Genomic DNA, 272,569 nt, shown 5'->3' with positions numbered 1-272,569 from the left:
CTGCCCTGTTGGCTTCACACACAGGTCTCCCCGGAGATGCGTTCACTCCCCACTCCTGTCCTGCTTCTCTTACCCTTCTACTGTCTCGGATGCCATTTCTCTTCTCCAGGGCACTGAGAAGGAAGACAGGAGATCAGAACTCTAGTTCTAGAGCTGCCACTTACAGGATGATACAGGACAAACCGTTTCTCCTTTCAGGGCCCCAGTTTCCTCATCTGTAAAGTGGAGACAATACATCCCCCTCTTACAGGTGCTACGAGGATGTAATGAGAACTTTAATGTAAAAGCCCTAACATACAGTAAGCACGAAATAATGTTATTTCCCTTTCCATGCTATCAGGTGGGCCAAGTTCCTTTCTCTTCACACCACAGGTCTGGTGCCAGGTAACCCAGGCTGCTTCCAGTTCTGTGTAATCTTAGAGATGGAAGCTGAAAGCCAGAGTGTGTGCTTGAGGTAGGGAGAGAGGAGACCCACATGATGAATGACCCTGATAAGTAAGGAACAAAAGAGTGCAAGGGAAAAAAAAAGTGTTTCCTTAGATCTTAATGTAACATCAGTCAGTTGGTTTCTCTCCTCTTACAGATGAGGAAACTGAGGCTTGTGGAGGTTACACTGCAGGTGACAGGGCAGATTGCACTCCCAGGATCTTCCTACCCATGAGCCCTCAATTGCTCCTCTCCTCACCCCCTTTCTTCCCTTGAGGGCATCTGGGTCAGTGAGAAGAAATGTGGAAGAAGGAACAAAAAGAGAAACTTCAAGAAGCCAGGACCTTTCTGCTAGACTTCATAAAATTTTAACATGAAAACTTCCTCAGAGTAGAAGGAACATATCACATGCAAATCATATGCTAATTACATGCTAATCCAAAGTCTGGTCCTCAGAACTCTGAGGCACACCTGGCTGTAAGCCCTGGGGGAAATTCTTGGGAGACCCCTGGGTTCCATGAAAGGACAGGTGAAGATGGGTTCCATTTAGGGTGAGGTTATGGAGTTAGGATTCATTTTAGGATTGGAGAAGAGTCAAGTATATAATTTGGGGTTAGTGGCAGGGTTAGTGCAGAGTCAAGGATGGAAGTTAAAGCAGGATTCAGACGGAGCTGTGCTTTTAAATAGGGGAGCCTAGAGGACTCCTTAAAGTCATCTTCTCCCCTTCCTTCCCCCATCTTCTTTGTCCCCGCCTCCACTCCTCCTATGTCCTGCAGCACACTCTTCTCTGCCTACTTTCCATTCCCAACCATACCACCTCCCTGGGGCCTCCCAGTTTGGTTGCCTGAGAAGATCTGGGTAAATGGTCCCAGACCCCAGCCTGGGCCCCAGCATTTCCTCTCGAGCCTAGACACTTAGCTTCTGGCCCCAGGAGCAATGGCAGGCCTTGACCCTACCAGGTCCCTCCTTGGTCCAATGTGACAGCTGCAGGGGAAGCAGTAAGGACCTGGTGAGCTGGCAGCTTCATTCCAGAGCGTGGGGAAAGAGCAACAGAACATGAATAAATTCATGGAGCTGGCCCCTCAGCTCCCTGTGAGCCAAGCCTGCTCCCCCCACCACACACACCGGCTGCTGCCTGCAGCCTTGCTGGTCACCGCAGCTCAAAGCCTGGGCTGGGGCTAGGAGGAGAAAGGAAGCTCCAGAGAGAATAGGGCTGGGACCTGAAAGGGGCTGAGGTGAGGGGCTCAAAAAGAGGGAGCAGGAGAGCCGGGTGGGGAGCGAGGCTGAGCAAAGGAGGGCCTCTGGTGAACGGAAAGAAGGGGAGGAGTCAGGAGAGGGGTGGCAGGACCTGGGGTCGATGGGGCTTGAGGATTGGGCAGGGGAGGCTGATGTGAGCCCAAGCCTGCTCTCTCTTCTCTGATCCATCCATCATCCAGCCTGGGGGAGCAGATCCGGAATTAGACATGCACGGGGCCGACATGGCCCTCAGCCCCCCGAGGAAGACAAATGGCGACAAAGACCTTGAATAAAATTTGTATTTATGGTTGGAGGAGGAGGCCCCTCCCCCACTGACTGCCAATTCTTTCTCTCCCAACCCTTTCAAGCATGTAGGGGCCTCCCTCCACACAGGCCCAGCCTCAGCAACCTCTTTCTCCTGCATCATTATGGGCTGGGCGATGCAGGGAAGGGGTACGGGAAACAAGAAATGAGGAAATCACCTTCCACCCAATAATCATGCCCTGGTTTGTCTTGTGCCCTCCACTTAACACATCACATTCCTATACATTACAGTCCAGGGTCTCCGAACATCCCCACTTTGCCAGTCCTGGAGCCCCTTCTCCAGGCCCTGGGGTCCCTGTGAGCAAGAAATTTCCCCTAGAGAGGCAAGACTCTGAGGAGGAATGCAGCCACTAGCTTTTCCTCTGGACTCTGTCCCCTTACAGAGAGGGATCTATCAAAGCTTGTGTTCCGTCTTGGAATGGCAGACGCAGTCACCTCTCACAGGAGGGCGCCTAGCACTTAATCTGCATTTTGGTTATGGGCATTTGCATAACCAACTTCAAACCCCTCCTCAAAACATTTATTATGTGGGGTCCAACTTCTCTGGGTTTCCATCTAACTATAGACATTTGAGGAAGGGGGAAGGAAGGTGGCAGAGATCCTAGGGGATGTCTGGGACTAGGGAAGGGCTGGAGCTGGGCTGGGCTAGGCAGGGCAAGTGGGACAAATCTGCCTTCTGACTCTTTTCTCCAGTAGGTTATCTACTCTTCAGTCCTGGGATAGAAGAGATGGCATTCATTTATTCGAAGGGTCCCATATTTAGGGACTAAGAGGAAGACGAATACAAAATCTCCCTTAAAATAGCCCTCACAAATACACAAAGACAACACACAATCCACAATCACACTCACCCAGGTACACACAAGGCCAGGGGCCCATGGCCACATCCACACTTGCCAGCATACTGTCACAATGCACAGGCCCAGAGCTTACCACTCTGCTGAAGAACAGCCCCGCCCCCGCGTCTTCCCCACAGTTGATATGTCACATTGGAGTCCGAACACGGACCTGGGTGTCTCTCTGCAGCGCGCCATTTACATTTCTCTCTCGATCTGTCAACCTGTCTCAGCTCTGGTCTCTCTCTCTCCGTCTCTGTCTCTCCCTCACCCCCTCTGGGGCTGTCAGTCTCTTTTCCACACTTTGTCTCTGTCTCTGTGTCTCTATCTGGCTTTCCCTCAGATTTCTGTCGCTCTTTCTCTGCTTTCCGGCTCCCTCTCACAGGCTGGTCTGTTTTCTCACTCTCTCTTGCTCCCTCATTCTCTCCGCTGCTCTGCGCCCCCAACACTGGGGGGGGGGGTCAAGGGTAGGGGTGGCTGGAGATTTGCCTTTTCCAGTTCAGGCCAACGTATCTGCTGAACCCTTCACCATTTGTTATTTGGTCATGGGCACTGCGGCGTGTGGGGTAGCGAATTTCTCTTTTATCGCCCTTCTTGGTTTGTTTGTTGGATTTTTATTTTCCTTTTTCTTTCTTTTCTTTTTTTTTTGGGGGGGGTCTCTTTTTAGCTCAGGAATCCACCTGTCTTATCTATATATCTCGACCTCTTTTTATCCCATCGCTCTTTCTGGCTTTCTCTGGGCTCTGGGAATACCTAACTCCGGGTAGAGGGTGAAAGTATGGATAGGATGGGGGCAGTGAACCCCTGCACAATCGATTCAGAGAGCCGGGTAGCAACCGAGAGGCTGGGGGCCCCGCGGGTGGAAGCCGCTGCCTGCCCCGCCCCCGCGCTTCCTGCTCTGGTCGCCAGGGGTCGCTCCGCCCCCGGCCGCTTATAGCGGCTCCCCGCGCGCAGCTGCTCTCACCATCCGCACCGCCGCCCTGGGAGGGAGGGGAGGAAGGTTAGGGACGCAGAGAGGCAGCGCGCTAGCAGGAGAGAGACGCGGGGCCAGGGCTCTAGCAGGGGCTGGGGCTGCGGCTGGGGTATAAAGGAGGGTCAATGCTCGCCAAGAGTCAGAGCGCAAACCTACGAGGTCCAGTCCGGTGGGCACCACCCAAAGAGCAGAGCCCGGGACGTCCAGAGCTCGGAGAGTAGTCCCTTTTCCGGCCGGGAGCAATCCGTCTGGGTAGCTGGGGACCAAGGTGCCGCCATCCTTGAGAAAGCAGCTGTCCAGAGAGCAAGCATCCTAGATCTGTAAGAAACCAGCCGTCCGAGAAGCCGCAGATGTCAGGCGCCCGGGAACGTTAGGCTGAACAGGAGGGTAACAGAGGACCACGGGCTCTGAACCGTCGGGAGCTGCCCCTGGCCCAACTCACGCGGAGTCCTCCGCCTTGACGGAAGGTTTGGGGAACGGCACCGCTGAGGCGGGAGCCTGCAGGGGCGGGGGGGCCGGGCGCAGCCGTCGGGGGGGTCCCAACCCAGGCCCGAGCCCGGCCACCGCCTCAGGGGCCCGCGAAGAGCCCCGGGCCTCCACCGCCATTGCGCCCAAGAGTGAAGAGGATCTTCTGGCCCTGGCCGCGTCGCGTCTGAGCCGCCGCAAGCGGGTGGTGGGCGCGGCCGTCGGGGTGGCCATGGTGCTGCTGCTGCTGGTGGCTATTCCGCTGCTGGTGCACAGCTCCCGCGGACCCGCGCACTATGAGATGCTGGGTCGCTGTCGCATGGTGTGCGACCCGCATGGGCCGCGAGGCCCAGGACCCGACGGCGCGCCCGTCTCTGTGCCCCCCGTCCCGCCGGGCTCCAAAGGAGAGGTGGGCCGGCGCGGCAAGGCAGGTCTGCGAGGACCTCCGGGACCGCCAGGTCCCAGAGGGCCCCCAGGAGAGCCGGGCAGGCCAGGTCCCCCGGGTCCTCCCGGCCCCGGCCCCGGCGGGGTGGCGCCCCCTGCCGGCTACGTGCCTCGCATTGCCTTCTACGCGGGCCTGCGGCGGCCACACGAGGGTTATGAGGTGCTGCGCTTCGACGACGTGGTGACTAACGTGGGCAACGCTTATGAGGCGGCCAGCGGGAAGTTCACCTGCCCCATGCCGGGTGTCTATTTCTTCGCTTACCATGTGCTTATGCGCGGCGGCGACGGGACCAGCATGTGGGCCGATCTGATGAAAAATGGACAGGTGAGATGACCCTTCCCCACCCAGTCCCAGATCCGTGGGGTAGCTTTCTAAATCTCCCTGCACTCATTACACAACCCGATCCCCTTCCCCAAACAGCATCACTGAATCCATAAATGTCAGGCTGCCAAGAACTCAGAAATAGCTTCCTCTAGCCAAAGAGGAATTGGGGTCGAAGAAAGCAAACGACTTGCCCAGGGTCTCGCGGAGCGTTAGGAATGGTATCAGAATTAGAACTCAGGACTCAAAGCGTAATGACTCTGCAGCTACTACCTCACACCCCAACTAGAGGCAACGGTACACCAAACCTCTTTGGTGTCTTGCCCTGCCAATTAACCTCTTTTCTCATCCTGTCTTGGGCTACTCTCTCTTCTGGGGCAGCCCTCGTGGCTTTCGGGTTTCCCAGCCTCGCGATGGGCGAGTTACCTGGAGTCTGGCTCCTTGAAATTAGAATGGAATCTGTGTCCCAGGGAGTGGGTAGTCAGCAGCCGTTCTGTCTGGGGTCATTCAGCTTAGATTTTTGAGGAAAAGGTAAAAAAGAAGGAAAACACTCTCTCATTTGCCATCAGCTCTACTACTAGCCCCAGGGCCTAGGGCCAATTCTAGAGCGCGCCTTACCCTCAGCTAATACTGAGTCTGTAGGCAGAGGTGAAAAATGGTATGGCAGCTCAGCGATCAACCAGGCGGCATGAAAGAACGGGTTTGGGGGAGGAAAAAGGCAAAGGACAGATAAAGCAGAAGCCTTGGACCCCGGCCTTGTCCAGTAGGCCGCACATCCTCCTTGGCAGCCTCTGGCCTCCGGGTTCTGTTGCCCCTGTCCCTGTGCTCAGAATCTGAGTCACTGCCTCCTTGACTTGGGAGAATAGCCCCAAGGACTTAGCTCGAAGACCGGGACACACGTAGAGCGAGTGAGAGGCCTGCAGGAGTGGGGGTTGGGTTAGGTGCCTGCGCAGGGGGTAAGGTTGGGGCTTAGCGGTGATCTCTTAGTGTAATTGGGTAATGTTCACCCTGGCACATCAGGCCTGCTCACCCTGGCGGTCCGAAACCTTGGTCCTGCTACAGCTGCAGCACTGTCCGGCTCCAAGACCCGTAGGCATTGCATGGGGTTCTCCTCCCAGCAGGCCTCCAGGAACCCAGAGAAAGGGAGTGAGAGTGTGTGTCTGCATGGGAGTGAGAATGTGTGCAAGGGAGTGTGTGTGTGTGATGCGAGTGTGTCTGGGGGTGTCAGAGTGAAAGTGCGAGAATAGAGCATGTCTATCTGCATGTGGCACTGAGTAGGTGTGCGTGGTCTATGTGAGGTGTCTGTGAGCGGACAGAGGAGGCAGTGTGTATCTAGAGTGTGTCGGTTTCGGAGGGGGCGGGGGCCGCTCGGCTCCCACTCTGTATTCCGCGGCGTGGGCGCTGCGGGCCCTGAGGATGGTAAACAGTGATTAGAATAATGATGAATAATTAATGAGTTAATAACCAGTCCCCGAGGGACAGAAAAATGGGGTTGGGAGCGGGGCTGTCGGCCCGAGGCGACCAGCAGCAGAGAGGCCAGAAGGGAGGAGGGGGCTACTTGTTGGGGCAGAAGGCGACCCCCAGGTGGGGGAGCCAGAGGCCGCTAGGAGAGGAAATGGGCACCCCGGAGGCTAGAATTCATCATTACAACTTCCCATTTAAGGCCTGCCCCATTGCATACACGCAGACACACCTGTACCCTATATCCCTGGGGGAAGGGAAGGCAAGTTTAGGTGGCCAGATGGGGTTCAGAATTTTAGAAATTATCCTACAGCATAACTTTAATTTTTAAATGATAAGAAGAATTATAGCAAACTCCTATAGCGTTTTCTATGTGCAAAGTACTGTTCTAACGCGTTTGACATGTATTATAGTAACTCATTTAATCCTAACAACCTTAGAAGATAGGCTCTGTTATTACCTCCCTCCTTATGGTTCAAATTGAGGATTAGAGAAGGCGTGAAACTTGCCGGAGTCGCACAGCTAGTGATGGCGGTGCCTCCTGGCCTCTCCTTGTCCTCCCCCGACCCTGTAACCTGCTACCCTCGCGCCGCCTTCCTAGGCCCAGCTGCACCTCCTCGGCTGGACCTCTCTCGTCACCCCAGCTCCGCACAGGGCGTGAGGGGGTTGCTCTGTGCTCTCTCGGTAGGTCCGGGCCAGCGCCATTGCCCAGGACGCAGACCAGAACTACGACTACGCCAGCAACAGCGTCATCCTGCACCTGGACGTGGGCGATGAAGTCTTTATCAAGCTGGACGGCGGGAAGGTGCATGGAGGGAACACCAACAAGTATAGCACTTTCTCTGGCTTCATCATCTACCCGGACTGAGCCGGGCCCCATCCCCTACTCGTTTGACCCCCATCCCCCATCCTGCTCGCTCTATGCCTCCACTCCCCTCCTCACCCACCTGCAGCCGGCACCACCCAAGGCACCACCCCATTCTTTGAGAGCCTGGCGATGGGGCGGGCCCTCCCGCTCCTGGAGGTGGCCTTAATGGGCTGACTGTGGGAGCTCCCGAGTATAAGTGGCTGGGGAGCCGAGGAGGCCAGGCGGGAGGAGGAGCAGAACAGTTTGGGAAGGGACCACCCGCATCCGTGCGCGCAGGGCCTGTGAATGCCGGTCAGAGAGGGGCGGGGGTCGTGACCCTCTCTTCTGCCAGAAGCTGGGGAAATATCATTTTGGGAAGGAGAGAACAGAAACAGAAGGAGACCATCTAGGCGGGAGACATTAGGACGCGGTAGGCACTGGTCCTCTGTCATGAAAACTTTCTCTCACCATCCCTTCCTCCCCTCATCTCCATTTTCAGGCTCCAGGTTCAGGCCTTGGCAGCCTTCCTATGAACTGGAGGAACCAGTGAATTCTTTCCTAGTATTTAAAACTCATTCTGTACAGTCCCCATTTCACCCTCATCCGGGCTGGGACCTGGGGTACAGCTGCTGCTTCCAATAAAGTGAAGTTAGAGAACGTGTGTGCCTCTTAACTGGTGCACAGAGTGGGGACAAGCGGCTGACCCTTTCCCTCACTCCTCAAAGATTCCTACCCTACCAGAGGCAAAAGTTGAGTTCTTCCCAGGCAAGGCCTGACTCTGGAGGAAGAGGGGTTACCCAGGATCCTGTTGTGATGTGGGAAGGGACAAGTGGGGTGGTATCAGCTTCAGGAGAGCTTTGAGCCTTACATTGTAGGGAGACACCAACCAGAATGATACAAAGGAGAGTTCTGCTTTCTGCCTGATGCAATCTGAGGTGCTGACCAATCTAAGAGGAGCAGCTCTAGGGGATGAGGGAGTTACTGATGACTCCTGGAAGTGGCGCTGATCTCAAGGACCAGGAAGAAGGGCAGTTCCCCAAAGGCCCACATTTGTCCCTCAACACACTCAGAGCTTGCTGAGTGGGTGAGTAGGATGACTTCCCCCCTTCAGGACAGTTCCTAGGTGAGGGAGCCTGGGGGATCCTGAGAGCCCAGGGCTGGCCTGGCTCTACGCTGGAGGACACTGCCACCGTGTGGGCAACTGGAGAACAACAGCAGTAGCTGGTCTACATCAGACCAGAGGGAAACAGACATTCTGACACTTTAGAAACTTTATTGAAGGACAAAAGGGTGTCGGCTCCCAATCCCGTAGAACGACAATAAATAGGGCTAAAAGAAAGGAGTAAGGCAGGGCAGCAGTGGGTGAAGACAGATGCCTCATGATGGAGAGTCCTGAGGGGCAGCAGAACCAATTGGAATAAAACACTGGAGAGAGAGAAGACCTTGTCATAGCCCAGCCATCCTTGAACTGATCCAACCCTTCCCCACTGACTTCTGTAAAGGAGCCCAGGTTGGCCCCCTGTCCCACTCCCTACTTCCCACAGGTTTGCTGTACAGGTACAAGCGGCTGTGAATGGGAGGCTCACCAGGGCGTCCTGCCACTCCAGTAACGTAGCCACAGGGTTGGTGCAGACCCGGGAGGGGCCTGGGGGAAGGGCTCGGCTGGTGTAGAAGGCACACTCATCATCCAGGCGTGCTTCATGGAAGCAGTGGATGGCGGTCAGACATGCTTTGAGGCGCTGCCTCAGGACCAGGGTTCGAGGAGCCAGACTGCTGGGGCCTGAGGGCCAAGGGCCATAGAGTTCAGGGTGGGCTCTGGAGTCCTAAACTCCCACTATATACTGCCCTTTCTCACTCCCCCACTGAGGTCCAAGCCAATAGTAGCACAGGGCTGGAGGCCCAGCTCCTCCGTTCTTCCTGAAGGACAGTCAGACTGGGGCAGGGTAAAAGCCTGGTATCACCTGGGGCAGGGCAGGGGGCCCGCTCCCCGCGAGAGATTAGGACCTCCTTTGTTCACAACCCCTTCCAACCAACTCCTTACCTGCCTGGCCTGTTGGGGGCCTCAGAGACTGGAGTGAGCAGATAGGGGGGCTGGCACAAAGGGGGCGTTGGGAGGAGAAGATCACGCTGGTGGTCGCTGGAGCCCACTGACTGCAGCAGGGCTGTGGGTTGGACTCTGGACACCTAGGTGCCAGGGAGCAGGCTTCTGATGTCCCAGGCTCTACCTTAGGGGAGGGCTCTGGGAGTCCAGTCTGCCCCTGGAGGCAGACCTGAAGGGATCCAGGATCCACCAGAGGGCAGGCCTCTGATACCTCAGGCTGTTGCTGGGTCGTAGGCTCTGGTATCTCAGGCTCCCTCCTCTGGCAGGACTCTGGGGGCCCTGGCTCTGCTGGAGGGCGGAGTTGAGCTACCTCAGGCTCTGCTTCAGGGCAGAGCTGTGGTTGCCCACTCTCCTCTGGAAGGCAGGGCTTTGGCAGTCCAGAGTGTTCTAACTGTTCAGGAAGGTGGAAAGTCCCCGAATTATGCTCTGGGGCATTCAGAGTTCTAGGAATCTCAGCCAGCAGGGGCTGAAGTTCAGCCATATCCAGAGAGGAGCCTCCATTAACGGGGGTACACTTGCCCCCAGCCAGCCCCTCTACCTCTTGTTGCAAAAGCTGCTGCAGGATACTGATGCGCTGCGGGTGGGAGAGAGCACCCCAAGTGTGATGTCAAGATGTGAGTTCAAGTCTCTACCCACTACACTGTCCTCTCCCCACACCCCCTCTCCTCCTGCGTCTCCCTCCCCAGCTCTCTCACTGCCCAGCAGGCATCAAAGCTGTTGCCCACACAGGCCCACCTGCATCTTCAGCTCCTGGAGGTTGGGGGTTCTACTGGGGTGGGGTCCATAAGGAGTTGCCACAGGTGGTTTCCCAGTCCCCTCCTGTAACCTTATACAACTCTCCTGGTCAAATAGCCGGACTGCAATCTGCTCCTGCCACATGGGAAGAGAGGGCCCATGTGAGGAAGCCCCGCTGGGGAAGGAAAACTAGTCTGAGTCTCATCCTCATGAGGAAGGGATCAGGTCCCTAATTGAGAAGCCCTAGACTGAGATTAGGAGAGACAGTAGAGAAGCAGGGAGAGTGGGAGAGTTAGGTAGCTTTCCAGAGAGCCCACCTGCCTCAAACTGCGGGGCCTCGGGCTCACAGTGAGATCTCAGCATGGGAAGGCTTTCAGCACTTACCCAGGTTAGGGCAGGCTCTTCAGGGCAAGACTGAGGGGAAGGGCCACTCAAACATCGGGCCTGGGACAGAAGTGAGATGTCATAATTCTCCCTGTACCCATCCAGTCCCTTCCTCTGCCAGCTACCTCCTGTACCCTCTCTTACCTGCTGATCTCTGGGGGCAGATTGGATGGGCGTGAACTGGGTTTTGGGGCGAATGGCGAGACGCCGCAACACTGAATATGAGGCCTGGGAAAAGATGGGGATGGCTGAGCAGGGACAAAACCTAGATCTAGCAGGGAGCCCAGCCAGACTGTTCTGCCCTTGTCCAGTCCCCAGGAACTGTTTGTACAAACCAGAGCTGAGGGGCCAGGGGAGGGAACACGCTGAGCCAATCCAAAGGGGGATGGACGGGTGACGGATGGTAGCAGACGGCCAGGGGAGGGCATCAGGTGGCAGGCACGGCTATCCTGTGGAAGGGACAAGGTGGAAGAATGATCCTTGGCCCCTCGCCTTTCTAGATCTTGTTCTCACTACAGCAGCCAGTGTGATTCTCTTAAGACCTAATCAAATCATGTCACTCCCTTGTCCATCCCCCTCCCCATGGCTTTCATCTCATTCCAAGTAAAAGCCAAGGTCTTACAATGGTTTATAAATCCTTACCCAGGCTGATCCTCTAACCTCGCTTCCTGTACTTGCTTTAGTCTCACTGGTGTCGCCTTTTTGCTGATCCTTAAACACAGTAGGCACATTCCCTCCTCAGGGCCTTTGCACCTGCAGTTCTCCTGGAATGTTCTTCCCTCAGATATCTGTATGGCTCACTCCCTCAACTCCTTCTGGTCTTCACTTAAACATCACCTTCTCAATGCGATACCCCTGCCCAATCTATTTGAAATTGCAGTAGTAACCCTTACCCCTACTTCCACTTCCACTTTAGTGCCTTATTTTCTTTACAGAGAACTTAGCATTCGACATATTTATACTATATATTTTACAATGCATTTACTTTTTGCCTCCCCCTTCTAGAATGTGAACTTATTTACTACTGTATATCTAGAACCTAGAGCACTGCTTGACACACAGTGGCTGATCAACTAATACTTGTGGAGTGAATGAATGAATGCTTTGGTTAACAAATGTCAGATTTCTCAGTACTGATCTGATGGTGATACAAATATATACCAGACTGTGACTTCTTACCCCCTGGCCCTAGACAACTGGTAAACTGTGATTTCTTACCCCCAGGCCCCACTCTGGAGGCCAGTCCCACTCTGGAGAGGGCTTGGGCCCACTGAGAGCACACCCAAACCCAATTAACATCTGACACTCAGGACTGCCTGGCTCACCCCAATCCTCAGTGCTAGTTGCTGCTGGGGAATTCCTCCAAGCATCACTCCTCCCCACTGCCCCCATCCCAGGAGGGTCCAATCTCACCCTGGTGTGGATTAGCTCTCCAGTTCCTCTTGATGGAACCCACTGGGCCAGACCAAGGGGGCCCCCTCCTCCTTCATCTGGGTGAGTGACAATTTCATGTTCTCCTTCAGGGAGAGAGGAAGCTAGGAGAAGACAGGAAATGTGCTATAGTGTGTGGAACACCCACCAAAGTCGGGCACAGGCTTTGTAACCGCTAAAGAGGGTATGACAGTTTGACAATCCCCACTGCCCCATGCGGCGCCATTCAGCATCTCCTTGGAGCCCAGAACTATCTCAATAATATTATGACTTACCAATCTGAACACCCTGAGTGGGCTCAGTGTGGTGATGGCTCTTCGGGGCTGAGGATAGAAGAGTGAGTGGAAGGTAAATCTTGTACGAAGTGGCAGGGAGAGGGTAGACATGGGGACCACTTCCTTTGACGCAAGTGCAACTGGGCCAACATATGACCTATCAAGGTCTCTTCCTCTCCGGCTCCCTCAGATCTGGCCTTTCCCCCTTTCCCCTAGCCTGCTGAGCTTTCTCGTCTTGCTCCCCACTGCAGGCATCCCACCTGCCCCTGTTCTCTCCCATGGCCATATACACTCACCAGACTGGACTGGGGTCTCCAGGAGCAATCCAGACGCCTGGCTCACTGAAGTCCTGATGACAATAAGGGCAGCAGCTAGCAGTCACTGAGTACCAAGTGTGAGCTGGGTACTGCGCTAACTGCTTTACACACATGATCTTATTTAATTCTCACAACACACTCTAATGAGGACACAAACATTATTCTCATCTGACAGATTAAAGAAATTGAAGCTTGGAGGTTCAGGGAAGCTTACATAACTAGTAAGCGCTGAGAGTCAGGAATCAAACTCAGATTCCGTGTATTACACAGTCTGTGCTCCAGCCACGAAACAAAAAAGAGATAACACTTCTCGTTTTTGTGCCCTTCCTCCCACTACAACCTGAAGAAACTGATGTCCTACTGAGGCCTGGCTATAAGGGCCTGAATCCTATTCCAAAGGTTCACCCTGGGCAGTCACAGGTTTCCCTCGTCCCCTCTTGAGTCGGTAGGAAGTCTTAAAGCTACTGGAAGGCCCCCGTTTTGAGGGACCCCTGTATCAGACATTGGACCATTCTTTTCTAAATGACCCCCTCCTTCTCACCAGCTACTGCCACCTGTCTCTCTTCTTGGCTCCTGGAAGCTGGGGCGAGCTGAGGAGTAAACGGAAGGTTCTGAAGGTGGAATCTGACCCATAAAAGCAAAAGAAAAAAGCAGAGTCAGAGGTGGCTTCCAGACCTTCAGGCTTTACCACCAACCCCATATGCCTCCACAGAACCCCTCTGGCTCATCATGAGGTACCTTCTCTCCCAAGGCCAAGTTTTGTCCCTGGAAGGAGCTCCCAGAAGCCATGAGTATCATCAGCCCCCCAAGGGTACTCACCGGAGTCTCTAGCCTCTGGGCGTACAAGGTCCGGCTGCGAGGTCCTGGTCCCTCCAGCCTCGAAAAGCAGGAAACTCTGGCAGGGTCCAGTCTATGGGTGGGGGTCCTAGGGGCCAAATATGCAGAGGCCCGGGCACCCTGGGATCCCAAAAGAGGCTATCAGCTCAGCATTCCCTCTTCAGTCCACCCAAACTTGATCTCCTCATATCCTGTCTCATTACCTGGCCCCTCCGGATGGTGCCTCCCGGGTTCTCTCGAACCAGTACTCTCTGAGCCAAACTGGGCTGGCGCCCCAGTTGACAGTTCTTCACCCCCTCACCTGACAGGATAGTGGCCAGGGCCTCAGGGTCAGCCACAAACTCTATAACCCCTGGAACCTCTGCAAGAGAAGAGAAGGAAAGGTGAGGAGGAACAGGAAGGGGGAAAGCTGAGCGGTCAGGTACCAGAGCGTGATTCCCTGGAGGTGTAACAGGGAGCCAAAGAGATTCGTATAATTGGACTCGACTCACCAAATGTTCACAGAACTTTATGTAACATACTATCCTAGGTGCTGGGGCCCAAAGATGAATAAGACAAAGCTCCTATTCTCAAGAAGCTATCATCGATCAAATATATGGTGATGGAAGGAGAACTGACTCTGGGTGGTGAACACACAATGGGATTTATAGATGATGTAATACAGAATTGTACACCTGAAATCTATTAATTTTGCTAACAATTGTCACCCCAATAAATTTAAAAAATAAATTTAAAAAGAAAAAGAAGCTATCATCGAACTATAGAGAGGTAAGAGACTCAAGCCAAAGTATGGACAATTTATAAAAGAGTATTGCAAAGTATTAGAAGACAGAACAATTGATTGTGACTGGGGCTGGAAAAGCTTTAGAAGAGATGACATTTTGCTGAAGAAAGGAGAGAGCTTCTAAGAGCAAAGAGCTTTCCAGGAGCAGGGCCCAGGACTCATAGTCAGCAGGAGACTGGAGGAGTGCAGAGCACCCAAAGCCCGCTATGCCCATCCCATTCTCCCAAACAGCCAAGAACTGTGCTCTAGGCGTCCAACAGGTACCTGTCTGGGGAGGGGGCCCAGGCCCCACATTCTGTCTCCTAGGGCTAGGCCTGAGCTCCCCCAAGGCGTTCCGGAGCTGGGTGCTCCCCACCAATCTTTCTGATTTCTCTGTTTGATGTGTGGCTTTCGGCCTGGGGCCTGCTGAGTCAACCAGGGGACGTTGAATACTGAACTTCTGCTCCAATCTCTGGGGGAAGGGAGGACAAAAAGTTCAGCGTTGCAGTGCATAGCTGGTATGTGCTGCCTCGTAGTAGCTACTGTCTTCACCCAGCAGGCCCCTCTTACCCTTGGATCTTGATTCTCCTGGTCCAGGGCGCAGGGCTTGACCGTGGGGAGAGGCGGGCGTCTCTTTGAGCGTACCGGAATCTTGCTAGGGGTGGGTGTTACACCCCGGAGGAGAGGATCCTTCTTGCTTTGGAAGGTGGTCATGATGGCTACAACTGAGACAGAAAAGAAGGCAGGATCAGGGATCAAAGGTCAGGCAGTTCGGAGCACCGGACCGGTCCGGTCCTCACATCCCTAATACTTCCATCTTCGCCTAAATCCATGCGCCCAGAAGACTACGCGCCTGCAAGGCCGCTCTGCTGGGTGCCACCTCCAGGCACCCTGAGCCTATTTTTTCGCCCCAGAACCTCGAACTGCTTCTCCTCTTTATGATCCTCCACAGCCCTCATTCCCTCCAAGATCCCCGCGCCGCACCTTCCTCGAAACCCCTCAGGGTCGCCCCCACTGCTTCGCTTTTTCCCTGACTCGGCTTCTGCTCCAGCCACTTCCCCAGTTTGTAAAATACGCCGAGCTCCGGATTGGCTGGCCCGCGCTCCTGCAGAGGAGAGTGACAGCTGACTCAGCTGTCCAATCCGCAGGCTTCGGAGGCTGGGCCAGAAACAGGACTAGTTGTCGAGCCACTTTCTGGCCTGGAAAAAACTGACCGGGCCCGGTTAGCCAATCGGAGGACGGAGCGCGGGGTGGAAGGCGGGGTAAGAGGAAGGAGGAGGCGGTGCTGAGGCCCGGGAAAGCGTGGCACCCGGAGTCACGGCAACAACGGGCGCCGTCCTCTCGCGAGGTCTCGGGACTGGGGAGGGGAGGGCCACGCTCGCGGCCTTGTGGGAAGGGCGGGTGGTCCCGGTGACCGCTAGTTGTGTGGGCGGCGGGCGGGGACCGTGCATCCAGCTCTCACCTAAGCGCGGCGTCAAGCTTTGGGGACTCCATTCCAGACACAGAGAAAACATCTTCTGCACGTTGTGCCTGGGACGAGGCATCACTCTCCCCCTTATTCCCAGCTTTCTGACTCCACTGCCAGTTTCAATTCCTCAAATTTGTTACGCGCCTTCAAGTCTCTCGCTGCAATGCCTTTTTTGCTTCCATTCTGCCTGTTCGTGCCTCCAAATTGATATTCACTGTTCCTTCCTCAAAGCAGCCTTCCTTGAACCCCTCTACTCACAACCCAGCCTAATCTAAAAAGATTCCTTGGTGACGTGCTCTCAGAGAACAGTGTTTGCTTCCTCAGAGCATGTGTCTCAGTAATTGTATATTCATCAGTGTGAACATAATATGTTTATTAAACGCGATCTCTCTGGCTTGCCGTCATATTTTCACTGTCTCGCATTGCGCCCAGCTTGTAAAAGTACTCAGTATTTGTTGAGTCAATGGATAGATGAATAATTGATCAAATGAATGCATGGAGAGACAAGGAAGATGGCCAAGAAGAAGTGATAGTTGAACTTCCTCTTTAAAAAGAGGACACTATTTTAGTCACTAGGAACAGTACTTGCAAAGGCAAGCAGACATGAAAGAATATGGAGTGTTCAGAGAATACTGAGTCTATAAGAGTAGATGCAACATAGGAAATAAAACTAGAAAGATGGTCTGAATTGAGGGAAAGGGAAGGTCAGCTCATTCCACTGACAGGTACTGTGAATATACCGAATCCTAACCATTAGCTCAGCAGGGATGGCTACTAACAAGCACTATGTGCCTACTGTATGGAAGGCCCTTTGCTAGGCATTAGGGCTACAGAGAGGGAAAAGGGCTGAAGTTTGAAGGATGGGGAGGCACCAGATGAAGGTTGGCTGCACAGTGGCTTTACATGATTGTAAGGTAGTCAGCACAGCACAGGTTGGTCCTCATCTTCACGAACTTGGAAACTTGAATTTGTCAGATGAGCCATGGTAGATCTTCAGACTGATTCACACTAATCAATTCATAAGAGAAACTGAGTGATTTACCATGAATGATATATCTTTCAATACCCAGTAATCACCTTCACAGAATCAGGGAACAAGAGAGATTGTTTTTATATTAGAAAAGTCTTTAAAAGAGCCAGTGCTCAGAGTATCTATCACGCCTACCAAAGCATCCAACCTGTTTTCTACACAGTGGTCAGAATGACCTGCTTCTGTTTGTCTTTGCTGGCACCACTTAAATGTGCTTGATATATGTTCCTTACTATGCATATATGCTTGTAAAATATGTAGAGTTGTGTATTAGCTTCCTATTACCGCTATTAAAAATTGCAAAGGGAGGGGGGCTCTAGAATAGGGTAAATGGGGTCTAATATGTGATGGAAAGAGAATTGACTCTGGGTGGTGAACAATGTGAGATATAATGTATTACAGAATTGTACACCTGAAATCTATGTAACTTTACTAACAATTGTCACCCCAATAAACTTTCATTTAAAAAAAATTGCCACAAATTTAGTGGCTTAAAACAATACAAATGTATTCTCTTTCAGGCCTGGAGGTCAGAAGTATAGAATTAAGTGTTGCCAGGATTCCCTTTCTTCTGGAGGCTTCAGGGGAGAGCCTGTTTGCCTTTTCCAGCTTCTGGAGGCTGCCAGCATTCCTCAGCTTGTGGCCCCTTCTTCCATCTCTATAACTTCTGGCTTCTGTAATCACATTTACTACTCACTCACTTTTGCCTCCTTCTTATAAAGACCCTGCAATTACATCAGTTCTACCTGGGATAATCCAGGATATTCTCCCCATCTCAAGGTCTTGAACTTAACCATACCTGCAAAATCCCTTTTGCCATGTTCAGGGGATTCACAAATTCAGGGGATTAAGATGTGGGCATCTAGGCGGGGGCAGGGGGCAGTATTCAGCTTACTGCAGGTTGTTCAGTGTATGTGTTTTTCATTTGTATAAATGACATTGTTATTTGATTCTGTTTTTACTTTTTTTCAGTCAACTCCATGTCTAGGATCCATCCTTATTGCTATATATAATCTAGTTCATTGCTTACAACAGCCTCATAGGATTCCATAATAGGCATCTATCATACTATACTTACCCAGTCCCCGTTTCCAAAAACAGTGCTAGAGAGTTATCTTTTTACTTGGTCCCCTTTGAATCCATTCAAGAATTTCCCTGGGATATGTACTACCCAGGAGTGGAATTTGTGGGTGATGAGGCTTATGTACACTTAACTTCACTACCACCAGATTATTTTTCAGAAGATCTGTAGCTGTTTACGCACTTAACAATATTACTTGAGAGTTCTTATCACCTCTTATCCTCTCCAACACTTGATGTTACACAACTTTCTAATTTTTACATTTCTAATGGACTCTTGATTATTTTAAATTGCATTTCTTGATTACTAGTGAGTTTGAGTGTTACTTCATATTCTTGTTAGCTAAAAGAGCTTCACTGTCTTTGAAAAGCCTACTCATATCCTTTGCACATTTTTTCCTATTGACTTTCCTATTGACTTTTCTTTATTCTTGTTGATTTATAAGATTTCACTGTGTGTTCACATATTAATCCTATGTCCACTTTAGACATTGCAAATATTTCCTTTAGGCCTGTAGAAGAAGATAATTGATTTTCTATCTGGCAACCTTAATGAACTCTTTTCTTGTCTATTGATTCTGCTGGGTTTTCTATAGAGATAATTATGTCTTCTGCAAATAAAAACAGTTTTATATGTTCCCTTCTAGTCTTTACACCTTGTCGGGTTTTTTCTGTTGTTGTTATTGTTTTGTTTTATTTTGTTGGTTTTTTTCTTACATCATTGTACAGACCTTCTGATATTATATTAAATAGTAGCAGTGCCGGGGGCAACTTGGCTTGTGGGAAACCATCTAAAGTTTTTCCAAAGAATAACTTTGTTTTTCCACTGTTTTTTTGAAACTATCTTAAACGTACAGAAAATTTACATGAATGGTACAAAGAAATTTTTTACTCAACCGTGTAAGAATAAGTTGCCAATATATTGCCCCATCTCTCCCCTCACCCCATACTTCAGTGTATATTTCCTGCTAACAAGGACATTTTCCTATATACCATCCTATAAGCCAGGAAAAGAACACTGATACATTCCTACCATCTAAACTTCAGACCCCATTCAACTTTCACCAGTTTTCCAAGTGATGCCTTTTATAGCAAAAGGATCCAGTCCAGAATCGTGTTACATTTAGTTGTCATGTCTCTTTAGTCTCCTGGGAAATTCTTCATTTTTGACTTTCATGACCTTGACACTTTTGAGGATTACAGGCCAGTTTTTTTGTAAAATGTCCCTCAATTTGGGTTTGTCTGATGTTTCCTTACAATTCCACTCGGTATGCATCTTTTGGCAGGACTGTCTCAGAAATGATGCTGTTTTCTTCCTGCTGTATCCCATCAGGTGGTGCCTATTTCCATCTCTCCTGTTACTTTGATTACTTGATTAAAGTAGTATCTGCCAGGTTTCTCTGCTGTAAATTACTCTTTCCCCTTTGTAATCAATAAGCATTTTTTTGGGGGGGAGGGGAGAAGAACTTCGGTATTATATAAATATTCCATTCCTCATTACATTTTCACTTTTACTTAATTACATCAGTATGGACTCATATATCCCTATTATATTCAGTGGATAATAATCCACTGACCAATGTTGTTTATTTTCATACTCAAGTCGTCTCTGATTTGGTCAGTGGCAGCCCTTTCAAGTTGTCTTCTGTATCCTTCAGCATGACTGTATCCTTTTAGCATTCATCATTTTTCAGTTGTATTATCTTTCTGGCATAGCAACATGTTTCAGGCTCAATTTATACTTTCCCTGAATCAGGTCTGGAATCAGCCATTTCTCCAAAGAGCTTTGGTTCCTTTTAATGGAGAATGTTATTTAAAAACCAAGAACTGGACACAAGATGTGATCATTGCTATTAGGATATGGCTGCCTCAGGCCTTCTCGGTGGACAGAGTAAAGGAACATGCTCTACATTCATGAGTGTGCACACACACACGCCACATTTACATTTATATTTATTCTAATCTAAATATATTGAAAACCATGAGTTCAAGACTGGTCTTTCAAAAGCATCATTTACCTGCTTTAAAACACTTCAAAGGCTTTCTATTGTCCTTACAAATATCTTAAAAACATGCTAAAATAAGGTAGGCTCTCTTCTCTTTGCCAGACTCCAATTAATGAGTTGAAATAAAAAATTTTGCAATAAAAAGAGACCAAGATCAGCCAAAAAAGCATTTTTCTATAGTTGCTTTATTCTAAAATTAATATACCTAAATGTTAAGTAAGCATCAGACGTAACTTAGGGTGATTTCTTGGCACTCTGCTGGTGAGGTTTATCCTTTCATTTCAAATATTTGAGGTTCCTTTATCTTAAAAGGGGTAGCAAAGAGAGGTTTGTTTGTGTTTTTTTAATGATCAAGTTCTATGAACATGGCCTGGTAACTGTTTCCTAGAAGAAAGGTATGTCACTATTCCCCTTTTATAATCATTACTAGTGTATCGCTTCTTGGCCTTTGGCCAAGATCAAGTGTAGTATAATCGTTACTAGTGTAGAAATGAGTAACAATGATGCCAACCAATTGTAACTTTTCCTTTCTCATGTGCTGTATTAAGAAGCCAGCATTTTCCATTCTCAGAAATCTTTAAAAGTAGAAATCATACTAGTCTGGGCAAAGAGATATAAGAATTTTGTTGTATGTTGTAAAAATGTATAAATTAGCTCTTAGACTGGACAGACCTTAATTCAGTAACAATACCGTGTTTCCCCAAAAATAAGATCTAGCTGGACAATCAGCAATAATGTGTATTTTGGAGCAAAAATTAATATAAGACCCAGTATTATATTATATTATATTATATTATATTATATTATATTATACCCGGTCTTATAGTAAAATAAGACTAAGTCTTATATTAATTTTGGCTCCAAAAGATGCGTTAGAGCTGATTGTCCGGCTAGGTCTTACTTTCAGGGAAACAAGGTGGTGATAATTTATTAATTCCATTTCTTCTCCAGAAAAGGAAATATTGTAACATGGTTTATTCTAAAGTGTCCTTTACAGTTGCAACCAGAATCAACCAAAGTTTTTCCAGAGTCTTATGGCTTATAAGGCCCTGCCTCTTCTCCAATGTCATTTCTCTCCTCTTTCACTGTGTCCTTCGTGTATTTTTTTTGGGGGGGGGAAGGAGAACAGGACTTTATTGGGGAACAGTGTGTACTTCCAGGACTTTTTTCCAGTCAAGTTGTCCTTTCAATCTTAGTTGTGGGCCATTCAGCTTCAAGTTGTTGCCCTTTCAGTCTTAGTTGTGGAGGGCACAGCTCAGCTCCAGGTCCAGTTGCCGTTGCTAGTTGCAGGGGGCACAGCCCACCATCCCTTGCGGGAGGTGAACCGGCAACCTTGTGGTTGAGAGGACGCACTCCAACCAACTGAGCCATCCAGGAGCTCAGCGACAGCTCAGCTCAAGGTGCTGTGTTCAATATTAGTTGCAGGGGGTGCTGCCCACCATCCCTTGTGGGACTCGAGGAGTTGAACTGGCAACCTTGTGGTTGAGAGCCCACTGGCCCAAGTGGGAATCCAACCGGCAGCCTTCTGAGTTAGGTGCACGGAGCTCCAACCGCCTGAGCCACTGGGCTGGCCGCCTTCGTGTATATTTTTGATTTATCCAAATGAACACTTGAAGCGCCTTTCAAACTCAGGACATATACCCATCTTGTGTTTTGGAGAATTTTTATTGAAGTCTGGTTCACAGCTGGGCAACATCGTCCACCCAGACTCACTGAATAAGAATATGCATTTTAATAAGATCCTCACGTGACTTGTATGGCTAAAGTTTGGGAAGTGCTTGTTTTCTCTATTTTCTCCCACTAAAACTCCTGTTGGATAGATTTAGGATTTTCTGTCTCTATCCATACTTTGAACTTTTATACTTTCTGTCTCTTTATTCCTTTGTAAATTCTGGAAGAATGTAGCCCTAATTTAGTCTTAGTAGGATCATTCTGGGATTCTTCAGATGAACTGTGTAATATGTGACATATGTGTAATTGTTTTTCTTCTGTATATTATGATGTTTTGACATCTGAAAGAAAAAAAACCACATGCTTTCTGACTGGAGAGAGACTGCCTCTCCAGGGCAGTCTAAAGATAGCAAAGGAGCATTCCTTTGATAGGCAAATGAACCAATCCAGAGCCATACTTCCTCTATCTGGCCCACACACCACAGGAGGCAATATTTCTTTGCCTTAATCGTTCCAGGACCAGGTATCAGGCAACTAAGGACCACCTCTATAGTTTAGAGCCTGCCAAAATTGTTCAGACTTGTCAATCCCAAACTGCTCACCCTGCCCTACCTTGCCTTTCCCTCGGGAATCTCCAATAAGCGTGGTGACCTAAGCTCTCCTCTCCTTCCTGTCCTCTGCCACTGGACCAAGACCCACAGCTTCCCCTGTGACCTTGAGTGGCATGTGGTAACTCCCCTCTCTAGGACCTGTGAATATAATAAACATTGTCTTCTGTAATCTCCTCTTGTGCTACACCTGACTAACCTTCAAATGAAAGAACACAACAAGCTAAGTTTTACATTTAAACAATTATAATATTTATTTCCAAGATCTCTATATGTTATTTTTTATAACTACCTGATCTTTTTTATGGAGATTTTATTATTTCTTGTCTCTCTAACATTGTTAATTATATTCATTTGAAATACTGGTTCTACTTGGTCTTTTCTATAAGCTCTTTCTAGTTTTTTGTTTTGTTTTCTCAACTGAGGTAAAAGTCACGTAACATAAAATCAGCTACATTCAAGTGAACAGTCAGTGACATCAGTACATTCAGTGTTGTATGATCACCACCTCTATCGAGGTCCAAAACATTTTCATCATCTCTGAAGGAAAGCGCATGCCCATAAAGGAGTTACTCATTCTCCCCTCTCCCTCAACCCCTGGCAACCACCAATCTGCCTTTCATCTCCCTATTCCAAATATTTCATATAAATGGAATCATATATATATGTGTGTGTGTGTGTGTGTGTGTGTGTGTGTGTCCTCTTGTGTCTGGCTTCTTCCACCTAGCATAATATTTTCAGGGTTCACCCATGTTGTAGCGTGTACCAGTACTTCATTTCTTTTTATAGCTGAATATCATCCCATCATATGGCTAAAGCACACTGTGTTCATCCCTTGATGGACGTTTGTATTGTTTCCACCTTTTGGGAATGGTGCTGCTTTGACTATGAAGGTACACTTATTTGAGTTCCTGTTTTTAATTCTTTGGGGTAATATCCAGGAGTGCAACTGCTGAGGCCTAAGGTCATTCTATGCTTAACTTTTTGGGGAATTGCCAAACTGTTTTCCACAGCAACTGAATGATTTTGCATTCCCACCAGCAATGTGGAGCAGTACCAATTTCTCCACAATTTCACCAACATTTGTTTTTTTTTTCCTGTTTTTTTTTTTTTTTTTTTCCCAATAGCATTCTGGTAGGTGTGAAGTGCTGCTTCAAAGTTTTAATTTGCATTTATTTAATAGCTAGTGATGTTGAGTATCTTTTCATGTGTTTACTGGCCATTTGTCTATCTTCTTTGGAGAAATGTCTATTCAAGTCCTTTGCCTAATTTGTAATTGATATGATTAAGTTAAGGATTTTGAGAGGAAGGAGGTTATTTTGGATGATGTAGGTATACCTAATGGAATACCAAGGATTCTTATACGAGGGAATCAGGAGGATCAGAGTCAGAGAAGATATGATAACTGAAGCAGAAATCAGAGTGATGTGATTGCTGGCTTTGAAGATGGAAAGGGCCATAGGCCAAGGAATGTGGGCAGTCTTTAGAAACTGGAAAAGGACTCGAGTGTGTTTCTCGAGGAACACAATCTGTCATCCCATTTTAGACTTCTGACCCCCAGCATTCTAAGATAATACGTTTGTTGTGTTAGGCCACTAAGTTGGTGGTAATTTGTTACAACAGCAATAGGATATTAATGCAGTATGAAAAGAGTTCGCAGCACATACTCAAGCTTTCCCTTTGAAATAGAAACAAAATTTTGATGTTTAGCTATTGAAGAATAATTGGAATTGTGACCCTGAGTTCACAATTTATGACCAGTCCCGTTACTTTGCTGAAGGAAGCAGTTTAGGGGCCTATCACCCCATTCTCCTACCTACAGGATAGCCAAGTCCACTCAACTCTGCATGAATCATCTCATTTAATCTTTACAGCAATCCTACGAAGTAGCTACTATTGTTGTCTCCATTTTACAGATGAGGAAACTGAGGCAAAGAGAAGTGAAGAACCTTTGCCAAGGTCGTGCATCTAGTAAGAAGACCCAAGATTTAAATGCAGATTCTTAACCACTATGTGATCTGTTAAATAAAAATTGTACTTTTTATACTCTTCATTAGTTGCAAAATAGTCACTTGAATTATGGGATTATATAACAAGTATAAGTGTCAAAAACAGGTTTAGAAACAAATACAGCCAACATTTGTTATGCATTTAGCAACATTTGCTAACCAATGGGAGCAGAAGTACACAGGGACGAGAACAGCCTACCAGGCCCAAGAGTTTAGTGCTTTGGATATCTGTCAATATGTCTCATAGAAGGAATGGAGAGTGTCAATTAACCTGACAGGCTAGTAAGGTGGGCATCTTCCATGATAGGAAGTGAGAGCAGAACGAAAGAAAGCCCCAGAAGTCAGCATGCAATTGCTATTAGGCCATGGAAGCCATGGGACAATTGAAGCCTATGAAAAAACTATGAGTAAGCAAAAAGCAGGGTAGACGGTGAGTTCATTTGCTCATTGTGACAGGAGCGATAGAAACAGCAGGACCCTGGGTCAGGGAGCAATGTGCTCCTGCTGATGAAGGAGCTTCCGGTTGCCTTTCAGCCTCAGAGAGGCCAGATGGGGCTGCAGAACCCATTCTTCCTGTGAAGCCCGGGCACTCAGGTGTTTCTGGGTTCTTGTGAAGCAACTCCCACTCCACCCCAGGCAGCTATAATTTTCTTCCTCCTTATTTCCATGTGTAACCTCACAGTGAACTCTCCCTTGCCTGAGATAATTGCTTAGTCTCTGTTCTTTGCAACCCAGATAACTGAACTCCCTCTTCCACCCACTGCAGGTGGCCCCTGAGGAATTACCCCTGGTACAACGCTGGGCACCTCCCTGGGACCTGTAGGTGCCCAGCACAATCTGGTTCTCTCTAGGAATAGTATGAAATAAAGGTGGCAGCATCCTTGCTTTTGAGATGACCTTCTTATAAATGTTCTGCAAACTATCTCCCTTCTCCCAACACGCAGAGGACAATAAAATCAATGTGGTATAAGCTTTCTTAATTACAGTCAAATCCCAGCCCTGTCTTCTTGAGGTTAACATCAGATCCCCTTGATTAAAATTGGATTTTGAGTTTTCCTAAAACTCTTCCATCACAGCCAAGTCTGAGGTTGTGTCATTTCAATAGGTGGCTGGGCCTAGACAACTTGATTCTTTCTATTTCTGCCCAGTATTGAAACATATTCAAGTCCAATCATTTTCTTTTTTTTTAAACCACAATCCAATATAAAAAAATAACTTTATATCGCAACCTGGTACACATGTATACAAATATATTGAAAATAAAAGTTTCACCACGCTCTAAATGTTTCTATTCTTTTTCCTTTAAAAATGTTGATCTTGACACAATTTTATAACAATGTTTCATGATGCACAGTTTGAAAATTGTTAGTCTAGTTTATCTTTTCTTCAACGTTTCGCTTCTCAAACAGGTCTTTCTTTGTTCTCTCTGGTTCTCTTTAAGCAGTCACCTCTTGAGAGAGTAGTTTGCTCTCCCCTTTCTCATCTCTCATTCACTCTTCAATTGACCAGGTTTTGTCTCTAACCCTACCCTGCCCAGAAGCTGCCCTCACTAAGTTCTCTTCCTTGCCCACCAGCCCCAAGTTTTCCAACTATTATCTTACCTGGGCTTCCAGCATCCTTTGACATGCTAGCTGCTCCCTCCTGAGAGTGTTCTCTTGCTGTGGCTTCTTGAGGCTGCACTGTTCTAGTTTTCCTCCTATATCTCTGCTGGTTAATTCTCAAGATTATCTTTTGCTGCTACTCTAGGAGTCACCCAAGGCCCTTCTCTTTCCTCACTTTATACTCCATTCTTACGTAGTTTCATTTCTTCTCATGTAGGACACCTGAGAGCTCCCATACCCTTCTCTTCAGCTCAGTCGCCCCTCCTGGTATCTAATACAAATCACAGGCCACAGACTCTCATGTGAAAATTTCCATACTTGAAATTCTGTTTACTTGAAAACCTAAACATTTAAAACTCTAAAGTTTTTGTCTGCTTTTCTGTAGTGATTGTTCTCCTTCGGGGTAATAAGTGCCACTGAATGAAGGGGAGATAAGGCCATAAAATATGATAAAATACTGCCATTTTTAACAATATGGACGGATCTTGAGAGTATCATGCTAAGTAAAATAAGTCAGATGGAAAAGGGCAAGAACCATCTGATTTCACTCATATGTGGGATAGAAAATAAAAAGCAACAAACAAAACAAACAAAAAAACAAAACAAACAAAAACTCATAAACACAGACAACAGAATCGTGGTTACCAGAGGGGAACCGGGTGGGGGGCGGATAAAGAGGGCTAAGGGGTCAAGTATAAGGTGACAGAAGGAGGATCGACTTTGGGTGTTGAGCACATAATGGAATATATAGATGATATAAAGTTGTAGACCTGAAACTTATATGATGTTATTAACCAATGTTACCCTAACAAATGTAATTAAAAAAAAGAATGTGAGTATATGTGTACCATGTGTGGAGGGTGATGGTGGTGGGGAGCCTGAGCAATACTTGCAAGGGACATCGTGGTTGGTTCCTAACATCTATTCCCTACCAGACAGACAGCCCAAGCCACTCTGTGCCTTTCCCCTGGCAACTATTACTGCTCCAGGAGTGGACACACCAATGGCTGAAAGACAGGACTTATATCTCATCCCTGGGAGGAGGTTTTCCTCTTTCCTTCACTGGATGCTCCTGGCAGCCATCTTGGGATCATGAGGAGAGCCATCCCAAGGACAAAACTCCCCTCCAAGGAGGAAAGCCAAGAAGAACCACGGACAGAGCTTGGGTCCTTGATGACATCACTGAGCTGCTGAAATCAACCAACTTCAGAGCCTGCCTACCTACCTCTGGCTCCTTGTTACGTGACATATTTCTTTACTTTCTTTTTCTTTTTATAAATGGAGTCATATGCTACTTGTAGCAGAAACCATCCTGATAGAGTCAGTGTCTCAAGATATCCCATCACACCTGAACTCCAAACCTGTGGATCTAACTGCCTGCCAGCCCTTCCTCTTGGTTGTTCCATAGCATTTCACATTCAATAAGTTTAAAATTGACCTTGTTGTCTTGCCCTCCCACCCTCCGTTTCTGTGAAAGATCCCACCAATCTGCCCGGTTGTTCAAGCCAAAACCTTGGGTCACCTTTGCTATTTTCCTTTCTTTCACCTGCCAATCTCTCCCTAGGTCCTGCAGATGCTACCCCTTGAATATTTCTCAAACCCATCCACTTCTATGCCTACCACCATCTCTGGCCTGTTTCACTGCAACAGCTTCTGAATTGGTCCTCCATCTCCTTCCAGTAGTTTCTGCACATTCAGTCAGAGTAATCGTTCTAAAATGCATGTCTAAATACTTCATTCTCCTGATTAAATCCTTTTCTGTCCCCTTTCCTTATATGCCTTGATATGGCATATAAGGCGCTCATTTCATCTTTCCAACCTCAACACCATGCCTTCCTTTCTGTCTTTCATCCCAGTAGTACAGAACTACTTTCAATTCCCAAACTTGCTCTCTTACCTCCTGGCTGACTTGTCTACCTAGAAAATCCTCCTCCTCTCCCTGCTTCACTTGAATAACTCCTGCTTGTTCTTTGGTGCTCAGTGTGATGGCCCCACCTTTGGGAAGCCATCCTCACCCTAAGGCTGGGTTAAGCGCTCCTTTTCATGTTGCCACAACGCTGTCTCCTTATCTCAGTCATAGCACTCATCACGAGGTTGGAATTGTCTGTTTATCTGTCTATCTCCCCCACCCCAGACAGTAAGCTCCTTGAGAGGCGACTCTGGCTTATTCCCTACACCTAGCACTGTAATTAATTAAAGATCATTATAAATCCAGAAGTGGATTTTGACTTGAAGACAGGGTACAATGGAATGGAGTTGGAAGACAGCGTGGAAGGAGACATTTTCAAACAGGGGAAGGGATGGTGGCAGCAGAATCTGATTTGCTGGTTAGGTGTTGAGTAAGCCAGGCCAGGGGAAAGAGACTATGAGGCAGATACTGGAACCCAGACAAGAGATGATGGTGGCCTAGACTAGTGTGGTGGCCATGGGGATGGGGAGAATGAGTTAAGAAGTAAAATTAACAGAATTGCTGTTTGTGGTGAGGGGGGAGTGTGGAGAAAGGACAGGGGTGTAAGATGAGAGATGAGGTGGTTCTAATTTGAGCAACAGAGGTGCCCTCTTCTAGGTGGGGAATCCAGATCACAGATAGTGGAGAGGGAGATGAGGGGTTCTGTTTTGGACATGTTGAATTTGAGGGACCTATGGGACACCGAGAGGCATCTGGACATTCTGGGCTGCAAATGGGGAACAGAAGTTAAGAAGGAATGGACCGAGAGGTAGGAGAAAATCCAGAAAAGTAGATAGGAGTCATAGGTGCCAAGATAGCAGGATTCAGAAGAAAAATGACTAGAGACGAGGGGAAAATACTGCTGAGTCTTCTCCCCACAGGCATCCCCCACTTCCATAGACACAAATGCATTGGAGAGGTTTCTCTTGACAGCAGTTTTATTTGATTTGAAAGTGAAACTCAGACCCTGGCCCACCCCACTGATCATGGGATCATGGCAGGAATAGATTGGACCTGGGCACCATTGGCCTCTTACCAGGATGAGAAAAGGGGAAGATATGAGTCATATCTATATGTAAGGCAGGGAGAAGCCCAGCCACTGCAGGCTGGGTAGGGCTTGGCTACAGGCCAGGGAAGTGTACCATCCCCTAGACACATGCAAAGGGAGAGGAGACCCATTCAGGACTGGTGTTAGGGTGTGGGCTTAGAGTAGGCCTAGGGCAGGGTCAGGGAGCTCTGGACCAATGGGTTCAATAGCTGTGAGTAGACTTGTCCAGTTCACTGCGCTGCTCCTTCTGGGATTCTGTCACCACCTGCTGAGGTCAAGGCATGTGAAGAGCACAAACCATTCAGCACCATTCTCTTTCCAGCTCCTTTGGGGCACGGTGACCCCCTCTCTGACATAAGCAGCTGAGGCTCCAGTCTGTCCTCCACTTTCTCTATCTCCCCTGCTCCCTCCCACTGGAAGAACCACTAACCCACAATACGCTAAGATCAGCTGCTGCCAGGCTGGGGCTCAGAAATAATACTGGAAACGAAGGGCTCCTGGTCTCAAGTGACCCATCTCACCTCCCCGTCCCGGGTCTCAATGGTCTTGATCAAAACCATCTTCCGGCTGTGGCTGTCCTGGGGAAGCTCCATTTCAGGCACTGGAAAAAACAGGTGAGGGGTGGAAGGGAGGAGGCTTGGGGTTTCCTTTTAAGCCCCCATTCCTGTCAGTGAGGGGCGGGGCTTAAGGATGAGGGGCGAGAGTAGACCAGGACTCAGTAGTTCACCAATCCCAGAGCAAAGCCATAGCAAGAGTCTGGTCAGGGCAGAAGTGGACAAGAGGACAGACAGGTAGGAAGCCAGGTGAGGGAGACTCACCAGTAGTCTTTATATTTAAGGACGCAAAGGAATGCACTGGCACCGAGATCCTGCGAGGAAAGCAAGGGGGCTCAGCTACTCTGCCCAGGGTGCTCCTTTTCCCGGAACACCCAAGCCCACCACGCCCCACCCCTCTCCCCCAGCCCCACCCCTACCGGCTCTCCTCGCCCTCCAGCAACTTCCGGTAGGTGGCAATCTCGATGTCCAGGGCCATCTTGACATTGAGGAGCTCCTGATATTCGCGCAGGTGTCGCGCCATCTCCTCTTTCAGCTGTCGCAACTCCTCCTCAAGGCGCGCGGCGCCGGCCTGGTACCCTCCGGCCTCCAGAGCAAACTGCTCCTCCAGCTCCCGCAGCTGTCTGAGCAGGGCTTCGTTCTGGCGGGGGGGGGGGGGGGGGGGGGGGTCAGAGGTGGAACAGCTGTCACCGTCCACCCTCGGGTCGGGCGCGCAGCCTGGTACTCACTGTGCCGCGCAGTCCGTCCACCTCGCACGTCAGGCTCTGGATCTGGCGTCGGGACTCGTTCATTTCTTGCTTGGCCTGGCGCAGGGCTTCGTGGTTCCGGTTGGCGGCGTCGGACAGGTCCGCGTACTGTGTGATGGGGGCAATCTGTGTGTGAGCAGGAGGGACACGCCCTCACCCCAGCGCCCGACCCTCCCAGACCCTCCCAAGCTGTCCTGGGCTCTCGCACCTTGGACTTGTACCATTCCTCTGCCTCCTGCAGGTTCTTAGCCGCGATGCTCTCGTATTGTGCGCGTATGTCTCTCAGCGCCGCTGTCAGCTCGGGCTTCACGGTCGTCTCCACCTCGATCTGCTGCACCTGCTGGTTCTCCACGCTCACCTGAAGGTCTCGCAGCTCCTGCGGCCCAGGACAATACGACGTCGAGTTCGCCGCGCAGATCCCACGCGGGCCGCGCAGTTCGCGGACAGAAAAGAGCAAAAAAACACTTGAATGAACACAAGGGGGCGCCAGGGAGTGCAGCACACAAGACTGCGCCGCCTGAGCGCCTCGGGCTTTGAGCCTGCGGCCAGGTTCCAGGGTGCCGCTGCGCTGCTCGCCACCAGGTGGCGCAGGGGCGGGAGGCAAACCACCTGTAGACTAGGGTTGAGGGGCTGCATCTACCCAATCTCACTTCGTTTCCCCAGGGCTTTCTTCGCTCCACCCGCCAATTTCCCAGACCCAAGGAGACTACCCTCCGAAGCCTTCCCTGACACCCGAGTATACCCACCTCGTCGTGCAGCTTCTTGAGGAACTCAATCTCATCCATCAGAGATTCGATCTTGCGCTCTAGCTCCAGGCGGGCGAGGGTGGCGTCGTCCACGTCCTTCGTGGGATGGCAGTGGGGATTCAGGAGCAGGGAGGGGCTGCTCAGCCCGAGGAAGGGCCTGGCCCTCTCTGTCGGCCTCTGAAGGCTTACGGTCACCTCCCCGCACCCACAGATGCCACCCTGTACACGCAGGCCCGGCCTAAGGGTGGAGAGATGGAAATCGACTCGGGGCCCAGGCTCACCTTGCGGAAGAGCACAAGGTTGTGCTCAGCGTCCTCCCGCTTGCGTGTCTCGTCCTCCAGCCTGGCGTAAAGAGTGGACAGAGGCTGAGCTGCGGGGTTACCGTCCTCCCCGCCCCCCAGGACCCGGGGTAGAGGCTGCTACTGCCCAGGACTCTGAGGAGGGGTCTCAGGCTGCCTGATGGACGTGCTCTAACGGGCTGGGAGCTGAGCTGGGGCCCCGTTATACACAGGGGAGACATAGTCACTCCCCCTCTCCCTCACCTCCCCAGAGACTCAGCAAAGTGGTAGAGGGAAGGCGAGGATGCCCCGCCCGCACATGCCCGCAGGGGTTGACCAGGGCTGTTACTCCCTCGGGTGGCTGGCGGGGAGGGGAGCGAGGAGCAGCGCTTCTACGGCCACCAGCCGGCCCTGCCCCCTGACCTCTGCTTGAGCGCCGCCAGGTCCTCTGCCAGCCCGTCGCGCTCCACCTGCACCCGGTCGCGCTCGCGGCCCAGCAGCTCTAGCTCCCTGCGCAGCTCGCGCAGCTCCTGCTGGCACAACTGGTCGGCGCGCGCCGGCTCCTGGCCCCGGGCCTGGCTCAGCTCCCCGCGCAAGACCGCGTTCTGCTGCTCCAGGAAGCGCACCTTCTCGATGAAGTTGGCGAAGCGGTCGTTGAGCTCCTGCAGCTCCTGCTTCTCGTTGCTGCGCGTGGCCAGGAACTCCTGGTTTAGGGCTTCGGCCATAGAGAAGTCGAGGCGCTCCGAGGGCAGGCGCAGGAGAGCACCCGCGCTGGACCGGGGGACACGGAAGCTGCCCAGGCGAGCGGAGGAGCTGGAGGACGCCGAGCCCAGCAGGCGGCTGCCGGAGAAGCGGGAGCTGGACGAGTAGGAGAAGGCCCCGGGTGACAGTGAGGGCGGTGGCCCGAAGGTGCGGCGGTAGGAGGTGGCCCGGAGGCCCGACGGGTGGCTCATGGCGCCGAGGATGGGCAGTCACCGCTGGCAGAGTTGGTCCAGGAGCTGCAGACCGCTTGGAGGCGGCTTTATAGTCCTGCGGGCTCAGGGGGGGCACGGGCAGCTCCTCCCACTGGCCTGACTGTGCGGCTATGTGGGGAGGGGGACGCCCCACCCCTGCGGAGCAGCAGGAGCACCGCACCCGCTATCTCTCGTTGCTGGCTTCCTGCCTACTTGGTTCCCCCTGTTGCTGGCAGGGAAGCAAGCAGGGATGGCGACTACAGGCCAAAAGCAGGCAGGATTGGAGGTCAGCACCTTCCAACAAGTATCCAGAGCTGCAGCCTAGGACGGGAGGGCCTGATTTGAGCTGAGGTCCCTGCCTGAAAGAACTGGTAAAAATTGGGGGGATAGGAGGACTGGAGGTTGAAGAACAGGCTTCTGGTACATGCGTAGTGAGGATGTGGCCCAGGTGGATGGAGAGCTGGCCTGGCCAAGGCCCCACAGCCTGTACCTCCAGTTGTCCCCTAAAGGCTAAGCTCTGCTTTCACCTGGTGTCGGCTACTCCCTTTGTCACCATACCCAGGGAGATATGGGGGACAGGAGGGCAGAAGCAGCTGAGGAGGGTGGGGAAGGGCTGATCTCTCTGTAATCCCCAGGGCCCTGTGAACGGTTGCTGCCTGGCGCCAGCTCTGCAGCTAATGGACTGGCTACTTCCCCTCCCCCTCCCCTGGACATTTGGCCAGGGGGTGCCTGCTGATGTCTCAGCTTTAAAGACACAGCTCCCAAACCTGGACCGACCCTGGGCTGCAACAGGGTGGGGACACCAGAAGGGCCTGAGGGTGACTGGGCTGGGCTCTGGGTCCCTCTAGGCAGGGTCTGTGCCCTGCCAGAAGCTGAGCTGAGTGAACACTAGTGTATGCTGTCCGGCTTTCCTGGATTCTCCCTTCCCCCAACCAACTGCTGCTCAGTTACAGCCTTACGGGAACCAGGGCTATTTGTGAGATAGGAAGGGGAGGGGGCTGAAGGGTGGTACTAGCTGCTGCCAAGGCTCAGAGATGGACAGACTGGCAGGAACTGGTTCCCAGTATTGGGGAGTTCCAGGTACCCAGGGATGGAAGGGGCTGGATGGGGAAGAGATGGGGAAAGAGAAGGTGCCCATCCCTAATGGTTCAGGGACTGAGTGAGGAGAAAGAAGGCCCCAGAACAGATCTACAAGCCTGTGCACACAGATACATAGATATAGTAGCACTGTATACCTATGTGCACACACATGACACACACACACACACATCACATATCCCTTCCTATCCTCTCCCACCCTGGAGTTAGTGGAAAGGCTGATGTCTGGCCTTTGCATGTCAAATGGCTTCCACTACGCAGGCACAGACTGCCCAGGAGTGGACAGAAGCAGCTCAGATGGCCTGCAAGAGCCAGGGTGATGAGGCCTGCTGGGTTTGCCAGGAGCCATGGGGCTGTGGCCGCTGAGGACGCCAGGGCTCTCCAGTAGGGACGGGTCTGCCTCCGATTGGCCCTGAGGACAAGAGCTGGGTATCTGGGGAAGCAGATTTGGGACTCTGGGTTGGATCTCTAGCTGAGACAGCGAGGAGGGCGGCTCCCTGGCAGCCAGCTCCTTCAGCATTGCAGGGCAGAGGAGCCTCCCTTCTTTGTGTGTGTCCTCTGAGATGGGCCAACGCCTGCCTGCCGGCTCACATCCCTACCTCCTTCCTCTCCTCTCCAGGCCCCTCCTTCCTTCCGGGCCATTAGTCTCTCCCTGCTCAGCTGCCAGGGCCTTCTCCTTCATGGGTCTGGTTTGGTTGCCAGGGGAATGGGAAGAGGGAGGATGGGAGACAGGGGACCGATGGATAAATCAGGGCCTGTCCCTACTAAATCCTGGGAGCAGAGAGAGATAGGGTCCTGCCTGGGCTGGCAGTGGGGTTTTGGCAGGTGTGAGGAGGGAACTGAGGAAGGCGTGGTGCTTTCTGCTGCAGCCCTAGGCTCTGAGGCCCTACTGCTGTTGGCCTGGAGCCCCACTGACTCCAGCCTAGGCCCTGCCCTGCCCCTGTCTGCCATCCTCCAGGAGCAAACTGGGAGTCTGAGCTAGTACTGCGTGCGGACGGGCAAGCAAGGCCTGGGAGGACCAGCTTGGGCCCTATCTTTATAAGGAGCTGCTAGTAGACCTGGGCTTTTGCGAGTAGGGGCCCCTTGGGCTGGGCCTGAGTTCCAGTTGGGATTCCATCTCCTCCTGTGCTTAAGCTCCCACCTCCCCTCCCAGATGCCTCAGAATGGAGGGGACCAGGGCTTCCTCTCAGGGCTCTGGGAACTGTGGAGGGAATAAGGCTGGGGCCTGGGTGGGGGAACCAGGCCTGCTGGCAAGGCAGAGGAGACTTGTCCCCTTATTCAGAAAGAGCCAGGCCTGAGAGGTCTTGAGACTAGAAGAAAAGTAGGAAAGGGTGATGGTTGAGAGCCAGGGCTCTGGTATCCAGCTGCCAAGCTTCCCATCTGACACAACACTAGCATGTGAATTTAGGCTCATTACTATGGTCTTTCATGTTTTTTTAGTAAAATAGGGATAATGGTAGCTTCTACTGTATAGTGTTCGTGGAAGGATTAAATGAATAAATACATGTAAAATACCTAGAACACACAAAATAACAACTGAAAATGTAAGCTAGTTTTATTACTATCATTATTATTATTATTATTGACTTACCGAGTGATATTGTCAGCTCCCTAATACAGTGAGGATCTGAACTTCTTTTAGATTGTCCTCACTATTGGCTACAAGCAGGTCTGGACCCAGGGTGGAAGGAGCCAAGTACTTCCTGGCTGAGGGAGGGGAAGGTGGCCTCGTCTTCCTGTGTAGGCAAGTAGTACACTGATTAAGATGGAGACTCTGGGTTCGATTAAGGCTGCCTGGGTTCGATCAAGGCTCCTCAACTTAATTAGCTGTGTGCTTTGGGTTTGAGTGAGTGATTTAACCTCAGTTCACCCCACTGCCTTTATCCACAGGTGGGGATGATAATTATAGTACCTCCCTCATAGTGCTACAATACTTACATAGTGCTTGGCACACAGGACTTGCTGTGTAAGTATTAGCCAGTGTTATCAGCAGCCTCCTCCTTCTGCTGCCCTTGGCTGCTCTGGTGAAGTCTTGGAGAGAAATGCAATTGGATGCCCTCAGAGGTTTGCAAGGAAGGTGAGCAATGAAGTTTAGGTTCCTAGCAAGAGAGCTACAGAACCATGGGCCTTGGACTCAAAGCTGAGGAGGGGGGGGGCAAGAGAGGGTGGGAGATTGGCAGAGTAAAGAGGTCCATAGCTACCTACCAGGCAAGGCCAAGGAACAGTCATAGTACAAAGAAATTGAAAGAGGCACTGAGAGTGTAGGAAGTTGTTTCCAGGGAGCAGGATGCATGAATTTGTGATTCTGGAGCTGGGGTTGGGGTATTAATGGATAAGATTCTCAGGGCATTTCTAAGGGAGTGGGCAATTGAGGTAGATTGGAGGAAGAGGTCAGAGGAGAAAAGAGCAGGGCACCAGCCTAGACACTGACGAGCTGTGTGACCCTGGGCAAGTTACTTGTCCTCTCTGAGCTTCAGTTTCTTCGTCTGTAAAATTGGGAGGATGACACCTTTCTCCCAGCAGTGCTGTGAGATCTACATGAGTTATTGTACATAAAACAATTAGCAGGTTGTGAGGCTCATAGTAAGTGCTCAACACTGTTGATTGCCTTCTTCCCCTCCCATGTGACAAGAAACAGACACAGAGGAGCAAGGCTATAACCCTAATTACTTGTAACTAAGTGTCAGCTGGGGTGTCTCCGCCCCTTGAGGTCTAAGATTGGCTCAACCTCCATCCTACATCCCGGGGAACGTCCAATGTCCTCCCCCAGGATCTCTGCTTCCTCCTTACATCCCTAGCTGCTCCTGAATTGCCCAGCTTTACAGCTGACTCAGCAGTGTCCCAGATACAGAATCAGTACTGCCCCTGGGTTCCCACAGTCCCCCTCCCCAACACAGGTAGGACCTGAGGCTCACAGGTACAAAGCTGCCTGTCTGAGGCTGCACAGTGAGCTAGTGGTGGTGGCCTTTCCAGGAAGGCTCGTCCTGCTGCTGTTCCACGCTCTGGGCCTGCCGGAGCCAAGATGAGCCTCAGCCATAAGGAGTCCAGCTCCGGTCTGGCTGCAGAGTCCCCACTGACAGAGTGGCTCCACCAGAGTGGAATTCCTTCCCCATTATCTCCATTTTGGGACTCCACTCCTCCCAGTTAGGGAGCACTCTGGGTATCTTTTCCATCTCATCACTTTTCTCACCGTATGTATAGTCATAGCTAACATTTCCTACATGCTAAGCATTTTACACATTGCCACTTTTTTTAAATCTTCACAATAATCATATGACATAGGTGTTATTATTATTCCCATTTTACAGCTGAAGAAACTGAGGCACTGAGATATTAAGCAACTTGTCCAAGGTCACACAGCTAGTAAACTAGTAATCTGTTTTTATGTCCGACACTCCTTCTCCCTGAGGGCAGCGATCAGGTCTTATTCACCTTTGTGTCCACGGTGTCTAGCACAAGATTTTGGTCAAATAACTGTTGGTTAAACTGACGGGGAACCCTGAGGCACCTGAAAAACATCTTCCCCATGGATGTCAGTCTGGAAAATAAAGAGATGTGTTGCTGCCACCTTCTGGTCAGAAGCCAGAATGACATATCTGCAGTCTGAATGCATCCCTGCTTACTAAGTTTAAGACTCAAGGCTAAGGGAACGTTGGAATTTGGAGGATGCTTCAAAATTATTACGACCTCCTTTTTACAGATGAGGAGAATTAACCCCGGGCGTGTAAAATAGAATAGCAGCACTGGTACTTGGATTTCAGAGCCCTGATTTCATTATTCCCCTGGGCTCTAGGACTCTCCTCTGCTCCCACCCCCAACCCCACCCCCAGAAGCCAAAAGCCAAGGAAGGGGGACAAAATCTGCCCTCAGCTCCCCAGTGTCCTCTACTGTGTCCACAATCTCCAGTCCTGTATTAACCATAAAATCGCATCTCCACCTGCCTATCTGACCTTTCCCACCAGCTACCCCTCAACTGGAGAACAGAGAGCAGCCTATGGCCACAGAATGCTAAGTGGACCTTCTCATGGTGTGGCTTGGGGACCTCACTTAGAATCACCTGGGGGCCCATTAAAAGGCAAGATTCCAGTGCCCCACTCAGATCTTCTGAATCCCTGGAATCTGCATGTTAACAACCCTCCAAGGTGATTTCAGTGCACATGAAAATTTAAGTTTATCTGGATTATGATTTTTTCTTTAAATTGTTCACCTTTCCCCCCATCTTATTTTTATTTTGAAACCCAGAGAAAAGTTGAAAGAATGCTGCTATGAACATCAGTATACCCTTTTTCCAGATTTACCAATTATCAATATTTTGCCCCAATTCCTTTGAAAGTAAGTTTCAGACATCATGATATTTCACCCCTAAATACTTCATCCAGCAACTCCCAAGAAGAAGGGCATTTTCCTACATAACCATGGTACTGTATATTAACCCATTCTTTAACTCAATATACAGTCTATATTCAAGTTCCCCCAATTGTCCCAATAATGTCCTTAATATCTATTTTCCCCAATCCAGATTCAAAGATCAGGAATTATATTTGGTTGTCACCTGGGCAAAGGGAAGAGTCAGAGCATAGGGGTAAGGCTGGGATGAGCTTGGCATGTTTGAGGAATTGGAGAAAGGTTGGTGAGAGAGGTGGGAGAGGCGAGGAGGAAAGGTGAGGTTAGAGGAGCGGGAAGGGGTCAGAACACGTAGGGCTTTGTAAATCAGAGTAAAGAGTTTATAGCTTATTTTAAATGCAATGTTCAAACCTACTTGGGATCCTGGATTTAAAGAAAAATAAAGGCTCTTGGAGAAATTTGTGTGTTATGTGCTACGGAATGATTATTCCTGTTTTTAGGTGTGAAGATGGGAATGTGGTTGTGTAAGGGAGTGTCCTTGTCCTCAGGAGGTTCTTGCAGGAGTGTTTAAGCGTCATGAGGAGCCATGCCGTCTGCACCCTCTTTCGAGTGGGTCAGTCCACTGTCTTCAGCACCACTGCACTGCCAAGCAATGGCTCTGGTTACTGGGTGAGTGACACCAAACAGGAGCAGCTGCAGTTAGTCACACTGCTTGTCAGAATAGAAGCTGGGGTTCGCGTTCTGGTCTCCACTTAATTCTGCAGTTCTTTATCAGAGATTGTGCCTGATGAGAGTTTCTCCCTGTTCCCCGGCAGAGGACGTGCAAGAAACCTGGTCCCAGGCCTGGGCCAGTCACCGGGCCTTGCTCTCCTCATTAGGAAAATAGTAAAATAAAGGGCGTGGATGAAATTTCTGACGTTCTTTCCAGGCATATAGGTTGTTGAGTAGGGGACTAGGGAATCAAAGAAGCATTTAGTAAAGATTGTGGTGGCTCTCAGAGCACTGACGCCAGTGGCTTTCAGCTCTTCCTTTACAGGGTGATGGCCTCAGATCCTCCAGAGGGGAGAGCGGCAGTCCCCATACAGGGAGGGAGGGGAGGGGTGCAGGAAACGGGGCAGCCTGTCCTGGGATGATGTGAGCTGCAACATCTGTGTGATCTCATCCCCAGAGGAAGGGTTCATGTTCTAGACCACAGTCATGGAGGCCAAGGAGGGCAGGGATTTCTTCCCATACCCTCAACTCCATTTACTGGGATTGCTCGAAGGAACAGACTTTATGCTGCCCCCCCCTGGCAGACACACTCCCTCCCACTACACAACTTCCACGAGTCCCTCAGTCTGGAACCCCAGAAGGTTAGGGCAGGTGGGAAACTCTGGGATCATCTAGGGACCCCTCCCTCATTTTCCTAATGAAGACACTGAGATGGGAGGCAGTACTTACAATTCTGTGGCTGTGAAGAGATATGGCCCTGGCTCGTGGCCCCTGCTAGAGACCTCAGTCACCCCTCTACCCAGGCAGGGACTTGAACACGGAGATGAGATATGACAGGGACTCCTCCCCTTCAGGCCAGCCGCCAGGAGGCTCTTTTCTGCAATCATGACACTTTTGCCATCCATCTCACCCCATCTTCTGCAGGGAGAGGCTAGGTGACAGCTGAACAGACAAGTTCAAAGAGTCTGATGCCCTACAAACTGCCCGGCCTGCCCTCTGCCTGCACACCACAAAGGTCCTTGTCTGACACCTGGGATCTCCCAGCCAGTGAGGGCCAATTGTCAGCTTCGGTTAGATGCTCTCACTCCCTAGGGGATTTCTCTCTGCAACACACTTCTGTGCTGGTGCCTGGCTGGAGGGGAGGGAGGTAATGGAGGAAATGGAGATGGAGAAAGGGGGAGGGGAGGGAGAAGATGAGGGGTAGGGTAGAGAGGGGAGAAGGGAGGAAGAGTAGAGGAAACCAAATTGGTCAGAAAAGGAGAAAAAGCCTTTCTCCTTTCAAGGACCCAAGGGCCCCACACAGGGGAACAACTAGTAGAGTGAACCCTATTCACACCCTAGAGACCCCAGCACCTGGTCTGGTCCTTGTTCCAAGAGTCACCTGGCACCACCCCCTTGTCTGCAAGGGCAGCTCACAGCTCCTTAGGCCCTGGAAGATTTGGGATTGCATTGGGATCAGGCTCTTTTGGGCCAGGCTTCCTGGAAGGGCTGGTTCTTTCCAGTGGGTCTCCTGGCTCTTCGATACTCCGCAGACTGCTCCCTCCACAGTTGCATGTAAAAGGGAAGGGACATTTTTTTCGGGCCTGCAGATGTTCCCTGTCTGCTTTCAATTTATCGTTTAAGTTCAGCCAAGACTCGTAGAAACACGGACAGGAAGAAGCAGATCAATTTGGTTGACTAGGAACTTCAGGCAGAGGAAGGCCAAAAACCGAGGAAAGGGAGGGACGCATGAAATCTTTACTCTCCTGGGGCAATATTTGCACTGGAAAAGAGTTATACAAACTTAAAAGGGTTGGAATATCATTATTTTACTAAACTTTTCTATGCACTATTGTGCAAGGCTTTAATATTAGTTAAAATGCTTTTGGCAGGAAGCAATGGAAGACCCAAATCAAAATGTCCTAAACAATAAGGGGGTTTATAATCTCACATAATGGAAAACCCAGAAGCAGAGACGCTTCAAGGCTGGTTAATTCAGGGCTCAACATCCTACCAAGGACCCAGATTCTTTTCATCTTTCTGTTGTATCAAGCTCAGGGTATTAGCTTTTGTCCTGTTTCCCCCTCGTGGTCATAAGATGACGGCAGCAACTTCAAGCATCATGTACCCAAGGGTTGCAGACAGAGAATCCTTTCCCTGCATTCCTTTTAAAGAGCAAGGAACATTTTCTAAGAACATCTTCCCCCTGGCCCCCAACCAGCAGACGTTACCTCACCTCTCATTCCCATAATTGTACCACATGCTGCTTTCTTAACCAATCCCTGACAAGAGCTGGAATAACCTTGATCGGCTTAGACTAAGATTCACCCTGGTGGTGGGGAGGCCCAGCCCCCGCCAGTGCACATGGGTGCCCAACACCCGAACAGAACCGGGTTATGTTGGCAGGTAAAACAACCAGCTGGGATGGCTTTGGGGTAGATGTGCAATAGTGGCTGCCACAGGTGACCACTCTTCTGACTTGTGCCGTATACTGCCTTGAATTAGGGTTGTGCCTATGTGATCTGTCTTTAGTCCAAGGGGGACAAAAAAACTAAATGTATTCTCTGTAGTACTCAGCAAAGTGACTTGCACCAAATAGGTTCTCCCAAAATAATGAAACTTAAAAACTGAAATGATTATTATAAAGGCATGATTGAATATCATTACTTTTGCCAAGAGCATTTCAATATTAGTTTACTGTCAGGCTGGACATCTCCTAGAAGCCAAATGAGATACTTGATAAAAACAGAGTATGGGGAGGGGTGAAAGCAGTGAGATTGAACTGATATCCAGCTCCTTATGAATTAAACTAACTTGTGTAATTACGAAACTAGTAGACAAAACTGTGTAATTATGAAAGCTTTATATTTTGTTCTCATTTTTAAAAGAGAGGAAAAGTAGTCTTCTGGTGATGAGATAAGTGTTTAAAAGCATTTTTGGTTTTAGGACTAAAGAAGACACGTCTCTAGTTCTGGAAGGCTCACTGCTGCTGAATATTTCCCTCCTGCTGCAGACTGCGAGCAGCATGAGAAGAAAGAACTGTTTCCCCAGAACCTGCTCAGGGCTGACAAACTCAGGGACACCAGGCGCTTGGAATGAATGGGGCAGTGACAGGCTGAGATATCAGCAAAGGGGACTTTCTATCATGGGGCAGAGGATGGGAACCTTTCCCACCCGACACATTGGGTCTGTTTGCCCTTCGCCTGCTGCAGCCGTGTCTCCCAGACAGCTGCCTGGCACTGGGCTCCTGGGGCCATCTGCCTGGATCATCTCTGCCGTCACCCTGAGGCCTGGCTGACAGAAGCTAACCATTCTGGGCCCAGTGCGCAGGGGAGTGATGCCCTAGGTGTGAGCTGTCCTGTCTCCATGACGGCTGGTATCTTGCAGTAGGCGTCCAGAAAGATGGTAGCAGCTACCCTGCAAGGACACTGTATCTCCACGATCTGAGCATTGATTCACTCAGTTCAGAGGGAGGCCTGGACAAAAAAGCCCCCTCACTAGGAAAGCTACAGTTTGGCTACTGGGGACCAGCTGGCTTTGCTTCTCTGGAACAGTGTACTGTCACCTGGGTGCTGGAATAGGGCTCCTGGGAAGTGATCTAACAATCAACGGCATAACAAGATCTCCTTTCTGAGGCCGTGGATCCATCCAGTGTTCCACACAAGGGCTGGCCACTGTGGCCCTCGTGCCTGACACGGCCCAGGACCTGGCCCTTCTCACCCAGAACTGGAAAGGCGGCCAGGTGCGGTGACCACTTCCCCTGGCACTGCCTGGAGGCTGTTGGGCAGAGTGGAATCAGAGTTCTGGGGTCAAATTTCAGTTCAGCCATGTACTCTGTAGACTTACGCTAGATACTTAACCTCTCTGAGCTTTGAGTTCTCACTTCCTCCACTACGGAAATGGGTATAACAACATCTCCTCACAGGGCGGTTAAGGTCATGAAAAACTCCCACCCTGACAGAACCTCCCCTTCCTCCCACAGCCCACTCAGGGTTGCCACACATCTTCTGGAAGTCTGAGGCCTGAAGACAGGCACTCCCCGAGCTTGAACCTACCTGACCACCTCTGTGCAGACTGTGAGCTGCTCGACAGATTCCGTTGCAGCAGAAGCATTTGCCAACTGCTTCCCGCTTAGGGTGACAAGTGGATAGGCCAGCACGCGGCCCCTCACAGCCATTCTCTCCCCTTCACCCCATCTCAGAACAGCCATGCCTGGGGCCCATAAGGCCCTCAGTGGCCTGTGGCCTCCACGGGGTAGAAGCAGATGGCTCCTCAGGTCAGGCGAGGGCAGTCCGAGCCAGGATCTGGGGCTCCAGCCAATCTCAGAGCCTGCACCCACTCTCTTACGCTCTCTCCATTTATCCCCATCAAGCCTCAACCATCGGCAATGGCTACATCTGAGTCCAGACTTTCCATTTGTGCTCAAGGGCAGATCAGATGATTGTCAGATACAAAGCAGTGACCTAGACCTTGGGATATGTTTGTTCTTGCTGCAGGCTAACTTCTATTCACTCTCTCACCAAGCCAAAAGGGAAAATCATCATTGCAAGGACAAATCCCTCCCCAACCACGAGCACTTTGCTCTTCCAATGCCCCAGGCTCTGTTCTACTGGAATATTTTTTCTCAGCTACTGTTCTTTCTCCCCTCTCCCCCACTGTTCTGGCTGCTTCAAGGTTTCCCACCTTTTCCAATCTTGGCATGAAGAAATGACTTACCTGTAAGGCTTACTGAAGTAATTGGAAGGGCGGCTCCTGGACAAGGGTGACTGGCCCAGGAAACCCCTGAATCCCATCTCAGGGCGCTGTGCTCAGGAAACACTGGCTCAGAGAATGGACCTTTGCTATTGTGGGGTGTCACACTCGGATGAAGCTGGATGCTTCATCTCCTCCAGTGCTCACGCTGTAATTGACAGATTTCCTAGCTTGGGCAGGTCTTTGGGTGCCCCTCTAGTGGCTAGGCTGGCTGGCCGGCCTGTACATTTCTTTTCTTCCCAGACCCCCCCCCCATGCTCAGGCTGCAGAAATCTGGTCCATCTGAGAAGCAGCAATAGCTGGCTTTGTACTCAAGGATACGACAGGGCTACGCCTTGCCCCGCTGGGCGTAAGGCCAGGGGTGCTCTTGTGATGAATGAGCTGAGACCCTCCCCAGCACAAAGTTGAAGCATCTCAGGCTGGAAGCAGTGCCCTCAGTGCTCTGAGATAGAATGGGCCCATTTTTTTAGATGCTAAGAGTAAGGGGGTGGAGGTGAGCAAGGCTAAGGGGTAAAAACACCAGTCAGGATGATGATGACTGAGCAGGAAACGTGAACATGTCTGCAGCTATACACCTGCCTCCATCTCCTGCCACTTGTGTGGCATTTCCACTCAGACCACCACCGAAGCACCGAAACTGGTTCCTCCCATTTGCATGAGGCCTGGCCCTTTGGCTGTCCTTGTCCTGTTCTATTGCTCAGGGCAACCTTATAGGCCACACCAACGGTACCCACGCACTAACCTCCAAGCTGTCCAGCACCTCACTTGCCCTTTTTCCCCCACCCTCACCTTACACTTAAAAACCACTTCTAACAGGTGCTTAGAAGAGGGTTCAAATTGGGGCACTCTCCCCTCTCTAATCTTTCCTACATACACATTCTTCAATTTTCCTTATTATTCCCCTATCTCAAACATACACTGGATCAAGTACCAATATTGCAACCCGTGACTACTGGTATTGTAATTTTGTGTCTCAGCCAACTTTAATTTCTCCAAGCAGTTAACTTGTTAAAGTAAAAATCTTATCTGCCGTTGTAGATTTTGGCTATATATGGACTGTATTAGCACAATTCCAAGCTCTTTCCATGTGACTAATATTTTATTAAATACTGACAGCAATAGTGAAGGCACTCTTGCTAGTTACTTGAATTTTGCCTGCCCTTGCTATCACAGATGGTCAGACCAAGCACGTCAGACAGAAGCTTGTTAAAATACGTAGTATCTGAAGCGCCAGCTCAGACCCATAGATTTGGATCTGCATTTTAATATCTATAGGTGATTCACATCTGCATTGAAGTTTGAGAAGCACTGGCCCAATCTGTCTGAGCCTGTAGCCTTATGTAAGATGATTTCATCACCATTCATCAAGTCAGGTCTAGGGGCGGCTGGTTAGCTCAGCTGGTTAGAGCGCATTGCTCTTAAGGTTGCCGGTTCGATCCCTATATAGGCCACTGTGAGCTGCGCCCTCTACTAGATTAAAACAACTTGACTTGGAGCTGATGGGTCCTGGAAAAACTTAAAAGTTTTAAAAAAACCCATTAATTCCGGTCGATGTGAAACAGACAAAATACTTAGCACAGTACACAGCACACAGATGCCACCTGAAATGTTGATCGAATGACTGGGTGGATCCTCTGCCAGCCTCCATCCCCAACTGGCCTTGACCAAGTGGGGAAAGTCTTTACTGGGATACAGAAGTCAACATGACATTCAAAATAATAACACCACTTTTATTGACAAGTTAGGGACACAATGGACTTCACAGAACAGAAATAAGACAATCCCAACACACTGGAGTGTAACATTGCAGCAGACAGGTTAATACTCTTCACCCTCATCATCTCCCTCAACACTATCTGCTCCAACCTCCTCATAATCCTTCTCAAGGGCAGCCATGTCCTCACGGGCCTCAGAAAACTCTCCTTCCTCCATACCCTCACCCACGTACCAGTGAACAAAGGCACGCTTGGCATACATCAGGTCAAACTTGTGGTCCAGGCGGGCCCAGGCCTCAGCAACAGCTGTGGTGTTGCTCAGCATGCACACAGCTCGCTGTACTTTGGCCAGGTCCCCACCAGGTACCACAGTGGGAGGCTGGTAATTAATGCCAACTTTGAAGCCAGTGGGACACCAGTCCACAAACTGGATGCTGCGTTTGGTCTTGATGGTGGCAATGGCGGCATTGACATCTTTGGGAACCACGTCACCACGGTACAACAGGCAGCAAGCCATGTATTTACCGTGGCGAGGGTCACATTTCACCATCTGGTTGGCTGGCTCAAAGCACGCATTGGTGATCTCTGCTACAGTAAGCTGCTCGTGGTAGGCTTTCTCAGCAGAGATGACAGGGGCATATGTGGCCAGAGGGAAGTGGATGCGGGGATAGGGCACCAGGTTGGTCTGGAATTCAGTCAGGTCAACATTCAGGGCTCCATCAAATCTGAGGGAAGCAGTGATGGAGGACACAATCTGGCTAATAAGGCGGTTAAGGTTAGTGTAGGTTGGGCGCTCAATATCGAGGTTTCTACGACAGATGTCATAGATGGCCTCATTGTCAACCATGAAGGCACAATCAGAGTGCTCCAGGGTGGTGTGGGTGGTGAGGATGGAGTTGTAGGGCTCAACTACAGCTGTGGAAACCTGGGGGGCTGGGTAAATGGAGAACTCCAGCTTGGATTTCTTGCCATAATCGACAGAGAGACGTTCCATCAGAAGGGATGTGAACCCAGAACCAGTTCCCCCGCCAAAGCTGTGGAAAACCAGGAAGCCCTGAAGACCTGTGCACTGGTCAGCCTGTGAAAGAAAAGGGTTTTAATTTTAGCCTTGGTGAAAACTGCAACGACTTCTTTGAATCCATAATTGCGTTGATCAAGATTTTAAAAATCTTGAGTATTTGCTAAGAAAGCAGTCATAAAAAACCTCTAAAGTGCTAAGTGATTCAGAGAAACTTTTCACAATCAACTCCTGACTAGGGGTGGGGTGGGAATCTGCTAAAACGCTATTTAAAAATGAACTATTTTCACTTATGCAGGCAGAAGAACCACGAGGTCTGGAATGGATGCAGGGCCCAAGTTTTAGTGACTGGAAGGGCAACCTCTGGTGCCCCTGCAGTGACCACAGAACAAAGGCAACTTCTTATCAGTCGGAGAGCTACCAAGTACAGGCCTGGGACCACCAGCCCTGCACAATGGATGTTTATAGATCTGGCAGCTGCTTTCTGAGCATAAGACAGAACAGCCAGACTCCAGTGCCCTGGTACTGGAGTCAGGTTGGATCTGGATCCAGCTCTGCTGGTTCCTTGCTGTGTGACTTTGACCAAATTTAATTCTCAATCTCAGTTTTCTCATTTAGTGAACGAAGGAGAATAGTAATCTAGTAATCCACCTCAGGTTGTTGAGAATTTAACAAGTTCTTGGAACAATGCTTGGCACAGCAAGCACTAGTTACCAGAAAGCCTATTTGTTCTGGGAAAGGTGACTTACTGTCACAATTCCATGAGACTTTATGTCACTGGTGCTTTCTGCCACGTAACTGAGCTATTCTGGTTAGCAACCTGCAACGCTGCGAAAGAATGACTTTGACTTTTCAAATGAACTATTCTGTTGACAACCCTCACTTCTCAGAGGTGCTCAGAGACATGTGGACATTCTCCACCAACCCCTCAGTTCCCTTTTCCTGTGGGTCCACACACTGAATGAGATCAAGGTACAGGGAAGACCCTAATCTACCAATCGCATCCATTAAGCCTCATGAGGACACAGTAATAACACCAAGGAAAAATGCAACTGTTTTGATTTCACTCCAGAACGCTCAATGGCTTTTACTAGGCTTCTGATTTCCAAGCCAGTGCTTGTAGCTAAAGCTTGAGTTGTAAACAGGAAGCATCAGCCCAATTTTGCTGGGAAGACTATGATAAACATCTGGAAAGGTAGGAAGCCATGAATGATGCAAGATCATCCTTTTTAGAGTAGACCAGTTGTGGCTGGGCTTAGTATGTGATTTTCCTAAGCTCCTCTACCCCAGCCTTCATTCTTGGTGTTTATTTAATTACTTACAAGCTGCATAAATGTCTAAGGAGCGAAGAGTCAGCTTATTATCAGACTCTGAATTAAAAGGACCCAAACAGAACATTATCAACTTCACGGATGTGAATACAGCTGCCACAGGGCCAGTCCACACTGCCCTGAGCTGTAGGAGAAAAGCAAGTCTACTGCTTTTTGTATTTGTATCTCAATGCCTCCAAGTTTCAAGGACTGTAATAAAGGAATGCCCCTGACTCCTCTTTCAATGTTGTTGGAAGTTTCCAGTGTTGGCCATTTCTAGTCAGTCTTATACTGGCTTCTTGAACACTGAACTTTTTGTATTAACGTAAGGCACCAGTTCAGTTTTTTTTTTTTTAACTAATATGATCAATTAGTTACATGTCAGATCCAGCCACCTACTCACTCAGTGTGACTTAAGATAACCTGAAAAGGATGTCAGCCTGAAGAAGGGAAGCTGACTGATTAATATGAACGAGGATGTTTAGTGGTCTTAAATGTCAGTAAAACTGTTAAGGCCTCCCAGTTCTCCCCTTGACTCCAGGTAAATTGTCCTCACTGAATGAGCAATTGACCAAATCTGCTTTGTAAGATATAGAAATAAGCAAAAGAAAACCCACCCCTGCCCCCAAGTAGTTGTTCCATAACCCAGGACTGTCTGGTTTAGAAGTCCAATTACTTAGTGAGCAGTCTAAGGCCCATTTTAGTGTGCAGAGAATGATTCTTGTAGTTTGATCTCTCTTAAAACTGTAGAGAAACTCTCACCCCACTTTAAATAAAGTACTATGTTTACCAGCTTCCGAATTCGGTCCAAGACGAGGTCAATGATCTCCTTGCCAATGGTGTAGTGCCCCCGGGCATAGTTATTGGCAGCATCTTCCTTGCCTGTGATGAGCTGCTCGGGGTGGAAGAGCTGGCGGTAGGTGCCAGTGCGAACTTCATCTGGAAAAGGGAAACAAAGCGGCCACCCATCACTAACAACCCACACAACCTGCCCAACCCCAGGGCATCAACAGAGCCCCCAGGACACACATCCTGTCCCAGATCCCTGGGATCTCACTTGAGCTACTGAGGTCAACTCACCAATGACCGTGGGTTCCAGGTCTACAAACACTGCCCTGGGCACATGCTTGCCAGCGCCTGTCTCACTGAAGAAGGTGTTGAAGGAGTCATCTCCTCCTCCAATGGTCTTGTCACTTGGCATCTGGCCATCAGGCTGGATGCCATGTTCCAGGCAGTAGAGCTCCCAGCAGGCATTGCCGATCTGGACACCAGCCTGGCCAACGTGGATGGAGATGCACTCACGCTGTGGGAAGGAAGAAAGGAAAATGTCAGATCATGACACATCAAGTGGGATATTTAGGAATGATTCACACCCACATGACTAATTAAACTTCAGGACAGATATGTTAATGAACTACTAGGCCAGATCAGAGACCAGACCCTTCCTTTGTAGTCACATTAGATATTCAAGGTCAGGTTTCCAACATTTCAGAAAGACAAAGCTGCTCTATAGCAATAGACTTCCCTCAGTTCTGGGGAAACATGCCTCCCAATTCCTTAAAGGCAGGCAAAACTCCCCCTCGTAGCTCTGATTCATTTCTGTGTGATTGTGTAACTCTGAGCTCATTCTGGTCTCTCTTTAATCCTATTCTTTAAAAGACAAAAGTTTCTCCCTCTTACTTTAAAACCAGCTTAAACCAGCGAACTACAGCTGTATGACTCATGGAGAAAACACCAGAGAAGCAGCAGTTAGCTGTATGTTAAAAACTGTGGTCAGGGGCAGCTTTTTAACCCTGTGGAAGAATGTAATCTTAAGGGAAGAACATTTTTCCTTCGCTACCAACCTATATTGAGGGAGGGGAGACTGGGGGGTAGACACATGGTGATGATGAAAGCTCAAAGTGTCACCAAGACTTTCCTAACAGTTTAAAAAATTAGCTGTTTCCTACTAAAGTGTACATATACCTCTGGCACTGTGGAAAAAGTCTACAGTTTTAAGAATTTAAAGATACTATAGGGAAAATGTTCGTTTTACTTGTTGAACAAAATAATTTACAAGTTACCAAACTCATTCCTGCTCAGTAAAATAAGGCAATGAACATATGTACCCACAGACTTGAGGGAAACAAAAGAAGTGTTTATTGTATTTCATCATAAGTTAGATTAGCTACCTTGGAGACTGGCAGAGGGCTTTCAGAGTATTGACACTAAATATCTCCCATTACATTTTCCCCCAATAAGAGGGTTTCAAATTTTTAAAAGTCACTAATAAGAAACGAGTCAAAGAAAATTCAACACCAGCTAAGATCTCAGTCTAGTTTCATAACCCAATATAATAAAACCCCAATCACTCACAACTTTTGACTTATGGTCCCCTCCTTCCCACCTACACTCCCCATAAAACAATCATGGTCTCCTGACCACATACATCAGCAAGCTCAGGATTCACTATTATCTCCTCACCCCACTCTAGGGCTGTGGGTGAAAAGGGAGTTGTTTGTTCTAATGAACCCATGACTATTTACCATTGCATCATATTTACCTTTAACTGGACTTGGGAAGTTCCACAGCCAGAGAAAGCTGGAGAGAACCAGAGACCTGTCCATGACAGACCCAGGCCCAAGGAGATACAGTATCTGAGAAGATACTCTCAATCTAATGAAGTACTTCTGTTGAAGCCCTTTGAGCCACCCAATTTTCATTCATTGTGCAACTGTCTGGCTTTCTCCTTTAGACTGTGCTTTCCACTCTCCCCTGGCCATTAGGGAGATGGAGAGACACAGGTGATGGAGTCAATTAGTCTAGCTTTAACTGGATAAGTTGCCACTGTCTCTCGTTGAAAAACAAAACAAAACGGGCTGGTTGGCTCAGTTGGTTAGAGCGCAGTGCTCATAACACCAAGGTCACGGGTTCGAATCCCACATGGGCCAGTGAGCTGCGCCCTCCACAACTAGATTGAAAACAACAGCTTGACTTGGAGCTGGGGTGGGGCGGGGCGGGGTGGGGTGTGGGGGGCCACAACTAGATTGAAAAACAATGACTTGACATGGCGCTGATGGGTCCTGGAAAAATACTGTTCCCCAATCAAAACAAAACAAACAAACAAAACTAACCTGTGATTACTGAAATAGGTCTGCTGCTGCTCTCCTGCCCTTGAAACAGTCACACTACTTTCTGAATCACACTTTTACCAGTATCTTTTTGGTCTTGTTTGGTGACAAGCACTCAAGCAAGTTGTTACAGTCAAGACATACTTTTGGTTAACTGTGGTAGTCCCTCAAGAGTTTAACTGGACTATTCACTGTATTCCTTTTTTATTAAAAGGATACTATTTTGAAACATTTGATATACTGGTTTAAAAGCATGTCTTATTTTAGGTAGACCACCAACAGAGGTTCTCTAAGACAACTGTTTTCAATACCTCTGCAAACTATATAGAAAATGCTCAAGTTGTGTATAATTTCATGTTTCTTTAAAACTAAGAATACAGTCAGTACTAGTTTACCCTGTGGTTTTGTAAGGCAATATCCTTTTATGGACTTGTTTTTTAAAAAGCTTCAGCTATAAACAGCCCATTAAGTAAGCACCAGAAATGCGGAATTAGACGTGAGGAGGAGCCTGCCTACATCCTTTAGGTGGATTGGTGTGGTGCAACTGGAAGCTCTCCCCAGAGCCCCACCACAGGTGACTCAGCAGCGAGTCACAGGGCGCTGGAGAGGTGGCGCCAGAGTTTGCACCTTCCGTGCGGAAGCGCCCGAGTGCTCCAGGTGCTTCCACTGCGTAGGGGAAGGTGAGGTCATGTGGAGGGGTATGGGTCATTTTTAGTTTCCACAAACCCATGGGGGCCAATGTGAAGGCTATCTAGCCTCTCTTGCACAGTGGCGGGCTATGGGACGATGCCCTCACTAGGATCAAGAGGGCTTTTTATTTCCACCGAGGGCACTGCTCGGGCCGCGTGTTGGAGCCCGACGAGGTGTCTGCCGGGTGAACTCAGCTTTCCCAGTATGATCACCAGATGCCAATTTGCCTGGAGGGGTCCGGGACACGGTCCCACGTGCAACCCGGGTCCCGCCACCCCTTGGGACTGCTCACTCTTCCCTCCACACCACCACCCGGGCCCCCGCCCACCCCCCACAACTCACCATGACTGAGACTTGTAGGGCTCCGCGGGGCTGGAAGTGGCGAGGGGTACGGCGACAAGAACCTCCCACTGACAGACTACCAAGGAGTCCGGGGGAGAAATGACTGGGCGGCCCGCCCTCAGGACTTTATGTACCCGTTCCCCCGGCCACGTGTCGGCAGGGCGGGCACCGGACCCCGCCCTGGCCCCCGCGGCCCCACCTCCGAGCTACGCAGCTCCAGGCCGGACGCCCGGCCCTAAGCGGCCGGCGGAGAGAGGAGGGGCGCGCGGTGCCGATTGGTGGATTCAAAAGTTCAAACCAAACTCTTCGGAAGGAGCCCCAAGAACCGGGAAGGGGAGGAGACATCCTGTGGCCCGAGAGTGGGCAGGTTGGGTGGGGCAGAGCATGGTGTCGGCGACTGGAAGGAACTGGAAGGCGGAGCGTCTTCACCGTCTGCAGTGGGCTGCGGTGGCAGAGGGTGTCAGGTATACCAAGCCGAAGCGAGGAACAGCGCCAAGCGCACGGAGCAGCCGCCGGAGCCCCGGGAGTGCGCCTCCCCCGCTGTCCGCCCCGCCCCACCCCACCCCGGGTCCCGGACCCTCTAGGACGGGACGTGGCCTCCAGCCAGCCCTCTCCGCACAGCTCCCTACAAGGCCCGGCCTGTGAGCCGGCCGCTTCCGCGTTGCCGATTCCCCGGGGCCGGCCGCCCTCGCCGCTGACGGCTTCCGGAGGAGGCTTGTTCCGCGTTCCAGGTCTTAATCACCACGAGCCAGCCTGAAGCCCTTAGTCTCACCTTTTTGGTTGCTTTTCTTTACTCGTTTTCCTACCTCCTTTTTAAAATGACCCTTTTGCTTCCTAACAAAAATCTCTTTACAGTTGATGCAAAGCAGTTGTTTTTTTTTCATCAGAATACTAGCTTCCATTTTGATTGCTTACCCTGCAGAGTAGCTGGGGTTGTTTTTGTTTACACTGTATTAGTCACATTCCATGCACGCAACAAACCCAGTGAGTTATCCCTACCTTGCACTGCCTCATTACATACACCGCTTGCACTATCCCGGCTACGTTTATTTCTCAGAAGTGTGGGGGTCTGGAATGAGCCTTCCCCAGAATGTGCAACCCTGGCATGCAAGTTATCTCCAGCTGAAAAAAATTAAAGCCCAACAAACTCAAGAATTTTTACCTCCCCCTTACCTGCCTAAAGAGATTCATATAGAAAAACCTGCTTAGAGAAGGGAACCATAGTATATTCACCTTAGCACATAAACATCAAGTGGCAGACAGGATCCAAGCTCAAAGCTGTTCGCTAGATTCCCCTTTGTGTCCCATTGTTTCTAGGTGGCCCCAAATGTTTGCTCTTTCTCATCTACTTGTGAATTGCCTACTTTCCCGGCCTTTGTCCAAAGTGACATACATCTTATTTTGTCTCACTGGTTTTGGAATTTACATGCTTCTGTGAATTCTCTCATGCACTTGTATTAAAATTTGATTTTCTGTTGTTACTATGCTGTATGTCATTTGAATTATTCGACCAGCCAGAAGAACTGTTACCAAACTCAGGTTTGGTGCCACTTGCCAACCGAAGAGCCCCCCAAAAACTAGAGTGACAAGAGTTAGTGAGGTGAAAAGTGTCCTTTATCCTAGATGCCGGCAGCTAGGGAAGATGGTAGACTAATGTCTAAAACAAACAACAAAAAAACCCACCTTCCTGGAGCTAAAAGTATTAAGAGGTTTTATAGGTGGGTAAATGGGAAAAAAACAAAGGAAAGCAGGCTTCAGTGCTCATAGTTGAGAAGTCGTCTCCTGGGGTCTTGTGAGGCCTCAGGTCAGCCTCAATGTTATCTTTAATCTCAGTGTCTGTAGCCATCTGTGGAAAAACTGCTAGGGAGTTGTGAGAAACTGGTGGAGTTGTGATCATGGGTCTTGATGTCCGGGCATCTGAGGATTAAAGAAGCTGCTCTTTTTAGGTTAGGACGTTGTTAATTAACGAGGTATGGGTAGCCTTGAAAAAGGGAATGGAGTTCTTCAGTTAATCAGTGGGAGGAGAAACAATGAGGAAACCGCTGAATATCAAGATCAGGGGTGTCCAAACTTTTTCAATGTTTTTTTACCAAGGGCCATATACGGTAAAATACACAAACAGCCGGGCCACTCACTCGAGGTGAAGTACGGATGGCCTCACCTGGTTTACTTAAGTAAACTATATTTTTGGAATTTGCTGCGGGACAATTAACAATGGATTGCGGACCGCAGTTGGCCCGCGGGCCACAGTTTGGACACCCCTGACAAGATGGATCAAACTGCAAACTAAGTTTAATTACATTACTGATCTACCAAATTTCACCCTTACAGAACTAAAGGGATAAGGGAAAAGTTTCCCTGCTCCCTCAGAAGCATCCTTTATTTCAATTGTTTTTCTTTCTCTGCGACTTCATCATGTTATCTTAGCTCTTAAATTCCTTAACCAGCTCTGGGTGATAGAGTTTATGGAAATATTCAGAGAACAAAAGTGCCTGCTATACAGAATAGAAGTTAAAGTGCTTTTTCCTGAAGTAGAAAAAAGGCAAAATGAAAGCAAAAATGGGTTTTGAATACAGAACAGGCAGAACTCAAAGTATACTCCAACTGATACACACAAAATGAATAATGTGGAAATATGTACAGAAATTCCTTTTCAATATACAATACATAGTTCATTAAATGTTTACTAAATACCTATCGTATGGCAGGGTATTCTGAAATTTGGAATAACTAGCATTTTAGTCTGTTGCTAAATATTTTAGTCTTAATTAGAACTTTCCCACTTTTTTTTATTCATTTCACAAATATATTTAGCAGTTTCTAGGTGCTTAGGAATATGTATGGGAACCAAACTGACAGATCTCTGCCTTGTGGAGAATAGGGAAGAAAGACAATGAACACAATAAATAAACAGGTTATATAATTTGTTAGCAGGTGTAGAGTGCTGTAGAAAAATAGAGACCAAAGTAAAGTGAAATGGGAGTTTTTAAGTCGAGATGTTGACGTCTTTGTGGAGGTGGAGATGCCCAGTACACAGCTGGATATGAGAGTCTGGATCTCCAGGGAGAGACATCTGGGTAGAGACATACATCTAAATGCCACCCTAAAGTCATGACATTGGGTGAGATCACTGAGGGAGTGAGTATAGAAATAGAAGAGAAGAGGACCAAGGACTGAGCTCTGGGAGAACCATCAAAGGACAGTACGTGAGTTCGGAGGAAACCCAGGAGTGTGAGATCCTGGAAACCAAGAAAGGAGTGATCAGCAATGTCAAGTGCTGTCAAGTAAGATGGGAACTCAAAATATGACCCCCTGATTTAGCCACATAGATGTCACTAGTAACCTCGATGAGAACAGTTTGGTATGGCAATTTAAAAATAACAGGCATTTTATTTTTAGATTCTGTTTTCATATGATTCATTAAAAAATATTTTAATTTTTCTTCCTCTCACTGCCTACCACCTCACATTCAAGCAGATCACCCCTGTGGAATCACAATATGTTTAAGGGCTTTGTAGTTTTGATTACCTTGGTTTGGATTCTGGCTTTTTTTTGTTTTGTTTTCTATAATAGCTGTGGATCCTTGAGAATATTTCTTAATCTCTCTAAATCTCCTCCCTTACAAAATGGGGCGAGTATATAACTCATAGGTGGATACATTGTTATGAGGATTAAATGAGATAAATAATACATAGTACATACACATACTAAGACACTAAGTAACATCTGTAGTTACTCGGAGATGGTCATAGACAAAATTAGAAATGAAGATGCATCCTCTTCCATTTTAAAATCATTTCAAGTACGTATTGGAATCCATATTTAAGTTTGCTGCCCCCTGCTGGATTTTTTTTTTTGAGGAAGTGGGGAATCTTTCCTGGGTGGACGGTTAAAAATTTAACCTTTATCAAAGTAAACAGGTCTTTATGGGTCTAAAAATTACTGAATGAGGAGATGCAGAAACTGATCTTACTTTCCATCCGAAATTTTCCAGAAGTCACCACAAACATGTTGCGTTATTAACAGAGCCAGTGCTCTACCGTTTTTTGGTGACAGAACTGTGGATCGCACGTCTCCTTGGGTTCCAGGTTTCACGGTGCGATATGAAGGGATTGAACAGGATTATCTCTAAGGCCTCTCCCAGCCCTAGTATTTTTGTGATGTTGTGACTTAAGGCTTCTACTGTACATGTGAGCTGTTCAAAATAAGCAAAGTTGAAAAGATGCTTCATTCAGTCAGAGTCTTCTAAGAATCACAAGTATATTACCATATTTCCCCGAAAATAAGACCTAGCCAGACAACCAGCTCTAATGCGTCTTTTGGAGCAAAAAGTAATATAAGACCTGGTATTATATATTATGTTATGTTATATTATAAAGACCCGGTCTTATAGATATTAAGACCGGGTCTTATATTAATTTTTGCTCCAAAAGACGCATTAGAGCTGATGGTCTGGCTAGGTCTTATTTTCAGGGAAACACAGTAGATAAATACTTACAGGTGGGGTTTTTGCTGGAGTCTTACAATGCTTTAGGGAAAGAAGTGTTGCATACCTACTCTGGCTTGGGGGAGCTTGGACTTTAAATTGCTGTCATATAGCGTGTCCACAAAACATTAGTAAAGAGAAAAGAATTCAGAGAAAACTGAACCTTATGTGTTTTCAATCTAACTCCTGTTTTCTATGTTGGGATACCAGTAATACTGAAAAATCGGTCTTCAGTAACAGATTACATGTTACAAATAATAACAGTATAGGGATATTTTGTGCCCATATAGCAATTTATAACAAAATATGTTCTACTCCAATAGTGCCTGGAGGAGTTTTCAAAAATAAGTTTTTAATAAAGGTATTTATTATGGAACTGTGGGAAATAAGGTCCTGAGACTTAAAATAATTACCCTAAACCACAAGAGGTAGAACCCAAAATAAATGCTTAAAATGACAGTTGCCTCTTCCTTCTAGGTCCTCCTTAGAAGTTGCTCTAATTCACAGGGAAAGGAAGTTCTAGAAAAGTCACTTATTGAATTTGTTGTCTTAAGGCAAGGCTACTACTAATATAACAAAAAGGGAATTTGTTTGACTTTCAAGACCTCCAAAGGACAGCTAGGACTTGTTGCAGTTAAGTTCAACCACTTTCTATATGATAAGCATCTTTTAAATCTATGTATTGCAAGGAAGTTTGTTTTTTCTTCTTTTACCCGCCCTCCCCTCCCCAAACACAGAAGAGCAGAACATTATCTTCTAGGTAATAAGTTATTTTCTTTTTTGGGAAAAATAATCCTTAGATTCTTTAACTTTCACTTACTGCTCTTTTTATCCTGCAAATATTTGCAAACTTTATAACTTTCTTACACATTCTTTCCAAGTTCTCCTCCCCCGCGATGGGAGGAGCAGTGTTTTGGACTTCTTCCCTTTCCTCAGGATTCTTCATGTGAAATGCTAGCTCCATTCTGGGAGATTACCAGAGAAGATTGGCTTTCATCTCTGAAATTTCACATTTTATTTCCACTGAGACATCATTTGGCTTGTTCTAATCTGCTTTATATTCCCTAAAAATATAGTATTTCGAATTATTTCCTCACAGTGACTAACTAAAACAACTGAGTAGGTTGTGTTTCCCTTGTATTCCCACTGTATATACTACAGCTAGGCAGGCCTTCTTACTCCAAGCTCTTTCTAGCCTTTCTAATTAATAACCATTCCCTTGCTTCCCCTCCCCCATCCCTTTAGGATAGACAGGTAAAATTCTCTTGCAGAAAAGGATCTACTCTCATTCTTCAATTATCTACATTATTTATCTAGTAAGTGGACCTTATCCTGGAATCTGGAAATCTTTTCTATTTATGGTAATGTTTATTTAAAAATTTTATTTATTCATATACCTTAAAAGCACCCAGGCAGCCCAAAGTGGAAGGCCCCTGAGGGTCTTCTTTCCTGTGACTATAACTTCTTGCCAGCAGCCCAGACAGTGGGGGATTTACTCAGAGCTGTGACACTCAGGATAATCTTTCCCCTTTCACTTTTCCAGGTATCTCTCTACCTGTCCCCTCCTCCTCCTCCCAGGACACAGAGCCTGCCATTCTCAAGTACACTAAGTATTTATTTTTTCCTACCTAATTAGTACAATAATACCTAATACAAGGGAATATCAATGCATAAATTATACACAGTTAGGAAACTTAGACGTGAAACAGTCTCATGTTACTCAGGTAGTTCGTTTAATTTGGCTCAAAACATTCGGCCTCTTCCAGTGCCTGTTTCTACCCACTTAAGTCAGTGGGCACCTCCCTAACTAAATCCCTTATGATTCTTTTGTGGTGATTCCCCTACTCATTGGCCTGCTAGAGCCTGCTAGAACTAACTGTTAGATTTTCAGGAATTTTGTGGGCCAGTTGGACATCATGTTGGTAGCTTGATATCAGTAATGGTGGATGTATTTACACCATGGATATCGGTGACTACTACAAATGAGCCTCTCACCTCCAATCCCAGCTGCTTGTTAAACATTTACCAGCACACCACTGTCCCTCCTTCCACACTAGTCCAAGTCAGGCCATTTCTCTTAGTTCTTTCAGTTCTGGCATAAAAATGTCTTTTTTTGGTTTGTTTTTTGTATTAGAGCTTAGTTAATTCCCTGGCTTCAGGCTTAACCCTCTCCTCACGGCCAACCAAAGCCCAAAAGTCAACCTGGCTTCTCCCAATTTGAGCTTCCAGGGCTATGAAAAACTTACCTCCTAGCCCTTCCAATCCCACTTAACTCATTCATCGTTCTTTTCCACCTCTTCTATCTCTCAGGTCCTAAAAGCCCCCACTCCTCTACTGCCCCACACCCTCCACCCAATGTCTCCACCACTGGTACCAGTGTTACACACTCTGGGCTTTCATCCCCAGACTGAGACGTTTACGTGCTTTATTTATTCTTCACAATAACCCTGTGTACAGAAACTATTGTTACCTCCATTTTACAGCAGAGGACTTTGAGGCTTATGGGGTGAAGTGACTTTATCTAAAGACACATTGGCCCAGGCTGCTGGGATCCCCACGCTTTTCCTTGGGAGGTTGGCTTTAAAGCTCTCATTTTTGAACCACTTTTTCCCTCAAAAACATTAATATGAAGCCACTTTTATATCTACAACTCTAATTCAATGTTTATTTCCCCAAGTTATCCACACCTGGAATGATGCCCAAACCCTTCAGCTGTAAGACAGGGAAGGATGGGAGGCTGGCAGAGAGTTCTAACAGATGTGGGCCTGTACTCACAGGCCTCTATTTTTACAGCATTTGCTATTTTGATCCTCTAGTCCATGTACTTTTTTCCCTTACTGTCCAGCTTTTTCTGTTCCGACAGAGTCAGGAATGTAAACCTTTTAGAAACCCCCAGAGAGTTTTGCTTGTTTCTGCTAGGTCGGGAGTTCCTCATTTTAAATTACATACTTCTTTGTATTGATAGGTTGTGGTCCCTACTGACCTTGTAAATGGTTATGTGGAACAGCCTGTAACTACAAAAATCAACTTGCTTATCCTGTTCTGTTTATTTGTGCAGAACCCAAGGGACAGAGCCCAGTTCACATGCTCTGGTGGGGGTGGTGGTGGGGAAGGAATTCTTTGTGTTCCAAACAGAAACAAATTTTACATTCGGGCTGCTATTCGCCTTTACTCTGCCTGAAACGACCGATAGTAAACCAGAATTGTTGCAGAGGAAAGAAAAATTAACTCGGAATGTAGGTCACCGAACAAGCTATGAAACCTGTTTTCTTCATGTTGGTTTGCTTGATTGCATTGGGGGTTTCATGGCCTCTGGTTAGGGCCCAGGCAGCCTGCAATGGACTGAATGTTTGTGTTACCCCCAAATTTTTATGTTGAAGTCCTAACCTTCACTGTGATGGTAATAGCAGATGAGGCTTTTGCCAGGGGATCCCTCATGAATGGGATTAGTTCCCTTATAAAATGGACCCCAGAGAGCTCTCTTGCTATGTGAGATACAATGATAAAATGGCCGCCTGCAACGTGGACAAGAGTCCTCACTAGACCTTGGCCATGCTGGCATGCTCACTTCGGACTTCTAGCCTCCAGAACTGTGAGAAAGAAATATCTGTTGTGTGTAAGTCACCCAGTTTATGGTATTGTGTTATAGCAGCCTGAGCAAAGACACAGCCTAACCCCATGAAGTCCAGATATCAGGGAAAGCAGTGGTTACTTAGCAAGTAACAGAGTTATTCTCACCTCTAGAGAGAGGACAGAATAAAATGCAAAGACCCTGCGGGGCAGGGAAAGACCCTAGGGAGTAGGGAAAGTGAAGATTATAATAACAAAATATTAAAGTAAGGACTCTATTGACTCCTCAGGGACAAGAGTGTGAACTCTCGAAGTCATTATAACTGGTAGGAACTGGGAATTCTGGTTTCTGGTGTGATTAAGTAGCACCACCTTTGGCAAAGTACCTAGCTGTATTGCATCTGAGTTTCCCCACTTGCAGTATGAAGATAATAACTGCTCTAAAACAGCCTTGTAAATAGATCACTGGATTAAGATTTAAGCGATCTGGATTCTAGTTATAGTACAACTAACTAAACAGGTCATAGTTTCATAATTTGTAAAATAAGATATAGCCTCTAAGATTCCTTATATAAGTCAGTCATTTTATATAATGCCCTGAAAGATTTTCTAGAAATGTAAAATTACATTATTCTTTTTTTTATTTAATAACTATTTATTTGGCTCCTAGTGTATACTCGGCACTGTACTAGGAACTGAGGACAAGACAAGGCCCCTCAAGGAGTTTATGTCGCATTTAGGGAAGAGATAGGATGTAGGAAGGAAAATAAAGCCAAGTAAGAAGTCTAGAGAATAATGAGGAGTGCTATGTTACCTAATGTGGCAAAGAAGGCCTGTCTGATTTGAAGGAAGAACTGAGCTATGTGGGTGTCTGGGGGAAGCATATCCCAAGCAGGGGGAATGGCTGGAGCAGTGTGAGTGAGGAGAAAAAAGCAATAGGAGATCAGGAGGTATATATATATATATATATATATATATATATATATATATATTCCACTATATATACCACTATATATGTGTGTGTGTGTGTGTGTGTGTGTGTGTGTATATATATATATATATATATATATATATATATATAGAGAGAGAGAGAGAGAGAGAGAGAGAGGCGCCCAGACTGTGTAGGTTCCTAAAGTCCACCATAAGGAATTTGACTTTTTCTCTGAGTGAGACTGGAAGTCATTGGAAGGTTCTAAGCAAAGTGATGACAAGATCAGACTTTTGTTTTAACACGGTCACTCTGGCCTCTGTGCTTAGAATAGACTGTAGGGAGGCAAGAACGGAAGGAGGGAACCCAGGCAAGTGGCTACTGTAACCATCAGGGCGGGAGCCCAGGGTGGTAGCAGAAGAGATGGTGAGAAGTGGCCAGATCCTGGGGAGGAGTTTCTGGTGCACTGGATGTGGATTGTGAGAAAAAGAAGAATCAAGAATGACTCCTAGGGTTTGGGCCTGAACAACTGGAAAAATTGAGTTGATGCTAAGATGAGGAGCACTTTGGGAGAACAGATGTAAGGGTGGTAAGGAGCAAGGAGATTGGGGTTTGCTTTGGGCATGTTAAGTATGACATGTCTATTAGGCATCCAAGTGGAGAATTGAAGAAGGAAGTGAATATGCATGTGGATCCCAGGGTGGGAAGGGACCAGCACTTCCAACCCAGATTCTTGAGTTTCTATATTAGGGAGTCCGGTCTGGGTAGACTAGGAGTGCCTGACAATACCCCAGTGGCAAAAAAGGACACTGAGACCCAAAATAAAGTCACCTTGAGGAAAGGGGATGTCTGGGCTAGGGATGCACTTTAAGACAAGACTTCAAATATTGATGTGGGACCACAGTTTGTGCTACTGCACAAACAGCACCAGAGACTGGAAGCCCTTTAGGGCCTAGCCATCCAAGTGTGTGTGCAAATGTGACCTGGGAGAGCTAGTTCCCTGAATGCCCAGAGTTGGAACACCATCAATCTGCCTCACTCCCCCGTGCTCCAATTTGGAATGTGTACACATCCCAAGATTTTTGGACAGTTTGTGAGCCTTCCTAATAGGAGGAGGGACAGCTTTGAGAGGTGTTGTCATGCGGGACGTCAGGCGGGGTCTCTAGTCCCGCTCCCCACATAAGAATGCAGGACATGGTGAGGCCAAAAAGGAACACCCACGGAGCCATAGGTAGGGGAGTTATACCACTATATTCTCGCTGGCGGCTGGGTTGGAGAAATAGGAAACAGGAGCCACATGATCCGTAACCCTCACTCCGCCGCTTGCTAGCTTAGCCACCATCTTCTTGCTAGCCCCCATTTGCTGCTAGCGTAGCCACGCCAGTTATATTAGTGGCCAATGGGTCACTGGTTACAGCTGACGGCCAACTAGCCACAGCTGATGGCCATCCAATCACAGTTGATGGCCATTTACTACCTGAGCCAGCACCCTTCCATGTGAGGCCGAGAGCCTGGAAACTGCACTCCTGGCTCTGTCCCCACAGGTGTTCACAGTGTAGAAACTGGTGTTTAAAAAAAAAAAAAAAAGAAACTGGTGTTTAATTGGATCGGAGTGTGAGGGACATGAAAAGGCTCTGATCTCTGGAAACTGGGCTGGTAATCATGATAGGAAATACCTAGAGGGGGTGTGTGTTTGGGGGTTACTTCTATTTATTTTTTTATGTGAGGCTGAAGAGAGTGCTTTTGGCCTTCCCGTAGAGAGTTTGGATTCCTTCAGAACACACAAGTAGCAAGGTCTAGTAAGTATGGGAATCTGGACCGGAAACTCAAGAGGAATGCAAAGACACCACTGTTGTAGGGCTTTCATGACAAACACTCGTAAAATTTCTATGTGATCAATCTTGCAACCTATGTAAATTATATAAATTAGCCCATATAAATAGCTCATTGTGTTTTCCAAATTTACAGAGACACAGGAAGTTAAGATTCTCATCTTCCTCAAAGACTTCTCACTTTCTTCTCCACCCACAACTACTGTATGATTCTTTTACCGAAATCTTTCACTCATTTCCCAGCTGCTGGGAATAGCTGCTCCCAATCTCTCCTATATCCTTCAAGCTCCTAATTACATTTATCTGTTCACTTCTGGCAGCTAACCTAGATTCCTAACTTAGTGACAGGATTAAGGGATCTAACCTGAGCTCTAACATCGTCCATCCTATCCTCAACAAAATGTCTTTCTTGTTCTTGATATTATCATCCCTTTCATCTCATTAGGGTCCCCTCCAATTTTATTAATACACTTGTGCCCTAGTTTTTATTCCTGCTCACAGTCTCTGGGATCTTGCTTTATAAATTAACCTCTTTTCTTGACCCTTCACTCTCTTTATCTACACAAATTAGAACCAAACAACCATAGTGTCATTTCTGCGTGAGTTACTCTCCTGCGTCTCGTCCCTTTTATTCACACTTGTGGCTTTTCTTTCCATCCTCCCATTCACCTCTTAGCTCTAACAGTATCCTACCCCACTGCCCCCCCATCATGATTTTAATTTTAAGCATCCCACTATCCAACCATCATCTCCACCTTTCTAGCAAGAGAAAACCAATCCCAACAACCCTTCTACTTAAGGGGGACTGACAAGCCATTGATCCTCCCACCTTTTCACTGTCCTTTACCTCCTCATGTCCGCAGTCTCTCCTTCCATAGTTATTCTATAATTATGCTCTTGCTTACACCTGCAACTCCTCTTGCTCCATTTTCTTTGTTGGGCTTACTTAGCAGAACCTCAAACCTGATTAAATCTAACCCTGCCTACCCCCTGCCTGCAGGCATGGCTGTGGCATGTTGACAGACCATTTAAAATTCATGACTACTAACTCCAGTGGGCCTTACACTGCTCAGCAGACATACTGTATTTCCCTTCACTTTCCCCCTCTCCTAAGTCTTTTTATATCTTCAGGACTCTCACACCCCAATTCCCTCCCCATTCTCACTCTCAGTTAATAACTTTGTATCCTTATTTGCAGAGAAAATAGAAGCAATCAGAAGAGACTGTCCACAAGCCCCCACTACTACACTTTCCTTATTAAAATATAATTTTCAAAAAGTTAAAATTGTGACTCATATAGAATAAACACGTGTCCGAGATTTATTAACTAAAGAACCAGTAAAACGATAAAGCAAACAGCATATGAGGAACAGGAGTTGATATATTTCATCAGGAAAGTTGCTTTAAAAATATTAGAGGAAGATTGCTAGGTTAGATACAAAACTGGTTAATACCCTACAAGGCAAAAAAAAAAAAAAATCATAACCTGTATCTTTTCCATAAAATAAAATCATTTATATTTCTCTCAGATAAGAACTATTTGCATTGCTATAAGCTTTCTTTAAGAAACAGAGTTGTAAAATACCATAATCAACAGTAAGTAGAAAATCAAGCAAAAGTACCTGCTCCTAGAAAAATCGGGTAAGTCCCAGAAAACCTGCTGGACAGAGCACAGTGCTTTACTAAAAAGATACCCAATGATCCTGTTTGCCTATTTCCAGATTTGGGGTGATTTTTCTTAACAATCTACCTATTTGTGACTGTACCCATATATTCTTGCCTGTCTTCTAATTACTGAAGGCAAACTGTCCATGCTTTTATTCAACCCAGCCTTTCTACTCGTATATTAGATCCCACCCACTTTTGCCTGCTCGAGGGTATCACGCTAGGGATTCTCCTTTCTTCAATGTTTAGCATCAAGACATGATCTTCCACCTTCAAAACAACCTCTCTTGATTTCGCTTCTGCCTGTGGGTATTATCCCACTATTCTCCTTATCTATATAGCAAAGAATTACCTACAATCACTGCCTCAGGTTTGTCTCCTCTATTCCTTGAACCTACTGGAATCAGGTTTTAATCCTCACCATTCCTCCAAAACTGCTCTTGTCAGAGTCATCCATGACCGCCATGTTACCAAATCCAATGGTCAGTTCTCAGTCCTCATCTTATTTAACCTATTAGCAGCATCTGACACTTGATCACTGTGAGACACTTCACTTGAAGTACTTTCTTCACTAGGTTTCCAGGACTCCTCTGTTTTTTTTCCTGGTGTCTCTTTTTTCAGTCTCTGTTGTTGTTTCCTCCTTAGTCTTCTAAACTCTTAACATGAAGGGCTCAAGGTCTCTTCTCATTCCTATCTACACCAATTCCTTGGCTGATCTCATCCAGTCTCTTGCTCTATATATGCTCCATACACTAATATAAACATATGTCTCCAATTTAGAATGCTTTCCAGAATTCCAGACCAACATACCCACTGTCTGTGGGCTTTCTCCGCTTGGATATATGATAGATTCCTACAGCTAAGCTCCTAGTGTTCCTGCCTAAACATGCTCCTCCCCTTTATCATATCAGTTAATGACAATTCCATTCCTCTAGCAGCCTGGGCCCAAAACCCTGGAGTCATCATTAGCTCTTATCTTTCTATCACTCCCATCAATCCATCAGCAAATCCTGTCAGCTCTGCCTCTAAAATATACACATCAATAATTTCAGCACTTTTCACTAGCTCCAATGTAGCCACTTTGGACCAGTGCCTCTGTCCCTGCTTCTTCTACTCCTGCCTACCTACTGTCTACCCCTGGCAGAGCAGCCAGAGTGATCCTGTTAAAATGTCAAGTCATACCACTTCTCTACTTAAAGTCCTCTAATGGCTTCCTGTCTGTGGTAGCTTGTCTCCAGGATGGCTGCCATCAGTTCCTTAATCAATTGCCAACCCTTCACGGACATAGAGCCCAATCAAGCCTGCTCTCTGCCCTATGCAATCACCGATCTGCTTTCAGTCTCTATAAATTTTTTATGGTCTTTTCATAAAAATGGAATTACATAATATATAGCCTTTTTCATCTGGTTTCTTTGACTTAGCATGCTTTTGAGAGGAATCCATGTTGTAGCATGTATTGGTATTTTATTCCTTCTTATTGCTAAATAGTAGTCCATTATATGGATATAGCATATTTTGTTTCTCCATTCATCAGTTCATGGATATAGGATGTTAGCTGTGGGTGTTTTGTAGATCTTTCATCACGTTGAGGAAGTTCCTTTCTAATCTTTGTTTTTTCAGTTTTTATCATGAACGGGTTGTATTCTGTCAAATGCTTTTTCTGCATGTATTGGGATAATCATGTGGGTTTTGTCCTTTATCCTATTAATATGGTATATTACATTGATTTTAGGATGTTAAGCCAACTGTGAATTCCTGAGATAAATCCTACTTGGTGACAGTGTATAATCCTTTTTATGTATTGCTGGATTGGGTTTGCTAATTTTGTTAAGGATTTTTGCAATGATATTCATAAGGTCTGTAGTTCTATAGTGTCTTCATCTGGCTTTAATATCAGGGTAATGCTGCCCTCATAGAATGAATTAGGAAGTGTTCCCCCCTCTAGTTTCTGAAATTGTCAAGTATTGGTATTATTTCTTCTTTAAATATTTCATAGAATTCACTGGTGAAGCCATCTGGGACTGGGCTCTTCCTTATGGAAAGATTTTTTAATACTAATCTTTTCTTTTTCTTTTTTTTTACTCAATATAAATCTATTCAGGTTTCTGTTTCTTTTGAGTTGCTCTTGGTAATTTGTGCTTTTTTTAGGGATTTTTCTATTTCGTTTGTCTAATTTATTGGTATATTCACAATATAACTGTAGTATTTTAATTTTTGTAGGGTAGACAGTGATGTCTCCTTTTTTATTCCAGATATTGCTAATTTGTATCTTATCTCTACCCTCCCCCCGCCCACTCCCCCACCTCTCCCTACCTTGGTTAATCTAATTAAAAGTTTGTTGATTTTTTTCAAAGAACAAACAATACAGAAGCATTTTTTCCTTCTGTTTTTGTATTTTATTGATTTCTGCTCTAATCTTTATTTCCCCTTTTTTGCTTGGCTTTGGTTTAGTTTGTACTTTTTTTTAGCTTTTTACTTTCTTAAGGTAGAAGCTTGGGTTATTGATTTGAGACCTTTCTTCTTTTCTCACATAAGTGTCTCCCTAAAAGCACTTATTAGCTGCATTCCAGAATCTTTATATGTTTTCATTTTCATGCAGTTCAAAATATTTTAAAATTTCCCTGGTGATATCTTTTTTGAACTGAGGACTATTTAGAAACCTGTTTAATTTCCAAATACTTGGGGATTTACCAGATTTCTTTTTGTTCTTGGTTTCTAATTTAAGTCCATTATGGTCAGAGAATGTAGTTTATATGATTTGAATTATTTTAAATTTACTGAACTGAATACTGGTTTTATGTCCTGACATATGATCTATTCTGGAGAATGTTCCATGTGCACTTGGAAAGGATGTCTATTCTCCAGGCCTTGGTTGGAGTTCTATAGATATCAATCAGGTCAATTTGGTTAATAGTGTTGTTCAAGTCTTCTATATCCTTGCTTATTTTCCATCTGGTTGTTCTATTTGTTATTGAGAGTGAGGTATCGAAATCTCCAACTATTATAGAATTGTCATTTATCTGTTCAATTCTGTCCACTTTTCTTTTATGTATATAATTATTATCTCTTCCTGATGAATTGACCCCTTTATCATTATTAAATGTCCCTCTTTGTCTCTAATACCATTTATTTTTACCTTAAGTCTATTTTGTCTGATATTAATATAGCCACTCCAGCTCTCACGGTTATTATAGCCCTGGTACATCTTCTTTCATCCTTTACTTTTATTTATGTCATCGAATCTAAGATGTAGACATCTTATACTTAGATCTTGCTTTTTTATCCAGCCTGCAAATTTCTGTCTTTTGATTGGGATGTTTAGACCTTTCACAGTTAATGTAATTATTGATATGATTTGATTTACATTTGCCATTTTGGTATGTGTTTTCTATATGTTTCCTTTCTTTTTTGTTCCCCTATTCTTCTTTTACTGCCATCTTTTGTGTTAAAATATTTTGAAAGTGCCGTTTAATTCTTATGTAGATTTTTAAATCATATTTTTTAGTTTTTTTCCTTAGTGGCTACTGTAGGGGTTACAATATACACTTAGTTTACCATTATCTATATTAGATTAATACTAACTTAATTTCAGTAAAATATAGAAACTTGGCTGCAATACAACTCTATTCCTGCCCCCCTTTGTGTTATTATATATACTCACATATCACATATCTTTATACTAATATTATTTTAGTTTTATTTAGATTACATACTATATTCCTAATGATTACCATCATATATATCGCATACATGTTATAACCTATCAGTATGTTGTTATAATTATTAATTTACACAATTTCTCATCTTTTAAAGAAGTTATGTGAAGAAACAAGGAAATACATATTTATAGAGTATTCTGTATTAAACCACGTACCTACCATTTTCAGTGCTCATTTTTTCTTGTGTATTTGAGTTACTATCTGATGTACTTTACTTTCAGTATGAAGGACTCCCTTTAGCATTTCTTGTAGGGCAGATCTACCAGTAAAAAAATCCCCTCAGATTTGTTTATCTGGGAATATCTTCATTTTTCCTTCATTTTTGAAGGACAGTTTTATGAGATATAAAATTCTTAGCTGTTAGTTTTTCTTCTTTCACACTTTGAATATGCCATTTCTCTGTCTTCCAGCATCCATTGTTTCAAATGAGACATTTCCATTGTTTCAGGTGAGAAATTAGCTGTCATATTGATGTTGCACATGATGGTGGTTTCCTCTTGATGCTTTTAAGATTTTTGTTTTTGTTGTTGGCTTTCAACAGTTAGTATGTTGTGTTTAGGTATGGTTATCTAGTCGGGTTTGCTGAGCTACTTGGATGGGCAGATTAATGTTTTTAATCAAATTTGCCAAGTTTTTGGACATTACTTCTTCAAATATTTTTTCTGACTCTCTCTCCTCTTCCATTACACATATGTTCACATGTTAGATTTTGTCCCACAAGTCTCTGAGGCTTTCTCTTTTTTTCAATTTTTCTTTCTATTCTGCAGTGGATAATTTCCATTGATCTCTCTTCAAGTTCACTGATTCTCTTCTTGTGCCATCTTGAATCTACTTTTGAGCCCCTCCAGTGCATTTTTCATTTCAGGCACTTCTTAGCTGTATTCCAAACAAGCTGTATTAGCTTATTTTCACCTCTAGACATTATACTTTAAAATTTTTAAAATAATTTTAATACTTTCTTATGGCGAATCTTTGTTTATGCATTATTGTCCTACTTTCTTTTGATCCTCTAAACATGATTGCTTTTAGTTCTTGAAACTTATTTATAATATCTGCTTTGATGTCTGCCTGCTAAATCCAACTTCTGGGGACATTCAGAGATAGTTTCTACTGACTTTTGCCTTCTCTGAAAATGAGTCATATTTTCCTCTCTCTTTGTGTTTTTTATTTTTATTTATTTATTTATTTATTTTAAAGATTTTATTGGGGAAGGGGAACAGGACTTTATTGGGGAACAGTGTGCACTTCCAGGACCTTTTCTAAGTCAAGTTGTTGTCTTTTCGATCTTAGTTGTGGAGGGCGCAGCTCAGCTCCAGGTCCAGCCACCATTGCTAGTTACAGGGGGCACAGCCCACCATCCCTTGGGGAGTCAAACCGGCAACCTTGTGGTTGAGAGCCTGCGCTTCAACCAACCGAGCCATCTCAGAGCTCAGAGGCAGCTCAGCTCAAGATGCTGTGTTCAATCTTAGTTGCATGGGGCAGAGCCCACCATCCCTTGTGGGAGTTGAGGAATCGAACCAGCAACCCTGCAGTCAAGAGCCCATTGGCCCATGTGGGAATCGAACCGGCAGCCTTCAGCACTAGGAGCATGGAGCTCCAACCGCCCGAGCCACCAGGCCGGCCAGCTTTGTGTATTTTATTGAAAACTGAATATTTTAAATAATATATTGTAGCAACTCTGGATTCTGATTTTCTCCCTCAAGGCTGTCTTTTGTGTTTGTGTATTTAGTAAGTTGCCTGGGTTAAATCTGTGAAATCTGTCTCCTCTGAAGTGTATGACTACTGATATTTCTGCTCAGTTTATTTTTTGTTTTTATTTTTGAATCTGGTTTCCTAGGGGTTGCCCGTGTCTAAGTAGCCTAATAGTCAGCCAGTGATGGGACAGAAATTGTGCTCAAACCCTTCAAGCCAGTAAGGATTCCATCCTCTAATACTGAATTTGTATGTGGGCAGGGAAGCATATTCAAAGTTCAGGCTGTTTTCAATTCTATTTGAGCTTTTACTTTTACTTTCCATTGAGCCCTTTCACAGCTCCTCTATGCACAAACCCTCAAGGTCAGCCAGAAGTATAGGTCGATCCTAGGCTCTATGTTGTCAGCTGTAAATGTGCACAGCCTCAGCCAGGAATACACTTGCCCCAACCACAACTGTAACCACAGGTTAGAAGAATCACTGGCCTTCTCCTGCTCCAAATCAAGTCAGAGCCCTCTTTGTGGCAGCAAAAACAGATTCCCACTGTTATTTCTGAACTCCAGTAGTTGTTCAAGCACAACCATTTCGCAGATTATTACATGCTTTTGCAGAGTACTAAAAATGGCTGTTTTCATCAATTTTTCCCCCCCAGCTTTGTAGTTGCTTTTTGGGGGAGAGGATTTGCCCACCTCCTCACTTGTCATAGCTGGAAGTCCCACTGTCCTCAATAAATATATGATGAATAAGTGAATAAACCCCATGTAATCTTTCTTCTACCTCTACCACTCTGTGGAAATTGTCCTACCAAAATTATCAGTTGCGTCCCAGGCACTAAAACAAGCTCTGGGTAAGAAAGACCCGGGTTGAATTCCAGCTCTACTCAGTAATTGTGCATTTAGCAAGCATACTTATCTCTCCAAGTCTTGTTTTTTCCCCCCCTTCTATTAAATGGTTAAAATAATGCCTATGGTGTTATTGTGAGGAGGGTGGGGTCTGAGTCAGCATCTGGGTGGATACTTCAGGGTTCTTTTCCAACATAGTGTTTAGCAAGAGGCCTGAGCTCCTGTTCAGACTGTGAGTCTGGGACACCTCTTGATCTCTTTCATTACCCTTAACTCATTGGAGACATAACTAGTGGGAATGCAAGGATAAGATCATGAAAATCCTTTGAGACTGAATCTATTATACACAACTAAAAGGTATTATTATGCCTTATTATGATGTTCTTTAGGAACTTTGAAAAATCCCTCTCTCTGGGAAATTTTGGTCAGTGTAGAATTTCTAAAATTAGGAGAGCTCCTAAAATTACTCCCCTAGCTGCCTTTTCCCCTGGACATTTTAACCATTATAATGGTGCTACCTTCTGAAAGACCAGGATTACGGATGTAAATCCTTCTTAATCACAAACTCTCACATTTTTAGGTGTTTCTTTTTCTAAGAACAGAAGGACATGGCCCCCCCCCCCACATCAGAAATAAAACATCAATTTGTTGGTTAAAAATGCAGAAGAAGGAACATGGCCAAATAGAATGCTTGGAATTTGAAATGAAAACAGTGTGGCGAGGCCACCACCATTTAGGGCCTTACTGGAAACATAGTTCTTTCTGCAGGAAATGCTTGTTTAAAAACAGAATGAAAAACAATTGCTCTTTCCATGTTCTCTTAAATTTCTTCCTTATTGTCCTTCCTTTAATCAGCATGCACAATTTACCATTCACTACTGTTACTTGTTTTTTCACCTGTTAGCCAGGCTGCCCGCTCTGAAGGCAGGCGTGGTCGTTCTATGTATCCTCCTCGATGCCTGGCACTGTTCCTTGCTGTCACCTGCAGTCAACAATTATGTTCATTTTTACTCCCTTACTCAGAAACCTTCAGTGACTCTCCACTGCCCCTAAAAGTGGTCCTCAGACTTTTTTTTCTCTTTTGGTTGCATGTGCTTATCAGTAAACTAATATATACACATCCTCTCTCTAATACACACACATGTAATTTATTTTAAAGTTATTTCTATATTACTGTACTTCTATTTTATGTAAATTATAAACATTTACCAAAATAGAAAGTTTAAGAGGATGACATAAAAAAGTATAAATGGAGTTTATAATATTTTATCTCTGCATCTCTTGCATATCTCTTGTTGTAGGACAACATCTACTTTCTTTAAAACTATAGGCTTCAAATTTGAGAGTATACAGCATAGATACGTGTAGTATTAAGGGGCTTAATTTCCAAATTCTGAACTACCAAGTATCCCGTCTCCTGAAAATGACCTGCCTGCCTGATTTCTCTTTTCCAGCCTCTGCTTCCCAATTGCACTGACCCTTCACAACAGAAAGGCAGCCCTCAGCCATCCTGAACTTTGTCCCCAAATGAAGGGATGATTTGAGAATGCATCATGCCTGAGGGAGAATCTCTTGAGAGCCAAGTAGGAAATACTGACAGGATAGTTGGTACCTTATTTCACTCCCTGGACAAATTCCTGGCAAGCTTCTGTGCCTTGGACAATGGCTATCTTAGAAGTCACAAGTGAGGTGGTGGAAGACATTGTACCGATATATTGTTTTTAATTAAAAAATGAAGCTAAACTTTTTCTGATACAAAAATAAGTCTATTTATACACCTGACACTAGTATAAAATAATATTGAATGTCAACTATAATTGAAAATTTTTTTAGAGAAAAAAAAAATCTATTTACTGACTAGTTTGACCATGTAGACTGGTTTTGCCAATTAAGTCATATTTTCCACAAGTGGAAAGAGCTAGATCTGTGGCTCCAGGTTTTTGATGAAAATATATACACTCAGGCTCCTAGGTTCTCTGTCCTGTCTATGCTTGTGGATGTGCTTATGTTCCTCCATTGGAAACACCCTTCCCTCCCATCTCCGATCTGTGTGTGTTGAATTCCTATCTAACACCTCCTTGGTCTGTGAGGCTAATTAGGCATTGAGGATGCAAAATGAACATAATAAAAGCCTTGGCCCCATTTTCATAGGATATAAGGATCTAGTATGGGAGACAGACAGATAAGCAGTGACAATATAGTATTACAGAGTTATGATGGGAAACCATGAGGTGTTGGGAACTCAGCAGGGGCACCCTCCCTTCATGTGGGGGCGAGGGGAGGTCAAGGAAATCTTCTCAGAGGAAGTGGCCAGAAAGCCAAGTCCTACTGATGAGCTGAAGTTAGCCTGATGTTTTGCAGGGAGGGAAGACAAGAGGACTTATCTACGCTGAGAGAACAGAAGTGAGTTGAATTCACATTGTTAAGGCAATTTCTCTGTGAAGTCAGAATTTTGGCCACAAGAGACAAACTTATCTAACTCTAGGGTCCAGATATAAATTTCTACCAAGTTCAAGCTGTCTCATGTTTTTGAGAGAATCGTTACATTTACATTCTCTCAAAAGCCCAATTTAGAAAAGGCTGAAAGTCAAGAGAGAGGTCATCTCTAGAAAAAAATTTCCTCACTTTTTGCCAAACACAAAATATCTGAACCCCAACCTCAATTGCTGGGGGATGGGTAGCCTTTTTATACTGGGTTCACCAGAAATAGTGCCCAGCAAATACTCTTGGTACATCTGTGAAGAAAGTGACAGGTAGTTTGTGTATGTCGCTCTGTTCTGAGGGTAGAAGCGCCCTTTAAACAAACAAGTTAATGAAATAAGGAGAACCACAGAAGAGAAAATATTCAGTTTCCAAGGACTGCCTTTTGTCACACAAGAGGAAGAGTCTGTGAGGGTTCAAGGTATCTGCTTCTCACTGCTCCACCTCTGATCCCCAAATGAGAGGCCCTGAAAGCACCTTCACTAAGGGATGTTCAATTCTCCACTTCATGCCACCACTCACAGTGCAGATTTGTTACCAAGCTATTTATTTCTACGAAAGACTCCCCTCTACAGATACATTAATAGAAGGGAGGTGTGATAGATGTGGCATTAGCCATCAAATATTTCCTATACTGGTCACAATTTGGTGCCCAATAACTCTTTGTTCATTCAAAATAGAAAACATACTCAGTCTTCTAGTTCTCTGATACAGTCCACCCATGCACCATCAGAATGGATTTTTATTTCTCACCCTGTTTTCTTAGTTATCTCCTTTAAACACCCATATGTAGGGTTAACATTTTCTCTATGACACTATTTACTACGGCAGTAGAATCAGGTAGGTCTCATCCGTGAAGGCTTAGTTATTGAAGCACCAAAGGATGTCCTTATAAAACACTGACTGTATCTGACAGTCACATGACCTTGACCGCAAGGACTACATAACCAGTGAGGTTCCAACAGGCTATCTTGTTGGTAAAGCTACTTCACCTCTTTCAGGAAAACCATTATAAGCTCATCCCAGAACGCAAAAACTCACTTTTGTTAGAAAGTTACTATCAAGTTCCGGAGGGTCAGAACCATGTTTGATAACATTTTTCCATTACAAATGTTTCTTATCAGTGATCCAGATGGGTGGGCCAACTGTAATGTTGCTCTAAAAACTGGATTTCTATCAGTTCCCCAAGCGTTTTCTGATTACGGCCTTTAACAAAGTTTGTAACAGTGGTGTCTGCAGGTTTACGTTGATGTCTATAGATGTGTTTGTGGATGCGTTTAGACCGTTGTGTAGAAAGGGTCTGAAATCTTCTAAATAAAAAAAAATCTTCAAGTTAATCAGAACTGATTTAAGAGTTTGGCAAATGGTAGCAGGGCTTAGGGAGCTTATATCAAAACATGACCAAGGACTCATTTTAACATCTCCCCACTCTCAGATTAATTTTGTCTGTCATCCTCTTCACCTTTAAAATTCCTTCCATTCAGCAAAATCAGTTCCATTCAGGAGAGCAAATACATTGTGACTGATGTTCCTGATATTGCCCTGTGTGCAGTGATGGAAAATTAGTTTTCGTTCTCAGCCCTGCACCTGAGAGACGTGCAGGTGTAATGAAATTAATTATGTCTCCTCTTCTACCAAAGCCACAGGTTTTCCTAAGAAGAGATGTAAAAAACATATGCCAGTTCATTTACACCTCAAAACTGAGACCATTTTCTTGCAGAGGTCAATTTAGTTGTTTTTTTGTTTCTGTTTTTTTGATAGGTGACTGCATGTGAATGCTACCTTGGTGCCGGGGCCTTTCTTGGACAAAGCCTGGGCCTTCACCCGCGACGCGACCTCTCCTTCTCGGACAGGGCCTTGCAAAGCCGTGGCGTGTCCAGCAGATGGCGCCGCAGCTGAATTTTCGCGAGCCGCTCCCTACGCCTTAAGAAGAATCTGGAATAAACAGGAAGGAGAATTTTTTGTGTGTAAGCATGCTAGTTTACAACATATATTGCCTTCTCTGTCGGGTTAGAGGATATTTTTATTTGACTAAGTTGAACTGCATTTGAGATATTTAAAAATTCAGTGATTACGCAATCCACTTTTTTTTTTTTGCTCAGGATTTCCACTCTTACAAAGGACCCAATTAGAAAGTTTGCAAGTAGCATAAACTATCACATGAACATAGTGGTTCACGTCACCAGGCAGCACTGGGGGGAAACTAGAGGCTTCAGAAAAGACCAGCAAGGCGTGGCAGGCGGAAGCTTCGCTGGGCTGCGGCGGAAGTGACCTTGGTGGCGGGCAGGGCGGTGCCGCGGGCGCCCCGGAAACAGCGCCGCCTGCTGGTGAGAAGAGAGAAAGCTCGGATCTCGCCAAATCCTGCGGCGGCCCTGGGAACGCTTCGACCCGACAAACATTCCAAACACCGTTGCACTCAGGGTGCAGTACCGTGTGCCCGCACCAAACAAAACTGAAAGTCCTGGGCACAAACACAGCAGCCTTTCTCTTGAGAAGAGAAACCTAGGAGCCCGTAATGGTTTTGGTACACAATGTTTCAAAGGGTTTGACTGTTTTTTATGCTTCCTAAAGCTAAAAAGGATAGATTTAATTTTTGTGGTATAATTGTCATTTAAGACAATCCTAAATGAAAGTGAAAAACAGAACCTGAGAGAAGCTCACTTTCATTTATCCTATCCTACTTTAAGTTATTTACAAAATATGAAAAGAAATGATCAGAACTCAAACTGGAAAAAACAGGCAAGGGGTTGAGTTTCAAGGTGGTTGCCCTTATTTCTCAGTATGGCCCCTCATTTTTATTCCAGGATTGTTGCAATGCCATTTCTAGAGTCCCTCCTCCTCTCCCCACTTCCTTTTTCTCTTCAGTCATTTGACAGGAGCCTCTGCAACCATCTGCTTAGAACACGTCATCGTCATCCACTGGGAGAGAATTGTGGTACCACCTTTCTCCCCCTATGGCTGAAGCGCACAGAAAGGAGATGAGTTGCGCTTCTGCTCTTGCGCCAGCGTGATTGCTGGGAATTGTAACCTGCAAGATGATGTCAAAGTGCAGCTTCTCCCTTTTTATGCTGCACACAGATTAATGTTGTCCTTCGTTAAACAATCTGATGCTTTCTCCTACAGAGCCCTGGCCTTCACGCTGCCCAAATGATGTGCTAATAACCTTCTCGTCCCTTCTACTTACAAAGACTCAGTGCATTAAGTGTAAGAATCGTACATCTCCATGTTTCTTCTAGTAAGGGAGTGAAGATCCATAGCTGGACAGTTTCATTTGGTCTAGTCATGCAGTTTATCAGGTCCCTGTTCTCTGACATGAAAATTCCCGTCCTCCTTCAGGGCATAACTATAGGCATAAATTATAGGCTCTGGTTTGAAACAGGGCCCTTTCTTTTGTCCAGTAGCAGCAGAATCACCATAATTAGGAACCCAACTGGAACAGAAGGCTTCTTTAGGGTCCTGGAGATGGAAGGTTGGGCCCCCAAGGCCTGTACATGACCATCTAGGCTGTAGCCTTCACAATCTGGATCCAAGTACGTGAGCACCGAGAGAGCTCAGCATTTGGAGGACAAAGAGCAATGGATATACAGTAATTTAGTGAATCAGGGTGTTAAACAAAAATTTTAACTTCCATGGCTGAAAGTCTTCTTAAGAGAAAGGGTGTATGAGGCCATTGCTAGCAGCAGAAGAAGAAGGAGCAGGAGGAAGAGGAAGAGGAGGAGGAGGAGGAGGAGGGTGGTGAACACACAATGTGATTTATAGAGGATGTAATACAGAATTGTATACCTGAAATTTATATAACTTTACTAACAATTGTCACCCCAATAAACTTTAATTAAAAAAGAACAAGAAAAAGAACAACAACAACACCACTTGGGGCATGGAGTCTAAACCACCAGCAGCATGGTTATGTAGGAAAGACAACATGTCTGTCTTCCCAGAGTTTTGCAAGCACTTTCATACATCAGGTAGGGGGAGAAAGATGTAAGCCAGTCTGAAAGGATTTACATTAGCTATAAACAAAGGGGATGGAAAAAGGTGAAACAGGGCTCATTTTGGGATAGGCTCAACAGAGTCCTCAAGGAAGAAGTGTCTGCTCCTGGGGACTAGCTCTGGGGAGCAGATTGGAAAGTTCATGTGTAAATAAAAAGTGGAGGCTCCTGAGGTTCTATGGTGCCTGGCTGTCCTCTCTTTTGGGTAATCGTGGAAATAGCCACCTGGAAATTAATCCTAAATTCCAACAGACATACAGAAAATGTGAGCGGTCTTTTGTCAGAGCTGCTCCACAGCTATTAACAAGCTAACTATTCTGTCTCGCCAGCCACTGTGATTTTAATTTAGATGATCTCAGAATTTTTATTTATTTATTTTTTTGTCTAGGGACAGGATCCACGATGATGCCTGACATTTCTTTATTCCCAGAGAAACAGAAGTAAAGGAGAGGAATATCTTCCTAAGTGTTACTGTGATATAAAAGAATCCTTCCGGGAGAGGATACATGAACAGGGCAGCTGATAACACTAATACTGTGCGAGCAGGCACACATCTCCCCACGTCCCCCGGACTGCTGAACCAAGTGTTACTAATCAGTAGGGACCCAGCTCTGAGCCTCTCCTGCTACAGTCCTCAGAGGGAGTTGGCTCAGATGGCTTCTCCAAGGGGGAGGGGTGCCCACTTTCTCTGTTCTTCGTTGGAAAATGGGCTCTCTCTCAAGTCTCATACACCAGCTGCTTTCACCTCTTGCAGGAGAGCAAAATAAATTAATTGCCAATAATGATTTGAAAAGCATATTTTTGGAGCCCTGAACTCTGCCTGTGAAAAAGCAGGGTCACACTATAGAATTCTAACATGTGTAAGTTTTTATTCTGGGTTTCTAGGCAAAATTTTCAGAAATGTGCACCTCTTTATCAAATCAAATAAAAAATAATGGTGGTGGAGATAAGAGTGCTTTGAATCCCACGTAACCTAATAATTACATGTCCTGCACCTTACTCTTAAGAATCTCTTCATTCAATGTATTTTTAAAATTTTCTCTTTGATTTCTTCATTGACCCATTGGTTTTGTTTAATAGCAAGAATCTCTTCTTCACAGAGGTATGATTTATTTTTACTTATTTTTTTAATTCTTATTAGTTTCAGGTGTACAAAACAATGTAATAGTTAGACATTTACACCCCTCACAAAGTGATAACTCCCCTCCCCCATACAGAGGTCTGATTTAATGAGCAAATTCCTTTGTCTGCTAAGAAATCCCTTCAGCAGCATTATAGAAGGGCTCTCTGAGAAATTACACATGATTATTTTTTCTCATTAAGAATTAAGAATTCTTTAACATAGCTCCTTTAAAAGTAGAAACATTGAGAATTGTTTATCCCTGATTTAAGTGTGGAATTAAGACAAAGGGTGCTTGTTCTTATATTAGGAATAGGCATGCCACTCCCCAAGCACTCAGAACATCTGCTGCCTGGACTGATTCTTAAACCAAAAGCCACACATGGCTTCTGCACTTGACAGCTGAGGTGGCCTTTTATGTCCAGTTGGAATTTCAGTTTGGGCTGGCTGGAATGGGTTCACACACCCAACAGAATGTGGGCTCTGTGGGTCAGAGAAAACTTACTGGGCTGAGATGGACTAGGCTGACATTTTGGAAGTACTATAGGTTTATTTCCTGGGAATTTACCTCCCAAAATAGGTACTTTCAGTTCCTTCACATGACATCCTTAGGCTCTTTAAGACAGTTCCTACTCTTCGGGGATTTTAATCTGCTCGCTAAATATCAGCTATTTTGTCTGGAACAAGATAGTATCTGCACGTTTCTACTCAACCAAGCCTTAGGCCATATGGAAAGCAGCTCCTCACCAGCTCCTGGCAGCTTCATTTTTTCCAGCACTCTCAAGAGGAAGTGAAAACAACCCCTAGCCAGGAAACCAGCCCTGCATTAGGGTCTGAGGGCTCAGATTCTATAGGTGAGGCCCAGGCCAGCTTCTAAAACAATTCTGAAGCTAGATAAGGAATAAGTAGGTGTTAAAGGTATATATGTGTATAACTTTGTAATTAACAGAATTTTTTTTTTATAATGTAGCCACTGGGCATGTATATTCAAAACACTACTCTGTGTTTATGTTTCTATCTGTTACCCAGAGAGCATATTACATAATGCCTTTCTCTGACAGGTTCAAAGTTCTCCCTGGTGTTAACCTTGGACATTAACTGTAAGCACTTTGAGGGCACGAGCGTGTCTTCCACTTCCTTTACGTTTCACACAGTACTCAACAGGGTATTAGACATGCAGTAGGTGCTCAGGGAATACTTGGTTTTAAAAATATTATGGACTAAAGGAACAATGAATGGCTGTGCTTTAATCCTGAGGTTAGGCCTGCTTTTATTGTCACATCTGAGGAAATTAGATAGTGATAATTTATAGACAAAAAATGGAAGTGGGGATATTGCAAATTCTCTGACTTATAATGACAGCCTGTGACTTTCCTATATACCAGAAACTATATAAGTACTTTACATAAATTACCTCATTGAAACCTCACCACAACCCTACAGGCGAAATTTAATATTGTTACTACCCTTATTTTACATAAGACAAAACATTACCCAAGCTACACAACTAACACATAGCCACATCAGGACTTGAATCCAGAGATCAGTCTCCAAAGTCCATGCATTTAGACACATCCTTGCTCCAGAGTATCTAATAACAACATTCATAACTCCATTTACTAAATACCCTTCTTCGAGGAATTGCCTCACAATGTAATATCTGAAGTGGGAGGAAGAGAGAGGGAAGAGGGTAAGCAAACACAATTCATAAGTTACAGGTCTCAGTCAGCATGGTTTTGATGGTTTTTCCTATGAATTATCTCATTTAGTCCTCACAGCCCCCTGTCAAGTATGTTACTACTATCTCTTCCATGTAAGAAATACATCTCTGGAGAACAGGTATGTTAAAAAAAAAAAGTAAACGCTAAAATTCAGAGGCTGAGAGGTAACAACTCTACTGATAACACTCTGCCTGCTCTAGGCCTCTCATCTCAGCTCAGAGGGCCGGTGTAGGTACTTCTTACATTTTCTTCCTTTCTTATTAATACTCCAATAATCCATAAAGCTTATTCTGTCTCTACATGTCCCATAAATACAAATATAGTTCAATGTTATTTGCTGTGTCACTAAGGCATTTCAAAAGCAGAGGCAATGTAGACAAGAAAGAATAAAAATGACAGTGCATAGAATGCTCTGTAACAATTTAAAAGAATCAATTAGATTTAAACATACTGCCATGAAAAGATCTCCAGAAGGCATAGTAAATTCAAAAAAACAAAACAAAAAAACCCCACAAAACGCAAGTTCAGAATAAAAAGTACAGCGTGGTACCATTTATGTTTTCTAAAGTCACACAAAACAATATGATACAAACACACACATCTATGCAAACTCACATAGAAAACAAGTTGGTTATACCCCAAATTGATAACTGGTTTCTCTGAGGAGAGGACTGGGTCCAGGGTATAGCATTGGCAGACTTTTCCTTTATCTTTTACAAGATAATTTATTCAGATAACGTATGTGTAAAAGAAAAAAAAAAAGAGGACAGAAAAGGAACAAGTGATTCTGTTAAAAAATAAAAGGTTAGCAACATGCAGTCAAGGCAAGTACATCTCAAGGTATGAATACACCAAACTAAAATTCACTGCTTCATTCAGGTCCATAAAAGACCCATAGATTAGAAGAGAGTCCTCAAATTGGCATTATTATTATGAATTGGATGATTTTTAAAATGTACTGTCTCCTGGCTCTACCAGAAATACAGTGCTGAGAAGTACAGTAGACTTGGAACTAGATGACAGGGGTTCAAGGTCTGACTCTGCATTTCTCTGTAACCTTGGACTAATTTCTCAGGGCCTTTGTTTCTTTTATTTATCAAGTGAAGATAATAGTAACATACTTCACAGGGTGCTTCAAGAAATAAATGAGACTTCGTGTGTCTCGCCCGACCACCAGCGAGAATACAATGGTATGACAAAAAACGAAAAGAAAGAAATGAGATAAACACCGGAAAGAACAGCAAAATCATACAGACTGAGGCTTATAACTTATAACTGTGCTTGTGTTTACTCGCTTTCCACTCTCTCTCCAACCTCAGAGAACGTTTTTTTCTCACACCTTTAAGATGTCTGAATGCTCCACAATGATGCAGAGTTAAATTAACACACCATTAATCTTTGGTGTAATATTTGCTGATAAGAGATAGGCCTCTGTTATTTGAGCCTTTAGATTATGCATATGCATAATTTTTAAGCTTCGATAACCTGTATTCATGTATTTATTTTAAAGAATATATTTATTTGATTCCATTTATAAAAATAAACCTTTTCCCTGTGAAATCCATTTTTGATACTACCTTAGTATCAAAGAACTAAAGTACCCAAATCAGATAGGCCATTTAAAGTATAATCCAAAATTTTAAATTTTTTTTTTTTTCATCTTAAAATGTGGTCCTACTGAAATTTTAGGTTGTTCTGAAATTTTGAGAATCCAGTTACAAGCTTATAATAAAAACGGTTACAAAATTAATAGAAGAAACATTAATACCACCAATATAATTAAACACAAAAGAAAAACATGAACAAATGAATAAATATCAGTTGCATGCACACAGCACCATGTCCAGGCTGCACGATGTAACTATTTTCAATTATAGCCTCACCTTTGAAACAGAGCCAGCTTCTCCTCTGCTTTTGTGGGATGTACATGTATTAAAAAGCACAGGGACCTGAAGATTTCTGGTGAAGTAAATAAGAATCCAGTTTAAGTTGTTCTGCAATTTGAGCTCAGAAAGGATTCATCTGAAGGAACCAATTCCAGGCACACAAAGCACACAGCCCTCCCAAACCCCTCCACCCCATTACACTGGGCTGTCGTTTTAGAGCTGGGCACCCATTGTTCACTTTCTTCTACTCTAATTAGACTTGACAGATTGCTCTTTCTAGCTAGCCTGGCTGTTGCCGAGAACAGAGAGAAGAGATGAGGCTGACCGTGTCATTATGCTCTTGGGATCACTGCCCGCACCCCCCATCCTAGTCCACAGACATGGAAATGCATCCCCAGAAGTTCAAATCTGTTACCCTTCTCCTCCTCTAGCCTCGGTCTTCATGCCCTCTGGCAGTCTCCGCACCATTGACTTGCATTACTTTTAACACTGTGAGATTCAAACCCTCCGTGTAGGCTATGGGAGTGGAATAATTACACTCTAATATTTTTAATGTTAATACTCTGACCTTTTGTTTCCTGCAGGCCTGGGGGGCAAAGCAGACCAGCTTTGGAAAAGGGAAAGATACTGCAGTTCCACCCGGAGCCAAGAAATACTGACTGCTAATGAAACCGAGCTTGGGAAGGATTCAGGCCCTGGAGCTGCCTCCATGTGTCTGAAGCAAATCCTTTGCCCTGCTGCCCTCAGCTTCCATATCTGCAAAATACCTTTAATAATTCTGGAACCTTTACCATATCAAAAACATGTTATACTGGTATTATAAAAGAATTAGATAATAAAATGACACAGCTGGAAATGATCTTAGAGATCATCTAGTCCAATATCTTTGGTTGAAAGATGAAAAAAACACAGGCCAAAAGAGGGAGGTGACATGCAATGTCATAAAACTCGTTCACAGACTTTAAACACCTGGCACTGAATAATAGCCTAGGTAACCAGCTTTGTCACTAACCTGCCTTTCCCCAGTGTATCCTATGCTTGATAATAATCATATTGGCCAGGAAAACAACTTCACTTGAGGAAGGAATTCTCCTCACCCAAGGGCTATGTTTTCAGAAATGCTTCCCTTTACTGAGAATCCAATTGTCTTGTACTAGAACCTGAGTTACTCAATGTACATGACTCTCAACAGGCTGGAGGTCTGGGGCCCTGCTCTCAAACAGGCATGGCCCTGGCCTTGACCTAAATCTGTCTGTACCCACAGCCTCAAGAGCTGTGAGCAGGAGAAACTGTTAGGAATTTCTTCTTGGAACAAATCTAGTGTTTCACAGGTTGTAATGTAAACCCATTCATTTATCATTCTTCACCTACTCATAAGCATTTATTAAAAGCCAATGTTTTGCTATGCCCCCGAGGGCTGATAAGACTAACATTGAGTAGGACACACTCATGAAACCTCAGAAGGAGCCAGCAGTGCAAACACTTCTGTGCAGTGGTGCCCTGTGGGGGCTGGAATGGAAGGAAGAGATGGTCAGTTTTCCTTGGTTGGGATTTAAGGAATCTGAAAAACATCATAGCAGAGGTGATACTTGAGCTGAGCTCTGGGAAATGTAGGTTATTCTCCAGGGGGAAGTGAGGCAAGTACATGATTTTCTGACAGAGAGTGAGCCAAGTGTTTGGGGAAAAAAGTCTTTGGTCTGCATAGTATGAGGAAGCATCAACCAAAGATGAGTTAGAGATCTCAAATTTAGGTAGAGATCAGGGAAAACATATGACAAAGGAAGAAATTTGGATTTTATTGTGTCAGCGCCTGGGAACCATTGAAGAGTTTCAAGCAGGAAAGTAACATGATTCAAATTGCACTTTAGAAATATAGCAAAAAAGTTAATAATTATTAAATCCAGATGATGGATATGTAGGGGTTCATTGTACTGTATGTATATTTGAATATTTTCAAAATAAAAAGCTAACATTGCAGGCAAAGGAGAATGAGTACCTAAATTAAATAAGTTATAGTGAAGAATGGAGAGGAGGAGAGAGTATGACAGTAAAAAGGCAGAATTAACAACACTCAGTGACTGGTTAAAAGTGGTCATTGAAATTGAAGAGTTGGAGTGATTTCCAGGCTTTTGCTTGGATGTCTGAGTAGATGGGAAAGTGTCTACTCTTTCCGGCATGTAGAATTGGAGTTTCAGTGAAACGCTGAGTTAGTCTTGTCCAGTAGGCAGTTGGGCTCGAAGATTTAAAGCTCAGGAGAGAGCCTGGGCTGGTGGAGTGGATCTGTGATTTGTCAGCTCACCAACACTTAAGTTGTGATTCAAACCATTGGAAGAACATCAAGGGTGAGAGAAGGGAAGATGGCTAAGGAAGAAGCCCAAGGCACACTTACATTTTAAAAGTAGGGAAGAAGAACTTGCAAAAGAGGCTGAGAAGAATGGCCAGAGGGGTATGAGAAGAAACAGGAAAAAATAATTTCTGGTGAATCTCAAGAAACAAGGGGTCAACAGAATCAAGTACCCCAAGTTAAAATATGAAACCCATTGGATTTAGCATCTAAGTGACAATTACCAAAGAACTTTCAGGAAAGTAATGTGCTGAAAGTGAATGAGGGGAGAGTTCATTGAAGCCTGGAAGATGGGGGGAGGGCTGGATTGCATGGTCCTCACAGCAGGAAGGAGTTGGCAGGGAGGTGGCTAGAAATGGTTTGCAAATGGGCAAGGTCTGGGTCCAATGGGATGACCAACAACGTCTGTTCAAGGAGGCTAAGTGGAAATGGATTCCTGTAAAACCAAGTTCTAGTTAGGCAAGGAGGAGGGTGCATTCTGTAAAGAGTTAAGAATATAGGGACAGTACAGTGAAGCAAAGATTCCAGAGGGCACTGTGGAGAGAGTTTACCTTAAGATCAGCAGTATATGAGCGTCAGGAGGGCAGAGGGGATTCTTTTGGCCTCTGGCTGGCATATCTTAGCAATTTCTTCAATGGTCTCTCACATACAATTCTCTCCACTCCATACCATTTTGCAGGTATCAAATCTGGGAAATCTTTATAAAGTACAGCCTAAATTATATCAAACCCTTGCCCCCAAACTTCCATGAGCTCCCAATACCTACTGGATTAGGTACAATATAGGTATTTAACCTGATCCCAAGCTGCTTTTTTCAGCCAGGTCTTTTTAGTTTTGTTTGTTTGCATCTTTTTATTTTGTTTTGTTTTCCTTTTCATGAAACTTCCTTCAAGAATGCTAGGCTATTCACTATTTTCTGAACATACTAATTATATGAAATATTATAGAAAAAGGGCTGAGAAGTATCTAGCACACAGTAGCATTCAACAGTTGCTAGTTTTTGGATACTGAACTATTTATAATTCCCCTCCAACCATATCATGCAGCTCTCTTTGTCCTAAAGTCTCTTTCTTCATGTCACACAGCCCAGGTGTCGCCTGTTCTATCTGGGAGGCCTTTCCTGGGTTCTCAGGCTGGGCTGTGGGTGCCCTTGTCTGGGCAGCAGCAGCACCTCTACCTCTCTTGACGTTCAACCTATTAGATCTGCTTATGTCTTTCCCTCATTAGAGTATAAGTTTCCTGAAGGCCAAGTCTGGTTTTCTTTGTTTTGCTTTTACATATTTATAGCATCAGTACCTAGCACAGTACATGGTACTACATATGATTTTTTTTAAAATGATATATTGAACAGAAATTCACTCCCTTTCCTCTTTAACTGCATTTTTATATGATATATGATATGGTTTCTTATACGATATCCTCACCTCTATTCCTGAATGGCAATGGACCTTGTTTTTATCACCCCAGTGTCCCTTGCTGTTCTTCAGGCAACAAGCCTGAACTTGTTTGTGAATTCTCTGCTCTTGGTCTTTGTGATCTGTGTGGGGCTCCTCCACCCCTGGCCCCAGGGTGGGGAACAAGACCGAGGCCTAAATCAGCCAGTTATGGTGGCATTCCTGTGCTCTCACGGATTGGTTTGTGTGAAAATGTGCTCTAAGCCTTCCCAGAGTAAATCTCAGGACTGCAAAGGTATTGGAAAAGGGGTTCTCTCTCTCTCTCTCTCTCTCTCTCTCTCTCTCTCTCTCTCTCTCTCTCTCTCTCTCTGCTGGACATGGAGTCAATAGGGGGCAGGGCTGCTGTCATCATTTTGATACAAGGGACAAGACTGTTTAAAAATGAAAGTGATACGTGGAAAGCACACAAGCAAGAGAGAAACAGAGTCCTGGTGATGGAAACAGAGCTGAATTCAGCCATGAATTCAGGGGGGAAAAAATACACACACACACACACACACACACACACACACACACACACACGGTGCCAAAAAAAGCATACACATTTTAAGCAAGGAAAATTGAAATGGTATTAAAATTGTAATAGTCAATATATACCGATAACAAAAGATGAACACAAGTCACATTTGATTTCTGCAATTACAAGAGGTGCTCAAAGTGGTTCCCATCAGCAACTCTGAGCACCTCTTGTAATTGCAGAAATCAAACGTGATTTGTATTCATCTTTTGTTATCAGTATATATTGAGTATTACAATTTTAATAGTTTTTCCTTTCTTAAAATGTGTACACATGTTTTTGGCACCCTCCGTATACGTCAGTTTGTGTTGGGTTTTCTGTCATTTGCAACAAAACCATCTTAACCGATATAATATTTAGGCATATCTTGGCACATGTGAGTTTAATAGATAAATAAGTTGTGAGGAATAGCAATTATTTATTTCTATAGGGTAATTTGGCAATATGTACCTACAGCCTTAAAAAAGATCTTCCTTCTGCACAAGGATGGTGGTGACGGTTGCCCGCAATGAGAATATAGTTAACGCCACTGAACTATACACTTAAAGATGGCTAAAAATGGTAAACTTTATGTTATATATTTTACCACAATAAGAAAAATAAATAAAAGAAAGAAAAGACCAGAAATAAAGGCTTATAATCTTGTTAATACATGAACACATAGGAACAGGAAAGCTTGCTATGCTGTACCAATAATACTAATAATCATTACTACTTTTAAAAAATGTATTGAAGGGAAATAATTAAATAAATATACAAAGTGTTTATCTGAGCATTATTTATAACATTAATAGGGACTGGCTAATAAAATTATGATATGTTCAAATAATGGAATATTATGTAGTCTTTAAAATGATAAAGTAGATTTATATGCCACTTCTTATGAACATACATATTACAGTGCTAGAAATATTGGAATTACATTACTATCAAATGGTTTCACAAAAATAAGGCAAGGCTTCTTATATGATTTATGAATTGGAGCCAAATGGTTGCAGGGAGGACACCACTCAGTAACTGGTAGGAGCTCAACTGCTCACTCAGAAAGAATTTACTGTTCCATTGACTGTTAGATACCACTGGTTATAAGATGCTTCCTGATTTCAGAGATGTTAAAATGTGAAGTATTTATCTTAGAATCAACCAAATATAATATGTTTGGGGTAGAAAATTGTGCATGGAGATGAGTGGGATGGAGGGAAACGAGACATGAAAATCATTAAAATAAACTCAAGAGGAAAAGTGTTTTAAGGTTTATAGAATAAAATTATTTTACATCTGCTGAAAAAAGGCTAATGAAAGGCTTTGAGGAGGGATCTAAGGTGGCCACAAAAACATGCACAGAAGTTTAATTTTGTCACTAAAGGAAGCAAGCAGCTCTCCCTGCTAATTTGGACTCTATATATTAGGTAATAGTAAGTGTTAATTCATTTACATTTGTGAGGTTTCTTTCTCTATTTTTTCTTAAATGGAGAGGAGGCTTGTAATTTTAGCTCCCCCTCTCCTGTTTTAAGAAGGGGTTTGACAGCTGAAGAGAGAGAAAAAGGTATGGGAACAATTAATTGCTAGTACTCAAGGAGAAGGATCAAATGCTTACATTTTTCATGTAAACAGAATTTAAGAAACTTAAGACTTCCGGTAAAGAGTGGGTAAAGAGTGTTCCTGTATCTCATCTATCTTGTTCAAAGCGTTATTCCGTTGCAAAACTCAGCTACTTCTATCCAAGCAGCCTCACAAGTTAGGAATTTGACCAGCTGTCCATGAGAAAGTGGGCTAAAAAAAATGTCAAGCATTCTCTTTCTCTCTCTGTCTCTCTGTCTCTCTGTCTCTCTGTCTCTCTCTCTCTCTCTCTCTCACACACACACACACACACACACACACACACACACACACACACACATTGCAGTGCTTAGCAATACACCACACATATACTATTTACTCACAAAGCTTGCTCCTTATTTTCAGTTATTTCTCTTCTCTGTAAAGTGGGAGGCATTAGGGAAGGCAAATTGCTCTTCATTGTTACTATGATTCATAGTGAGTCCAAGCCAGGCGCCCAGGACCACTGCCATCAGCAGCTGCTGCACCCATCACATCATTGTAAGGTCCTCCCATTTGACACAATCACTAGCCACAGACAGAGGGACTTGACCAAAAGCCACAGGTGTGGTGGCTCTAGGCAAAATGCATTGGTAAATAAATTCACCTGATAGGATGTCAGATCTAAAAGGAAACCTAAAGAACACATAAGCGCTGAAATTCCTAACCTTTGGTAAGCAAAAAATTCACCTTAGGAGCTTTTGAAACATCTCAGATGAGGTCCCAGGTTGTATATTTCTCAAAAAGCTTCAAAGGCAATTCTGCTGCGCATTAAAGGCTGAGAATCACTGTTCTAAACCCATTCCTCTTATATTACAGATGGTAACCTGGGGCCCAGAGAGGTTGCTGGCTTGCCCAAGATCACGTACCTGGTGAAAAGCAGAATCAAGACTAGAACTCAAACCTCCTGATTCTCAGCCCAGGCTCTTTATTTTTACTCTAGCATCCTGTCCCACTGACTATTTTCCAAATATTTACTATTATTTCTTCCTAATACATTTGAAAATGTGTAGTTTAACCATTGGCTATTTAATTAAATCATAGTTCTAAAATCTAGCATTTATGAAAGAAGCCAGCCACAAAGGACACGTATGATTCCGTTTATATGAAACGCCCAGAATAGGCAATTCCATAGTGATAGAAGTAGACCAGTAAATTACCAGGAGCTGGGGATGGGGTGGGGTGGAAATGGGTCAGGGTTTCTTTTTGGGGTGATGAAAATGTTCTAAAATTAATTGTGATGATGGTTTGCACGAGTCTGTGAATATACTAAAAAACATCAAATCGTACACTTTCAAAAGGTGAGTTGTATGGCATATAAATTATATTCCAATAAAGCTGTTTAAAAAATCTAGCACTAACTCCCCACTTGTTTCTGAAGAATAATTCAAAAAAATTATTTCTTCATTCTTCGACATTTCTCTAAAATTATAGGCAGTCTCCTTAAATTTAGATCCCTACTTAGCTTAATTTCCCAGCTCCCTCTACCCCCAACAACAGATTAGTCTTTCCAGAGCTTAGTCTCACATTTAGGATCCTTGTCCTTCAGGCCACCAGACTCTGTGTCTTTGCCAAGATTGTTCCTTCCACTGAGATGTCCAATTTGTGTGTTCAAGGCCTAGCTCATATGTCATCTTTTCAAGTGTCTTTCCTCTGCACCACACTAGAAGTGGTCTGCCTTCCAGAGTAAAAGAGGTGACATTTTGACCAAAAGTTTTGATATCATATAACAAGCGTCATCAGCCTTCCAATCTGGAATCTTTGGGCCCTTATCACCCACCAGTGACCCCTTTCCCTAAGTTAATGCCGCATTTAAGTTTTCTTATTGCAGCACCAGGTCTAGCATCCAATTCTGTATCTGTTATTTTGTGTGTTGTTTGCTTTCTTCTTCCCACTAAGCAATCCTTCCCCCTCCTGTTTTTCCCACCTCCTCCCTCCCTACTTGGCTTACTCTTCCTAAGTATTCAAGACTCTGGAAAAAATGTCATCTCTTCCAGGAAGGCTTCTCTGACACCTTCCCTCACCCTTAGGATGGTGGCCAAACTAAAGTACTGTAATGTCAAGGGAAGAATAGAGAAATGGATGAATTTGAAAAGTACTAAGAAGATAGAATTGGTAGAACTTGCTAATATGAAATGTATGTAAAAATAAATAATGAAGATCAAACAGAATAAACAGCAAACCTGGAAATAAGAATTGGTAACAATTTAGAGTAATTTCATGGTGTTTTGCAAGCTTTATTTATGTCATCTGAAATTTTAATAAGATGGATCCTCTGTGTCCTGCCAACCATGTCCCTTTGCTAATAATATTACTTTATTGAACCAGGGCCTTTAATGACTCCTTGCTAATGCACCAAGCCTAAGCTCTGCTTTGTTTTAAAGGCCTTCAGAGCTGGTCCAGCCCTTCTCATCAGCTCCACCCAGCTGTGGTCAGGCTGGCTACTTCATCCTCCTGCACAGGTCTTGCTCACTCCTGCTTCTAGCACTTTTGTACCCCTTTGCCTGGGGCAGTCCTTTCCCTATGCACACCTCACTGGCCATTCAAAGCCCAGGTTCATGAACGCTTGCCTGGTCCATGCCTCCCTGTGCCCTCTGAACTCCTGGACCATTCATAGTTGATAGCATCTAATTTAGCACGTAATTATATATGCTCATCTAACATAGTTTATTGTTGTTTTAATGTGTGTTAGTCATGTTTCCTCAACTAGATTATAAATTTATTGAGGGTAGGAACCATGATTTATACTTCTTTAAGATCATACGTTCTGGAATCAAACTATGCTCCACTCCTGGCTCTCCAACTTGCAAGCTATGTGACATTGGGCAAATAGCTTAAACTCTCTATGCCTTAGTTCCTACTGTTTAAAATGAGATAATAGGAGCAGCTGGATGGCTCAGTTGGTTAAAGCGCGAGTTTTTAACAACAGGGTTGCGGGTTCAATTCCCACATGGGCAGTGAGCTGTGCCCTCCACAACTAGATTGAAAGACAATGACTTGGAGCTGATGAGCCCTGGAAAAACACACTGTACCCCAATATTCCCCCATTAAAAAATAAAATAGAGAGAGATAATAAAAGTCCCTATCTCACAGGGGTATTTGTACGGCTACATGAGGCAACACATGCACAGTGCCCACCTGGCACATTGTAAGAACTCAGTAAACATTAGCTATTACCATTGCCCTCACATTGCGTAGCATGACATCACTGAACACGGAGTAGATGCCTAAAATTTATTTTTGCTGATTTATTAGGTTGGTGCAAAAGTAATTGCGGTTTTTGCAGTTATTTTTAACCTTTTAAACTGCAATTACTTCTGCACCAATGATAGGTTGCACGTACATCTCTTTTAGGGGTCTAAGAGAATCAGAAACTCTTGTGTGGCGGCACAAAGGTGCACTTGTACAGACAATAATTATTTTTAAATGTTTATCAGGACGATTCTACTTCCCCAATTTTGAGGAGCATCACATCATGGCCCTCATATTTTCCCTCACCTGGGTCCTGGCACCCAGGTGAGGGAATCAAGAGGGTTATCTCCGTTACTTCATAAGGAAACAGGGACTGAGCATTAGATGGCAAAATAGAACTCAGTTAGATGCCTGGAGTATTCTGGGTGCCAAGTGCCAGTCATCTGTTAAGAATCCATATTAAACAACCCCCATTTATGTCATTTTCTGCATTGGATTGTACATACCTCAAAGAAACAAACATAAATTACTGTATTTACCTGTCGGTAGTTGAGGCGACAGTTTGTCTAGTAGAGTGCAAAACAATAATAAAGGTGCGAAGGAAATTAAAGACCGGAGGCCAAGCTCTAGGCACACACTGTTATTATATTTTATATTATACCAATTATTATGCACGCCTCTCCCCTCAATACTCTGCAAACTGAATGGCTTCAACCAGCTTATCTGGAAGAGCCAACTACTTGAGCCCCATGTGGTCCCCGGATGCATCCTGGTAAAATCCTTGGGACTCATGTGACTATGGGAAAACAAATTACTGCTGTGGGGGAGGAAAATGAGACTGCAGCTGATACTACAAAGATAGTCGTGGAAGCTGTGCAGGATTCATACCATCATAAAAGATCATAGAATGTGAATTGCTTTGTAAAGAAATTCTTTGAGGTTATTCCTCTTCTTTTACATTTAAGTGTCATATTTTCCAAATGAAAGATTGAAAACTAAAAGCTGGTTGAAAAACAGAATTGATTTACTTATTTTAGGATGTGAAGATACAAGACATGGAGGCAAATACACTGAATCACAATCCCATCTGCGGATGGTTCCCTTTGTCCAAAACCTCTTCAAAGTGGTGGATGAGGGGCCGTAGCTGTCAGGTGGGTGGGAATCCGATGCAGATGTGGAGGGAAGCCAGGGTTGTCGTGAAAAGAGTGAGCACTCCTGGCTTCCAGCCTGGTTCTGCCTCCTCCTGGCTCTGCCTCTTCATACAGGTCACTCCACTTTTCTGGTCCAAGTTTCTTCATCAGTAAGATGACCCGCGAAGGACAGGGAAGTCATCTCTAAATCTCTTTCTGGCCCTCACATTTTATGATTCTGTTGAGGCTAAAAAAAAACACCTATGCATTACTCTGCACTTTAGATTTACTATATCCCATCAATCTTTCTTTCTCCCCTCCTCCTCTCTCTCCCTTCTTCCCAAGCCCTCCCAGCAGGCACTTCCAGTTCAGGATTTGAAAAACAGTCCCAGCCCTAAAAATATTGGTTACAACGTGCTCCTTACATTTTTCCCCCTGGAGATTTCTAGAAGGTATTTGCTGAAAGCTTGAATTTAAATTTGTAGTTTCAAAGGAACAGGAAGGATGATGACACCAAACGTCTGGTCTCAGGGCAGTTTCCCGACATGAGCTGAACAGTAGTCCCACACAAAGCTAATGAATATACTGCTTCTCTATGTCCCTTGAAATGGTTCCTTAGCAGTAGGATTTCTCTCAAGTCTCTGTAATTGTTCTAAACCACACTGAGTCTTTCAATACTGTTCTCTGATATAATTTCTGAACAAGCAGTCAGCATGAAAAAGGACTAGGTCAGCTCTCTTTGTGTGTCAGTGGTTGGCAGCACAGCTCCTCTGGGATGTGTCTCCTGGCATCCACCCAACCCAGCTATCAACAATAAAAGCTTCTCTTTGTGCTGCCCGTAAGTCATAAATAAATCTCCTCAATCCCACCTGTTTTCTGAGAAGAACGTCAACCCTGTCTTTTACTCTGGGTTAGAAAAAAAGACAGGATTGCTGCATTAGGAAAATAGTTTTCAATGTCCACTAAGCAATTGTTCCTTTCATTGTTTCCCTACTGCCAACATTTAGATGTGTAATTTGAGTTACAGTCCCTTTAGTTGCCAGGTTCTGAGACTGAACTGCTTTCCCACTTTATGCTAATTGCCTTTTTGAAGCTGCTCGGCCCTAAGCAATTCTCCTGTGTATGGGAAATTAGTTGTGGAAGAAGAGCTCATTACCTGAGGGGCAGGGAAGGCATGCCCTGCAGTGGGGGAACACCATACAAGGGGCAGGGGCAGTGACCCACCTGGCTGTGGCTTCAGGAACTCTAGTAAACATCCCCCAGAAGGCAAGAAGGCCAGGACTACTGGCCTCTGGGAGCGTACCAGGCACCAGGCTGGTACTAAAGGAAGGACAAAATAGAGTTCCTGTTTAGCTAAACAAGAAAACAGTCAATCTCAGTTGCAGCCCAAACAGGTTGGATTTCTTAAACACCTCTCCTCAAAAACCTCCTCTGAAACATTAAGTCTCAAATTACTGTTCTGAGGTAAACATTAATTTTATTTTCCAGCAAGATGTAGAATGAGGTCAAGCACATTATTTTCTACTGCAGTCAATGTTGGAAGTAAAGAAATCTGCTGAATCCATTTTCAAAACTACATGAATGAGTCGTTCCAGCTGATTCATCATTGAGGTCATATGAGCAACATGTTTCCTGGGGCGTTCCAAATGAAAGTAGGGACTTTCCCCCCCTCTCTCACATTCCACTGGCTATAAAAGAGGCCCAGAAGGACCAGAAGTGAATATTACCAAAGAAAGTCTCCTTCAATCTCTATAAAGGGAAATAGATTTCTGTGTTTGTATTTCCTTCTCGTCTAATGCCAAACTCTCTGCAAGAGAACTTTGCACACATTCCCACAATTCAGACAGATTTTTTTACCTGACTTTTTCAAAGTTATGAAATATTTTATATAAACAGAAAAATATATTTTAAAGCCTAATAAAACCAGTGTCCAAGAACCCACCAACATCTCAAGAAGCACACCACCACGAACTGATGAAGCTCCCAGGGGTCCCCTGTATGGCACCCCTGACTCCCCCACGGAAGAATGAGGAAGAATGTGCCTCTCATTCTCTTGTTTTTCTTGATAGCTTTGCTACATATATATGCATCCCTGAACGAAAGTGTTTAGTTCTGCTTGTCGTCTGTATTAGTTTGCTAGGACTATCATAACAAAGCACCACAAACTGGGTGCCTTAAACAATGGAAACGTATTGTCTCACAGTTCTGGAGGTCAGAAGTCAGAGATTGACATGTGGGCAGGGTTGGTTCCTTCTGAGGGTTATGAGGGAAGGAGCTGTTCCAGGCCTTTCTTCTAGGCTTGTAGATGGCCATCTTTTCCCTGTGTCTATTTGCATGGTCTTCCTCCTAAGCGTGTCTGTTTCTATGTCCAAATTTCCCGGTTTTTATAAGGACACCAGTTATATTGGATTAGGGTCCCACCCTAATGGCCTCACTTTAACCTGATTACCTCCTTAGAGACTTTGTCTCTAAAAAGATTGCGTTCTGAGGTACGGGCAGTTAGGACTTCAACATATACATTTCAGGTGGGGGACACAATTCTACACATTAAACTGTCACAAATAGGGTTCCCAGGGAAGCAGGCTCTGAGTGTAGTTTAGCATACACAACGCTTATTAAGGCTTGTGCAGGGGATCAACATCTGGGGAAGAGACGGCAAGGAAACAGGATCAGGCCGAGGAATGAGTCAAGTTGTGATGCAGGCCCAACAACTGCCTTAGCTGACCCCACAGGGTGCTCTGGAGCAACAGTGGCCCTTCAGAGTTGTCCCAAGTTGGGCCAAGATGTCCTAGGCTTCATACTACCACACTAATCAGTCATTGGACCTGGCCATGTTAGGACCTGGCCACCTGGGGTGAGGAAGCTTTCTGCAGCTGAGGTGGTCTCTGCAGGGGCTGACAGCTGGGGCATCTGCCAACTCCCAGCAGCTGGGGCAACAAGCCCTCAGTAAAGGGGGACCTTGGCTGTGCAGCATAGAGCCCAGCACACTAGCTTTGAATTCTACAAAAACGGAATATGCTGTATGTCTTCTGCAACTTGCTTTTCAAAAACTTTTGTGAATATTTTCAAACATATTCAAAAGTAGAGAGAATAGTATAATTAACCCCTATACACCCATCACCTAGATACTTGTACATCAATTATCAAGATTTTGCAACACTCTCTTCAACTATCCCTTTCTTTTTCTTTGATTTATTATTTTAAAGCAGACTTCATATCATTTCACCTCTGCATACGTCAGTATCCATCTCTAACAATTATGGACATTTTCTTACATAACCTCAATGTCATTATCATACCAAATAAATAAACAATTCCTTGGTCCATATTCAGATTTTTCTGATTATCTAAAAAGATTATTTTTATAATTCGTTTGTTTTCATTGGGATTCAAATAAAGGGAACACATTATTTTGGTGATGTCTCATCTCTTAATCTAAAGCAATTCCTTTTCCCTTTTATCCTCATGCCATTGTCTTGTTGAATAATTAAAATAAAAATAAACAAATTAAGAATGTGGTTCAGGTTGTGACAGTCTGAGCCCTCCATTTTACAATGCTCTATCGAGCTTTCTTGTAATGGTATCATCCTTTGATGATCTCAGCCTGAATGAATGATTTGACAGTAAGAATTGCAAAGTGATTTTCTAATTCTGTACTTTTTCTTACAGTAGCTGAAATTATTTTGTAAAAAAGTGCAATTTGGTTGTCTGAAACATAATTCATATTGAAAACACAGGCTAAAGCTTAATTCTTTCCCTTTAAGTTGCCTGTTTCCAGAATATCATGATGAATGTTTTTCGTTCTTTCTCTTTAAAACCTCATTATGAAATCATGATTTAAAAAATATTATCAGGCCGGCCCAGTGGCTTAGGTGGTTGGAACTCCGTGCTCCTAACGCCCGAATGCTGCCGGTTTGATTCCCACATGGGCCAGTGGGCTCTCAACCACAAGGTTGCTGGTTAGACTCTTCGACTCCTGCAAGGGATGGTGGGCTGCGCCCCCTGCAACTAGCAACAGCAACTCGACCTGGAGCTGAGCTGCGCCCTTCACAACTAAGATCGAAAGGACAACAACTTGACTTGGAAAAAAGTCCTGGAAGTACACACTGTTCCCCAATAAAGTCCTGTTCCCTTTCCCCAATAATAAAAATATATATATATATATATATATATGATCAGTATGTTTTCATCAATTGCAGTAATTGTTCTTTTAAATGCTTATCTTGTTCTGTTTTTGACCAATAGGAGCAACCTCTTCATGTTAGCTCCTGTGTCCTTTGGACACAATCCCACTAATTTTTTGAGAACTTCCTTGCTTTCTGGAATAACAAGATGTCTCAGGCTTATCTTGCATATTTTATGCCCCAGACCAGGAATTAGCCACTTCTCCAAGGAGCCCTGATTTATTTTTTTTAAGTAGGAAATATTTGTTTTTAAATAAACTTTTGTTGTAGAATAGTTTTAGATTTACAGAAAAATTGTGAAGCTAGTACAGAGAAATCTCATATAACCCACAGTCAATTTCCCCTATTATTAGCATCTTATATTAGTATGGTACATTTGTCACAATTAATGAAGCAACATTATTACATAATTATTAACTGAAGTCCATATTTTATTCGGATGTCTTTGTTTTTTACCTAATTTTTTTTGTGTTCCAGGGTTCCATCCATCACACCACATTACATTTAGTCATCAGGTCTCTTCAGGCTTCTCTTGGCTATGACAGTTTCTCAGACCTTCCTTGTTTGTGATGACCTTGAGTTTCAAGGAGTTCTGATCAGATATTTTATAGACTGTCCATCAACTGGGATGTGTCTGATGTGTTTTTTCTCATGACTGACTGGGGGTGATGGGGTTTGAGGAGGAAGACCACAGAGGTAAAATCAGTTCTCATCACATCATAGCAGAGTACCCGCTATCAACATGACATCACTGATGGTGTTAACTTGATCATCTGGCTGAGGTGATGGTTGTCAGGTTTTTCCACTGTAAACTCACTCTTTGCTTCCCTTTTCATACTGCACTCTTTGGAAGGAGTTATTGTGCACAACCCACACCTAAAAAGTGGTCAATGATGCTCCATCTCCTTAAGTGGAGGAGTATCCACATAAATTATTTGGAATTCTTGTGCATGGGAGCTTTGTCTTTCACCTCCATTTATTTATTCAATTATTTATTTATATCAGTATGTCCTGATAAATATTTATTTTATATCCTAGGTTTTAATCCAACTACTTGACTTATTTGTTGCTCAAATTGCTCCAGCTTTGGCCGTCGGGCTCTTTCAGTTGTCTCCTGTTTCCCTCCTGTGTCCCCATCATTGTGAGGTTTTGAGCACTTCATTACTTTCTAGCACTAAAAGATGCTCCAGGATCCTCTGCTATATTTCTTGCCCTAGTCCTAGAATAATCCATTTCTCCAAGGAGTCCTGGTTCCTTTTATTGGAGAATGTTATTAGCAACACAAACTAGGTGTATTTGTTGCTCTTGGGGTGTCATTGCTTTTAGGCACCGTCAGCTGACAGAGAAAGGCAATATATGTGTATGTAATAATCTGTACATGTACACACAGTATTTCTATATGTAACATTGTATCAATATTAGGCTAAACATGGGTTCATACCAATGTCTCCAACTCTCACATGGATCATTTCTGCTTTCTTCTCTTGCTTGTCTGTAACTTCCAACTCCAATAGTAAGAAAGAAACCTGGCTCCCACCATCCGCCATCCATTTACTTAATTGTTCAATTCCAGTATACATGTATAGTGGTTTCAGAATTGTTCACCTGTACCCTCGTGGGAAACATTATTGACTATAGTGCGTGTGTACAGCTCTTTTGCCTTTAGTCCTACAGACTCCACTCATTTCCAAAGTTACTTAGATCAACACTTTTTCTTCTCATCTTCTTCAGTGAGGTTGTTTCACACATTTGTAATACAGTTATATTATTTTATCACATTCTATTCTGGGATCCACGGGCCTCATAAATGATTTAGGAATAATTTTTAAAACTCACAATCTTGGTGCTAAGGGAGCTCTTTTTTTTTTTTTTTTTAAATAAATAATTAACTTTAAAAATAAATTCTATTGGGGAATCTTGGGGAACAGTGTGTTTCTCCAGGGCCCATGAGCTCCAATTCATTGTCCTTCAATCTAACTGTGGAGGGTGCAGCTCAGCTCCAAGTCCAGTCACCGTTTTCAATCTTTAGTTGCAGGGGGCACAGTCCACCATGCCATGCGGGAATTGAACTGACAACCTTGTGGTTGAGAGCCTGCGCTCCAACCAACTGAACCATCCGGCCGCCCCTCGGCAGCTCGTTGTCGTCAATCTAGTTGTCTTCAGTCTAGTTGTGCAGGGTGCAGCCCACTAGCCCACGTGGGAATCGAACTGGCAACCCTGTTGTTTTCAGAGCTTGCGCTCTAACCAACTGAGCCATCCGGCCCCCCCACAAGGGAGCTCTTTGATCCTGGGATGTCATTATTTTTAGGCCTATTCAATGAACAGAACCAGGAAATAAATTTTTTTCATGGCTATAATCTTTTTTTAAAGCTTTATTTAGATATAAGTAACATACCATACAATTCACCCATTTAAAGTGCACAATTTAATGGTTTTAGGTATATTCAGAGTTGTGCAACCATCACCACAATCAATTTTAGATTATTTTCATCACCCCACAAATAAATTTTATGTCTATAAGCAGTAACTCCCCATTTTCCCCAATCCCTTCCCATACCCTCTCTTCCGCCCCGCCCCGGGCAACCGCTGAGCTACTTTATGTCTCTATGGATTTGTCTATCCTGGACATTTTACGTAAATGAAATCATATAATATGTGGCCTTTTATGTTTAGCTTCTTTCACTTAGTGTAATGTTTTCAAAGTTCATCTGTACTGTAGCAAATATCAGTATTTCATCCCTTTTTATTGTCGAATAATATTCCATTATAAGGATATACCACTATTTATTTATTCATTCATCAGTTGATAAACATTTGGGTTGTTTATCCACTTTTTGGCTATTATGAATAATGCTGTTTTGGAGATTTGTGTACAAGCTTTTGTTTGCCCATGTTATCTTTTCTCTTGGGTATATTGCCACATTATATGGTAACTTTGTGTTTAACATTTTGAGGAACTGCCAGACTGTATTCCATTTTATAGTCCACCAGCACAATGTATGAAGGTTCCGATTTCTTCACATCCTCAACAATATTCGTTATTATCTGTGTTTTCGATTATAGTGCTCCTGGTGGGTGTGATGTGGTATCAGACATTTGTTTTTAATCATGGAATTTTCTGGCATCTATGCTCTTTTTCCAACCCATCTTCTATGGTAGGAAAGTTTATCAAGTACATTTAATTTAATGAGTACAGTTTACTATTGATAAACAACTCTGAAATAGAGGAGAGAATGAAACCTAAATTCCGATATGCTCAAACTCTAGACCTAAGATTCTTCCTTCTTATGCATATAAAATGAAGATAAGAATATCTATCCCAGATTTTTTTTGTAACTGAATCCTGACCACTTTATTGTTTTATTAAGTTTATTGGGTGACATTTGTTAAAATTATATAGGTTTCAAGTGTACAATTCTATAATACATCATCTGTATATTGCATTGTGTGTTCACACCCAAAATCAAATCTCCTTCCATCACCATGTATTTGACCCCTTTGACCCTTTTCTACTTCCCCCCACCCCCTTTGCCTCTGGTAACCACTATACTGTTGTCCCACACGGTTTTTGAATGAATTGAGTGAGATAACAGATATGAAAGCTCTCTGTAATCGGTAAGGCACTATACACATATCATTAGTACTAGCTATGTGAGGTGGTGGAAGATAAGCTTCTCCTTACTGATGCTCCTTCACACGACGCTGCCCTGGACTTGGAGCTCCTGAAAATGAGAAGCCACGTGTTAGAGTCCCAGTAGAACCCAGCACATGCTTGTGCTACCACCTTCGCCTTTACGTAACTCTCAGGGAACGCTCAGACCCACAGACAGAAATCATTTTCTTGCTTTTTCCTCAAGATTCATTTTTCTACTGCCTTCTCAGCTCATTAGAACTTCTGTAGGCAGGGGCTCTCTTGGGTCTCCAACTTTCATGCTTCATGTTTTGCCTTCCCTTTTGTTTCACCCATTTGGATTTAGCAATTCAGCTTTAGACTGTGGTAACCTCAGCACTACTAGCCTGGAAACTTGATGCGCTATTCCAGCTGGCTATTGCCCCATGGCTCCATACCTTATATTTCACCTCTCTGCTCAGTATGAACACTTAGGACATTATCGATTGTATCATCTGGGGAGGGACACTAGACCCTCCTGTCCTGTCAGTTGCCAAATCTTGAAAATCTGCTTCCAAAACTCTTCCTTTGGATTGTTCCTTTCCATTTTCACTACCACTAGCTTAGCACCAACTTCCTCTCTTGAATCTTTTAAAATCATATGTCCATTTTCAGGTGAATTTGTCACAAGACCGTAGGGTAATTGGAAAAAAAAATAGGGTACTGTTAATTTTGTTTTAAAATAGATACCAGTAGTATGCTGAGCCATGGCATGGGGCCGCATATGTAAAAACCTAGTGCAGTGAATTTCAAACAGTCAGTTTTCCACTGATTAGTAGGTCAAGAAATCAATTTAGTGACTTGTGACCAGAATTTAAAAAGTGAAATAGAACAGGATAAAAAATATCAATGAGTATTATGCAAAGGAAGAGTAGTTTTTTGTTTTGGGTCTATAATATAAAAGTAAAATGTATTTTTTACAATGGGTCAATGGTCAAAAGGTTGAAATAACACTGAACTAGTGGTATTTCATATGTTCTGTTAGAAAATTATTGGAAATAACCTAAACATTACTCTTGATCTATATTTAGCAAGAAAAATTATACCAGAAGGCCTATAAAGGATTAGAACTCAGACTTCTTGGGTTTGAACTCTAGCCCTATTATTTACTTGGTGACTTTCAGTAACTTACATAAAAGTTTTGTGCCTCAATTTCATCATCTGTAAAATAAGGATAATCATAGTACCTATCTCTGAGAGTTGTAATTGGGAATAAATGAGTTAAAACCAACTAAAGTACCTAGCACAGACCCCGGCATGTGGTAATAAATTAAGACATGTTAGCTATTATTATAAATATTCTCAAATCATTTAGCAACATGTCAGGATTTTTAAATCCCACTTTTCTAACAATTACCATTCCAAAGTCAGGTTCTAAGGCTTCTCACACATAGAGACCAGGCCTGTGATCTATAGATTTCAATAAAGACTGTTTCAGTGACCATCACAGAATCCAAAAACCCACCTATAGAGGCTGATATGAGAAAACCATGCTGTCTCTGCAACCTGCCTTGTACCTTCTCTCTTGGACACTCCCAGATATACCCAACATTCTGAAAAGATATGGATCATACCGTAGCCTGTCCTGTGTCAAATACTGAACATAACTTCTGCCAACTCTTCTGCTTGAGGGCACATACTGTATGCCCTCATTCACTAAAACTTGGATTAGTGCACATCACTGAGCAGAGACTTCCTTTCTTTCTACTATAATATGAGAAGTCCAGCAACACAATGCCCAGTGACATGAGGACGGACTACATTTCACTGAAGTTACATCGCTCATGCATTGCTCTTTGAGAACTCCTCTCCTAGTGGTTTTTCTGGTAAATATTTAATAACTGTCTCTGAGAGAGAGAAAGAAAAATCCTGATTTGTAGCATCAGCTAATTTCTATGGTGTAAATGCTCCCACCATGACTAATTTCAAGCTACCAATGTGATGTCTGAACACAGATTTGGGAAGAGGTGCATACAATCCGCTCTCATGAGCTCTTATAAGCAGGCCCCAGCACACCACGGGCATGTGACTATTTCAAGTTTTCTGCTCAGTGTGTATGTAAGAATTAATGCTTTAATTTTTTTTTTTTAATTATCAGATGTTTCTTTGTTCTGAAAATACCATTCAGCGGACTTTTTGGTTATGCAATGGGAGAGGAAAGATTTTCTTCTGGAATGAAGATTTTGAGACAATGTAGCTCCAAGGCACTGAACCGAGCTCTGGATAATGTAAAATGTTACAGCTCTCCAGATTGTTCTTTAAAAAAGGCATTCCTTTCTAAATTAGAATTCAGAACACACAGTCCCTAAAAATCATCTGTTCATATTAGATGAGGAAATCAGAAGAGGCAATCAGATGAATTCAGGAAGTTCTAGGGGCAAGTCCGCCTTACACTGAAAAGAACTACCAGGTTAACTGGACTGGGTTGCAGAGCCTAGTCGGAACCATCCATCTAAAGACCCCCTGGGGTGTTATTACATCCCGAATAATCTATACTTGGGGAAATGTGAGGATGGGGAATTGCGGGGTCTGGAGGATTGTCCTGGTGGGGCTTTTATGGCAAAGCAAACCCCAGAGGAAGCAGACATTCTGAGCCTCAACTACCCTACCCTACAAGGGGACGGAAGGACTCCAGAGCCTATGCTATTTACCTTGACACGATGATGTACCTACTACACAATTTATTCCCATAGAAAAAGCATTCTCAGGGCCGCCGAATGGCTCAGTTGGTTAGAGCTCTTAACAACAAGGTTGCCGGTGCAATGGGTAGTGGGCTGTGCCCCCTGCAACTGAAGATTGAAAACGTGAACTGGACTTGGAGTTGAGCTGCGCCCTCCGCAACTGGATTGAAGGACAACGACTTGGAGCTGATGGGCCCTGGAGAAACACACTGTCCCCTAATATTCCCCAATAAAAAATTTTTTTTAATTGTGTTTTAAGAAAAAGCATTCTCTATTAAACAGAATACATAGAGTAATGGTACGGGTCAAATACTGGAGCTGGATAGATCCAGGTTTGAATTTTCATTTTGCCATTTATTAGCTCTGAGAGACCTTGGGTATATTATTTAAGTCCTCTGAACCAGTTTTCTCAACTAAGGGAAAAAGTGAATATAATTGTACCTACTTCCTAGAATTATTTTGAGAATTAAATTAGATAATACAGTACTTAGCCTTGCTTAGGTGCTCAAAAATTAGTAATAATCACATTTAGACACACTTTCAGAGGCTAGATCCCTGATATAAGTAGATATTTATGTCATCTCAGCATCAATCTTTCCTTAATATCAGCCCAGATTTGCAGATGTTCCCAGGTAACTTCAGAGATATAACTGTCTACATCTGGAAAGGCAATTTGCAAAAAACAAAATTTAAAGTCTGCACTTGCACAAGATGGCTTAAGTGGGCTTTACTGATCTATGAGGTTCATCTAAGAGTAAATGTTTAATTTCAAGACATGATGTCAGTTATTTCTGGGGATTATGCTGACATGAATCTTTATCAGAATCTTCTGGACTCCTATTTGAAATAGTACCATGGCTTCTGTGGTCACTAAGGTGATCTCAAGCTCTCAGCAAACATTGATGGGACCTTCTTGCCTTCAGAACTGGAAGTCGTCCGAATGTGACAAAAATGTTCTTGTCTGTGTTCCTTGTCTCAGACTCTTTCTTATGCATTTAGTTAACTCTGGTGACACCAGAATATAAACCTTACTTTAATTAAACCATCCTGCAGCCTCCTCTCAGCGTTCTGTGCTGAGAGAACTGGCGTTCATGAAGCGGAAGCTGAGGATGAACTCTTTGTGTGAAGTCTCCCTTTTGCACTGATTTTCACTGAACACAAGATGGACTGTGTGCAGTAGGACCATTGAGGATAACAGGCACTGGATTTTGTGCAACGATTTTTATCTCTGGTGTTTCTGGCACTGATTAAGGTTTCAGGCAAACAGAGGCACTGAGGACCTAGCAACAATCGCTAGGCAGCTTCCTGGTTGCCAGCAACAGTAAATACCACAGAGACACAAAGACTCAACCTTTCACATGCCCACAATGAAACCTGGAGCCTGGTTTCTTATTTCAGATACAACAGGGTCCTCCAGGTAGAGACAACAGATTCTTCTTTCCCCCATTATATTAGATTTTCAGAATTTTGTACAGAAACACATACTTCCCAGGAGCCTGTATGACCATCTTGCTTCTAAATTTGTGCAAGAACACTTATATTCTAACCTCCCTCTTAGTACTGCCCCTTTTTTACTCTTTTGAGGGAGAAATGAAAGGAAATAGTGTTGTATACCTGACTTTGGAATTTTAAACAATGTATGAATGTGTTTAATGTGTCTGTAATTGCCAGTCTTCTGTAAATTATAATTGATTTCCACCCTTCTGAAAATATTCAGGAATACCATCTAAAAGATTGTCCTCACCAACTTTATTCTCTACTTTGTTTTTAGAAAGATAAAAGCAAACTGAATATGAAATAGAGCCCTGGCAATTTAAGGTTTTTCCATGACTCAGTCAAGGAAATTGCGTAATAGCCTTCCTCTGCCAACCTCACACACACTTCTTCTCAAATACCTCGCGAATTTCCTTATTCTATTTCTCCACTCCTATCATTCTTTTTCCATCTTTTCTACATACCATTCGCTTTTCACTTTTTTCTCTAAGGCTGTAAAATTCTCTAGAGTATAGTCATGTAGTATGCAAGGTGATAAGGAAAAACTGAAGTACCCCCAAGGTTGCAAGTCTGTCTCCTAGCAACTGTATATGTTGCTTAGTAACATGAGGGGTTAGGAGTAGTCTCTCTGACATATCTAAACATACTAAAATCATTTAAAAAATTAATAGTGGGACTTACTTATTAAAATATACTAAATCCAGAGACAATCTTACCATGGAGGGGACTTATTTTGGGCCATGCTATCTTGAATAAACCTCTACATCTCTTATAATCTGTATACTACAATAACAGATTGCTGTTCTTAAAAGCAGCACAGCCTTTTCTAATCCTTTCTCTTCAAGACAATGTTTGAGGGAAATAGAGAAATATTTCCTAAATGATATTTTAGGCTGGGCAGATGAAGAAAAATGCAGCCTTCCCTCTCTTCTGCACATGCATAATAGATTTTTAAATCTAAAGGAAGATGGAGAAATGTTTCCTAAAACACCTTTTTAGGCTGAGCGTCATTGAAAGTTGTGTCTTTCTGGATTACGGTTGCCTAGACAGTAATTCTCTGTCAACTTATCCAGGAGTTATCAGAATTTAGAAATAACTGAACCATACCACCCAAAAGCATTAAAACTCTTTAGTTCCAAAATGGTAAATTATTAATTCTAAGAGAATACTACTTAGTAATTCTAAGAGAATTAGACCTACTAAATCAGACTCTCCAGTGCAGGAACTGGGAATCGGTATTTTTAATGAGCACCCTAATTACTTCAGCACATGTAGGAAATACTGGTGTACAGCATGATTCCAATATGTTACAAAGGGTTGTCTTCTACTATTTGGGCTCTTGGATTTACAATACATGTAACGCTTAAAGAAGAACCTTCAAAGACCAAGTCCTAAATATTCTGCCACATCCTCCCTTTGAGCTAGGCCCTTTGGCTAATAAAATTGGTCAAGCTTTAGATAATTAGTCATTTGTTCATTCTGCAAATATTTATTAGGACAATTTTGAAATATAATTGAAAGAATTTAGTGATCAGCTGGAATTAATTTAAATAAGTTAATATACATAAAGTGCTACAAATAGTGCCTGACACATAGTATTATAGAAGGTTATTATTTTAATCTAGCTTGTTAGACTAGAAAGATGGTGACAATGAACCGATAGTGAGACTATAGAAGAATTTAGAATATAGAATAGTGAGGAGGGTAATGGAGAAAAATAACTAATTCCATTTGGATAGACTATATAAATTTGAGATGCCTACAGGTCATCCAGGGGGTTAAAACTAGTAACAACAAAAAAAAGAAACAAACAACAACAACAACAACAACAACAACAAATATATATATATATCTCCAAAATGGGGGCATATTGCATAAAACATTTTAAAAATGAATTCTTACTTTTTGTGTGGCTAGCTCCATATGAAAATGGACCAGTTATAATTCCCTCAGTATTTTATTTCTAACAATATCAATACATCTATAAACACTTTTGGAGATAGTACATTTTTTTATTCACTAGTAAATCAGTCTCACCCTGGTTTATCTGTAATATGGAATTAATTAAGACAAGGATTTGAGAGAAAAAAGAGAAATACACATTGGGATGGTTGGGGGAGGGGATTATGGACCTTCTTTCGATTACTATTAAATCCCTATAGCCAGTGCACCATGGCAACCTTCCCAGTCTGCCACCTAATTTCCATCTGCTTTGGGGGGAAGGGGGGAGGGACAGAGGTGGTTCAGTGTGCATTCTTCTGAGTGTGTGTAATTTGAGTTAATGAAATGCAACCAAATTATAAATTGAGTTTCATGGAAAACTGAGATTATCTGTCTTTTCCACTTCCTTCTCTTTCTTTTCTCAGGATGCTTCTGAGCCTCTTCAAGTTTTGTCCCTTTTTCCAAATGCCAGATTTCATCAGTAGGCTTGGGTAAACCACTTCCCCAATGTACCAGAGCAAAATTACAAATTAAAATGTGTAACTCTGGACATAATATATTTTGTTAAAAAGAGTGGTTCAGTAAATTACTGAACATCAATGAGTAACCTCAAAGCATTTTATTATAATACCAGAGATATATTTTTAATATTACAGAGTACAGGAGTTTATTGTGTTAATTTATGTCTTACTTCTGGAACAGAATTCATTAATATTTATCTCTGTTACATACATAAAATTCCTACCTAAAATAGATGAAATGCAGTTACCAGAAATACCACAGATAATTCTTACCTTCATTATCCAGAAAAAACTAGTATTTAGTAATATTGCATTGTGCTGACCAGTTTGAAAAAGATAATATTAAGCTTTAAATAAAATTCTAAACCCAGGTGTGGGGTCATATTGTCAGCTAAATTGCTAATGTTGGAATTTGGCCAACGTGAATGCAGCAGATAGTCTTTTAAGGCCATATATAGTGAGAACCAATTCACTCCATACATGGATCAGTACTGATGCCTAAAATAAAGATAAATGTAAATTCAGCATGTCAGCATAATCATCTCCATCTTCTTGTTTAAATTTAGACTTTGAAGTATGTTTTTGTTAGAGAATTTAAGGAAAACCTACTTGCTTAAATGTCTCCTTTTACACTCAAACCGACACAAGGAAGGCAGTGTGAGGTGGACAGGTATGGCCACTTCACAAAGGATGCAGAGGCAGTGATGTGGCATAAGACAGTGACCACCATCGTGGGAGGAAGCTGGGGAATGTAACCCAGTTCTTTCTGTCCGGCAGCTCCTGCGCTGATCCTGCTGTCACAGAACTTGACACAATATATTGAAATAGCAATTTCCGTCCTTGGACCTTGAAACAAGTTTTATGTCTTTTGTATCAAACTCATTGCTGTACATTTATTTCCTTTTCGCTAAATCTAATGAACAGTCTTCTGTCCTTATTAACAACCCCTCTGCAGTATTTGATATTACTCAGCACTCTGCTTTGACACTGTCCTTCCTTTCTTTCTGTAACATCAATGGCTTCTGCTTTTCCTCCTCCTTTGGCCAGTCCTTCTTTGTTTCCTTTCCTTTTTTACCCCTTCTTTCTTCCGCCTCCCCCACCCCCCACTCCAGTTCAAGGTGTTGTTTCTCAGTCTAGTTGTGTAGGACACAGCTCCCTGGCCCATGCTGGTGTTATGAGCCTTGCGCTCCCCCCAGCTGAGGCAGTTGGTCGCCGGCTCACAGCAGCTCACGGCAGCTCTCGCCAGCTGCCGGCCACTCACACTGGCCACCAGCCACTCATGGCAGCACACGGTAGCCCACGGCAGCACACGGTAGCCCACGGCAGCACACGGCAGCCCGCAGCAGCACACGCCAACCTCCGGCTGCTCACGGCAGCCCAGCTCCAGGCAGAGCTGTTGTTCACAGACTTAGCTGTGGAGGGCGCAGCTCACTGGCCCATGTGGGAATCCAACCAGCGACCTCGGTGTTAGGAGCAAGGCACTCCAACCACCTGAGCCACCGGGCCAGCCCTTGTTTCCTTTTCTGACACTTCTTTCTCTTGCAGTCCTTCATTGTCTTTAATTTACTAAGTGTGTTCCCAAATCTGGTAAATTAACCTAAATATCCCCTAAATCCATCTCTTTCCTTCCATTAACCTTAGGCTGTCATCTTGAAGCCTGGATGACTACAATAGCCTCCTAAATAGTCTCCTTGCCCTTCTAGTCCATTCTTTAAAGCTATAATGGTCTTCCTAATCTGGTATAAATTGTGACAAAAAGAATTGAACCTAGGTCTGCCTGACTCGAGCTGGTAACCCCATCCTTCACACTTTGCTGCTCCTTATTCCTACATATCACCAGCTGCTCTAGAGTCAACCTTCTATATATTTCCTAAATATGTCTATTTCTTTCCATTGCCATTACAACTTCCTTAAATCAGCTCACTATCTACTAACCAGCAATCTTCTAACCAGTCTCTCTGCCTTATGTTCCCCCATCCCCAACTCTGTTCTATCTATTCTCTCTGCACACAGCAATCAGAAGAATCTTTCTGAAATGCAAAGTTCATTATTCCTCTTTCCTTTAATGGCATTCATTGAATTTAGAATAAGGTCCTTTCATAACTGATTATTTGCATAGTCCTCCAGCCTCATCATTATCTAGTCCCCTTTTCTAACACTTTATGTAACAAACCATAACAAATCACCTTCAGTTTCTGAATCTCACCCAGTTGTCTATGCATTTGCATATAAACTCTCTTCCCCATTTGTACCTACTACTATTTATTTTTCAAGACAGTCCCAAGTATCACCTCTTCCAGGAAGTCTTCCTGCATTCTCTATACCACACTATCCCACAAAGACCGGGAGTTTGTCTATAAAAGCTGACCATGTACACGCCCTATTACCCCACAATTCCACTCCTGGCAGAAATACATACGGCAGAAATTTGTAAATATATTCACCCAAACACATGTACAAGAATGCTGGAAACAATGCAAATATTCATTAACATTGGGAAATGTATAAATTATGGTATATCCATACAATGGGGTACTACACAGCAATAAGAACAATTTTCAACTGTATTCAATGGTATGAGTAAATTTCACAAAAATATTGAATGAAAAAAGTCATATATAAAAGAGTATATTCTATTGATATCAAGTTCAAAAACAGGCAAAATGAATCTATTGTGCTAGAATTCAGTGGGGATTACCTTTGAGAACAGATAGTGAGTCAGTAGTGGAACAAGGAGAAGGCCCTTCAGATAGTGATAATGTTCTGTTTCTTGATCTGCATGCTGGTCACATTAGTAATAATGTTAAGTTTGCAAAAATTCATCAAGTTGTACATTTATGATTGGTGAAAATTTATGTATGTATGTCATCTTTCAATAAAAAGTTTTCAAAATGAAGAATAAAAAAGAAAAAAAGGCGTCTCACTTGGTAAACATAATTATACGTGAATTGTGTTTCCCATTCAGTGGCATAACTTGAAATTCTGGGTTACACTTGGAGAATTCTATTCTCATACAATACCACTAGTGTATAATGCTGTTGTCAGTAGGTTCCAAATTTACATCTCCACCCCTCTAATCCTGACCTTTATCTGAGTAGTGTCAATCTCAGATTCCCAGTGGCCTCCAAGACTTCTGCCCTCAATCCCTCTATCACCTCAAACAGTGTAACATTCACTTTGTAAGATCACATCGACTGATTGGTCCTGCCCTCAACACCCTCTCCATAACACAACATACACCAACACATTTCCTGCTCAAACTTGCATCTCTGCTCAAAGTCCCTATTTCTGTAAAGAGCACCATTACCGTTTCATTTTCCTAGTTCTTCAGGTTCCAAAGTTTAAAGGTTAACTTTGACTCTTTCCTTTTTACCTCATGTCCAACCAATCACCACTGGAATTCTGCCTTTGGATGGTCTTTTCTATTATCTCTTTCTATCCATTCCCACTGTAATTACTATGGTCTGACACCTTCTGCTTAGATTATTGCAATAACCTCCTTATTGGTCTCCTTATCACATGTCTCCTTCCTTATTCCACTTACCTGTCAGATTAATTTTATGAATATGCTGTTCCCTTCCCTTTATTCTTTTTTTACCCTAAAATTATAAAGGCTTCACACTGTCTATGGACTCAAGCCCAAACCCCTTCAGACTGGAGTTCAAATGCTTTAACTAGCTCCATTCTCCCCATAAAACACATTACTCATAATTCCTTTGCATGCCCAAGTCAATTTCTTTGCTAATATTATTTTCCCTATTTAAAGTACAATGGTATCAGATGATTATTTTTAATTCACTTTTCTTTCTCCTTTTTATTTTCCTTTTCCTCTGTGGGAATATCTTTAGGAACTCATGGGTTTATATTGTTAAAAGTTTTATTATAAAAATTGCATAAATACAGGGCCGGCCCGGTGGCTCAGGCAGTTAGAGCTCCGTGCTCCTAACTCCGAAGGCTGCTGGTTCCATTCCCACATGGGCCAGTGGGCTCTCAACCACAAGGTTGCCAGTTCGATTCCTTGAATCCCGCAAGGGATGGTGGCTGCGCCCCCTGCAAGATTGAACACGGCACCTTGAGCTGAGCTTCCACTGAGCTCCCAGATGGCTCAGTTGGTTGCCACAAGGTTGCCCGTACTAGCAACGGCAACTGGACCTGGAGCTGAGCTGCGCCCTCCACAGCTAAGACTGAAAGGACAACAACTTGAAGCTGAACTAAGATTGAAAGGACAACAACTTGACTTGGAAAAAAAAAAGTCCTGGAAGTACACACTGTTCCCCAATAAAGTCCTGTTCTCCTTCCCCAATAAAATCTTTAAAAAAAAAATTGCATAAATACAAAAATGCATAAACACACAAATTTACAACATAACAAATAATGATTAAGTGAACATTCAGCTTTTATATCCCTTTGCCTCCCTTCTCCCTATCAAAATCAACTCGGGAAATTATCTGAACTTTAATGTAATTTTAAAAAAATATGTCCTCTCGGAGATTTTTAAATATAAGATTCACTTCTATTATGGAATTCAAGGAGCCACATTAAGGATTTGGGCTCTTCATCTTAAAACTAACAGGCAGCCATTGATCTGATTTATGCAGTAGAGTGACATAATCTATTACATTATATTATATATACAAGATCACTCTGGCTGTTGTGTGGAGACTGGACTGGGCAGGGGTAGAAGTGAATGTAGAGGAAATACAAGGGGACACTGAGTTTGTCCAGACAAGAGATGATGTATTTACTAGAGTAGAGGTTGTAGAGATGGAGAGAAAAGAATAAGATTTGAGACATATTTAGGATGTAGACTTGACAGGACATAGTGACTGAGTCTATGGTGGTCAGAAAGGAGGGGGAGATGTCAAGAATAATTCTCATTTCGGATGTAAGAAACCAGGTGTATGCTGCTCCGTTTACTGAGCAAAAGAACCTTATAGGAGGTGCATGTTTGCACCTAGTGAAGACAACTCATTCAATTTGGGATACCTGTGAGAAATCTAGCCAGAGATTGAAAGTTTATGATATAATCTGGATCTAAGAAGAGATGTCAAGAAGTCATTAGCACACAGAAAGGATCTGCAGCCTCCGGAATGAGTGCACTTACTATCTACTAGGAGTGGATGAAATTGCATAGAATCAAATGAGGAAAAGGTCTAGGACTGATCCTTGAGGAACTTCAACATGTGAGGATTAGGAGCAGAGAAAGAAACAGTAGAAAATGAGAAAAAAACAAAAAATGTAGGAAAGAAACCCACAAAATATAGAGTTTTTGAGGCCAAGGGAAGAAAGTGTCTCAAGAAATAGGTAATAGGGGGGTGGGAGGGAGCTAGACAAAGGTAAAGGGGATCAAATACATGGGGGTAAAAGGGGATTTGACTTTGGGTGAAAAACACAATGTAATATACAGATGATGTATTATACAAATGTACGCTTGAAACATAATTATATTAACCAATGTACTCCAATAAATTCAGTAAAATTAAAAAAAAAATTACAAAGTGAAAAAAAAAAGAGAGATAATAGTCAATTGTGACAAAGCTTTCAAAGGTCAAAAGGATTTAGCAACAAACATGGAAGGCATTTGGTTTTAAAAAATGGTAGGAGCAGAATCCAGACTAGAATGGATTTAGGGATAAATAGGAGGTGAAGAAGTAGGAAAAAAGTGTTAGACACCTCGCTTGTTTCCTACATGAGTTATGATCCTCCCCCATACACACACAAACACATGCCATTCTCAAACCTACATACATGTACTTGTTTTATTTCTTTAATTAGATTGGAAGAGTGTGGTGAAAAGAGATCATGTTACTACCTCTAAATTCTCATAGTATATAGAATGGTCCAGGGCTTACTGTGGACACTTAGTATATGCTTATTGTATAAAAAAATGTAAAATACTTTATTAAATACTTTTAAACTACTAATCATGATAATAATGAAAATACTGAAATTAAACAGAGAAGCTATTTAATTCAACAAACATGTATATAACGTCTACTGTATGCTAGGCACTTTGCCAGGGGCTAGGAGTCACATTTTCATGGAGAAGAGGCATAGACACACAAATAAATAATTTAAATTCCACAATATTATGAAGGAAAAAATGTTTTATGCTAATCTTACTGTACAAGAATGAATCCATTAGTAGAATATTTATTCATGTACACTGATATAAGTTAAAGAAATTGGCAGTAAAAATGAGAAATGAACTAGTGAAAACATTTTTTTTGGCCTCCCATAATTTGCATACTATTAAGTCAGATGAAGAACAAAAAGATTATTTTCCCTGCTCTCCCATTTATATATTTAAGATTATCAGTGCTCAAATAGTCTATTTCTGACCTAGATCTTATTGTTACTTATGCCCAAGGGGAGAAAAAAATCCTCATTTACATAAGAAACAGAATGGCTCTGAGATAGAATTACAAAGAAGAATCAACTACATGAACCCTTCTCTCTTTGATTTAATTCTCAGTGTAAATGGCATAAGGAACTGAGGTTATTGGATAAATGACATATTTATTTTATACTGTAAAGAAAATAAAATTCAAGACTACCCTTCATTCCCAAAATGAGATTTGTACACTTTATCAAGGTCCAGCAGTGTCTGATTTATTTCATTATTAAAATTTTGAAAGAAGTATTTTCAATGAGCTACTTATTTAATCCTTACACTCGCCCATGGCGTTTAATTCTTATTTTTGTTAAATGGACTTCTGGATTCAGAAAGAAGCATTCAAGTTGTCCTTAATTTTCCTGTCTTTTTACTGAAATATACTTTTGTTTGCTAAAGAAAGATAAGATGATGTTGAAGATTATTTTCCCTATGAAATATGCAAGAAGTGAATCATTTGTGTGTTGGTTTTTTTCCCCCTAGGGAAGACTCTACTGCAGCAAATTTGAACAAGTAAAGCAGAGCTGTGGATAGCCGGCTAGAAAAATCCACGGCCACCATTGTCACACCACAACCTGCAGCAGCTGTCTCAAGTCCATCCCTCCCACGCCCGGCTCTGCCTGTCAACCCAGCAGGAATGAATAGGCTCTGCGGAGCACTTCAAAAGGTGCTGCAGACCCTGAAAATCTGTCACTGAAAACGAAGGGAAAATACAAATTTTCAACTTTGTGGCCATAACAAACCTCTTAACCTTTGAAAATTCATTAGCAACGTCAGGTGTTACCCAGTTCAGTCTTACTCTGCATAGCCCTTCCTTGTTGAAAATGGAGCCTTTCAAAGTAGCAAAAGAATATTACTGCAATCCATTTCCTAGGGGGTGAAAGCAAAGCCTTTTTGTCCCAAGAGGCAATTGAGCAACCACCAGTCTCTAGTTGAATAGCCAGCGTGTGAGGCTGGCTGCAATTCCCACAGTTAGAAGCCTAATCTCGGAGGAGGAGATTTACCAAATTCAGATAAGAACTACATAAAAAAGAAATGCAGTTATTGAGCTGACATCACAGATTGGTCTGTGGATGGAGGCAACATCCCAAAATAGTCTTCTTTTTACATTGTGCAGCTCTCCTTTTTAATTTGGTGTCTCAGTTATTTTTTTCATTCCAGGAAAGAGAACAATGCAGAATATAACCGCATGCACAGGTAGTATTAGCTTCTGAACTCAATTCTTTCTCTTTATATTTTCTCAGTTCTATATCAGGAAAAACTGATTCATTTTAAGGAAAAATACACTACACAAACTACTATTACATAGACTTCTGGTAAAGGAATATTTCTAGTAAAATTATTTACAGTATGTTAATTAGAGCGTAATTATTGCCACGTTAGAACTACTTGTGTGCTTCCATATTTAGTATGGTTATTCTTTCCATCTTCCGTTTTTGTTTAGCTATTTGGGAAGGGGTACAAAAGAAGATCTGAAAATTAAACTTGAACCTGAGAAACCATTTTGGATGACTCTACTATTAAACTTTTTAAAAACTAAAACAAACAAACACATTTACCTAAGCCATTTGAAGGATCATTCCCGTCTTCTCTCCTACTTTATTTTTAAAGCAATTATCGATGTTGACTCCTCACGGAATGTGGTCGAGTTTAGTATACACTTTGAGGGAGAGACTGGAGCAATTTTCCATTAAATATTTCATCTGAACATAAATTCTGCGACTAAGAGTTGGGAAAAACCTTACATTGGTGATTTTAGTTGTAGTTTGAGGTTCAGGCAGTATAAAATCACCCCAGCCTCTGTTCTCTTTCTTTCCTTTTGCACCCCCTCCTCAGCCCCACCCCATAATGGATGCTCCGCTGACTGTTTTCGCTCAGTCTCTTTGTCTGAAGGATGCAAACAGTCTATGGATGCTAGGGAAAAAGGGGTGGGGGAGAGATTACCTCATCCCATGTCGCTTGCACCAATCACCACTCTTCTGTCGTGGCTTCTCTGGGCAGATTGAGGGGTCTGGACCAACAGGAAAAGGCCCCAGCCCATCCCCATGGTGACCGAGTTGTATATAGGGAGCCGCATCCACCCATGTGCAGCAGGTTCTCTTACATCGACCGCCTAAGAGTCGCGCTGTAAGAAGCAACAACCTTTTCCTCTCAGCCATCCACCCGGCAGCCGCAAAGCAGCAACCATGGTAAGAAAGAATACGTTCTCTCTGGTTCTTTGTGGCCATTGGGTGCGATCAGCCCCCCACGGTCTGCTTGGAAAATCTTAAGCTCTTTTCCTTTACAACTTCTTTGGGTCAGGGTAGGTCGCCTTACGCTTTGTTGGAGAGGTTAAGCTTTGTCTGCCCCAAATCCTTGAGCCTGGCCGCTGCCGCAGTGCGGGGTGCAAGCAAGAGCCCGGCAAAAATTGCGCCCAGGGCGCGGCAGAACCGTGGGGAAGAACAAAGGCGGCGTGGAGGCGCTTGTTATCCGAGGCTTTCAGAGGCGCAAGCAGCCCATCTGTCGGTGATGAGAGGGTCTGGAGCCGGGAAAGGGGATCGCGGCGTCTCCTGCCGGCCCGTGTTTGTGCACACTGTGTTCGTGTGAATCGGGGAGGCTCTTTTCCTCCTCGCGTTGTTCCCCAGGGAAAGGGAGAGGAGGCGTCGCCCCAGAAGACCAGGGGTCTGTGCGTTTAGCTGGGAGGAGTGGGGAGAGACGACGGCTGAGACAAAGCGGAGCCTTGGGTTAGTTAAAAAAAAAAAAGTTCCCTTGCCGGTTCTTTGGCATTTTAGAAAGAAACCCGCGTATTAACGGGAAAAAAGTGGTTGGTTTCTGTTGGAGCCAGCGGCAGCCGGCGTCAGGACGGCGCAGGGGCGGAGTTGTTTGTCTCTGGCTTCTCTGGCCTTGGAGCCATTGGGCGGGGTTCGCTCTCGCTAAATCTCTTCTGTCAGGAGAAGACTTTTAATGTCTTTCATCGTTGTAGAACTGTAGGCCTCACAAGGTTTTTCATTCACTGCTAACACTTAGATGAAATGTTTTTTCTTGAGAAGCAAAATCACAATTCACTTGACAAGTCCTTTAAGGTTTGTCCGGGGCTACCCAGACCTGCCGGACTTGATTGTGTGTCTGTCTTGGCCACATGTTCAGTGAGAAAGACCACTTTGTGAACCAGGGTACCCCAACGCTCAGGACCCAGGGAAACGCCCCGCCCCCCCATATATCAGTGAATAGACAATGGATAGACAATGCAAGTTGTAGCCATAAAGACCATCGAGTAGAAAATACCTATTGAATGTGATGAGTATGTACATTCTGTGGTGGGTAGAGAATCGAACGACTGAAAATACGTACTATTTTGTTTTAAATAAATATTTCATTATCCTTTCACTGGACTTTCTTGTTTGTTTGGTAGCGTCTCATGTGATAGTTTGTTTCCAATTTAGGAACTGATGTTTTAAAGATACTCATAATTTTTCACTTTTCTACAGTGGAGAAAATTCTGGATAAATTTTTAAAAAGTAATGAAATTAATGCAGACAAAGAAGAATTATACTCTGTGTCCAGCTGTCTTTTGTTCGAGCGGATTTCATTAATTCATTTCAATTTAGGCGTATGGTTCCAGCCTGGCTCAGAGGAGCGAAACTGGCAGAATGGCACAATGAGATCATGTGGGTAGTTTCTGGAAATAGAGCTTGCTCTGTTAAATAATGTAGCAGACAGCACAGGCTAGCACCAGGCACAGCAATGCAGCAGTGCAAGGAGTCAGCCCTTGCTTAGCTTCCAACCCCCTCGTACAGATGGGTTCTGCAGATAGACTGCAAAAGGGTGTGGCTTCTAGCCTCAGCTGCAATACAGATGTCCATGTGGAAATACCAAGTCATATTTAGAAGAAATTCTCATCTGTATTTAAAGGGGAAGGAGGTAGTAATATTGATTCCAATTAATAATTGAATTAAACTTCATTCTACAGAATCTGTGTTTTGAATATTTTTCAAATGAAAAATCTTCTATTCAAGCATGGCCATGGGAACAATAGGCTTGCACTCTGCTGTACGGTGCAACATTTTTCAGGCCACGCCCACCTGCAGCTTTTGTAGCAGGTGCGTTTCCTCATTGTGTTAGGGATGTGACCTCAAATAAATTTGAAGAATACCTGTATATAACTAGAAACATTTAAAGAAATCTACTGAAAATTCAAAATGATAACACAACCTAATTTTATAATTTTTCTCTTTTCCTTCCCACAGCGTGAGTGCATCTCCATCCACGTTGGCCAGGCTGGTGTCCAGATCGGCAATGCCTGCTGGGAGCTCTACTGCCTGGAACATGGCATCCAGCCTGATGGCCAGATGCCAAGTGACAAGACCATTGGAGGAGGAGATGACTCTTTCAACACCTTCTTCAGTGAGACAGGCGCTGGCAAGCATGTGCCCAGGGCAGTGTTTGTAGACCTGGAACCCACGGTCATTGGTGAGTTGACCTCAGTAGCCCAAGTGAGATCCCAGGGATCTGGGACAGGACGTGTGTCCTGGGGGCTCTGTTGATGCCCTGGGGTTGGGCAGGTTTGTGCGGGTTGTTAGTGATGGGTGGCCGCTTTGTTTCCCTTTTCCAGATGAAGTTCGCACTGGCACCTACCGCCAGCTCTTCCACCCCGAGCAGCTCATCACAGGCAAGGAAGATGCTGCCAATAACTATGCCCGGGGGCACTACACCATTGGCAAGGAGATCATTGACCTCGTCTTGGACCGAATTCGGAAGCTGGTGAGTACCAGTTTGAAATATACTTAAAATGGGGTGAGGTGGTTCATTGCAAGTTTAGTGAAGAGACCAAACTATAGCATTCATTCTTTGGTGCATGCCCAAATGTGAGATACACTGCTCACTCTATTAATTGAAAAGTATCCCAGTGTTGAAGAATTACATTTTCTTTTTTCTTCTTTCACAGGCTGACCAATGCACAGGTCTTCAGGGCTTCCTGGTTTTCCACAGCTTTGGCGGGGGAACTGGTTCTGGGTTCACCTCCCTGCTAATGGAACGTCTCTCTGTCGATTATGGCAAGAAATCCAAGCTGGAGTTCTCCATTTACCCAGCCCCCCAGGTTTCCACAGCTGTAGTTGAGCCCTACAACTCCATCCTCACCACCCACACCACCCTGGAGCACTCTGATTGTGCCTTCATGGTTGACAATGAGGCCATCTATGACATCTGTCGTAGAAACCTCGATATTGAGCGCCCAACCTACACTAACCTGAATAGGTTGATAGGTCAAATTGTGTCCTCCATCACTGCTTCCCTCAGATTTGATGGAGCCCTGAATGTTGACCTGACTGAATTCCAGACCAACCTGGTGCCCTATCCCCGCATCCACTTCCCTCTGGCCACATATGCCCCTGTCATCTCTGCTGAGAAAGCCTACCACGAGCAGCTTTCTGTAGCAGAAATCACCAATGCATGCTTTGAGCCAGCCAACCAGATGGTGAAATGTGACCCTCGCCACGGTAAATACATGGCTTGCTGCCTGTTGTACCGTGGTGACGTGGTTCCCAAAGATGTCAATGCCGCCATTGCCACCATCAAGACCAAGCGTACCATCCAGTTTGTGGACTGGTGTCCCACTGGCTTCAAAGTTGGCATTAATTACCAGCCTCCCACTGTGGTACCTGGTGGAGACCTGGCCAAAGTACAGCGAGCTGTGTGCATGCTGAGCAACACCACAGCTATTGCTGAGGCTTGGGCCCGCCTGGACCACAAGTTTGACCTGATGTATGCCAAGCGTGCCTTTGTTCACTGGTACGTGGGTGAGGGTATGGAGGAAGGAGAGTTTTCTGAGGCCCGTGAGGACATGGCTGCCCTTGAGAAGGATTATGAGGAGGTTGGTGTGGATTCTGTTGAAGGAGAGGGTGAGGAAGAAGGAGAGGAATACTAAAGTTAATATGTCACAAAGGTGCTGCTTTTACAGGGAAACTTATTCTGTTTTAAACATTGAAAAGCTGTGGTCTGATCAGTTAATTTGTATGTAGCAGTGTATACTCTCGTACAATTACTGGCCTATGCTTTAAAACACGACACTTTGTTACAGATCCAACCTGTCCATTTCTCTGATGGGTTTGAATAAAGTATTCCCTGTCTTAAATGAGTTCAGACTTGTGTTTTCTATTTGGATGTCTGAAAATTTTCATGTATTCAGTACATTGAGAAGAAAGAATTAACTGCTGATGTGGTATATACATATATTATGAAATGACTATTTTACATTGTCTTAGTATATTATAAAACTTATAAATTATAAAATGTATATCTAAATACTATAACATCCATGCTATTCTTAAGTTTTGAGTCCATGACAATAGATACTTAGAATGCTAGTACTTTTTAGAATTGATATTTGCTAACACACTGCCAAAGGACTGATTGGCTGCTGAGTGTCATACAACTAACATAAAATGGTGAGTATTCCAAATGCATCATCAGATCTTATAAGCTTATTTTCATGCCCCTTCATATCCTTGGCATGTGTCTAGTGTCATCATGCTTCCTCTACCCTGGGTTCTCAAAAGAATTCTGCTCTGTTCAACCATCTGTCCCCTATATTAGACCTATTTATTACTTTCTTCCAAACTTATTTGCAGCTGAATGTGACAATGGAAAAGCCTGATAAATTTATTCACTGTGTTAAATATACAGAGGGTGCCAAAATAATGTATACAAATTTTAAGAAAGGAAAAAACTTAAAATTGTAATCATATATACCAATAACAAAAGATGAATACAAGTCATGTATATACATTTTTTTGGCACCCCTGGTATATCTGAATTTTAACTCCAAGAATATTCTTTTTTTAATATGGGCTAATAACTTCAAAGAACAAACGTAATATTGCCTGATACTACTTATACGAGGTACCTAGAATAGTCAGATTCATAGAGATGGAAAGAATAGTGGTTATACCAGGGACTGGGGGAGGAGGATATAATGGAAAGCTACTTAACAGATAAGAATTTCAGTTGGAATGATGAAAAAGTTCTGGAGATGAATAGTGGTGATGGTTGCAAAACAATGCAAATATAATTGATACTGAATTGTACACTTAAAAATGGTTAAAATGGAAAATTTCATGTTTTGTATATTTTACCACAAGTTAACAAACAAACAATGGAAATATAAATGAGGAACTGAAAAATGGTTACCTATAGGGGGAGGGAACATAGTCCAACTAAACTTTGAATGTATTTGTTGTATCGTTTTATCATAGAAACATGTAACTATTACAATATTATTATAAAGAATTAAATCAAGGTGGAAAAATATCTCTAAAAATTAAGCAAAATGAAGCAAATGAATCTAACCAAGTATCCAGTTAGTGTCTTACCTACTAACTGGGGAATTATTTCACGAGACTTGAAAACAGTCATTTGATTGTATATCCATACTGAGATGTATTTGAAAGAAAAAAGGAATTCCAAAAAAACAAAAAACTTCACTAATCATGTTGCTAACAAAAATGTTGATATTATTTTGAAAATATACAATAAAATTCATTAGTTATTAATTACAATACAAAAACCTTGAAAGTTACAATTATATCACATATGTTCAAATCATGGGTGAATTTCAAGTGGAGATACTGGAAAAAATCTAAATCAAAATTCTAGAGATGAAATATATATCTGAGATTAAAAAAATACTGAATGGGATTAACAGTGTATTAGACATTGAAGAAAAAAATAATGAAAAGATAACAAAAATTCCAAATGAAGTACAGAACTAAAAAAAAAGGAAAAAATGAACAAATAAATAAGCATATTGAAGATGACAGCATTTTTAGACAGTCTGTAAAGCTTTAAGAATGAGACTTTAAACCTGTTGGTATACTTTGTCAATTATAAACTGCTTCCAACATAAAATACAGTGCTATAAATTTAAAATAAATTTTATAAATCTAAAGAGGTATTTTTAAGATTTGTATTATGTAATGTTAAAATACTTTGTTTTGTTTGCTTGTATTTAATTATGGTAAAATACACATAGCATAAAATTTACCATCTTCACCATTTTTTAAGTGTATATAGTTCAGTAGGGTTAAGTGCATTCACATGGTTGTGCAACCAATCTCCAGAATTCTTTCATCTTGGAAAATTAAAATTCTATACCCATTAAATAACTGCCATTCGCTGGGGAGGTGAGACTGTTCCATGACTTGACACTGCTGGACCCTTGAGTCAGACCTGAGCCATAACAGAGATTTCTTCCCGTAAATTTCCTCCAAGACTGTCTGATCCACCCCTCCTCTATGCCCCACAGCATGGAACAGGTCATTGCTCAGCCCTGGACGAACATGTAAGGTGTTTTCCCCTTATCTGGGGTGGGTCACAAACCAGTACCCTTATCCATCCAGCCTTGTTCTATATAATTATTTAGTGCCTGCCATGTGGTAAAGTTATGCACATCATCTTGGTGCTCCCAAGATGCACCTCATACAAAGTGTGATCACAACATATGGTGAATGTTTAAATTAAAAAAGTTTATTACAGTAAAAGACACATTGCCTCCCTAAAAACACTCCCCCTTGCTTTGAACATGCTTATCCCTGCATTCTTGCCACTTTCTGAAGCGGTTCCGGAAGTCTTATTTCATCAGTGTCTTTTGCTGCGCTATGGTGGCTGCCTCAATGTCCTGAATCAATTCAAAATGTTTACTTTCAATGGTCATTTTGACTTTGGGGAAGAATCAGAAGTCACACAGTGCCAGATCCAGTGAATAAGATAGATGAGGACACACTGTAATGTTTTTGACAGAAATTGCTGCACCAGAAGCAATGTGTGATGTGGAGAGTTGCCATAATGGAGGATGAAGTAAAGACACTCAGGAAAGAAGACTTCCAGAACTGCTTCTGAAAGTGGCAAGAACGATGGGATAAAGTGTGTTCGAAGGCAGGGGGAGTATTTTGAGGGGGATTAATGGCAAAGTGTATTTTACTGTAATAATTTTTTTTTTAATTTAGTCACTTTTTTTATCACACTTCATAGTTACAATTGTTTTTTTCTCATGATAAAAACTTTTAAGATTTACTGTCTTAGCAACTTTCAAATATGCAATACAGTATTAATAACTAGTCACCATGCTGTACATTATATCCCCATGACTTATTTATTTTATAACTGAAAATTTTTACCTTTTGACCCCCTTCATCCATTTTTTTGCCTACCCCCATCCTCACTATTGCCTCTGGCAATCACTTATCTGTTCTCTGTGTCTTTTATTTGCTCACTTTTAAATTGAGTGGTTAATGTTAAAACACTTTTATCCTGCTATTTAATCTATGAGGATATAAGAATCGAGATAACTAAAATGTGAAAAATAAAAAACTGACAGCAAAAGAATAGTTTATCTTGAGACTATCATACACATTTTATAATTCTGTTGTTTATTAATTCCTTCACATTAAAAAGTAAAAAATAATAATAGTGGCTATCGTGCTCATCCTATCCTTCTAGCTTTAATTGGAATGTAGTTTTTGACCTTGAGACATATGTTTTATAAGTTCTTTATCAATATATGAAAAGGATACATATCAATAACACTTTCTATATTATTTATATATTATTAAACATTTTTAAGTTCCAGTCAAGATGGTAGAGTAGGTAAATGCTGTGCTTACCTCGTTCTCACAACCACATCAAAAGTACAGCTAAACTACAGAACAACCATCATTGAGAATCACCTGGAGTCTAGTTGAACCAAAGTCCTACCTCTAAGGACATATAGAAAACGCCACCTTGAGACTGGTAGGAGGAGCAGAGATGCAGAATGGATGGGTCCCACAGCCGCATGTGACCATTAAAAATCAGGAGGGCTATCTCGGTTGCGGAGATCCTCCTGAAGGAGCAAGGGGTCCCAATTGCACGCCAGGCTCCCCAGCCCAGAGTTCCAGTGCAGGGGAAAGAAATCCACATAACTTATGGCTGTGAAAACCAGTGGAGTTTGTGGCTGAGTGAGACAAAGGCTGTTGCAGTGCTAGGTGCTCCTCTTAAAGGGCCCACACATGGACTTACTCACTGATGGACTCGCTTGCTCTGAGCTCCATCACTGGGGCAACAACTCAAAAGGCATGGGGAACATATAGTGAGAAACTGAATTGTCTGGCTGCAGGGCAAGAGCTAGAGGGCAGCTTTCTCCTGGACAGAGGTGCTGGAAGAAGCCATTGTTTCTTTGTTGAGCTCACCCCCTTCCCAGCCTGCAGATGCAGGTGGCCGCCATGTCTGAGTCGCCATCAACCTGGCTAACATGGTTTGTTCACCCCGCTCTGGTGATTCCTGAGACCTCATCCCACCCAACTTTTGGGCACACCCAAGCTGCTTCCAGTGGCTTTTCCATACAAATGGCCTGTCTTGGCTCATGCTGCAGACTTTCACAAAATCTCTCAAAGATTCACAAAACCCAAACAAGCAGCATCTGGCTTCAGTGTGTCCCATACATCTGCTGTGTAGCCTTAACTCTAGCACTAGCTACAGCCGGCCTGGTTTAAGGCTTGGCCTCTTGGCACCTCCAAACCCAGCATAGGCAGCGGCCATCTGCAGATTGCTTTGTGGCTCATGCCAGGTGGCACTGGGGAGGGTACAGGCTGCTGCTGAACTTGGCCTGCAGCAGGTTCCTTCCCAGGAGGACCCAGGGCTGGCACTCCCAGTGGCCACCTTTGGACTGAGCCGGAGCGTCACCTGGCCGCCTCTAAGTATGAAACACCCAAAGGGCAGACTGAGCAGGCACCAGAGCCCTCTTAAAGCGAACTCTCAACCCATGCACCACAGCTCCTCCACAGCCAGTCCTTACAACATATCAGCTTGAGGGGCAATCCTTCCCATTGACATACAAACAGCAACCAAGGCTCAACTGCAACAGGAGGGCACACACAACTCACACAAGGGACACACCTGGAGCACCTGGCTCTGGTGAGGAGACTGTACCACTGGGCCCCACAGGACATCTACTACATAAAGCCACTCTACTAAGACAAGGAGGCATAGCAGCCCTACCTAATCCATACAAACAAAGGGAGGCAGCCAAAATGGGGAGACAAAGAAACATGTCCCAAATAAAGGAACAGAACAAAGCTCCAGAAAAAGAACCAAACAAAATGGAGAGAAGCAATCTACCAGACACAGAGTTCAAAACACTGGTGATCAGGATGCTCAATGATGTCAGGGAAAATGTCAACAAAAAGACAGGAAACATAAAAATGCAAGTGGGAAACATTAAAAAAAAGAACCACTCAGATGTAAAGAATACAGTAACTCAAATGAATAATTCATTACAGGGAATCAACAGATTATATGAAGCAGAGGATCAAATCAGCGATTTAGAAGTTAAGGTAGCAGAAAACACTCAATCAGAATGGAAAAAAGAAAATAGAATCCCCCTCCCCCCAAAAAAAAATGAGGACAGTTTAAGGGGCCTCTGGGACAACATCAAGCGTACCAACATTCTCATCATAGGGGTACCAGAAGGAGAAGAGAGAGAGCAAAGAATTGAAAACCTATTTGAAGAAATAATGACAGAAAACTTCCCTAACCTGGCAAAGGAAATAGATATACAAGTCCAGAAAGCACAGAGAATCCCAAACAATATGAATCCAAAGAGGCCAACATCAAATCATATCATAATTAAAATGCCATAGATTAAAGACAAAGAAAGGATCTTAAAAGAAGCAAGGGAAAAGCAGTTAGTTACCTACAAAGAAGCTCCCATAAGACCATCAGCTGACTTTCAACAGACACTTTGCGGGCCAGAAGGGATTAGCAGGAAATATTCAAAGTGATGAAAAGCAAGGATCTACAACCAAGAGTACTCTGCACAGCAAAGCTATCATTTAGAATCGAAGGACAGATAAGGAGCTTCCCAGACAAGAAAAAGCTAAAGGAGTTCTTCACCACCAAACCAGTATTACAAGGAATCTTAGAGTGACTTCTCTAAGATGAAAAAAACATAAAAAATATGAATAAAATGGCAATAACTACAAATCTATCAATCACTTTCTATGTAAATGACTTAAATGCTCCAATCAAAAGATAGGGTGGCTGAATGGATAAGACAACAAAACCCTTACATTTATTTGCTCTCTACAAGAGACTCACTTTAGATCAAAAGACACACACAGAGTGAAAGTAAAGGGGTAAGAAAAATATGTTTCGTAAAAATGAAAATGAAAAACAACAGCTGTGGCAGCAATACTTATACCAGACAAAACAGACTTTAAAATGAAGGCTATAACAAGAGACAAAGAAGGACCCACTAATCCCACTTCTGGGTACTTTCCAAAGAAACCCAAAACTCTATTGCAAAGAGATGTGTGCATCCATACATTCACTGCAGCATTGTTTACAATGGCCAAGATGTGGAGGTAGTCTGGGTCTCCATCAGTGGATGAATGGATATAGCGTAGGTGGTACATATATTCCATGGAATATTGCTCGGCCATGGAAGGAAATGTGTTCTTGCCATCTGCGGCAGCATGGATGGACCTGGAGGGTATTGTGCTGAGTGAAGTGTGTCAGACAGAGAAAGATAGATGCAATGGGATTTCGCTTATATGTGGAATCTAAAGAACAAAATAAACAAACTAACAAAACAGAAACAAACTCATAGATACAGAGAACATTTTGATGCTTGCCAGATGGGAGGGTGTTTGGGGGCATGGGTGAAAAAGAGGAAGAAATTAAGAAATACAAATTGCTTGTCACACAGTAGTCATGGGGATGTAGGGTATAGCATAAGGAATATACTCAATGATATTGCAATAACTACGTATGGTGTCAGATGGGTACTAGATTTATTGGGGTGATAGATGGGAGGGGGTTGGGAGGGCAGGGTGAAGAAGGTGAAGTACAAATTGGGGGCGGACGGGTGGCTCAGCTGCTTAGAGTGTGAGCTCTGGGCACCAGGGTTGCTGGTTCAATTCCCACATGGGCCAGCGAGCTGCACCCACCACAACCAGAATGAAGATAACGAGCTGCCACTGAGCTTCCACTGAGCTCCCAGGCGGCCAGATGGCTCAGTTGGTTGGAGCGTGTGCTCTCAAACACAAGGTTGCCGGTTCGACTCCTGCAAGGGATGGTGGGCTGTGCCCCCTGCAACTAAGATTGAACAACGGCAACTGGACTTGGAGCTGAGCTGCGCCCTCTCCACAACTAAGATTGAAAGGACAACAACTTGACTATAACAACTTGACTTGGAGCTGATGGGTCCTGGTACCCTTGTACCTGATGGGTACTATTCCCCAATGAAGTCCTGGAAATACACACTGTTCCCCAATAAAGTCCTGGAAAAACACACTGTTCCCCAATAAAGTCCTGTTCCCCTTCTCCAATAAAATCTTTTTTTTTAAAAAAAAGAAATACAAATTGGTGGTCACAAAATAGTCATGGGAATGTAAAGTAAAGCATAGGGAATACATTCAATAATATAGTAATAACTATGCAGAGTGCCAAGTGAGTACTAGACTAGTCAGGGGGTTCACTTCTTAAATTATATAAATGTCTAACCACTATGCTGTACACCTGAAATTAACATAAAATAATATTGAATGTCAAAAACAGAAATAAATGTGTATAATTTAAAACAAAAAAATAAATTCAGAAAAAAGAATTTTTATCAGAACATGTGTTGAATTTTATTAAATGTCTTTTCAGTAATATTTGGAGATTGACATAATTTTTCTCCTTTAATATATTATAATGAATTACTTTCAAAGCTTTCCTAATGTTGAATCATCATTGTATTTCCAGTAAAAAAACAAAACAAAACAAAAATATGCAGTCATGGTGATCATTCTTCTAATATGCTGCCAAATTCTATTTGATGATGTGAATTTTCATTCCCATCAGCAGTGTATGTGAGTATACAGCTGAGTCTTATATTACTTTTCAATAATATAGACTGTGGCATCACACCAGAGTACATCCCAGGGAAAAAAAGGAGATTCCACCAGAGGTCAATACAGTGCAGGGCAGGCAAATAGGCCTTTGATGACCTAGCTCAATTCAGAGATACAATTTAGAGTATCAAAAGCAGGAGATCTTCTTGATGACTAGAGGTAGGAAGAGCAGATACCCTTGTCGTTTCCAATCCTAGGGAGTGTTTACTATTTCACCATCAAGTATGATGCTAGCTGCCAGCTTTTATAGACATTCTTTATCACACTGAGGATGTTTCCTTCTAGTCCTAGTTTTGTTTTGTTTTTTTTAAATGGATGTTGGATTTTGTCAAATATTTTTTCTGTATGCACCTATTGAGATGATCATATGGGTTTTTTCCTTTTATTTCTATTAATACGGTGAATTGGATTCATTGCCTTTCAAATATGAAACCAACTTCACATCCTGGGATAAACTACAGTTGGGTTATAGTTTAAGGCAGGGATTCTTAACCCAGGGCTCTGGAAAGCATAGGGTACCTCATAGATTATTCTCATGGATTGGTGAACACCCTGATGTTGTATACAGAATTCTGTGTGAATTTCCTCACGGTCAATTGTCTCCAAAGATATCCAGTAACCATTTCTCTCATCCCAGTGCGTACATAGTACTTTTCCCATCAAGAGGTGGCGTCTATTCCTCTCTCCTTAAATCTCAGTTGGCCTTGTGATTGCTTTGACTGATAGAATGTGACAGAAGAGAATTTGTGCCAGTTTCAGGTCAAGCCCTTAAGAGACCTGGCAGCTTGCTTTCATTTGGAGCAGTCATGTGGAAAAGAACTAAGCACCCCACCCAACAGCCAGCACAAAGACCCCAGACATGTGATTACAACTATGCTAGGCATTCCTGCTCCATCTGGGATCCCAGCTGAAAGCAACTGCATGAGTGAACCAAATGACATCATGTGGGACAGAAGAACTTTCCATAATCCATAGAATCATGAGAATAAATTATCACTGTTTTAAGCCAATAAGTTTTGGGGTGGTTAAATACATAGCAACAGATAACTGAAACAAAGTTTACACACACATCTGGAAAGAGTTTTCATCAGATTCTCCACACAAAAACACACACACACAAAAACTAAAACCACTAGAGGAATGAAACACTGAAAATTCTTTAGGAAATACAGATGCTCTTCAGTTTTATGATGGGGTTACATCTAGTTAAATCCATCGTAAGTTGAAAATACCATACATCTAACATGCATTTAACACTGCATTGTAGAATGTCGATTATTTACCCTCATGGTTGTTGGCTGACTGGAAGCTGTGGCTCACTACCTGTGCCCACCATATGAGAGGATCGTACTGTATATCACTAGTCTGGGAAAAGATCAAAATTCAAAGTAAGGGCTCAATGCGTAATCACCTTCATACCAGTATAAAGTTGAAAAATCCTAAGTTGAACCATTGTAAATCGGGAACTGTCTGTACCTCGTAAATATTCCTTTTTTTCAGTGTTTTTAATGGGTATTAGCAGTATTGTTTATATTAACATCAAGTTTTATAATCTTTTGCCCTGTGTAAGTGGAGTATAGTGATTGAATTTGGCAATTAAATGAAAAGTCATAGGCTTTAGCAATCTAATAGGACTGCAAAATGAGAAAACTTACTACACCATCTATGGGGACAGAGCCAGGAGTGCAGTGTCCAGGCTCTTGGCCTCACATGGAAAGGTGCTGGCTCAGGTAATAAATGGCCATCAACTGTGATTGAATGGCCATCAGCTGTGGCTAGTTGGCCATCAGCTGTAACCAGTGAGCCATTGGCCACTAATATAACTGCTGTGGCTATGCTAGCGAAAATGGGGGCTAGCAAGAAGATGGTGGCTGAGCTGCAAGCGCGGATTGCAGTTAGCATGGCGGGTTGCGGACAGTGTGGCTCCCACTTCCTGTGTCTCCAACCCAGCTGCCAGCAAGACTATAGTGGTGTGACTCCCTTATGTATGGCTCCGTGGGGGTTCCTTTTTGGCCTCACCATGTCCTGCGTTCTTATGTGGGGAGCAGCACCAGAGACCCCGCAGGCCGTCCCGCACAACACCATCCCTCCTCTGCTCTGAAAGCAGAACAAGTTTAGGTAGTATTTTGGGGCTAGACCAAAACTCTTCACAAAAAAATATACACATGCACATGTGAAAATATACACCCTAAAATTACACACAGATAAATGAACAAAAGAAGAGTTCTGCACCCAGAGTTCTACACCATAACTTGTGGTAAAAATGTAGTTGCATAATGAACCAGGTGAATGTATTCTACTATCACCATAAATAGCGCAGCCATGGTGGGAACTGAGTGTAATTTGAAACTGAGTTAGAACCTACCTGGGCAGAGTCTGGATAAAACAGTGACAGAGACAAAGGGCATGGCTTCCATCTAGTGCATAAGGTTGGGTAGGGCAGAGGGAAGCAGAATGACAATACTGTAGACCACCAGATCCAATCCAGTGAAAAACATAATGGAACAGCAGGGTCTGAGATAATATGGCAAAGAGAAGCTAACCCTGGAAAAGAGGAACTTTAAGAGATCAGGCCAGGTACCCAGAAATAGTTCCAAAAAAATGATACATCAGGGATGCAAGCCGAAGCCTGCTAGCTAGGCAGACTGCCTGGCTCCCATGTTAGGCATTATGAGGGAAACAACAGCTAAATGCTCCTCAAGTGTCCCGGATGTTGAAGGCCAAGAAATCCAAGGTCTGACCTGGAGAGGGAAGCAAAACCCAGGATTTTGGATGGCATTCAAGGAATCCTTGCTGCAGCACATCACAGAAGGAAGGTCCTATCCCAGTGACAATTTTCAGGAGAGTGCACCCAATGAGTTACATGTCAGTACTCATGGGGAAACCCTTGAAGAAGGAAACACAGGAAAACAAGGTGAGAGCTAAGAAAAGCTGATCAGTTGCAATGCTACACTGCAAAGACTAGAGAAGGCAAGCAGTTGGAAAGATGAAGTGAGGGTCAGAAATATGAGTGCAGTCAAGATGGGTTCTGAAAAATCTCTCGTGAGGTTTCAATCAATCATGTTGTTGGCCAGGGCTGCAGTCTACTAAGCAAACAATAGCAGTTCCAGAGGAGAAAAGAGAACAGAAGAAGAAAAGGCAATACTTAAAAAAATAATATAGATTGTGGATACAAAAATATACAAAAATCGACTGCATTTTTATACACCAAAAGTAATTAGAAGTTTTAACTTGAAAAGGATATCATTCATAACCGTAGCAAAAAACATGTAAAGTGCCTAGGGATAAAACTGTGTAAAACATAGGGATAAAAATAAGCAAGATGTATTTTAATTCAACTTTATTGGAAAAAAATGCTAAAACACACCTAAATGTATGGAATTATATACTTAGTCCATGGGTTGAAAGAATAACTTCATAAAAATTCAGTTATTCTCAAATTATCTGTAGATTCGATGCAATTCCAATCAAAATAACAAAAGCCTTTGAGTGTGTGGGCATGTGCACGCCATCTAAGCATGCACTGGAGAAGAGCATCTATCATAGATGGCCCCATACGGAGGACTTTTTAAACAAATACAGAATGAATAAAGTCCTGTGGACCATTTTATACATCACGGGGAAGAGTGCATCATGGGACAAAGTGCTTGGGGCATCTGCTCTCCTAGAACAGGCCTCCTCATCCTTCTGAGGCTTGGGTAAATATCACTTATGTAGGCAGTTTGTTTATTTAAACAGTATGCTACAAATTGCCTTTCTTTGTCCTGATAGGAAAGCTGGATAAGAATATTTACTATCAGGAAGCTAAATATGGATGCTTTTTATCTGGCTAATCAGGCTAACGTGAAGGACTTAAGCAAGATTGAATTTGGCTATGTCTGTCCTCTATGCTAACTTCCAGATTCTCTGTTATTATTGACAGATCACGTAAAGACGTAAGGATTCTCTTTTTGTCAAACTATTATGCTATTCCATTCTGGAATGTAGCCCCTTCTAGACTTGGGCTAACTGCAAAATCCTTATAATATGATTTAGAGAATTAAAGAGAGCCACAAATATGTCTAGTAGCGGATTTTTGTTAGTACACAAATTGTACCTGCATTAATCAAATAAGCTATCAAGATGATCCTACTAACTTTATATTAATTTAACCAATAGCAATATACGTTGTATAGATTCTCTAGTTAGAAAAATCACAGATCTTGGATCTAGTTTTCTTTTTACAGGCTTACAAATTATAAACAAGTAAAAGAAATGCCTCTAACAGATTCATAACCAAATATAATGCCAAGTCTTATTTTTCCGTAATATACAGTATAAATCTATTTAGTAAAATGTTTGTATATATATTAATACATATATGCATAGAGAGATGTCTAAAAGGGGTTTTAACAGTATTTCTACTAATGATGGGATATCAGGTAAATTTTACTTTCATTATAACTTTTTAAGTTGTCTGAATTTTCTAGAATGAGTATATAAAAAAGGAAATGGGAAATATTTAAAAAGAAAAAAGGAATTTCTCTGGTTTGAACCTAAAAGCCTATTTGTACTGGATATATAGGCTAGGTGTCAAAAAATCCAGGATAGTCCTTAATGATATTCCTCTACTAGTTTTACAAGTCTGTTTATAGCTGATGCTAGCATGTTCTAGATGGCAGTTAAGAAACTCCCCAAATCATGTTATAAATCACTTTGTGGTAATGAGTCAGGAAGCAATCTCCTTAAGAGAACACATTAAAGGTGCTAAGCAAATATCTCACCTGCAACTTTGACTCTGAGCAATTCTCATTCTTTCCTTTCTTTTTTTTTGTAAAGAGCAAAATCTTAACTTTATCAAGAGTATGTGATTTAGGCAATGCAGTCTTTAATAACAGCACCAACTTTAGGAATACTCCAATGTAGATTAAGTTTTCTTTTGATGATTCCTCACATCCTTATTCAGCATTTCACTTTCTGGTATTGGCCACTCTCAACCTTCACCCATATCCTTCTATATCCCATTTTGTTTCTTTTACCAAGAGCTTTAATTTCTTTTCTTTTTTTTAAGAGCTATACTACCAATAGTTCACTAGCAAAAATAGCAGTTGATTACTTAAGATGGCATCTTTCCTTAAAGTACTGGCACTTGTACAGGGATCTTTTAGGAACTAAAGATTTGACTTTTAAAGGAATCAGCAGGAAAAGAATTTCAAGTACCATCTTAGACAAAGCAGATGATATTTTGGATAGCTATTTTAAGTATCTTGAGCCATTAAAATCAGAGTACACATGACAGGCTAATAACCACTTCTCCTACCCCAAGGCTAACCCTGCCTCTCATACTTTATCTTTTACTTTTATTTCTAATATAACATCTTTATTGAAATGTAATTCACATGTTATGCAATTCACTCATTTAAAGTGTACATATCAATGGTGTTTAGTATATTCAGAATTGTGTAACCATCATCACAATCAATTTTAGAACATTTCATCACCCCCAAAAGAAACTAACCTATGCAACCACTCGTCCTATGCAACCGCTAATCTACTTTCTGTCTCTACATATTTTCCTATTCTGGACATTTTATATAAATGGAATCACACAATTTGTAGGCGTTTGTAACTGGTTTGTTTCTTTTTTCTTTGTTTAAAAATCAACTTAAGTGGACATATTATGGAAATATTTCCATTTCAGTGATCCAGATTGTTATAGGAAACACTAGTAGGGCATGAAATTTTAGAATATAGAGATTTCTTTGTATTGTTATTTGATATATAATTCACATACCACAAAAATCATCCTTTAGTGTACAGTGTAATGTACAGTTTAATTTTAGTGTCCAATTTAAATTTTTAGTATATTCACCAGGTTGTGCAACCAATACCACCATCTAATTCCAGAACATTTTCATCATTCTAATACCAAAAACCAAAAACCTAAACTCTGTACCCATTAGCAGTCAGTCACTCCTCATTCAATCTTTTCCCCTATCCCAGGGCAAACACTAATCTATTTTCTGTCTCCATGGATTTGCCTATTCTGGACGTTTCATGTAAATAGAATCATACAATATGCAGCTTCTTTCACTTAGCATGTTTTCAAGATTCATCTATGTTGTAGCATATATCAGGACTTCATTTCTTTTTATTGCCAAATAACATTCCATCGTATGAATATACATTCATTAGTTGACGGACATTTGGGTTATTTCTCCTTTTTGGCTAATTTGAACAATACCGTGAAGGATAGCAGAATTTTCCACCACAAAGCATGCCGTTTTAGCATAAGGATTATTTTGAACTGAAAGCAATTGAGAAGAAGTAGTTACAAAACAAAACAAACAAAACACCTCTCTGCTCTCCCCCTCTGCCTAACAGCAGGACACAGATTTGTATGTAAGTTTATCACTGACAACCCTAGACCTTCAGCAGCCCAGACACAACACCAGAGGATTGTACGTAGCAAACTTCACTGACTAGCCCTTATCTTCCAAATAAATGGTGCCTTCTCATAATTTGCCTCCCCTAGACACTCAAGGTCCTTTTTTCTTTATCTTGTCACTTCCCTAAAAATTTATTGTTCCTTTGCTAAGATGCTATATAAGCCCACGTTTTAACCAAAGCTTTGAGTTACTATTCCTGAGTTTCTCCTGTGTATATACTTGTATATATGAGATATATATGCTAATAAATTTATCTTGTAAATCTATCTTTTGTTAGAGAGCTCCAGCCAAAAACCTAGAAAGATAGAAGGAAAAATATTTACACCCACACAGGCAATGAACATTTGTGTGCAAGTTTTTTGTGTAGTTATATGTTTTCGTTTCTCTTGGGTATAGGCCTAGAAGTAGAATTTCTGGGTTATAGGGTAGCTCTATGCTTAATATTTTGTGGAACCACCGAACTGTTTTCCAAAGTGGTTGCAGCATTTACATTCCTACCAGTAGTATATGAGGGTTTCAGTTTTTCCATTCTCACCAAGACTTATTATCTATCCTTTTGATAGTAGCCATTCTAGTAGGTGTGAAGTGCCATCTCACTGGGGTTTTAATTTGCATTTCCCTAATGGCTAATGATGTTGAGGACCTTTTCATGTGCTTATTGGCCATTTGTATATCTGCTTTGGAGAAATGTATATTCAGATTCCTCACCCATTTTTAATCGCATTATTTATATTATTGAATCGTAAGAGTTCTTTATATGTTCTAGACACAAGTATCTTATAATATTTATGATTGCAAATACTTCCTCCCATTCTGTGGGCTTTCTTTTCACTTTCTTGATAGTCTTTTGAAGCAAAGAAGTTTTAAATTTTCATGAAGTCCAATGTATCTATTTCTTTTTCTTCTGTTGCTTATGCTTTGGGTGTCATATCTGAGAAGGCTTTGCCTAACCCAAGGTTATTAAAATTTATTTCCATATTTTCTTTGAAGAATGTTATAGTTTTATCTATTACATTAGGTCTGTGACCCATTTTGAGTTAATTTTTGTGTATGTGTGAAGAAGGGATTCAACTTGATTCTTCTGCATATGGATACCCATTTGTCCAAGCACTGTATGTTGAAAAGGCTATTCTTCCCTCATTGATTTATCTTGGCACCCTTGTCAAAAACTTAATTGACCACAACTTTAAAAGTTTATTTCTGGACTCTTAATTCTATTCCATTGATCTATTATATCTAACCTCATACCAGCACCACATATTCTTAATTATTGTAGCTTTGCAGAAAATTTTTAAATCAGGAAGTATAAGTCCTCTGACCTTTTCAAAACTGTTTTGGCTATTCTATGTCCTTTGAATTTTCATATAAATTTTAGGATCAGTTTTTCAATTTCTGCAAAGTGGCCAGGTAGGAATTTTGATAGGAATTGTCTTGCAGCTGTATATTAATTTGGAAAATATTGCCATCTTAACAATATTAAGTCTCCCAATTCTTAAACATGAAATATCTTTCCATGTATTTACATTGTCTTTAATTTCTTTCAACAATGTTTTATAGTTAGTCCATGACTTTAACTGCAATATTGTCTATTGTTAGGAAAAATGTAGCAATTATAATTCAAGTCTCTCAGTTCTTTTTCAAGATTCTGGAGAGAGATTTGTCATATGGAAACAAAAACTTTTTGATCCTTGATGGGTACTCAGTTTTAATTTTCTTCGCCACCCCCATATTTTTTCATTTCAGGACCACCATATCTCTATCCCCTGATGGTAGGCTCGGTTTCTTATTTTTGTTTGGTCTTAATTTCCCTGAAGAAACACTATTGTGCTATACAACAAACTCTTTATACTCATCAGGGATCCAGTGTGCTTGTTCTCCTGGGATGGCTTCTTACACCTGTGATAAGATGCAGGGATTCCCCCCCCCCGCCTTGGGTTTATTATTAAGTAGGACATTTTATTCTGCAACTGCAATAGAGAACAGTATTAAGACACTTTCTGTAACTGTGTTAAGTTGGGGCAAGGTATGTTTCTAATTTGTTTGAGAGAGAGAGAGAGAGAGAGAGAGAGTTAACTTTTAAAGAATCCTTATTTAATATTCTGAATCTGAAGTTTGCCAGATGGAAAATTTAAATGCAGCATAAATTTTTTCCCTAATGTTATGTGTGCATGTGTGTGTGTGCACACCTGTGTGTATGATATAGAATACATATATACAGAATATCTGTTTGCTTCCCCAATATATATTGGTTGGTTGAACATATGCCATGCCAACACTCTTCATAACCTACAAGGCTTCAGCTGTACATATTTTTGAATCTCCCAATTTATACTTTTTAGGGGTACTGAAACTAATTATAGTCAGGAAGATAATAGTTTCATTAATTTTAAAGAAAAATCTTTCTTAGAGAATTCCCTTCCCCCAAAAAAACTCTACAGAACTAAACACTGATTCTCTTCTTTCATATACAAGATATATTGTTTTAAATTTCTATTAATTTAAATTTAACTGAAATGAGTAATTCAAAATTACCAGCTTCTCATTCATTTTTAATAGCTTGTCCTCCCTTCAAAAATACCAGAGGCAAAATCAGCATTCTTTTACTACCTACCCAACATAACTGCTATTCTTTCTGAGTTACTAAGGTTGATAGATATTTTTACTGGTTGTTTTTTTCTAAATCCTTGTTTTCTCTATCATGCAAAAATTAGTACTCTTTGCTAGTACACACAAGAATTAGTTCTTGAACCAAGATTGTGCTAAATCACTCTATAATACCTTCTGTGGGACCAAAATGTTTATATTATAGGCAAGGAAAGTAGCCCAAGGGCATCTGAATTAATTTAGAAGAAAAAAACAAAAAATGAAAAACAAAACAAAAACACCACAAAGTAAATCTAAACTCTAAAAATCTAAAAAATAATTTGTTATCTGACCTTCAAATTTCTCATTGGGAAGGCTTTCTATAGAGCCATTCTCCTTATAGCTAGAAGTTAAAGAATGGCGACCGTAGAGAATCATTTGAGGTGCTAAAGATTAAGATTGAGAATCTGGGTTGCTATCTCAAAGTGAAAAGGAACCAGTCCTTACATTATACAAAATGTAATCTTCCCATATAATAAGGAGCAATAAAGTACATAAGTGATACTATGTCCATTCACTTATCTATTTAGTAACTTTTCAATACTAAATATATAAATTGCCCTATGACAGGCGTTTGGGGATACACATTTATACATTTAATTCATATTCAACACATATTTATTCACCATCTACTGGGGCTAAAGCAGTGAACAAAACAGAGAAGATCCTCCCCTTTTACAACTTACATTCCAGTGGGGACACAGAAAATAAGCAAATAACAATAAGTGAGCTAAGAGGAAAAAGGAAGCAGGTTAAGGGGGGAAAGGAAGGAATCGAGGGTGCTATTTTTAGAACAAAAGGTCAAGGCCTCTTTGAGGTGATAATTTTGAAAGAGAAACTAAGGAAATTAGGGAGTAGATATCTGGGGGGAAAGCAAACTAGGCAAAGAGAACCCAAAGTGGAGAGGCTTGAGATAAAGTAGCATAATCATTGTGTTGGAGGTTCAGCAAGAAGGCCGGCACAGCTGAAGTGGAATGAGTGAGGGAGAAAATGATACGAAATGAAGCTGGAGAGGTAGTCAAGAGCCAGACCATATAGAAACTTTTTCAACACTGTAAGAATTTGGATATTATTCTAAGAATGAAAAGAAGCCTCCAGAGTAGACATGATCAAAGTTATATTTTTAAAGGCTCTTCTTTTTTTTTTTTTTTTTTTTTTTTCAAGCCTTCAAGAATAGAAACATGGAGAGCAGTAAAGTAGACTATTTTTGTGTCTGGGAGATGACAGACAATTCAGGATATATTCTACAGGCAGAGCTAATAGGCTTTGCTGATGCATTAGATGATAAATATTTTAAAAAGAGAGGAGTCAAGGATAACTCAGAGGTTTTTGGCCAGAGCAACTGGGTGAACAGAGGTAACCTTTAGTGGGATAAAGAACACGAGAAGAGGAAAGGAGCAGGTTGTGTGCATGTGAGTGTGGGGAGCCCATGGGATTTTGTTTGGGACATGATAAATGTTGAGTAGGCAGCTAGATGTGTGCTTCAGGGAATAGAGGAAAGGTCTGAGTGGGAGACATAAATTTGGTAGTCACCAGTACATACATAATATATATTTAAAGCCATGAGACTATATGTCTTATACAATTATGTGACCATTTCTCTAGATCAGTGATATTCATATTTTTGTTTGTGTACCACCATAAAATTCTTTTGGAAATGATATACTTCTTCAGACATTTTTAAGTTGATATCTAAAATATTTGAAGTTTAAATGATTAAAAAAGAATGTAATTTTAAACATATTGTAAAATTTGACATTTTAAAGTAAAACTTATACTATTCTGTTATACCTAATGGACCCTCAAAACACAGTAATTTGTTTTAACCTGTCATCATCTATTTTTAAAAGATAAGAGAAAGTTGGGTTTCCAGTAATATGGTAGGCTAGAAATTTTTATGTGCCTTCCAGTAAAAAGTAAAAATGGGGATAAAATGATAAAACCATTTTCTTAAAAACATCAAAAAGCTGATCAGATAGTAAAGAATCTTTAAGCCAGAGGGAAGTGGAACACTGATGCCATTTTCTTTACAGCCTTAAGGAAAATAATAAGATGCTGGTATTGAAAGTAAAGCCCAAGGTCCACCCAAAGTGAAAAGTACAGAGAAGCACCCACTCAAAAAGCTGGGACTCCAAATGGCTAAACCTTCAGTGTAAGGATGAGCCAGAAGTAAATCTACCACAACCCCTCTTCCAGGGAATTACAATAAAAATTGCCTTGGTATGAGCAAGGAAAAGGGGAAATACAAACAAACAAACAAGAATACCTGAGAAATGTCCAAAACAATCAGCTCTTGCATGAATTTTCAACTCTAATTCACACTACTTGGGTGTTCCGAAAGTCCTAAAGCCATAAACTTAAAGTCATCCTAGACTGGTAGGGCCCCTGTGCATCTGGCAGAAGGAAAAGCAAATCCTTATTTTAGGATTAGAAACCATGCCCTCCCCAACAAAAAATCTAATTTCCCAAGGAAAATGAGCTTTCAAAGTGAAGAAAAAGGAGGGGGGGAGGAGGAGGAGGAGGAAGAGGAGGAGGAGGAGAAGAAGGAGAAGAAGGAGAAGAAGAAGAAGAAGAAGAAGAGGAAGTTGTTACGCAACATGAGGAAATAAAGCATCAACCAGTATTAACTACACAGAACAGAAACAGGTAAGCAAAGGCTTTAGATATTGGATTAGGGGATTCAAATTATAAAATAACTCTGTATACTATATTTCAAAACAGAAAAGACAAGCTTGAATATATTTGTAAGAATTAGGAAACAATAAAAGATGACCAAACAGATTAGAAAAAAGAATAAAATAGAAATTATAGAGGTAAAGAATTTAAATGATTGGATTAGTTTCCTTGAGCTGCTATAACAAATTACCACAAACATATCTCGATAACAAGCATACGAAAAACAGGAAACATATAAAACATTTGAATATCCTGGTGAACAAATTCGACCTAATGGATATATAGAGACCATTGTAGTCAACAATTGAAGAATATAGTTTTCTTTTTTGCACAAGCACACAAGGAATTATAGCCTTAAATGTATATATCAGAAAAGAATAAAAGCTAAAAAATAAAGAATTAAGTACTGTTAATCTAAAAAAAAAAAGCCAAAGTGAGAAGCAACAAGCGTTTATTTGAGATAACAGAATTGCAATTTGAGGGCACAGATTCAGGCAGAAACCCAAATTGTGTACCATTATAGAGTGAAGGCAAGAGGTTTTTATTAGAAAAGGAAGGGAAATAATTACACGAATAGAAGAAAGGAATTTCTATTGGTGTTAACAAACTGAGTTACTCTTTGGCTTATACATACATGGCTGGTTACAGATTCTATTTTCAGAAAGGGAGTCTATAATCAACAATCCTTGTGGTCAGGATGTCTGCTTTCCTGTTAGTTTTACAAACAGTTGTTTGTAGGACAATGTTGGTGTGGCCCAGTCCAAAGGTTATTTCGCTCAGTTGAAACCCTCCAAAGGTTGAAGGAGCAAGACATACAAGCGGTTCCTCTGCAATGGCTGCTCTGGCTCTATTTTAAAATAGCTTCACTTATGTCAACTTTTCACAGTACTCATCTTAAAACACTAGAAAAAAGAACGATAAAGGAAAATTTTAAATTAGAAGAAAATAATCAGGATAAGAGCTAAATTTATAAGGTAGAAAATAAACCTACATAGAATATCAATAAAGCCAAAAGTTGATCCCTTGAAAATAATAATTGATAACCTCTGATAAAACTGATTAAGAAAAAAGTTAGTACAAATAACCAACGTCAGAAATGAAAAAGGAGCCGCCACCACAAACGTCATATGCATTAAAAAGATAAACTAAGATATTATGGAGAATTGAATTCTAATAGATTTGTAAAGATGAACTGAGAAAAAAACTCCAAGAAGAAACAAAGGAAGCATTTGAAATCTTGCTTCCCAGAAACTGTCATCAGTTTTGGATCAAATAAACTCTTCTAAAAATTAAAAAAGAAGAAGAAATAAAAAATGTGAATATGCATATAGCCCATAAAGAAATTGATCTGAAGTAGAATAAAAAAAACTTCCCATGACACCACCACCACCACCATCCAGGTTCAGATTGCTCTACTACCAAGTTCCACCAGATTTCAAAGAAAAAATAATTCCAGTACTACCAACTCTTCCAGAGAATAGAAAAAATGGCACATTCCTTTATGAATCAACCAAACTCTTAAACCAAAATTTGAGACCAAAAAAAGTTCAAGAAAGCAAAAGACCAATTTCATACATAAACATTGATGTAAATATCCATGAAAATATTAGCAAACTGAACCTAATAATAGATTCCAAAATATGAATCACTGAGACCTAGTTTGATTTATCATAGCAATGAAGGTTATTTTAATTTTACGAAACAAATCAGTATAACTTGCCACATTAGCAGAGTAAATGAAAAAAAATCATGATAAAACTTTTATCAAACTAAGGAAAACTTCTTAATCTGATGAACGATATCTATAAGAAAACCTATAGCAAACACACTTAAAGTTGAAACAATGAAACCATTCCCTTTGAGCAGGAACAAGGGAAGGACGCTCATTATTACCACCTCTTTCATCACTCTAATGATGGTCACAGCTAGTAAATCAAGAAAAGCAAATAAAAGGAATAAGGAATGCAAATAATAAATGTAAATGCAAATTATAGGGTTGTAGTATAACAAAAATAAAAATAAAAATATTTGGTCTTTGTCTCCTAGTTCCTGGCACAGAGCTCACAAAATCTTTGAGTACCCTGAGTAGGAATAGTGTCTTGTATGCCAGCGAGATTATTAAGGTGGGCGGGGCAGATAGCTTCAGGATGGGGGCTGGTCCACTGAAAGATCAAGCAGTGATTAAAGGGTTGGAACTTTCAGCCCCACCCCACACCCCACCTTCAGGGAGACTGGAGACCGAGTTCAATCACCAATGAACAATGATTTAATCAATCATGTCTATGTAATAAAATCTCCATAAAAACTAAATGAAAGGGTTTGGAGAGCTTCTGGATTGGTGAACACATCAAAGTGTTGGACTGGTAAGCACATCAGTATGGGTACATCAGAAGAGGGTGTGGCATTGCCATGCCGCCACCCATACCTTACCCTATGCATCTCTTCCATCTGGCTGTTCTTGAGTTGTACCTTTTATAACAAACTGGCAAATGTAAGTAATCTGTTTTCCTGAGTTCTGTGAGTCCTTCTAACCAATTAATGAACCTGAGAGAGAGGGTCACGGGAACCTTTGAATTTAGCGCAGGTGGATCAGAAGTACAGGTGGCAAACTGGGACTTGTGACTGGCACCTGAAGTGGTGCACCCTTAGCCAGTGGGTCCACACTAACTCCACAGTTAGTGTCAGAATTGAACTGAATGTTGAACACCAAGTTAGTATCAGAGAATTAGTGAAGAACACTATGTATATGGGGTCAGACAAAAACCTTACAGAATGATTATGTATGCAAAATCCCCCCCCAAATTTACATATAAACCTATTAGAATTTAAGAGTCTAGCTAGACTATTGCTAGCTACAAAATCAATGTATAAAAATCAACTATATTGCTATACACTCACAAGAAACAGACAGAAAATGAAAAATTTTCAGATGCCATTTATAATAACATCAAAAAATATTAAGCACCTATGATTAAATCTAACCAAAAAAAAATGAACAAGGCATCTAAAGGAAAAATTCTGAAATTTTGTTGAGAGATATTATAAAGCTATGATGATTAATATACTCAGAAATATATCACATTCATGATTTGGAAGTATCAGGTTAGAAAGATGTAAATTCTACCTGAATTTCATTTATAAATGTAATACAATGCAAAAGTAGAATAGATGTATTTCCCTAAGTCCTCCCACTAAGTACAACTGAAAACTTTGGACATTACATATAAAACAAACATAAGACCCTGAAAGATGGAGAGAAAGCAGACTGCCTATGGATTTTGGGTCCAAGGGATAACATGGTGGTGAATTCCCTGGGTTCTTTTTCTGCTCGGATTTTCTTAGAGCTGAAGAAGCTCTAAGCCAAAGGGTGCAGACAAAACAATAATATCAACAACAGCCTGCTCTCCCTAGCCAAAGGACCAAGAAAGGGACAATCTAGTGAAACAGAAAACTTTTAGACAGTAACTGCTCTTCTCCATCCAAACACCACAGAAAAATCTGTAGCCCCACCGCTACCCATGCCAGCAAGGCTGAGTGGAGAACCTAGATTTGCCAACTGTAGCAAGGTTCCCCAAAGAATATGCTTTTCTGAAAATTATGCTGGAACCTTATTTGGAGACGCAATTAGTTAAAATGACATGTAGTGGATTAGATTGAGTCATAAATCCAATGACTGGTATTCTTATAAGAAAGCCATGTAAAGACACAGACACATGTGGTCCCAAAGGCAGAAATTGTAGTGATGCGTCTATAAGACAAGGAATGTCAAGGACTGTTAGCAACCACCCATAGCCAGGAGAGAAGCATAGGACAGATTCTCCTTCAAAGCTTCCAGAAGGAACCAACCTGGCCAAAACCTTGATTTCAGACTTCTAGCCTACAGAACCATGCGAGAATAAATTTCTGTCATGTTAACCCAGTTTGTGGTACTTTGTTATGGCAGCCCTAGGAAACTAACACACACCCCTACTTCAGACCATACACAAAAATTACCTCAAAATGGATCAACTTATACTAGACAAAATAGATTTTAAAACAAAAGGTTATAACAAGAGACAAAGAAGAATCCAGTAATCCCACTTCTGGGTATTTATCAGAAGAAACCCAAAACACTACTTTCAAGGGACATGTTCATTCTTATGTTCACTGCAGCATTATTTACAATAGCCAAAATAGGAGGCAACCTGGGCATCCATCAATAAAGAAGAGGTGGTACATACATACAATGGAGTATTACTCAGCCATAAAAGAGAATGAAATCTTGCCATAAGCAACAACATGGATGGAAATATAGAGTGTTATGCTGAGTGGAGTAAGCCAGACAAAGACAAATGCCATATGATTTCACTTATATGTGGAATCTAAAAAACAAAATAAACAAACAAAACAGAAATAAACTCATAGATACAGAGAACATTTTGATGGTTTTCCAGATGGGAGGGGGATTGGGAGGATGAGTGAAAAAGGGGAAGGGATTAAAAAGCATAAATAGGTAATTACAAAATAGTCATGGGGATGTAAAGGAATATAGGCAATAATATTGTAATAACAGTGTATATTGTCAGATGGGTACTAGATTTATTGAGGTGGTCACTTCATAAATTGTACTGTCTAATCACTATGTTGTACACCTGAAACTAATATAATATTGTATATCAACTGCAATTGAAAAATTAAAAAATTATTTTAAGAAATTTATGGATTAATGGATTAAAGTGGGTGGCCAGTTGGCTCAGTGGTTAGAACTCAGTGCTCATAACATCAAGGTCGCCGGTTCAATTCCCACACGCGCCAGTGAGCTGAGCCCTCCACAACTAGATTGAAAATGGTGACTTGGCCTGGAGCTGAGCTGCACCCCCCACAACTAGATTGAAAACAACAACATGACATGGGGCTGATGGGTCCTGGAAAGACACACTGTTCCCCAATATTCCCCAATTTAAAAAAAAAGAAAGAAATGGATTAAAGATCTACATGTAAGAGCTAAAACTATAAAATTCTTAGAAGAAAACACAGGAGTAAATATAATCTTGGACTAGGTAACAGTTTCTTAGATATGATACCAAAAGCACAAGCAATGAAAGAAAAAAATAGATAAATTGAACTTCATTAAACTTAAAAACTTCTGTGCTTCAAAAGACACCATCAAAAAAGTGAAGAGAAAACTCACAGAATGGGAGTATTTACAAATCATATATCAGAGAAAAGACTTGTATCCAGAATATATAAAGAAATATTACATTCAACAATAAAAATAAAAATTCAAAAATGGGTAAGAGATTTAAATAAACATTTCTCCAAACAAGATATACAAATGGCGAATAAGCACATGAAAAGGTGCTTACCACTATTAGCCATCAGGGAAATGCAAATCAAAATACAATGAGATACCACCTCACAGCCAGTAGAATGTCCATAATCAAAAAGAAAATAACAAGTATAAACGAGGATATGGAAAAATTGGAATCCTCATACATTGCTGGTGGGATTGTAAAATGGTGCACACACTTTGGAAAACAGTTTAACAGCTCCTCGAAATGTTAAACATAGAGTTACCATATGACCCAGAAATTCCACTCTTAGATATATAGCCAATAAAAATAAAAACATATGACCACATAAAAACTTGTACATAAATGTCCAGATCTTAGTAGTATTTTCAAAAGTAGTATTATCAAAAGTGTTTTATCTCTCCTGATATCTTTACTCTTTATTATAATAGTAGTTGCCCCTTATCTGTGGAGAATACATTCCAAGACCCCTAGTGGATGCCCGAAATCGCGGACAATACCAAACCCTATATATACTATATTTTTCTCTATACATACATACATATCTATGACAAAGTTTAATTTATAAATTAGTCATTAAGAGATCAACAGCAATAGTTAATGATAAAATAGAACAATTACAACAATATGCTACTGTAATAAAAGTTATGTGAATGTGGTCTCTCTCTCTCAAAATATCTTATTGTGCTGTACTCACCCTTCTCCCTATGGTGATGTGTTGACAGTGGATAACTGAACCTGCAGAAAACAAAACCGCAGATAAAGGAGACTGCTGTATTAATTTTAAATATTTATCAAAGAATACATTTTCTACTTAAATGTCTAACACACCGCATCTCAAACTTAACGTGTCCAAAACTGAACTTTTGATTTCTTCCATTTCCATAGACCTGTTCTTCCTTCGGTATTCCCCAGTTTTGCTCAGGCCAAAAACCTTGGGGTCATGATTGACTCCTGTCTTTCTCACCTTACATCCAGTGAATTAATAAACCCTGTCACCACTACCTTCAAAATATATCCAGAAATCCACCACTTTTTACCACCTCCCCCACTGGTCCACCCTGGTCCAAGCAACTATTACCTCTTATCTACATTACTGCAATTCCCTTCCAACTCATATTCCTTATTCCACTGCTAACCTCTTATGGTTTATTCTCACAGAAGCCAGACTAATCCTTTTAAAATCTAAAATAGAATATGTCACACCTTTGCTCAAAACTACGTAATGGCTTTCCATGGTTTTTAGAATAAAACACAGTCTTTCCACGGCTAATAAGAAAGATCCTTACATGATCTAGACATTGGCTACTTAACACTCTCCTCCTCACTTACTGTGTTCTGGTCTCACTGACCTTATTAATATTTCTTAAAAACAGATATACACCTCAATCTCAAAGTTTTTGTATTTGATGTTCTCTCTGCTTGAAATGCTTGTTCTATCACTTCATTCAGGTCTTTGTTCAAATAACTATCTCCTCAGAGAGTCCTTCCCAGATCACTCTAAAATAGCACCCCTCTGTAACTTTAATCTCTTTTCCAGACTTTATTTTTCTTTATAGCACCTATTAGTACCTGACATACGCGTACTTCATATCTCTTTGCTATATGTTCATTTTCTTTCTCCTTCACTAGAATATAAACTAGAATATAAATATGAGGGTTAGAATATATTTCGTTCATTGTATCCATTCAGCACTTAAAAGGAATACCTGACATGGTAGGTGCTCCATAAATATTCAATAAGTAAAAATAGAAGCCATATTTTTGTTTCTATATACAATGGACACTTTCCAGTCTTCACCCTACTTAATCTTTCTGCAGCATTTGACATTGTGCCATTTTTTGAAACTCTTTCCTTGGATTATGAGACTCCCCCCAAGTTCTCCTCTGATCATTCCTTCTCAGATTCCTTTTTTAGGCTCCTTTTCTCTACTTGACATATGATCATTCATCAAATTCCCTACTAAGGCCAGGTTCTCTATTAAGGTCACCACTCTCCTAAGCTCTACACATTCCCCCTTCTCTCTGTCTTTCTCACCTTACATCCAAGGAATTAATAAACCCTGCTACCACCACCTTCAAAATACATCCAGAAACTCACCACTTTTTACCACCTCCACCACTGGTCCAAGCAACTACCACCTCTTATCTACATTACTGCAATTCCCTTCCAACTCATATCCAACTCAGTAGTCTTATCTATTTCCATTGTTTAATTATCATTAAATCTCAAAGAATCTGAAATCTGTATCTCTTCCCCTCTCTCCACATCTGCATATATAACTGACTAATGGACATCTCTGGATATACCAGGGGTGCAAAAAAATGTACACACATGACTTGTATTCATCTTGTTATCAGTACCGTGTTTCCCAAAAAATATGACCTAGCCAGACAATCAGCTCTAATGAGTCTTTTTTAAAAAAAAACCACACATTTTATTGGGGAAGGGGAACAGGACTTTATTGGGGAACAGTGTGTACTTCCAGGACTTTTTTCCAAGTCAAGTTGTTGTGTCCTTTCAATCTTAGTTGTGGAGGGCGCCGTTCAGCTTCAAGTTGTTGTCTTTTCAGTCTTAGTTGTGGAGGGTGCAGCTCAGCTCCAGGTCCAGTTGCCATTGCTAGTTACAGGGGGCGCAGCCCACCATCCCTTGCGGGAGTCGAGGAATTGAACTGGCAACCTTGTGGTTGAGAGCCCACTGGCCCATGTGGGAATCGAACCGGCAACCTTCGGAGTTAGGAGCTCCAACTGCCTGAGCCACTGGGCTGGCCCCTCTAATGCGTCTTTTGGAGCAAAAATTAATATAAGACTGTTTTTGCTCCAAAAGACGCATTAGAGCTGATTGTTCGGCAAGGTCTTATTTTCAGACAAACACGGTATATATTGAATATTACAATTTTAATAGTTTTTTCCTTTCTTAAAATATGTACATTTTTTTGGTACCCTCTGTATGTACCACAGACACTTAAACTCAAAATGTGTCAAAAGCTGCACTGTTAGCTTCTCCTGTTTCCTTTCTTCAGTTCCCATCCATTTCTTCCTTCAGTATTCTGATCTCAGTAAAAAACACCACCATTTGATCAGTTATTTAAACCAAAAACCTGAAAATTAACCCCCATTCTTCAGTTTCCCTCACACCTCATGTCCAATCAATCACCAAGTTCAACATTCAACAACAAATTACATATGAAGCACCTACTATGTAATAATAAATCTGGAGATAGGTGGTTTTAAGATTCGCTCAGCAGTTTCATAGCATCATAGCACTAAGCTGGCATTTCTTTGATTCTCTTTACACTAAGACCCTCAAGGTCTTAAGTTGGTTCCAGGCATCATATCTTCACAGAACATTTCCAAAAGCAAGGAAGAGGAGTGAAATAAAAGGACTTTATACAAGGGTTCACTCTCTTTTAATCAGGGAGAAAAACCATTCCCAGAAACACCCTAGCAGACTTCCCTTTATGTTACATTGGCCACAAGTGGGTCCAATTATGAAGGAGAATGAGGAAGCAAGTACCTGGCAAAGGGAAACAGGGTTCCCTGGATTTGTCCCCCGAGATTGAGCACATGACTACCCCTTTAAAAAAAAAAAAAAGGCTCTCTTCGCAAAGAAAAATGTAAGAAGGTGGTTTTTGGAGGGGCAATTAAGACTGACTTCCACAAAAACAGAATGGAGCTTCATTCTAATTAGGAGAGAATATTAAATAAGTAAATAAATATACAAACAAGGTAATTTCAGATTCTATGAACACTATGAAATAAGGTGATGTGATAAAAAAAAAAGTGATGGGCATAGTTTAAAAATAAAGCTGATAGAATTTACTAATGGGATTGAATGTGATGGTATGAGAAAAAGATGATTCCAAGCTAATATTGATTCCCATTCATAAATGAAGCTCAAAAAAGATAATTAGGAGCCTAAAATCATACTGACAAATCATTAACTGACATATCATTAACTGACACAGTTAGAACTGAATCTAGTACTGTTTCAAACCAAAGCCCATTTTCTTTCCCCTATCTGTGGAATAACGGAACACAAAATAGCATATATAAATGTATGATACTGTAATAAAAATAAAAGGCTAAATGTTTGAAAATAGTTGACGCTTGGTAAGTTGTTGCTATTTGTTATTTGTGTCTTTCCTTGTAGAATTGGCTAAATGAACAAAATATTTTGGAAACTTTTGTGTCTAAACCACAATATGGAATGATCAAAAATGTTACTGACTGCTTAGAACAGTAGCAAATGGCCAGATATTAAGTAGCAAAGATGGGAGGGGCTCAAATGGCCACACAGGGTGTCCTAATACATCAAAGACTCAAAGCAAATAGTTACAGGCCCTGAAACAGTCCAGCAAAGGAAAGACCTATATAACCAGTTAAAATGTTAAGACATTGTGTAATATTGCGTTTATATTATAAAAATAGATAACTAATATTTAATATAGACAAATATAGACAAAGTGATATATCCGTATGTAATATAAACAAACAGACCCATGCAAGTTTAGTATGGGTAAAAAAGAAAAAAATGTCAGCCTTTTCTCTCTGGTACTAAAAAGGTAGCAAAGTTAGCAGACTTACCTAGCATTATTCAACATTTTTCTGGCATAAAGATACCAGACTATATTTAAAGGTCCCTTTGGCTCTATTACTCTGAAATCTAAAGTAACATCAGGGACCTAGCAAAAAAAACAAAAAAAACAAACCCTCACTTGCTTCCGCATTCACAACAGAGGAATTCACAGATAACAAGGCTAGCAAAAGCTAATGGTTTTAGGAGGGTATCTGGGGAGACATTTAGGCCCTCAGGAGCAAATCTCTGCAGTGAAAGCGCTAAGGTCCTGCAGAGGGCTAGGAGGAGGGAGGTGCCTGCTTTCAAATGGCTTTCATCCAGAGCACTCAGCAAAATGGAGTTCAACTGGGTGGTTCCCTAACATTCATTCTTCCCGTTAAGGCAAGCTAATGACAAGCATTCCTCAGAGATACTGCAGTATCTCCTCTTGCCAGTGAAGAGTACTGCCTTTAATTTGTAAAAAAGACAGTCTCTGTAAAGCACAATAAAGCAAAGCACAATAAAATGCATGCTTGTATTTCCATCTCCTTTTAAGAATGAGACAAATAATTTTTAAAAACTAATACATGAGACAACCTGAAACTAATAGGATATTGTATGTCAAGAATAAGTGAGACATTATTCAAATATATTGCTGTCCCCTATAACCGAGTTTGGGAAATGTGTGCAAATTTGGGTTCTGAGTCAAAAACCTTTTAACAGGACTACAAAAAATATATATATATTTATTAGAAATAAATAAGACCCTCCTTGTTTGCATTCAAGGTTCATATGAATCTGAGTGGAGAAAAAAAATTTACACACACATCCTTACAAACCACACACACATATTAACAGTGTAAATTTATTTCTCTGATATGAAGAGTGAAGACTTTACCAAATCTGAATATGAAGTATGAAATTTTATTCTTATGTTTACCTTTTTTGTTACTAACACACTATCACCGGGAGGGCATTTTGAATAGTTAAAAACAGTAATAGGTTTCTGTTAAAGCCACACTTTAACCTTAAACTAACCTCCTTATGCATTTCCAAGGGTTAGAAATGTAGTTTATGGTCTTGGAATAAATTGTCCTGAAAGGGGAGGGAAAAAAGTCTCTTCATTATAATCTGGGCCTCCTAGCAGTAAGTTATAACCAACTGATCTATTTTAACATAACAGAAAGCAATTATTAAAGTTTTACAAAACACAAGGAACCCCTACTTCCTAATATCTTTCTGTGTCAATTTCGTTCCTAGCCAAGTTTCTGTCTTCACTTCTTCAATTCAGCTACCAAATTTGAAAACGTGTCTTTAAATCTCCTTTTTAAAAGCCCCGTAGGGTTGTGCCATAAAGGCGGTGTTTGAGGTCTAAAAATGGGGCCCTTTTAACAGTTTGGATGTTCAGTGCTTAGTTATTACTCTTTTAATGACTGTTTTTTGCTTCCAACGTTTGGTACCTTTAATTCAAAGAACAAGTCATTACAGTAAACCAAATAAAACTATCCTGTTTTCTAAACCTCGCATCCTCCACATTATCAGGGAAGAACAGAACGCACTGCCTTTAAAGGAGCTGAGAAAAGGAAAAGGCAAAACTCACTGACAAATTGTGCCAGCACGAAAATAATCAGCTGAGCTATCCGGACCAGACGTTTCTGCATTTCCTGGTGCTTCCTATTTAAAATTGTATAGACTTCTTAAGTCATAGGTTTCGTCCAAACTAAGCCTCCTCTCCCACTCCCAGGATGGTTTGTTTCCGAACGCGCCCCCATCCCACCCCACCCCTCCCAGGCCCCAGCAGCCATGCGCCGCAGACTGCAGCACCGGACCTCGCGGCCCGCAGGCGCGGAGGCCCCCGCCACTCAGGGCCGGCGCGGGGAGGGGACCCCCGCTTTGGAGCCCGCCTCTGCGGCGGCCGAGCCCGGCACCGAATGGGCGCGCTGGGCCGGGGGTGGGGCCAGTGGCCTTGGCACCGCCCGGGCCTGTCCGCCCCTCCCCGGACCGCTACTTAAGTAGCTCGGGCACCTCCCCCGCCTCAGTGCGTTACTTACCTCGACTCTTAGCTTGTCGGGGACAGTAACCGGTATCCGGTGTCTACTCCTGTTACCTGCTCCTGCTAACCCGTAGACATGGTGAGTGGGCCGCGCGCGGCGTCGCCGTCGCTCGGGAAGTCGGGGAAAAGCAAGCCGAGGGATCCCGGAGGTCCTTTAACTATAGAGAACTGGGACCAGCGCTGTCCATTTGGAAGGCAAAAAGCAAGGGGAGAGGCGAGGGTGGGAGTGGATCGAGCCCGCTTTGTGGAGAACGGCGGGAGCCCGGAAGGAGGGGGATCGCCACCTTTTCTTGGACTCTGGGAGGGGATTGCGGGGCGCCGGCTCCCTCCACCGTGGTTAGGGCTCTTATTTAGCCCTTAACTCGAGGGCGCAGCGGCCCAAGACCCTACAGTCTTCCCGCGCGTTCTCATCCCCTTTTTCTTACCCCCCCCCCCGCCTTAGGCGCGCGCGCGCACGGGCTCTCCCCGCCCTCACTTCCTCCGCGGCGCGAAAAGCGGAGGCGGGAAGGAGCCTGACACAAAAGCGCACGCGCAACGGTTACCATCCCGCCAGGGAGTGGCGGGAGGCCGCCACTGCAATCTGCGCCTGCGCGCTGCGGCACTGCGGGTCTATAGCGGGAGGGCGTGCCTCCACTTACCCTGAGTTTTCGTTTTTTAAAATGAACGCAATAAGATAAATGTAGAGAACAGCTCTTTCTCGGTGTGCTGCACTATGCCAGTATATTGGGACAGTTAGCTCCCAACAGCCCGTAAAGGCCATCTGCCCCTCGGTGGCCTCTTTGCTGCATTAGGAATGTGTGTGTGGGAACAGGTGGTGGCGATGAGGGATTTTGAGAGAATGTAAATCCGATCATGGTCCACATCTGGGCCGAAGATAATCCCTTGCTGTGTGTCTTGACAGATGTGGAGGTGCTGGGCTGAGCCCAACGCCTGGGGGAAGCTGAGGATGGTTGGCCTTCGCTGGCTGACGTGGCTGTTTCGTGCCTCTTCAACTGCGCGGCTCCGCTGGCCTGCTGGCCTCAGGGCTGGAACGCGCGCACCCTGAATTGCTCATTCATCCTGTGCCGCAGAGCCCCGCCCCTCGTCACTGGGGCCAGACATTTCCTCTGCACTGCTCTGGCCACGTGCTTCCTGTGCTGGAACCTGCCCGGAAATCTGGCCACCTAGTCCATAATGGGATTGTGCGGCCTAAGCGCAAGATGGATGGCCTCTCTATCTTGGTCCTTCAAAGAAAGAAGCTGTGACTAAGGTCTCTAATTGGTTTGGGAAGAGGCCTTCCCAATTTAGATGAGGAAAAGAAATTCATTAAAAGCAAAGTACAGTGGTTTTCCTTTAGGAAAAAAAGTGTTACATTTTAATTCATTTTAAAAAAGAATATTTGTAAGGTTAAAATTCCATGATTATTTTGTTCTGCTTTATAGTCACTGCTAGATTTGTTTAATCCTGATTTTTTTTTTTTTTTCTCTTTTTTCCACAGCGTGAGTGCATCTCCATCCACGTTGGCCAGGCTGGTGTCCAGATCGGCAATGCCTGCTGGGAGCTCTACTGCCTGGAACATGGCATCCAGCCCGATGGCCAGATGCCAAGTGACAAGACCATTGGAGGAGGAGATGACTCTTTCAACACCTTCTTCAGTGAGACAGGCGCTGGCAAGCATGTGCCCAGGGCAGTGTTTGTAGACCTGGAACCCACGGTCATTGGTGAGTTGACCTCAGTAGCCCAAGTGAGATCCCAGGGATCTGGGACAGGACGTGTGTCCTGGGGCCTCTGTTGATGCCCTGGGGTTGGGCAGGTTTGTGCGGGTTGTTAGTGATGGGTGGCCGCTTTGTTTCCCTTTTCCAGATGAAGTTCGCACTGGCACCTACCGCCAGCTCTTCCACCCCGAGCAGCTCATCACAGGCAAGGAAGATGCTGCCAATAACTATGCCCGGGGGCACTACACCATTGGCAAGGAGATCATTGACCTCGTCTTGGACCGAATTCGGAAGCTGGTGAGTACCAGTTTGAAATATACTTCAAATGGGGTGAGGTGGTTCATTGCAAGTTTAGTGAAGAGACCAAACTATAGCATTCATTCTTTGGTGCATGTCCAAATGTGAGATACACTGCTCACTCTATTAATTGAAAAGTATCCCAATGTTGAAGAATTACATTTTCTTTTTTCTTTCACAGGCTGACCAATGCACAGGTCTTCAGGGCTTCCTGGTTTTCCACAGCTTTGGCGGGGGAACTGGTTCTGGGTTCACCTCCCTGCTGATGGAACGTCTCTCTGTCGATTATGGCAAGAAATCCAAGCTGGAGTTCTCCATTTACCCAGCGCCCCAGGTTTCCACAGCTGTAGTTGAGCCCTACAACTCCATCCTCACCACCCACACCACCCTGGAGCACTCTGATTGTGCCTTCATGGTTGACAATGAGGCCATCTATGACATCTGTCGTAGAAACCTCGATATTGAGCGCCCAACCTACACTAACCTTAACCGCCTTATTAGCCAGATTGTGTCCTCCATCACTGCTTCCCTCAGATTTGATGGAGCCCTGAATGTTGACCTGACTGAATTCCAGACCAACCTGGTGCCCTATCCCCGCATCCACTTCCCTCTGGCCACATATGCCCCTGTCATCTCTGCTGAGAAAGCCTACCACGAGCAGCTTTCTGTAGCAGAGATCACCAATGCGTGCTTTGAGCCAGCCAACCAGATGGTGAAATGTGACCCTCGCCACGGTAAATACATGGCTTGCTGCCTGTTGTACCGTGGTGATGTGGTTCCCAAAGATGTCAATGCCGCCATTGCCACCATCAAGACCAAACGCAGCATCCAGTTTGTGGACTGGTGTCCCACTGGCTTCAAAGTTGGCATTAATTACCAGCCTCCCACTGTGGTGCCTGGTGGAGACCTGGCCAAAGTACAGCGAGCTGTGTGCATGCTGAGCAACACCACAGCTATTGCTGAGGCCTGGGCCCGCCTGGACCACAAGTTTGACCTGATGTATGCCAAGCGTGCCTTTGTTCACTGGTACGTGGGTGAGGGTATGGAGGAAGGAGAGTTTTCTGAGGCCCGTGAGGACATGGCTGCCCTTGAGAAGGATTATGAGGAGGTTGGTGTGGATTCTGTTGAAGGAGAGGGTGAGGAAGAAGGAGAGGAATACTAATTACCATTCCTTGCATCCCTGCAACATGTCATACTCGGAACTTTAGCTTCAAACTGACAGGCGTTAAAGCTTTCTCAATAGATTGTCTTTGCTTTTACCTGTGATCATGTGTGTCTTTTTAATGTGTATCTACAAGATTTTTTCCCTCATGTCAAAGTAAAGGCATTGAGAAAAAAAGTGACTTTGTACTTTTTCTAAATTGACTTCTCTACACTTGGAGGATAGGAGACTATACAACAGGGTGTTCATCAAGGACCCCACTTCTGTTCAGCTACCTCTGGAGAACAGGGAGCACACTCATCTCAAAAAGCAGGAGAGCTGGATTCTGATACATCTGTTAATGTCGCCTCTGTCAGTGTTAGAATCCAGGTCATAGGGGACTTGGGAAAATGATGTACTGAAAGTCGTTCTGCTAATCTAGGTCTTGAGGTTATTGGTTAGTTAATGAATTAGGAATAAGGACAGGCATAGCTTGTTTTATTGAACTTCACAGATGTGTTTTTTACATATTGAAAGCAAGACTCCACTACCAAAAGATTACAATTTTATTGCAATACTCTATTGTGTTCTAGAACCAGATGCCCAATATCTCCACACCTGTAAGTCGATTTGAATCTCTTGCAAATACATGACTTAAAAAGCCATGTGTATTTGTGGGAGAATACTGCTTTTACAAGGGGATAAAGTGAACATTGTAAAGGTTAAGATGAGAGTATATAGCACTTGGCGTAGTTTACCTTCTTTCAAGTATGTAGTTTGGCTATATCTAAAGGAATGTAGAGAGAGACAAATGGGTTTAACCTATGGGAAAATACATTTCCAATTCAGAAAGCATTAAGGATAGTCAAGGTTTGTTGAACATATTGATGTCTTGTGATTTAAAAGTAGGGAAGACCAAAATTTTCCTAGGTTTTCTCCTAGCCCGTAAATACTATACACAGGGTGCCAAAAAAAATTGTATACACATTTTAAGAAAGGAAAGAATTATACTGATAACAAAAGATGAATGCAAGTCATGTTTGACTTCTGCAATTACAAGAGGTGCTCAAAGTGGTTACCATCAGCGTCCAGACACTTCTGATTACAGCAAACTGCTTGAGCAATGTTGACCAAAGTGTCCATTTGTGTACATTTTTTTTGGCACCCCTGGTATTTACAAAACAGTTCTTGGCTCCTGAAAGGAAATCGCATTTGGCAAGACATTTGAGAAAAAGCTCTGTTGTGTGGCACCATAGGCCTAACATAGCAACACAAATGTAGCCAACATACTCGTAGCCCCAGAGGAAAGCCAATGCCAGGGCTTTAAAACAACTAGTAACCAAAATAGTTCGAGTTTTGAGTTAGTGTCCAACTCAAAGGGAACACTTGAGTGAGGCCTGAAGACCCTCTAAAATACCCCTCTGTTTCCACAAAACAAGGGAAGGGTAACTAGACCAGAGCCTGGGAAGCAGCAAACCAATGCAGAGAAGAGCTTGCTTTTTAGGCAAACAACATTCTGTGGAGGGTGTCATGCTTATTTAAAGTTCTGAGGCACAAGGCAGGGACAGGATTAAGAAGCCAGGGTTTCAACTGTAGCTAATGTTTTATTTTTGTGGTAGTGGCGGTTGGAGGGATATTGTTTAGTTTTGTTTTGAAGAAAATAAAATCTGGTAGTAAGGCAAATGTTAAGATAACAAGCAAACTTGGGTAATAGGTACATCGGCTGTTTGCGATTTTATTATGTTGCTGCACAGCAAATTGCCCAAAAACTTCGTGGCTTAAAACATTACCTCATGCAGTTTCTGGGGGTCAGGAATTCAGGAGTAGCTTGGCTGATAGTTCTGTCTTGGGGTTTCTCATTAGGTTGCAGTCATCTGATGCTTGACTGGGGCTGGAGGATTCACTTACAAGGTGTTTCACATGCCTGGCAAGTTAGTGCGGGTTGTTGACTGGTGACCTTAGTTCTTCAATTTACATTTACCTCTCCATAGGGTTGTTTGTCCTTATGACTTGGCAGTGGGCTTACCCCAGAGTGAGTGATCCAAGAGAGGGCAAGTTGGAAACTGCAGTGTCTTAATGACATAACCTCAGAAGTCACATTGTCATTTTAACAATATCCTATGTGTTACATGTCAGTCCTATTCATTGTGGGAGGAACTATAATAACAGGAAGCGAGAATCAGTGGGAGCTCCATCCAAAACCCTATGGTTTAATTTTTATACTGAGTAGAACAACACCATGGTTAGAACCTTCTGTTTTCTGTATGTTTGAAATATTTTTTTTAAAGGGGGAAACCTATAGTTTAGAGAGAAGTTTTCCCATTTTTTTACAGTTCAAACTCGAATTTCAGTATTTTTTGTTGCCTTTTAAGCTATCTTACAACAGACACCTACAAACTCCTGAACTATCCTATCCCCTTTATGCCCTGATTTGGTTATTGTTCCAACTTGCTGCTGCTAATTCAGTATTTCCCTCTGTTCCCCCTACTCCCAATCATATGTCAAGACAATGACTAGTAGTTGACTAGTAGTCAAAGCCTTTGGTGACATGAGATACCAAATGAGACATGACAAGGATGTAGTTTGTAAGCTATATGCTAAGGCACCCAGGAAATGTCCCCAAGCATTCCTTTAGGGGGCACGGGTCTTATTATCTACTAATATATCTCTGCCCTAGCAGCAAGCACAGTGCCTGTTTTTGACCTACAGAATGCTCCAAGGGATGTAAACATAATGATTATTTCCCTCTTAGACCAGCTTCTTTATTAAATATAAACATTTAACCCTAGGGTTTTGTAAAACGTATTTATCCTCTTTCCAGACCCAGGTCTCTTTAAGCACGTCTTGAAAAGCTGAGTCTCAGGGTGGAGAGACCTAAGGAACAGAGAGACACTTGACCTCTTGTTCTGTCACTAGTCAGACTCACTCTGGGCCTATTTTCCCTTTTGCACTATGGATTTCCATCCTGCCTTTCTCAGAGCAGGGTGGTAAATAGAGCAATCAAATCTGGAAGGACTTGTAAGCTTAGAGATGTGTGTCCAAGCTTGGGAGATGAGGGGCAGGGCACCCTAGGACGTGACAGCTCTGCTCAGTGGGACCCCAGAGCCACTGCCAAGGAAGAATGAGCCATTTACTGAGAAAAGAAATAGAAGTAAGTAAAAGCCCAAGGGGGATTTATTTAGACATGGGTCAGGATGATAATAATAATCAACTTTAACTACATCAACAATAATAAACTTTAACTACATCAACACCTTCAATTTACTACCCACCCACTTTATTTTAATACCAGAATGCTTAAATGTCTTCACAGCCCAGCATTCTTGACCTCCATTAGGTGACCTTAAAATGGGAGAAGTCCAGTGCCTCGTTTTTTACAGATGATAGATTTAATTGGCAGGGAAGAAGGGAAGTGATACCACAGCCCAGTGTCGGGCCTTGGAGGACCAGGTGCCTTAAATATTGCCTACCTCAAGGTCAGAGTCAATAGGGATCTTTCAGCCCTATGAGGGGCCAGGGCTGTGATTTAGGGGTATGCTCAGTTTAAGAGGCTAGAGGGAGAGGAGAGAGGTGCCATTTTTCCCTCCCAATCCCATCAAATTCCTGGCAAATTCCTTAATGCCCTGCAGATGGCACCACTGACAAGGAGTTCTCTGCCCAGAAATGCTGAGCTCAGATTTGTGAACTCTGCCCTGCCTGTCACCTTGGAACTGAGCCTAAGATACGCAACAAACAGGAAGTGACTTACCTGGCATTCACATGCTTGTCACTTTTTGTTCTGTCCATTCCTGGAGGCAGCGGGGCCTCACGCTAGGCCCTCGTGAATCAGGCAGCCACAGGAAACCCCACACCCAAGGAGCTCTTTCTTGATCTCAGCTCCTGCCTCTACGGTGCTTCCCAGGATGGGAAGGATATACTGGGGGTGCCAAATGTATACACATGACTTGTATTCATCTTTTGTTATCAGTATATATTGAGTGTTATAATTTTAATATAGTTTTTTTCCTTTCTTAAAATGTGTATATATTTTTTTGCACCTTCTGTATAAACAGCCTTGGAGTCAACATGTAATGGAGGATCATGTTGTTAGATTAATCTGAACTAAATATTGATACAAAGTGAATAACCATCTGACGGTGTGGACATAATCATGCGATTCAAGGGCCAACTTCTTCTTCTCTTTAACCTGGTCCATAAACTGAAATCAATGCCCTACCCTACCCATCACTCAAATGACCAACTCACCTCCCACCTGACAGCTTGCTGTATGTTATTATGTCCACCTGTGATGGAATCAAGCTCATCACCTCAGTCCTGTCTGGGGCTTTCGAACACTATTTTCTTTCCCTATATGTAACACCTTTTCCAACCATAACTGATCCCACCCCCTTTGCCCAGTTAGCTCATACTCGTCCCTCATTGATGAAAACCCAAGTGTCACCTCTTCAAGGACTTGAAGACTAGGTCAAACTAGATCAGATTATCTGTTATATATTTTTATAGAGCCTTCTACTTTTCTCTCAAGGCATTTATCACATTTTGGAATTATTTATTTATTTGATTATTTAATTCATATATTTCCCCCCCACCAGATTTTATAAGCTTCATGTCTATTATACTTACCATATACTATCTTGGTGCTGAGTACACGACTAACCCTTAATATTTCAAGAATTAATTTTGGGGAAGAGCAGAGATTCAAACTTTTCATTCTGAAAGCTAGCAAAGACTGCCCCTCTGCTGCCTTTTCCGTCCTCCTCTCCCAAAGACCTAAGATGTGTCAGGAAGACACTACAGGGTGGACAATGTCATCACATGGAGGTGTACGGTAAAGTTGCTGCTCTGTTCTAAAGATTCTTCACAAATAAGAAGAAATCTCTCAGCCTCTCTCTGTCTCAACTCTAGCATCTCATGATACTAACATGTAGGAACTTCTGCTGGCTCACACTGACCAAATGAATGTGTGCTATGAGATAGGTGTGACCCAGCTGCCAGAACAGACTGATGTCACCTTAGACATTCCTTTTATACAACAATGTGCAAAGCTAGGTATACAAATGTTCCCACCATCCTCTTCACTGATTACCCTACTATGCAAACTATTGTCCAGTTCTGTGTACCTCAAGAATGATATGGACATACAAGAGAATTTCCTCCAAGGGACAAGTGGAGTAGGTAAGTAAGTGGTCCTGGATAGAGCAACTCAGAGACCTGAGGTTGTTCAGATTAGAAGAGAGAAACCCAATGAAGAGCTCCTGTCCATAAATGGCAACAGAATCATTCCTCAAATGGAAGACTCATTTCCCCAGAGGGCACAGCAAAGGATGGGGAAGAACATTGCAGCTCACTTTCTAATAATTAGCTAGGACCCACAATGAACCACTATGACATCCATGTTGTGAAGGGCAACTACATAGAACTGAAGACTTCTAAGATACCACTCCATTCCCAGCATCTAGGATTTCACAAATATTCCTGCCGTCTCAAGCCAATCTTTCATTATGACTATCCTCTCAAATATTTTTGGAGAGCTCAGAGATAGGTAGGGACAAAGGAACAGAAGCTCTCAAACAATGTTTCTTAAATCCTTCCCCGACCCCTGCCAACAACAATAATAACACAAAGTTCTCAGATCCAGGGAGACCTGGCCTGAGGGGAACCTCTGGTTTCCTTAGTACCCTAGACAAGTGGGAATTCTAAAGTTGCTGGTCCATTTCTAGGAATTAGTCCAATTTTCATCAGAGAAAAAGAAAAAAGGTTTACAGCTTGTCTTAGTTTGGGCTGCTATAACAAAATGCCATAGACTAGATGGCCTAAACAACAAACATTTATTTCTCATAGTTCTGGAAGCTGGGAAAATCCATTTTATTATGTTGCTGCACAGCAAATTGCCCAAAAACTTCGTGGCTTAAAACGTGTATTACCTCATGCAGTTTCTGGGGGTCAGGAATTCAGTGACTGGTGAGAGCCCTCTTCTTGGCTTGCAGATGGCCCATCACCTTGCTGTGTCCTCATGTGGCTGAGAGAAAGAAAGCTCTAGTCTCTTTCTCTTCTAAGAACATTAATATACCTTATGACCTCATCTAAACCTAATTACTTCTCAAAGGCCCGACCTCCTGATATCATCACATATAAATTTGGGGGCTACACAAACATTCAGTCTATATATAATACAGCCTGTAGTATATTCACCCTAGAGTTGCATGGGTTCTTCCTGAAGACCCAGAAAGTCTTGAGAATAAAACTGCCCTGAAGCTACTAATCTTAGAGTGAGCAGGAATTTTTCCATACTTAGGTTTTCCATGGGAAAATTAGGACATGTAGGTAAGTAAAGAGAAAATGAAAATAACCCATAATCTGAATGGAAAGTTTCTGAAGTCTTAAAGAAAAGGGCAACTTTTCCACCCCTCTCCCGTCCCAGTCACCTCTGGGAGTGGGTGCCCTGGGTCTTCTGTTTGCTCCTCTGAAAGTGCTATTCAGCAGTAAGTCTTCATCACTTGAAAGCTCAAAGGTGGCCTCACAGGTAGAAGCCGAACAATGAACCCTTTAGATACAGATGGAGGGTGCTGGAGCTCTTGAGGATATTCAAATTTAAGTGTTAGCTTTCTATTACACTAAGTATCTAAGCAGTTTAGTAATGAGAAGAATATAGAAGTGGGGCGATATAGCCACTAAGAGGCAGAATATTGAGTTAAAGGGAAGCTTCTGAGTCTGAAAGGCCAAGTTTAAATCCCAGCTCCACCACTTACTATTGTAGGCCCTTGCACAACATTACTTAATCTCTTTGAACTGATTCCTCATCTATTAAAAAAAAAAAACTACTTTGTGGAGTCCTTGTGACATTGAATGAACTAATCTATGTAAAGCACCTGTTAATATTTAGCACTTAGTGTTGCTCAATCTGGATCATTCCCTCCTGGGTGTTGCTTGAAGATGTTGAAATTTACTCCACAGTCAAGGTGGCCCCTTCCCTACCAAGAATGGGTAACTAATCTGCTGGACAGACCAAATCCATGCACATGAGTGTTTACTGTGAGAATGGCACTGGGTTAAGTATTGGGGTTGAAAGGAAATAAGTTAATTAGAAGCCAAATACAGGTTTCTAGCTCTCTAAGAGGAGGGGAAAAGAAAAAAGACATAAATGGAGGTTAAGTTAAATAATACAAAAGATTTAAATAACAGCTCAAGATAATGTTATGAGACAGTGCATATATACCTAATAAAACAGGTTGCTTTAGATAAGGTAATTGGTATACCTAAAGGTTGCTTTAGATAAGGTAATTGGTAACTATACCATATATAGTTCAGTGCTCACTGAACTATACAGCTGGATATTGCTTTGAGAATTTAGAAGAGGTGGAAATACCTTCAGGAAAGGATGGAAGAAAAGACATTTGGGTTGAGACTTGGAAGTAGGTAGAATTTGGATAAAAGGAGATGTGGTAAGTTTTTTTTAAGATTCTTTTTTTAAAACTTTTTTTATTGGGGAATATTGGGGAACAGTGTGTTTCTCCAGGGCCCATCAGCTCCAAGTTGTTGTCCTTCAATCCAGGTGTGGAGGGCGCAGCTCACTGGCCCATGTGGGAATCGAACTGGCTACCCTGTTGTTCAGAGCTCACACTCTAACCAACTGAGCCATCCCGCCACCCTGATTTGGTAAGTTTTAACAAAGGTTGTGTTGTGTCTTTTTGCATAGTGTTCTGAGTGGTAATTGAGTAAACACAAACTTTCACCAATTCTAAACACAGACATTAGAAAGAAAGCTACCAGCTTTCAATGAATTTGTAAACAAGGGCACAAGAACTTGTGAGAAAATAAATCAGATTGCTGCCGAGCTCAAAACTCCTTTCCCTAGAAAGTCTTCTAGATGCTTTCTCTCTGTTCTGAGCTCGAACTTGTCTTACACTATTATGCAGTTCCAAGTTCATTTGTTTATAGATATTTTGCCTTTTAAAGTTCATTTCATTTGTACTCATTGGTACATTCTGGATGATGCTAAGTCTCTAAGCAGAATCTATGGTAAGCAGTTATTGTAAGAATCAGATATGAGTCTGTGACTCGAATAATGTCACAGTGTTTTGTGAACTGCAAAGGACCATGAACGTTAGATTCACAGATTTGGAAGCAATATGAAGGGTCTTCTAGTTTTGCAAATGAGATCAAGTGTAGCCCAGGATGACAATTCTAGAACCAGAACCCAGCTCTCCTGATTATTAATAATGCCTGTCATTTTTTCTCACTACATTTGTAAATATTTGAGTACCTACATGTATTAGGCATCAGGTTAAGGACTAAGGAAATAACCATGTTCAAGATGTGGATGAAAATGGGGTTCTATAGAAAGTATCCTCACAGGGTGATCTGATAAGTTCCTAAATGGGCAGGTCATAGTAGGTAGTCCTGCCCCAGGCATACACTTTTTTAGTGAAAGGTTTATCTTAGCCTTAAGCAAGCCCTGCCCGTTGTTTCCATGCATCCAGGTTAATACACCTTTGAAATAAATTTAACCATCCTGAAGAAAGCACATAATCTTATTAACCACCTATAATCTGTTTTCCTGCCTTACTTTTTCCCACCCTCATGTGATCTTCCTTACATTCCCTCCTTGATTCCAAACGCATAAAAGAAACTGTGAAACTGTCATGAGTTTTGGTTCAAATAAACTCATAAAAATTCTCTGCAGGGTTGGATGTTCTTATATCCCACAGATAAATATGATTCTTTTCCTTTAGGAGACAAATAAATGCAAACAAATTAAGGCAAGTTGTACTAAATAATATGACAAAAATAGATTGCTTTAGATAAGGTAGTTGGGGAAAGATTTGCTCTAAGCAGATTACATTTAAGCTCACATCTGAGAGAAACAGGAGCTAGCCAAAAGTGAGTTGGGAAGGAGGAAGGGAAGGGGAGAGCTCTTCCAGGCAGAGGGAACAGCAAATGCAGAGTTCTAAGAAAGAAAAGAGCTTGGCAGGGTCCAACAGGAACTGACCAAAGGCCAGGGTGAAGAAGGTGCCTGGCTGAAGCAGTAGAAAGGTGATAGCTCACAGGTCACAAACTCAAATGCACAGCTGGCCTGGCAATATAGAAGGAAAAACTGGTGAGATATACGTGCTTACCCGAATGATGAGGGCTGTGGAAGAGTGGCCTGCTTCATCTACAGAGCCATAGGTCCTTTTTGCCCAGCTCAGCCAGATCTTCTATTTAAGAGACAGAAATCTGAAATTTTCAGGTGTCATCTCCTGATTTTTAAATGTTTGTTCAAATTTGTTAAAAACACTGTGAGCCAAACAAAACATAGCATGCCTAATGTAGCCCAAAGTCCACCATTTTGCAACCTCTGAAAGCCTTGTAGGCTTACTTTAAGGCAGGTGAGTTTTTAAGTGCATATGGATTGCTTTTGAAGGGTGTTGAGCAGGGATAAGATCTGATTTGCGTTCTAATAAGATCATTAAAGCACAGGGGCTTGAAATTAAGATCTGAGAAGTGTTAAGCCCTAAGGCCACCTCTCCCTGACAATCTGTAAGTTCTTCCAGGGCAGGGCCTTGATCCATTCCTGTTTATTCTTACAACACATTCAGTAGACCCAAGCCACCTCTCCGTCCTCTCCTTTCCTTATAGCACAGCCAAGACCACAGCAAGCTGTCATCTCTTTGTAACTGTGTCTACCCACTGTCCCTGTTGGAGTTATTTACTTCAAGTTTGGTTGCTAAATGGGAAATCAGCTTTTTAGGTTATCTCATTATCTTACTATCACCAAAGACAGGTATGTATATATGTATTTATACAAATACACACTTTTATTTCCCAAGGTTTTATTGCAAACCGCTGGGAAAACATGAAGAGCTACAAATAACTTGCCCCAAGGAGTTACAAGAGTACAGAATTCAGTTGTTAATGCTGGCCTCTGATTCTTGCTCAGATAGTAACTGGATGCAGTCTAAGGCCTTTAGAATTGGTCTCTTATTCTTCAGTGGGGGCTTTTTGCAAAACTCAGACCTTTCTTTGAGTTTCTCTGCACTGCTCCTTTCAATTTAGAGGAAGGATTCAACTCCAGGAAGGTGTGACTTTTCAAACAGTACTTCTACCAAGGTCACAGGAAGGTAACTTGCATTCCTTGATTTTGTGACCTTGGGCACATGACAACCTCTCACCTTTTTTTTAATCTCTAAAATGCTAGTCACAACACGTTTCTCTTAACGTTGTCATGATATTAAAATGAGATAAAGTCTATTAAATGAGTGGCACATAGGTCAGCTAATGTTTGATTCAGCCCCACTCAGCAATGATCCCCTGTGGGCATTTCCTCACAAAGTTTCAGAATTTCTATTTCTGTAGTTCTCTATTCAGTTTTCTTTAGTATTTGCTCTAGCACACATTTGGCCATCCACAAAAGTGACTGCGTGAAAACTACTGGCGGTGAAGGAGCCCTCACTCAAACATAAACACACTTGCAGAAAATGCTGCTACAGACCTCGGGTTCCTGGGCAGCGGTACCTTTCAGAACCCCCATGGAGCTTTCACATCCTGACATGCTCCAAACAGTTCATCTAAACACGACCAAACTAAAATTTCGGTCGCTATTAAATTAAAATGCAAGAATCCTCACTTATCAGCGGGAGGCGAGGGAGACAGTTGGTTAGTTTTAGAACGAACACCGATTGGTCTCAAAAGTCCCGTCTCCTTCCACAGGGCAAGCCTATCAGCGTCCCTGTAGCGATGAGCGGCAGCTCTCTAGGAGCCAATGAGTTCCGCTCTCTGAATGGAACCCGCCCATCCCTTGTGTCGTCATTCGGTCTCCTGTAAAATAGAACCAGGACCTACGCTTCCTCTTAGCGAGCCGGGTGGCGGGTGTTTGCGTTGAAACGTGACCGTGGACCGACCTTAAAGGGGAGGGAGCAGAGCGGGGCAGGGACCCTTTAAAGCGAGGCGCACTGGTGCCTGCCCCTTTAAGGGCGGGGCGACCGCACAACTGAATCTGAACCTCAGATTACCCGGAGTTTCCGTCGCAGGCTGCGAAGAAAGGCTGGATCCTCGGCTGGGTCCGGGTGCTTGGCGGCGGCGGCTTCATCCCCGCTTGTCCTCCCCGGGCCCGGAGACACCCCCGCCCCAGTCATGCTGAGCAGAGTATGGAAGCAGCTGACTACGAAGTGCTATCCGTGCGAGAGCAGCTATTCCACGAGAGGGTCCGCGAGTGCATTGTGAGTGCGGGACCGGGCTGGAAGGGTAGGACCAAAGGGGGTTGAAACACAGGTGTCGCGGGAGAGTGAGAAGTTCGGGTCGGAGTACGACCATCTGGGCTTAGAGCGCGTTATACCCTGTCTGGACCAGGGGTGAGCGACCAGGGGCCCCGGCCCGAACCAAGGACCGGTGCGTCAGCTGGCTAACTGCGGGATAAACAAAGCCGGTTGGTTTCCGTTCCTCCGCTCTACACGTCCCTCCACCCCCACCGGTGTTCTGGGCGTGAGTCCTGTGTGTCAGACTCTGGTGAGTCTGCCCATGTTAGTCGGATAGTCCGAGAAGGATGGGTTTGATTTGAATTTACTCCCCAAACCCAACTGATGTTTATTAAAGGGGAGTCGAACAGGGGACTTTGGTGGGTCTCCCACTTTGGAAGCTCGGACTCTTGCTGGGGTGGAGTCTACTACGTAGAGATGAACAACTAAGGTTTCCCCTTTTCTCCCTCCCCCCCACCCCCGCGCCCCATTGTTGTTTGTTACTAGAAACCCTCCCTGCATGCCGAAGTTCCTGTTCAGGGATGTCCCCTGTGAGTGGTTCCCCCAAGTGATGCAGAGGGCACCTGGCTGCCTTCCTTACCCCCTCACTGCCACCTAGAACAGCTGAACCTGCCACAGCAATAGACTCTTCACTTCTGGGCTGGGGGCTTCCAGTGGCACTTAGGAAGTTGGATCTTCTTCAGGCCTGCTTTGAACTCTCATCTCTCTCCTTTCTCTTCTGTCTTCCTTGGAGCTCCTCAGGGTAGCTCTCAACCCCATATACTAAATGGAAAGGAAAAGAGGTTTGGAAGAATAAAATTGTTAGTGAGTAGGGTCATCCTTCAGTTGTCTCAGGCTGGACTCTAGTCTGCCCTGGGCAGCCTCAGATTGGAGAAGGGGTAAAGTAAGCCATGATTTAACTAGGTCTGCCCTTATGTGTGAGGACTGAAAAGTAGGGAGTATATCAGTCCATGTGTGGAATGCCATCTCTGCTTTCAGGAAGCCTTCCTTGTGTGTCCCTTAATGGATAGTCCCACATGGCGGAGTTGGGCGTATAGTGGAGGCTCGCCCAGGCCTTGAGACAGTGTAGGGCCAGAGGCCCACATTCCTAGAGAACAGGGAGGGGTGAGACCTTGGACAAAGAAGCAGTCCCCTGGGGATCTCCCCCTTCCTTTAGTCCCATTAGCTCGGGACATCAGTGCTGGCCAAGGGCAGCCTGAAGGCTTCTGGTACCTCCTCCACCTGGCTCCCATCCCTTGCTTTAAAGAATGACCCAGCTTCTGCTGGAACTGCGTGGAACTCCAGCCTGACCTTTTGAGCCCTCCCACCTTCCTGGCTATTACGCAAGCACAGGGCAGAGCAGTAGGCTGTAAAAATCCTGCAGTTACAATCTGAGTGGCTCATTCTACTCCGCTTCTCTAATGTCAAAAAGTACAACTTTGTCCTAGACCTATGGCTCTCTTAGGGTCTCTATAACTTCTTCCCTCTTTGTATAGATAGTTGTACGCAGATTTCCTGTAGGGTTAGCTCTTCTTGGGGATTGGAGGACCCACGAGACTGATCCTGCCTTCTTGGCTTACTTCAAATGCAATAATGTCTCTTCTCAAGACTCCCTGATTGTGGAGCCAAGTTGAGCAGTGTCTCCTCCCCTGAGCAATAGCAGCTTACTTGGGGTAGGGTAGGGATGCCTGAATGTTCAGAGTAACCTGGCCAAGTCTTGCTTTAACTGTCAATTGGAGGTCTAGTCACCCAGGGGCATGGGACAGGCCCTGAGAGGCCTGGTCCTGGAGTTAGAAGTTACCCAAAGTAGGGACCGGGGATTGATAGATTTCAGAGGGGGTGATGCTGTCTGTAGAAACTTTGTAGATGTTGGGCCCCAGCTTAGGCCTACTCTTAGGGACAGAGGATTAAATGAGGCCCAGAGCAGACCTGATCTTTCAGGGCCTCTGAATAAACACAGAGTAGAAGTTCGAACTTGATCTAGAAACATGATTCCTACTTATTATCTCCTGGAGCTTGGGTCAAGGTGGCAATGGGGGTGGAGGGAGAGGGAGTAGAATGCCAGGACAATGCAGAATCTTCTTCTTCCCCTCAAACTTGCTTCCCTTCCCAATGATGTGCTAGAAGTAAATTCTGTCTGGTTCTATGGCCCGTTTCAGGTGTGTGTACACGTGCATCTCTAGTTTTCTCTGCTCATTTACCAACCAGGGTATGGCTAAAGCCATTTTCTTCCAGGAAATCCTTCGTAGGGCTGGACCTGGTGCCATTTCCCCTGGTACATGGAACAGCCCCTGTATGGTGCTTCTTAGAGGCCCCCAAGGTCCTGACTAGAAGGAAGGACCAGAGAGAAAGATGGAACCCCTAGAAGTATGGAGTCTTGTTTTGGGGAAGTGACCCAATGAAATTAACAGAGGCCACTTGAAACCTATGTGATTTTACTAACCATTGTCACTCCAATAAATTTAGTTAAAACACACACACACACACACACACACACACACACACACACCAAGCAGAGAGGCCATTGGGGCTGTGGAATGTGCTGGGGATTAGAGCTTCTCATCCCATCTCATGCTCTGCCACAGATCTCAACACTTCTGTTTGCGACACTCTACATCCTCTGCCATATCGCCCTGACCCACTTCAAGAAGCCTGCTGAGTTCACCACAGGTACCTGTGACTTTCCTTCCTTCTGCCTGCCCTCTGCCAGTGTTCCCGTTGCCATGGGGTCAGCCTCAGGAGAATTGGCGTATGGTGTCTGCTGGGAAAGGAGAGGTGGCTGTTCTGGAGCCTTTACCTCTCCTGCTTCTTCTGCCTCCTGACCGGCACAGACTGGGACAAAGTGGTATAGTGGAAAGTCTAGATAGAAGTGTCTACAACCAGTAATGCTGGTAGGCAAGTCCTGTAACTTTTCTGACCCTCAGTTTCATCCTCTACAAAATGGGCCTAACAACACTCTCTACCCAGTCCATTGTTGTGTGGACCAAATAAGATGGTTAATGTGAAAGCCCTCTGTGAATCTAAAGTGGCAACTACAGGGCGAATGTAATCATGGGCACAAACTCTGTCATCTCTCCTAGTGCTTCCACACCCAGGACCAGAGACCTCCCTGACCGCTGGGGCCCCAGAACCTGGTGATGGTGGCATTATTCTTTATTGAGAGCCCAAATGTGCTCAGATTGGAGCTTTCCTTCCTGAAGGAATTGTGTAACTGGCAGGGGGTGGGGGGACACACTTGCCCCAGTTCCTATCCCCAGCCTGTCCAGATCATCCTGTTCTGGCCCTAGCCTTTCCTCCCATCTAGATGGCTTCCTAAACCCCCACCCAAGAAGACAACTACTCCTCAGTGTAATTCTCCTGGAGACTTTCTCTGTGAATCTCCCCTCCCCCCACACCCCACATTTCCCTTTCATTGTACCCAGCCACTGATGTAACCAACCTCGCAGAGCTTACAAAGAGGAACCTGTGATAGGAGAGATGGTGGGAAGGGAGGGAGGTTCTGGCCCGTGCTTTCTTCTCCTGGGACCACTAATCTTTAAGCTGCCACCTTGGCCAGAGAATATGAGTATGTTGTGCAGCTCATAGCATGAGCTCTTCCAGAGCCTCCTGTCCAGCTCTGCCTCTGTGGGTACAGGCCCTTCTTTCAGGGGGCAGGGAGGAGGCAGGAGGGCACATTGCAACACGGGTGGTTCCCAGAGCTACCCACTGATGTCCTGTCTTTTCCCCATGCCTCTGTCTCTTGTAGTGGATGATGAAGATGCCACAGTCAACAAGATTGCGTAAGTGTCGCCTGAGCACCAGGCACCAGTAGCCTTTAGAAGCTGAGATCTAGTGAGGCCCTGGAGCTGGGGAGGGCAGGAAGTGGGGTGTCACAAAGTAAAGAGAAAGTTTCTGCTTCCACCCCATTTCTGGCTTCTTCCAGCTTTACCCCACCCTGGGGACGCTTGGAAAAGCTGTTCTTCCTGTCTCTCTGGTTAGGCCAGGAGTTTCTGGGATCCTCATGGCCAGGAACTGTCAGCTGGGGCCTGAGTCACCGGAAATAGCTCCAGCTTGGCTTCACCTCCCAGTAGTCATTGGGAAGGGATTAGGGTGAGATGCAGGCTGATAGAAACAGCAGGGGATAGGGAAAATGGAATTCCTGAGCGAGGGGTATGCTTGATTCCAAGAGGATGGCCCTTACTCCAGGTTGCTGTTATTCACTAACAAGTATAGAGAAAAATATAGAGATGACCCTTCTGGGTCAACAGATTACAAGAAAACAACCCTCCCCTCTTGATGGACCAAGTAGATAAAAATGTCCCTTCTTTTCAGCCATTGCAGCCCAAGACACAGGCCTTCTCTATAAAGCTGGGTTTCCGTCCCATTTCCCCCCTTTGCTGTAGTGCCTTCGTTCAGGGCATAGCCACCTGGGGTGACTCTGCTCTTACTTGGGCTGAAGAAGGCAAGCTCAGAAATCCATATCTCAGAGCAGAGAAGAAGCCAGGCCCCTTAGCTTGGCATCATGCCTGATGCACCCTACAGGCATATGTGGGAGGATCACATTCCTGGGGACAGTCTGGGCAAGTGACATGGCAGGTGACCAGATTCCCATGAATGCCTGAGTTGTGCCTATCCTATGTGCCAAGGCTTCCCTGGAGGTAAGGGCTAGGGTGGGAGGGGTGGGGGAGGGAGGGGCAGTGGAGGCTCCTTACCTAGGTCTGTCACCGCTGCAGCCGTTCCAGGAGAAACCACAGGTGCGAATGGGGCTTCTTGGGCCCAGGGAAGTGAGTGTCTGAGCTAAGCAAGGGCACTACCCCTTCTCTGCCCAGGCTCGAGCTCTGCACCTTTACCCTGGCGGTTGCCCTGGGTGCTGTCCTGCTCCTGCCCTTCTCCATCATCAGCAATGAGGTGCTACTCTCACTGCCTCGGAACTACTACATCCAGTGGCTCAACGGCTCCCTCATCCATGGTGCGTGGCTCCTGCGTGCAGCTTGGGTGATGACGGAGCAGAGGGGGTCAGGCAGACACACACAGCCTGGGGCTCATCAGTCATAATCACCCTATTCCCAGCTCCCCAAGTGGGTTGGACTCTCCCTTTCCTGACCACCTCTACCTTTCCTTTTTTTGCTCTAGGCCTCTGGAACCTCGTTTTTCTCTTCTCCAACCTGTCCCTTATCTTCCTCATGCCCTTTGCATATTTCTTCACTGAGTCCGAGGGCTTTGCTGGCTCCAGAAAGGTGAGTGGGGGATACATCAATCAATCTAGATGGGAAATAGAATTCCACTCAGATGATTCCAGTGAAGAGATTTTAGTGAGGAGACTATTTGCAGAGGTTTAGTTAGAGTTGAGGGGACCAACACTAGCACCAAAAGTTTGAGGTGCTAGTGACAGCAGGAAGTCGTTACCACCCCTAGACCTGTGGAAGCAGAGGGAAGAAACAGCTTCTGGAACGTCCTGATAGTTGAAGCTGGGGAGGTGGGGCTGCCCATCAGAGGAGCCCCTGATCCTTCCCATTGGGTAAACTGAACAGGAAACCAGAGGGCAAAGAGCTTGTGTGATGCAGACCAGATCTGGAGGGGGGTGGGGGGAGATACAAATCACGAACATCTAGGAGAGGGAGCATGTAGGTGAGGGAACGGCCCCAGATTGTGGGATAGGAGGACAGAGTGGTTTAACAGAATAAGAGGTAAGCACCCTCCCCGTCTCCCAAATCCAGTCCCCTCTGGTCGCCTCGGCCAGGCTGCCATCTCCCAGGTTTCCTTCCTTTCCCCACACTGGCCTGATGTTGACCACCCCCTCACCCATTGCCTCCTCCCGCAGGGTGTCCTGGGCCGGGTCTACGAGACGGTGGTAATGTTGATGCTCCTCACTCTGCTGGTGCTGGGGATGGTGTGGGTGGCGTCAGCCATTGTGGACAACAACAAAGCCAGCAGGGAGTCACTCTATGGTGAGAGGGCCAGCTTCCTTCCCAATCTCCATGCTGAGTGGCTCTTCGGTTGGCTGATGGTCCCTTGCCAGGAACAACTGTATTCCTCTGAGGTTGGGATCACCTCCATTAGACTGACGTTTCCAAAGTGATGGACTTCAGCCCAAATCCAACCTGTACAAATGTTCCGCAGGGCCCATGCAATGATTTCAAAAAATATATGAGTCACTTGTTGACATGTTAACGTTGGGAGGTTTCACATTAATATCCAGATCGCTGGCTTTGCTTGACAAGGTTGAGGATCTGGCTACACTAGTCCCTGGTGACTAGAGCCGAATGGCAATGTGCCCTTTAGGTAAGGCTTAGGGTCCCCAGTGCGCTCTAGGCCCTGCCACTCCCTCTTCTGCTGGCATCAGCCAGCGTTCCTGAATTGCATTATTTGCCTGACCCCTGTAGGCTTTTATGTTGTATCCTTGCCTAGTTTCTGAGGCCTATCAGCTCCAGTAAGTGGGAAAGTGACGGGCTGCCTTTACCTTTTTTCACCCTTAGACTTCTGGGAGTACTACCTCCCCTACCTCTACTCGTGCATCTCCTTCCTTGGGGTCCTGCTGCTCCTGGGTAAGTGTTCAGGGTCTGGAAGGGTAAGGTCCTTGGGCCAGAGCCACCAGGGTGGAAGGAGAAGGAATGGAGGGAGTGAGTAGGGGAAGTGGTGGGGAGAAAAGAGAAAGGAAGGGCCTGACAGGTGACTGGATTCTGTCCCCACAGTGTGTACCCCACTGGGTCTCGCCCGCATGTTCTCGGTCACTGGGAAACTGCTGGTCAAGCCCCGGGTATGTAGCCCTCCTTCTTTGATGCTGTGGGGTAAGCTTCCTGCAAAGCTGGAGCCAAACGACGAAGCAACCCTACCTACGGTTGTGTAGGGCACACCTTGCAGAGGGCCACAGCCTTTGTTGGTTCCTGTATCTATCCTTCATCCCATCATCTGGACCTCGTTACCAGACATACAGAACACAAGGCAGTTGGGAGGGATGGATAAAGTTGCTGGCCACAGGGGTAGGGGAAGGAATGGGACCCTGAAGCCCTGGGATGAACGGGGTGTTCTTGGGGCCCTTGGGATCTGGGAGCCTGTAAACGTAAGTCCCTCCCTTTCCCCTGCTCCTAGCTGCTGGAAGACCTGGAGGAGCAGCTGTACTGCTCAGCCTTTGAGGAAGCAGCTTTGACCCGCAGGATTTGTAGTGAGTTGAAATTCTTCCCAGCCGGGATGGTGGGTGGGACTTGGGCAGGGGCAGCACCATCCTCTCTGCCCTCAGATCCCACCTCTTGCTGGCTGCCTTTGGACATGGAGCTGCTGCACAGACAGGTCTTGACTCTGCAGACACAGAGGGTGCTGTTGGGTATGTGGGTTGACAGGGATTGGGATACCTGGGTTTCCCCAAGGAGAGTAGCCCCTCATTCCAGACTCTTGCTAACAGCTTCCCATTCCTCCACAGAGAAGCGGCGGAAGGCTTCAGCCTGGCAGCGGAACCTGGGCTACCCCCTGGCCATGCTGTGCTTGCTGGTACTGACGGTGGGTATACCAGCCTTGGTGGGGGTGGGGAGTAGTAGGCACCGGTACTTTAGGCCTTCTCAGGGAAGACGGAGGGGATGCAGGGACCTGGTTATCCTCAATAATAGTTGCCTCGCATTGCGTGCCTCTGTGTCCTACCCTGTGCTGAGCACATCAATCCCCACTTTGTAGATGAAGAAACAGAGAAGTTAAGGAGTTTGCCCAAGGCCACTGAGTAGTTAACAAAGGTTTGCTCTGGGGTGAAAATAAGGGTTGAAATACAGTCTTTCCCTCCACTTGCCAAAACCTCGACTTGAGAATAAGTCTTATTCTGGAGGAAGAGATCCATTTTTCTTTTTTTTTCTTTTTTAATTTTTTTATTGGGGAACAGTATGTTTCTCCAGGGCCCATCAGCTCCAAGTAGTCGTACTTCAATCTAGTTGTGGAGGGTGCAGCTCTGCTCCAAGTCCAGTTGCCGTTTTCAATCTTTAGTTGCAGGGGGTGCAGCCCACCATCCCATGCGGGAATTGAACCGCCAACCTTGTTGTTGAGAGCTCGTGCTCCAACAAACTGAGCCATCTGGCCACACCAAGATCCCTTTTTCTATTTGGGCTTTTTGCAATCCTTCCACCTGGAGAGGGTATACCTTATAATACCCTCGAAGTTGTCCTGTTGCCAGCACCAACCTTGAGGAGGTCCCACACAACTAATTGGAAACTAAAAATGTTGGACCAGCATATCTGCTCTTTTTTTTTTTTTTTTTTTTTTAAATTTTTATAAGAGTTTGTTTGAGCCCAGAGTGTTTGCTCTTAACATTCAACTCTGGATACAGCTGTGGGCTGGGGCCAGGATGGAATCTGTGACCTTGCCTCCCACAGGGCCTAGCTGTGCTCATTGTGGCCATCCACATCCTGGAGCTGCTCATCGATGAGGCTGCCATGCCCCGGGGCATGCAGGTACGGGGCTGCCCTCCCACCATATCTTTCTGGGGGGCCTAGGAAAGGCTGGGGTCAGGGGACAGAAGCTGAGGCCGAGGGAAGTCTGGGTGCTGGGTGGTACTGATGGGGAGTGCTCCGCAGTGACACTGCTCCCTCTCTCAGGGTGCCTCCTTGGGCCAGGTCTCCTTCTCCAAGCTGGGCTCCTTTGGTGCCGTCATTCAAGTTGTACTCATCTTGTATCCTTCTGGAAACCCACCATTACCCCTGTCCACTGAACCTGTCTCCTCTGGGACTTTGGGCAGAGCTGTGGTGGGGGTGATGGGAAGGGGGCAAGTCTTTACCAACCTGGTATTGGTGGGTCCATGCCACTGGCGGAGAGGGGTCCATTCGCTTTGAGATGAGGCATTAATCCTCGGGAGCCCGCCAGTTCTTCCCTAACCTCAGTGGCAGTTACCTGATGGTGTCCTCGGTCGTGGGATTCTACAGCTCTCCACTCTTCCGGGGCCTGCGGCCCAGATGGCATGACACAGCCATGACGCAGGTAGCTGGGCAGGAATAGAGGGAGGCTCCTGGGGGCATGCATGGGGACTAGGTGCTGGCAGCTCTGCTTCCTTACCTCCCCTTTCTTTATTCCCACCCAGATAATCGGGAACTGTGTCTGTCTCCTAGTCCTAAGCTCAGCACTTCCTGTCTTCTCTCGAACTCTGGGTAAGTAGCAAAAAGAGGTAAAGGAACTGAGTATGCACTGATGCAAAGCAGGCACTTTGCATACAGGCTTTCCCTAATTTCCGCGACAAACCTAGAAGGAGGTATTATCCCTCCTCAGTTTCTCTGTAAAATGCCTATGCTGAGCTTCAGCGTCGTATTGCTTCAACGTTCATACTTTCTCCATTTGCTATATCCGACAACCTCCCCCATTTACTTCCATTTGGTGGAAAGGCACCAGTTTCCCCCAAATCTTCCTTTCGACCGGATTATCTAATAAACGTTCTAATTTAAAAAATGAGAAACAGAAGCTAATAGATTTACCCAGTTATACAGCTAGTTTGAGGCTGTCTCCTAAACCTCTAAACCTCAGCTGAGTACTTTTTCCACACACTGAGGCATCTCCTATCTTTAGAGCTGTGATCTAGAATTACCTGGTAAAAATGTTCAAAAGTAACTAGTTCACCCCAAGGTAGGGTGCGAATTGCATGGGGAATCCCCCTCCACCACGTCAAAACCCATATATCATAAATGATTTAGTATTTAAATCAGTTCTGTTTGGTCCTTAAGTTAATACGCTCTCCTCTATACCATTTGTACTTATACCATGAGGATTTCAAAGGAAACTAGGCTTGCAGGTCCACCAGTTAGTCCCTTTAGGTTGTATGCCGGTGGGAATATGTTTTCAAGTGGGAGAGGGCCCCAAATTTTTGATCTGTGATATTATTAACGGCTCAGTATGTGTTAGAAGAGTACCTGGCACATATAGTGCTTTACGTGTGCTGTCTCATTTAGTTCTCACAGTCCTATTATTTTCTCTATAGTCGAAGAAGCTGAGGCATAGATGTTTAAGGAATTTGCCCCAGACCACAGTTTGTTAGGGTGGAGTTTGGATGTGAACCAAAGCAGCCTGATCAGAGTCAGAGCTCTTAGCCTCCACAAGGCTCCGTCTACTAAAATAATACTTGGTGACCAGCTTGTGGGTTCCTGACCCAGCGACAAGTGGCAGGCCCAGGGAGCTCCCCTGGAGCCAGAGGGGACCCCACTGGAGGATATGGAGGAGAAGATGCCAAACTCTGGAAGGGAAGGTGGAGTAAGACTAGCTGCTGACACCCTTGAACAGCCCTGACTGCCCCTGAGTTTGGGAGGTGGGAATAATTGAAGCATACCGTGTTTCCCCGAAAATAAGACGGGGTCTTATGTTAATTTTTGCTCCAAAAGACGCATTAGGATTTATGTTCAGCGGATGTCATCCTGAAAAATCATTCTAGGGCTTATTTTCGGGGGAAACACGGTAGGAGAGGCCAACCTATCAATTGCAGTGTTGAAATATGGCCACCAGGAGGCAGCAGAAAGCTGGGGGATGGGCTGGGGAGCCCACCTCACCTCCTGGCCTTTGTACTTCAGGGCTCACTCGCTTTGACCTGCTGGGTGATTTTGGACGCTTCAACTGGCTGGGCAATTTCTACATCGTGTTCCTCTACAATGCAGCCTTCACAGGCCTCACCACTCTCTGTCTGGTGAAGACCTTCACTGCAGCTGTGCGGGCAGAGCTGATCCGGGCCTTTGGTGAGAGGGAGTGGGGGGGTGCAGGCTGGTGGGGTGATTGTGAGGTGGAGCCCTCTGGAGCAGTGGTCATCCCAGCAGGGGAGATGGCATGCTCTCTGCTTTGTTTGTAACCTCCCTCATCCTCCCATTCTGTGGCCTTGTCTTATCCCAGAGGGCTAGACCTATGCCCTACTTTTGACTGTTCACCTCCCTTCTTCTCCAGGGCTAGACAGACTGCCGTTGCCTGTCTCCGGTTTCCCCCGGGCATCTAGGAAGACCCAGCATCAGTGACCTCCAGTTGGGGGTGGAAGGGAGAAAACTGGACACGGCTATCTGCTGCCCAGGCCTGCAGGACCACCTGGACAGGGTGATGGACCTTCGGACCTGAGCGGGTCGGTGGCAGAGGGTAGCTGAGCCATCTGCACTGTTGCATAATCTGAGCCAGAGTTTGGGACCAGGCCCCCCTGCTTTTCCAGATTTAACTCTGGGACTCAGCATGGAGTGGGACTGGGTGACTGGGTCTGCCTCCTGGTCCCAAATCCGTTTACACATCAATCTGCCTCACTGCTGTTCTGGGCCATGCCCATAGCCATGTTTACATGATTTGATGTGCAATAGGGTGGGGTGGGGGCAGGGGAGGGTCTGAAAAGGGGCAGACTTGGGGGGCAGATTATCTCTGCCTCTGGCCCAGAAGAACCTAAGCACTGTGCTATCCTGGACAAGGGCATGGGGAGGAAAAGGCCACAACCATCAGCAATAAAGTTGATCCCAAGGTTTGCTTTGGTTTTTTAAAGGGCCTGTCTCTATGTCTATTTGAACAGCTTTGCTCCCACAAGTTTTGAGTCTACCAACTGAGAGAAACAAAGTGGTCCTGCCCACCATCCTTTTCCTTCCCCTCCATTCTCCTTGTTAGTGACCTTTGGGGACTTGGGTCTGGTGTTAAGCCATACAGTTAGGCAGTGGGACGCTCCTCTCCCTGAGCCTTGCCGAAAGCTGGCTGGTTCCCCGACTCTTCCTTATACCCATGGCCTCATTTTGGTGCCTTGGTTACTGGGGGTTGGTGGGCGTGGGAGTCGGAGTAAGATAATCTCCCCCTGTACACACATCCTCAGCCCTGTCCTCCCTGACTTCACCATTGGATGTGGAATAAAAGAAGTAGCTGACTGACAAGGGTTTGATCCACCTCAGAGAAGAAGCTAACTCCACCTTTCCAGAGGCTATCAGTGCCTTGAATGCTATGTAAGCCCCTTGCTATGTTGGGGTTAGGGGCAAAGTTTCTGCTCAGGGTTATGCATGTGCATTACGCAACTTCTAGGACCACCATTCATTTCATAGTCTTATCTATAGTGACTGACTATTTTCTTGTAAATGGCAGTCAAGTGTCTTGAAGAAGGAGTTTTGGGTTTTTTTTGTTCTACTGTACACAAAGGAGCTGTGCATGCTAGCTGTGGAGCTGAGAGGTGAATATGGAATACAAAAAAAAAGTGGGTGCCACGAATACTTGCTGAGCACCCTACTACAGGCCAAGCCACGGGGATGCGATAAACAAGTTTGTGCTTAAGAATTGCTTTGTCTAGTAAGGGTGACAGGAATTCTAATACTGTACCACAATGGATGGCAGTTAATTACTGGTTCTCAAGGAAATAGAGGTGGGCAGTGTCAGGACATTAGAGAAGGCTTCTTAGAGAAAGTGATTTCTAAACAGTCATAGATTGGTGGGTAAAGTGTCCCAGGCTCAAAGCCTCTGAGATGAGATCTGAGTGGCTGGAAGCAGAGCTCCAGGGGGTCCAGAGAGGGTGAAGGTTAGAGAGGTGAAAGGAAACTATCATTAGCTTGTTAGAGACTTAAGCACCCACTGCCCTCCAGCAACTTCCAATTGACAAGTTACTCTTTTGAAAAGAAACAGCCATTGGGTGTCTAACAAGGACAAAAGAGGGGTCAAATTTTGAAGTCCTAAACCAGATAAATTACAAAGCTCAGTTCCTGATTCTGAGGGAAGCTCCCAGTAGAAGGCTGCAAAGCTACTAGGGAAAATGGTCTCCTGGTATCCACCCTTTCCAGTCCTGGTTACTGCTCATGAGATGGAAATGGTGGTTTGGGAAGGGCCACAGAGAAGGGAGGCTCTGGTTATATGCACAAAGAGCTTGGCTGGCCTTGGGCAGAAGCTGGAACCCATACTTCCTGGATGGTAGCAGAGGACATGGCCTGCCAGGGTAGGCTTTGAGAGAGCAAAGGTCCAATTCAAGTGTCGGAGGAGGGTGGTTTGGTGCCAACCTTAGACTTTGAGGTAGAAGGATGCTTCTTCAGGCAACTGACAATTGTAAAGCTACTAGGTTTTCCTGGGCAGGTGACTGCCTGTTTTCCAGGATGGGACACACTTCAGTCACGAACTGGACCGGCGGTGACCGGCTAGAGCTCCCGCCCTGGTGGGAGGGGGCGGGCCGGTCCTGGGTGAAGGGCGGGGGGGCGGGGCCAGGGGCCACTTAAGGCGGAGCCCCAGCATAGTGGCAGCGCCGGAGCCTGGCGGCAGAGCCAGGCTGGGCTGGCACTCACCCACGACCCCCCTTCCCTGCTATGATGGCCCGTCAGTAGCAGGTTCCAGACCCCCCGAGGGCATGTAGGCAGAGCTAGCGATAACCAGGTGCGCAGAGCCACAAGAGCTCTAGGGCACTCTGGGGCAGCTCTGGCTCTGCCTGCTGCGCTCTCTGGTGAAATGCCCAACTGACGGGTGAGCTGGTGAGGACAAGAACGTTCCCTTTTGGCCCGAGTCCGCTGCATCCATGGCGCTGCCGGCCAGTCTGGTGCCCCTGTGCTGCTTGGTACTTTTGGCGTTGCCTGCCCAGAGCTGCGGCCCGGGCCGGGGGCCGGTTGGCCGGCGCCGCTACGTGCGCAAGCAGCTTGTGCCGCTGCTCTACAAGCAATTTGTGCCCAGCGTGCCGGAACGTACCCTGGGCGCCAGTGGGCCGGCGGAAGGGAGGGTGGCAAGGGGCTCAGAGCGCTTCAGGGACCTGGTGCCCAACTACAACCCCGACATCATCTTCAAGGATGAGGAAAACAGTGGCGCAGACCGACTGATGACTGAGGTAAGGAGGGCCTCTACCCACCTGCGCCAGGGCACTGCCAACTTCTCTGCTTTTCTAGGGCAGCCCCAGAGGGTGAGCTGGGCTTCATCTATAGAGACCTTGATCTCAAAGACCTTACCCTCTCCTCCAAACACACACACACACTTCTGCTGACTGAAATGAGTGATCAGGAGGGATCCGAACAGGGAGAGGCTGGGATGCGGAGGGGGAGGAGGGACTAGTGAGAGTGAAGCTGGGAGAGACAGCGAGGGCGGGGAAAGGGGGATGGCGGCAGGCGAGACGGGAAATGGCTGAGGCGTGGACCGGGGGTCAGCTACTGAGCCAGGCAGGAAGGGCTGGGGTGAGCTGGGGGCCAGGAGCTGGCTAGGCAGCAGACAGAAAGCTCTGCCCTTAGCCTGGCTCCTGACCTGATTGTGGAAAAGCTCCGTGAGCCAGAAACTGAAGGGGGCTGGGAAAGGGTGGCCAAGGGTCAGGTCATCAGGCCATCTACCTGAGGAGGGGCTGGACAAGAATTGTCTCTGGCATGGAGGAGTCATCCTAGAGCCAGAGCAAGGCTACTCTAGAGTCTAAATGACTATCTTGAGGAGTGAAAAGCAGTCCTCACTGAGAAGAGACAGACCCACCTGAGAACCAAACTGTTACTGCATCCATCAAGCTCAGTTTAGCTCTGGGGCTTTCCTTGGAATTAAAGCATGAAAATAAATTCACTGCCATGTATTGAGCATCTGCTGCAGACCAAAACCTAACCAAGCCAGGGCGAGGTGAGTAATGCCTTGGATGAGAAGGACCACCTCTGGTCAGTGATCTCAAATGTGAGAACTGAAAGGAAACGGGAGGCCACATTCTTCAACCCCACCCCACCCCCCATTTTACAGTGAGAACTGGGCCCCAGGAGGAAAAGTGATTTAATCAAAGTCTTAAAACTAATTAGCGGCATGGCTGGGACTAGAATTCAGAACTCCTGATTCTAAGTCCTATACACTTTCCATTACACCACCTAATTGTGTATAGAGTGGGGTGGTGGAGGGAGAGGGAGGGGTACGGATTTCCTCTGATTAATTGCCATAGTTTTCCAGGTTACTTTGCTGGGAAAACCTGTCCAGTGGAGAAAGCCTTCTTGTTCCTTCCCTGAAGCCTTCCTCCTATCCAGGGATTGGGAAGGGGACACTCCTTCCCCCGTTGGTCATGGGCTATTATGGTCCTTTCCTTAGGCTGCCACCTCCAGCAGAGGGGGCAGAACAAGGGACAGGCCCAGGAGGGTCTCTGACAGGCCTGGGGACCTCCTCGGTCCTGCTTATCTCCCACACCCTGGCTGCAAAAGGCCTCCATTGAATTGGCTCTGTACTGGGCTGCTGCCCCCGCAGGTCAAGGCCTCAAGGCCTCCTATGGGGACAAAACGACAAAAAGTTGGAAGGAGTTACCACCCTTCCCTTCTCTCTAATCCTGCATAGATGTAGAAGACTTGGGAAGAAGGGCAGGGGGAAAGTGTCTCTCTGGCAGTTAGGAGAAAACCAAATCCGAGGTGAGAGGTCGGAGAAGGGGAAGAAAATGAAACTGTCCTCTCTGCGCCTCCTCCCGATTTGCCCGTGCTATGGTGCGCGCCAAGGTCTCCGGCTCCCAGACTAGAGCGGCAGAGATAACCGTGGTCTCACTCCCCCGGGTGCAGGCTTCCAGCCGCTGCTGCTTTTCCTCCTCTCCACTCCCACCCTGCAGGGGGCCCCCCAGATCCGCGCAAGGGCAGCTCCCGTTATTTTCAGGTGTTACTCCCACGCCTTTCTGGGCTGCATCTGGACCAGAGATGGAGAGATGGGGGCTCTCGGGGCTGGCAGAGCCTGAGCTGGAACTGGGAGGGATGGCCGAGCTGGGGGAGGGGACCGGCAGCCCAGAGCAGGGATGGGGGGCGCGGCTTTCTGCCCTTTCCTCTCCCAGCGCCCGGGTGGCTGAAAAGCGCCTTTGTGGATGGAGCTGCTGAGTCCGCTTCTCCCGGCGCGTCCCCGGCCTCGGCCCGGGATTCTCGCTCGGTTAAGTCATCCCGGAGAATGGCCATTGTACTTCGCGCAGCCCCCGCCACCCCAACCCTTTTTCCAGCAGCCTTGATCCCGCACGCCTCCTCTTGGTCACCTCTGTGAGGGGCACTCGCACCATGAAGGGGTTAATGCTAGGGGCTGAAAGGAGGAGGAGGAGGAAGGAAGGAAGGAAGGAAAGAAGGAAGGAAGCAGTGCCCGGTGCCAGGGAAGGCAACGAAACAAAAGATGAATCAGGCGGAGGGAGGGCAGCCGGGGCTTGGGGCGGGGACCAGGCTCAAATAGGGGCTCCTCTCGGGGAGCCAGGCTGCTCAACCCCTCCCTAACCAAGCTTCCACCAGCCACCTCAACGCTTGCCCTCTCCCAGGTTGAGCTGAGGTCCCAGAACGAGTAGGGGTGAGGGACGGTCATGAAAAATGGGGAAAGAGCTAGGTATAGGCGCCCCCTCTCAACCTCAGACGTACACCCACAGTTCTCCAACGATGCTCTGGGAAAGGAACGCAGATTGGCGACTACACCTATGCCGATTCTCACTTCCCCAGGACACTCAAAAAGCCAGGAGCCAGTGGAATGGGGACGGGAAAACAGAAAAATCGACCCTCCGGTCCAAGTCCCTTTTTGCCCCCATGCTGGTGGTAGTGGTAGTGAGGAGACTGACTTCTTTATTCCTCGCCAGCGTTGTAAGGAGCGGGTGAACGCGCTGGCCATTGCTGTGATGAACATGTGGCCTGGAGTGCGCCTCCGGGTGACCGAAGGCTGGGACGAGGACGGCCACCATGCTCAGGACTCACTCCACTACGAAGGCCGTGCCTTGGACATCACGACGTCCGACCGCGACCGCAATAAGTATGGGTTGCTGGCACGCCTGGCAGTGGAAGCCGGCTTCGACTGGGTCTACTACGAGTCCCGCAACCACGTCCACGTGTCGGTCAAAGCCGGTACAGTAGGGGGTGGGTGGTGAGGTCTGCCCAAAGGGGCTCTCTCGGGGAAACTGAGGCTGCACAGCCCTTTTGCGACTCTAGGGGAGACCAAGGTGGGCGTTGGTGTTGTACACAACCCTTCTATTTCGGCCCAAGTTGGGGCCAGATCTGTGGGAAATTGCAGTTGTCCCGGGACTGGTGAGGTCTGCGCTGGGCTTGACCCACATCTTTAAGAATCTGTTCTAATATTCTGGAACCGCGGGTCTTCATCCAATCTTCTCTATGCTTGTTCCCTGCAGATAACTCTCTGGCGGTCAGGGCAGGCGGCTGCTTTCCGGGAAATGCCACTGTGCGCCTACGGAGCGGCGAGCGGAAAGGGCTGCGGGAACTGCATGGCGGGGACTGGGTGCTGGCGGCAGACGCTACAGGCCGGGTGGTGCCCACGCCCGTGCTGCTCTTCCTGGACCGGGACTTGCAGCGCCGGGCTTCCTTCGTGGCTGTGGAGACCGAGCGGCCCCCGCGCAAGCTGTTGCTCACGCCCTGGCACCTAGTGTTCGCTGCTCGAGGGCCAGCGCCGGCGCCAGGAGACTTTGCACCGGTGTTCGCGCGCCGGCTGCGCGCGGGGGACTCGGTGCTGGCGCCCGGCGGGGACGCGCTGAGGCCAGCGCGCGTGGCCCGCGTGGCACGGGAGGAAGCCGTGGGTGTGTTCGCGCCGCTCACGGCGCACGGGACCCTGCTGGTCAACGACGTCCTGGCCTCGTGCTACGCGGTTTTGGAGAGTCACCAGTGGGCGCACCGCGCCTTTGCTCCTTTGCGCCTGCTGCACGCGCTGGGGGCGCTGCTGCCGGGCGGGGCCGTCCAACCGACCGGCATGCATTGGTACTCCCGGTTCCTCTATCGCTTGGCAGAGGAGCTGCTGGGCTGAGCGCTCTAGGCATAGAAACCTCCAGGCGCCCGCCGAAACGGCAGTGTGGGGGCCGAGATCTGGGGATGTGGGCAGCAGACCATGCTGATTGGGAGGGAGGGAGGGACAGGGAGAAAAATGAAGGCGGGACTGCCAGGTTTAGGGGCAACCTCCAACTTCGAGGAGGTAGTCCCGGGTCCTGGGTAGGTGGGGTTGATATTGGGTACTCCTTGAGGAGGACTGTTTCACCTCTTCTTCCCCAGTGCCTCAGCCCCACCCGATTATTTTATTTTATTTTCTATTTATAAATCGTAATATAATGATCTGCTTGCCCAGCTTGGCAAGATGAAGGGCTGGGGCACGGTGTTAACACTGTCTGGCACAGCCAGCCCATTTGACGCCTGACATTTTCCTACAGGTGGGTTAATAAAGGGAAGGCTTCTGGGAGCTTACTGGAAAATATTTCTATTTTGAGGGTGATTCACCTCCAGAGTGGAGAGAAAGGGGCACAGTCTGAGTGAATCCCTTACACCCCACACCTCCCTCCGTCCCCAGCAGATCTCCGGCCCGCCCCCCCTGGCTTTCTCCCCTCAGAGGAGGCGTCCCAATCGATCAGCAAGACTCCAAAAAAGTCGTGCCTTTTTCTAGGCTGCTGGTCCCTTTTCCCACCCAGAGAGGACAGCATTCTGCCCCTACGGTTGCTTGCATACCGGCTGTTGTGGGCGCTGGGGTTGTCCAAAGAGCGAAAGGGCACAAGCTCGTCCTTTCCCAGGCTCAGGCCATTGTGGGTACTAATACTCAAAGATTTCTGGCCCCCGATTGTTAGCCTGCAGTCCTGGTCTCACCCCCAAGTCAATCAGCCTAGTCCCCATCCTACACTGATGTAAGGATTTGGATGGGGCCGATGTCGGTTTTGTTTTTTTTCTGGGATGTCACTGGACCAATTGTGACCCGTGGCAAACCACAGTTAAGTCATAACTGATAGTCCCCATACATTCTTGGTCAAGAGAAAGAACCTGGACAGAAGGTTGGAACCTATTCCTCCTGAAGGGCGGCTCCTGGAGAACAAATTCAGCCCTGGTGTATGGGGGAAATAGGCTCTCCAAGCAAGGGCTTATGGGTAGTACAACCCGAACGCCCTTCCTGATTGATTGCCTGTCTTGGTTGTTGTTTCTACTGGTTTCCTCCACCGTCTCCCTCTTCCCTCTCCCATTATTGCCGGATCTGCTTCCCTGGCCTGTGTGTTTCTGGAATCTTAGGCTTCCAACACAGCAGACGCCTGAAATCCAGGCGGGCAGGTGCCCCTGAGTTAGGAATGGAAGCCGTAAGGAAGTTGGCCTGCACTGGAAGGGGAGTGTCTAGGGCCTGGGGGTAGGTCAGACGTTGGTGGTACCACCTGGACTCTGCCCTTCCCTGTAGGCGCAGTTTTCCCAGCAGCTGGTTCCTGCTATACACCGCCCTCTGGTGGTCTTCAGGATCAGTTCCCTTCTAGACCAGAGGAAAGAGAGCTACCGATATGTACAGTTGGCCCTTGAACGACGTGGGCGTTAGGAGAGCCTACCTCTCCCAAAGAAGGAAATCTGCGTATAACTACTGCTGAACTACTGAAATGGGTGGACTGGACCTGCGCAAAGGAGCCTTCTTGAAGGAGGCGAGAAGTGGTGCTTGGGGTTTGTTAAGTTGAAGGGCTGAGCCACAGGTGTCAGCGCCTGGTGAGGAGTCCACCTTTGGGAAAGCCCTTCCAAACAGGCATTTATGCATGTCTAGTGCCTGATTTAGCTCTGTAGCTCCTGGAAGCCACTATAGGCTGCAACTACTATAGGCTGCAACTACTATAGGCTGCAACTACTATAGCTGTAGCCTGTAGACGTCCAGACTTCCAGGTACATCCAAGTTGCCCCTTCACCTCCTTCACCCTTGTGACCCTTGAGTTCAGTGTCTCAAGGTGAAAGCATACTTAGGGTTCCAGGTAGTACTTGATGAAGACAACATTGGGAAGCGGTTGAAGTTTACCTATTGTGTCCTTCCACCCACCATGCCCCTCAGTCTCCACCAGGGGCCTCTTGTCATCCCAGAAGTGCACTTCAAGCTGTGGATCTTTCCTACTTGGTTTCTAAACCTGCCCTTGTCACCCTCTATCAGATGCTGATGTCCTCCAGTCATGTCACTTCAAGTGATGACTAATCTGATGAACTAATTAGTCTTCCTATGTTAATGGGGTCCTTGTGTTTCCTACTCTTCCCAGGTATGGGTATATCTTACTTAATGGCCTGCTGAGAACACATTCTTACACCTTAAAACCATAATGGTGCTGATTCCTAGCACCTTCATAACTTGGGCAGGGGGAACTAATTGGTTTTCCTTAAACTGTATCCTGTCAGCCCTGGCCTGAGGCTCACCTCTCACACACCTACCCCTGCTTCTATCTCTCATTGTCCTTGTCCTATGGAGGTCCTCCCAGCTGCCTAAAAAAATCCATCACCTGCCTGCAAGTAGCGAAGAGCACCATCTCCATGAAGCTGACCAGGAGGGCATAGTCACTTGGCCACACAACAACTCTAATTGCAGCACCTCTTCTGTCAACAAAATAGGCAATGAAGACTGGGAAAAGGGCATAGCTTGGAAGTCCGGCTGACCTGTAGATAATGATACTTCCTGACAGGAGGTATCGCATATGCCCAGTGGGGAGCACTCAGTAAATATGTCGTGTGGTCTGCATCCATCTTTCACTACCTTTGCCACTTTCTCTGCCTCTCTCCTGACCACTCCTTTAGGAGCACTACTAATGATTCCCAATCTTTTTGAAGGGGTTATGTTGCCGCAATTGTTTAATTTCATAACACTCCTTTCCTCGAAGTTGCAGTGTGACACATTGGGTTTGTTTTAGAACTAATGTATGGTTTCGAGTACTCTTGTTTTGAGAATTTGCAGAGCATTTTATGATAATCCTGGCAAGAGCTCTGCGTACCAGGAAACCAGAGTTGAAACCACGGCTTCAAGGTCCAGGTGACCTTTCCATTGCCCAGAATTCAGAACCGCCCCCCCCTTCCTTTAGGCAGGATTTACTGAATGTCTACAGTGTAGCACTGTGTGAGGCACTGAAAAACACACAAAAGGTTAGGAAACAGCTTCTTTCCCTGGAAACGCAGACATAAAGGTATAAAAGATGATTAAGTACCATAGCAACATTGTACTAAATCAGGGGGAGTTGAATAGACAGTAAATGTCATAGTACAGAGAAGACCTTGTGGAGAAAGTAGGGCCTGAATAGGATGTTGAAGCATGTGTGGGTAGAGGAGACCAGAAAGGGCATTCCAGGCAGAAATAACATCGGCAAGGACTTGGAATCTGGGATGAAGATGTGCAAGCTGGTTAGAGCGGGAGACGGGGAAGTATAACTATACGTAGTTGCTGCTTCCTGAGGATTATGACATGCCCGGCCCTGTTCTAGCGCTTTACACGCATTCTCATTTACTCCTCAGAATAACCCTGTGAGATTGTATTACAGATGAGGAAACTGAGGCAGAGAGGTTTAAATCACTTGCCCAACTTACCATAGCCAGTAAGTGATGGAACTGGGGTAGGAATAACAAGAAATACGACCGCCGTGAGGTATGCGACCACATCCTATGTGTCTTAAGCTGTTTTGGACTCTTCCTCATTTCCTTTCTCAAGCCACTAATAAGTCCTAGCATTCTGACAGTTACTTCTCTCTCTTTTTCATTGGCTCTTCTTCCTCCTGCTTGGATGGCTAGCTGCCCTAACCAAAGCCACCTAGTCCTCAATTAAGGAAATATCTACACAGGTACAGGTTTCTGGTGGGAACACGTGCAGACTGGTACACCCACACACAAAGCTCTTTTTGGATTAAAGGAGAAGGGAGTTGAGCTTTGTTACAGACTGAATATATGTGCCCTCTCAAAATTCATATGTTGAAGCTCTTAATGCCTATGTGGCTGATGGGGCCCCTAAGGAAGTAATTAAGTTATAAAATGAAGTTATAAAAGTGGGGCCCTGATCTGATCACATTAGTTTCCTTATAAGAAGAGCTTGCTTTGTCACTCTTCACATGCACCAAGGAAAGGACATCTGAGGGCAATAGTGAGAAGGTGGCTGTCTGCAGGCCAGGAAGAGTGCTCTCAGCAGAAACCAAATTGCCCAGAACCTTGATCTTGGATTTTCCTAGCTCTCAAAACTGTGAAACAATAAATGTTTGATGTCTAAGCCGCCTAGTCTATGGTATTTTGTTATGACAGCCCAGAAGCTTCCAGAAATGTTTGAAGTAAGGAGAAGCTAGTGCTTAGACAGGGTCTTAGTGAAAACAATCAACTCTGCTCGAGTAACGAGCCTTTCTGACCTAGAACCTTGACATGCTTATTCCAGACTGCTTTTGTGGTCCCTGCTGTATTGAAGGAAGCCTTCTTCTCTGGCTGGGAGGCTGAAGAAGCTGTTTACAGAAAGAAGGTTATGGCTGGTCAGGGTATTTCCCTGTGGGGGATTTTGTAGCCAATTAGCACATTCAAACCCTTTCCTCTCTGCTATTGTCTCTATATGTGATTTGGTTGATGTATACAAATGAACCTCTCCCATGAGATGAGGGTATCTGCAATAAAGTTTTACTGGGTGCCTACACTCTACCAAATATTGTGCTGTGCCATGGGATAGGACAGTCAAGTTGAGCATGGCTCTTACAGTTCATCTGGAAGACAGGCAAAAGTGGTTGGGAGGTTGTTGAGTGTGGGGAAAGAGATGAGAAGGGGCATTGAAGCTGAGACCTGAAAGATGTGTAAGAGATGTTCAAGCAGAAGGAGCAGCATGTGCAAAGGCTTGGAGTCGAGCAAGAGTAAGATGAATCTGAGGAGCATCCACACGTTCAGTATAATGAGAGGGAGGTATGATCCACTTGAAGGATTTTCAGTTTTGTCCTAAAGAAGAAAAGCAATTGTGGAATTGGAAGCAGGTGAGGAGGAAAAAAAAAATCAAACTTGCATTTTAAAAAGGAAGTTGGCAATTTGGGTCGTCTTTATCCCTAGGTTAGTTGGTCCTCATCTGAGCACATGAGTTTCTCTAGTTCTGATCGCAAGTAGTAAATGTCCCTATCTCCACACACAGTATCATGGGAGCAGATGGTGGGGAGCAGTGTAGGGAAGTTGGAGCAGGACGGGAGAGGATAGGAATAGAATTGAAGATTGTTGGCGTAAGAAATGTCCAAACCTGTAGAGAATTTCTATGAGTTTATTTCAGCCAAACTGATGACATATGCTGGGGAGAAAGACCTCAAATGCTCAGGAAAATAACAGTTTTGCAGTTTTCTTTTATGCATTTGAAATTGAGGGAACATAAGGAAAATTGTATGAAGGTGGGAGGAAGCAAGGTGGGATGATTACAGGATAGTTAAGTTTATCTGCTCTCTTAAGGTTGGTGATGCTTTCCAAGGGGTATTACTTCTGGCATCTCAAAGGTGTGTTAACCTACATGCACAAGAACAATGGACAAAGCTTGCTTAAATACCGTTCACTAAAGAAGTTATAGGCCTGGGACATGACTACCAACCCTGACCTGCCCAGTTAGGAATTTATGATCAGATCACCCTGTGAGGTTACTTTTCATAGAACCCCCTTTTTCATCCACAAGGTGATACCTCCAGTCTTGGCTTTGCTGTTCTCTCAAACCTACAGCCAAACCATCTCTCAACTTCTCTCTTTGGGTGCACATAACCTAAGAACACAGTTGTCTGATTTCAAACCACATGATGTCCACACAGAAGTCCTTGGAACTGGGGACTCTTTTTCTGCTCTTCTCTTTTGCTTTCCAGAGATTCTTTCAGCAGAGCCTGAGCTTAGCTTGGAGCTGATAGCCCTATGCTGAGACAGAGCTGCCACCCTGAGAGCCAGGTCTGGGCTGAACATTGCAGCTGCCCAGGGAACAGCTGGTTAAGCCCTCAGCAGCTGCAGCAGCTGGGATTCCACCCAACATTTGAGCTGGGATTAATCCTATTTCCTCCACACACATCCCTCCCTTGTTCTAGTCCCTGGCTAGTCTATAGTATCTCGTGGAATCTATGAGACTAGATATTATGAGTCTCTTCATGAATTAAGCTGAAGCCAAAGTCACCCATCTTCCTCTTCTCTTGGAGGCAGCTGGCCCAAGACACTTCAGGACCACCACAAGAAGGAGAGCGTGGATCTCGCACACACACAACCTCCTTTTCCTCATTCTCTATCCTTTGATGAACTGGCTAGAATGGATTATTTTTTGAAATGTCTGATTTTCAATAACTGTTAGAATTGTCTAAAGATGAAAGGACTTCTTTGGTGGGGTGAGGAGGTGGATTTCCTTTATCTCTCAAAGACTCTATACCAAGGCCTGGAAATGTGGTGGGAGGGTTGCAGGAGGATCAAGCATCATACTAATGGTTGTCACTTTTAAACTGTGACTGCTTCTCATTTAACTGTGATTCTACAGTTAAGAACAATAGGGCTGTATATTCTATTTGGTGCTTATGCACCAGCTGTGTAACCTTGACGAAATCACTTCATAAGAGATGCCAGAGGTTACAATGAGGTGCTTCTAAGAGGTTGGAAATAAGGAGGTGCTCTCAAATTAATATACAAATGAACAGGGCAGTTCCTCCCAGGTCCAGAGACTTGACTCCCTCTCTTCAACAAATATTTATTAAGCCCCTGCAAGTACTAATAGGCATTGTTCTATGCTAGGGGTTTTTGATGTTTTTTCTGGAGAAACACCCCAGTAATTTAAATGGATTAAATTAATTAAGTTTTAGCTTGGAGGAGTGACCTGATCAAATTTGGGTTGTCAAAAGGTCACTCTAGCTGCTGAGTGGATAGTGGATTAGAAGGAGTTACGGGGTCCAGAGAGAACAGGAAAAGAGGATAATGCAGGAGTGCAGATGAGAAATGATGTTGGCAGAGATAAAGAGATGGCAGTGGAGATGGAAAGAAAGGACAATTTCAGGAAATATTTATATTTGTGGGATTGATAGGATTTGGTGGTTGGTTGAATAAAGGCGGAAGTAAAGAGTAAGTGGAAGGAGAAAGATTTCTCTCAGTGCTATCTACTTGTTCCTGATACTGATAATATCAATCTGAAGTGGATGTGGCAAATGGGCAACTCAGTCAATCAGAATTGTTACCGTGTACCCAGAATTTTCTTGGGGAGGGAGATGCCTAGTGTGGTCACTGGTGGGGCAGGGATGGTTCTTCAGGCTTCCTTATGACCTGGTGGAAATAGCACAGAGTCTTCTCCTTTTATCCTAAGTTTCTGCTCATTAGGCAACAACCTGGTTCCTCACTGGAAAGAAGAATGCCCTAGATAGAGGATGCAGGCATCCTGGGTAATGGAAAGGAAAGCAGTGGACACACGGGCGTGATGGGACCCAGACCAGGTGCTCATGCATTGTGGTGTGGATTCCCTAGCACATGAGTGTTTGGAGGGGTTCTGAACAAGTCCAGTTCCCAAGCTGGCTACACGGAGTGCTCTTCTCAGGACTACCTTTCTCAGTTGGTGTCCAGAGCAGGGGCCAGACCATCTGCCTTCCTCTGGACATATACCTCTCCAGCTACACTGTGAATTCACTTTTAAACTAATAATGATAATATTATGATGGCTTCACTTTAATGAGGACCAACTCTTTCATAATGCAGTGATAAGGATATCACATACATGATCTCATTTACTTTTCACAACAGTTGTGCAAAATAAGTACTTGATTCCAAGGATTTAAGTGGGTCACAAGGAGGGGTAGGGGTCTGGGTTCCGAGACTATGCAGTCGGAAACGATAGCTCAAATCACAGAACCACGACAGTCAGAGCACTGTGGCAATTGCCACTCAGCACTAGACACTGCAATTTGCAGACCGATGCCCAATACTGGATGCTGGAGGGCACTGCTGGTACTACTGGCATGGTCCACCTTGGAACTCCATCTTTCTGCCGGCAGCCAGAATGACAAACATCTACCTGTTGTCCTAACCATTTCATAGAAGAGAGACTAAGCCTCAGAGTAGTTAAGTAACCTGCCTGAGATCACATCGTGAACAAGCCAGGATTTGAAACCTGACCTGGTTAACTACAAAGTCCATGCTCTTTCCGCTAGTATGTTTTGCTGCTGGGATGCACTTCACTGCTCCAGGCTGCCGTTTCCCAGCTGTGGTCTGGAGAAGTGGTGCTACATCAGTGGTTCTCCAAGTGTGGTCCTAGGTCAGCAACCGCAGTATCACCTGGAAAACTGCATAAAGTGCACAGTCTTGGGTCCTACCCAGACTTCCTGAATCAAAAACTCTGGTGGAGGGCACAGCAATCTTTGCATTAATAAACCGTCCAGGTGACTCTGTTGTGTCCTCAAGTTTGAGACTAACTATACCAGATGATCACCAAGGTCCTCCAGCTGTAATAGGTTATAACTCAATTATTTTATAAATTGCTGGTTGTGGTCCCTGGATTGAGCAAGGTCCCTGAGAGGAGCTAAGTATTTCCTATTTACCTAAAGTAGGCTTATCATATTATATGCTAGCAGAAGTCAAGAGTAGTTGTAAAACTAAGGGGAGAAGCAGACATATGGAACATGCAAGGAAGATGCCTGCATATGTATCCTGGTTATTTTTCTGTGGCGTGCCTAGAAACATGCACCTTAATTGGTCTATTGACATGTGAACAACTGGGAGGAGCCCCAAAATCTGCATGTCAAAAATAAATGCATTAATTCAATATTCTCCCCATGCCCCCACTAAAAAATTCTTGTTCCTCTTCCCTCTAATTGTGTAATTCTATGTCTTCTAATTCTATAAATGGAGTTGCCATCTTCCTTCACTTTGTCCCCTTTAATCAAGCCATCAACTTCATAACCTCTCTCTGGAGTACGCTTTGTATGAGTTCTCACCATCTTCTCTGTTGCTGCCCTGGTCCAGGCCCTCATGTTTCCCCTCATGGGTACTAGCTTCCTAATAGGGCTCCCTGACTCCAGCCCCAATCTCTCTCCATATGTCCTCCTCCACAAGGTCACCAGTGTGATCCTTACACAGCACAGCTCTCCTCATAGTACTTCCCTCCCCTCAATACCCTCACCAAGGAAACAGCAAAGGTTCCATTGCTTATTGCAGTGCTTTTCAAACCTTGTATTTCCATGATATGTCCATGGTCCCTTTCCACCCATATAATTATTTAATATTTTTCTCTAATTCAGTTGACTTTTCTTACTACCAACTTTAGCCTCTTCCAAGCAAAAATATTTATGAACTCATAGTTTTGGCATTGTAGCTATGGTTTTTCCTCCCGTACATTAAAACTGAATAACAACAACAAAATTTTTTTTAAGTTTGTGTATTACTTAAGTTGTCTTACCACCTACCACTGGTGGTATATTTTGAGAACCCTGGGGTGCCAAATAAAGGTTAAATTCTTTTTTTTTTTTTTTAAGATTTTATTGGGGAAGGGGAACAGGACTTTATTGGGGAACAGTGTGTACTTCCAGGACTTTTTTCCAAGTCAAGTTGTTGTCCTTTCAATCTTAGTTGTGGAGGGCGCAGCTCAGCTTCAAGTTGTCGTTCTTTTAGTCTTAGTTGCGGGGCGCAGCTCAGCTCCAGATCCAGTTGCAGTTTTCTAGTTGCAGGGGGCACAGCCCACCATCGCTTGAGGGAGTCGAACCGGCAACCTTGTGGTTGAGAGGAGGTATTCCAACCAACTGAGCCATCTGGGAGCTCAGTGGCAGCTCAGCTCAAGGTGCCGTGTTCAATCTTAGTTGCAGGGGGCGCTGCCCACCATCCCTTGTGGGACTCGAGGGATTGAACTGGCAACCTTGTGGTTGAGAGCCCACTGGCCCATGTGGGAATCGAACCGGCAGCCTTCGGAGTTAGGAGCATGGAGCTCTAACTGCCTGAGCCACCCGGTGGGCCCTAAAGGTTAAATTCTTAAAGCTGGCACTCAAAGCTATCCCTGATCTGATCTCAGTCTAATTTCCAGCCTTAATTTCCACACAGCCCACACACAGAGTGCTCCAGGTACAGGGGCTGCTCTGTATTTCCAGACACACTATGTTTTCACGCTCCCTTAGCATTTTGCTTTTTCCCCTAGGATCTTTTCAAGCTTTAAGGCCCAGCTCAGTTGTCAATTACCATGTGAAATCTCTGATCCTTTCAGACAGAATCAATAAAATTTCTTCCCTTTTCTTTCCTTCCTTTTTTCCTTCCTTCCTTCCTTCCTTCCTTCCTTCCTTCCTTCCTTCCTTCTTTTTTTTCTTTTCTTTTTTGAAGAATGTTTTCTTCCTCTAGGCTTCTAGTTACTTATACTGTGACATGAGACTTAATATAATTTGTCTTCTAATCTTTTATTTGATAATTTTCCCTACTATAGCATTCAAAGGTGTATCATTGAGTCCTTGGAGGAAACAGATTGCACACTCACATGGGGAACTGAGGAGAATATAATGAAAGATGTGGACAGGGTGAAGGAGAATCTATAAGAGTAGTGAAGCATTCTGAGTCTGGCATCACTGGGGAGCCACTAGAGGTGGTAACCCCTAGAAATGAAGGGGCAAGGAAAGGAAGGGTTGTAAGAACCCAGAGAGTGCTGTACCTGTAGCTATAGTTGAAGGAGAGAGCTACCTAACAGGTAGACACATGAGTAAGTCCAGGAAAAACAACAGAAGAATTGCCAATTCAACCCATAGAATCATGAGAAGTAATACATTGTTGTTTTAAACCACCAAGCTTTTATATATTTTGTTATACAACAATAGAGAACTGATACATCAATAGGGACGTGAATCCAACACTGTTTCTCCACCAAAGCTGTGGAAAACCAAAAAGACCTGAACATCTGTGCAATGGACCCCATAGTTTTCATGTAAAAATAGTAAAAATGTTTTCACTTTTTATAGAGATACTTAAAACAGTTTTCTGGGAGCACTTCATCTTTATTTTGTCTCGGATATTTGAGACATAGCAATATGTGATGTTGTCATTAGAAATTTTATTCCAAGCCCATTTACCTAGTATTAGGATAGTTTACTTCCTTTATTTGATCTTATAGTGGTGATCTTTGCATATCTGTGATCTTTAAAAAGTAACCATTTAGGCATCACTTTTTCAGGTGATTGATATTTAATTAACGAATATCTTGGTCCTGAGATTGTAGATTGGTTCACTAAACATTTATTCCTAATTTCCTCTTTTTTTCCCCTCCCTTTACTATAGAGGGTAGATTATAAAATACTAAAATTTCCAGGCTCCCTTGCAACTTGAGATGCCCACATGATATAGTTTTGTCCAAGGAGATGTAGCTGAAAATATCCTGTGAGATCTTCTCTTCATGTATATATATTTTAAAAGCCACAAGAGAAAGCCCTGTGTCTTAGCCCTTTTGCTTTCTCCCAGATTGAAAACAAGAGAATTTGAGGATGATTTAATAGAGACTATTTACAAAGGGGGGGGCAGGGTGTAGGGAAAACCACAAGGGAGGGAGTTATGGAAACAGAACCAGAGAGCTGTGTGTGCATGTGGGGGGACTGCCCTGAGACGTGCTGTGACCTTCAGTGGGGGACACAGACACTGTCTTCCCTCCATCTATCTTCTGTGTGTGCTCCCCTTTGGCTGAACCCCACTGGGATTCAGGAGGCAAGGTCTGCCTCTTGGACACAAATCTGGATAGAAAAGAGTAGAAAGACAAACAGTATAAAAAGCATCTCTTATTTATCTTTATATCCCTAGTGTGCATAAAACATATAATAAGAGTGCCTGGCACAAAGTAGATGAAGACGTTTTTATTGAATCCAGTTTTTGGTTCTATCCTACTGTGCTTAAGACCCAGTCTGGAATCACTACCAACCTCGCTCAGGCCCATTTATCCAACATAAAATTGCTGATCTGCAAGGAACTTCTTTTACCCAGAAGAAAACGTATTTGTGTTCCTGAGGCCAGATTTAGAAATGGCTCTTTGAAACAACTTTCATAGAGCTAGACTTTTAAAAGCATTAGATGGTTCTATAGTTTTACAAAGTCTGTTCTCTAGTATAATTTAACTCCTAAATACCCACCTCATCAGGGCCTTCCATAAGAAATAACTTCTGTGTGCTACCTGTATGACTAAGTCTCAGTTTCCACATCTGTAAGATAAGGGTGATAATTCAAGCCTCACCTCCTCAGGCTTTCTAGAATACCACATTAAAAAGGAAAAAAAAGGAGTATCTCGTATCACACCCCAAATTACTTTCTAGCCCATTAATATCTTGGTTTTTTTTCCCCATTGCTAATTTTTTTATTGTAACGTATTTATTGTTTACTTGTAGATTGTTGGTTTTCTCCCAAAATACTACTTGGTCCTTGTGAGCAACGACTTTGTGTTGTTTGCTGCTCTTTTCCCAGAACCTAGAAGGGTACCTGGGACATATGTTTTTTTGATAAATATTTGTTGATGGGTGAATGAATAATACTACTTCTCAACCTTGGGGCTGTTGTGAATATTATACGAAGTAACTATGAAATGCACCTGGCATGGTGTTTCTTATTCTCTTTTTCCTTCCCTCGCCTCCTGTATCCAATCCTGCTAGCAAGTCAGCTTGACTTCACCCTCAAAACATCCCACATTCTCTATTTCATTCATCTCTATCTTTCTATCAAGCCACCCTCATCTCTGACCTGGACTATACAAATATCAGTCTTCTAGCTGATCTCCCTGCTTCCCCTTTTGCTCCTGTCCCCCTCAAACCCCAATCCATTCTCCACAGCTAGGGAGGTCTTTTAGAAACACAATTCAGTTCATGTCTTGCCCCAACTTAAACATCAACAGCTTTCTAGATATTAGAATTAGCCCAAACTCCTTTACATGATCCCTGCCTGCCTCTTAGACTTCATCTGCTTCAGGCCACCTGGCCTCTGTTTCTGTTTCTCATTCTCTCTCTCTTTCCTGGAATTTAACAAATTTATTTCCATTTGAGCACCATAGCACTGATGGATTCTTTATAGGAATCTTTTGCTAGCCTGGCTCCTTATTGTCATTCAGACCTGAGTTTAAATGGTGCTTGAGAGGAAGTATCACTAATTTATAAATGGTCATTTCTTATCACACCACCTTTTATAGCACTTAACATTATCTAATATTTCCTTGTCTTTGTGTTTGTTTCTTCCCAAGTAGGTTTTCAGCTTCGTGAGCGCAGAGACTTTGTCCTGTTCATCACTCTATCTCCAAAGTTAGAGCAGTGCCTGGAACGTATAGTATATACTTAATAAGAATTTGTTGAGTAAATAAATGCATTGATTACGATGATGATGACAGCGAAACCTCAGACTGACTTAGCCACAAATTGTAATAATTTTTCCAAGAATAAGAATTGCAGTTCCGAAGTTAGACCTGGGGCCGAAGGCTGGGGGAAACGGAGGGAATAATTTAGAACTTTGGCCTTTTTTTCCCTATCCAAGGACCCCAGAGACTTTGCCAAAAGGAGGCCTAGAATGTTTTGACCAGAAATTCCAGCCCAGCCACAACGGGTATTTCCCATCCAGGATTCTTCTCAGCCACTTCTACTAGATTGCAAACGCGCAAACACCTTTAGGACCCCGGGTTTCTTTCTGTTTCTTTATGAATGAACCGGCTCTAGTCTGCGCGTGCGCAGCTCCTAGTTCTCGCTCTCCACGTGAGGCCCACCCATCCCTCCTGCTGGTGGCCCCGCCCTAATCCTTTCTAATAGACCATTGGCGAGCGGCCTGGGGGCGGAGCCCGGAGCCCGGAGCCGCGCGGCTCTGTAGTTCCCCCGCGCGCCACTCCCTCGCTTTAGTCTTGCTGTGTTGTGATCACGTGGCCAGCTCCGGGCGCGGCGCTTGTTTTGGTTTCTCTCTAGCTTGCCCCTGGCAGCTTCGCGTAAGTGACTTTTCTGTACCGGTTGCTGAGCCTGTCTACACTCTGACCTCGTCCTAGGGCTCTCTCAGCCCGCGGTTCTGCAAGCCCTTTCGGGGCCTGCTCCTGCCATGCCGCTAGTCCTCTATAGCAAGGTGGTCATCCTCGGACACCGCTCTGTAGGTGAGTCTCGGTCTTGGGGAAAGCACCGCCGCACCGCCGCTTTGTGGCCAGAGGAGGCGCGCTGCCGCGGGAACGCGACCCAGGGAGGATGGTGGCATCGTTAGATTGGGAATGTAGAGCGAGGGTTGAAAGGATGGAGGAGGAAAGACGGGTGGTGGTAGTGTGTGGAGGACTGCAGGAAGGGGGAGCACGTAAGGGTTAACGGGCTTGGCTGCAGGAAAACCAGAGTAGTCTCCAGCGTTAGTCTGGGGTGTAGGGGTGGAGTCCCCGTTTGATGACAGGGCGCGGTTTGTGTGGGACAAGTCGCAGGTGTTTAGGTGCGGAGCAGACTTGATCCTAGGGAATCTCGGATTTTCCCAGGGGTGGGGTGGGGAAAGGCTTCCTGCGGTGCTACAGAATGCATCTGGTGGCCAAGCTGCGAAGACCCATGGCCACCACTAGACTAAGGGAAAGCATTGCCTGCGGCACTCACAGGCTAGGTTGCTAATTTGGGGCCCCCTTTAGTCCTGGGCCGCAGCCCAAAAAGACAGAGATATGAATATGCATAGCTGATTTGGATACAACTACCACTGCTTCCCACAGGGAAGGCATCTTGGGCACATCAGTTTATGGAGGGCAAGTTCTTGGAAGGCTATGATCCTAGTACAGTGGAGAAGAGTGAGTGGACTTCTCCCTAGGGGTGGGGCAGGGAGGGCTTGGTACCCCACCTGACCCCATGATGGGATTGTCCTGGTGCCAAGGGGATGATTTAATTAGACAATTTTATTAGACATTAAATCTAATCTCTTCTCTAGCAATCCTGTGCTATGAGTGGAGCTAGTGTGGATTTTGTAAGATACTGAGCCCAGAATGGTGTAGATCTAGACAATAAGAACCTTACCATTGTCTCTCCACTTTCCTGGAGAGTTCCCTGGACCTGTCCATCTTTGTCACCCCCAGGGTTAAGAATGTGTGGGGGCACACATCGCTAGCCCTACAAGGCACATCACAGTCAAGTTTTCTTTCCTTCTCAGCTTACAGCAAGATAGTGACTCTCGGCAAAGATGAGTTTCACCTACAACTGGGGGATGCAGCAGGGCAGGTACTAGTTTGGGGTAGGGTATCTATTAATAAATGTGGCAGTTCAGTTCTGGGAGATGAAGTCCAGTAGCCTCTGGCTCAGCTGTAAAGCAGTATTAAAAGAAAAGCATTTTAGCATCTAGTAATGTGCAGCACTTATTGGAGCTACTCTGTAAATACTTGTTGAATAGAAGTAACTAGAGTAGGGAGTGCCCCAGGGAGGGTCCCCAAAATGCAGCCCACCAACCTTTGCTATCTGATTGTTGTGTATCTAGGTATTGGTGTTTCTGTTTCTTGTCAGGATGAGTACAGCATTCTGCCCTATTCACTCATCATTGGGGTCCGTGGTTATGTTCTTGTATATTCTGGCACCTCTCTGCATAGGTAAGTGGCCAAGGTTGTGCGTGCAGGACGTGCGAGGATCTAAGGGCTTCCCAGAATAAGATCATAGCTCTATTTCTTGTATTTCTAGCTCCCAAGTCATTGAGAGTCTATACCAAAAGCTACATGGAGGCCATGGGGAAACCCGGTAAGTGGGTCTGGAGGATAAAGACATAGTGTGGACATGAGATGCAGGAGAGAGCAGAGGGGAATATTGATCTGTTAGGGAGGAGGCCAGCACACAGATTCCTTATGGTCTGATGGGGAGTTGCCCAGTCCCAAGGTGGAGGTTGGGGTCCATGGGCAATTGGAGCAGATCCTGTAGTAACTGCTATTGCCTCACAGGCTGCTGGTGGTGCTAGTGGGGAACAAGGCAGATCTGTCTCCAAACAGTTATGGAAATCTCTGCAGCTCAAGGCGAAAGAAAGTGAGCTGAGCTAGGAATGAGTCAGGCTCTAGTTCTGGCTCTGCCACTGACTTGAACAAGTCACTTCATCTCTTTCCATGTCTAACTTGAAGATTAAGACAAAATAATCCTTCTATTGCAAAAGCTATAATTTTATATTTCAAGCCTCAGTGGTAGGCTTATTTTAATATATTTTCTCCTTCCTCAACCCTCCTTCCAAACCTTGAAGTGGGATGCATTAGAAGTCTAGACTCTATAAGATTTTGCAGAGAACATGGGGACAGTACTGTCCTCCATCTTCATGTCTCAAGTTTGTTTCTAGGTAGGTCCAGGCGGTTGAAGGGAAGAAGCTGGCAGAGTCCTGGGGTGCGACATTTATGCGCAAGGAATCAGGTCTGGGCTGGAAGATTAGGAAGATGGTGGGAGTGGCAGTGTGTTTTCTTGTCGCACTGCTTGGTGTTGGGGATGGTGGGGGAGTGGAGTATTCACCTCAGAGCTGGATGGTATTATTGGCAGTAAACTAACTGACTTTTTTGCCCTGAATCTCTATCCCTTGCAGCTAACTCAAGGCATCTTCACCAAAATTATCCAAGAGATTGCCCATGTGGAGAACTCCTCCTATGGGCAAGAACACCGCTGCCATCTCATGGGAGCCCTCAGGCATGGGGTAGCTGTCTGATTCTGCCTCTGGCACTTGCCAGGCTCCAGTGGGGGCAGGTCCTCAGGACTTCACAGGTATGGTTGCCAGCTGTGTTCCTGGCCCTCTGGGCACACAATATGGTACCCTCATGTTTACACACTTTCCCCACACTCCAGTGGCCTGGTTGTCAATGTTTACAAGGGGTAAGAATGTCTCATGGGCTCTGGCCTCAGCTCTCTGTTTTTGCTAAATGAATTCTTATAACGGGCAGGGTTGCAATACGAATTCTGGGCATTGTTTATTCAGGACCTAGTCTCGTATGTAGATTTTGGGTTTTGGCTGGCTGAAGGGCCCTGGGGACTATAGAAGTGGAGCTGACTCCCTGGGGTGACAATGTGCGTGTGTGTGTGTGTGTGTGTGTGTGTGTGTGTGTGTGTGTATGCAAATAAACTGAGAAATCTTTTTATTGTTGACTTCTCTGTATATGGGGAGAGTTCAGGGCCAATATTTCCTTTTCTTTCCTCTTACCTCATTCCTATTCCTTACTCCTTACTCATTCAGGACCTTTACCCTAGGACTTAGTACTTGCCTTTCTCAGCTCTTTTCTACTGGGCCCTCCCTGTACAGGTACCAGTTGGCTGCCACTCCCATCCAAGTTCGTAGCTCTCAAGAGCCCTTTAACTACAGAAACACTACCCTCTAGCGGCCAGCTGCCACTTGCTGACCTAGCTTGTCTCCTGGGCCTTGGCATTTGCTGGAATTCAGAGAGTGGGTAGGATTTGGGGTAGAGGAAGGAAGCCCCTTATTCCTAATGATGCAAGAATTGAGGAGTGTAGAGGCAGGGACTAAACTGTTGTGAAAGTTGTCTTTCTAAGATAGTTGTGAGTAAAGTAAGAAATAATGCCTGTGGTGTATACCAATCCCCCCATACACCCATGTCCCCAGTGCCTTTCATTAAAATGGATTTCCTTTGCTCTTTTCATACTTTCGGTGACCTTTTCATACTTTTCACACCTTTGGGGTTGTGCTCCCTTTTTTAGTGTCAAGGCTATTGCTTCCTATTACCTACCACCTCAGTAGGAAGATGGATAGCTCAGCTAGGAAGGCTTGAGACTAGAGTCTTATATACCTCTAGTTTCTGTGTCTTCTCTCCCCACCCGCCACCAGCCCTAATTGGTCAAATACCTCCTCCAAGGACTTTACTGAATCGTATCCTTCACAGTCAGGGCATAGACTTCTCCTGATAACTGGGGGAAACTGAGTTATTCTGTCAATGCACTTAGTTGGGGAGGCTAGACAAAATCTAGGTATGATTTTTAGCTGTTACCTTGTTAGTGCCTGGCTCCAGGCTAGTTAAGCTTACAGTTGGGAATGACTGTTTGTCATGCTGGTTTTTAAAAGTCCTGCCAACTGCTTTTGCATCTCTGATCCAGAATCTAAAGAGAAATAAGGGATACTGGAAGAAGCATATCAAAAGAGCAATCTCAGTGGTTTAGGAGTCTCTTTAGGGTTGTCACCACCGTCTCTCCTTACATTAAAATTAAATCCTTTTGTACATCTGACCTGGAATACTCATACAGGTACCTACCCCCCTGCTGCCATTTCCATGAGGTCTGGGATAGATTTCCAAATGTCTGAGGGTTTCTAGAAGCGTATCAAGCAATCTCAAGGCCTGATAGCAGTAAATAATAGTGGTGAATGGCTGAGTTGGAATACTTTTTCACTTGGCTGTGTAATCTTGTATAGTTACTTAACCTCTCTGAGCCTCAGATTCTCATTTATGAATTATAATTACACTTTCATAGGGGTGAAGTGAGAATTAAACTGAGGTGATACATGAAATGCTTAACAGTTCCTCATACATTAACAAACCCTTAAGAAATGGTGGCTATTGTGTTATTGGAGGTCTTTCTGGTGAAAGTCTGCCTGTCTGACTTTAGGTGCAGAATAGGGAGGAGCCCTCCATTTTCCAACTTCTGTCTCTTGGTTTACTTATTCCACTATAGCTGGGACAGGTCTGGGGTTGCTGCTGGAACTTTTTGCTGAAATAGACCTGAACGATCAGCTCAGGGCACATGATGTCAGTGTGTGGTTAGCACAGGACTTGCCTAGTCCTGATCCCTCATATTGACTCTGGCCAGTACGGATTTAGGTCTCCTGCACTGTCCAATGTGGAAGCCACAAGTCACATATGGCTATTTAATTTAGTATTAAAATGAAAAAGTTTCTCAGTTGCACCACCTATATTTCAAAGTGCTCAATAGCTACATGTAGCTAAGTCACATTAGATAGTGTAGCTATAGTGCATGTTAGTGTAGCTATAGTGCATTTTCATTAGTGCAGAAAGTTCTATTGGACAGCACTGTAAACCTACCCAAGAAAAATGGCCCTGCATCTTAGTTGCCTGCCTTTCTCCCCAATCTTCCTTAAAAAATCATCATCATCATCCCAGGAAAAACAGCCATGGTTGATTCGTGGCTCTACTTCTTACAAGAGGTGGTTCATTGGGCAATTTTACTTATTTTAGCCTAAATCTCGTCATCTGTAATATGGACATAATTCCTTGTATATTCATAACTAAGGTGAGGAATAACTAAGAATATATAAAGTATCTGACACAGTTAATTTGTCTCCTCCTGTCCATCCCTTGGGTACAGCTAAGGCAGAAAAGGCATTCCACTCCTCATCCAGACTTAAGGGCGGGGGCGGGGGGTAGTGGGGGGTAGGCTACCTGCAGGCAGAGTGTTTGGGATCTTGTCTAGATTAACAGTACTCCGGCCAGGTAGCAGCAAGGCTCCAACGTACAGCTCCTTTGTTTACTAAAAGGGGACACAGGTCCTGAAGATCCGGAAAGACTGGGGGTGGGGGCACCCAGGAAAGGAAGGCAAACTCTACATTTGTTTTGATGGGGGGGGGGTGTGTGGTCATTGTGGGGGGGAGGGGGAAGGAGGTCACTGACAGTCCTTTTTCCTCATGAGGGGTTTTGAGAATCAGAAGGAACGACTCGTTCCGCTTTTCTTCGGGCCCCCGATCGTGGCAAGAACCCACCCTTTGCAGCGCCAGGCGCCTTGCCTCACTTTCTCCATTTGCGGACTCCAGTTCCCAGGATGCAGAGCAGCGACCAATCTCCTGGCTCTTCTTCCATCTCCCTCCCGGGAAAGACTGCCCCTGGCCAAGGAAAGGGAGCAGCTGGAGTTTCAGGGGCCGATAACTCCAAGGGAACGGAATTAGAAAGTGGTCGGAGTCCTAATTTCTCTAGCCGGGCGGCGAAGAAGGCAGTTCCAGCGCCGGGGCGAAGAGGAGGGGGGTTTCATTCCCACGTGTCTGCCCAGCGGCCGGCCCGGCGCCGTCGGGGTTAACGCGTGGCGGAGGGATCCCGGAGCGTGTGCGTAGAACTGCAGAGTCACAGCCTTTCCTCCGAGAGGGCCGTATCACTCCGCCGCTCCGCTCCAACACAAAATAGGGCCGCGTCTTCTTCTTTCTCCCCTTCTCGAGTGGGGTTCCCCAGGCAAAAGCGCCCCCCCCGGACCTCGCACCGGAGGCTTCCTGAATCTCCACGACCGCTGCCGAGATCTCGGGCCAGGAAATAGCCCCTTCGCAGGAACCACCCTACCGGCCGAACAGGAGGCGGAGGGGGGGAGGCGGAGCGGCGCCGCGCTGCACTACTTTCCTCTCCGGTTGCAAATGGCTGCCTCGTTCCCCACTTTCCGCTCAGTTTCCTGACCCCCCGGCGCCGGGAGCCGGGGTTGGGCCATGCACCTCTAGGCCCCCCGTGATCACAGCCAGCCGGGGGTCGAGGGGGTGCCTCCGATCAGAGCCGGCCAGGCCGGGGGCGGGGCAGCTCCCGAGGCCAGAGGGGAAGGGAGGCGAGCGCAGGGCCTGGAGCGGCCGGAGGGGAGCGGGCAGAGGGCTCGCACCGCCCGCCCCTTCCTCTTCCTCGCCCACCTACCCTCCTCCCTTCCCCGGGGGGAGCAGAGGGTGGGGGGCTCGAAGCCGCCGAGGGCGAACGCTCGGGGTCGAGGAGCCCGGCGCTGGGTGTGTGTCAGGTTCGGCCCCGCCGGCTCCGCGTCGCCGTAGCTCGCGCGGCCCCGGGGCGCCGGCCCGGGCGGGGAGAGGGGCTCGGCGCTCCTGCGAGGGTCTCACGTTCCATCCGGGCCCGGCGCGGGGCGGCGCGGCATTCCTTCCGGGCTGCTGGGGAGGCGCCTCGACGTTCCATCTGGAGAGCCTCGACGTTCCACCCGAGCCCGGCGCGGGCGGCCAGGGCGCTGGCCCGGCCCTAGGACTGAGAGGCCGCCCGACGACGCGGATGTGGAGCCTGCTCACCCAAGATCAAAGCCACCGGTGCTCTCTTTGTGTCCGCTCGGGATTCGCGGCCCTGGGGCTGTCCATGGAAACCTAAACTGCTGGAACCCGAAGCAGAGAACCCCTCTTTGACTTCTTGCTGTTTTTTTTGGAGAGGAGGGTGGCCACTCCGACCTGGATTTACCGTTCTTGGTCCCCCTAAGCCCCCCCGTGCGGGGGGCGGCTGTGATCGCTCTGGCGGTTGGAGGTCGGGGAGCGGCCCGGGCTCTGGCCATGTTCTCGGATGAGGATTTTTGGATCGCCTTGTGAAGAGGTGAGTGAAGTGCGCCCGGCCAAGGCCCAGAAAGGGTTGGACTGGGGGCATAGCCAGATGGACTATCTTGGCCAGAGCTGGCCTTTAGGTTGGAGAACGGGGTGCCAGGGCTGAGAAGGGTTCCTTTGGCACGGTCTGTCAAGGGAACCTGAGCCAGTGGCGGGCACAGAAATGAGGCCTGATGTCTTGGGGTGTGCCTCTTTAAAGACTGGGGGTTCAGGGAACCACAGGAGTTTGGGAACCTGGCCAGATCGCCTGTCTGCCTGTTTATTTTTGTGTTGGGGGGAGCTCTACTAAACAAGGACCCGGGCCCTGATGCCAGCACCAATCCCAGTCGGCTGCTTCTCCCTCAGGGTTCCCTGTGGGCCTTGGGAACAGAACAACTTGGGGCCGGTGAGGGAGGGTGGTGCGGTAGGGTGCCACAGACTTACTGCCAGGTTGCACTTTAAGGTTGTTCTTGCGCATCCAGGCACCCAGAGCAGTCTCTGGGAGAATCAAGCAACCCTAGGTTCTCACCAGGCCTTGCTTCACTGTGGAAAGGAGAAAGTGTGTGGAAACTGACTAGTGTAAGGAAGGGGGTGGCTGGGGCAAGAAGTAGGCGGGGCTGGGGGCAGCTCTGGCCTTACTGTTCAACTTTAAACTACCCCTGCCTGGCAAAGTGACCCCAGCGAGGCCTAGTGCTGTCTTAGCCTGCTTTACTTCCACTCCTCTCGGGATGGACATAATCTCTAGGGGATTATAGAGGAGGCCGTTGAGATTTGCTCCCTGCGAATGTGGGCTGCAAAAAATGGCTTTTGTCTCCCGCTTTCTCTGAGCCTGTTGTGGAGAGCTGGTTGCCCATAAGTCCTTAGCCAATCCTGCAGGCCCCTCCTCGATCTCTCTAGACCTTTCTGATCAGAGAATGTTAACTGGCCCTCTGATTCTGTCCCATCCTTGCAGAATAGGGTAGCCTGCACCTCTTTGAAGGAGAATGACCTGATCATAGCTGTTTCTGCAGAAGCCAGTGTTTCCAGCCCTGGCAGGAGGTGTTGGGGAGAATGGGTGTGCATGTGAGTGCACGAAGAGTGAAGCATGAGCCTCACACCTCTGGGCTCTGGGCTGGGACAGCCCCTCTCACAGCTGTCTTGCTGCCCAGCAGGGATTTGGCTGGTGTGTTTTGCCCCCTCACTCCATTCCCTGCAACATACTCATAGGCTGGATCTCTGAGCCTGGTCTTGGAAAGGAGAAAATAGGGGTTTTGCCCTGAAATATTTCCGGGTGGTAACCCTGAGGTGAGAGGTAGCTCAGGGGTGGTGGAGTGAGGCTAGCTGTCACCCAGGCTTTCTGCACCTGCCTCCTTTGGAGGGCTCCTCCTGTCATCTGTTCTCAAAGAACTTCCTTAGGAGAGGCCTCTCCTTGTTAGCTGTGGCTGACCCCAGGATGACCCAGGGACAGTCCAGGAGGGTCTACAGGCCAGTGTTGCCATTTGGATTCTTCCTGGAGGGCTGACCCAAAATGGGGGTGGGGAGACGTGTGGTTTGAGTCTCAGGCTGGGAACCAGGAAGTCTTGAGTCCTACAGAAGAGCTGTTCACTCAAGGGCCTGCTTCAGCCTTTCACCTCTCCAAGCCTCCATTTCCCCTTTGGCTGGGAAAATGGAGTTAAGGCTATCGGTCTGGGATAGAGGCAGGGAGGAGAGTGAGTTGAGATGACTCCCTGCTTTCTTCCTTGCTGTTTTGAGCCCCTTAGACCTAGGACTAAGGGGAGCCAGCACAGTTTTCCTCCCTAGATCTATACTTCTCTGGCATCTCTAGTTCCCCAGAGGAATCCTGGCCAGGTATTATCATAGTTTAGAACTAGGGAAAAAAGCCCTTGGTGTGTGTGTGTGTGTGTGTGTGTGTGTGTGTGTGTGTGTGTGTGTGGTGTGTGTGTTTTGGCTGTGAATGATGGGACAGGGTAATGTATGGTCTTTATTTGTTTGGATCTATTCAAGGGCCTGACAACTGGTACTCAGCATTAGGGTGCAGGTACTAGACTGCAGGGGCAGAGAATTGGGGCTCAGGCTTCTCGGAGGTGTCCCTAGGTTTTTTTGGGTATAGTTGGAAGTCAGTCTGCTCTTCACTTCTTGATCTCTCATATTCCATGGCTCCATGACTGAGGCTTCAACTTTGAAGGATTATTGGTACTGTCTCCCAAGGCTGGACGAAGGTGGTTTCTGTACCTCCCCAAGCAGTGCCAGCCTTACCAGCTTGAGAGGGCTGCGCTCGGGGGAGGGCAGAGGAATTTGTCCCTCTGGCCTTGTGTGAGGCAGTCCTCCCACCTACTGCATTATCACTGTTGCTTTTTATTTCTTGCTGTTTGTGACTCCTTTGGCCTCAACTTTGAGACCAGAGCAGGCAGAGGATCTTTGTAAGATTCTATAGTAAGATTCACATATTTAGGAAACTTTGAAGCCTTCTGTGTGTGGTCAAACCTTGAATGACTAAATAGGAAGAGGGTCCTGGCTGGTGCTCAGACCTCCAACCTCTGCTTCCCATAGGTGGCTTCTAAGGGCCCCTTGAAGCTCCAGGGCACCTTTTCTGTGGGCCGGCCAGGTGACCACCTTGCTTTCCTTTCAGGTGTGGTTGTGTGGTAGGTTTTGGAGAGATGATCTGGGAATGGAGGTAACAGGTATCATGTGATACTTTGTTTTCCCAATCTAGTAGATTCTGCTAGTGTGAGGTGGGGGGGAAGTAAAATAAAATTTCCTTTCCTGTGACATGTCATAAGAGTCTTATTACCAATCTCTGGAAATGAAGTGAGCTCAGGGAAGGAGGACTAATACTGTGGTTCTTAGGTAATTGATTTATTGATCCTGGGCACCTCTGAGGGTTCCCTCTGTCCCAGTTACTCAACCCCAAGTGGCTGACAAAGTTATTTAGTAGTTGGTTTGGGAAGAGGGGCTTGTCCTTACTGAGGTTGGTGTGGTCCTTCTGGTTAAACAAAAGGAGTAGAAAAGGTGAGCGAGAAACTTTTCAAACTTTTATTTAGAATTCTGTTTTAGGGATTTCCCCCCACCGCCTTCTCTGGAACACTATACTTTCTCTGCTTAAGCCTCTACCCCTTTCATTAAGAGCTGTTGGCACCTATCCCTTTCTCCCTTTGTAGGATCCTTTTTCTCTTCCTCACCTCTGTAATTCTTATGCTTTACTTCTCTCTTTTTTGGACTATGCTTAGTTACCTCTGAGGTTTAGGAAAATATGCCCAAAGGTGTGGGTCTCAACCTTCTTAGGTATAACTTTAGTGTGTTTCATTTGGCTCTGGTATAGGCAGGCATATTTTAGAAGAGGGGACCATTACCCCCACCCCCATAGTGCGTGTGGAAACCCTGCTTGACGGAAGAGGAAGGAAGTTACTCTGCTCTGCTGTGTCCTGCCCAGTTTAGAACTCCTCCAGTGGCAGTGTGCTTCCTGAGACTACAACTCCCAGCATGCCTAGCCTCAGGCCTGGTTACACATGCTCAGTAACTCTTAGGGCCCACTTCTGTTAACTTCTAAGGATATCTGAGGAAGAAGGGCAGTTGGCGTTGCTAAGGGCAACAACCTGAGGACTTCAGTCTGGGTGAGATCCTGAGATCAGTCACTGCAGGGTACAGGGGGTGGGCCTGAGCTGGATTTGAATGAGCAGTGGGTGGAAGTTGGGGAGTTTTCTCTGTTGTGTTTGGGATATCCTGGTTGGAACCAACGGAGGTTGGGGAGATCCATTCATAGCTGGACTTTAGTTCCAGTAATGTGTTCTACATCCTGCAAGACCCCAGACTCTGGTCTCTGAGAGAGGGATTTTTGGCTGCACGCAGACTTCTTGGGTTATGATTACCCATGGGTTGACAATGACAGACCTCTCGATAGCTGCCTTGAGACCTGAGGAAAAAGGCCAGGGGTGGGACCCATCAGAAGCCCAAAACTCAGGCATGAGGCAAAAGGCAATATTAGATATAAACTGGATTTGCTTCTAATTGGATGCTATTGCCCTGGAAACTCTTAGGCAGGAGGTGAAAAGTGAGAAAGGGGAGTGGATCCTCTGAGAATCCAGAGTGGGAGAAAGAGGGTATATGTTTATCTGGGGAAGAAGTAGGCAGTGGGATAAGAGTTAGGGAGAAGGATTTTCCTTGTCATTAGTATAGGAATTTGTAGGTAAGGCTTTGCTCTGATTTCTGTAGGGTCATTAACTGTCTGCTTGCTAGGATTCTGGGAAAAGTATTTAGCGGAGAGACTTACTAGACATTGCTATCTCTTTTAACTTTGACAGGTCTCCCCGAGAGGGCCCTGCCCAGTCGGAGAGAGGGATGGACAGCCAGAAGCCGTCTGGTGAGGATAAAGATTCAGAACCAGCAGGTGAGTGGAACAAATTCTGGGTTTATTGGCAGCTTTCTGCTCTTCCCAGACAATCTTATATTTCTGGTTCTGGCACAAGGACAAGAGCTAAGTCTGTCTAATAGACAGGTTATTGAAGGACTTTGTTCTTTGGGACAAAAGTAAAAATTCCATCACTGTGATCCACCAAGGGTTTTGGGCAATCTCATAGGTCCGATGAGTGGACTAGTATTAAATAATGGGTGATGGCTGATGCATGCTTCTCTGTTTGTTCATTCAGCTGATGGACCTGCAGCCTCTGAGGATTCAGGCGCCACTGAGCCAGACCTTCCCAACCCACATGTGGCGGAGGTCTCTGTGCCCAGTTCTGGGGGTCCCAGGCTTCAGGAGCCTCCCCAGGACTACAGGTAACTAGTTGGAGAAACTGAGAGTATAAGGGCACATGAGGATTTGACTTGAGAATCTTGGGCTTAAAGGAGGAATATTTAAGAAAATGAGTGTTTGGGAAGCATAGGCATATTAAATCATGGGGTAATCAGGGGTGCCTGTGGGCAGGGCCCCGGTGTGGTACTGATGCTTGTGTATGTCCACAGTGGGGGTCCAGCACGGCGTTGTGCTCTCTGTAACTGCGGGGAGCCTAGTCTGCATGGGCAGCGGGAGCTACGGCGCTTTGAGTTGCCATTTGACTGGCCCCGGTGTCCAGTGGTGTCCCCTGGGGGAAATCCAGGGCCCAATGAGGCAGCGCTGTCCAGTGAGGACCTGTCACAGATTGGTTTCCCTGAGGGCCTGACACCTGCCCAGCTAGGAGAACCTGGAGGTAAGTATTGGGGAGGTGGGTAACTGACCTGGGCAGGAAAGGAGGTAGGGGCTGGTGGTCCTGAGCCAATGATCACCTTTTTGTTAATTCTTCCCTTTCTGTTTACCTCTTTCCTCCTACACAGGGTCCTGCTGGGCTCACCATTGGTGTGCTGCATGGTCGGCCGGCGTATGGGGGCAGGAGGGCCCAGAGCTATGTGGTGTGGACAAGGCCATCTTCTCAGGGATCTCACAGGTGGAACTGGGGCTAGGGGATTGCATAGGCAAAGGGCTGGTGGGCTTCTTAGAGTCAGGGTAGAATGAGGAGGGCAGTGGGCCTCTGGGGTAGAGCTGGTACCTGACCTGTTGCTCTAGAGTGAGCACACTGGCACTGAGGCTTTGTCTCTACCCTGGCAGCGCTGCTCCCACTGCACCAGGCTCGGTGCCTCCATTCCTTGCCGCTCGCCCGGATGTCCACGGCTTTACCACTTCCCCTGTGCGACTGCCAGCGGTTCCTTCTTATCCATGAAAACACTGCAACTGCTATGCCCGGAGCATAGTGAGGGTGCCGCACATCTGGGTGAGAAGTCCTGCACTTTGGACATCGGGCCATGAGGGGCAAAGTGTGCCTAGGGTTTTTGTACTCTGCAGAGCACTCATTGAAGTCTAATTTTATACTGCCAGTCTGCTCCACTAAAATAGGTGTGAACTTTGAGAGGGCAGGGGTTTGCCTGTCTTGTTTACCATAGTGTCTGCAATGTCTAGAACAATGCCTGGCCTATATTAGGCAGACACTCAGTAACTATTTGTTATTTGTTCATTCTGGTCCATGGACTGCCTGTTATGTAGACAGCTCTATGCTAACTCCTGCAACGAGTCCATAGCTGACCTGTATTCTCTGTCCCTTCCTACTGCAGAGGAGGCTCGTTGTGCAGTATGTGAGGGTCCAGGGGAATTATGTGACCTGTTCTTCTGTACCAGCTGTGGGCATCACTATCATGGGGCCTGCCTGGACACTGCTCTGACTGCCCGAAAGCGTGCTGGCTGGCAGTGCCCTGAATGCAAAGTGTGCCAAGCCTGCAGGTAAGAATGGGAGGGCAAGAGTGAAGCCTTAGGTGAAGTACAGGTTAGGGTTGAAAATGAGGGCAGGGAGGACCCTGTTATGTGCCCTGTGCCCATGCAGGAAACCTGGGAATGACTCTAAGATGTTGGTCTGTGAGACATGTGACAAAGGATACCATACCTTCTGCCTAAAACCACCTATGGAGGAACTGCCTGCTCACTCTTGGAAATGCAAGGTGAGTGTCCTTGATCCTGCCTAACTCTCCCTAATTCTGCCTCCTACAACATCCAGAGTTTCTCTGCTGTGACAAGTCCCTTGCTCCCCTCCAATCTCTGCTGTCTGACCAATGTCTGTTTTGCCTTCTCCCTTCCCTTAGGCATGCCGAGTATGCCGGGCCTGTGGGGCAGGCTCAGCAGAGCTGAATCCCAACTCTGAGTGGTTTGAGAACTACTCGCTCTGTTATCGTTGTCACAAAGCCCAGAGAGAACAGCCTATCAGTTCTGTTGCTGAGCAGCATCCTGCTGTCTGTATCAGGTACGTGGTGTGGACCAGAAGAGATTGGGCTGCGGGATCGGAACTACTGAGATTGGCAGGGGCCATGTTAAAGTAAGCTGACTTTGAGAGGAGAGCCTTAAGGTGGGCTGTATAATCCATAGCATTTATGCCTTGCCCCATTGCGCTCTCTAGGAGTTGATAGCTAATGTGAGCCACGGTGCCTGCTCCCTTGTACCCTCTGCAGATTCTCACCCCCAGAGCCTGGCGATCCCCCCACTGATGAACCCGATGCTCTGTACGTTGCATGCCAAAGGCAGCCAAAGGGTGGGCACGCGACCTCTATGCAACCCAAGGAACCGGGGCCCCTGCAATGTGAAGCCAAACCACTAGGTGAGTAGGGTTTGAGGGTCCCTGAAAGTAAACCCCTTCTATTCTGCGGGAAGGGACAGCTTCTGCTTTGCCCCAGACCGTGTACTTCCTGTGGAGTGGAGTTGAGCTAGGTAGGAGCATAGTGTGTTATGTCTGCAGGGAGAGCAGGGGCCCAACTTGAGCCCCAGTTGGAGGCCCCCCTAAATGAGGAGATGCCACTGCTGCCCCCACCTGAGGAGTCGCCCCTGTCCCCACCACCTGAGGAATCACCCACATCCCCACCGCCTGAGGCATCGCGTCTGTCCCCACCGCCTGAGGAATCACCCCTCTCTCCACCGCCTGAGGAGTCGCCTCTGTCTCCCCCACCTGAGTCATCACCTTTTTCTCCACTGGAGTCACCCTTCTCTCCACCGGAGGAGTCACCCCCATCTCCCCCACTTGAGACACCCCTTTCCCCACCGCCTGAAGCATCACCCCTGTCCCCACCATTTGAGGAGTCTCCCCTGTCCCCCCCACCTGAGGAGTTGCCCACTTCCCCACCACCTGAAGCATCTCGCCTGTCTCCACCACCTGAGGAGTCACCCATGTCCCCTCCACCTGAGGAGTCACCCATGTCTCCACCACCCGAGGCATCTCGTCTGTTCCCACCATTTGAAGAATCACCCCTGTCTCCTCCCCCAGAGGAGTCTCCCCTGTCCCCACCACCTGAGGCATCACGCCTTTCCCCACCACCTGAGGACTCACCCATGTCCCCACCACCTGAAGACTCACCGATGTCTCCCCCGCCTGAGGTATCACGCCTATCCCCCCTGCCTGAGGTGTCACGCCTGGCCCCACCATCTGAGGAATCTCCCCTGTCCCCACCACCTGAGGAATCTCCTACGTCCCCTCCACCTGAGGCTTCACGCCTTTCCCCACCACCTGAGGACTCACCCACATCCCCACCACCTGAAGACTCACCTACTTCCCCGCCACCGGAGAATTTGCTCATGTCCCTACCCCTGGAGGAATCACCCCTGTCGCCACTGCCTGAGGAGCCGAGACTCTGCCCCCAGCCTGAGGAACCGCGCCTGTCCCCTATGCCTGAGGAGCCACACCTGTCCCCTCGGCCTGAGGAGCCACGCCTGTCCCCTGCACCTGAGGAGCTGCTTCTGTCCCCCCGGCCTGAGGAGCCATGCCTATCCCCCGCACCTGAGGAGCTGCACCTGCCCCCCCTGTCTGAGGAACCACGCCTGTCCCCCATGCCTGAGGAGCCGCAGCCTTCTCCCGTGCCTGAGAAGCTGCCCCTGTCCCCCCGGCCTGAGGAGCTGCATCTGTCACCCCGGCCTGAGGAGCTGCGTCTGTCCCCCCGGCCTGAGGAGTTGCGCCTCTCCCCTCGGCCTGAGGAACCGCACCTGTCCCCCCAGCCTGAGGAATCGCACCTGCCTTCCCAGCCTGCGGAGTCGTGCCTGTCCCCTCAACCTAAAGAGCCCTCTGAGGAGCCAGGCCTATGCCCTGCACCCGAGGAATTGCCCTTGTTCCTCCCACCTGGGAAGCCACCCTTATCCCCCTTGCTTGGAGAACGGGCCCTGTCTGAGCCTGGGGAACCACCTCTGTCCCCTCTGCCTGAAGAGCTGCCGTTGTCTCCATCTGGGGAGCCATCCTTATCACCTCAGCTGATGCCACCAGGTAAGGGGATGTTAGTACCCCCTTACTCTGGGACAGTCTTAATTCTATATGGTACATCTAATCTAAGCCTCTCGTTTTCTCTTTCTCTCCAGATCCTCTTCCTCCTCCGCTCTCACCCATTATCACAGCTGTGGCCCCACCGGCTCTGTCTCCTTTGGGGGAGTTAGAGTACCCCTTTGGTGCCAAAGGGGACAGTGACCCTGAGTCGCCATTGGCTGCCCCCATCCTAGAGACACCCATCAGCCCTCCACCGGAAGCTAACTGCACTGACCCTGAGCCTGTACCCCCTATGATCCTTCCCCCATCTCCAGGCTCCCCAATGGGGCCTGCCTCTCCTATCCTGATGGAGCCCCTTCCCCCTCAGTGTTCCCCACTCCTCCCGGATTCCCTGCCTCCCCAGAACTCCCCTCCTTCCCAGTGCTCTCCTCCTACTCTGCCACTGTCCGTTCCTTCTCCACTGAGTCCCATGGAGAAGGCAGTGGAGGTCTCGGATGAGGCTGAACCACCTGAGATGGAGACTGAGAAAGTCCCTGAACCTGAGTGCCCAGCCTTAGAGCCCAGCCCTACTAGCCCTCTCCCCTCCCCCATGGGGAACCTTTCTTGCCCTGCACCCAGCCCTGCCCCAGCCCTGGATGACTTCTCTGGCATAGGGGAAGACACAGCTCCTCTGGATGGGACTGACACTCCTGGTTCCCAGCCAGAGGCTGGACAGACCCCTGGCAGTTTGGCCAGTGAACTTAAGGGTTCCCCTGTGCTCCTGGACCCCGAGGAGCTGGCCCCTGTGACCCCTATGGAGGTCTATGTCCCCGAATGCAAGCAGGCAGGGCAGGGCTCACCCTGTGAAGAGCAAGAGGACCCATGTGCACCAGTGGCCCCTACCCCACCCACTCTCATCAAATCTGACATCGTTAATGAGATCTCCAATCTGAGCCAGGGCGATGCCAGTGCCAGTTTTCCTGGCTCAGAGCCCCTGCTGGACTCTCCCGACCCCGAGGGGGGCGGCTCCTTGTCTATGGAGTTGGGGGTATCTACAGATGTTAGTCCAGCCCGAGATGAAGGCTCCTTGCGGCTCTGTACTGACTCTCTGCCAGAGACTGATGACTCGCTGTTGTGTGATGCTGGGACAGCTGTCAGTGGAGGCAAAGCCGAGGGGGACAAGGGGAGGCGGCGAAGCTCCCCTGCTCGTTCCCGCATCAAACAGGTGAGGGGCTATCCAGCCACTAGATGTGGTCAGTGTCATGTCAACTGTCAGACGTGTAGTCCAGTGTCACTGACACCTTCCCACTTGGCTTGTTGAATCCTAGATGCTCAGAGATGCTTTAATCCATTCTCTTATTTTATTAAGGAGAATGTTGATAATGTAGAGGGAGAAGTGACTTGCCCAGTTTCATGGTTACCCTGTAATATAACAGAATCGGGACTAGAAACGCAGTTCTTTCACGCTAGTATTTTTTTGTCATTGTATCATGTTGACCTCTCTTCTTGGGAAAAGAGCCACCTACCTGTTGCTCTCTGAGCTGGCTTTCCCTCTGCCCTACCTGGGACTCGTTAACTGTCGTGCTCTGTCCATTTGTCTCTTCACTCCAAGTCTGTAGACCCAACATACTAGCCCTTGATTTGCCCCTATAATCATCCCCTTCCGTCACTCAGGGTCGCAGCAGTAGTTTCCCAGGAAGACGCCGGCCACGTGGAGGAGCACATGGAGGACGTGGGAGAGGACGGGCCCGGCTAAAATCAACCACTTCTTCCATTGAGACTCTGGTAGTAAGGAGAGGCCTCCCGTCCCCCAAACACGCTTCAGCTGGCCCCTTCAATCCTGCCAGTCCCCTGCACGCTCACCTGCCTGCCTGCCTGCTAGCCTAGGGCCTGTCCGGCTGTCCATGCTCCTTCTGCCCACTTGGCGCCCCCGGCTTCTCTGAAATCTCTGCTGTGGGGCTGAGGCCCAGTTTGGGAGCTGGGGTGTTCTTTCTGCTTCTTAGTCCTGGCTCCTGGCTTTCATCTTACCCAGGGGTGCACACCTCCTTCCCCCAACACCAAAGGGGAAAGCAGCTTAGTTGGGGCAGATTTAGCTGCCTCACTTCCCACAACTCTCTGCCTATAAGGTTGCTGATATCGATAGCTCTCCCAGCAAGGAGGAAGAAGACGATGATGACGACACCATGCAAAATACTGTGGTTCTCTTCTCCAACACAGACAAGTTTGTCCTAATGCAGGTACCATACTTGACTGGTGCAGTCCTACCCATAGCAGTAAGACCTGGCAGACTGATGATGGGTGCGTGTGTTTTGGTGTGAGGGTAGATGTAGAAAACCAAGGACCTAACTTCTGGGGACCCTAGCTAATTAGGAAACAGTGAATCAGAATCACATTAATTTGTCCATCCCTCAAATTTCTCTTGAGTGTTTCCTCTGAGCTTGGCACTGAGCTAGGAGCTAAGGATAGAGGAGTGAACAAAGACAGAAATGCTTGCTCTGTTGAAGCTTATAGTCTAGGGAGCTTATGTACGTTCTCGCTTGAATAATCTCAAAGCTGACAGAATACTGTCAGATACATTACTCTCTCAGCCTGACCAGTATTCATTCCTCTTGTCTTCCTTTCATTTCTCCTTGCCTTTACCCATGTCAGTCTATTTCAATTCAAAGTACCTGATCAGATAAACAAGCCTAGGAAGGAACAGGGTCCCATGATGGCTCACAGTGTTCTCATGGGTTTTTGTGATGGGTTTTTGGTTCCCTGACTCCTTCCCTCAGGTTAGAGTTGTAGTCATTTGCCAGGATCGAGTGGGATGAACAGACCTAGTTGGACATTGGGGTTTCTGTGTGTTTCCCCAGGACATGTGTGTGGTATGCGGCAGCTTTGGCCGGGGGGCAGAGGGCCACCTCCTTGCCTGTTCCCAGTGTTCACAGTGCTATCACCCTTACTGTGTCAACAGCAAGGTGAGTTGGGCCCCAGAGGACAGGGCTGGGGCATGGGGTCCCTTTTTTCTTATCCTAGGCCCCTGTCCTGGCCACACGGCTTAAAGTGGCCACTGGTCATGGAAGTCATTTATCAGTCACCAGTGGTTATCAAACTCATCTTGGGGAAAAGTACTTTGGGAATGGTGGCAGTCCTTCTAGTTTCTTGGTGGTAGACCATGATTTGCTGGTGTAATTCAATCTATCATAGAAACTATGAGAACTTTACTAGTAGAAAACATGATATAGCCTGGGGATAACATGTAAAATCAAAATCATAAGCAAATGTCTACAAACAGAAAGTGTTTTTGACCCAAGCATGATCAGTCATTTTGGGGTTTTCATTAATGTTACTTTAGAACTTGGCCACTGCTAACATTCACTAACTTGCAGCATGCTGTAGCCGGTTTTAAATGTTCAAGGAAAATTGGGAGAAATACAACCTAATTCTATCCACAGTTTGTCCGGGGACTTGGCTAGTGAAAGATTGCCATTGCACTCATGTAATGAGGCAGTGGCTGGGTGAGGCTGTTCTCTGTACAGCAGAGATCCCTGGGAACCTAAGTTTAGAAGCTCTTCTTGGGGTGAGGGTGCTCTCCATAGCCTCCCTGTGCTCACATGGATGTCTGGCCTGAGCATGGGGGTCTTCCAGCCCCACCCATAGAAGTCTCACCCTCCCCTAAGAAGTCCGCCCTCCCCTCTGCATCCTGCCCTGAGGAGTTGCCATTTGTTACCCCAGATCACCAAGGTGATGCTGCTAAAGGGATGGCGTTGTGTGGAGTGCATCGTCTGTGAGGTGTGCGGCCAGGCCTCGGACCCTTCACGCCTGTTGCTCTGTGACGACTGTGACATTAGCTACCACACATACTGCCTGGACCCTCCACTGCTCACAGTGCCCAAGGGCGGCTGGAAGTGCAAGTGGTAAGGAAACCCAGGATCTTCAGAGGGGCCTGGGCCTGAGATGTCAGAGTGGATGTGATATTGAACGTATGACCCAGGCTGTGTTCAGAAAGCCAGGCTGGTTGCTCGGTTCTCAGTGAGGACACCTCTGGATGCCTTGGGTTGGTTAGGTGCTGAGGGTCTGTCTTTCTGCCCCCATCAGGTGTGTGTCTTGTATGCAGTGTGGGGCCGCATCCCCTGGCTTCCACTGTGAATGGCAGAATAGTTACACACACTGTGGGCCCTGCGCCAGCCTGGTGACCTGCCCTATCTGTCATGCCCCATACGTGGAAGAGGACCTACTAATCCAGTGCCGCCACTGTGAACGGTGAGGGTGCCCCTTTCTCCTTGTATTGGCTCCCTCTTCTCTGTTCTCAGCTTTGCATTATCTGGGTTTATCTCTTCCTGTCTCCCTTTTCCCAGGTGGATGCATGCCGGCTGCGAGAGCCTCTTCACAGAGGATGATGTAGAGCAGGCAGCTGATGAAGGCTTTGACTGTATCTCCTGCCAGCCTTACGTGGTAAAACCTGCTGGTGAGTACCAGGTGCTGAGGACGAGTCCGGACTGGGGTGCCTTGCTTTGGGACAGGGCTTTAAGCTGCCTTGGTTTGTCCTTCTCTCCACAGCGCCTATTGCACCTCCAGAGTTGCTGCCTATGAAGGTGAAAGAGCCAGGTGAGTCACAGAAATTCGGAATGCCAAAGCCAGAGGAGAACTTAGACACTGTCTAGTCCAGCTCTAAGCTTCTAACTTTATCTCTTCATGTGATGAGGAGGATACTAAGACCCAGGGAGATTGAGTAGCCTGCCTAAGGTCACTCAACAGGTTAGTGAGAAAGTTGTGCCTATAACCAAGGCCTCTAGTTTCCCAGGCAGAGTTCCTTCCATCAGGCAACATGGCCTGTGTACTGCCATCATCTCTTCCAGAGAGCACAGGACACCGCTGTGTTTCCTCAGTGAAGGGCTCGGTTCATCTCCTCCATGATGGGGGCAGTGCTCCTGGAACCTGAGGCACTGTGGGCTGGCATTCAGCAAGTAGTAGCCCTCCTTGCCCAAGACTCCTAGAGAACATATTTGGTGAACATAGGGTTAATCATGCACAGTCAGGCTTCTGCAGTAACAGTCTCTGAATCCCCCTGGATCACTGATGGAGAGCTCAGGTCTCAGCTAGTGCCCGGTAGTGGCCTGTTCTCCACCCCTCAGGCCCCAGGCTGGGCTTTGTCTGGTCTGTCTCTCTCTCACTGCTTTTGTTCCAGCTGGGGACTTAGGCTGAAACTTGTGGAGTTCTGGTTTCCATGGGATTTCCATCCAGGGGTCACATGTTCTTCACCTTTGTGCAGAGCCCCAGTACTTTCGCTTCGAGGGTGTGTGGCTGACAGAAACTGGCATGGCCGTGCTGCGTAACCTGACCATGTCGCCCCTGCACAAGCGGCGTCAGCGGCGAGGACGGCTTGGCCTCCCAGGCGAGGCTGGGCTGGAGGGTTCTGAGCCCTCAGATACCCTTGGCCCTGATGACAAGAAGGATGGGGACCTGGACACCGATGAGCTGCTCAAGGGTGAAGGTCAGGCTGGGGCATCTCAGGGATTCCCCAAAGTACTGGGAGTGTACCTGTGAGAGTTGGAAGTTGGGTGAGAGCAGGGTTGCCATCCTCAAGCCGCTGTTGGTCTTGTCCAAATGGCTCTGGCCAGGCATTTGGCTCTCTGTTCTTGAGTGGCAGGAGGACAAGGTTAAAAGGGCCCATGCTTCTGCTCTGCCTCCATCTTCTCTGTCCCCATATGCAGGTGGGGTGGAGCACATGGAGTGCGAAATTAAACTGGAGGGCCCTGTCAGCCCCGATGTGGAGCCTGGCAAGGAGGAGACTGAGGAGAGCAAAAAACGCAAACGCAAACCCTATCGGCCTGGTGAGGCCCTGGAATGGGTGGGGGGGGTGGGGGGGAGGCGGCTCACCAGGTTCCCAGCAGCTTCTCAGCCTCAGCTCTGCCTCTTCATAGGCATTGGTGGTTTCATGGTGCGACAGCGGAAATCCCACACACGTGTGAAAAGGGGGCCTGCTGCACAGGCGGAGGTGTTGAGTGGGGATGGGCAGCCCGACGAGGGTGAGACGGGTGAGGGCTCCAGTGGGGCCTGGGAGAAGGTGGGGATCACAGGGCTTAAAGGGCACTGCCAGAGAGGTCCGGCGGGAAGGTTCACTCAAAGGGCTGAGAGGGTGGTGGGCCCAGTTGGTGTTGGGGGAGGGAGTTGGCAGAAAGTGTCCCCAGGCCAAGTTAGGAGCAGTGTGCTCAGTGTCCCCAGAGAAGATAATACCTCCCATTCTGTCCCCAGTCATGCCTGCTGACCTGCCTGCAGAGGGCCCTGTGGACCAGAGCTTAGCAGATGGGGATGAGAAAAAGAAGCAGCAGCAGCAGCAGCGGCGAGGGCGCAAGAAGAGCAAACTAGAGGACATGTTCCCTGCTTACCTGCAGGTGGGCCTTAGGTTCCAAAGGGTGAAGGGGGTGTCTGCCCTGCGGGCCATGAAGAAGCTTATTTCTCCCTGTCTCCTCCCACAGGAAGCCTTCTTTGGGAAGGAGCTACTGGACCTGAGCCGGAAGGCCCTTTTTGCAGTTGGGGTGGGCCGGCCAAGCCTTGCACTAGGAACCCCAAAAGCCAAGGGGGATGGAGGCTCAGATAGGAAGGAGCTCCCCACCTCACAGAAAGGTTAGTCATGTTGGGGTGAGGTGGTCTGAAGGGACCCAGCTTTCCTCTGAGCATAGGAGCTGGTAAGCGAATTTGGTGGGGAGTGGGCTAGTCTCCAAGAGTTGAAGGGGGGCCGAGGGCCCTGGCCTGTTGAGCTGGGGACTCATTCTGGGCATCAGATGTAGGGCGTCTCTGATTGATGTGGTGACTGTTGCTCGTAGGAGATGATGGTCCAGATGTTGCAGATGAAGAGTCCCATGGCCCTGAGGGCAAGGCTGATACACCAGGTGAGGGCTGTTGGGAGGATTGCATCCTACCTTGGTTTTGCCTCTGTCAACTTATTCTTCCCCTGGCACGGTCAGTGTTGGGGGCTGGAAACTGTTCCATGCCTTCTGTGGTTCGGGGTGGCCAGTGTGGTTCTTCCATCCTGGCCCTGGCTGATGGGTTTCTCCTGGCCATTGCAGGACCTGAGGATGGGGGCGTAAAGGCATCCCCAGTGCCCAGTGACCCCGAGAAGCCAGGCACCCCGGGAGAAGGGATGCTTAGCTCTGACTTAGACAGGATTCCCACAGAAGGTGAGTCTGTAACCCACACTCTTTATGTATAAGGATCCTCTGTGGGAGAAGGTGAATGTTCTGCCTGTGGGACTCTCATCTGTACAGTTTCTCTGGTGGGGAGTCCTGGGCACCTTCCCCAGCTATGACTGTTGGTAGATCTGTGGTGTCCCCTCAACTCCCCAGTGTGCCTCAGTAGCATCCTCCATCACTCCCCACAGAATTGCCCAAGATGGAATCCAAGGACCTGCAGCAGCTCTTCAAGGATGTTCTGGGTTCTGAACGAGAACAGCATCTGGGTTGTGGAACCCCTGGCTTAGACGGCAGCCGTACACCCCTGCAGAGGCCCTTTCTTCAAGGTGATATGGGTGGGAGTGGTTTGAAGACTGGGTGGGCAAGTATGGCCAAGCTGGCCCCCTGGATGGACCACTTGCTCCCTTTCCCTGATCCTGTGCTTCTTGTAGGTGGACTCCCTTTGGGCAATCTCCCCTCCAGCAGCCCTTTGGACTCTTACCCGGGCCTCTGCCAGTCCCCATTCCTGGATTCTAGGTTGGTATTTATGCTTAAACTTCATGGGCTGTCCCCATTGTCCCTTCTCTCTAGCTGGGTCCATGTTGAGGGAGGGAACTCCTGGGTGCTGCCGTAGCAACACTTTCCCTGCTCCTCTCCACTCCCTTGTTAATGGACCTCCTCTGGCCTGGGGCCACTGGGCACTTTGTCTGTGGTGGGCTGTGGTATCCCTGCCCCCTGTGACTCTCTGCCCCTGCGCCCCAGGGAGCGCGGGGGCTTCTTTAGCCCGGAACCCGGTGAGCCAGACAGTCCCTGGACAGGCTCGGGGGGCACCACGCCCTCCACCCCTACCACTCCCACCACGGAGGGTGAGGGCGATGGGCTCTCCTATAACCAACGGAGTCTTCAGCGCTGGGAGAAGGACGAGGAGTTGGGCCAGCTCTCCACCATCTCACCTGTGCTCTATGCCAACATGAACTTTCCCAATCTCAAGCAAGATTACCCAGGTACCTATGGGAGGACGGCAAGGGAGATGACAGCCTGGTAATATGGCAGGTGCAGGGGTTACCTGCCACGTCTCCTAACACAATCCCTCTGCTCTCCAGACTGGTCTAGCCGTTGCAAACAAATCATGAAGCTCTGGAGAAAAGTTCCAGCCGCTGACAAAGCTCCCTACCTGGTGAGACAGAAGGAAGCCTGGGTCAGCATGGGAACTGAGAGGGGGACAGTGTTTTGGGGAAATTCACCTTAGTTCTCTCCCTTCCACTCCTAAAGCAAATGGGCCAGAAGGGATCAGCTTTTGGGTAGGGAGTGTGAGTGATGTGAGAGATGGGGGCTGGGCAGGAGACTGAGCCCTAGACTTAAGGCTGTGTGTCCTCTATTCCTCAGCAAAAGGCCAAAGATAACCGGGCGGCTCACCGCATCAACAAGGTGCAAAAGGTGAGTGGGGGCCAAGCTGGGCTGCTTTGCTCAGGTCTGTAGTGGGTGGCCTCTCTGAGGGTAGGGGGATATAGGGCCTGCCCACAGCAGCCTGATTGCTCTGTGCCTGGTCTCCTCCCGTAGCAGGCTGAGAGCCAGATCAACAAGCAGACCAAGGTGGGCGACATGGCCCGTAAGACTGACCGACCGGCCCTACATCTCCGCATTCCCCCCCAGCCAGGGGCAATGGGCAGTCCGCCCCCTGCTGCCGCCCCCACCATTTTCATTGGCAGCCCCACTACCCCCGCCGGCTTGTCTACCTCTGCGGATGGGTTCCTGAAGCCGCCGGCGGGCACAGTGCCCGGCCCCGACTCACCCGGTGAGCTCTTCCTCAAGCTCCCACCCCAGGTGCCCGCCCAAGTGCCTTCACAGGACCCCTTTGGACTGGCCCCCGCCTACGCTCTGGAGCCCCGCTTCCCCACGGCACCACCAACCTATCCTCCCTATCCTAGTCCGACTGGGGCCCCCGCGCAGCCCCCGACGCTGGGCGCCTCGTCTCGACCTGGGACTAGCCAGCCAGGGGAATTCCACACTACTACCCCACCTGGCACCCCTAGACACCAGCCCTCCACACCTGACCCCTTCGTCAAACCCCGCTGCCCCTCATTGGACAACCTGGCTGTGCCTGAGAGCCCAGGGGTAGGGAATGGCAAGGCTTCTGAGCCCCTGCTGTCACCCCCGCCTTTTGGGGAGTCTCGGAAGGCCCTGGAGGTGAAGAAGGAAGAGCTTGGGGCATCCTCTCCTAGCTATGGGCCCCCAAACCTGGGCTTTGTTGACTCACCCTCCTCAGGCCCCCACCTGGGCAGCTTGGAGTTAAAGGCACCTGATGTCTTCAAAGCCCCCTTGACCCCTCGGGCATCTCAGGTAGAGCCCCAGAGCCCGGGCTTGGGCCTAAGGCCCCAGGAGCCACCCCCTGCCCAGGCTTTGGCCGCTTCTCCCCCTAGTCACTCAGATATCTTTCGTCCTGGGCCCTACCCTGACCCCTATGCCCAGCCCCCATTGACCCCTCGGCCCCAGCCCCCACCTCCTGAGAGCTGCTGTGCCCTGCCCCCTCGCTCACTGCCCTCCGACTCTTTCTCCCGAGTGCCTGCCAGTCCCCAGTCCCAGTCCAGCTCCCAGTCCCCATTGACACCCCGTCCTCTGTCTGCTGAGGCTTTCTGCCCATCTCCTGTTACTCCTCGCTTCCAGTCCCCTGACCCTTATTCCCGCCCACCGTCTCGTCCTCAGTCCCGTGACCCATTTGCCCCATTGCATAAGCCACCCCGACCCCAGCCCACTGAAGTTGCCTTCAAGGCTGGGCCTCTAGCCCACACTCCACTGGGGGCTGGAGGCTTCCCAGCAGCCCTGCCCTCAGGGCCAGCAGGTGAGCTCCATGCCAAGGTCCCAAGTGGGCAGCCCCCCAATTTCGCCCGGTCCCCTGGGACAGGTGCATTTGTGGGCACCCCCTCTCCCATGCGTTTCACTTTCCCTCAGGCGGTAGGGGAACCTTCTTCCCTAAAGCCTCCTGTCCCTCAGCCTGGTCTCCCTCCACCCCATGGGATCAACAGCCATTTTGGGCCCAGCCCTACTTTGGGCAAGCCTCAAAGCACAAACTACGCAGTGTCCACAGGGAACTTCCACCCATCGGGCAGCCCCCTGGGACCCAGCAGTGGGTCCACAGGAGAGGGCTATGGGCTGTCCCCGCTACGCCCCCCGTCAGTCCTCCCACCACCTGCACCCGATGGATCCCTCCCCTACCCACCCCATGGAGCCTCACAGCGGGCTGGCATCACCTCTCCAGTCGATAAGCGAGAAGACCCAGGGGCTGGAATGGCCAGCTCTTTGGCGGCACCTGAACTTCCAGGTACCCAGGACCCAGGCATCTCCAACCTTAGCCAGACAGAGCTGGAGAAACAACGACAGGTGAGTCAACATCATGTAGCTGAGCCCCCATATCTCCACTGTCCCTGTGCCAGCCCTGTGATTGGAGTGGGATGGACTTACCCCTCTTCTCTGTTCTCTGCACAGCGCCAACGACTGCGGGAGCTGCTGATTCGGCAGCAGATCCAGCGCAACACGCTGCGGCAAGAGAAGGAAACAGCTGCGGCAGCTGCAGGAGCAGTGGGGCCCCCGGGCAGCTGGGGTGCTGAGCCCAGCAGCCCTGCTTTTGAGCAGCTGAGTCGAGGCCAGACCCCCTTCTCTGGGACCCAGGTAAGTAGAGTGGCAAAAGGTTTGGTGGGCCCAGGACACTAAAGGTGACCCCACATTCATCCCTCTCTCTCTTACTCTCTCTCTCAGGATAAGAACAGCCTTGTGGGGCTGCCCCCAAACAAGCTCGGTGGCCCCATCTTGGGGCCAGGAGCTTTCCCCAGTGATGACCGACTCTCCCGGCCACCTCCACCAGCCACCCCTTCCTCTATGGACGTGAATAGCCGGTGAGGCTCCAGGGGTTCCCTGGGGGTTCCCTGTCGTGTGCTGCCTCTAATTTACCTGTCTCTCTGATCCTTCTTCAGGATCACTTACTCTTCTCCCCATTCCTTCCCCCTTGCTGATTTAATTCCACCCTTCCCCACTACCCTAGGTCCGTGTTCTAGTTCTTCTTCATCCTGAAGTCATCTTACTAACTACTGCATATTCTTCCAGGCAACTGGTGGGAGGCTCCCAAGCCTTCTATCAGCGAGCACCCTATCCTGGGTCCCTGCCCTTACAGCAGCAGCAGCAGCAGCAGCAGCAACAACACCTGTGGCAGCAGCAGCAGCAACAGCAGCAACAGCAGCAGCAGCAGGCAACATCAGCAGCTTCCATGAGACTTGCCATGTCTACTCGCTTTCCGTCAACTCCTGGGCCTGAACTTGGCCGCCAAGCTCTAGGTTCCCCCTTGGCAGGACTTCCTACTCGCCTGCCTGGCCCTGGGGAGCCAGTGCCTAGTCCAGCTGGTCCTGCCCAGTTCATTGAGTTGCGGCACAATATACAGAAAGGACTAGGACCTGGAGGGGTTCCATTTCCTGGTCAAGGCCACCCTCAGAGACCCCGTTTTTACCCTGTAAGTGAGGACTCCCACCGACTGGCTCCTGAAGGGCTTCGTGGCCTAGCAGTATCAGGCCTCCCCCCTCAGAAACCCTCAGCCCTACCTGCACCTGAACTGAACAACAGCCTCCATCCAACACCCCATACCAAGGGTCCCACCCTGCCCACTGGCTTGGAGCTGGTCAGCCGACCCCCCTCAAGCACTGAGCTTGGCCGCCCCCCTCCCCTGGCCCTGGAAGCTGGGAAGTTACCCTGTGAGGACCCTGAGCTGGACGATGACTTTGATGCCCACAAGGCCCTAGAGGATGATGAGGAGCTTGCTCACTTGGGCCTGGGTGTGGATGTGGCCAAAGGAGACGATGAGCTGGGCACCCTGGAAAACCTGGAGACCAATGACCCCCACCTGGATGACCTGCTCAACGGGGATGAGTTTGACCTACTAGCCTATACTGACCCTGAGCTGGACACTGGGGACAAGAAGGACATCTTCAATGAGCACCTGAGGCTGGTGGAGTCAGCCAATGAAAAGGCTGAGCGGGAGGCTCTGCTGCGGGGGGTGGAGCCAGGACCCCTGGGTCCTGAGGAGCGCCCTCCCCCTGCTGCTGATGCCTCTGAGCCCCGACTGGCCCCGGTGCTCCCTGAGGTGAAGCCCAAGATGGAGGAGGCTGGACGCCACCCTTCTCCTTGCCAGTTCACTATCACCACCCCCAAGGTAGAGCCAGCACCTGCTGCCACTTCCATAGGCCTGGGGCTAAAGCCGGGACAGAGTGTGATGGGCAGCCGGGACACCCGGATCGGCACAGGAGCCTTTTCCGGCAGTGGGCACACAGCTGAGAAGGGCCCCTTTGGGGCCACAGGAGGACCACCTGCTCACCTGCTGACTCCCAGCCCACTGAGTGGCCCGGGAGGGTCCTCCCTGCTGGAAAAGTTTGAGCTAGAGAGTGGGGCCCTGACATTGCCCGGTGGACATGCCGCACCTGGGGATGAGCTGGACAAGATGGAGAGCTCACTGGTAGCCAGTGAGTTACCCCTGCTCATCGAGGACCTGTTGGAACATGAGAAAAAGGAGCTACAGAAGAAGCAGCAACTTTCAGCACAGCTGCAGCCTGCCCAGCAGCAGCAGCAGCAGCAGCAGCAACAGCACTCTCTACTGTCCACATCAGGCCCTGCCCAAGCCATGTCTTTGCCACATGAGGGTTCTTCCAGTTTGGCTGGGCCCCAGCAACAGCTTGCCCTGGGACTTGGAGGTTCCCGACAGCCAGGCTTGGCCCAGCCACTGATTCCCACCCAGCCACCAGCACATGCCCTCCAGCAGCGCCTGGCCCCATCCATGGCCATGGCGTCCAACCAAGGGCATATGCTAAGTGGTCAGCATGGGGGGCAGGCAAGTTTGGTGCCCCAGCAGAGCCCACAAGCAGTGCTGGCACAGAAGCCCATGGGTACTATGCCACCATCCCTGTGCATGAAACCCCAGCAGCTGGCAATGCAGCAGCAGCTGGCTAACAGCTTCTTCCCTGATACAGGTAACAACAGCTGGGGGCACTGGCTTAGTTACTCAGGGGTGATCACTGTCTCCACCAAGTGGGCACTGAGGCTGCAGACCTAAGATAATCCACAGATAAGGGAGATGGGACACAAAACTTTGACTAAATACCAGACTAGTGATATAGACAGAAGCGTAGCTTTTAAGAAAGGAGGAACAGTGCCTGGCATATAGCAGGCATTCACATGTTTGAGTGAATGAATGGGGTACATGCATGAAGCCTGATTAGCAAAGGCTTTAGAGCCATGTTGAGACTGAAAGATTAGGATTTGGAGAAAAGTGGTGCAAGAGAAAGCACTCCAGGTAGGTGAAAAGACTTGTGGCAGGAAAGCCAGTGAGGGGATATTTGGAGACGGTGAGTGAAGTGGTTATGCCAGAGTAGAATTTGTGTAGAGAGAATTAAGCAGGCATAACCATAATTTTGGAGTGGTAAGAAGGGCGGGGGACCGGGGGGGCAAAAAAAAGGGGGGGCCAATTGAAGAAGATCTCAAATTATAATAGCATTTATTGAGTAATTACTATTTGCCACGCAGTGTGCTGAGTGCTTTACATTCCTTGTGTATTCATCACAACAAACTCATTAAACAGGTACTATTATCTTCAACTGCAGAAAAGGAAACTGAGGCATGGAGGTTAAGTAACTTGCCCACGGTCACACAACTAACAGAGCTAGAGTTTGAACCTTGGCCCTCTGATCCTCTTAACTGTGTTAGTGCCTCAAAATACCAGGAAGGGGAGTTTGGTTAGTCCTTTAGAAAGTGGGGAGTTAAGTTTTCTGAGCAGTGGAGAAATACACAATGCAGGAGTTTAGGAAGATTGAAGTTTTTGGTGATTGCGTATTTCTCCTTTCTATTCAGCACTCTGGACAGGCAGGAGAGTGGGCTGTGGGTGGTGCATGTTGGGCCCAAAACAGCTTTGGCACAGGGCCCACATCTTGTGTTCTTGGGCTGCACGATTTGCTCGAAGAACACTATTTTTGAAGAATGCTTTCTAGGTGGTAAAGTATATAGTTAACCCTTGAACAATGTAGGGTTAGGGGTGCTGACCCCCCCACACAGTCAAAAATCTACATAGAACTTTTGATTCCTCAAAAAACTTAACCACTAATAGCCTATTTTTTTTTTTTTTTTTAATACTTTATTGGGGAAGGGGAACAGGACTTTATTTGGGGAACAGTGTGTACTTCCAGGACATTTTTCCAAGTCAAGTTGTTGTCCTTTCAGTCTTAGTTGTGGAGGGCGCAGCTCAGCTCCAGGTCCAGTTTCTGTTGCTAGTTGCAGGGGGTGCAGCCCACCATCACTTGCGGGAGTCAAACCAGCAACCTTGTGGTTGAGAGGACGCGCTCCAACCAACTGAGCCATCTGGGAGCTCAGTGGCAGCTCAGCTCAAGGTGCCATGTTCAATCTTTAGTTGCAGGGGGCGCTGCCCACCATCCCTTGCGGGACTCGAGGAGTTGAACTGGCAGCCTTGTGGTTGAGAGCCCACTGGTCTATGTGGGAATCGAACCGGCAGCCTTCGGACTTAGGAGCATCGAGCTCTAACTGCCTGAGCCACCGGGCCAGCCCCTAATAGTCTATTGTTGACTGGAAACCTTACTGATAACACAAACAGTTGATTAACATATATATTTTTTGTTTGTTTTACATGCTGTATTCTTACAATAAAGTAAGCTAGAGAAAAAATTATTAAAGTCATCAGGAAGAGAAAATACATTTACAGTATTTATTGGGGGAAAAATCTGCGTATAAGTAGACCCATGCAATTCAAACCGTGTTGTTCAAGGGTCAACTGTACTTTTGTTATATGTAATCCTCTCAGTAGCTCCATGAGGTAGGCAGAGTAGGGAGTCATGATCTCTATCAAAAAGAGGAGTAAGCTGAGGCTCAGAGAGGTGAAATAACATTGATGTATTGGCTCAACAGATATTTACTAAGTACCTTTTCCTAGCACTGTGCAAGTAAAAACAGGGCTACATGACCTGTGAATAATAGAGCAGAGTCACCCAGGCTACCTGGCTCCCAGTCCACTGGTCTTTACATTATGCCATGCCATTGTTTTGGTTGGCTTGGTAGAGGTCAAGGTGTTGGAAGGAACAGCAGACAGAGAATGGAGCAGTAATCCAAATACCCAGCTCACTTGGCTCTTCCCTCTCCAGACCTGGACAAATTTGCTGCAGAAGATATCATTGATCCCATTGCAAAGGCCAAGATGGTGGCTTTGAAAGGCATCAAGAAAGTGATGGCTCAGGGCAGCATTGGAGTGGCACCTGGTATGAACAGGTAAGACTTGGGGGATGGGGTATTGGTTGGCCCTTTCCTGTCTCAGTCCTCCCTTCCCTAATCCCCCTTCTTACTTGTTTCACCTCTTTGCTTTTCACCTTTCCCATCACCAACACATCCTCTTTGCTTTGGCGGACTCTAGGCAACAAGTGTCCTTGCTAGCCCAGAGGCTCTCAGGGGGGCCCGGCAGTGATCTGCAGAACCATGTGGCAGCTGGGAGTGGCCAGGTAAGTGGTGAGGTGTTGCATGCCATGGGGCCACCCTCAGTGCCTGGTATGGAACAATGACCCTTTATCAGTCTCTCTCGTCACAGGAGCGGAGTGCTGGTGACCCCTCCCAGCCTCGTCCCAATCCACCCACTTTTGCCCAGGGAGTAATCAGTGAGTATGGGGATGGGAAGGAGTGTACAAGAAAGTGACTTGGGGCACGTGGAGGTAGAGGATCGGGATCACCATTTTGCAGGTCCTGACACCCGGCTTCCTTCCCCAGATGAGGCTGACCAGCGGCAGTATGAGGAGTGGCTGTTCCATACCCAACAGCTCCTGCAGATGCAGCTGAAGGTGCTAGAAGAGCAGATTGGTGTGCACCGAAAGTCCCGGAAGGCTCTGTGCGCCAAGCAGCGTACTGCCAAAAAAGCTGGCCGGGAGTTCCCAGAGGCTGATGCTGAGAAGCTCAAGCTGGTTACAGAGCAGCAGAGCAAGATCCAGAAACAGCTGGATCAGGTGGGAAAAGCAGGCGTCAGCCTAGCAACCAGGAGCCCGGGAAGAGGGATGGCATGGGTGGGCTAGCTCGAGGCTGAGGTCCCTGACTTTGCCCCGTTAGGTCCGGAAGCAACAGAAGGAGCACACGAATCTCATGGCAGAATATCGGAATAAGCAACAGCAGCAGCAGCAGCAGCAGCAGCAGCAACAACAGCAGCAGCAGCAGCACCACTCAGCCGTGCTGGCCCTTAGCCCTTCCCAGAGTCCCCGACTGCTCACCAAGCTCCCTGGTCAGCTGCTCCCTAGCCATGGGCTGCAGCCACCACAGGGGCCTCCTGGTGGGCAAGCTGCAGGTCTTCGCCTGCCTCCGGGGGGCATGGCACTACCTGGACAGCCTGGTGGCCCCTTCCTCAACACGACTTTGGCCCAACAGCAACAACCACAACATTCTGGTGGGGGTGGGGCCCTGGCTGGCCCCTCAGGAGGCTTTTTCCCCGGCAATCTTGCTCTTCGAGGCCTGGGACCTGATTCGAGGCTATTACAGGAAAGGCAGCTGCAGTTACAGCAGCAACGCATGCAACTCGCCCAGAAACTGCAACAGCAGCAGCAGCAGCACCTCCTAGGACAGGTGGCAATCCAGCAGCAGCAGCAGCCGGGCCCAGGGGTACAGGCCAGCCAAGCTCTGGGTCCCAAGCCCCAGGGACTTCTGCCTCCCAGCAGCCATCAGGGCCTCTTGGTCCAACAGCTATCCCCACAACCACCCCAGGGGCCCCAGGGCATGCTGGGCCCTGCCCAGGTGGCAGTGTTGCAGCAGCAGCAACAGCACCCCGGGGCTTTGGGTCCCCAGGGCCCTCACAGACAGGTGCTTCTGACCCAGTCCCGGGTACCAAGTTCACCTCAGCTGGCGCAGCAGAGTCAGGGCCTTATGGGACACCGGCTGGTCACAGCCCAGCAGCAGCAGCAGCACCAACAGCAGGGATCCATGGCAGGGCTTTCTCACCTTCAGCAGGGTATGATGCCACATAGTGGGCAGCCCAAACTGAGCGCTCAGCCAATGGCCTCCTTACAGCAACAGCAGCTACAACAGCAGCAGCAGCAGCTGCAACAGCAGCAGCAGCTGCAACAGCAGCAGCAGCAACTGCAACAGCAGCAGCAGCTGCAACAGCAGCAACAGCAGTTACAACAGCAGCAACAACAGCAACAGCTTCAGCAACAGCAGCAGCTACAACAGCAGCAGCTACAACAGCAACAACAGCTACAGCAGCAGCAGCAGCAACAACAGCAGCTTCAGCAACAGCAACAACAGCAGCTTCAGCAGCAACAACAACAGCAGCTTCAGCAACAGCAACAACAGCAGCTTCAGCAACAGCAACAACAGCAGCAGCAGCAACAACCATTTCAACAGCAGCAGCAGATGGGCCTCTTAAACCAGAATCGAACTTTACTGTCTCCTCAGCAACAGCAGCAGCAGGTGACACTTGGTCCTGGTATGCCAGCCAAGCCTTTGCAACACTTTTCTAGCCCTGGAACACTGGGCCCAACCCTCCTCCTAACGGGCAAGGAACAAAGCATTGTAGAGACGACGGCTCTTCCTCCAGAGTCCACCGAGGGGTCCGCCACACATCAGGGGGGGCCAGTAGCAATAGGGACTGGACCTGAGGCAGTGGCCACTGAACCAGGGGAGGTAAAGCCCTCTCTCTCCGGGGACTCACAACTCCTGCTTGTCCAACCCCAGGCCCCCCCTCAGCCCAACTCTGTGCCGCTGCAGCCACCACTGAGGCTCCCAGGACAACAGCAGCAGCAAGTTAACTTGCTGCACACGGCAGGTGTGGGAGGTCATGGGCCACCAGGCAGTGGGTCATCTGAGGCCTCTTCTGTGCCCCACCTGCTGGCCCAATCCTCTATTTCCTTAGGGGAGCAGCCGGGGCCTATAACTCAGAACCTTCTGGGCTCCCAACAGCCCCTTGGACTAGAGCGGCCCATGCAAAATAACGCAGGGCCACAGCCTGCCAAACCGGGGTCTGTCCCCCAATCTGGACAGGGCCTGCCCGGGGCTGGAGTCATGCCTACCGTGGGTCAGCTTCGAGCACAGCTGCAGGGAGTCCTGGCCAAAAACCCTCAGCTGCGGCACTTGAGCCCTCAGCAGCAGCAGCAGCTCCAGGCCCTCCTCATGCAGAGGCAGCTCCAGCAGAGTCAGGCAGTACGCCAGACTCCACCGTACCAGGAGTCTGGGAGCCAGCCCTCTCCCCTCCAAGGCCTCCTAGGCCGCCAGCCCCAACTGGGGAGCTTCCCTGGATCCCAGACAGGCCCCCTCCAGGAGCTAGGGGTAGGGATTCGACCTCAGGGCCCACCCCGGCTCCCTGTGCCCCAAGGAGCCTTACCCCCAGGACCAGCCCTTGGCCCTGTGCATCCCACACCGCCACCATCCAGCCCCCACGAGCCAAAGAAACCTTCCTCACAATTACCTTCCCCCAGCTCCCAGCTCCCCTCTGAGGCCCAGGTCACCCCCACCCAGCAAGGGACCCCAAAACCCCAAGGGCCACCCTTGGAGCTGCCTTCTGGGAGGGTCTCACCTGCTGCTGCCCAGCTTGCGGACTCCTTCTTTAGCAAGGGGCTGGGAACTTGGGAACCCCCACACAATCTAGTGGAAGCCCAGAAGCCAGAGCAGAGCGGCCTGGTACCTGGGCATCTGGAGCAGGTGAACGGGCAGGTGGTGCCCGAGCCACCCCATCTCAGCATCAAGCAAGAACCTCGGGAAGAGCCGTGTGCCCTGGGAGCCCAGGTGGTGAAGAGGGAGGCCAATGGGGAGCCAATAGGGGCACCAGGTACCAGCAACCACCTCCTGCAGGCAGGCCCCCGCTCAGAAGCCGGGCATCTGCTCTTACAGAAGCTTCTACGGGCAAAGAATGTGCAACTCAGCACAGGGCGGGGGCCCGAGGGGCTGCGAGCGGAGATCAACGGGCACATTGACAGCAAGTTGGCTGGGTTGGAGCAGAAACTACAGGGTACCCCCAGCAACAAGGAGGTGAGTACTCCAGCTAGAGGAGGGCCTGGAGCCCTGGGCAGGTTGAGCAGGTGTGGGTCAAACATAAGAGGTGAGGGCTCTGAGAACACCAGCCTTCACTGTGGGTTTATTTGGCTTAGGATACAGCAGCCAGGAAGGCTTTGACGCCGAAGCCCAAGCGGGTACAGAAGGCATGCGACAGGTTGGTGAGCTCCCGAAAGAAGCCGCGGAAGGAGGACGGGGTCAGGGCCAACGAGGCCTTGCTGAAACAGCTAAAACAGGTGACCCCCGGGAGCCACTCCCCTGGTCCCATCCCAGGATAGGGGGTACCCTGGCCCCCAGCTGTGCAGCGGCAGAGACGTAGGAGCTGCAGTTTTCCAACCTTGTCATCTTGCCCCTCTTAGGAGCTGTCCCTGCTGCCCTTAACGGAGCCTACCATCACCGCCAATTTTAGCCTCTTCGCTCCCTTTGGCAGTGGCTGCCCAATCAATGGGCAGTGCCAACTGAGGGGGGCCTTTGGAAGTGGGGCGCTGGCCACTGGCCCTGACTACTATTCCCAGCTGCTTACCAAGGTCAGAAAAATGGCGATACCTTTTGGGGATGATGAGCTTCGGGCGGTAGAGGTGGGAGTGGGAGACTTGAGGAAGTTGCGGATATAGTGTGGGGCCAGGGGATTATGTCCGTCTCCCTATGCCATCTTGCATACGACACCCCACCCCACCCCCAGAATAACCCGAGTAACCCGCCGACACCACCCTCGTCGCTGCCCCCCACCCCACCCCCATCGGTGCAGCAGAAGATGGTGAATGGCGTCACTCCATCTGAAGAGCTGGGGGATCACCCCAAGGATGGCACTTCTGCCCGAGATACCGAGGGGACGCTGAGGGGTAAGTCGAGCAGAGTGGGCCTCCTTCCCTAGTAGGATTTGGTGGCTGGGTTCCATGCCAGTCAGTGTGCCCTGTAATACAGTTTGAGATAGGAGTGGTTGCAGATTGCCCCGTGTGTATACACAGCTGGTACCTGAGATAGGAAGGCCGCTTCAGGACTGATTTATTGGCGGCAAGAGCAAAGGCAACAGGGAAGGTGGATGACAGGGAGTATGTTCATGAAACTTGTTTATAAAGAACAGCCAGCCTTGGTGAGTACGAAACCATGGTCAGATCTGGATTTGAATCCTGGCTCCGGTGTTCATTTAAATGTGTTATACTTTAGCCCAGTAACTTGATTGACTTGTGTGAGCCTGAGTTTTTTCACTGTAAAATAGGTATTATAATACTTGCTTAGTGCAGTTGTTAAAAGATCATAAACAAAGAATGTACATAAAGCCCAGGGCTTGGCACATCGGAAAGATGCAAATACAGCTTGTCTGCCCCAAACTGATAGGTGGGTGGATGGGTACACAGTGATCATGAAAGCTAAGCTAGATCTTGTACTAGTCAGGCCTGAAGTGTGGGGGAGAAGGCACCGTCACATCTGGCCACCCTCAGCCTGACTTTTCTTCTCCCTACTGACCCCTCAGATGCTTCAGAGGTGAAGAGTCTAGACCTGCTGGCCGCCTTACCTACACCCCCTCACAATCAGACTGAGGATGTCAGGTAGAAGTGGGGCCGGAAATTGGGATGAGGAATGGGGATGGGGGACAGGTTGCCTGATTTTCCTTTTGGTGAATGGCAGGTTTCAAGCAAGGCTGTGATACCTACTAATCTCTAGATTTGGGAGTGGGTGTCTGCAGGGCTATAGCAACAAATGTCTACTTGTGGCCCATAGGATGGAGAGTGATGAGGACAGTGATTCTCCTGACAGCATTGTGCCAGCTTCATCCCCTGAGAGCATCCTGGGGGAGGAGGCCCCTCGTTTCCCTCAGCTGGGCTCAGGCCAGTGGGAGCAAGAAGACCGGGCTCTCTCCCCTGTCATCCCTATCATTCCTCGGGCCAGCATCCCAGGTAGGTAGGGGCTCTGGCCATGGGCCACGCCAGGCTGAGCTGGGTCGTCAGAGCTTGGGTTTACACAGCTCCCTCTTTCTCATTCAGTCTTCCCAGATACCAAACCTTATGGGGCCCTGGACCTGGAGGCCCCTGGAAAGCTGCCTTCCACAACTTGGGAAAAGGGTAAAGGAAGTGAGGTGTCAGTCATGCTGACAGTCTCTGCTGCTGCGGCCAAGGTGTGTCCTGGGGGTGCCTCAGAGGCCTAGGGGATGCTGGTCAGAGGGCAGTCCCTAGATCTTGTCTGGATAAATTCAGTTGTTCAAAACTATGTACTGAGGACCTACTATGTGTGAAAGATAGAGGCTAGAGGCTGTGGGATTAGGGTAAATGAATCATGAATGGTCCCTGCCCTCGGGGGTTCATAGTCCTGTGGTAAAGACAACTCAACAAATAAGTGTGTATAATGCAACGTATGCTATAAGACAGCATGTCCCGTCACATTTGGTAGAACTGTTACTTTGAAATTGTTAGCAGGGTTTTTTGGTCAAAGAAAATGGGAAATCCCAGTTAAAACAACAAAACAGGGTTCTTTACTGCAAGACCCCTGAAACCCTTTAATTTGCTAATGTATATCATGGATCTCTCCCAAGTTGTGGATGTAATTTGTATCATTTCCTAAACTTAGTTGACACAGGCCCCTTTTTGTGATGTTCCTGTTAATGCCCACAGCCGTTTGGGAAAGGGCACTGTAAAACAAGTGTCTGAGAACAGCTGGATGGCACAGGCGCAGGACCGACTAGCCTCTTGGGGAGTTGTGTTCTAGGTGTCCGTGTTCCCACCAAGCCAAGTGGTAGTGCTCACTGTACACACTCTGCTGACATGGCTCTCTCCTCCCCTTCCCTGCCCTGGCAGAACCTAAATGGTGTGATGGTAGCAGTGGCAGAGCTGCTAAGCATGAAGATCCCCAACTCCTACGAGGTGCTGTTCTCAGAGAGCCCTGCCCATGCAGGCATTGAGCCTAAGAAAGGGGAAACTGAGGGTCCTGGTGAGTGTGGCAGGAAAGCTCCTTGGGACCTGAGGGAAATGATTCTGGTGAGAGGCTCTGACCCCCTCCTTCCTGCAGGCGGGAAAGAAAAGGGTTTGGGAGGCAAGAGCCCAGAAGGTGGCCCTGACTGGCTGAAGCAATTTGATGCCGTGCTGCCTGGCTATACCCTCAAGAGCCAGCTAGACATCTTAAGCCTCCTGAAACAGGTGGGTCTGGGGGAGAAAAAGAGATGGGTATCTGGCTAGAGCAGAGAAGGCAGAGAGGGCTTTTAGGGGAGTGGAATCTGGGTGGGAGGCGGGAAGGGGTTAGGGCTAGGGCTAGTTAAGTGAGGAGCTGGCACTAACCATACAGGGCTCATGCCCCTCTTCCCTACCCCCCACCCCCACCCATAGGAGAGCCCTGCCCCAGAGCTACCCACCCAACACAGCTACACCTACAACGTCTCCAATCTGGACGTGCGACAGCTCTCGGCCCCACCTCCTGAAGAACCCTCCCCACCTCCATCCCCCTTGGCGCCCTCTCCTGCCAGCCCCCCTGCTGAACCCCTGGTTGAACTCCCGGCTGAACCCTCAGCTGAGCCACCAGTCCCGTCGCCTCTGCCCCTGGCCTCATCCCCTGAATCTGCCCGGCCCAAGCCCCGAGCCCGACCCCCTGAAGAAGGCGAAGATTCCCGGCCCCCTCGGCTCAAGAAGTGGAAGGGGGTGCGCTGGAAGCGGCTGCGACTACTGCTCACCATCCAGAAGGGCAGTGGCCAGCAGGAGGATGAGCGGGAAGTGGCAGAGTTTATGGAACAGCTTGGCACAGCCCTGCGACCTGACAAGGTGCCTCGAGACCTGCGGCGCTGCTGCTTCTGTCACGAGGAGGGCGATGGGGCCACTGACGGGCCCGCCCGCTTGCTGAACTTGGACCTGGACCTGTGGGTGCACCTCAACTGTGCCCTGTGGTCCACGGAGGTCTATGAGACCCAGGGCGGGGCACTAATGAATGTGGAGGTGGCCCTGCACCGAGGACTGCTAACCAAGTGCTCCCTGTGCCAGCGCACTGGTGCCACCAGCAGCTGCAATCGCATGCGTTGTCCCAATGTCTACCATTTTGCCTGCGCCATCCGCGCCAAGTGCATGTTCTTCAAGGACAAGACCATGCTGTGTCCAATGCATAAGATCAAGGGGCCCTGTGAGCAGGAGCTGAGCTCTTTCGCTGTCTTCCGGCGGGTCTACATTGAACGGGATGAGGTGAAGCAAATCGCCAGCATCATCCAGCGGGGAGAGAGGCTGCACATGTTCCGGGTGGGGGGCCTTGTGTTCCACGCCATCGGACAGCTGCTGCCTCACCAGATGGCTGACTTCCACAGTGCCACTGCGCTTTATCCCGTGGGGTACGAGGCCACACGCATCTACTGGAGCCTCCGCACCAACAACCGCCGCTGCTGCTACCGCTGCTCCATCGCTGAGAACAACGGGCGGCCAGAATTTGTCATCAAAGTCATGGAGCAGGGCCTGGAGGACCTGGTCTTCACCGACGCCTCTCCCCAGGGTGAGCACTGGGCCCTGGAAGTGGTCATGTGGGGTTGGGCAAGTTTCTCCTGGAATCACCTTTATGGTGTTGAGAAGGGATCTGCAGGATCCTTGCAAGTGGTCTTCCTCCACCTTGGGGAGGCGGAGGCCTCTTGAAGATCCCCAGAGAAAGTATTTTAGCCTCTCTTACCGTAAATTCCCTTGTAATTGAAGATACGTTGCTTGTCTAACTTCATTCTGGCTCTATTTCCTATCCTCAGTGGAACAAAGGAATGCAGTTCTGAGACCCTGTTATCTGGCTCACCCAATCTGATCCTAACCACAAGTTCCTTTGGTTGCTTTTCCCTGGACAAAATTCTTTTGATCTTAGTTTTAGTGTTAATGGTGAAAATAACAGTAATAACAGTTATCTTTTAGTGAGCCTGTACTATATGCCACAAAATAAGCTAAGTGATTTATATAGGTTATTTTGTTCACCCAACCCTCTGAGGTAAGTACTGTTATTATGCCCAGTTTATATATAAAGAAACTGAGTCTGAGAGAGATTTAACTTTTTGGCTTAAGGTCCCATGGCCAGTACTAGAACCTGAACCCAAATCTTCCCAACACCAAAACGTGCCTGTTGCTCTGGCTCTCAGCAAGACCTGTGGCCTCTGCTCAGTCTCCTGGGCCTTGGCTTCATATTTCTGTGTCACAAGGCACTTTGATGTCCCCCCGGGGTGGGAAGGCTCCTGGCGTATTGAGGGAAGTGGAATTGCAAGGCCAGGAAGGGGTCCTGAATTGTCACACACCCTCGTGACGGAGGTGTGCAGCCTCCAGGAAACAACCAGTAGCTCCAGGTTCAGGTTAGGGCTGCAGTCTGAGCAGAAGTTGCCTCTAAGGGCTGCTCTCTTTCCTTGCCTCTTAGCTGTGTGGAATCGCATCATTGAGCCTGTGGCTGCCATGAGAAAAGAGGCCGACATGCTACGGCTCTTCCCTGAGTACCTGAAAGGCGAGGAGCTTTTTGGGCTGACGGTGCATGCTGTGCTGCGCATAGCTGAATCAGTAAGGAGGGGCCGGGGGCTGGGAGCTGGGGGCCAGGTGGGCACTGAGAACTTGGGTCCTGCTCCCAAAAGCACTCAGGCTAAGGTGAGCATGGCCTGTGCCCACAGCTGCCTGGAGTGGAGAGCTGTCAAAACTATTTATTCCGCTATGGACGCCACCCGCTAATGGAGCTACCACTTATGATCAACCCCACTGGTTGTGCCCGATCGGAGCCGAAAATCCTCACACACTACAAACGGTGAGCTTGTGGGGCTGGGACCAAGGCCTGTGGGTGTGGAGGTTGATAGGGACCCTCTGTCCAATTCTGAGGGTTCGGGGTTATAGAGGAGATTTTCCTTGGAGAGACTGGGGGTTCACTCTAGGCCTACTGATTAGAGGGTGCACAGGTATCACTAGGGTATCCCTTCTCCCTCAACCTGCTCAGGTATCCTGGGTTTACCTAGGGTCTAGGACAGACTTATCTTGGGCATCCTGGGAATGGCTGCTGGGGAGGTTATGGGTAGACACAGTGGTGAAATTTTGTGAACTATGTAAGGGACCCAGTCAACCTCCTTCCTCTCCTGTTTTGCTTCCAGAGGGCTTATGATTCTCCTAAACCTTAGATGCCCCGTGAGTGCTAGGGTCACCTTCCCTTCCCTAGGCTGAGTTGATTTCAAAAGTAAATAATTAGAAATATAATAGAAAAATAATAAAACCTTAAATTTGTATAGCACTTTATACTTTTTTTTTCAAAGCGTTTTCACATCCATTATCTCATTTGATCCTCACAACAACCTTATGAGGTAGGTAGGGCAGGTGGTATGACCCCAATTTTACAGCTGAGAAAACTGAGACCCAAAAAGGTTAAGTGACTAGATAAAGGTCACATAGCTGGGACCAGAACCTTACTTGTTGACTTGTGGTTCACTGTTCCTTCTGTGTACCATTGTAGCCTGACTCTGGTCCCTGGGTAGAGGGAGGCAGAACTCATGGTAGCAGGGCTTTTGTGAAGGCCTCTAGTTGCTCCACGGGCTGTTGGAGAGTGTCACACTCTACCCCAGTCAGCCCTAGTCCTTGATGCTCTATAACAGTGGTTTTCAAACTGTGTGTGTTCCAAAAAGCCCTGGAACACACAAACCAAGTGGGCAGAACTTGGCCCTCCCTGTGTGTAACTTCCCTTCCTCCAAATTGGATTCAACCAGAAGAGTTCCGTTTCCATCTAGTTTATGTATTGGAGTTCCAATAACATTTTGTTAAAGCAAAAAAAAAGAGAGAAAAAAGATTTCTGCTAAATAAAAGACTCAAAATGTTTGAAAACCACTGCTCTGGGATGGGCAAGAATTTGGCTGGTGCCCTAGGGTGGTGAAAAGGCATCCTGCCAGGCAGCAGTCATTCCCCTGCACTGAGCCATCTGCACAGAGCCCAATATTACGTCAGAGAAGGGGACAGTGTGAAGAAAGGAAAGGATACCACCTTTCGGCTGGGAATTCAGAGCCAGTTTTAATTTAAATCCAGCCCAATGTGGTAGACACGGCCCCCATTTTCAGGGCTTCTGGTTATGTTCAGGAGGTAGGACTCAGACGTTTGAGCAAACCGTGAGCTTAAATTCCAGGCCTGGGCTGCTTGGGGAATTCCTCCCAGAGGAGCATGGCCTTGAGTACGGTTTGGCAGGAGGGTGGTAGAAGGCAAGGAGATGGGAGAGCGGGCTCAGTGTAGGGGAATTGGTGCCTCCCCTCCCTCCACGCCCTACCCCCCCATCCTGGGCGGTGTGCCACCCAGGCTGTCAGAAGGGTCCCTGTAGCTAGTTGTTGCCTCACCAAAGCCAAGACCCAGATGCCTCCATTCCACTCCCAAGGCAGCACATGCCCCTAACTGGCACGCTGCGCGTCCCAGGGAGGAGGCGGGTGGTGCGCTTGGTCGGAGGGAGAGCTGCTGGTCATGGACTGTATCGCCTCCCAGGCCCCACACCCTGAACAGCACCAGCATGTCCAAGGCATATCAGAGCACCTTCACAGGCGAGACTAACACCCCGTACAGCAAGCAATTTGTGCACTCCAAGTCATCTCAGTACCGGCGGCTGCGCACTGAGTGGAAGAACAACGTGTATCTGGCTCGCTCCCGCATCCAGGGCCTGGGGCTCTATGCAGCCAAGGACCTAGAAAAGCACACAATGGTCATCGAGTACATTGGCACCATCATTCGCAACGAGGTGGCCAACCGGCGAGAGAAAATATATGAGGAGCAGGTATGGGCTGACAGAGAGGTCATCCTGGGGCGTGGTCCACACTCAGCCAAGGAGCAGGGGCAGGATGGGGGCCAGGGGAGCAAGTGGAAAGCTTGTGGGAGGAGGAGGTGAGAGGCGGGAGAAAGGAAGACGATGTGAAGCCACTGCCTGAGTCTGCTCCCGGATCCCACCACCACACCAGGGCCGTTCTGATACTCTTGCCCTTTCTGCAACTTCTGCCTTTCTAGAATCGAGGCATCTACATGTTCCGGATAAACAATGAACATGTGATTGATGCTACATTGACTGGAGGCCCTGCCAGGTGAGAAGAATGAGGAATGAGGGATTTAGGGGTTCCTGAGCGTGATATGCTGGGGGTGGGCCAACAGGGAACCAAAATCATCCCAACTCAATCACCTGGCATCCCTGACTGTCCCACTGCTTAGGTACATTAACCATTCCTGTGCCCCTAACTGTGTGGCGGAAGTTGTGACATTTGACAAGGAGGATAAAATCATCATCATCTCCAGCCGGCGAATTCCCAAAGGAGAGGAGGTGAGAGGCAGCACGCTGACTGAGGGACAAAGCAGCTCTCTTCTCTGCCGTTCCCCAGAGCCGAGTTCCAAGGCACTGCCCTCAGATCAGATCTTCTCTGCCCTCCCCACTGCCTCTGGGGTGCTGGCACTGATTCTGCCCTCTTCTCTTAACAGCTGACCTATGACTATCAGTTTGACTTTGAGGACGATCAGCACAAGATCCCCTGCCACTGTGGAGCCTGGAATTGTCGGAAATGGATGAACTAAAAAGCTTTGAGGCTACCAGGCAGGGGAGTCCCCCCACCCCCAACCTCTTCCCTGAAAGGGATGAGGGGGAAGAGAGGTAGCGGCCAGAGCCAGGACCCAGGGCTGGGGCTGCCGGCTGACCGGAGCCCCTGGAGTAGGAGGCTGGGGCAGAGGGCCCTAGGCCAAGCCCACCCTGGGCACCAGGGACAACCCTCTTCCCCGCCACCGGCCCCCAGGCTGGCATCTCTGCCCCCAGCTCCAGGAGGGGCCAGACAGAAGCAGCCATTGGGCATCTCAGGTTTGAGGGGGATATGGGCCGGGAACTACCCAGAAGCATCTGGGAGGCAGCAGGGAGGGGGGAGGAGGATATGTGGCCGGGCCTCACAGCCCTGCTGCTCCCACCGACCTCTCCGGCCCAACTCAAGGCTGCAAAGAGACTTGACTAAGCTTGACAATCCCAAAGGCCGGGTCCCACACCTGGCCCTGCCTGCCAGGTCCTGCCCCCACCCTCCCCCAACCCCTTCCCTCTCAATCTGTCTCTGTCTCCCTCTTCTCCTCTGTGTTTGTCTCTCTATGGGTTGTGTTTCCTTGTTTTCCACTCTGACAAATGCAACATGAATGGGAAAGAGGCGCCCAGCTGCCCAGGAGGGCAAGCCAGGCAAGCCGGGCAAGGAGACCCCGCACCCACACCTACCTCATTTAAGTGTTGGATTTTTTGCTGTTTTGAAATGTGAGACCCTCTCCAAGCCCCCCTACTGCCCCAACCCTCTCCCCCACCTCACTGCCCTCTTCTGAGTGGGTGGAAGGGGGGTAGGAGGAGGAAGAAAACAACAACAAAAAATCCATCTTTGTTTTTAATTCTGGGCATGGGATGGCGGTTGAGGCTAATGATGATGAAGATTGGGGATGACTGGCCCCTAGTTGCTCTAGGACTTCCTTCTCCATCTGGACATGGGGGCAGGAGGGGTGTGCTAAACCTAGGACCAGGCTATCTCCTTCCTGTTTTCCAAACCCCATCATGAGCCCATTTGCCCTCCAGCCCCTGGATGGGGTGGGTGGGTGGTAGGGTTTGGGCTATCCCTGAGTGGCATGCCCATACCCAGTGAGGCAGGGTGTGGCCCGGAGCTCCCACTTTCCCTCAGTCACCAAACTGCTGCTGGTCTGGTGGGAAGGGGTGGTGATGTGGGGGTGGGGAGCTTAGTGTCAGCGAGGGGAGGGTGGGGGGTATTTATCTATTTATACATGGGATTGTACATAGTCTTGTGGGGCATGGGGGAGCCGGCTGGAGGTGAGAACCCTCCCCTCTCCCCCACCCCCGGGGAGAGCAAATGTAAAACTACTAATTTTTGTGCTTTATATATTCTATATAAATATATCTATTTTCTTTTTACAAAACCAGTTTATAAATGGTAGGGGGGCGTGGGGCAGACACACGGAGCTCCCCTTGTGGGGGGGCCCCCTCCATTACCCAACCTACCGCCCTTTTCCTCACCCCCTCCTCACCACCCCCTGGCTGTGACTGCTGTAAGGTGGGGGTATAGAGGCTGGGCGATTCCCACCCCTATTGTAAAGTTGGACTATGTTATAACGCACAAAAGTGAGCTGGCCCCAGGGGGAGCCAGAGGGTGATGGGTTCCCTGCCTCCCTTTCCTTCCCCTTTCTGCCCAAGCTTGTGCTGCAGTTGAACCTCTTCCTGGGGGTAGGGGTAGATCTGGGTGGGTGAGGCCCCAGACCCCTCTCTGGTAGGGAGCCGTGGGGATGAAGATGAAGCTTATATGCAGTTCTCTCCTAGGGGCTGTGGGCAAAGGGCATTTTGTAATTAATATTTTCAAGAATCAAATGTCTGGAGTGTAGGGTGGGCTTGGTGGCGGTGGACGGGCAGGCCTGCTGGAGGGGGAGCAAGGTCGCTGTTGTGATTTTAGGTTTGTTTTTGTTTTGTTTTTGAATTTGGGGGGTTGCGGATTGATGGGGGTAGGGAGATTTTTTGTTTTGTTTTAAGCTGCTTCCTCAACTGTTTCAAGCTGCAAACGTTTTAGAGAATAACACACACCCCCCACCCTCACAGAAACCACTGTAATTAAATCAGACAGTGGGGAGACTGGGCTGCTGCCCCCAAAGCCATTGGATGTTCCTTTTCCAAGAGCAAAAGGTCTAGGCTACAGGGAGGGGGAGATTGGCTCCTGTGAGTCAGGCTCTCATTGGAGCTTGGGCCCTGGGACTGGGAAAAGGGGAGGGGGCAGACTCTGTAAGCATATGCTAGGTATCCGATAGTCCTGTAGAATTTAGTGAAGAAACCTTATACAGTTTTTAATTTTTATATAAACTAACTCAGACCCAAGCTACAAGGTTGGAATTTTGGTTGTTGGTTTTTTTAAGTACCCCGCCTGTATAATTGCATCAGAATTCCCTCCTCCCTCCTCCCCCCCCCCCCCCGTGTTTGTATTTTGGGTTGGTTTACACTTGCACATATTCAATTTTCAGTTTTTCCCCTTTACAGTCTTCTCCCCTCACCTCCAGGACCCTCCCCCTTTTTAAAAAATAAATCGCTGACAAGTGTGAATCCCGTGAAGACTTTATTTTGTGTTGTGTGTATCCTGTACAGCAAGGTTGGTCCTTCGTAACAGCGGATGAAATGATTCCCCTTTTTTAAAGCGCCCTCTCTCTCTCCACCCCCCAGCGCTCCTGTCCTTGGCATGTTTTGTATCAGCGATCATTCTGAACTGTACATAATTTATGTTGCAAGAGGCAAAGGGCAAGTTTTGGATTTTGCTTCTTCCAAGTTTGTTTTTAAACGACAAATAAAAAAAAAGAACATTTTAAATACAAGCGACTCCGTCCCGTCACCCTCGCCGTCGGCCGGACCTCTGAGGTCGGAGAGGCCCCGGGGAGGGCGGTTACCGGCAGGCCGCGCCGGAAGGGTGAGCTCCCCGCCTTCCGCCCTCGCCGGGCGTCTCCTTACGTAAGCGGAAGTGGCTCGCGGCACCGGACGTGGGGCGGGGCCTCCCCCCATAGCCAGCGAGCTTCCTAAAGTGAACGAAGCCAGCGGGCGCCGCTTGCGATGGAGACGGTGAGGAGCGCGGGAGCGCGACGGGGGGCGCTGTGGAGCCTGAGGCCCCGCTGGGGGACGGGGAGGCCCGGCCAGGGGCCGACGCGGGGGCGCAGGAAACAAAAAGCTGGGTGTCTGTCCTCTCCGTGACCCTGCCACTCCGTTCCTTCGCCGGGTTCATCCCCCAGCCCTGGGCCGCGCCGTTGCCTGCCTTCCGTCCGCGGTACTCGCAGTCGGGCTTGGCAGTGACACCTAGTTCCCTCCTTGGATCCCGCGCGCACCCGCGCGATCTCAGGACTGCTTTCTTCTTAGCACCTCAGGCCCCTCAGGTTTGCCTGAGAGCGCAGGGTTGTGACTCGGCTTTCCTGGGAGAGGCAGGGGGGTTCCGAGGGACCCCCGCTGGCAGGCAACACCAGGCCCTGGTTGTCTGAGTGTGATCCCTGCCATCCCTGGCAGGACGGACATCTGAAAGACTTCTGCTGCTTCGAGGTGTCCAGCGAGGTCACATTCCCATAATAAGACTGAAAAGAAGGGTTTCCCTGAAGGAGGGGATCAGTGGTATTGGCCGCTGTGCCCCTGGATAAGTTTTAGGTCGTGCCCTGCGCTGAGATTCTAAGCAGGCATGTTGGCATAACCATCACCCATTCTTGGCGAGCTGGCATTGACCCCTTGTGGCAGGTCCCTTCATTCTCCTCAAGGTGCTGCAGACTGCCTGCTACGTGGAGTCTTTTCCAGTACTCTGGAAGCCTTCCCATTCACTTCCCTCTCCGAGAGTTTATAACCATATAACTCTTTCTATCTTTATCGTCTGATGCTGCAGTTGTGTGGCTTTGTAGTTGTGTGCTGCAGCAGGTTCGCCTGTCTTTGGGTCGATTACCTGCCCAGTAATGATTTTACCGCGTCCTTTCTCTACCTGCAGAGAGATCATGTCCCTCAGGTTATAAAGAAGAAAACAAAGCAAAGTGGTAAAGTGATTTGCAATTGGTCACCCCGGCAAGGGAGTCAGTTCTTACAGATGAAGAGAATTTTGAGCAAAAATAAACAGTCTGATTCCAAAAATTCAAAATAATGCACTTTACAAGAAAGTTTTTACTTGTAAATGTTTACAAGGTATTTTTATATAGATTTTGTAATTTAAGCCTTGCATTTTATATACTGGGTCAGGTTCTTGGGATAGAAATTGTTTTAAAAAGAAGCAGAAAAGAAAACCCCTGCTTTGAAAATGTTCAGCATAACTGGAGTGGGGGGTGAGGGCAAGCCAGTGACAGCTGTTATTTAAGGTAAACAATAATAAATGCTATCATCAAGATGCAAAAAAAAGGGGCGGCCGGATGGCTCAGTTGGTTAGAGCGCAAGCTCTGAACAACAGAATTGCAGGTTTGATTCCCACATGGGCCAGTGAGCTACGCCCTCCACAACTAGATTGAAGGACAACGACTTGGAGCTGATGGGCCCTGGAGAAACACATTGTTCCCCAATAAAATAAGATAAAATGAAACATGCAAAAAAAGGGCTGTGGAAGCATAGCGGAGAAAGAACAGTGTGAGCAAGGCCATAGAAATTGGAGTATATAGATTAATTGGGGATGAGCTAGTCGCTTAACACGTTGCGTACGGCGGGGTTTAAATCCCTCGTGAAGATTCTCGTGATCCGTATGCAACGTGTTAATGTTGCTGGAGTTTTGGATTTTGATCACAGTGGGGGGAAAAAGACTGGAAAAGTAAGCTGAGGTCAGGTTGAAGGTATTGCATACCTCACTAAGTTTGATCTTTGTTTTGTAATAAGACAACCCATGGAAGATTTATGAGCAAGGCAGTGAGTTGCCTTAAGAATGTTCTTAACAGCTTTCTGTAACTGGATGGATCTACTTCAGGAGGTAGTGAGGTTGCTGGAGATGAAAGTCCTTTCCAAACCTGAGAAGCTTGGTAAGAGAACTTGGTGACAGCATGAAAGACAAATTAAAGAAGAAATAGATTTAGGTCCAGAAGACCAGTTTAGAGAATGTTGAAGTGAGAGGTAAAAGCCTAAATTAAACCTGTGAAAGTGGAAAGGAGAGAGATGGACTTGAGGCATTTCTAACATATCAGCTTAGCTGATAGATGTTAAGAACAAGTTTAAGTCATGCCCCGGTCTGCGATTCTAAGCAGACATGTTATGTTGGCATAGCTCATTCTTGAAGGAATCAGGACTACAGTTCTAGGCACCTGGGAGAAAGTAGTACAAAAAATAAAGATGGGAAGCACAGTAAGAATAATAGGATTGGAGGGACGGATGCTGTTTTGTTCCGTAGTGAAGCATTTGAGGAGTTTCTGTGACATCTGTGGTTCTGTGGTTGTCCAGCAAACAATTAGAAATATGGATCAGGAGTTTGGGAGAAATTGTGAGTCTTTGTGTCAGATCTAGCCTGTGTCTCTACTAGTATTTTGTGGTACCTTATGTTATTAAAAGTAGAGGGGAGTGGACATAATTACCCCACTTCTGAGTGGAGAAACAGGCAGAAAGATAAAGTAATATTCAGTTGTGTCTGACTCACTTCTGTAGGTATCTGTCTCTGTTTAGCTGTATGTCTCTTTTCTCTTTATAATGTAGTCTTAGGTCTCTGTTCACATCAGTTGGCAGAATTATCATCAATTTGAGAGTTATAAAACAAAACAATATGCAAAATCCCATGCTGGATGGTATGGGGGATACAAAGAAGTTAGTTCCAAGCTTCCAGGAATTTGTAATCTGTTTGGATAGATAACGAACAAAATAACTGTAGCACAGTACAGTATGTCAGTATTATATGATGGATACAATAATTGCTACATGTAGCTCTTTCTGCGTCTTTGTATATAATCTTTGCCAGACTGTTATATACCATGTATCTTTAGCCCTGAACAGCCCTCTCTTCCACTTACAGTTGATGAGGTTGTTGTTCCAATCGCCTTGCCAAAATTTCAGGCCATGTTGATAGTCTTATGCAGCCGAGAGAGGAGAGAGGGAGATTATCCCCGTCCCCCCACGGCCCATTAGGGGAGGGAAGTTTAGGGCTGTCCTGCCAACTTGACCCTGCCTACCAGCCAACTTCCCAGGTTCAGGCCAAGCCCTTTAACTTCATACTACTACAGCAGCTATGGAGGTGAAGTACGACTTTAAGTTAGTTTGAGAATATTACCCCAATTAAATGGAGCCAAACTGTTGATTCCAGTGGATGAAAATTATCATGACACCTCCTGGGTTCCTAGATAGCAATGAAATTTCCAAATGTTCCCACTTGAGGGAGCATAGCGATAGTTCTGAAGGTTTCTGTGTATTCGTAGCACTCTCTAAGCTCAGACTGTCATGAGCATGGAAACTGAGAAAACCAGCATCCTCTGGGCTGTGGCAGCCTTCGACTCACAAGGATGCTGAGCGGACTCATCTCCCCAGTTTTAGAATGTTTGTGCTGCTCCTCCACCCCTCCGTCATTCAAGCTTTGCCTGCCTGTCTCTGACAGTCAGCTGCTGGGATCTTCCCCAGATGTGGTCTTCTCCCCGGTGCTCACAGCTATGCTCAGTGTTTGGGGGAAAGCCGTGTTGTCTCTGGCTTCTAGGTTTTTATAAAGTAGATCTGTGAGAATCTCGTGGGGCCAGCCATAAACTCAGATTTTCTAGTCTCAGCTTTTAGGACCTAATGTTTCATTAGGCAGTGTAGTATATAAGGACTTGAGTTTGGAGCCACACGGATCTGTATTCAAATACCTATTTCCACCCCTTACCAGCCATGTGACCTTGGGCAGGTTGCTTAATATTTCTTGAACCTCAGTTTCCTGATCTGTGAAAATAAGGCTAAGAATAGTGTTTACCTCAGGGTTGTTATGAAGGTTAAATGAGATAATACTTCAAAAGGGTTTTATAGTGCTTTAAAGGAAGTCATTAGTTCCCCAGCCCTTCTCCTAATGGTAGGCTAAAGTGGATGGAGCCTAGAATAGGCTCAATCTCTGTTTCTCGTATCTCTCCAGGTCACTTCTTCAGAGAGCTTCCTAGCTGTGGAAAACGAGCATCTCCAAGGTAAGTTTACTGAAAAAGGGAGATTGGGTATGAAAGCAGTAGCCTGATCCTGTCGTCTTCAGCAGTGCTTTTGTACCTCCCTCAGGGTCTCCCCTGGGAAAATCAAAGCTGCGCCAGATAATGTGCCAAACCATACACATCAGGCACAATAATTTGACAAGATCACCCAGGAATAAATCTTGGGCAGGATGGGGATGATCAATATCTTCAATATTCAGAGCACTTGAGAGAAACTTTTGAGATCTAGGGAAAACTTCCATAGGCAACTTGAGCTGGCTAACCAGGTTTTAGAAGTCCCTGGTGTTTTATGAGTAGCCCAGAAATAGTGCCACTAGGATTTTATCATCCAGCAAGCTCACTGAAACCACTAAGTGTATACAAGAAATTATAGAAAGGCTTTAAAAGCTCTTAGAACTAATCTAGAAATAGAGGTACTAAACCCTAAAATCCAAGCAATCCCAGCGCCTGCCCAAATACCTGGTTAGGATGGAATGTTCCAACTCAAGGTCATCTAGAAAAGAGGCAGAACTTACAGGCATCTCTGCTAAAGGATTTTGCCCAGGATCACTCTTAAGTTTTCTAAGGATACATTTATGGCATTAGGAGTACACACTTCCTCAGAGGCTTGAAATATGGGCTGAGATCCGAGGACATACTAAGGGTGTATGAGTTCGCCATAAGAATTTTTTAATGTTCTGTTTTCATTTTGTTGGTATCCAAAAAAAAGTTAATATACTCATATTTTGAATGATCTGGATGGCTCTTCATAATTGAGTACTGCCGCATGGTATCAGTGTCTGTTAGGTTTCTGAGGACATTTGCATTAACACCAGGGCAGGGGTCAAAAGCTCACATTGTCTACATGGACCAAGCCGTGATGTGGGCTGCATACAACTATGACAACCTATAGATCTCATGGCGTCTAAAAGGAGGCAGCAACAATCCAGGTCTGGTCATTTGATACTGTTCTAGAATTCAAGACCCAGTTTTGTCAGATCTTCTGATTTTGAAAAGAAACTAAGAATTTGGATTTGTATGTAAATCTCCAGATCTTTAAAAATTTGGCATCTTGATTTATTTTTAAAACCCTGGGAAAGCCAAATCAAATATGTCTGTAGGCCTGTAGCCTAAAATGGTAGTATTTTACTGTCAATGTAATGTGTCTTAAACTGATGTCAAAAGACATGTTCTTGGGAGTCTGTGGGTTTTCCAATTTGAAAAACAATGGTGAGCTTCCAGTTAAAGATGGTGGTTTAAATAGATGCATCTACTTTTGTTCCTTCACCAAAAGCCACTAAAACAACCATAAAGGAATTTTTTTTAAAAAAGGTTCAAACCCACCAGAATAAGAAGAACAAGAGAGGAGACAATAGCAATGAATTTTTGGAAACTGGAAAGCAGATGGAAGAGTGGTAAATGACTTAGCAGACCTGAGAAAAATGAATTATAAACTAGGGGAAAGACAAAAAGGATTGAAGGTCTGAGAAGCAGTCAGATCCCAAGACTCCCTCCTCCGTTGAGTGCAGCTGGGTAACTCCCCTTTCCAACTTTGGCAAAGACTGGCCATCCGGAGAGGGGCTCAGGCCCAGTTGACTGAGGGCTAAGGTACTAGACTAAACACAGGAGCATGAACTGAACTAGACTAAATGCGGAGACCCCAGTCCTCGTCCCCCATCCAACTTCCAGAATGCTGACAGAAAAGACTTCACCCTCCAAGCACAACATTGAATAAATAATCCTCTCCAGAATCCCTTGAGGAAAAAGCCCTAAAAAAAATATGTATTGAGTGTTGGCATCCAAACAGCTCACAGTCAACAAGGCTCACTTCCGCACTCAGAGCTTCCAATCAGCTTTAAAGACTCCACTCTTAACATATGGTTTGAATCCTCCTTTAAACCAAGGATTACCAGACGTCTAAAGAAAGCGTCTAACGTTAAAAAAAAAAAAAATGATCCAGACTGCCCCCACCATGAAAAGAAACAAAGAAAAAGCAACAGAGGGGAAAAGTCAATGCATAGAGAAGAAAACCTTTTAAGTTAACATTAATGTGTACTCAGATAAAGAATATATTAACACCTTGAAACAAGTACAGGATACAATCTTTTTAAAAAGTTTCAGGGGTGGCCGGTTAGCTCAGTTGGTTAGAGTGTGGTGCTAATAACACCAAGGTTGCCGGTTCTATCCGCACATAGGGCGCTGCGAGCTGCACCCTCCTTAAAAAAATAAATAAATAAAATACAAATAAAAAAAGTTTCAGAAAACAAAAAGATCTTGGACATTTAAAATATAGTGGTTGGGACGACCGGTTGGCTCTGTTGGAGCGCAGTGCTCATAACACCAAAGTTGCAGGTTCGATTCCCACATGGGCCAGTGAGCTGCGCCCTCCACAACTAGATTGAAAACAACGACTTGACTTGGAGCTTATGGGTCCTGGAAAACCACACTGTTCCCCAATATTCCCCAATTAAAAAAAAAGAAAAAATTTAAAAACTATATATAGTAGCAAAAATTTAAAAGTAGGAGGTTTGGAAATCAAGTTGAGGAAATCTCCGAGAAGTAGAATTAAAAATCAAAGAAGTGAAAAAAAAAAAATCAAAGAAGTAGAAAATAGGAGAGAAAAGATATTTTAAAAACAACTCACCAAAACAACAACAAAAAAATCCTTAAAGGGTCAGTCTAGGAAGTCCAATAACTAAATAATAGGAGTTACATACAGAAAAAGAAAAATGACAACACAGAGCAAAGAAAATGATCAAAGAAATAATTCAAGAACATTTCCTAGAACTGGAGGACAGTTTTCATATTGAAAGGACTCATTGAATATTCAGCACCTTGGATGGAATTGACCCACCCAAAGCACAACCATCATGAGATTTCAAAATGCTGGAAACAAAAAAAAATCCTGATTTTCCAGAGAGAATAAAAACAAGTTACATACCAAGAAACAGAATTGCTTTAGACTCTCGACAGAAGCTAGAAGACAATGAAGCAATGCCTTCAACATTTTGCAGAAAAATAAGTTCCAATGTAGAATTCTGTATCCAGCCAAATTCTAAATCAAAGATGAGGGTAAAATAAAGGTATCTCTAGACTGCAAGGTCTCAAAAAATGTACCTCCCATGTAACCTTTCTCAGGAAGCTACTGGAAGATGTGCTCCCCCAAAACAAGGGAGTATTCAAAAAGATGAAAGCATGGGACTGAGGGCACAGGAGAGCCAATACTGGGGAGCTGTGCAAGGTGTCCTCTGCATGGTGATGAAGGAAGGCCTCAGGATACAGCTGTGCACACCAGGCCGACCAGCGCAGATCTGAGCAAGTCAGAAGGCTGCAGAGAGACTGCTTTGGGTAGTTTAAATTGATAGACTATCTAATGCTTCTGAACTTCTTGAGAGGAGATTTAAACAACTGGTGAAGAGTTAAGGGGTTGAATTAGATATAAATACCATACATAGAAAATTAAGCAGATGAAAAGACAAGACAATTATTGACTCCAGGGAAAACAAAATTGACAAAGAAAGGAAAGAAAGGAAGGAAGAAAGAGAGAAAAGAGTTTACTATTTGGCTTAGCTCTGAATAATGAATATTCGGTCAAAATTATTTAAATATTGATGTACCTAACATTATACTTTAACTTCTGGAAGGATGGGAGCATGGGTGGTACATGTTTTGTAACGGGATCCTGGTGGAAAAGAGAACTAAAAATTCTCATCTTCCTTGGATGATAATAGATAATGCCCCAAAGTGAAACAATCAAAAAGGAATAATCTGAGTCTGTTACATATGGATCTTGAAATAAGTACCAAAAAACCCAGCTGAAATAGTTCTCTTCTCTGGTACAGGGAAGGGGGTGCCAGGCACTGCAGTTTTTCTTGACAAAATTTGTAGAGTTATTTGACTCTTTAAATTGTGTACCTGTGCAGCAACTTTGGTATAAAAAATAAAGACAAACAACTGGGTAGTATTTAAGCGCATGAGCTTTGGAATCAGGTAGATCTGTGTTTGAGTCTTTCTTGTCACTTACTAATGGTATGAACTTGAGCAGTTGATTTAACTGCTTTCCCCGTTTTCTCATCTGAAAAATGAGGACACAATTTGCCTTACAGATTTGTTATAAGGATTAAATGATGTAATGTTTTTAAGTACACATAGCATAGTAGGTAGCACATTTAAACTATTATTTTGGGGGTTGCTTCTCCCATTTAGAGCAAGCAATTAAAATCAGAAGACTGGAAAGGTAAACACAGCCAGGGTCTCCCATTTGTCTAGAATAGGTGGGCTGATTTCTTATTCACAGGGTCTTGCATCACAGGATGGACTCTCAGGGTGTTTGGGGCCAGATTGATTGCACACTGGGCTCCAAGTTCATGTTGATCAGAAGTGGCCCAGCTTGGACCATAACTTTCTCATATGCAGGTCTTAGAAGAATTTTAAGAGGTTTATTTGAATTTCAAATAATTACATCTTTTTCTTTTTTTTAAAGATTTTATTGGGGAAGGGGAACAGGACTTTATTGGGGAACAGTGTGTACTTCCAGGCCTTTTTTTTCCAAGTCAAGTTGTTGTCCTTTCAATCTCAGTTGTGGAGGGTGCTGTTCAGCTTCAAGTTGTTGTCCTTTCAGTCTTAGTTGTGGAGGGCACAGCTCAGCTCCAGGTCCAGTCGCTGTTGCTAGTTGCAGGGGGCACAGCCCACCATCCCTTGCAGGAGTCGAACCACCAACCTTGTGGTTGAGAGGATGCGCTTCAACCAACTGAGCCATCCAGGAGCTCAGCGGCAGCTCAGCTCAAGGTGCCGTGTTCAATTTTAGTTGCAGGGGGCACTGCCCACCATCCCTTGCGGGAGTCGAGAAATTGAACTGGCAGCCTTGTGGTTGAGAGCCCACTGGCCCATGTGGGAATCGAACCGGCAGCCTTCGGAGTTAGGAGCACGGAGCTCCAACCGCCTGAGCCACCGGGCCGGCCCCTCAAATAATTACATCTTAATTGAAAAAGAGTACAAGTGAAAATGTGCTAAATATATGAAAGGGAAAATTTGAGTTAAAGATGAGAAAAAAACTTTTAGACTTAAAACAAGTTAATGAAAGATATAAACTTTCTGTTTTAGTCAGCCATCTTTTGCCTAAGAAGCCATTTGATAGAGTCCTACTGGAGATGGGGGTTGGATGGAATGGTTTCTAAGGGGTTTGTTTCTAATGGAACAGTAGAGACAAAACAGATAAAATAGGGGGCCTTATAAAAAATTATGCTCTAAATATTTGAGCAACTACCACACTGTTTTATTTTCTGCCTCTTTTGATTGTGAATTGTTGTATGGAAGGAAGCTACTAACTATCCCACCCTATGCAGAGACCCCAGAATCCAACAATAGTGTGTATACTTCCTTCATGAAGTCTCATCGCTGCTATGACCTGATTCCCACAAGCTCCAAATTGGTTGTATTTGATACTTCCCTGCAGGTGGGTGAAATCCTCTTTTTCCTTCCCTCTTGAGCCTCTAGTTCAATACCTCTCATCCTAACTCATCCCAAGGATAATATCCTTGTCGTTCTCTGGGGTTAATCTCATGTTTTCCCCAACATACCCAACCCCTTTTTCGTTAAAGCCCATGAATTTCCCTTTGTGAATATAATTCTTTCGGCTATAGGTGAAGAAAGCTTTCTTTGCCTTGGTGACTAATGGTGTACGAGCTGCCCCTTTGTGGGATAGTAAGAAGCAAAGTTTTGTGGGTAAGCAAACGTGTCTGGAACACGGTATTATTGGTGTGTCGTGCTGGGCACAGGGACACGTTTTGCGCAGTGCTGAGTGCTCTTGTCTTGGCCTCTAGGTATGCTGACCATCACTGATTTCATCAATATCCTGCACCGCTACTATAAATCAGCCTTGGTAAGGGACCTTAGTCCAATGACCAAAGCCACTTCCCCTGCCCAAAGCCCCTCCTTCTCATTTCCTTTTTTCCAAGCAAAACACAAGAGGTTTAGGAAGCAGGGAGATCAAATCTCAAGTTCTGTTGCTCCTGCTTCCAGGTACAGATCTATGAGCTGGAAGAACACAAGATAGAAACTTGGAGAGGTATGTAGAGAATTGGGGGTTGTGAGAGGAAAAAGGGATGGAGTTTCCTGAGAAATGGTGTTATTCTGTGACCCTTCTTTTTGCCTTCAGAGGTGTACCTACAGGACTCCTTTAAACCACTTGTCTGCATTTCTCCTAATGCCAGGTGAGTTCCAGCTACCCATTTGCTAGAAAGGGAAGAGCCTTGCCGTGGTATAGCTAGACACCCAGAGATCCAGGGGCAGAAGAGAGAAAAGACACCACACACACACACACACTACTTCCCTCCCCCAACCATCACTTTTCCCTGTTTATAAACACACTTTACGGAGCTATTTAACTACCCTCAGGCCCAGTACGTGGAACTTATCATTATTCCCCACCTTTCCATAGCTTGTTTGATGCTGTCTCTTCATTAATTCGGAACAAGATCCACAGGCTGCCAGTTATTGACCCAGAATCAGGCAACACCTTGTATATCCTCACCCATAAGCGCATCCTCAAGTTCCTCAAATTGTTTGTAAGTGCTCCTTGGCCCAGTTTTTACTTCCTATATACTGGGTGGGAAGGATATCCAAGGGTGGTGTAGGGGGCCTTGAAAATCAAGCTGATGTTTCCTTCCTCAGATCACTGAGTTCCCCAAGCCAGAGTTCATGTCTAAGTCTCTGGAAGAGCTACAAATTGGCACCTACGCCAACATTGCTATGGTCCGCACGACCACCCCTGTCTACGTGGCTCTGGGCATCTTTGTACAGCACCGAGTCTCAGCCCTGCCTGTGGTGGATGACAAAGGTGAGAGATTGGGTAGAAGGTGAGGGAGGGCTCCAGGGAATCCAGGGTGGCTCTGGGAAAATCTGCCCCCTCAGCTCAGCCTGGAGGGTGATTCTGTGGGCAGGGGAGCCTTGGATGCCAGATCCTCCTTGCTGAGCTGCCTCTGTCCCCCTAGGGCGTGTGGTGGACATCTACTCCAAATTTGATGTTATCGTGAGTGATTGTGGAGGGCTTGGGAGGTAGGGGAAGGGGTGGTGTGTTGAATGTGGAGAGGGAGAAGAAGAGAGCCTCTTCTGGGACCTAAGAATTTTAAGACGCTTCCAAGCTTTCAAATCCTATTTGAAAAGGAATTGAATGAGCTGGGTGTGGCTTGTGGGCATGGCTAATAACTGCTCTAAATCCCTCTGGCGAGGTTGGGTGGGCTCAGGGTTTGGGGGCTGGCTCCCTCCCTTCCCTGCAAGCACCTTCTCCTCTCTCCCCAGAATCTGGCAGCAGAAAAGACCTACAACAACCTAGATGTGTCTGTGACCAAAGCCTTACAACATCGATCACATTACTTTGAGGGTGTCCTCAAGTGCTATCTGCATGAGACCCTGGAGACCATCATCAACAGGCTGGTGGAAGCAGAGGTGGGGGGGCAGCCATGAGAGTGCGGTTCGGCGAGGTGGGCATGAAGGGCTCCCCCTAACCAAGGCTGGCACTAAACATGTCTTTCTCCCTTGTTGCTCTCTGCAGGTTCACCGACTTGTAGTGGTGGATGAGAATGACGTCGTCAAGGGAATTGTGTCGCTGTCAGACATCCTGCAGGCCCTGGTGCTCACAGGCGGACAGAAGCCCTGAGCTGGGGGTGGGGGAGGCGGCACCGGGTGGAATGCCCACTCACTGCCTGCCCAGAGCTCTGCGAACCACAGACGGAACCTTGAGAGACTTGGGACTCTGTTCCCTGCTCAGGAGCCCCCTGCCCTTCTACCTGGGAGCTGGGGAAGGGAGTAGGGGAGGAAGGAGAATGGATTTTTAGCTGTCCTAGCCTCACACATACACGTGAGGAAAACTTTTCAGCCCGGCCCATCCTAGCCCGTCCTCTTAGGCGTAGCCCATCTCCTGGGTGAGTCATGGACTCTGTGCCCCTCGGGCAATTCTGATCTCTAAGAGATCCCAGACCTCAGCCAGCCTTTACCTCTATCTCCATCCCTGACTCCACCCTAAGATAATAGCACAACAAAACTCTTCATAAAAATATTTTTATTCATCTGTTTCATGCTATATGGAGGAGGCTGAGTCCATTTAGTGACATTTCTTCCCATAAGGGGCGTGGGGAGAATAGTGGGGAGGACAGCCTTTGGGTTCCTGTGCTATATATGAAGGGAGGTGGGTTAGGTGGAGGAGTAGGGCAGAGTGCTTAGCTGAGGTTATTGCTTTTCATGGCAAACTTAATTAAAATGACAGGAACCTCTTCATGGTATTGCAGTGTTTGCTTTTTGTAGTTGATACTACGGTTCCAACCTTCCGACTTCATATGGCTTCTTCAACTCAAAAATAACAATAATAATAGCACACACGCTTATATAAAACTGTGTCAGACACCATTCTCAGTGCTTGACATATATTAATTTATTTAATCCTCAGAACAATAGTGGATATTATTCCAGTTTTATAAATTTAAAAGAAATGGCACAGAGAGGCTATGTAACTAGCCCAGGGCCACACAGCTAGTAAAAAGTAGAGCTAGGATTTGAACTCAAACAGTCTGGCCCCAGAGCTCATGCTCTTTACCACTACACTAGACTTACTACTACTTTTCTATATCTCTGTTCATAACTGTTCCCCACCCTATTCCCTACAGTCGTCCTTAATTACCCCACTTTCACCTCTGCCTGGACCGTAGCTGGGACCCCAGGAAAATCTCATAACAGTGTTAGGTCTCCAGAGTATACAGAATACCTGTATTCTTTAGGCAGAGAGACATGCCACCATCATTAGACTTTCTTAGGGAAGGTTGGACTCTGGATTTTGCTGAACTGTCTTTGAACATACAAATCCCTTGTGATTCTTCCAAAAAGGGAATGAGCTGGAAGATAGGGGGTGGGGAAGCAGCAGGACTGTGGTCTCCCCATCAGACCCTTTTCCTGTGCTGAAACCATGTGAGCCAAAACAGCAGTACCAAACAACATAAGGACACCTAGATTGTTGGGTAAGAGCCAAATTCTGGGTACTGTCTCACCACTGCCTTGTAGTTGTGCTACCATTTGTCTTGGATATCAAGACCAAAAGCAATTTCAGAGCAACTCCTTTCCCCTACCTGCACTGTGCCTATGAACACAGCCATAGCATACGGGTCCCTCCAAACCAGGCTTCTGATAGAACACGGGGAAAGAGCATCAGTGCTACATCATGGCCTCAAAGAAGCCCTGCTTGTGCATTTACCTCTTCACAGCTCTCGCAGCACATTCCCAGACTTGAGGGAGGGAGGCATTCCAAGTTATTAGAATTAGGGTATGTTTATGTGTGGGGGTGGGTGCATGGAGGAAAGGACAGATGTCTTGTGTCACATTCCATCATGAAATGGGGTTTGTCTAGGGAGGAGGCAAGGGTTTTAAAAAGCCTTAGGACTCTGGGGGAACCTAGGTGGAAGGAGGCACCTTCAAGCAAAGAGCCATCAGTGCAGCTGGTAGGTGTAAAGTGGGGTGGTCAATGGGTGGGATAGGCAATGTGTGGGGTTTCTCTAAAGGTCCATGTAAGGGAGCAGGAGGTCTGGGTTTTGTTGCTCTGGTTCTCGGTAAGTCAGTCTCTGCCCAGCAACAACCCTCCTGGCCCTATCCCCTTAACAGAATAGGTCTGTGCCCCAAGGGCTGCAGGTACTTTAACGGAAAACCAGTTGGGATCTCCTGCTTCTCCCATTCCCCTCTAAAACCCAACCAGTCTCAGAGTCTGAGGATGGAGCAGAAGGAAAGACAAGTAACAAAATTTGGGAGCCGCATAGCCTTCTCTTCTTACCTATTCCTTTCAGGAGAGGCAAATTATCCCTTCTGTCTCAGGAACCATACACACTCTTCCCCCACTTCCCCAAACCCCTCCCCTCCACTGGAGCTGCTGCCATGGTTGCCAGGCATGGTTGCTAAGTCTCTGCATGGAAGGGTTGGCGTGGGCTGTGCTGCCACTAACATTACCATGGTGAATCAGGGGACACCTGGTATAAGCTTGGGGGGAGGGATCATATGGATTTAAGCAACAGTCCCCCAGGACAGTATGAGGCTAAAAGGTGAACACCTTGAGCACCACTTCAGGTGAGGGCTGAGTGAGCTAGGCATTGTGATAGTGGTGACAGGGAGCGCTACGTTGAAAAACGGGGGCCACTTTTATCATCTGGGTTGCTAGGGGATTTGGTTTTGGTCAAGGGAGCACACCGTTCCTTCTCCAGCCCCTCTGAAAGGGTGCAAATGCATAAGCACCCAGTCCTCCATAAGGCTGGCAGAGCTGTGTGGGCACAGAACAGTATGACCCAAAAATTCTGGCTTCTGGTTTGGGGGAGAGAGCACGTTACGGGGAGAGGGCTGCCTGGATGCCCAAGGACAAACATCTACAATGGAAGTGTAGGGCAGCTTCTATGGCCAAGACACATTTCTGTGTCCTGCTGTACCAGCAGCCCTGGGCTACAGTTAAGGGTATGGGGGTCAGCCTTTTTGAGCTTGGAGAAGGTAGCTCCCCCCACCCCAGACTTGCACAAAAGCTGCATGAAAGCCACTACCTCCTCCCTCCACCACATGGAAGCTGGTTACTCATCTTCTCTCTGCACCCGAACTGCCACTGCTGCTAAAAATAGCCCCCCAGCCGTGGGCCAGCTCCTCCTGCACCCCAACCCCATGGAAACCAGCAAGAGTGGCAGGCAGAGACCTTGAGTTCCATTTCCATCACCTGCCTGTCAGAGAAACTGAAGTCCGAGGCAGGAAGTCAAGGGTAGAACCCTGGTGGTCAGGCACCCTGACAAGCAGGGAAGTGAAGGGTTAAAACGGCAGGAAGGTTGAAGAAATGGGGGCGGGGCAGGTGGCACTGTCAGCTGGCATGAAGAAGTCCCCTGCCCACTTGTGCAGGTCCCATCAGGCGTGGGGGACAAGAGCAGTGGGAAGGGGCGCCCAATCCCGGGCCCCAGGGGGCGGCCGTGCACATGGGGGAGGTAGCAGTGCGGAGCCGTCCGCGCTGTGTCACATGCGCGCGCGCGCGGGCGCGCGGGCACGCACACACACACACACACACACACACACACACAGGCATACACGTGTGCCCGGGTATATATAGTCCCCAGTCGCTGGGCCCGCAGCTCTGCAGTGGGCGCCGGCTTCCTGGGCTGGGAGGGGGCTGTCGGGGCGGGTGGGAGGGTGGGGGGCCAGGGTGGGGTGGGGCAGGATGCTGGATGGCCAGCTATTCTCCGAGGGGCCCAACAGCCCCCGGGAGTACCAGGATGAGGAGTCTGGCAGCTGCCTCTGGGTGCAAAAATCCAAGCTGCTGGTGATCCAAGTGAAGACTATTTCCTGTCATTATAGCCGCCGTGCCCCTCCTCGACAGCCCATGGACTTCCAGGCCAGCCACTGGGCCCAGGGGCCCCAGAGCCGCACGTGAGTGAAGGAGGGGTGAGGGGAAGAGAGTGGTGGGGGGTGGAATGGGGTCTGGACCTCCCCTCAGGCACCAGCCAGCGCTGCTGGTCCCCCTTCTCTTTCCCACGCCCATTCCAAGGGCTGGGGCCTTGACCTATTCCAGCGCTGTTTTGGGGGGACAGGAGTGGATGTGAGAAAGGGCAGGAGGTGAGATGGGGCAGGCGCTATTAAAGCGTGCACGGAGAGATGGTGAGGAGTCCCGCTTCGACTTCAGCCCTCACATATACGCACGTGCACACACACTCACACACATACCTTCACACGGCTGCCCCAAGGGGTCGGCAGCGCTCCCAGCTCCCCGGACCTCGGCTCCCTTCCCCCACAAACTGCTCACCTGGGTTCCTGCTCATTGTCCCAGGTGTGGGCCGCGCCCGGGATCCCCTGAGCCGCCGCCCCGCCGGCCCTGGGCCTCCAGGGTGCTGCAGGAGGCGACCAACTGGCGGGCTGGGCCCCCGGCCGAGGCCAGAGCCCGGGAGCAAGAGAAAAGGAAAGCGGCATCGCAGGAGCGGGAAGCCAAGGAGACCGAGCGAAAAAGGCGCAAGGCAGGTGGGGCCCGAAAGAGCCCCCTGGGTCGGCCCCGCCCGGAGCCTCGGAATGTCCCTCGGGTGGCCCAGCCTGCAGGGCTCCCAGCTCTGTCACGGCCAGAACGCCTGGGGCAGGTGGGGAGACCACCCGGTCCAGCCGCTCAACTGCGGAGCAACGCAGGGGCGGCGTGGGCGGGGCCCTGGGGAGGTCGCAGGCCAGCGCCCCCCAGCTACGAGGCTCACCTGCTGCTGAGAGGCGCTGCCGGGACGGCCCCGCGACGCCGCTGGGACCGGCCGCCACCCTATGTGGCTCCACCTTCTTACGAAGGCCCACACAGGACCTTAGGGACTAGTAGAGGCCCCGAGCCCTCCCAGGCGCCCGTCTCATCCACCCCAGCTCTGAGTCCGGCCAGGACAGACGGTGGGTGCACAAAGAAGAGGCTGGATCCTCGAATCTACCGAGACGTGCTCGGGGCTTGGGGTCTCCGACAGGGGCGGGGTCTCTTGGGGGGATCCCCAGGATGTGGAACAGCCAGGCCAAGGCCGGAGCCCCGCAAGGGGGCCGCGGAGAAAAGCCTGGGGCTGGCTGCTGCTGGCCTGAACAGTGGTAGCGACGGCCACCCCCAAGCCAAAGCTGCTGGGAACCCAGGGACAGCGACAGCTCCTCCCAGGGCTACAGTTGCGACTCCCAGGCCCCCGCGTCCCGCTCCCAGATCCAGGCCCCATCTCAAGGCCTCTGGGGAAGGGAAAGAAGGTAGAGAACAGAGCTGGCTCCCCAAATGCTGGATTCCCTCCCTTAAAAAGCAGCCACCCCGACATAGCCAGACCCTCCCCAGACCCTGGGCTCCAGGAGGCACAGGATGGAGAGAGTCCCTGGGTCACAGAGAGGGTGCCGGACCCGAGACTTTGGAGGGTTGGAAGGCAACCCGCCGCGCCCACACCCTTCCCCGCAGTTCTCGCGGCCCCTCTCGTGGAGAAGGCATCTTTGTCATTGACGCCACGTGCGTGGTGATAAGGTCCCAGTATGTTCCAACCCCTCGAACCCAGCATGTGCAGCTTTTGCCCGCTGGGGTGCCACGCGTTGTTGGGGATGCCCCCAGCCAACCGAAGCCCAACAAGGAGTGCGAGGGGGCCGCGGTCTTTCCTTCTCCTTGCCGAAAGCTGTTGTTGAGCCATCGCGTTTCACACCAGCCAGGTGGGGGCCACGGGTTCGAGGCTGAGGGCGGGAAGCCAGCGGACTCCTCATTGGAGGAGCGCGCCTCCCGCATCTTGGGGCTCCCGGTGGGCGAAGTAAACCTGCGGAATGCTCCCACGCAGCCAGGTAGCCCAGAGCACTCAGCCTTAGGCCCAGCGGCTTTGGAAGGCGCGGGCAGTGCCGAGGGCTCGGGGGAACTGGCGGCGGTCCCGCGGCGGCCCGCAAACCAGGGCTGGGCGCGGAACCCCGGGCCCTACGCCGGGGCCCTGCGGGAAGCCGTGTCCCGCATCCGCCGCCACACTGCCCCGGACTCGGACTCGGACGAAGCTGCGGAGCTTGTCCATAGCGGTTCTTCTGACGGAAGCGACACAGAAGCCTCGGGTGCCTCCTGGCGGAGTGAGCGGACCCCGACCCGGGAAGGCGGGAAGACAGCCGAGCTGAGCGACAGTATCCGAGACATTCTAGGTGTCATCGGCCGAACCGAGGAGGTCCTCTTCGGGGCGAGGGACACTAAGGGGAACCCCACAGGGAAGTAGGGAGCGGCAGTAAGATGCCCTTTCTTGTATTTGTGTCCCCCAGCACATCCATCCTTGGGCCCACTGGTCCCCATTCTTCCTCACAGACTTCTTTGTACCCCGACCTATACCGGTTCCCATACTCGAAATAGAAGCCGCCCAAGTGGAAAGAAAGGGAATATCTGCGGTGTATGACTTTTTTTTTCCGGTGAGGTCAGGGCGAGCAGTAGACTTTAATGCCTGCTCCATTCAGGGCACTCGGGTAAGGTCTTCAGCAAGGGTGGCTGCACTGGGTGTGGAGCTGAGCAGAGAGGCCTGGCCAGGAGCAGGCAGGAGGGCAGGCATGGTATACACATGGGAAGGCAACTTCAGGGCAGAGCCTTCCCACGAAGAGGGAGAAAGTGATGGAGAGGCTTCAGACTGAGGCGACCACGTGACAGAGAGGCCCTTGGCAGAAAAGGAAGGGGTCCAGAAGTAACCACCAAAGTTCACTTCGGTATCACAAGTCTAGGTTTCCAATCTCAACTCTGACACTGACTTGCTGGGTGACCTTAGCGGAAGTCGCGTCTCCTCCCCAGGCCTCCTAGTATGTAAAATAAGGGGATTCTAGAGTCCATCCCCGACGTTTTGGAGTCTTTGAGGAAGCTTTTATCTCATTCTCCCTTCAAAAGCCAAGAAAGAGTTAGGAATAAGTGAACAGAGTCTGAGGGTCCCTGGATGGCTTTATTGTCACCTGCACGCACTCTCAATTCAAGAGACTTTCCAGGGTTTGCAGAAGAACTGAGTAAACGGGCAAGGGCTCCTATCCCAGTCTCTCGGGTTTACGTGAGGGCTCTCCAAGGCGAGGCAGGACGGTGGCCTTGTCACTGTCCCTGGCCCCTGGTGGTCCCAGCAGGGGAGGGAAGGAAGCTAATGAATCCGCTTGGAACCTCTTTAGAACTTCCTCTTTTCCTCCTCTCTCCAATGTTAATTAGTGATGTTCTGAATCGTTAACACGATTTATCACCCAGGTGGTATCACCCATCTGAAAGAACCGAGAATTTCGTACATCTCTGCCTCTTCCAGAAACCGGCCAGGGAAAAAAGAAGAGGAAGGCTAGTCCCAAAAAGCCTGTAGGTGTGGGGTGTGATACTAGCTGTAGCCACTGCGGGGCGCGTGCAGGTCGCAGATTTCTCGGGGAGCTAGTCCTCGAGTCCCTCCTACCCCGGTACCGCCAGTTAATCGATTGATCCCTAGTTACCGCTCGGGGGTGCCCCGCCTTGCGGCTTCCAGGCGTGCAAGGTCCGGAGCAGGCCTCTGGCCTTTCAGTCCTCTGGAACGCGCTGAGCCCTCTTTGTACTCATCCACGCCAAGCGGCGTGGGACCTAGACACTGAAGTCTTTTTTTCTCTCTGATCTTGGACACTTCCTCTCTCTATTTACTAGCCATGTGAACTTGGCCAAATCACTTCACCTCCCTGAGCCTCAGTTTCCTCATCTGTCAAATGGGGGTATATAAACACCTACCTCGCAGGGTTGTTGTGAGGATGTAATGCGGTAACGTATGTAAAGCGCCTTGCACAGTGCCTGGCACACAGTAGGCGGTCAATAAATCTAAGCTTCCCTTTATCCAACCTTGGCATCTTCTTCCTTTCACTGACCCTTTCCCCACAGTGTCCCTCCCCCAGGGCTCCACAGCTCCTTCCCGCTTGGTGGGCGGTGGAGGGGGGGTGACTCCTTTATTTGATGGAAACTCCCGGCCCACTCCTGTCTCCCCCAGGCCGGACTCTCCCTTCCTTGCCCCCCACCTCACCCCCGCTGGCTCTTCCCACTGCCCCGGTGCACTCCCCCCACCCCCACCCCACCCCCCCATTCCGGGCAAGGGCTGAGTCAGCCTAGGTAAATTTAGCCAGCGACTCGGCCCGCGCGGGGGCTTCGCCCAGACTCAGTCGCGGAGTCCTGGCCTTTGGCCCCGCCTCTGTCCCCCACCCCCAGCGAGTCCCGCCAGCTCCAACTCAGGCTCAGCGTTCAGATCCCCAGTCCCGCTGTCAAACCACTTCTGGTTTTGGTCTCCAATTATCTCGACGTCACTCTCCACCCGCACCCGCACCCGGAGAGGAGAGACGGGGCAGGACTGGAAGGGGGCTGGGCGGTCTGAGGGGCCATGGGACCGGACCCTAAGCCAGACCACCTGGTCTTGGTTCACTGGAGGGAAAAACGGATCCATTTTGGGCTTCTGCACCTGAGGGGAGAACATTGGCCAGTCACCCAGGAAGGTCCATCCTGGAACCCACACTGCCAGGTTTCAAGTTAGCTCCTGTCTGACAGAGACCAAAGGTTCCTGAGTTCTGTCTCCCTTCCACCTACAGTTCTATCTACTACCGATTCTAACTACTGAGCATGTACTGAGCACCTGAGAGGAACCAGGCACTGGGCTGGGCTCCAGGAAACAGATCGGTAAGACCTGCCTGACAACGGGGTGAAGGTGAAAACACATAAATAATAAAATTATTGATCAGTGAGTGCAAAGTACTTTAAGGAGTTTAACAAGGGAGAATTTGGGGAAAGGAGTTCCAAGTAGAGGAAGCAGCAAAAACAAGAGGTGTAGATAAGGGGGAAATGGTCTGGTTTGACCAGAGTTGAAGGTACATTCAGGGGAGTTATGGAAGATAAAGGCAGGAGTGAGAACCGAAGCCAGGCTGGGGTGAGCCTGACCAGCTGAGGAGTGTGTGCCTTGGACTTCTGGGCTCGAGAAGAGGATGGACGTCAGGCTAGGAGGAAGATAGAGGAAGGTCAGGGCAGCCATAAGAGCATCTGCCTGGATTTTGCTTTAGCTCAGGGGCTCCACGGCTCTGGAGCTGGTAGAAGAGGTGAGCTGCATGGGCTAGTGGAGGGCTGGCCCTGAGCAGGTGGGCTCCACCATGCTGCCTGAGCCTCTTTAAGGCTGAACACCCAAGAGGCCAGCTGCTAGGAGCTTACCCACGCTGCTATCATTGTGAGAGAACTAGGGTGGTGTTGTGTTTAGAACGTAGACGCTGGGGCCTGGCAGCCTGGGTTTAAATCTTGCCTCGACCTCATACAGCTGTGTGACCTTGGGCAAGTTACTCAATCTCTCTGCCTTGGTGTCCTCAGCTATAAAACAGGGTTATTAATAGTGCTCCTTTCATAGGCTTGTTGGGAAGATTAACTGATTCAATATGTAAAGCACTTAGAACAATGACTGGTACCTAATAAGTGATGTATAAATATTAAGCTCTGATTATTATTTCTCTCTAGGGCTATTTCATCAGTGTTGGGTGTATAGGAACAGGAGGATGGGGAAGAGAGAAGTAGAGATAAAGAAGAGGAGGAAGAGGCAGCAGAGAGAAGAGGGGATTCCTGGGGTGGAGATACACCCCTTGAATGGGTTAATGGTATAGGGGAGTACTTGGTGGTTAGGGTGTCATTGTAACATGTCCCCCTCCCCCAGAACTTCCTCCATCTTTGCCTAAGGGTGGAATCAGCACCATCTGCTAATGATCTGGGGAGAAAGGGAGAGAGAGAAGAATGGAAGGAGTGACTGCTGGTCTGGGGGCCAGCACTTGGTGAGCCATATCTCAGACTGGCCCTGCTGGGCCCTGTGGGTGGGAGGCTGGAGGCTCCCTGCTGCGAAAATGACTTCTAAATCTGGCTGTGTCTGCCAGCCAGCCAGCCTCACGGCCACACCCACCCCCACCTCACCCCCCCACCTTGGGACAGCATCACAGGTCAGGAGTAGGGACAACAGATGCAGGAGGGCATGGTCAGGATGGAGCAGCAGCCCTCAGGTTAGCACAGGATCCTACTACTCTCGCCACAGTCGGGTTCTTCCCAGGGAAGCCCTTTTCTGTCCCAGATGGGGCCCAGTTAATATGGCTTTCAAGGAGCTTAGAGCCTCCTCTTCTCCTTTCAGACTCTTAGGAGAGCCCTGGGACCTCCCTAGATCAGCCACAAATTAGTAAAGGAAACAAAGAACCAGGTCAAAACTCTGGGACTTTAGGAGATGCAGGGTCAGGAGTGTGTGTGTGTATGTGGGAGTAGGAGAGGACCAGGAGAGATGTCTGAACAGGAGCATATGAGAAGTGTGAAAGTGACTGGGGTAAAAGAGTCAGCATTCACTCAGTTATTCATTTGTTCATGCACATGTTCATTAAACATGTGTACCAGGCTGTAGGGATACACAAGAGACTCAGACATGGTTCCTATCTTCAGGGAGCTCACAGTCTAGGGGAAGAGATGTGGAAGAGGAAACCCACAGAGTCATTACAGTGCAGGCAGAACAAAATAATATATGTTAATGACAGCATTTTAGAGGGTCCAGAGGAGTAGGAAGGAAGGGGCAGCTCACAGACTGTGACTTCTGGGGAGTGGGAACATACCCAGGCCTCTGGGAGACAAATCAGTGAGGATGCATATGTTAGTGAATGAAGGTTCAGCTTGGATACTGTCTGCTCCTCTGCATGGGGCAGGCTCCCTCCCTGGAAGCCCCTGGTACTACATAGCCTTTTGTAAGTCCTTTTAGAGAACAGTTGCTGCATCCATCCATCCTTTGGTTTGTCTATCTATACATCCCACTCATCCATTTATCCATCCAACCATCCATCCACCAACCCATCTCTCATCCATCCATTGGTTTATCCATCTATCCTTTCATCCATTCATCCATCCATCCACTCATTTATTCAGTTAACAAGGGCATATGATGTGCCTAGCTCAGTTCTGCAAGGGATGCTAAGATGAACAAAACACAGAGCCCATATCCTCAGAAAGCTAGAAGCTCAGTAGAAGGATGGGATAACCAACCATTCATGGGACAGCCAGTGTATGCTGTTAATGAAAGCCCTGCCAAGAATGTGCTTCAGGAGGCAAGGCCACTTTGCCAAGGGAAATTAGAAGAGCTCCAGGGAGGAAGGGACATTCGAGGTGGGTTTCATCCACATGTGCTCATGTGGGAGATGGGGAAAGGTGCATTGCAGGGCATGGGCAAGGTAGAGAGGTAGGAAAGCACACAGCTTTCACAGGGAACAGAGGCACTGAGGAATGCAGAGGTGCAGAGCGGTGGGCCCCTGGAATGATGTGTGGGAGCCAAATCATGAAGTGCCTCTAGGAAGCAAGGATAAAATGTTTGAACTTTAGTGAGAGGAGCTGAGGGAGAAGTGAGGGGGCAGAGAGCGTTTGAGCTGTGACTGTCCCAGATGCTTCCTCAATGCCTTTTGCATTGTTTTCTCTGCTGCTTGATTATGACTTTTGTTGGTCTTGCTACTTTGTGGAATTCCCCACTGGACCATGAGCTACTTGAGGGTAGTACTTTTAATTTAGCTCTGCATCCCCTACAAGCTTGGCCTGGAGAAAATGCTGGCAGAGGAAGGAACAAATGATAAAACTGTGCCACAGGAACACTGGCATGGCAATTCAGCGTCAGATATATAATAGGAAGGGTGGCTGCTGCCTGGTGTAACCTCACCCCCAACCCCTCAGAACCCTGCTTTCTTTGCTGGGGTCCCTACAGGAGCGCTCCCAAGAGGCACCACAAGGTGGCGCATTTCCAAATGTAGCTCTGAGTTCTGCCAAAGTCCTTAACGTTTGCAGCTGGTGAAGTGCCCCTCCAAGAACTGTCCCTGGATGGGCGAGATATTTCCTTCCAGCAAGTCCTGAGACTGAATGAAGAGCCTGAGTGCATCTATGGAAGATAAGAGCCGACAGACCCCCAACCCCAAAGCAAGTACGACAGGCCTTATCTGTCCACCCATTCATTTGACAGTATCTAATATGTGCCAGGTACAATGTTAGGCTCTTGGAAAAACAACAGTGACCAAGGCACAGACCCTTCCCTCAAGGAGCTCACCATCTAGTCCTGTCCAAATCTTCCTTTACTATCTTTCTCTCTCTCTCTCTCTCTCTCTTTCACACACACACACACACACACACACACACACACACACACACACACACACACACACACACACCTGTTCTATACAGAGCCATTCCCCTTGATCCTGGAAGCCAACTCCATATGAAGTTTACTCTTGGGCACTACTTGTCCCTCCAAATCCAAGTTTCTCCCTAAGGTTCCTTCATGGCCACATTAGTGTGACCTCTGGATGCTCTTTCCTTCAATTGCTCTTCTTGCCCTTCCCCTGAGCTCCCTGACAAACCCTTTTCTATTCTCTCCCCAACCTCCACCATCATACTCATAGCCACTCTGCTAGCACTGGTAGCTTTAGGGACCTCCCCAGAGTATGCCTTGTCTGGGTTGGGGCCTCCCAACACCCTAGAACTCTGGAGGCTAGAGGGTCATAAGGGCAGATCCACAGAAGGGCCTCATGAGACCCTTGCACCACCAGCCCAGAGATGAGGAGTTAGAAAGTCCAGAAAACCAAAGACCTCAGACACATGCACCTTTGGGGCCTGAGGGCTCTGCCAGTCAAACCTGTCCCCAGACAGGCTGCCTTCTTTTCTCATGTATTTTGAGGGGACCCGGCCTCTCCTTAGCTGCTGCTCCACAGTGGTGGCTGTGGGAGACACTAGTTGGGAGGTGAAGCGTTGTGGGACATTGTCCACTTTCCCGACATGCTCCAGGGCCCAACTTAGCCCTTGGTGCGTTTGGGAGAGGAGGGAGGGTTGGTGCTGAGAGTGGGAGCCAGGCACTTCGAGGTCCCAGGAGTGAATGCCGCATTGTTGGCCAGGCCAGAGTCACAGATAATTACCTCAATTAGTGACAATGGGAGAGTAATAAATACAGGCTTAGTGTCTCCTACCCCACCAGGGCTCCAAAGATTAATCCAGGCTGACGGGCGGGCCCTGAAAGACGTGATGGACAATTCATTAAACTCCCCAAATGCCGCACAACCTGGGCGTGAAGGCTGAGTTAGCCCCCTGGGGGCTGTGCCTTTGTCCCAATTGTGTGTCTCCGCCACAGCAGAGCCGGGCAGCCCCCAGAGATCGGGGAGGTGAGTGGGGCTCCCTCAGCCGGGCCAGGCGGCAGGGGGATTAGGCCTCAGTCCGGCCCTGGTTGCCCTGGCACAGCAGCCCAGCCGGGCTGGAATGTCCGTGGGGGGGAGCAGGCCGAGCGGAGGGGCGGGGCCGACAAGGTGGGGTAAGGGGGGCACACAAAACCGGGGGCAGGAGGAGTTAATTAGACGCCAGGCCAGGAGGGTGAGGGGCCACAATAGGGGCCTCACTTCCGAGGATTAATAAGAAGGAGGGAGAAAGGAGGGGTTCAATCCTGGGGGAGGAGAGCTGGAAGCTTCCCAGGGTGGCACTGCCCTCTTTTGCCCAGCTTGGCACCTACTTGGCAAGTGGCTGGGAGGCAGGAGGCTCTGGCAGCCTGGGCAGGTGCCCCTCAACATCCCACAGAGTGGCTCTTTTTTGCCTCGCATGGTACCTACGTTGGGAAGATGATTGGGCAGGGAGGAGAGAAAGGACTCTCATTTATTAGGAAGTAGTGGAAGCAGGAATGTTTAAGGGCCCTGTTCTCAACCTCCCACCCCAACCCTTATTCTGAGGCAGAACCAGGAGCCCGAAGCTTTACCCTTCCTGATGAAGCTGCCAGGTTAAAGCCAACGAGTCCCTAGCAAGGGCGGGAGCTGGTGTAAACACATGGCAGAGGGGGCCGCTACATGTGTGCACAATTGCACGTGCAGGTATGCTTAAGCACAGGGTCTGGCCTGCAGCAGGCCCTCGGGAAATGCCGGCTGAATGAATGGATAAACTTGGGTTTTGCTGAGAGTAGATGGGCCTGGCCTGCACCATGACACAAAGCAAGTGGCCTTGGGCCCTTTCATTCTGAGCTCCCAGCCATGGCCCAGGAAGGACTGGGACCCTACCTCTGAGCAGATGAGCAAATGTCCAGGAAAAATGAAGTGGCAGTTGTTCCTTCCCTTTGAAAAGGGAAAAAAAAAAAAAAATGCAGTAGCCTCTTGGAAGCCCCACTTCCTCCTGTGCCCCAGGGAGCAGGGCAGCCCTGGCTCCTCCCTAGGAGCCACCCCACCCTATCCCCTCCCAGGGGATGACAAGGGAGCGAGTTGGCGGCAGTTCCCTGGGCATATTTATAACCTGCTGCTCGCTCACCAGCGTCTGCTTTTAGCCCAGACGGGGGAGGGGGCAGAGGGGTGGTCTGTCTCATGCTGGGCGCCCCGGCTGGGTGTGGAAAGAGTGAGTAAGGGTGAGTGGTGGGCAGCTCTGCATGGATATTCCTGCTCACACCACAGCCAAACAGCTTATTTTCTCCTCATTTTGTTATTTTTCTCCCTCTGGCCTGGAGAGGAGGACTGAACCAGCCTGAGGTGTGTGTGTGGGGGGTGCTGGACCCTGGGGTATTTGCAGCCCCACTGACAGGGTTTTTCCAGGGTGCATGTGGCAGGGTGTGTGTGGTGCCGGCTTGCTGACCCCCCAGGGACAGTGCAGTCCTGCCATCTCTGTCCTCTCAGGTTTTCCGCTCTCCCCCCCCCCCAACCAGGATATTTCAGGACCAGCACCTCCCTCATTTGCTGAGGCCAACCATGTGTTGGGGTCCCTGGCAGCCTCAGACTCCCCTGAGTGTGTGGCACCTGGCACCTGAAGATCAGAGGTGGGTGGGAGGATAGCCTGGGTGGAGAGGGCAGGGCTTAGGCGTCAGGCCCATTCCTGATAGCCCTTTCCTATGTAGAACCCCCTGAGCTGCTCTGGGCCCTGAGACCTTAGTGAGGCCTCGCTCCAGGCACAGGTGCCTTTCTTCCCAGGATTTACCTGTTCTCGCTCTGCGTGAGGTTGGCATAGATGATCATAAAAAATAATTAGCTCCTATGTGGTACTTTGCAGAACCTACAGCCCCTTCACATGCTTTGTTCATTTTCTTAGTGCATGTCCCATCGAGAGTCAGTGCTCATTCTGCACTGCCCTACCGCCCCCTCAAAGTCCTGCCCCCCTGGAAGTAAGGGGCCTAAATGCTGAGGACTTGACTCTGGGAGTCTGTCCTTAAACCTCATGTATGTGCAGAGGGCGTTACACTTCCCTGAGCCTCCATTGGACTCCCCCCATCATACTGACAATAGCTGTTGATGTGCTTGACTCCCTGGCCAGACCACAAACTCCTCCAAGCAGGCACTACAGTGGTACAACACTGTGTCTCCAGCATTTGGCATATGCCTGGCACAGAAGAGGTGTCAGCAAGTGTTCAAATGACCTGAGCTTTCAGGTATGTGATTGCCTCTGAACATCATCACCTTCCTGAAGAAGACTAAGTACCCATAACTGTCCCTGTTTAATAGACAAGACAACTGTTGCTGGGAAAGCAAGAGATTTGTTGAAAATCTAGTTTGGGTCAGAATAGGATTCACCGCTTCCTCTTGCTCTTCTTTCAGCTCCTACAGCTCCTACGTGTGGGCTCATCCCAGGGCCAGTTAGGAGTTAGGGAGAGTGGTTGAAGCCAGCTGCCAGCACTTTGACTCCTTACCCTGCTCAATCCCCAACTCTGGGCAGTGTTCAGCGGGAGTCCAAGTCTCATCTCCTGCCTCTGGCAGCCCATTAACTTCTTGCTTTAGGAGCTGTTCATTAGATTACAGATTGGGCGTTCTCTGCAGGGAGTTCTTTACTGGAAACCCAAGGCCTGTCAGGTGCCTCCTACTCTGATCAATAAGGTTTCTATTCTCCTCCTGACTGCCCATCAGAGTTGAGCTGGTGCTAGCTTGGTGGATGGAGAGAAAGGGAAAGGGATGGCGTTGCAGGGTTTAGCAGCTCCTGGCTCCTGGCTCCTTATCCAAAAGGCCAGCTGGGGTCAGAGTTCACACATCCAGGGAAAGGTGGGAGGCAGCAACAACAGCAAAAGAGTCCTGGGGAGAGGGGGATATTCTCCAGTCCGGATCAGTTGTTGCCCTTGGGGGTGGGGTGCTTCATAGTTCACCCTGCCCTTCAGGTCTTCCCCTAGGGGGAAGTGTTGGGATTAGGGACAGGCATTAGAGTTGAGGAAGGGGTTAGTGTTCATCAGAAGTTAGGGTTAAGGTTAAGGTCACACTTAGAAGGGGAGGGGAGGAGGATTTAGAGTTAGAGGTTAGAGATAGGTATAGGGCTGTGGGCAGGGTTAGTACTCCACCGACTCTGGGGAAAGCACACACAGAGATGTCAGTGTTTATTAGTGACAGAATCATCAATGGGCTCTTTATGGGAATGGCTAGCTTCATGGTTTGGTTATGGGCCACACTTGGGTGTCTTTTCGGTTATATTGGTTTAAGTCTAGGTTGTATTTGGATTCTAGCCCTCCTGTATCTTTCTTCTTCCCCACCATCATCTCTGAGCTTCTGGGTCTGGGACTACTGGGGTCCTAATAAGGTGTTTCCTTAGTTTTTTGGAGGGTGCCTTCCCCATTGCGCACTGCGCTGACCACAGCTGAAGCAAATACACATAGACTTCAGGGACACACTGGGGGGAGTAACATCCTTTCTGTTTCGGTTTCTCTTTCTTTGGTTTCTTTTCAGAATGCAGTCATGGCTATCATTCAATTGTAGCTATTTTCACACCGACTCTTCCAGCTAGGAAAGGCAGGCTCAGAGTTTGTTTCATCCCCATTCAGCAAGGAAAGAAAGTGACACAGCCATGCACTTGCCCAATATGACATAACCAGTTGGTGTTCAAATAGGAAAAAGAACCCTGCAGGCTCTTTGGGCTACTGACGAGGTTCTTCTGGAGACCTGGATCCCCAGTGGCCTTATTAAGGTCATCCCAGGGTTGGAATCTTAGGATTCTCTTGCAGGGCCAGGAAATCAGCCCCCCAACAATGTATCCTATTTGTTTAAGAGAGGTCAGCAATGATGTGTTCTGGATTCAAGGAAAAGCCATCAAATCATTGATAAAAATAGAGATTTTATTCTGGAGAGGAAGGTGCTACATCAGTGGGGGCAAGCAGCCACTAATAGCTACAGTGGAAGGAAATACTGATTCCAGGAGGCAAAGGCATCTTTGAAAAATTGAGGAGGGGGGAAGAGGGAGAAGAAATGGCTAGAGGGCAAAAGGAGAGAATGGAAAGGGATTGGGTGGGGTGGAAGTGGTCTCTGCAAACCAGGCTGGAACCCAGCACAATAAATAGTTTTATTTACAACAACCAAACTCGTGGCTTTGTATCCACGTTTCAGTGCAAATTATTTACACACTGATGAGGAGGCAGGACAGGAAAGGGTAGGAGGTGACCGAGGGAGGCATGGCTCACAGCTGTTCAATGGCTCCATGACAGAGGCTGGGAGAATGGGGATATTTCTGCTGGGTCCCCCAACCTCATTTTCCACATCACCACAGCTGCAGCTGCCCTTTCACCCTGGAATCTCCCGCTTCAGCTGTAGGCGGGGAGGAGAAAGACCCTGAGCCCAGGTGTGTGTTCAGGGTCTGCACGCTTGGCAGGAGAACGGGAAAGGGCATGTGGGGACCTGGAGAAAACAGAGGAAGAGGGGGAGGGAGGGAGAGAGGCAGAAAGGTCGCTGGCCCGGTGGCAGAGGTTGAGCAACACTATCTAGAGCTGATCCCTCAGGAGAGAGGGGACGAATCCATTTCTCACCTCCTGGCCAAGCAGGGGGCAGTGCAACGGGGTCTCCCGCGGAGAGGAAGGGAGGTAGGTCCGGGCAGGTCCATCAGGATGGCAAGAGGGTTCGTGCTGCCCCAGGCAAGTGGTTGCGGGAGTCCCCAGGTAGGAGAAGGTGGGAGAAATGATCGGATGCGTGTGAATCGCTGGGAGTGTGGCTGAACGGACTGGGTGTGCGCATAGCAGGGTCTTAGGTACCAGCGAATCTGCCGGGGGGTGGGGGGGCGGTGTGGGGGGGAGGGGCTTGAGGAGAACGCTCCTGAGGGCGAGTCCGCATAGCGCTTCACAGACACTCGTGCAGTACGCGCGTGTGCGTGCAGTTACGGCAGCTGACGTGACAGCACCAGTGGAAGGTGCAGTTGCAGCGCTCGGTGACGCGTTGCGTGCGCGTGCGGTGGCCGCGGCCACAGCAGAGCAGCTCGCAGCCGTCCAGCGCGGGCGACGAGCTGTTGCAGGCGCGCCCTGCCGTGCCCGCTGTACCCAGGCGTCCACTGTATGTGCAGAAGTTGGGCGATTTCTCGAAGTAGACGAGATCTTGGGGAGAGGGCGGCTTGTGCGCAGGGTCTTCCGGCTCCAGGCGGAGCAGTTCGGCTCGCGAGGCGCGGTTGCTGCCGCGGTTGCCGTAGAGGACACGAGAGGCGCCGTCGAAGCGGTCACGCAGCACGTCTCCCACGGCACGCAGCGTGGGCAGCCGCATCCAGCACGTGCGAACCGTGCACGAGCCGGACATCCCGTGGCACTTGCACTCCTGGCGCATCTCGGAGAACACGGTCTGGGGGGAAGGGAAAAGAAAGGCTATCTCACCGCACTTCCAAAGAGAGCCACCGTCCCTGATACCGCCCCCTCCCGGACGCCGCCGGGACCTCAGCAAAGGTCCAGGCCTAGCTGAGCCCAGGGATGAGAGGCAGGAATACCTCGCAGAGATTTAGACACCAGGACCGACTCTGCTCCGCACGGGAGAATCTGTCATGGTCTCTCAGCCTCTTTTATTTATTTATTTTGCCTTATTCTTTGAATCTGTACAATGGAGGGGCTGTAGGCAATATGTTCTATGGGTTGCATGACTTCTAACCTCTTCTAACCTATTCCTCAGTGCAGGAATCCCTTTGCCCCCAGCCACTATGTCTTACATTCTCTGGCTTCCTTCCAAGCTTCCCGCTCCCTTAGGACGCCCTCTCCTGGTTCCCTACCCTAACCCCTGGCCTTATCACGGACCGTTACTTTCCAAGTCCGAG

General features: G+C 46.6%; 13 protein-coding genes and 2 long non-coding RNA genes across 36 annotated transcripts in view; 9 read left to right on the top strand and 6 right to left on the bottom strand.

Moving 5' to 3' along the window:
- The first annotated feature begins 3,487 nt into the window (after window positions 1-3,487).
- C1QL4 (complement C1q like 4) lies at window positions 3,488-7,991 on the top strand. The gene is made up of 2 exons (XM_019724657.2): window positions 3,488-5,029; window positions 7,176-7,991. Exons 1-2 carry the CDS (start codon window positions 4,493-4,495, stop codon window positions 7,353-7,355), a joined length of 717 nt encoding a protein of 238 aa, XP_019580216.1. The 5' UTR covers window positions 3,488-4,492; the 3' UTR covers window positions 7,356-7,991.
- Window positions 7,992-8,587: 596 nt separating this feature from the next.
- TROAP (trophinin associated protein) lies at window positions 8,588-15,314 on the bottom strand. Its single transcript, XM_019724654.3, has 16 exons — window positions 15,162-15,314; window positions 14,748-14,902; window positions 14,463-14,649; window positions 13,618-13,775; window positions 13,397-13,534; window positions 13,119-13,201; window positions 12,557-12,609; window positions 12,261-12,308; window positions 11,968-12,089; window positions 10,890-11,003; window positions 10,699-10,782; window positions 10,555-10,614; window positions 10,171-10,305; window positions 9,376-10,009; window positions 8,921-9,114; window positions 8,588-8,759 (listed from the first exon to the last, which is right to left on the bottom strand). Exons 2-16 carry the CDS (start codon window positions 14,889-14,891, stop codon window positions 8,712-8,714), a joined length of 2,202 nt encoding a protein of 733 aa, XP_019580213.2. The 5' UTR covers window positions 14,892-14,902; window positions 15,162-15,314; the 3' UTR covers window positions 8,588-8,711.
- Window positions 15,315-28,518: 13,204 nt separating this feature from the next.
- Window positions 28,519-35,141, bottom strand: PRPH (peripherin). 2 transcript variants are annotated; one of them, XM_019724658.3, is made up of 9 exons: window positions 31,394-35,141; window positions 30,974-31,034; window positions 30,693-30,788; window positions 30,155-30,322; window positions 29,929-30,054; window positions 29,620-29,840; window positions 29,465-29,514; window positions 29,168-29,247; window positions 28,519-28,914 (listed from the first exon to the last, which is right to left on the bottom strand). In XM_019724658.3, the coding sequence occupies exons 1-9, from the start codon at window positions 31,921-31,923 to the stop codon at window positions 28,849-28,851; spliced, it is 1,398 nt and encodes a 465-aa protein (XP_019580217.1). In that variant the 5' UTR covers window positions 31,924-35,141; the 3' UTR covers window positions 28,519-28,848. The 2 variants fall into 2 exon arrangements, with proteins under 2 accessions (XP_019580217.1, XP_019580219.1); XM_019724660.3 differs by having other exon boundaries at window positions 28,519-28,911.
- Window positions 35,142-44,516: 9,375 nt separating this feature from the next.
- On the bottom strand, window positions 44,517-81,125 carry LOC109443674 (tubulin alpha-1C chain). 2 transcript variants are annotated; one of them, XM_074325741.2, is made up of 5 exons: window positions 80,921-81,125; window positions 73,990-74,142; window positions 47,931-48,153; window positions 47,641-47,789; window positions 44,517-45,600 (listed from the first exon to the last, which is right to left on the bottom strand). In XM_074325741.2, exons 3-5 carry the CDS (start codon window positions 48,049-48,051, stop codon window positions 44,626-44,628), a joined length of 1,245 nt encoding a protein of 414 aa, XP_074181842.1. In that variant the 5' UTR covers window positions 48,052-48,153; window positions 73,990-74,142; window positions 80,921-81,125; the 3' UTR covers window positions 44,517-44,625. The 2 variants fall into 2 exon arrangements, with proteins under 2 accessions (XP_074181842.1, XP_074181841.1); XM_074325740.2 differs by lacking the exons at window positions 73,990-74,142; window positions 80,921-81,125 and adding an exon at window positions 50,993-51,632.
- A 9,907-nt stretch (window positions 81,126-91,032) lies between these two features.
- Window positions 91,033-114,128, bottom strand: LOC141570103 (uncharacterized). Its single transcript, XR_012493990.2, has 2 exons — window positions 113,989-114,128; window positions 91,033-91,406 (listed from the first exon to the last, which is right to left on the bottom strand). It is a non-coding gene; the product is annotated as an uncharacterized LOC141570103 (long non-coding RNA).
- Window positions 114,093-118,159, top strand: LOC141570102 (tubulin alpha-1A chain). Its single transcript, XM_074325737.2, has 4 exons — window positions 114,093-114,233; window positions 116,271-116,493; window positions 116,636-116,784; window positions 116,969-118,159. The coding sequence occupies exons 1-4, from the start codon at window positions 114,231-114,233 to the stop codon at window positions 117,947-117,949; spliced, it is 1,356 nt and encodes a 451-aa protein (XP_074181838.1). The 5' UTR covers window positions 114,093-114,230; the 3' UTR covers window positions 117,950-118,159.
- Window positions 114,139-152,850, top strand: LOC109443676 (tubulin alpha-1B chain). 3 transcript variants are annotated; one of them, XM_074325739.2, is made up of 5 exons: window positions 149,590-149,679; window positions 150,502-150,849; window positions 151,078-151,300; window positions 151,443-151,591; window positions 151,773-152,850. In XM_074325739.2, exons 3-5 carry the CDS (start codon window positions 151,180-151,182, stop codon window positions 152,751-152,753), a joined length of 1,251 nt encoding a protein of 416 aa, XP_074181840.1. In that variant the 5' UTR covers window positions 149,590-149,679; window positions 150,502-150,849; window positions 151,078-151,179; the 3' UTR covers window positions 152,754-152,850. The 3 variants fall into 3 exon arrangements, with proteins under 3 accessions (XP_088655312.1, XP_074181839.1, XP_074181840.1); XM_088799186.1 differs by lacking the exons at window positions 149,590-149,679; window positions 150,502-150,849 and adding an exon at window positions 114,139-114,233; XM_074325738.2 differs by lacking the exon at window positions 150,502-150,849 and having other exon boundaries at window positions 149,530-149,679.
- On the bottom strand, window positions 138,133-149,736 carry LOC141570104 (uncharacterized). 2 transcript variants are annotated; one of them, XR_016021606.1, is made up of 4 exons: window positions 149,148-149,300; window positions 147,577-147,674; window positions 143,687-143,727; window positions 138,133-138,600 (listed from the first exon to the last, which is right to left on the bottom strand). It is a non-coding gene; the product is annotated as an uncharacterized LOC141570104 (long non-coding RNA). The 2 variants fall into 2 exon arrangements; XR_012493992.2 differs by lacking the exons at window positions 147,577-147,674; window positions 149,148-149,300 and adding an exon at window positions 149,599-149,736.
- A 10,674-nt stretch (window positions 152,851-163,524) lies between the features above and the next one.
- Window positions 163,525-175,381, top strand: LMBR1L (limb development membrane protein 1 like). Of its 10 annotated transcripts, none has more exons than XM_074325744.2 (18): window positions 163,540-163,930; window positions 166,531-166,615; window positions 167,691-167,724; window positions 168,754-168,893; window positions 169,058-169,161; window positions 169,746-169,872; window positions 170,401-170,469; window positions 170,617-170,681; window positions 171,014-171,086; window positions 171,162-171,245; window positions 171,342-171,418; window positions 172,276-172,353; window position 172,498; window positions 172,559-172,641; window positions 172,763-172,876; window positions 172,977-173,043; window positions 174,448-174,609; window positions 174,812-175,381. In XM_074325744.2, exons 1-18 carry the CDS (start codon window positions 163,859-163,861, stop codon window positions 174,877-174,879), a joined length of 1,503 nt encoding a protein of 500 aa, XP_074181845.1. In that variant the 5' UTR covers window positions 163,540-163,858; the 3' UTR covers window positions 174,880-175,381. The 10 variants fall into 10 exon arrangements, with proteins under 10 accessions (XP_019580223.1, XP_074181844.1, XP_088655267.1 ...); XM_019724663.3 differs by adding an exon at window positions 167,026-167,079 and having other exon boundaries at window positions 163,541-163,930; window positions 172,498-172,571; window positions 172,786-172,876; XM_088799166.1 differs by lacking the exon at window positions 163,540-163,930 and adding exons at window positions 164,103-164,216; window positions 167,026-167,079 and having other exon boundaries at window positions 172,498-172,571; window positions 172,786-172,876.
- Window positions 175,382-177,091: 1,710 nt separating this feature from the next.
- On the top strand, window positions 177,092-185,743 carry DHH (desert hedgehog signaling molecule). Its single transcript, XM_019724670.3, has 3 exons — window positions 177,092-177,671; window positions 180,372-180,633; window positions 180,915-185,743. The coding sequence occupies exons 1-3, from the start codon at window positions 177,369-177,371 to the stop codon at window positions 181,538-181,540; spliced, it is 1,191 nt and encodes a 396-aa protein (XP_019580229.1). The 5' UTR covers window positions 177,092-177,368; the 3' UTR covers window positions 181,541-185,743.
- An 8,798-nt stretch (window positions 185,744-194,541) lies between these two features.
- RHEBL1 (RHEB like 1) lies at window positions 194,542-200,658 on the top strand. The gene is made up of 7 exons (XM_088791391.1): window positions 194,542-195,547; window positions 196,130-196,204; window positions 196,561-196,628; window positions 196,908-196,990; window positions 197,079-197,135; window positions 197,333-197,414; window positions 197,806-200,658. The coding sequence occupies exons 1-7, from the start codon at window positions 195,496-195,498 to the stop codon at window positions 198,070-198,072; spliced, it is 684 nt and encodes a 227-aa protein (XP_088647517.1). The 5' UTR covers window positions 194,542-195,495; the 3' UTR covers window positions 198,073-200,658.
- Window positions 200,659-201,202: 544 nt separating this feature from the next.
- On the top strand, window positions 201,203-241,579 carry KMT2D (lysine methyltransferase 2D). Of its 8 annotated transcripts, none has more exons than XM_074325749.2 (55): window positions 201,205-202,648; window positions 206,913-206,998; window positions 207,258-207,384; window positions 207,571-207,794; window positions 207,919-208,028; window positions 208,190-208,352; window positions 208,690-208,855; window positions 208,956-209,070; window positions 209,212-209,369; window positions 209,575-209,720; window positions 209,859-211,367; window positions 211,460-212,568; window positions 213,018-213,128; window positions 213,470-213,580; window positions 214,199-214,303; window positions 215,061-215,242; window positions 215,424-215,588; window positions 215,684-215,793; window positions 215,886-215,933; window positions 216,598-216,819; window positions 217,040-217,159; window positions 217,250-217,354; window positions 217,581-217,720; window positions 217,805-217,952; window positions 218,153-218,218; window positions 218,396-218,506; window positions 218,707-218,844; window positions 218,950-219,034; window positions 219,260-219,501; window positions 219,601-219,674; window positions 219,884-219,934; window positions 220,058-221,875; window positions 221,981-222,163; window positions 222,251-222,387; window positions 222,596-224,502; window positions 226,678-226,801; window positions 226,944-227,028; window positions 227,115-227,181; window positions 227,291-227,523; window positions 227,624-230,527; window positions 230,647-230,787; window positions 230,911-231,078; window positions 231,234-231,393; window positions 232,026-232,101; window positions 232,274-232,449; window positions 232,537-232,667; window positions 233,344-233,476; window positions 233,555-233,682; window positions 233,869-235,009; window positions 235,898-236,034; window positions 236,142-236,272; window positions 237,973-238,258; window positions 238,486-238,559; window positions 238,684-238,792; window positions 238,948-241,579. In XM_074325749.2, the coding sequence occupies exons 2-55, from the start codon at window positions 206,950-206,952 to the stop codon at window positions 239,038-239,040; spliced, it is 16,752 nt and encodes a 5,583-aa protein (XP_074181850.2). In that variant the 5' UTR covers window positions 201,205-202,648; window positions 206,913-206,949; the 3' UTR covers window positions 239,041-241,579. The 8 variants fall into 8 exon arrangements, with proteins under 8 accessions (XP_074181853.2, XP_074181850.2, XP_074181847.2 ...); XM_074325746.2 differs by having other exon boundaries at window positions 217,250-217,363; XM_074325748.2 differs by having other exon boundaries at window positions 213,018-213,131.
- Window positions 241,580-241,935: 356 nt separating this feature from the next.
- On the top strand, window positions 241,936-254,363 carry PRKAG1 (protein kinase AMP-activated non-catalytic subunit gamma 1). Its single transcript, XM_019724673.3, has 12 exons — window positions 241,936-242,086; window positions 246,048-246,096; window positions 251,439-251,548; window positions 251,736-251,817; window positions 251,916-251,974; window positions 252,115-252,160; window positions 252,251-252,305; window positions 252,533-252,659; window positions 252,766-252,931; window positions 253,086-253,123; window positions 253,393-253,539; window positions 253,646-254,363. The coding sequence occupies exons 1-12, from the start codon at window positions 242,078-242,080 to the stop codon at window positions 253,748-253,750; spliced, it is 993 nt and encodes a 330-aa protein (XP_019580232.1). The 5' UTR covers window positions 241,936-242,077; the 3' UTR covers window positions 253,751-254,363.
- Window positions 254,364-257,228: 2,865 nt separating this feature from the next.
- Window positions 257,229-261,400, top strand: DDN (dendrin). The gene is made up of 2 exons (XM_019724672.3): window positions 257,229-257,520; window positions 257,918-261,400. Exons 1-2 carry the CDS (start codon window positions 257,312-257,314, stop codon window positions 259,812-259,814), a joined length of 2,106 nt encoding a protein of 701 aa, XP_019580231.3. The 5' UTR covers window positions 257,229-257,311; the 3' UTR covers window positions 259,815-261,400.
- An 8,472-nt stretch (window positions 261,401-269,872) lies between these two features.
- Window positions 269,873-272,569, bottom strand: part of WNT1 (Wnt family member 1) — a 5,230-nt gene continuing 2,533 nt past the window's right edge. The window contains exon 4 of the mRNA XM_019724381.3: window positions 269,873-272,106. Within this exon, the coding sequence (XP_019579940.1) occupies window positions 271,618-272,106 (489 nt within the window). The 3' untranslated portion in view covers window positions 269,873-271,617. The remainder of the gene's footprint in view (window positions 272,107-272,569) is intronic.

The sequence above is a fragment of the Rhinolophus sinicus genome, chromosome 1, assembly GCF_057876585.1.
Source record: "Rhinolophus sinicus isolate RSI-liver-muscle chromosome 1, RSI-T2T, whole genome shotgun sequence".
Classification (NCBI taxonomy): Eukaryota; Metazoa; Chordata; class Mammalia; order Chiroptera; family Rhinolophidae; genus Rhinolophus; species Rhinolophus sinicus.
This window is presented reverse-complemented; position numbering and strand designations above follow the sequence as displayed.

Coding starts and splice junctions, on each gene's coding strand:
- RHEBL1 (XM_088791391.1), top strand. CDS start 195,496: ATGCCGCTAGTCCTCTATAGCAAGGTGGTCATCCTCGGACACCGCTCT. Junction 196,205..196,560: donor TCCTAGTACAGTGGAGAAGA/GTGAGTGGACTT, acceptor TTTCCTTCTCAG/CTTACAGCAAGATAGTGACT. Junction 197,136..197,332: donor GGAGGCCATGGGGAAACCCG/GTAAGTGGGTCT, acceptor ATTGCCTCACAG/GCTGCTGGTGGTGCTAGTGG.
- KMT2D (XM_074325745.2), top strand. CDS start 206,950: ATGGACAGCCAGAAGCCGTCTGGTGAGGATAAAGATTCAGAACCAGCA. Junction 209,071..209,211: donor CTCACTCTTGGAAATGCAAG/GTGAGTGTCCTT, acceptor CCCTTCCCTTAG/GCATGCCGAGTATGCCGGGC. Junction 217,364..217,580: donor GCCCGACGAGGGTGAGACGG/GTGAGGGCTCCA, acceptor TTCTGTCCCCAG/TCATGCCTGCTGACCTGCCT.
- DHH (XM_019724670.3), top strand. CDS start 177,369: ATGGCGCTGCCGGCCAGTCTGGTGCCCCTGTGCTGCTTGGTACTTTTG. Junction 177,672..180,371: donor CAGACCGACTGATGACTGAG/GTAAGGAGGGCC, acceptor ATTCCTCGCCAG/CGTTGTAAGGAGCGGGTGAA. Junction 180,634..180,914: donor CCACGTGTCGGTCAAAGCCG/GTACAGTAGGGG, acceptor TGTTCCCTGCAG/ATAACTCTCTGGCGGTCAGG.
- PRPH (XM_019724658.3), bottom strand. CDS start 31,923: ATGAGCCACCCGTCGGGCCTCCGGGCCACCTCCTACCGCCGCACCTTC. Junction 31,035..31,393: donor CTGGCGGCGCTCAAGCAGAG/GTCAGGGGGCAG, acceptor TCTTTACGCCAG/GCTGGAGGACGAGACACGCA. Junction 29,248..29,464: donor CTTAAATATAAAGACTACTG/GTGAGTCTCCCT, acceptor TGTTTTTTCCAG/TGCCTGAAATGGAGCTTCCC.
- LOC109443674 (XM_074325740.2), bottom strand. Junction 47,790..47,930: donor CCTGGAACCCACGGTCATTG/GTGAGTTGACCT, acceptor TCCCTTTTCCAG/ATGAAGTTCGCACTGGCACC. Junction 45,601..47,640: donor TGGACCGAATTCGGAAGCTG/GTAAACATAGTA, acceptor TTTCTTTCACAG/GCTGACCAGTGCACAGGTCT.
- PRKAG1 (XM_019724673.3), top strand. Junction 252,306..252,532: donor TGCATTTCTCCTAATGCCAG/GTGAGTTCCAGC, acceptor ACCTTTCCATAG/CTTGTTTGATGCTGTCTCTT. Junction 253,124..253,392: donor ACTCCAAATTTGATGTTATC/GTGAGTGATTGT, acceptor CTCTCTCCCCAG/AATCTGGCAGCAGAAAAGAC.
- TROAP (XM_019724654.3), bottom strand. CDS start 14,891: ATGACCACCTTCCAAAGCAAGAAGGATCCTCTCCTCCGGGGTGTAACA. Junction 13,776..14,462: donor TGGGCCCCCTCCCCAGACAG/GTACCTGTTGGA, acceptor CTTCTCTTGCAG/AGGTTCCAGGGGTTATAGAG. Junction 10,783..10,889: donor CCCCTGGCCCCTCAGCTCTG/GTTTGTACAAAC, acceptor ATCTTTTCCCAG/GCCTCATATTCAGTGTTGCG.
- DDN (XM_019724672.3), top strand. CDS start 257,312: ATGCTGGATGGCCAGCTATTCTCCGAGGGGCCCAACAGCCCCCGGGAG. Junction 257,521..257,917: donor CAGGGGCCCCAGAGCCGCAC/GTGAGTGAAGGA, acceptor TCATTGTCCCAG/GTGTGGGCCGCGCCCGGGAT.
- C1QL4 (XM_019724657.2), top strand. CDS start 4,493: ATGGTGCTGCTGCTGCTGGTGGCTATTCCGCTGCTGGTGCACAGCTCC. Junction 5,030..7,175: donor ATCTGATGAAAAATGGACAG/GTGAGATGACCC, acceptor CTCTCTCGGTAG/GTCCGGGCCAGCGCCATTGC.
- LMBR1L (XM_088799141.1), top strand. CDS start 163,859: ATGGAAGCAGCTGACTACGAAGTGCTATCCGTGCGAGAGCAGCTATTC. Junction 167,725..168,753: donor GCCACAGTCAACAAGATTGC/GTAAGTGTCGCC, acceptor TTCTCTGCCCAG/GCTCGAGCTCTGCACCTTTA. Junction 170,682..171,013: donor AACTGCTGGTCAAGCCCCGG/GTATGTAGCCCT, acceptor CCCTGCTCCTAG/CTGCTGGAAGACCTGGAGGA.
- LOC109443676 (XM_088799186.1), top strand. Junction 151,301..151,442: donor CCTGGAACCCACGGTCATTG/GTGAGTTGACCT, acceptor TCCCTTTTCCAG/ATGAAGTTCGCACTGGCACC. Junction 151,592..151,772: donor TGGACCGAATTCGGAAGCTG/GTGAGTACCAGT, acceptor TTTCTTTCACAG/GCTGACCAATGCACAGGTCT.
- LOC141570102 (XM_074325737.2), top strand. Junction 116,494..116,635: donor CCTGGAACCCACGGTCATTG/GTGAGTTGACCT, acceptor TCCCTTTTCCAG/ATGAAGTTCGCACTGGCACC. Junction 116,785..116,968: donor TGGACCGAATTCGGAAGCTG/GTGAGTACCAGT, acceptor CTTCTTTCACAG/GCTGACCAATGCACAGGTCT.